We start from the raw sequence: 285,055 nt of genomic DNA on the forward strand, positions 1-285,055 counted from the left end.
CACACAGTCACCGAATGTTGCTGATCCAGAGGCAAACATGAGTTTTGCGAAATAGCTTACAGTGAATCTTTCATTTCCAACAGAATGTCAGTGAAACGACCGCATGGTACAAACACTCCCAATTCAGGCGTAAATCGAAACGGAAAACCTGAACACGTGCGCTGAATATATGCATGAGCTAGGATTGTCCGATGTACCAGAGCAGAGCAGAGCAGGCTACTTTCTTTTAATAACTTCATCGATTGCAACGCAAACCCCCAACGCGTGGGGAAAAGTATCCCGGTTTTGCCTATTTTTGTGTGTGTGTGTACCGGCGGGCAGGAGGGCAAACGCAAAACCGGCAGGTAGTGGGGTTGACCCAACGTGGGGGCGAAACGGCGGTGAAAGGCGGAAAAGCGGAACTTACCAAAACCCATCCATCAAACGAATAAACCTCGACGAAAGCAAAACAACCACACGAACGAAACAGAAGATCTCCACCCAAAGACAGCACGACGACGGGTTATCTTTGGCAAAAGGCAGCTTAGTGGGAAACTTGATAAAAAGAGACGAAAAGAAGACAACATTCACTTACACACGCACGCCACATATACACGTTTAGATGCACATACATACACAACCTTGTAACGAAATATCGGATCGCGGCTGGAATATTGATCGACCAGCGATCATCAGCACATCAGGGTCGATGATGTCGTCGAGCGTACAGAAGTGGAAATAATTGCGACCAGCTTGTACAATGTATATTCGCTTCCTTCCCTGGTGCGGTGGGCAAGGCCCCAGTATTCTACGTTGAATATCGTTGATTAGCTGAAGCATATGGCGGTCAGGTTTGAGGGCTGTTTCTACGCGAACGCAGAAACGTAACTGTACCATAGGCTAACCTTTTTCCGGTGGGGAAACATTGAAGAAAACATTCGGAAAATGCGGTAACAACCAATTGCTCCGGCACCGAAACCGAAACCGAAAAGCGAGTGTTAATCTTTCAAAGAGAGAAGCTCTTAAACCAATGAAAGTTTGTATTAGTAGGGGTTTAAAAAGGGTAGGATCGGATCAATTAACCTTAGTGGTAGCGGCACTAGTCAAACCCTACCCTAGTGAGGTGATAGCGAAGAAGAAGAGGGATGGCACGGGTTGCTGCCACCATGTTGCTTTAAGTTGCATCGTTTGCGAACACATTTGTGTAACCTCGGCAAAAAGGGGGCCGCGAATGCGTAAGGACATCGCCAAAATGATGTAGAAAATGTTGCCAAAAAAAAAACAGAACTCGTTACACAAAAGAACATTCACACACAGTTCATCTGCCCAAAGTGATACATGAAATGGTACTTCGTAGAAGTGTGAACTATGCCCCCGACCCGCGTTTCGTAAAGGGTAAAGGTTTCGAACAAAATTTATCGCACCATCATCGTATCGACGGGGACAATATGCGTACCGGATGCGAACGAAGGAAGGTGGAAAACTGTCCCCAAGACACGTTTGCTACGCCACGAAAAAACTCAAAAACGGGGGCAAATAAATTTGTGAATATTTCACTGTACAGCAAAGCAAACAGGCATTTCCTGGAAGGTGAACCGATTAGGGGACCGAAGAATTAGGATAAAAGAAGGGACGGCTTAGCTTTAGGGACATGTTTCGGGAGCACCACATCCCTTTTGGCTAGAGGTGAAAACGGGTACAAGTACAGTTTGAGAGAAAAGCGAAAGGCGGTACCCCGTAAAAGGCTTATCGCCTATCATACACAGACAAATATTCGTTCCAGCTGTAAGGAATTTATTCGAAAAAACGAAACGATTCAAGCTAATCAATTTTGATACCTAATTCACCCATTCCATCCCGGATGGAAAAAAGGTGAATTATTTACTTTTGGAAAGATAGAAGTAAAAAATCCCCAATTATCAAACGATCCCACAACAAACGATCCACAAAGTTCGACAAAGTTTAAAGAAAATGCACACATTCCATTCAAAATTTACCAAAAAAAAACACACACACCCCCTAACAAACTCACAAAACGATCGAAAAATTACGATTTATTGGAAGCTGTTGCGGGGGAAAATGAGGAAGAAAAGGTAGCACTTGCTAGGAGACTGTAAAATATTCACCTTTTTGATTACGCCATTGGGTTTTACTACTACTAAACTAAATTAAGGCTAAGTGACACGTACGGCAACCAGTAGCGTATTTGTTGACAGTTTCTTAACCAACTTTACCCTCTCGCAAACCTAACCACGGTCTTATGCTGCCAAAAGGTGTGAAACCAGTCCGGAAGTGGGTCGTACAAATGACAAACAAGGCTGGCTCACGACGGGTTGATAGGAAAGTCACAAACACACACTCATTACGTATACTTTTAACCATAGGCTAAGAACACTGCGCTGTAGATTGTTTTGGATCGTTCGAACATCCGTTGGTCAGATCTTCACCATGTGGCATATCCTGGAGGAGGAGATAATTGAGCTTCCATCGCTTCATCGATGTAAAGGCCACGTTGTCGGGATAAAACTTCACCGAGTTTATCTGTGAGTTTATAAAACTTCAATGAGTTCTTCTGGAATCACTTCAATCAGGCAACTTTGTCAGAAAAGACTTGTAAGAATGACAATGACTAACGTGCCAACATGCCAGGTGTTGGTGTCACCAAGAATCAGCGCCAAGGAGCTGGGTTAGTTTGTCTATAATTCTTCAACTTAGCAACTCGGTGGTGGAACAAGTCTTGTACAAGTCAATTTAGATCCTATCAAACACATCTGATATAGAGATCATTGGGTTTAGGGACTCCTTATGAAGCATGTGCTTACCAGAGGATCGCTCAGATGAGAATTGATTAATAGGGCAAAAGCCTAACAGATGATCCCGCTATCAGTTGCTCGGCATAACCAACTCTGAGCTTCGTATAGGTCAGATCTGCAAGAATAGGTTATGGAACTTTCGAAGTCGTCCAAGATGTCACCTGTGCTGGGTCATAAGTCAGCACCGACAATAGTGCTGAAGATGCTCAGTTCTGCACAAATTTATCAGAAATATGGACATTGTCCAAGACTTTTGAAAGTACACCTAGCTCAGAAGGACTTTTAGTCCCTTATTTCTACAAGGACTATGTATTGGGGTCGACGCAGTTCCTGAGCACTTGTATGAGTTGCACAAAGTATTATCAATGTCGTGCAACGCAATAGTCTCCATCGGGTTTTTTATGTCATTCGAGTAGTACTGACCAACTCCAAATGTGAAGTCTTTTTGAGGAGTCCACGAGGTGAGGTGAAGTGATGGTTGTTGATGCGTCCTCCAGAATTGTCGGAATATTGGATTGGCAAACGATGCCGCTAGATCCTGAGCGACCTGTAAAATTCCTGCTGCAGGCTAAGACTGCGAAGCGGTTGTATGGCCTGGCAACTAAGTAAGTAAGTTATATCGATACGATCACATGTACAATTGCTTCAAACAACCCTTGGTTTGGTTGCGATACCTACTCAGCTTCACTGTACGCCCGTGTGTATACTAAACTAACTTGCGCACCGCATGCGCGACCTATTCGAGGCCAAACAAAAATCCCATTTAGTGTAAGCATTTCGAAAGAAATCCAAACTCCAAACACGCAAAGAAAATGTTTGTTAGTCACACGATTAGCCCCCAAGTTTAGTGGGGATTTTAAACGCAAAAACGGAACAAGACAAAATCGAAACCAAACATTGTACATTGTGTTGATTGTGATTGTTTCGCTTGTTTGCTACCCCACTGGCATCCTGTACTTGGTGCAGTGGATGGTGGTAGTTGGTGCCAGGTGCCAAATGTTAGTACCAACATTGTTCCTTTTTGTCCAGTTGTTTGTTTGTTCGCATCTCATGCATCACCCAAAGGAGCATGGTAGGATCGTTTTCCTAGGAAAGTTGCAGGAAACACATTCGTTACAGTTAAGTTTTGTACGTTAAGGGTGTCGCTTTGTACATAGGTGGATGATACGTACACGTTGAAATGTGTAGATCGAAGCGAAGAATACACACCTACCACATATTCTAAATAGTTAGCGATAGTCAAACGAAATGAAATGATTATTACGATCCCGTTTTGGAAGATCAAATAGCTCAACGATCCTCACGATCGTAGTGTGCAGGATGGTTCAGTTCTGTTTTCGGTAACGTACGGCGTTAAAACAAGCAGATTATTCCTCGTGGGTCAAGAAGCTATAAGAGGATTTCTAGCGCATAAGAAATCGATTTAAAATTTCCTATTCACACCACCACTACAAGAATATCAACTGCACGGCATGGTAATGCTCCGCTACGGAACGAGTTACACTGTATGAAACACTGTTTCAGTTGTGTCTTTTTGAATTATTTGTATTAATTCATTGTATGAGCACATTTGTTCAGCTTTTTTTTCCTGTAAGAAAATCCGTTAGCAGTTACGGCGTTACATTCGAATAAAACCAATTTCCTGCCAACATTTGTGTGACTTCATACCGTTGGATATGACATTTTGCAGAAAAACAGCTCGTAAGCTATCACACGTTCATTGTTCAGGAATTTGAAGCAAAATAACCCTACCTAACGGCGACGGTTAAGAAAGGGCATAATAATGATTGCACACAACACTACCTATTAGTAAACGTAAGAGAAATTCCAATAAACGGGACCAACGGTGTGTAATAAAAACAAAAAACAAAGTAATGTGTACACCCAAACCAGCATCGAAGCACTTACACATAACCCCATTCATCGATTCAGCAGCCTAGAACAGGCCAAACCCGAAACTAAACCATTTTACTTTGCTGGTAGCCGAAGCAATTCAGAACCAACTCAGAAACAGGAAGACATAAATTCACAATAATGCGCACTAATGTTCGATTATGTTTCGTAACCAATTTTACAGAACTTGAATGTTATTTAAGTTACTTGAAATGTTATCGAACTTTAGGGACTTTGGAATTGTTTATTTAATTTTGTTTCATTGTGATTAGTCATGTAACGCACATCGTAACGCGAAGTGTGTAACGTTTTTCTTACGGTTTGTGTACTGGCTAAATTTCAAATCCATTTGGCTGCGTACGGAAAGCATGGCTGCAGTAACGGCTGCGTACTGTACGACAGTTTCAATTTCCATTGATTTCTCACAGGAAAACGCAATGATTATGCACTCTTGTAAAGCAAAGCGGAAGAAAATACAGCAGTACTGCCATTTTCTAGTAAAAGAAAGAAAGAATAAACCTAGAATAAAAATTCACCCAGCCCCCAAAGATGTCTGGGCAGCGTTCCGCAGTGTGGGCACAAATTCAGCCTCACCTTGTGAAACGAAACCCCCAAAACGTGTGATCACAAGTCGGTATTTGCCATCAGGCACGGTGATTCGTGCATCGGTGCAGGGATCGTAAATACTAGCAGAATTCAATACCGCTCCGCACCCAGAACCACAGTATCGTCTTTAGAAAGTAACACAATTTTGAAAGCAAACTACAAACAAACCAAGCAACCAAGCACGGAAGAGAATGATGTTTCTTATCCCAAATTTGCTGATGCAGAACTGGTAAACAATACGGTTGCACATACGAAAGGTTCCACACACTCACACGTACACAGACCCCACTCCCTCTCGTGGCAGACCCAACTAATGTAGAACATTAAAGGCAATGATGCGAACCAAACCATGCCAACAGCGGTAGAGAATGTTCAAGGAGTAAGGTCCGTTGGTACGCAACAGAATGAAGAGATTACTTAAAATGTACACATAAAACACACACACACACACACAAAATGAAGAGGTACTAAAGCGTTTACTAGTATTTAAATAATAAAGCTAATACGGCACACAAACACACACGAACCGATAGTTTGCCGAACGATGGCCAAATTTCGATACGTGATGGATTGAATCTAGTATAGAGAATTAAAGTGAGGCAAAAGTATAATGTTATAGTCTAAAATCTGATAGAGAAATGTAAAAAAAAAACAGTTTAAGCAAACAAAAAAAGGTTAAACCACATACCATAGCGTGTACAGCAATTGGAGACATTAGCAGAAGATAGGCAGAGAGAGACCATTTTATAACCGAACCTCCCTTGCTTTACGATGGTACACGTTCGCTCCCCCTTATCAGTGTGGGCCAGGCAATGGCCACGGACTCACAGACAGGTGCTTGTTTGCTCGGTGAATTCGAACAGCGCAACGCGCGAACGATCACACTCGAAAAGCGATCCACGGTCCGATCCCGGGAAAATGTGAAGCGAAAGCCAAAAATACGGAAACCAGTTTGTGCGCGCCATGTGAAGCAACACCTTTCGTCCGGGCCGCACTGCACCCGCCGGGGCCGGGGTAACGCCGATCGTTCCACTGAGCTAGTTTTATTTAATCGTAGCGACGAAGAAGCGCGCAAAACAAAACTGCCAAATTTTTAGATAAACAAATATGATTACTTACGATACGACGACAACGTAGGACGATAACAGGGAACCGTTTCGAATTGGAATGTGAACACACGCGCTGTCAACGGGGAGGATTTACAATGCGTTCCTCACATTAACTCATTACTCACACGCATCGTGCCATTGGATTTGCGTAGAAATGATAAATAACCTCACGAGCTAAGTGAGGAACTCCTGAACTCGTGCTAAGTGAACTATTTTTGATTAATTTCATCGGCATCAACGAGACACAAACCGCTGCTAGCTTGCGTAGACGTATGATGCTGGCCTTAACATTCACGGGCCTATCCCCAGGTGGGATGAACTTGCTCTTAATCTTCAAATTTATGGCCACCACCCCGCATGATTGGGTGGCGGGGTGCAAATTCGATCAAATTGCACGTTTCTGCTGCGACTTTTGGTTTTGTTCTGCCGTTCGACAGTGTTTGTGGTGCATAATTTGATTAATGTCTGCTGCGCAGCACGATCCGCAACGGTTTGTATCAACCCCCTCAATTAGGAAATCTGCAAGAAAAAGGTCTTCTACCACACTGACCATACGGTCCGCAGTGGATCGAGGTCGCTACTGAAGGAGTGCGGGCGATGTGTGGCAAACCCGCTACTTACCCTCATCGATCAAGGTTTTTAACGGATGGCAAATTATAATGTGTGTGGAGGGTTTTGTAAAAGTCCCAAGACACTACGTGAATTTGAATACATCCGTTCAGCATCGAAGGTGCTAATTTCCTGCAATGTGTGAGTGGCGATGCTGGGCTTATTGTTTCGGGACGAATGGCTTCATTAGCACTTTACCAAGCCGCTACCGTCCGAGGCGGCGAGGTTCACTGGCATTTGTCGAAGGAACGTTGAGCCAGGGGTTTCAGCGGCCGTCAAGGACACGGAAGCTTTCCGCACGATTTTAGTAGAATTTGGATCGAATCGAATGGCCACGGCTCCCTGTAAAAGGTAATTGTAGTGTGCAGCTCGTGTTAGAAGATCTCAAACGCTGTTTGTTGTGAATTTGCGATTCACACGACACAGAAAAGCCACAATACCAATCGAACGTGTTCGAATGTGTACAGCGGCGAAGGACAGTGGGACGAAAGTACGGCGTTTCATTTCACACCCCTGTAAATAGGTATGTTTTAAGATGAAACCACGCATCCTTTACTAATTAAAATTGAAACGAAACGTATGACGCGTATCCCAATTCCACAACACCGCCAAACGATCCGTGCGCCAAAATTGAAGCCAAAATAATAAAACAAAATGTGAATATAAATATGTTTTCGGAGGAAGAAAGAGAGGAAAACTCACAAACACAAACTACAACCGCAAACAAAACGGCACCCAACCATGGAGGGCGTTTAAATCTGGAAAGATGTTAATAGACAGCTGCAAAAGGTAGGAGAAAGTTATCGTGGAAAGACGACCCTTTCCACACGCGCCTCCGAGTAGATAAATGAACGAATGATAAAAAAAAACAACACGAAACAAAAAACGGGCCAGCGAGAAAACGAGCGGTCAAACTTTATAAAGCCAATGCAGAAAACGGGAGTTGCCAAACATAAAGCGAACAAAACCACAAACTTCGCACTAGGAAATAGTTGAAGCCCCATGTTCACGTCACAAGGAATACACGAGATCCCAGATACTAGAATAGAGATCGTGCATAAAGATGGCCGACTCCGGGCCAGTACATTATCCTGCGGGAGAGACGAACGTTTGCCAAAAACTACCACCAAGCGTCAGTGAAAGCCTCGACGGTAGGTGTGCACAGGGGCACACGGAAACGAAACAAAGCGGTTAAAACATTTTCAAAAGGAAGAAAGAAGATTAAACCACACAAAACACTCTCACAGGCGCACTCATAAAAAGAAGTAGAAGAAGGAGAAGAAGATAAAAATAACTGGCAAAAAAGAAAAATGAGAAAGATATGAAAGCATGGGAAGCATTTGTTAAAATTATAATATTTTCAAATTTATTGTAATTTCTATGAAATATATGAACAAGAAAAACATGAGCAGAAATGCGATCGAGAAACAAAAATTCATACCAAAATCAGTGGTGTGATCGTGCCGTCGTGTTTACATTTTTTTTGTTTGTTTTTTTTAAATCAGAGGTTAACCAATAATTACGTAAAGTTTTAAAATTGTGAGAACCCACCATATCGTATGTAAACTACCATTTTGAGGTAATACTTTTAACTGGAGGCTGTTGAAACATTTCATGAAATGTTGCTTGAAATGTTTGCAGGAAATGTTGGGCGCCATCTTGTGCGGCTGGTACCAGGTGTCACCTCTTGAAAAACATGCTCTCCTGGTATAGGAAATCTGAAAACAGCTGGTTTGTATGAAAAGTTAGGGTTTAAACATTGCATACCTTTCGGCGGATTTCGAGCAAATTTGCTGTACTAGGTGCTACCTCTTTCGTGGATGCACTCCTGGTACTATACATTCGGAATTCCTGGTGCAGTTTCGTGTATACTATCAAGTCACAGAGTCGATATTCTTCATTTAATCTATCACATAGAAACAAATGTTTTATATATCCAAGGTTTGTAAATTTTATATAGCCGATCAATTTTTCATTTGGGAATGAAAACCCCTTAAATCATTGATCAAATCAAATCGATCGAATAGATCGATTCAATATAAGGTGACAGAAAACTCATTAAAAATTCACACATATAAGATAATTTTTAATGTGTGCATTATGTACCGCAAGTATTAGCCAAATCTTGCGATGGGTTACGTAAAGCAAATTGAACCACTTTCTCCTCTCATCGTAAAACTAAAAGTAACCCTCTCCCATCCCGGCTAGTGTTACGTAATAAATGGATGACGCCTTATTGTAAAATTCTTCCGAAAGTCTAATTCGTCACCGTTCAATGCCTACTTGCTGCGTATGGACCAGTGAAGTTTGTATGTTATTTTGCAAAGCAACGCGGTAAACTCTTAAAGCGATCATTATTTGTTGCCTGTTACACGTATGCTACCTAGCCTTGAATGCAAATCGGGGAAAAGTGAAGAAAACACACTCCAAAACGCTCGATTCATGCATCGCTGCACGTTTTAATTCAATTCTTTCCTATTGGCTGTGTTTTACTGCCGGCCATAAATCTTGTTCTCTTCATTAAGGGAATGGGTGATGAATTTGCCAAATTGCTTAACAAAACAAAGATCCCCTTCCCGAAGCCGAAACGAGCTAATGTTAAATATTGCCCCAGCTACCGTAAGCACCGGATGGCGGCATACTGTCAAGAATGTAAACACCTATCACAGTCACCTCATGCTTCATTAAAAAAGCTTCCCACGAGCTTCCTCATAGCGAAGCGACCGAGCGATCGCTAGACCGATGCGGCTTCCTTTAGTATTGCTTATTTATTTATACGTTCCTTTTCCGTTCCGCTCACCAACCGGCCCCTGAGACTGGTGCCGATCATCTTGCCCACTACTTTGTTGTCTGCCCAAACATGCCCTTCCGACTACTCGGTCGGAGCGATCGGTGTCATCAATATTGTGATTGTGTTGACTCGCACGGGCAAACCCAACACTCGCCGTTGCACATTCTCAGCTCAATCATCAAGGGTAAACCGACCGCACCAAACAGAAGACTTCAATGCCGGGGAAGTTGGATCGCTTGATGAGTGTACTTTCTTGAAAGTCCTATGAAACAAATTCCCAGTAATCGAGGCAGTGCGTGTCAGACGTTTTCCTTGAGATAAAGCCCTGTTTTTATCACTCTTTGCCATTGGTATTGTTGACGATGAGAACCAAATAAACACTCATATTACTTTTCTTTTTCTAAAATTGCAATCCACATCCCCATGAGAAAGGGTAACGTTTCATATTACGATCATCCGATTTCGGTGGTCCTTTCTGGCATTATGACGAGGTAATCGCCGCGATCACTGGAATGGGAGCGAACCGCGAACCAGCACCAGCTGTGACAAACGGGCCGTTCCTGACGTAACGGTGCGGTGCTTTCGAGCGCGATCGTAACCCTGGACTAAATTCTTTCGATACCGTCGAAAAGCGGTTCACAAAAATGCGAGCGGTTCAATTGTATACGGTGAGCTAAAATAAATCCCATACCTACACAAACAGAGGCAAACAAACAACCATCTCCATGCAGTCAAGGCTAAAGCCGACAAAAGGAAGCAAAGTTTATGAGTGATCGATCGAGCCTCGAGATTCCGCGATTCGTGCTGGTGACGATGGTGACGGTGGAGTAGGTTGGCTGGCCGCACCATGTCATTAAAATGAGTAGCAGGCCTTTAGCATGCAGCGGACCCATTCTCGTACGCGAGAAGAAATTCTAACCGTACCGGGTATGTGAGTCACGGCAAATGTGAAAGGTGTTTTAACCCTTGCGGATGCGGTAAAGGTTTCCGAGGAGTTGAGTTTATATTAATTGGGGTTATTAATTTTAACATTAAACTCCTTCGTGAACTGCGTTGTACGACCTATTCTGGACGACGATCGTACACGAATGTTGTATTTATACTTTCCTTGCATAAGTTCTTGCATGATTCATAGCAGCCAGCGGGAGGAGGAGTTCTCTTATGGCTTCTCATCAAAATTCTCATCAACACCTTCATCGTGATTCCTCGGACACGCTTCACAGTCCAAATCGCACCTAACCGATCTGCATAAGCACTCCCTGCTGCTGCAACCACGAACGATACGGCTGTGCCGCCCTTTACCGACCGGGTTGGGCAGGTAAATATTTCACTTTCGGACCACCACCATCACCATCACCACCCCAAACACCTCCTGCGACGTTGAAAAAAAAAACCTTGGTCGATCGCAGACCCGCACTTGGGTAACTGGTTGTAAAAAATATGAACCAACGATCGAACCGGTCGGCCGGTCTGGGTCTCGGTCTGGTCGGGTGTTTGAGGGGTCTGAGGCCCAAAACCCAACCGACCCTAGCCACCCGTTCCGGGAGCCACCGCCACCACCACCACCACCACGGTTGTCAACAATTCGGAGGGTTCGTTGTCCTTCCCTTGCCTTACCGTGGCATCGAAGTCACCGGCGGCGGTAAAGCAACGAAACGATGACGTTGCGGTCGCTCTAGCTACTGTGTTTCGGTGCTCTGATGATGTTTGGTAATCGCGAAAAAAAAGGAACCTCCACACCTTCACCCACAACCCTATCCCACCCTTCCCACCCCCTTCTCCTTCCCTCTTGTTCCCTCTCTCCATCGCCAGAGCGCCATTTAACGGGTCTCGCGTATATCGTTTCGTTCGCGGGGTTGACCGCGGGTTTGGGAAGCACCTGGGCCCGATTCCGAAAGGCTGCGTTGGGTTCGTCGTCGTCAACGACGCCGTCGCGTTGAAAAGCCAATGAGTCGTGATCGGGCCTGGGCTAACCGTGCACAGTGTGTATGTGTGTCGGTGTGCACCCACTCGCGGTCTTTCTCTTGTCTCGTGGGCTTTTTACTGGCATGTTGGGAAAAAGGGACAAAAGGCACCCTCCACCACATTAAACCAGGCATACACACACGCACACCACCGGAGTAGTGTAATGAAATCCACCTCCTCTTTCTTTGCCTGATGCCTGATGTTGATAACCGAATGCTGGGCTGTACTGTGCATGGTTCGCGAAAAAGAAGGTCCTGTGTAGCGATTCAAATCAATTGTAAGGCAAAAAACATCCCTAAATTAAGCTTTGCAGCATAAAACATTGGAGTAACTAAGCAACCAGAATGATTACTTTCAAAAGTTTCCACGAAGATCCGGACATAGAATGGTGTGCGTGTGTATACACTTGGGTTGAATGCTTAGAACAGAGTCAAAGCTTATTTTATGGGAGAACTAAACCACCTTGAAGATTAACTCTAACTTACACGAAATGGAATGGAATGGCCATTTCGGACATGTGATTTTATACAACAAAACAGTATGGTAATGAAGTTCTTTACGCGCCACATTCTAGAAAAAACAGGTTCCTTCAGAATCGACTATCTAAACAGGTATTCCACAATATCCTAGACGAAGTAAACACGTGGTCTATTGAGGAACTTACCCTTACCCCCCTTTAGCTTTAGCTTTCCTGCTAACGGGGACCCCGTATCTTTATTTGCGCATCGTGATGCTCATGGTCAATGCTGATTAGCATTTCTTCACGGTCGCCGGAATCGATCCGATCCGCAATCCGATCCGCGAATGGAAAAGAACGCCCAGAAATATGTGCCACGCTGACACTGATGCTGATGCTGTGTGCTCTCCAGGATACGGTGTGCCTGTTTTTGTTTTGTTTTATTTCTGCCAACCTATTTTCATTTTGCGCCCGGCCACCGTATCGTCCGCGACCTAATTCCGGAACGGTACGGGTCCGCAGAGAAATGAGAGTGAAACGCTCTCAACCGCCGGTGGTGCAGTTTATGCAAACAACTTTAATCCCGTTCCCGGGGAAGGAAAAGTAATGGCCCGGCCGGATCGTCACGGACCGCGGCAAAAGCAAACGGACGAACGGTTTCCGATTTAGATGATTAGCTCGGCCAGGTACCGTGCCCACGGTGGGAAAGCTAAGAATGTCGACGATAAATATGATAATTTCGCGAACTGGTAGCACAGCGACCCGCAAACCCCGTCGGCTCCGGGGTGGGGCGCGCCGAGATTGGCATACATGTATACCGGGGCCCCAAAGCAACCCTCGGGGACCCCCTTCCGCCTCGCCATCGTGTTCGTGTTTTCGTATGCAAGCAAACGACGAGAGAGGCCATTCACAACGGTCGTCGGTGTGTCTCACTGTCGGCCCTCCCCCCGCCCAATTTGGGGTGGTGGTGGGCTTCTTTTTTGTTGTAACTGTTGCGTGGAAACCGATCGCAGTGTCCCACTCGCACACACACACACACACACCTTCGTGTCTCTTGTTTTTTTTTCGGGGTGGTGGTGAAAATGAAGCCTGCGCCTTACCACCGAGAAGCCGCCTTTCATTCTGTGATCAATCGCATCCGCGTTCGGTTGTAGATTGCCTGCTGTTCCGCCAGTTCCATATACCGCGTGTGTCTGTGTGTGTGTGTGAACCGGGTGCGTGTGTGTGTGTGTGCAAAAAGGGTGAGTTCTTGTGAAACGTGAACATCGATCACCGTGAACGGTGTGGGGTACCGTCACTGCAAAACCCCTAACAGGCCCACGATTAGTAGCCAAGGAGTGGCCACAAAAAAGAGAAGGAGCTTAGGGGTGTAAGCGAGAAAGGGTGAGAGGGAAGCAAGGGAAAGGTCGTGCCAATATCGCAAAACTTCTGGTTTTTAGTGGCTGGTTTTAGCTTCTTATCGTGTTCGTGAATTTTTTGTTTTACGGGGGGGACATGCCCTAATCGTGTCTGTGTGTTCTTTCTGAAGGGAAATTGCTGTAACAACAACAACGCGCCACAAAGTGAAGCAAAAAGAGAACGGTACCAAACGAAAGGAGGAAGGTACAGCGTCTAGTGACACGGCACGATCATTGCAAAGGTGCTTTTCGGTACGTTGCGCGAAGGAAGCACAGAAAGTAACGCTTAAGGTTCGTTGTGCAACCGCCAAACGGGTCAAAGATCCTGAGTGAGGGTGGCAAGTGCATCTGTGGACAAGTGTTTGTGTGTGTGTGCGTCTCCGATTTATGTAAAACGTAATCGTGGAGGTGTTTTGTGTGTGTTTTTGCTTTTTTTTTCATTTTTCCTTCCCAATTTCTTCCCAGCAGCTGCCCTTTCCCCCGTTTTTTTGGTTGCGATCCCACCGTTCCCGCTCGTGCACTGGCAAACATGAGGATAACTGGCAAGGTGTGGCTGCTGTGTCTGGCGGCGTTTGCCGTCGCGATATCGACCGTATTTGCCAGCCCACTGGACGACAATGCCCGGGCGGCACTGTTCCGCCGAATGCGCCCCGGCGGAGGCCCCAAAGGTCAGTTGACTTCACCATCCGCTTCTCGCCGCCAGCGACGGTATGCGCTTCTGCTTCTTGCCACTGCCACTGTCCCATTTCACAACCCAACGCGGCTCGATCACCTCGATCGACCCCATCCATCCCATTCCCATCCCTCCCGCACGCGATCGAGACGACATTTCGATGCAAATCACATTTCTTCACACCTCGCCCAATATCACCATCATCTTCATCATCATGATCATCATCTTCATCTTCATCACAACAACAACAACAACCATATCATCATGTTCATCCGCACCCCTCACGCTCATAATCATACGCAGCGATTAAATAACCCATCCAATGGCCACAATGCCATCCATCGCACTAGAAACAATAGCAGCGAACTGACCGTGCCGGGCCTGCGGACCGGCAAAGCAATCGGTGATGGTGGTGGTGACGATCGACGCTTGCTTTTAGACGCAGAGATCACGCGGGTGGCGCAGGCGCACGACGGTCAGCTGCGGCTGTACGCGCAGCGCAACAACTTCAGCTCGTTCAGCGACTACTTCCTGGCGCAGCTGCGCAAGCAAAATGCTGCGGTCGCGTACGCGTTCGACGATGGGCGGCCCGCAGCGCCCACCAAACCCGGAACGGCCGCCGCCCAGGAGGAGGAGATCCCATTTTACGACGAGGTGGACGGTATTGGTGACCGGCGTCGGGTCAGCAGCAGCAACCCGGAAACGCTCCTACTAAATACCGCAAGCACTATCACTACTACCACTACCACTAGCGCACACACTACTACCACTAGCACGCTCACTACTACTAGCCAATTGCCCGCCAAAGTCTGGGGTGAAGGTACAGAGTCGCGGTTCGGGCCGGTGTTGGAGTTTGTCTTACAGCGCGTTCAATCGATATTTTCAGTCTATAAGCACGAGGACCAGAGCCGCCCAGGCGTACCGGTGGCGGACAACCAGGACAAACCGCCGACGGAGGAGCGCAAGCTACACTCGAAGGAGCTCACCGACGAGGAACCAACCACGGCAGCGACCACCGCCGCCCCGGCGCCACCAAAGGGTGGCCTTAATCGGTTGTTTGCGCGCAAAAAGTACACCCCACTGCAGAGAGATACCGGCAAGGGTGTGTCCACGACGGAGGCAGCTGCCGGTGCATCGGCCACGACCAGCACGACGGTCGCCACCAGCGAGACCGAGGATGGTGCGACGTCCTCCGGTACTACGCGCCGCACGAGACCAACGCGCCCGGGCAAGTTGCCCCGTTCGACCACGCCGAAGCCAACCGTGTCGGTGAAGCCCACGAAGATATCGTCCCGCTTTTCGAAGCCCACGGTCGAGCCCACCGAAAGCACGGTGGCCAGCGTAACGTCCCGCACGACGCGTGGCCGTCGTACGCGTCCGTCGAAACCCTCGAAGCCCCTGCCTGGGGCCAGCACGTCGACAACCACCGAGGAACCGACGACTACCACCACAACGACAACGACCACTACCACTACGCCTGCACCCACTACGACGACCACAACCACCACGACGACGACGACGACCACTGTAGCACCTAGTACATCTTCCAGCCCATCTTTCCCATCCGTACCCTCAGTGCCCGGCACGGAAGTCAACGCGGAGAAAGTGTCCGCCCAATCGGACGTTGCCGAAAGTTCACCCAGTTCGACCGCTTCCTCGGCATCGTCGAGCACGACGACAACCACAGCAACCATCCCCACAGTGGCAGCCGCCTCGTCCGACCCATCCACAACGGCCGCACCATCCGTCGCGAAAGATGCCACCGGAGATGAGGCGGTCCCGGTTAGAAGTGCACCGAAACCGGAACGGATTATCCCGGTGGTCGAGCGGCAGGATGAGCTAACCGGAAACGAGAGTCTGCTACAGTCGGCCGGCTACGATTCGTCTGCCGAAGAGGAGCAGTAGTAACGCCGGGGTGGACGGTCCAGCATGGTCCAGCGCAAGGCGTGTGTTGAGTGCGTGTGTGTTTGTGTGATAAGAGGATGTGAGAGAATATAACAATTTGTTTGTACTATTATTACCTGCATACTCGTTTCGCTTGCTTCCAGGGCGAGGTTTTTTTAACCACCACCCCCCAAACCCCCCCAATTGTGTGGCCCTTTTTTCCCCTTCTGGGTGCCATTTACGTCCTGGAAGCGCCTAGACATTCTTCGGCAGCATTCGACCTTTGGTTAGCGAATGTTGGGCGAATGAAATAAAGATTAGGTAAAAACATTGTAACACCATGCAGCATTGTAGTCCATTATTTACGGTATTTGAAAGAAATATGTGGCCTTTATTTGGGCTTTAGTTTTAATTACAATACTCCGAAAAATTATTTTGATTCTTATTATTTAAATTCTATATAAAATGCCATGCGACAAGTTTGGTTTTTGCGATGGAATAACAATGATAATAAAATCCATGAATTCTAACAGCACTTTTCGAACCACCCAACAACATAAACATTAAAAAGCTCCAGTGATGCTTTCAAAGCTCATGCTGAAACATTAACATAAGCTTTTACAGAAAGCATGCGAAGCTTTTGAAAAGCTCAACGGCTATGTGCTTTTGCATAATTTTATGATTTTTACTTTTTGCTTTTTTATCTTTCAAATCATCTTCTTCAGTTTAGGATTTTATAAAAGTTATGTTGTTTTAAATTTACACATAATATAGTGTAAATAATATTAAATAAAATAGTGATCATGTTTTCGCTTTCAGTTCAGGTAATCAATTATTAATTTATTTTTCTGATTATATGAATGTTTGTTATTTAATTGTTTTTGTTGTGTTATTAAATATTATGTGTTAAATATTATCAAATTCGAAAGTTCTACGCCCAATTGTATGCCGAATATGGGCTTAATATTTACAATAGTTACAATGCTTTTCCTCCTATCGTGCAGGGCTGACTATGATGCAAGTACTGGTAAATCCTGGTAAGTCGAAGAATGTCGGAAATAATAGGCCCAGTCCTCTTAAGGTTATAGTGTCGCTAAAAAGAATTTCTGTAGGAAATTTACACATCCTTTTATATATTGCTTTGTTCTTATAATCAACTTCTTCTTCATATTCTCGAGAAGAAATCCTGCAGCACATATAGAAAGTTCAGCTTTCTGGACCTTCTTCAAGGACTCCACTGGTTTCAGCATCAAATGATTAACTATCTCTTTTTGTTACAGAATCGCCAACTGATGACTTTTCTTGTGTGAATATCTTAAACTTTTCAACATTTTAAACTTTAAGTGAACTTTATAAATAATTTTACTCCTGAAGTTAATAGTAATAGTATTGACATAAAAAAACCCTTATCGGTTTTTAAATTCTTCTTTCTACAAACAGAGTTTGACACGCCTTACTTGAGCTGAGTTGTTTTACGAACAGAAAATAATCTCACTGTTGAAATGTTTGTTCTATCGAAATCTATTCGTTTCAAACGTTTTCATCATAAATGGAACATACGGATTCATTTAATATTTTTTCGCATTATGACGTCCAAAGGCCGTATGGTCGACAATGTTTCACAAAATTAAAAGTCTCTGGGTATTTTCTCCCAGCTACGAGCCTTATTCCGAGCTTGCTCAATTGAACTCTCAATGAAATATATTGTTGTGTTTACCAATAATATCTTTTTGAAATTGCTGTAAATTTTGAACATAAATTACAAGTGTATGTACATAATCATAGCATAATACATATATGTATTTCTCCACTTTCTGTTCCTTGTCGCAAGTTCTGTTCCCCTGCAACCCCATAGTGCAAACATGCGCGAGAGAGTCATCTGGACAAACGTTCAGACTCAAACCGCTCAACCATCGAACCGTCGCACACAAAAACTGTTGAACAGCGCAAGCGTTCGGACGCACGGAACCAGCACGGACCTACAGGCTGAACACGGTGATTCGGCATCGACATCCACCGACGGTAGAGCTTTTTTTTTTGTTGTTATTCTCCCGTTCATATTCAGTACATTACCGTCAAATCGAAGCAAGCCGTGTGTTTTGTGCTGGTGTTTCTAATCAACAAGGCGCGGTCCAGCAGCACGGCAGGGGTGTGTTTGTATTGTGAGTGTGGTTTTGCTGGGGTTTTGTTGTTGTTCGTGTGTAGTGACAGACCGTGCACTGTGTTGGAAGATACATATTGTGCCCAGTTGTGTTTGTCCCGTGGTGCTTGCTGTTGCTGCGAAGAATCCGCGCAGGTGAGTTTGCTGAAGGAAGTGAGTTGGGTGAGACCCGACGACGAGTGAGCTGGTGAGTGAAGGGCGGACGCGGTACGCGGTACGTTGTTGGCGTGGAATCGGCAAAGGGCGTCGCGCAGTTCCGATTTCCAGGAATGTGCGCGCATAAATCGCATGAATCACATCGCTTCATCGGATCGTACGGTGTGTGTGCACGCGCGCGCGCGCTCACTCTAAAGTGCATCCGCGCCCACTTGCGGAACGTGTGTGTGTGTCTATGTGTGTGTGCGTGTGTGTGAATGTGTGTGACACAAGCAAAAAAAGGGCGGAGGATAAAGATGGCGCACCTGAAAGATGTTGTGCAAGCAAAAAATCCTCTCCCGGACGGGTGGTGTAGCAAGTTGCTGTGAGTCTGGTTTTGTTGTTGCTGCTGCTGCTGCTGCTGTTATTTTCGTTTTCCATCCCTTCTGGACCCTTTATTCCGCAACCGCTGGGCCGGTTCGTATTATTTACTCACCAAAAACCGACGGGTGGTCAGCCTGTACCGTGGACCCATTGTTCCGTACGAGACAGATCTTGATTTAAAACACCATTTGGTCCAGGCACAGCGCGCCGGCATCGCTTCCGTTCCGAGAGCAAATCAACTTCGAAACAATGCAATTTCTACGAAAACGTGTCTCTGTATGTGTGATTGTTGCTGGTGGTGGATTTGAAGTTTTGAGGATTTTTTTTTGTTTTGTAAAACACGAAATCATCCCAAAAACAGCGGCGACTTATGGTAATCGTGCTGCAGCATCATGCGCCCGAGCGCGCGGAAAATGTGTGCGGTGAATAATAAAATGTGTCACAGTTTGTGTGTGTGTGTGTGTGGGTTTTGAGGGGGTGGCTTGAGGACAAAAGGTGCGTGAAAGAGAACGCGAAACGTGCCACTGTGGTTTCTATTTTTCGTTGCCGCGATCCGCGCGTTCACTTGCGCGCGTCCGTGAAATACGAACGAAAGACTTCAATGCGCGACACCATAGCGACGAACCCCTCTCGCTGCGGTGCAGACGGGTTGCTTTGATGGGGCGGCTCGGTCGGTTGCTTTGCTGGTCGTGTTGGTGTAGCTACAGCCAGCTGTGTCAGCTGAGTGTGTTCTTGAGGTGCCACCGCCACTATTCTCGCCCATACGTGCCCTTCCGGTGATATTACACCGACCTATCCCGATACGAACTGGTGGCCTCGACCGTTGGACAGCAAATCATCGTCCTTTAGGTTGAAAAGTTTGCAACAAAACGAAAAACCCATACCCTTCACAACGATAAAGATTCGTCCCGGGTTCAAGAAAAATACCTCTTGCTCACCGGGTGAATTGTTCACTTTCTAGGTCGCGGCAAACGATTTTGTACCGCGGTAATCAAACAGAATCACTTAACAACTGTCAACCTCGGTGCCCGTTAGTATAGGTACGGAGCGTTTACCGAGTTTATGTAATAGTGCAAACAATTACGCAATGGTCACCGCCGGAGAAGCTTCCCCGGGGAACACAGCACCCTGTTGTTCGGCGGTGGAACGTGTTTTATTTGTTTTTGACTGGATTTGTGTCTTTTATGACGGCTTTCCTGCAAGTGTGGTTAAGGCTGCATATTTAACATCTTTGGCAAGCAAGTGGCTGGGAAGTGGCGCAATTGAATGGAACTGGTTTTTCAGGAAAATTTTGATGGCACAACCAGAAGTAAAAGCGACAATACGGGGAGTAGATGAAACTTTTTAAAAAACTTATTTTCCATCAGTTACGAAATCGTGAATCCCTTCATCACGTCGAATGTTTGTTTGCGCGTGTTAAACAACGCACGAATCGCACACTGCTGCGTGGTTTCCGTCCTGTATGTATCGTTTCAATTGCCAGCACAGTAACCTGTGTCCTTCTACCCTACGCTACGGTCTCAGACCTTTTCAATGACCAGCCCCAAGCGTTCCATCGCTCTTGAGCGTCTCCATTTTCACCAAACCCTCATAACAACGCACCTTAACCCACATGGACCCGTGTCCGTGTCGTTTTTTTTTCTTCTTGTTGTTGTTTTGGTGGGTTTACTACTCGACGTTCTCGGTGTAGGTGAGACGTTCGGCAAAATAAAACCAGTCTGCACGATACGGCGCGATCAGCTACAGCTCGGTCCGCTCGTCTGACGCAGGGGTTTATTTTATGTTTTGCTAGCTCTTTCTCCTTCCGACACACATCTACACGCTTCCCATTCTCATCTGCGTTCACCACGAAGGGTGGCCTTATGGCCCGTGGTGGTGGTGATGATGGAGCAACGATTGGCACGTTGTGTTAATTGCGCTGCGAGTGCCGGACATTGCGCTAGCCGCGAAACGAAAGTGACGCAGAATGAGGCAACCTGTGGTGCTGCTGCCCTGCCTGAAGGATCTTATCGGTGGTCTGCTGGACGCGACAAAGCGAAATTGATTGCCATATGAGAGACTTTCGCGATCGATGATGCAAAAACGAGACATAAAATCGAAAGTAAATCCTTCTCGCATTTGCTTCGGAACGCAACGCTCATCGCGCGGGATGAGATGTAACCTGTAGGGGAAACATGTTCTAAACACGCTCAACACATCCGTTTTTTTTATTATTATGACATTACATTCCACGGCTCAATCGGCCGCGGAATGGTGTGTGGCGCAACCGCTCCAAATATGGCCCGCGGGGGAACCTCGGCGTAAATACGCACTAATACACACAAACACAGACGAACCGATCTTTGCAGGGTGATTTTTTTGTAGGTTATGTTCTGTGGCTATGTTTAACACGAGCACGACCTACGCATCTGCAAAATCCGTCCGCGCATGAACTGTTTGCCCGATGGCGTCATCGACGGTGACGGCGAAGATCCGGGCGCCTTCTAGTGCCGAAACGGCGCAGCTCACCTTCGCACTAGGGGTTGACCCGAAACCACGCAGACTTCTGCAAGGAATGCCGGCCGTGGCAGCCGTCCTCCATTTTTCATTTTCATTCAGAGCACTCGGCTCGGGTTTTGCTACACCAACGCAGCATCAGTAACGCCCGTCGGAGCTAATGGCATCGGGCCGAGACTTGCGGCCGGTCCGCCTGGAGCGGCTTCCCTCGAGCTGCGTGGGCCTCCCAGTTGTGATTGAATTTGCATTTTTACCGTAGGTCGAAACCGACTCACGAGGGTAGCAAGAAGAAGCTGGTTTAATAGTGGAGTGCAAGAGCGCAAAACAAACGCCACCGTATCGCTTGGGTTGATCACATTCAGATTCACTTTCGACTGGCAAAGACCGGAAACACAGGAAATACGACGATACGTGCGGGCGGTACACCAACGCGGCATCGTCGGGGTGGAACTTGCAGCCAAACATTATCGAGCAATCAACTTTGGCTGGTACAGGTTGGCATAAATTAAGCGATTTCTAATCGGATGTGCCACATGATCGGTGTGTACAGCAGTTCGTTTCACATGAAAACAGTTCAGCTGTGATACGCACGTTAATTGGGAAACAGCGATCGTGGTGCGACAAAGTTGTATCCGAATGGTAGTAAACAGTCACTATAACTTTGTTTGCTTCAAAACAGCCGTTTTGCTAGCAAAAGATTTAATTTGGTGAACAGAAAATAAACCGAATTGATGCACGATATCAAAAGACTCAAAGCGACGAACCTCATTATTTTGGGATAATCCATTTTTTACTGTTGTTTTTGAAATGTTTTAAAGTTTTTAAATAATGTGGAGGTTGAAAATAGTAAACTATTCGCTACCTCAATAGTAAAAACACTGCCTTATTCTATAAAATTCATCAAGAGACTACCACGTGATCGCGCAAGCGACGAACCCCTCTAGAAATTATTTATTTTTGAAATTTATTAAAACATTTAAATACCGTGGAGGTTGAGAATAGTGAACTATTCGTAAAAAATGTGGTTATATACGAGAAAACGCTCCCTCAATCGCAATCGCTCAATTTTTATCAAGAGACTCACACGTGATCGCGTAAGCGACGAACTCCTCCACCAATCCGTTGCACCTGAGTTCTACCGCTGCATACAGCGATAACAGTTCACCTATTGTAGCGCAATTTTTGTAAATTTGATCCATTACGTGATTAACAGCCACAATCACAGGTGATCAAGTGATGGATGGAAACTCTTTTTGCAGCTCGCCGTCTTCGTTTCCGGCGCAGCAGTTACTTCACTGCTTTTATGCTCTATTAAAATCCCATTTAACGTACATGTTGAATCATATCGTGACATTTCCTTCTACGAAAGCACACGATCTTTCATCGCCCGATTGATGTGGTTGGATCGTGGATCAGTCCAGATCTTTAATGCACTGCCGTACTACCGCTAACACCATTTAATTCTACATACCGTTGAACAAAACAGTTGCATTCATTCTCTAGCGGGGATGGAGAGGAAAGAGAGAAAAAACGACGCATGATGGCTGTGCACTGGAAGGCGTCATACACGCGAAACAATAGGGCGTAGGGCATTTAATTTCGAACCGTTTGCCGTATTCGCGCCAGTGGGAACCGGCCCTGACATATTCACACAGCACTTTGGCCATTTATCGGCGTTCAAGGTTCCCGGGAGAAGATTCCGCTACCGAAACATCTGGCCACCGCACGATAAGGCGGTCAGGTTCTATGTTAATGAAGTGTTTAGCAGATACAGCGTACACTAGCAGCAACAAACCGCTGAGTGAGGTGCAGCTTATCGAGTGAATTAAGTCTCACTACGTGATGAACATTAAGCGGTGCATGTATTATGCTTGTTTTTTGCTTTTAAATGAACCCCTGACTCGAAGATATCTTTTGACCTACTGAAGGGCATTGAAATGTCAAAAAAAGAGTAACAATAATCGCTTGATGTGCAAAAAAAAAAAAACAGCGCAGAGTTGGTTGGGAAGCGCATCATGTAATTACATTTTCCGGGAATTATTTTGTCATTTCGACACACTCCCAACAGTCTCTCCCTGACTGATGGCTGCCTGTTGCACTGCCATAAAGTAAGTGGCTTATTTTTCCCTTTTACACACAAAAAAAGGTAAAAAACCAGCTGGGATCACCGTTGGCCCACTTTGCAGTCGATTCAACAAATTAGGCTCATTAGACACCGCGCCAAAAACAAGCATCAAAGCTTCAAATTGAATTATCCGATTTTCGGTGCTTTGTTAGTTGGTTGTGAATCGTGTTTTCCACCTTCTGTTTGGCTGTTTAGCACAGCTAAATTGCTCTCCCATCGGATCGGTGAGTGCTAATTTGATAATAGTAACCCCCGTCTTCCCGAAGCGGGTCGCTTTACCAAGCGCCATCGATCGGAATTCTTCACATTTTTTCCTACGCCATCCGGTTACGGGCTGTCAATTAAGATAGTGCCATTGCCAAACTTCCTTATCGGGAGTAGAGCCACCACACCGGAAAGACCTTCCGGATATGTCATGTCGTTTGAATAAAAGGATAAAGGTAATATATTATCATAAACATAAGGGTCACCAAAGGCATCTGATGACGCTCTTGACGGTGTTCGCATATGCATTGACTGTAATGATCATACGTTACTGTGTGGCCTCTACACGATCTCCGGACGCACATTCTTTACGCTCGTCCTCAGCCATGTCACTTAATGCCTTTTTTTTTTGTTGTCGTTATTTTCACTCCCTTTCCTGGCAAGCGTCTAAGCAGACAATGTGCAATTTCTGCACATTTGCTTCATGATCGGCACTGTCATGATCTTGACTGGCAGAAGTAAAAAAAGTCAAGGTTCTCACACTGCTGCTAACCGTGAATATGAAATTCATGCTGCGGCCCTGCAAAAGGAAGATATTTATTATTAAAAACCGTTCGTGTCTTTCCTTCGTAACCCCGGTGGATTAAAAAAAAACCCCGGTATGGATGTGCCATACCCTTTTTGCGCCGTTTGCCTACCGTCCCTTCATCCTGCTTCATGAGGAACGTTTATCATTATGGAGAATTTCCGTGGCACCGTTTCTCTTCTCGCCTCGGTTCCGAACCCGTGCGCTTTCCGGGTCAGGGTTCTCTGGACCGAGAAGACACAGCAACGACACAATTTTATTTTTTTTTCTCTCTTTTGCTTTTCATTGCGCGTTCGAATGCGCCACACCGAGCGACTTTCGCGCCGCTTGCATATTAAAGCCTTCACCATCGCCGGTGGAATAGTGCACGGAACAGAAACGACCGACAAAAATTATTAACAAGCGTGTCAGAGAGCAACGAACGACCTACTACCGACCTGCTGGAAGGTGGTTGGATGCTCTTAATTAACGGCGGCAGCTTATTTCAGCGGCCCAACCGATCCGGCCTCCGGATGGTTCCAGCGCTACACATTTGGCTCTCCGGCCGGCTACTGTCTTGTATCGGCTACCCGAACGAACCGATCCGGCCAGATAAGATTCGCACGTTCGCTCGAGATTAGTGTGATTTGTGTTTCAATTATTTTCTAGCTCAGTTTTCCACCACCAATCATAATTGATTGTAGTGATTTTTGTGGCCATTTTGCCGCATCGTACCGGACGACCAGAAAGTGGGTCCCCATCGTCGACTACTATTTTTTTTTCTGTTGGTGGATGTAAATTACGTCGAAAGGGAATTGGTACCGGGTTTTCTTTTCTAGAGAGGGGACCCAAAAAACCTTTAAACGTGAGATTGTTATTACATCATTCGACAGTCGGTATTCAGTCGCGATCGGTGGCGCGATCATTCACCGGTTCAGCTAGAAACAGCAGGGTGGGGAAATAGAGAAATGTGTTCCAATACACCGAAATAGAGGTCATACCGTTCCGAATCGGAATTCCTCGTGACATTTCTAGCGTACTCGGCGTAATATGGAACTCATTTCATACCTGCGACTCCTTAAAGCACTAAAGGGAAGCAAGTGAAAAAAAACGCAATCAGGGAACTAATTGGTACCACATATTTATTTTCCTATTGCTTCCTGTCCTGTGATCGACATTACTTAACGCCACCGAACCGTACCGTACAGAGCACGCCACAACACACACGCCACAACAAACAAAAATCGTGGGGCAATCCAGCAAGCGTTAGCTTCCCGCTTTTGATTTTGGCAGGTGATGGAACCTCCTTTCGGTTTTTCGTTGTTTCAGCGCATTGCGCACACGCTTCTTAACCTCGAAACCTATCGAGGCGTGTATGGTGCCGGTGGCAACGGTGTCGGAGCTGTGTGTCTCCAGCAACCGGCTGTGGTGTCACCGAGAGGACGTTTGTGTATTTTTAATTTTTAAAAACGTACAACCCAAAAACTCCTCCACCGTAGCGCGTGGTAGAGGCAGAAAAGGATGGTCAACCGCCTGTTCGAACCGTTTGCGTTTGAAAGTTCGATCGAACGCATTCGTGTTTCGTTGCCGCAAGGAAGAGAGAAAAAGCGCTTTGCACCATTTTATTGTACGTTTCAGTGAGTTTTTGGACGACACAAACAAAAAACACACAAACAATCTGTGTTTGAAGGTGAACTTTGGATGGAGTGGTTTGAGGTGGTCCAACTTTACGATATCCCGAGTGTACGACGATCGTTGATAGATAGTCAATTCCTTCACACTGATTAATACAGCTTGCCATAAAACGGGCCAGTTGGCCTTCGGGGCAGCTTGTTTGTTTGGTGTAGCAGCAAAATGATAATGCGAAACGACCGAAGGATTATGTTTTTTGCCCCCCCTTATTCCATTTCCACGCAAACACGGGTTCGGAACAGCCTGGTTTGATATGGTGACCTATTCGGCCCAAACAGAACGATTTCGAGACAGTGTTTCAATAAAAGGCAACATGTACTTCACCTGTCCCGTAAACCAATAGATAATGAGGGATTTGTTGATTCCGATTTTCTTCGGTTTCCGGTACGAACCACCCCTTTAAAAGACGGAACGGCATGGTTTAATGGACTTCCAATATGAGCCGGACTGAAATTTCCTTGCTGCGGGAAGGCAACAAAAACTACACAAAAGAAAAACATCCCCTCATCATCATCAAGCTCCAAAACGGGTTGGTTTTTATGCTACGACTTTACACTGCCGTTACCACACCTTAGCCAGGGCGTCATCAACTTCCGTCCGCCGTGATCGTGTTTGCGCTTTGCTAACGTTCTCTCGGTGACGATGTCACCTGGCCTCGGCCCGGCCCGGTTTATTATGGCCCTACCGCCTTACCGCGTGGAGGTCGGCCACCCCGCACCCCTATTGCCGCGCGCACCCTGGTCGGGATTTGCTTGAATATTCATTAGAGAAGCGCGTAGCGCACCGTCCAGCATCGAATCATCCGCAATTGGCAAAGTACGCGACAGGTTGGGTTATTAAAAGTCGCACAGGGAAGCCAACGTTTATGAGCTCACCGCGTAAGGAATTTGTTGATTGATCAAACCAATCAACGGCCGCACAATGACATCTCACCTGTTCGGTCATCACGATCGGATCGGATCCAGCGCCAGCTGGTCGGACGGTGTTGTCCCCGGCGAAGGTTATCGAATAAATTAAATGCCTGTACCTATTGCTTGATGGAGCTTTAATGTGAAGCAGCAGCAACAAAACATCAACATCAACCGAACTTTTCGTTCCACCCAAACGGCAAAGTGCGCACTGTTGTATCGTAAACAACAGTGTTTAGTTACGATCGTTGTGTGCGTGACGATCATCTCACACACACACATACCATTGGCATAGCTTTGGCGCGGTATGAAGCGATGTTGGTGTGGAATGTGCGGATTGCCTGGCGTGGCGTGCGTGGTGACCGATTTTGTTTTCGCGCTGTGTCGTTGTGTGCCCGTGCCTTAGTTACGTCATCTTCACACTACCGAATGGTCACAACCTGAAGGGTGGGGGTGGTGGGGAACACACATATGTGAATGGAGTCGGATGAGACGATGAGAAAAGTGAGAAAAAGAAAATGAAAACACTCAAACATGGTTCAGTTTCGCTGGAAAAACACATGTTGGGATGGTTTTACATTCTACAGAAAATAACACGAAAGAAAGAGGGAACGCCTTTGCTAAACATGAGTCACACACGTAGGAATTATTTTAGTTTGCGTAGTTTACTGCGCGTTGACTACCAGAATGGAAGCGAAGTGAATAAATCTTTAAATCGACAGATGATTAAAAATCATGCTAACCGATTGCCGTGATCAAGCGTGCGTTATGTTTCCGTAAAAATATTTCCTTTTCACGCAATGTAGCGTGAAAAAGAAGTCATCAAGTTTTACGATATAAGTCATTAAAGTTTCCTTTTTGCGCACAATATCTTATCTCGTACGCCGCGAAGTCCTTCAGCGGAACATTTTGCGGAACTGCGGAACTCGAAAACTCGCTTCATTTGTCCATCAGAGCCCCATCATAAGCGTCAATCAAACTCGTGTTGCTGCGATATATTATTTTAAGTCCCACCCAGCCGATGTCCATCCGATTTGTGTCGGTTATAATTTCCACAAAAAGCACCCTTTCCCCCCCGAACGATAATGTTTCGCCGGACTTCCTTCCTTTTCGCGCGTTTTGGATGGTTTATGAATTTTTGACGAGTTCGAACAAATCGAACAACCCCGTTCACATCCGTTCCGACCAAAACACCGCGACCGCGCGCAATGAGCTGCCGTACGCGTACCGACCGATTGTCCTCCGCGTGCGTTCATACAAAACCACCCGCAAACAACCCCGTACGGCTCACTCGACCAGCGGCGCTCGTTGGCGAAAGACTAAGAATTAGATCGCTCAAAATTGTTCGGTTTATCACTAAAAACGGGCCAGAAATTATTTATTCTTCGTTTTGGACCTTTTTTGGGCCTTTTTTGGACCTATTTTTTAACTGGATTAAACAAACAAGAGCGCTAAACTTTCTGCATTTTATGGCACAGGTTCGTAAAATGAGCAGCAACAGTTTTTGAGCACCGGAAAGCGCACCAAACCCCCGAGAGAGCCGATAAGGAAGGAGCCGTTGTCAGTGTCATCCGGCCAAGTGCCACCGAAGCTTTACCCCGTAATGGAGCTTCCGAAGGGGGCCAAAATCACACATGCCGGACTGCTGCAACACACGCCGGATGGCAAGACGGAGCTGCAGAAGATCACCCAGGCTGGGCTGGTGGCCCGTTCGCCCGAGGGTACGGCAGCCAAAGGGATGAACATACGCGGCAACGAGGACCTTTGGGTGGAGATACAGGCCAACACGTTCAAGAACTGGGTGAACGAGCACTTGCGCGAATCGGGACTGCAGGTAAGTGTGGATTGCGTCGAGGCCTGTGTGAAGTTTTGTGATCTCACCCTGCATGCTTCTGCTTCGCTTTACAGGTGATTGAATTCCACGAGGACTTTTGCGATGGTACGCTGCTCTGTGCGCTGGTGGAAGGACTGCAGAAGCGACCGCTCAAACCGTCCTGGAACAAGCGGCCGGCCAATCAGCACCACTTTCTCGAGAACGTCACCACAGCGCTGAACGCGATCGAGGCGGACGGCGTCAAGCTGGTCAACATCGGCAACGTGGACATTGTCAATGGGAATGTGAAGCTGATCCTGGGCCTGATATGGTCGCTGATCGTGCGGTATCAGATCGGACGCAGCAAGTTCCCGCCGCGCAAGCTGATGCTCGCCTGGTTGCAGGCCGCACTGCCCGACTGCAAGGTCGGCAACCTCACCACGGACTGGAACAGTGGGGTGTTGCTTTCCGCCCTGCTAGACTACTGCGAGCCGGGCCTGTTCCCGCACTGGCGCACACTCAATCAGAGTGAGTCCGTGCGGAACTGCGAGCGCGCAATGAACCTGGCGTACGAACGGTTCGGCATTCCGAAGGTCCTGGAACCGGAGTACCTTGCGTCGCGCTGGTTGGACGAGCTGTCCGGTATGACGTACCTGTCGTACTTTATGCGACCCGGTGGGCCTGGCTACAACGCAACACTGAAGTGGGTGAACGGACAAATCAAGCGTCCTGTTACCAACTTTACGGTGAGATTTGGAGCGCATGTCCTCAGAAATTTAACGAATTGAATTGAACTAATTGTTGTACTTTTTTTTAGAGCGACTTCAACGATGGCAAAGTGTTCTGCGAAATCATCAAAGATCTCGGTGGACCCGTACCGGAACCGGCCAAGCTCAGCACCGACCCATCGCAGTGGGAAACCAACCAGCAGAAGGTGATCGATGGGGGACTCAAGCTGGGCGTGAAGCCTGTACTGTCCGCGAAGGATATGGCCACCGCGGACGAGGAGCATCTGGGCGTGATGGCGTACACCACCTGGTTGCGGTGGGTAATTCCGCGTCCACCGCTTGCCAACATGCTTGCCGTGCATCTGGACAGTACGTCGGGCCGGGTCGGCGAACCGACGGAGTTCCGCGTGGAGGCACTGTCGCGCGATGTGGACATGTCGAAGGTGAAGGCGTACATCAGCATGCCCAACACGAACACGCTGCACCCGGTGCGGTTGGGTACGCGCGGCGAGGGAACCTTCGTGCCGGACAAGTACGGCATGCACGAGATCGTGCTCGAGATCGATGACAACCAGTAAGAATCAGCATTCACCTGAAGATCCTCGAGTCCGAGAGTCGTCTTAAATTGTATCATCTCTTACCATTTCCAGACTCGGTGGACACTTCTTCCGGGTACTCCCAAGGCTTGTACATGTTGCCCCGCCCGGTATGGCGCCGTGCGCCCTCGGAAGCCTTGTGGAAGTGCTGGTCAACGCAACCGGTGCGCCGAAAACCGAGGACATCCTAGTGACCGCCTACAGTCCTTCCGGGCGACCGCTCAAGTGTCCGTTGAAGAAGGTAAAGGGGCGCGCCATTTTGCCATTCCGACATCGGCAACCAGGCCGCCAACACTAATCGGTTCCCATTTTTTTTGCCCTGGTTTCAGATCGAGGAAGGACACAGTGCCATTTTCAAGCCGGATGAAGCCGGCGTTTGGGAAATTGCCATAACGTACCAATGCCGCCACATCCAGGGCGGTCCGTTCACGTGTGCCGTGTTCGATCCGAGCGGTGTGTCCGTGCACGGGCTGGACGGTGCCATGCCCCTGAGGGCCCACTCGTTCGAGGTGGATGCGCGCGGGGTCGGCGTCAGCGGAGAACTCCACGTCGACATCGTGCACGAGAAGCGCTCGCTCGTTTGTTCGGTGGAGAAGCTACAAGAAAACAAGTACCAGGTGACGTTTATGCCGCGTTCCAACGGCAAACACCGGGTGTACGTGTACTTCAACGGGTATGACGTCAAGGGATCGCCTTACATTATGAAGGTCGGCTCGAAGGGCAGATCCGGTAAAACGCGCACCAGCCCGCACCAACACGACGGGAAGCTGCGCTCCGAAAGTCCCTCGTACCACTTCAATTCGTCCTCGTTAACTCGTAAAACCGACAGTTCGTCGTTGCGGCGGGATATCTACTCGCCCCCGACGGTACAGAAATCGGGTTCGCGATCACCCCAAGACTACGAGCCCGGCTTCATCAAGAGCTCCACGAAGGAGTCGTACACGAGCCGCGTTATGTCACCGGCCAGACACAGCCCTTCGCCCAAGCTGCTCTTCCCGGTCACGGAACCCGACTACGCGGGATTCCGGCGCAGCACGGAGCTGCTGTCGCAACGTCGTGACTCCGACGAGCTCAAGAGTCCGGTACGCCTGTCGGACGAGGGTTCAAGCTCGTACGTTAAAACCATCCGGACGGAAAACCACACGACGAAAACGATCCGCACGATGCTCGACTCGGACAGTCCGATCGCGCACATTCGCGCCAGTCCGGGGCTGAAAAGCCCGCAGACGGTGTCCGCGACGCTGCTGGACACCCGGACCGGTACGAGCAGTCCGAAACCGCTGATCACAACCACCAGCACGAGCACGTCCAGCACACGCTACATTCCATCGCCGGTGACGGAACATCGGGTTGCGAGCCCGATCGCGATGCACGAGAAGTCGAACGGGACGTACAAGGTGACCGAACGGAACTCAACCTACAAGTCCACCGTGACACGGGACGTGGTGCGCGATAGTCCCACGTTCGAGCGTGTCGTTCGAAGTCCACCGACGACGACATCCGCCAACGTGGTGGACTACTCGTCCAACATCAAGGTGAACGCTGGCAGTGCGAACGGTGGGCAACCCTCCCGACGGGACAGCTACGATGTGATCAACAAGACGAAGCACCTGTTCTCACAGAACTCGCTGGAATCGTTGGCGAATCTTACCGAGCGGCAGCTCAACACCGACCTGACATACGATCGCTCAACGCTCGACAATCAAACGGAAAAGAATACGCACTTCAACAAGTTCTCGCTCGGAACGGAGGCACAATCCAAGCGTCCGATCATCGAAGATGACGGACTGTACCGGGCAGGTGGCTATCTGAAAAACTATCGTACCGAGTCAAACGAGAAGTATGAACGGTACAGCTCATCACAGCTGAAGGGTGGTTTCGAACCGATCGGACGAGATGTGAGTGGGGCCAGAGCCATTCGCGTGCAGGACATACCCGACGGTGTGCTCGGTCGTCCGGTTGAGTTTGAGAGTAAGTGGACACTGGAACTAACTCCCCCGTATTGGCGTGATATTTAAACCATTCCTCTCGTTACAGTCGATGGATCGCAAGCCGGTTCGGGAAATCTGGAGATCCTCGTCAACGGTGGACGGGTGACGTCGGCAGTACGAGCTCTCGGTAACCAGCGGTTCATCGCTAGCTTCACGCCGCACGAATCCGGTACCCACACCGTGCAGATCACCTTCAACGAGGAAACCGTTCCCGGTAAGTCACGTCCTGGTTCTCTTTTAGCTATTACTTAGCTTTTACAGCCATACTCCATGGGGAAAACTCCATTTTCCATGCATTGTTTTAATTTCCTCTCCAATGTTCTCCAAGGACTGATCTTGTCGAGAATGTTCATACTGTCCAACAAAAGCAGCCCTCCACCGTACAACCATTGGCAAAGAACACGCGGTGGATGAGTAGTTGGATGCTTGTTTTATCGCTGGAAAAATGTATTTATTACTCACCGTTACTGGGCATTTGGCGTGCGAGATGCATTCTTATTATACTATATGCGTATTTAAATAAAGCTTGTACTAGTAAATATTCAGTTAAAGCCTCATAAGGTTAGTTCGATAAATCGCTTGATGGATGAATGGAACAGCAGATCGTTGACAAAAGAGAAACATTTGGTAGAATGATTGGACAATCAAAATATAAAAAAAAGTACAGAAAGAAATTAATTCTTCATGTTTCAATCCTACTTACAAAATCACAAATTTTAAGTGAGGAATTACGACAGGAAATCGATAACAACGATTGAAATGCTGTATTTCCTACTTATTTGAAATGTTAATGTTTCCTCATCGAACAGAGAGAAGAAACAAAAACCCATTAATGGGTGCGATCAATGTTTACAACCCAAACTTGGTTGTCTTTCAAGGGTCGATGAGCGATGTGCTTAATTGTGTTGTTTGTCGCTTTTAAAGTGAGTGGCATTTGAAGCTTCGACACATTCGAGCAAATGCTGTGTATTAGTAGCTTAAAACGAATTAAAAATACAATTAAAGATTAAATTTTGCTTCCGATTATTTCAACCATCCATCAAGCGTTATTATCGTTTCAACCGACAAAAACAATCATAAACGTGTTAGGCTGAATATATTTTGTTTTGTTTGTGAAAACCTTTAACTAAAACTATTATTTTCTGCCCAGGAAGTGACTGTTTCGGGAAATCATGTTCAGCAACACCTTGCCACTCCATTCGTGTGAATTTATGATTAAGCACAAATCGATTTAACAGCTCAATTAACAAGTTTCAAAACCCACACGATTCACGCGTTCATTTTCAGCGTTCAGCGTGAACGTTTACTCAAAAAGGGGCGAGAATAAGTTCATTCACTTACGCACGATCACATGCGAATGATGTTTTCCACCCCTTGTGTATAGCCAACCAATTTTCCTTTCGCTGAGCCGTGTTCATTTTGCAGCGTTCGTGTGGTAGTAGTTGATAAGTGCTGGTTGATGTTGCCTTAGGTTTTGTGACAATAATTCATAAATTGTTATTTCCGTTATGAAACTTTTATTTTTAAATTCGTTAAAAGTTTTTGTTTGAACTTTATCAACTGTGGGGTATTTTTCCTATTTTAATTTTTGTAAGGAAACAGGAAATTTTCTTCGTGATATTGCAATTTATCACAAATTAAACTATGAGAGTTTTTGTAATATTTTTCAAACAATTACTAAGAAAACTTATATTCAAACCTCACTTTTGCACCAACGGTCAGTTTGCTATGGCATTGGGACTGGCATTCCACGCTCACCGCTCCGCGGTCACCTGAGAGCGCGAAAGCCCGAGAGAGCGGAAAACCTGCCTACAGCAGCCTACACCGACTCAACCTGAGAGTCGGCCCCCGTGAGCGAGAGCGAAGCCCACGCAACCCCTGGAAACGGGTGAGCTCGACGATCAGTACGATCGCGAAGAAAATGTAAGTCTTCTTTCGATCGTCCACCGGGCAGGGTGCGTCTTTCGTGCGATCGTCGTCATCTGCGCGTCTCTTGAGATAAAATAAAAAGTACAGGGTGCCGGAACGGAACGCGACTGACTGTGCGGGGAGGGGTGCTAAAGAGCAGAAGCCCACCGACATACGCCGCAGAAGAAGAAATGTGCTAGAGTGAACAGAGAAGCAAAAAAAAACCGATCGCAAAGCAACCACGAGGGATCGCTGGAAAAGCCCCGGCTGTGCTTCGGGGTTGGAAACCGTGTGCGTGTGTATGTGGGATCTAGAAGAAGAAATTTATCTCAGGTGTGTGTGAGCGTCCACGTTCAAGTGTTGCATGTGTAGATGGCGTCTTCGTGTGTGTGTGTGTGTGCGTGAAGGGCATTAGAAAAGGCATCGAAACGCAAAGAAACAAAAGCAATTCTCCCAGTACCGCAACCGCGGGGTGGGCAAATATTTGCAGCGCCCTGTTTTTTGTTCATCTTATTTCTTTTCCCCTTTTTCCCGTCCCGGTTTTTGCTCAACCGAAGCAAGCGTTTGCATGTGGGAATTTAGATGCGGCGAGTGAAACGAAACCTCCAACCGTTTGGCGATCGACGGTGGCTCCATCTTGCGACTTTAAACCGTGTCACCGGGAGAGCTGTTTTTCCAGCTTTATCTACCTTTTTTTTTGTTTGCACCGTGACCGTGGCAAAGTGGTGTGAAACGACGTCTATTAGCGGCCACGATAGGCAGGAACCCCTTCTCTCCACCCCCCCAAAAAAAAAAAAACAAAATAATAACAACAACAGTGACACCGAATTTGTGTTGGCGCGCGTGATCGCGAGTGAAACGATCTTTGCACACGACTGCGTGCTTGTTTTTTTTTTGTTTGCATCGGGAAGCCATCTTGAATGTGCTTGTTCTCCAGTGGCGAACGCGCCAAGATGACGTGACAAGTTCGACGGGTTAGGTTTCGTGTTACCGTGGCGACGTGTTTTTCGGTGTTGTGACGGGTGCTACCATTTCGGTTGCCCTCTTTCGCCTTTCCATTCTCAACACAGCTTTCGGGTGCATGTTCTACACGTTGCCGTGTATTGGTAGCAAAGCGATCGAAAAACGGCAACAGCATCCCAGCAAACTTCAACATCAACGTGTTCTGTTCCCGCTGCGTTTTGTCGTCGTTGGCTGCGTTGTTTTTCTCCGTTTCCACCACGTCGTTGCTTCGTTTCGTTTTCGTTTTGGAATTTAGCTTTCTAAAAAATTTCTTCCTCGTTCTTTCCTCGTAATGATCGCGCATAATTTGAGAGTAGCGCTTTGCTGTATGCCGTAGCATTTTGTTGTACTGGTGCTTGGGATGTTAATAAGGTGGACCGCCGCTTGGGTGTGTGTGTGTGTGTGTGTGTGGAATGCGTGTGGAAAGGTGTTGGAGGTGTGGTGGTGAATATTAGCATCAAACGCAGATAACCATTCTGATGCTAGACGTTTCACGATTTCATCCCCCTTCCTCGCTTCCCAGCTCAACGCATCCCACAACCACCCTCCAGGTCGGGGTGGGATCATGGTGGTTGGATGTTTGCTTGCTTTGCTGTGTATATTTGCGCGATACAGGACGGAAAGATCGACGAAGAAAATTCAGGAAATTGTATTGGATTGTCGCTCATTTTCCACCCCTAATCTGCAGTCTGGTTTATGCCGTGCTTTATGTTGTACATCGTTGGTTTTGTTCCACAAAATCCATATTCAACTCGATCGTCAACAGCAGCAGCAGCAGCAACAGAACGAGCTTCAACGAGGATAGCAAGCTTCCGGCGGTGGCGTGACCAGTGGGCAACGTTTAACGATAGGATAACTAAAGGAAACGTAAGTTCGTCGGTATTTGCAACCAAATTCCCAACCGACTCCATTGAAATTCTGTCCAAATTATAGCGTTTGATTGAAATCCCACTTTAAAATTACTCTCGGCAATGGAAGTCATTATATCATTACACACACACCCGTAGAACTCAGCCTCCAGTGGTATTGTATTTCTCTAAATCTACTCGCCCGCCACGGCGGAGTTGCCTGGTGGAGTTCAACGTATTTCCAACACGCGCAAGCCGTAAGTTGACCCAGATTCTGGACGGCTTTTCAATGTTCGCGTTTTGTGCTGTTCGCTCTTTTTCTCTCGCACCAGAGCATCAGCATCTGTACCGCTGGGCTCCGTGATCCGGTGATTCGGTGAGCGTGGTAAGGTTTTAACAAGATTAAAGAAAAGAAAAAGGGATAAAGGGATACGGGGTTGTTGAGAAAGAGATAGAGAGAGCGAGAAAGAGACTGAGAAAAGGCACGAATGTGGCCGTGGTGCGTGGTTTTTAGGCGTTTTGCTATCGTGTACTGTTAAGGGCAACCTGTGTATTTCCGCCACCGCCAGAATACCGTTCGAATGGCACCGGTATCAAGGGGTGAGAGCATAATTCTTTTCCCTTTCCCACCATTCCCGCAGTGGAATGTGCAGTTCGTTCGAGATTAATGATGATGAAATGTAATGCGCCTAGAATGCGTTTCGATCAGAACCCGCTTGTCGGTCGGCCGGTCGGTGTATGCTCTTCGGAAGGCGTTACGTCTATTAGAACGGTACTCTTGTGGGGAATATAAATAATGCTGGAGTTAATTAAAACAGGTTGCCGCTCCTTTTCTATCGCAATCGGATTCGATGCGGACGCTGATGCGTTGAAAGACGTGCCCTTAATTAATTTTGTGTTTTTGCATATGAAAATCTACAAACCATTCCCTAATTTTCGATAAGAGATTATGGTGGAGTTAAATACCGCACCAGCAACAAAAAAACCGACAACCCCCTCTGAAATCAAGGTTATGCAGACATTTCCACGACCCGCATTCGCTCTATTCAATTTGGCCGGAAATCGTTCAGCTGGGTTCAACCCACCCTTAAACATCCTGCCTGTCAGTGACCCTGCGCATAACTTTATGCCCTCTCGAATCTCGCGTCACTTCACCGTCGGTGGCGGCGGTGGCGGTCTTTAAGAAAAGTGGCTTTTGTTTTTCCTACGCATCGCTGGACCATCTCGTGATGCCCCCGACCACCAAAACAACAATGGTGCCATTTTCCATTTGTTGTTTTTGTATTTTTTTTTTGTTTTTTATTTCTTCACATTCATCACACTGAACCGAACCGTCCCGGTATCTGCCCGGTAACCTTCAGGACGGACAGACCTCTACACCGCACCGAACAATGATAAGATTTATCACGCACTCTGTGAGCGGAAGACATTTTTCTTTAATCGCGTCACATTGCAACAGCTACCTGTGTTTCGAGGCTCGATCGTTTCGGCTCTTTCGGACGTTGCAGCCGAAGGTTGTTGACGCTTGAAGCTTTAACGCAGCACCCTTTTGCGTATAGGGGAGACTTTTTCACTCTACCCCTGCAGGTTGGGGGTAAAACAAAGTATAAAAGTGCGCGTTGGGTTGGTTCACGGAAACGGGACGGACAGAATGCTTGTATGTGTGTTTCTTAGCTTCAACCAAACCTCTGGGAAAACTCGTTTCCCCCCGTGTTGGGGTTGTAAACGTTTTCCCTTTTTTGTTGTTGTTTTCTTTGCTATCTGCTTCCACTCCCGACCACGGTGATCGTGTGCGTGGGTTGATCGTTGGCGTACGTTCAGAAAAGGCGCTCTTTATATGGTGACTCGTTTGGCTGTATCTTGCCCATCGGTATTAAGGGAGATGTAGCGTTAGCCGCACAGCAACGTTCATTCAAGATTGGCACACCGTGTAAGGGAGTGCTGGTACTGCAACGGTACCACACCAGTGTTTGTTGCAGTGGATTGTGAAACACACCGACTGCTTTCCTCATCAATCGACGTAAGGGCACGATCGTGTGATGGGTCGTTGTGTATTCCAAGCTCCACACACGGAGCTCGTTGTTTTGGCCCACTCTCTCTCTCTCTCCCTTTAAATTTCAGCCAACTTTAGCATTACTCCAAAACTGTTTATTTAAGCGAAAAACACATTTTTTGTCGTCCGTGGACAGTAAATTTAGAACACCTTTACAAAACACACACACGGACAAACAAAGGTCTCAAGGTTGATGACACATCGCAATAACAAAGCTTGATGCAATTTTTACGCTGACGCGCGACTCGCTTTGGCGAAGGGCAGAAGAACGACAAACATGCAAGCATGAAGCATTATTGTAGCTGTTAAGGCAGTTTTAACGGTTACTTCTACTGAGGTCCTACTGCTACGTTCAGGTGTAGCTGGTGATGATCAGATCGATCGATTCGTACGCGTTATGAAACATTAAACTTCCTCATCTCAAACCAAACTCAAAGCAAGACCGACACGAGTGCGATAGCGATAACGATCGTCACTTTTCTCTTTACCCAGCGAAGCCGTCAGGCATCGACGGTCGATCGTGATGAAATGCTTGACGCATCTTCTCCCATGCAGATCGAGAGATTCCAAGATTCACATCGCTGCTTCCTCCGCGGGGCGCACTTTCGCAATTGAAAAGTGCTTGAGGAGAAAGCGATTTCGATTGCGTTCTGCGTTTTGCAGCGTTCAACCTAAACGCAGCCTAAGTACCAAACAGTTGCGTCTAACTGCGTCTAAATCAAACACAATAAATGCAAGTGAATTGCGGCGTAATTGGTGAGCGATTGGTGCGCTCGCTCGTCTCGCTTATCTTACGCTACTGGAGCAGATGCGTGCACACGGTGATGCAGAAAATGATTGCATGCGCATGGGGCGAATCGGTTTTTCGCTTGTCGGAAATGTTTATATAACGCTGCACCGTACCGTTTTCGATGGCTTACCGATACCGAATTCATTTGAATTTACGAATAATTTTGCATCCATCATCATCAACCGACCGATTAGGGTTCGTAATTAGGCTCCGGGAGTTGGTTTGTTGCCTAAGGAGTGCCAGTTCAGCATTATTGTTAGTTTAATTACCTCCCCCTCACGATTAAGCGCGTGCCGTTCGGTATGGATAATTTACGTAATAAAACAGATTTTAAGCTCAGCATGCAAAACGACGGCTTCCGGCGGCACCGATCGAGCGTGTCAATGCTTAATGGTCCAAAAAGTGAGTGCGCCCTGCTTTGTTGCGTCGCGGTGTCTCTTCGGTGGTTGAATTTTGCCTCGCAATTTGCTTTGTTTCTTCTCCAAGGAAAAGCTCACTGCAAGCAACGCAACCATATGCTGCAACTGCATGTGCAGCAGAAGCAACAGCAAACACACTCGCTTGGGAGGAGTCACTGCGTTGGGAGAAAGTTTCCACTCGGAAGAAAACTCCATCGGGCTGACCATCGGCACGCCGGTGAGCGCCCTGTCTGTGCGTGTACCATTCGTGCAGTACGTTTTGTTGTTATTAATAGGACAAACCGTCTCGGAGGGCTTTACGGCTTTACGGTCGAGTATCGAATTTTCCGAACATGAGAAAGTTTCGTACCGCGTGCGCCTACACCCGCCAGACAAACAAAAACCCCGCACAGCATCCGGAGACCGTAAATAGGCACACATTTATTTCACTTTCTCATTAAAATGCCACACATTTTGAGGGTGTGTTTGTGGCCGTATTGGTCATACCCTGTTTTGTTTAGTGCGAATTTTAAACACTCAGAATTGCGCTACATCCATCGCTCAAAACCGTCCACAGCTCCCCGGGTATACTGAGCCAGTGAAACGGACACCCTTTCCGCGGTGTCCAAATGGTAAGCATTGCGTCAATGGTGCCGGCGGCTGTGAAAGGTGTCCCGATTTTTTTCGGGAGTCGTAAAGCTTGGGCGTTTCTTTCGCGTTTTATAACAAGCATCACTAAATCGTTTGTCGCCGCTTAAGTTAATTCGATCATGGAGCGACAAGTGGCTGATCGTTTCCGGTGGATTTGGTTTTTGTTTTTTAATGATACCGGGGGGGTGATCGCTTTCGACCTGCGAGCCAATAGAAAGGAAAAACACACCTGCCGAATTAGACTAGCTGGCCGCTGCAACGCAACGAAACGGTTAATATTCGCATTTTAACGTATTATGCAAGCTTTGGCCGCCGTTTCTGCGCCTTCGGCGGTACCAGTAACGTGGCGCAGTATGAATGAATGATTGATTTGCTACTGCATTTGTATGGATGGAGCATTGTTTTTGGGCAATACATAACACGCGTAAGTGGTTATGGTCGAAAACTGAAGCGTGCAGCATTTGAATTATTTTAATTCACAGTGTGCGGTACGATGCTTTCTGTCCACCGGTCGATGAACCTGCGCGAGTGAGGAGTGGGCTTTTAGTAGCGTCCATCGTCTGTTTGAGGGGCATGATTTAGTACCCGCAAGTGCCATTACTCACATTTAATTTTATTTACCACCATGTAACAAAAACAACAAAAAACACAGACACTTTTTTCCAGCCGTTTCATCAGAGGGTTCGTCGCTTTTTCGCTCACGCACTGGTTGAGTCTTTTGTTTGTTGTTGAAATTACCCGAACCGCGCATCATTCGCCGGGAATAGATGATAATTTTAAACACACTTACAGTTCCACACTCACACAAGGGAACAAAAAAAAACCGGTCCTTTCCTTTAAACACCTCCCCCCTCCAAGTGGAGAAAATGTGCGGCTGATTGTTGTTGTGTTCTTTTATTTATTTTTATTTTTTTGCCCAACCTCCCAATCTTCCTCGAAGCGTAGCGCGTCCGTCAATGGAGGGTGAGGCACAATCTCGCGAGAAAACGACAAACAAATCCGACGAAACGACATTCCAACCTTAGGGGTGGATGAAGACCCATTCCTTCACCTTTTCCCTTTAAAGCCCCACCAACCAAACGATCGAACAGCGCTTCGATGACATACGCGCCATCGGAATGGTGAAGCGAAATGCAAATCAAAGCTGCGGCGAAACGAGAGAATGCCACGTTTTCCACGTGGCTGGAAATGGCCGTAGCGTGTCGCTTTGGGTTCGTCGGGTCTCCTCTGCTCCTCTGCATTAGAATCTTCCTACCGGAGAGCAACCGGACGGGTACGGCTCTGAAAGGTTGATCCGAAGGTTAAGCTGGGGATTAGCTTTTAATAATCTTCTGTGAGAAAACAAACGAAACGGAAATTTTCACATAAATGTATTTATTGTGTAAGTGTGGGATAACTTTCAAAACTCAAAACCCTTCCTTGCCCCAGCACGACGGTAGCTCAACTCATGACAAACGAATTAGTCGCTGTCGCGGGTCAGAAAGGTCCCTTTTGCCGAGCGCACGTCAGTTACCATTACCATCCACCAGTCCATTCCCCCAAAACAAAACAAAACAAAAAAACCACACGCTAACAACAACGTAAAACAAATGCGCGACTGTATCCAACCCGACCCACTTCCAGTTTGAGGTCATTTGCTTGTCCATCGGCAGGCTCTCAACAGCAGTTCCTTTCTGCTGCTGGCTGCCTGCCTGCAATATGCATAAAACATCGCTACATAGAAACCGCTTGCTGCAAACGTGCACGTTTAGTGCAATGGTCAGAAAATGGTGCTCTCGCGTGGTCATCATCAATGACCTTAGTGGGACGCGTGCGTGCGAATCCAAAAGCCCCCGTACCTCAGCTCATGTTTATTGATAAAACTTTCACCAAACCGCGCGCGGGTGTGCGCGCTCGCGTAAAGTTTTTGGAGTGTTGGAGGCATTTTATTATCTTTTTTTCCACCAGCAAACGGTGTTCACACTCGCACACTGCTGTTCGATGAGATTTTTTGTTTTGCTCTTCCCATTGGCATAGAACTGGTGGAAGGCTGGGCGGCGGGTTCGTTGTGGCCAAAGGGAAAGATGCACGAAAGGATGCGGACGATGCCGGCTGAAGGAAAATGAAACTTCTGGTGAAAACGAAACTTTTCGTTTACCGGCCAATTTCGGACACTCTTTTCGGCCATTCGAAAACGGAAGCGACCTAGCGAGCGCTGTGGAGTGGCGATGATGCTGCTCACGCTGAAGATGGCGCAGCAAGGAATGGAAATAAAATTAAAAGCAATAACAAAACAACACGAGCCATGTTCTCCACCATTCATCAATTCACCCCAAACTACCCACCCCTTTCTGGGGGAGGTTAATTACTTACAGCGAAAACATGAACAATGTGCGCACACACACACGTGTCTAAGCGAAACCGGTTCCTGATTGATCGATTCGAGTCTTCATTTGACGAATCGATCAGAAGTTTGATTTTTAGGGAGTAGAGTGGTCGGAAAAGAGCATTTGCAGCCAAGAAACAACATAACGGCCAAGTTTCGATTGGAACGAACCGTTTTTCCTGCCCTCGTGTGCGGCCACAACAGGCCACTTTCACTCGGTCCATTGGTCCCATACATACACACACACACTCACGAGAGACATAGTTTCTCTTTTCTTCTTCACTTCGAAGGGTTTGACCACTCGCACTCGTATGGAGAGAGTTTATCCATCCTTTCGTACCAGTCAGATGGACAGACCAGCAAGATCAATTAATCGTCAACAAAAATAAGAAAAACAACACAATCACCCGATGCCCGGCATGAAGTTTCTCTGGACACATTCGCCGATCGCAGAAAGCGAGAGTCAGTGCCACTCGTCCTTCCCTCCGTGGTTCCCTCCGCCCTTCCCTGCAGATGATAAGCATCGTACCGAAATATTGCTACCAAAAAAACCGGAAAGACTACTTGCCATACCGGCTTGCGGAGCATGTTTCCGCATGTCCAAACGGGCAAACTGGTATGCCACGTCCGTATAACGAGTTCGCCGATGGCTGACAAATTCCCGCGTGTCCATCATCGTACGTTCAGCTTCGGGGTGCAGTTGAATAACTGCAAGTGCCATTGCTACCGGCTGCTTGTATAACACAAACCCAACACTGTTGACTGTTTCGATTTTTGATCCACGAGATACACGATCGCATTCTGGTTTGATGGTTAAATTAATATTTACAAATCATGTTTAAGGTGAGTTCCGTTCGCTCGAGATGAAGATCATATCGGTTAGATATCGCGCTCACGGGAATGATCATCACAAATATGCCCAACTGAGGCAGAAAAGTGCCTTCTATTGAGGTTTCGGGAAGGGACCATTTTCCAATCCACCGTCTGCCACATCACAAAATGTGTGTTACGAGAGCTTTCACACCTTCATCGCTGCTGGTACGAAGATAATCTCCGGCCGGACGACGGGATGCCCGATTTTCCCCCTGCTGCACGATCGGTGCACGAAACGCGCGATCGCTTCACACGCGACGCCACGCCGCTCTAACCTGATTTCTGTGCAATTAAGCGCAAAAAGATGGCTCAAACCGAACACCACCAACACCACCAGGTGCATGTGTGGGGGTCCATTTGTTTGTTATCTTCTTCCCACTTTTCCACCGTGTACCAAGCGTACCAATTGAGCTCACCAGCCACCATTTTCCCCCTTCCTTCCCTGCCAGTTGCCCTGTTCCGACTTCATTATTAATCTTATTTGGTAATCGGGACGCGTCCCACTGCAACGGACTGCTGGAGGGGAAAATAAATTGCTGTTTGTGCATTTTCTCTGGCCGGCATCTTTCCGGCTTCACCAAACCGACGGTGTGTTGCATTTTTGAGCTGCATTGAAATGGTGGGGGGGCTTTTCTGTTGAGGTTTGTTTTCGAATGTTTATGTGGAGGATAGACGAAACAGACGAAAAACAGGTGATCGTTGTCGGTCGACAAGACACTTCTTATGTTCGAATGGAAGACAAACTGGATCTCCGGAATTGGGAAACCTTCGAACAGCAGCGGACAGTTGATTTGGAGCTTTCGTTGTCAAACATGTGCTGTTTGGAGATAATATTTCAATTCCCATGGTGGAGTAACTGTCAATGTTTGTTCGTTAGGAATGTAAACCATCGACTGACACACTTCCTGGAGATCTCCCATCGAGACAACAAAGTGGGCAAAGTGAACCGAGTACTGATGTTGATACTTGATAGTATGAACGGTGCTTGTGGAAAATTCCCATTTCATCAAATTAAGTTCCTGAAGCACGTATTGCAATTTAATGAAATTTCTAGAAATCCCAAAAAAATATAAAAGAAACTAATGTATTTATAAATACTTCAATTTTGCATTTATTGCATGAGACTAAGGTGGAAAATGGTGGAATAAGGTTTTAAACACCGCAATAATAAAAACAGAAAACTTTCATAAAACAATTTTCAAAGATTGGTTATCGCAAAAACAAGTTTCCTGCACTATCAACGATAAATAAACAACTCATTTCATTACTCGTATTCGGGATTCACAATGGAATAGTACAAAATAAATAACAGAGGAGAGTGTTGAGTAAACGAAAACAAAAACTTTTTTAATGAAATTATATTGATTTGTTTCAAACCACAACAAATAGGGAGAGATTGCTAAAAAATCGTGAGACAAAAACGCAAATAATTAATACTTTTTATTGTAAAACACAATACTTATCTAAAGAAGTTTAAAATTACTCTTTTGTGGTTATCTTCTAATTTACACTATATTGATCTCTACGTTCTATTGATTCTTGTGCACAAGAGCGTCACCCACATTTTGGGTGACGGAGGCCCTTGAAAACCTTTCGCGTCACCCATATTTCTGTGACGGAGGGCATTATCCAAATCTCTGGCACATGTTCGAAACCTATCCGTATGGAATTGTTATACATTCCTCTCGATCTTCAATCATACAAATTCATGTTCTTTTCGCTTCACTTTTCCATCCACACAGGCTCACCTTGGAATATCAACATCATGTCGTCACCAGGGCTCACGGCTCTCGGTGAGTCCACGCGCTTAGTGCCGGCGAATTTGCCGGCGGTTTTTGAGGTACTGCCGCCCCCGGGCGCCTCGATCCGAGGCAGCGACTGTGTGGCGACCGTGCTGTCACCGAGCAAGACGAAAGTGTCCGCCCGCGTGACGCACGAGTCCGCCAACGGTGCGCTGCGCATCGAGTTTGTCCCGTCGGAGGTCGGCACGCACATCGTCGAAGCATCGATCGGTGGTACCACGCTCGTCGGTGGTCCACTCATCGCCAAGGTGTACGACTCGAGCCTGATCCAGGTGACGGACGTGAACGGGGGTGTCGTCGGCCAGCCGTGCCAGTTCCGGGTGGATGCGAGCGCTGCCGGCGAAGGACAGCTCGAGATTTCGATCAACGAAGGTGAGGTGCCGAACCATGTGCAGGTGGTCGGTGGTGGACGCTGCCTGGTGTCGTTCACACCCGAGCAGGCCAAACCGCACCTGATCGACATAAAGTTTAACGGCGAAACGGTGATCGGATGTCCGTTCGTGTGTTCCGTCGCTGATACGAGCCGAGTACTGCTGAACCTCACCAATCTCGAGCTGATCCCGGTCAACAGACCCGCATCGTTCCACATCACCGTGAGCGGGGGCGGGGCGGCCGAGCTGGCCGTCAGTGTGCGCGGCCCGCAGGGTGAGCTGCCGGTGCGCGTAACCGGTGACATCCATGCCGGCTTTACGGCCGAATTCACACCGAACCACGTGGGCGCACACACGATTAACGTGGAGTACAACGGTTACCCGGTGCAGGGTACACCGTTCGTGGCGAAATCGTACGACGCCACCAAGGTGGCGGTGGGATCCGTGTCCAAGGGCACGGTAGGCCGGCCGGTGCAATTCACCGTTGACGCCGGGGACGCGGGCGAGGGTAATCTCGAGATTACGATCTCCGCCAAGGGTCACAACATTCCCACGCAGGTGCATCCGCAAGGAAACGCCAAGTGAGTATTCGATTCGAACCCGGGTGATAAGACGGCCCCGTCTTACTAATCTCGATCGGTTACAGATTCGCCGTCTCGTTCGTACCGGCCGAACCGTGCGAGCACATCATCAACGTGTCGTTCAACAAAATGCTGGTGCCCGGCTGCCCGATCACGGTCATCATCAACGGTGGCACGACCGGACCGCAGGTTTCGCTCGGCGGTCCGGGCCCACTGCACATGCCCAACTCACTGGTCATCAACCACGCCGGAGGCCGCCTGGAGGACATCGAAGTGAACGTCGAAGGTAGGTGGTGGCCACCCGTCGCCGGTCCCGTAGATACTAGCGTAGTGTTTGTGTAATATTTAGTGTGTTTAAGCATCCGTTTTTCTGTACACACCCTCACACCTCATAGCGTTACGTGTTGGATTTACGAGCCTTTTGTGAGCCTTCTTTTCCCCATAGCACCTTAAGAATTGTTAGCAAACACCACACTCTTTATAAACACACCCCAATTTCTGTCCCTTTTCGTTTTTTGATCGCGTGCGCGCCCCTGTGTGTGTGTTTGTAAGTTTTGAAGTTTGAAGCGTATCCTTGCGATCCATACCCGTAGCACGTATCTCGAACATCATTCTTAGTACGTTATCTAGACCTAGAGTCGTTAAAATTCCTCTTTATTCTATCGACCAACTAGTCCATCTTTTTCATACATTTTCTTTCATCTGTTTTCTCACCTACTGTACTGGGTTACCAGCAAAGTACTCAAACGTTATGTCGTTAGATGCGGGAAATCTCTCTCTCTCTCACTACCCTTATTTCGTCTATTTAGTTTTTCGTGTTATTTGTTGTTATAATTCTTTTTTTTTTCATACTCCTAAATTCACACGCGACTCATTGCCCTTTCTCACACTAATGAACGCGCCGCAATTGTGGAATTTAAAAATAAAAAAATACAGGCCCATCGGTAGCACTTCACCCATTTAGGAATCGGCTATAGCTAAATCGTGTGCACAGTGCGATAGGATGATAGGAAATTCAGGTCGGCGATAGCAAAAAGCTCCCTACCCCCAAAAAGGAAAACAAAAAATCACCCGTATGACCAAACACGTAGTCTTCCATTACGTGCTGTGGTCAAACAGGAATGGTTTTAAGGAATATTAAATGTTTTATGCCAATAAGTACAATAATTCCCGATGATGAACAGATGATTGTGGTTTTGGGAATGGATTTGGAACTGATAGAAATTAAATCTTCCGCTCCACTGCGTACGGGAGCAGCATTTTTGGCCCTTCCTCTCAAAAATTAAACTTCAAACCACACATTCAACCACAATCTCTGGGCGTAAAACCGTTAACAAGCGTGCGCGTTTGTTGCTACACACGAATTACTTTTGTTCTTCCCCATCTAGCCATCTTCCCATCTAGCGCATGTAAATGAATCGTTTTAATCTGACCAGGGGTCTTCACCTCTTTTCTATTTTACCTGTACATTCCAGGGCGCCGTAGACTTTTGTACTAGATACCCTATTGATTGATTGATTGATTGATTCACTGTTCCGTAACGCGTGCGTCCCATTTTCCGGCGCTTTGTTAATAATCTCGTTTTGCGTTCGCGTTTGCGTGCCACCGTGTGCGTCCGCGTGGTATCCGTATATAACTCCTTTAGTTTATTTGATTTGTTTCTTTTTTGTTTGCATCACAATCCAAGACGGTGGAAAATGCGGTGGAAACTCTCTCCACATCTGTTGTCTCTATCCCGGCAGCGACATCAGGCTGCTTTGTCGCTGCAAATGAATTTGTTTGCCATCGTGATGCACCATCGTGGTTTAAGTTAATCCGAGCGCTTGTTCGTGGCTTTAGTATATACGGCGTAATCATACGTAACAGCGGAAGCACGTAGTAGCAGCAAAATAATCCATTAATCCAAGCATTTCAAGAACAGATTTCTAACGCCCTTTCCTTCGCAATATCGCTCTACAGCTGTACATTAACGTTAAGCGAAGCAATTGTAAGCATATTAATATAACTGGATGCAGCTAAACATCTTATCTTAACCGTTAAGACATGTTAACCATTCAATAACGATCGCATAACGAGGAAAGTGCGGAAAGCTTTCCACAGCCGTATGGAAATGTATCAACCGAGAGGAAAATTCGCACTCCGCTGTGTTGCTTTTTATTATGTATCATTCACACTAAACCCCTATTTATTCCTCTCACACACACACACATAAATAACACAATCGAATTGTAATGTTTCACTCCCCGTTTCCCTTTCAGTGGTTTGTGTTTTCGGGGGGTTTTTTTTTGTGGGGTAAAATAAAACATTATGACTAATAAATTTAGACTCAATTCATTACTGCATGACTGCGCTTGAGTGTGAGTGTTGTTGGTTTAGTTGTATGCGTAGAAAAAAAAACACACACCCACACTATTGCATTCCCATTTTCCGCCCCTGTTTAATCCCCTTCCCTGTTCCGTCCTTCATCGTATGGGTATCACTGGTTTGGGCCGTAAAACAGTACATCATCCCGCGTAGACACCGTAGTCGCCTCCGACTGTAGCAATTAGCGCAAAATCTTCCCTCCCTTTTGTTGTTTTTTTTTGTCTTTTGGTCCCCTGTTTTTGACTCGCATAAAATTATCAAACAAATCACAACCAAAATCAAAACGACTCGTTCCGACACTCCAGGCCCCTCCGGTCATTCGGTACCGGCGCAGGTCTTACAGACGGCCGACGGTGTGTTTAAGGCCGAGTTTGTGCCACGCGTTGTTGGCGAACATCGGGTCAGCGTTACCGTCGAGGGACAACCGACCGTTGGCAGTCCGTACTCAGCGAAGGTAAGTAATAATCACCCGGGTGGTGCCTAATTTCAAACCCGCACCTCAACGCCAAGGTCGGATCGATCAAGCGCGATAGGAATGTGTTACCACTAGGAGGATGGTGATCGGATCGGATGGGGTGGGCAAACATTCGCAAGCGATCAGCTGTGGAATGCGTTTCGGGAAGGAATGAATGTAAGGTGTGGGAATCGAAATGGAAAGGCTCGGTCTGTTCCATAATTTATAAATCGCAATAATGTATATATTGCGCTTGATTTGCTTCATGATATTCATTCCGGGATCGTATATCGCTAGTAAGGACAGCCTGTATGAGCTATTGTTTGTTTGTGAAATAGTTCACTAGGGTGCCAGTTAAGCCATTGCGTGCGTAGGCGAGATTAAATAGAATTGTTTCTTGAGCAATACTTCTTCCTCTGAAGCAACTATCGGTAAACTAGCTCAGGAATTTTATTTCTGCTTTTTATACGGTAGAAGCTGTATTGGGTAAACAAGTAACACACAACACAAAATTGCAATGGATGAAAACAATTTTTTAATATCTAAATCCATCACCAATTCATTAATTATCAGATATCAGACATACACCACAGAGTGATCACCGGTCCAAACTTCCATCCGGATCAATCCTCCGTGCGCAGGACTGACTATACAGCTACGGGGGGTAAATAAAGTGAAAGAAAGCCTGAAATGGTAGACTTGTAATACCTCTTGAGGTTGTTAAGCTGATGGAGAAGAAGGAGAATTCCAAAAGTATTTGACATAGTTGACACCTTTATCAGCCTTGATTACACATGAAGTAAGAACAATCAAGGACAATCAACAATCTATTGGAAAATTATTTTTATTTATTAGATGAGTTTGACAGGAAGGGCTAAGTCTATTAATAAGGGAGGTATTGTGATTGTTACTTCGCAATAGCAACAGAGTGAAGGGTCTGATCTATTCATTTGTGTGTCCTATGTCGTAGACGAGAGAGGACTAACTGATTTTGGGTGGATTGCACATCCTCCGTTGGAGGTACCACACCGTTGGAGGTGCCAATGCTTATTTCAGATATTATTCATTGTCGTTGTTACCCAGGTCCTGGTTGGAGATTTCAGTGTTAGGGCACATGCATTCTTTGCGAGCTTTGCGAGCTGATCGAGAGACTGATTCCTGCAATCGTTTTGAAACGATCAGTTCGATTCCTTCTGATACCGAGACAACGGAGTAGCTAACACCTTGAATAGCCTTCATTGGAGATCTCCTATTTTTCCTTCATCTCTGCCAGGAGATCACTTGGTACGATTAAGAACTTCAAATTCTTGGGACTTCCTCAGATACTCCAAAGAGAACTCTTAGCAATCGCTATCTGAAGAAGAATAGCTACAAATCATATCATTATCAAATATATGATACTAATTGTAGATAGTGAATCAGGTGATGCTAAAGACATCCTTCATGTATTTAGCCCACAAAGAGTTAAAGCTCTCACAGAGGCCTATATAGCTTAGTATACTACAGTGGCAGGCAATAATTCTAGTTATTTTCTTTAAATCCACCCAACATTTAAAAGATTGATTGAAAAAGGAACCATAAAAGATGTGAAGCGCTGACAATATACATAAGTATTACTGAGGAATTCAAGCCTTTTTATATACCTCAAGGCAAAATATTTACCTACGAAGGAACAACCACAGCGCACATTAGATGTCGTAAGCCTAATTTCGGATCTTTACGTCGTTTTCACCCACCGTGATCTCATTCACCGGATGACTTGGTGCTTGTGCTGCTGGAAAAATTTGTTTAATTGGGTGTTGTTTTTGTTGTTGAATGATATAATCATGCGTTTTAAAAATGAAACACAAACAGAGTGCATCAAAGTTGGGTTCCAATTCCGAACTCCGAATTTGCCGGTTGGTTGCGCGTGCGCATAAGCTGCGGACCAGCTGTTCGCTTATCAGAACGTGCCTGAAGGGGATGGAGCTCGCATTTTTTTCCACCCTGATTTGTGGTTAAGCAGCAATCGTTAAACATGACGTCCGGTGTTTTTCGGTGAATGAATATTGTACTGGTGCCGAAATCGAAAATTCCGAAACGTTTTTTCAAAGGCAAACAACTCGCCCTGAACGCATTGTCCACAGGTGGAAGGTTTTAGGAAAGGAAAGGTGACTGTTAATAAAACCTGCTACAGTGACGGTGTTCTTTTTCGTTGTGCTTTGTCCATTGTAGCTTGACGAATGCTTAATTTAAAGTAACACACACACACAACCACTACCGAGTGAATGATCGCGTTCTTACCGCGTTTGCCGGAAACCCTTTTCGGACCTCTGTTCCAGTGTTGATTATTTTACAACTCCCACACTTGGGGTTCTTGTGGGTTTCAATTGGCTAGAGAGCAATGTTTGAACTACCCGGCTAGAAGGTCATGCTTACGAAACCTCAAGATCGCTAGAAAATTCCATAGAAAGATAAAAAGAGACCCTCGCGGATCGGACACGTGCTGACGGCAGCGGAAGTGCCCGAACGTTTAGAAAACTAATTTTTGTTGCTGGCGTAACACACGAGCAGTGAGGAGTTATGCGCAGCGCGCTATAATTACCGTTAATTATTAACTTTATTCGCGCTTGTGCAACAACTCACACATACACTGGCTGGCGGGGGGGTAAATATAGGGAGAAGCTCGTGTTTTTTCCCCCTAAGTAGCAGAAAGTAGAGACTTAAAGAAATGTCTAAGATCCATAACACACTCACACCGTCCTGTTGCTGTTCGGGTGCTGGACACAGCGATCATTCCTTAGTCATTCCGATCACGTCGCCACGGATACGGAAGGGGCTGGGGACCCAACAGGCCGCTTATACTAACCCTCGGTTTCCATTGCTATTCCATCTGCTCGCACCGTCGGAACGCGCACACATCATGCTGCTGCAGGTCTACGATGTAACGGCGATTAAGGTAAAGAACGTTAACAATGGTACCGTCGGGAAGCCGGTCGTCTTTTTGGGTAAGCGTTGCGTCAACTTCGAACTTTCAAACAGCAAAAAGGGGTGCAAGAACCTAACAGAACCTCTTCCATTTACTACCTTCATCGTGCAGTGGAAACATCGCAAGCCGGACCGGGCAATCTGGAGGTGACGGTCAATGGGGGCCGCGTACCAACGTCCGCCCAGGCCCAGGGTCAACACACGTACGCGATCAGCTTCACGCCCCGCGAAGCACAGAACCATACGGTCGAGCTGCGGTTCAATGGGCAGGACGTGCCGGGCAGTCCGTTCACCTGTAAGGTAAGCCATCCAATTTCACCGTGACGACGACGGGGTGGGCAAGAACGCAAACATCGCCGGGTTTTGGATCGACACACCGAACGATCGATCGAATGGTGTGTGGGGGTGGGTCGATCGTACTCGTGTGTAAAGTGTGTCGATGCAAGTATTTCAACCCCGGCTGGAATACGCCTTCCCGGAGTTTGAGAATGTTGGGGAGTTCCACGTTGGCAGTTGCATTTGTTACGGTGACCAGTGCGCGCGATGTGTCGAAGCGGTTGGTCTGGGCGATGTTGTCGGATGCGGTTCCTGCATCGGGGAAAAGTACGAGGAGATTTATTTTTTTGTAGGAGTCAAGATTAGTTTAAGATGTTTGTTCTTTCGCAAGTGATTTCCTTTCTGCGCTGTATGTTTTCGTTGGAAGAGAGAGCGAAAAGCCTTTTCGCCCCGTATTTACTACCTAATTCGGGAACTAATGTTAGAACTAATTCGCTCCTCCGACTGCCGAAAGTTGTCGGAGGTCGGAGGACTTGTCGGAGGTTTAAAAAATGTAAACAGTTGGAGCGTATTGTAAACAACGTTCCAACAATGTTTGAGATGAGAATCACTAATTGCCGCCCCCTTTTCATTCCAGGTATCACCTGCAGCACGCATCGTCAGTGGCGATCTTACGGATAAGGTCAGCGTGGGGCACATGTTTGACTTTGTCGTCGAGTCCGACATCGCCCCCGTGGTGGAAGTGCTCGGTCCAGCCCGTCGTCCCGTCCGTGCCGACATTGTCCCGGCCGCACCGTCCGGCTACCGGGTTAAGTTCGAACCGGTCGAAGTTGGGGACCATTCCGTGGAGGTGCGTCTACCGGGCAGTGGCCACGTGGAGGGTAGTCCCTTCCTGCTGAAGGCGTACTCCGCCGAGAAGGTCGTCGTCACGGACATACGGCCCGGTGTGGTGGGCAAAAGCGTTAGCTTCGGCATCAACGCCAGCCAGGCGGGTGCGGGAAATCTCGAAATCATCGTTGCCGTCGGTGGCAAGAACGTGCCGAACTTTGTGCAGTCGGAGGGCAACGCACGGTTCAAGGTGAACTTTAAGCCAACGGAAGCGGCCACCCATTCGCTGTCGGTGCGGTTCAACGGGTTCCCGGTTCCGGGGTCACCGTTCGCTTGTCACGTTACCCACGCGCCTGTATCGCTCTCGAAAGCGATCGCGACCGGTGAGTGTCTCCGGCAGGCACCGGTCAAGAGTGCCAGCGTGTTCGAGCTGGAAGGGTTCGACGGCATCGATCCGCAGGTGTTGATCACTTCGCCGTCCGGTGACACGGTGACGTCGCGCGTCAACTACCAGGATGACATCCATCTGGTCACGTTCGTGCCGACATCCGTCGGTCGGCATCTGATCAGCGTCACGGCGAACGATCAGCACATCAACGGATCGCCGTTCTCCTGCAACGTGTTCGATGTGTCCCGCGTGTCGATCAGTGGACTCGATCCGCGCAACACGATGGCATCGTTGGGCGTTCCGCTCACGTTCAGCGTGGATGCGGCGGGCGCGGGCGAAGGTACGCTCGAGCTGGTCGTGTCCACCGCCACCAGCACGGTGAAGGCCGAGGTGACGGCCTGCGCGCGCGGTTTGTACGATGTGACGTTTATACCGCAGAGCTGCGAGCCGCACTTCGTCAACATCACGTTCAACGATCTGCCCGTCGACGGCAGTCCGTTCCGGTGCGAGGTCCAGCAGAACACCCAGCACGTGCAGGTCGGCAACACGACGCTGATCGAACTGATGACCGAGGACCAGACGGTGGAAGTGTTCGATCCGGAGAACAAGCTCGTCCCGTTCACGCTGTCGCGCAAGGCGGCGGAGTTTAAGGCGGCCAAGATTGGCCAGTATGTGGTGCGGTACATCGATCAGGAGACGCGCAACTTCATCGCTGCCCGTACGATCAACGTGTTCGATCCGTCCATGGTGAAGATCGTGGAGGTCGGTGAAGCGTACTGCCACAAACCGGCCTCGCTGGTCGTGTCGACGAACGAGGCCGGCCAGGGTACGCTCACGTCGATGGTGCGCTGCGGCGGGCTGGAAGTGCCACACTCGATCCGGGGCACGGCTAGCAACGGTGTGTGGGAGATCGTGTACCATCCGACACGTGTCGCACCGCACAAGATCATGATCCTCTACAATCAGGTACCGATATCGAACAAAGCCATCGAAATTAATGTTCTGGCACCGGCGATGAGCAAAGAGGTGAGTGAGTGAGTGGAGCCCACTGAGGGCTCATTCAATTATTACGTAACGCACCCCCTCCCCTCCTATTGTAAAAAAACCATAACGCTATTACGTAACGCAGCGTTACGCAATAATTGAATGAGCCCTAAGGATGTAGAGGGTGCCAGAGATAACGCATGTCGGTTGTACCTTGTATTTGCAGATCACCGTGAACGGATTGGGACTGTATCAGGCACGGGTGGGTAAGACGACGTCATTCGCGATCGACACCGTCGGTCATCCGGCACGCGAGTTTGATGTGGTTGTGTCGGGACCGGGCGGTCAGGCACTGCCCGTACGATGCTACCAGACCAAGGGTGGCCATCTGCAGGCAGAGTTCACCGTACAGAAAGTGGGTCAATGTTTGATTGGTAAGCGGATAACTTGAGAGTGATACGTTGAGAGTGAGAGTTGAAGACTCATTCGCCCACTTTTGGTCGAAACCTTCCAGATGTTCTTCATCAATCGAAACCATTGATGGGCAGCCCGTACACGTGCGAATCGTACGATCCAACGAAGATCCAGCTGCAGAAGGTACCGAAGATGAACCTGTCCGCCAACTCGCCCATCTCGTGGATTGGTAAGTAACGATCGCTGAAGATCGCCTTGAAGTCCTCAACGAAACTCCTCTCCCTTTGTATTCCAACAGTACAATCCGAGTCGGCTGGTGTTGCGGAAATTGAGGTGACGGTCCTGTCGCCCTCAGGTCAGAACGTGCCGGTGAAGCTAACGCAACAGGATGACTACGAGCATTCGATCGAGTTCGTACCGCAAGCGGCCGGCCATTACAAGGCCACGATCATGTACGGTGGTGAGGCGGTCCCGAACTCACCGATCACCTTCGCCGTCCAGTCGGCCGGTGGGAAGAGCGATAGCCATGCGACCGGCAACGGGCTGGAGGTGGCCCACCGCGGCAAGGAGACTTCGTTCGTGGTGTTCTGTCCGACCGCACCGAACGTGCAGATCGAGCGGAGCGACGAGCAGTCGGAGCGGATCGAACCGCGCATTAAGAATATGGGCAACAACCAGTGGAAGATCTTCTACACGATCCTCACGGTGGGCCGGTACGAGATCCGGGCGAGCTGTACGAACCGTGGACCGCTGCCCGGCTCACCGTGGAACATTGCGTGCCTGGATCCGGCCAAGGTAACTCCGATCGGGGGTTGGGGTTCGTTGCTGGACGGTAGCGGGAAGCTGGTCCTTCCGAGCAAGATCGTCTTCGACACCGGCCTGGCCGGACCGGGTGAGCTGACGTGCTACGTGGACGATGCGGAGGTGATGGTGGAGAAGCAGGGTAACGGGAAGAGCGTCCTCTTCCTGTCGGACGATGGGCTCAGCAAGGGCGAACATAGCTTCGACCTAACCTGGTCCGGATTGCCAATTTCGCAAAGTCCCGGGTTCGTGTACGTGACCGGCATGACGATCGGATCGGATCGAGTGGTGTTGACCGGCCGCGGTCTAACGACGGCACAGGTCGGCGAGGTGTCCCATTTCACGATCGACGCCACGGACGCCCTTTCCGGCAAGCCGGAAGTACACATGTCGTACGACGATGGAGAATCACTCCCGGTCACACTGCTGCAGCCCCGCCCGAACGAACTGATCTGGCTGGCGTCGTACAACCCGCACAAATCCACCGGCGGACCGCTGAGCCTCGAGGTGGAATGGAACGGGCGCATCATCAAGGGCTGCCCACTGACGATACCGGTCGGACCGGCGGTGGACGCCGCGAAAGTCCTTTGCTCCGGCGAAGGTCTCCGCAACGGTGTCGTTGGGCGGGAAATTAAATCGTGGATCGATACGCGCCGTGCCGGTCCGGGTGAGCTGACGGCGCACTGCGCCGGCCCCCGGAAGGTTGCTTACTGCGAGCTGTACGACCACGGCGATGCAACGTTCACGCTGAACGTGAAACCGCAGGAACCGGGCCGGCACACGCTAACGATCAAGTACGGTGGACAGCATGTGCCCGGATCGCCCTACACGCTGCGTGTCGTTGGTGCGCCCGACGCGAGTAAGGTACGCGTGTACGGGCCCGGCATCGAGCACGGTGTGTTGGCTACGTTCCAGTCGAGGTTTATCGTTGATACGCGCGGTGCTGGTGCCGGTCAGCTGACGGTGCGTGTCCGCGGACCGAAGGGTGCCTTCCGGGTGGAGATGCAGCGCGAAAGTCAAAAAGACCGAACCATCCTGTGCAAGGTGAGTAGGAGGTGGATTGTGGAGTTGGCCACAAGCGTTAACCTCTCTATTTGTTTCCCCCCATTCTTGCAGTACGATCCCACCGAACCGGGTGACTATCGGGTGGAGGTTAAGTGGGCCGGTGAGCTCGTACCCGGATCGCCCTTCCCCGTACTCATCTTCGACACACAGGAGGAGCTGAAACGATTTCTACACGGCAACTAAACGACGTAAACCCTTCTCTATTAAGGTTGGGAAAGCTAGGGCAGGATAAAGAATATTAGATTAAGAAAAGCAACTACAGCATTAGGTGGAGTCGAACGTTGTTTGTTTAGCGAAACGAAATGGAATATGGTCAGGAATGCTAATGTATGCCACATTCCACACAAGTGCCTCAACACCGCTCAACACCCAACACACACACACACACCCGGTAACAGTGCCCGGCCAGGACGGACCTCTCTCTCGCAGGGAACCGGCCGTTGTTAATTTTAATTGTTTAAGTTTTACAAACGTGCATCGAATAGTATGTAGCAACACTTATTTGCTAACACCTTAGCGCTAACGGTCGTGGTACGATGCTGTCCCCGTTCCGGGTTGCGTGGTTACGACCTCGTAACACCCCCAGTTACAGCTGATGCGTTTTGTTAATGGATGTAAATTAAAGTGCGGGAAGTGAAAAACAAAATGGCGAAACATTAAACTAAAAAAAAACCCCGATTGATTAATAAACGAATCTTGTTACAATATTAATAGCAAAACCCCTGCAGCAATTGTCGACCCCTGCATTGTGTGATATATTTGGGAAACAGGACATCGGGATAATGACGACACAGCGAGTTATGTTTTAGAATTTATCGCTCTTTATTTTCTTTCATGCTCTTTGGTTACATATAAAATGAAAATATGATGAGTTAACATTCACCGGCCACATCGTGCGGTTTCTCTCTCTCTCTCGTCGTCCAATGCGCACCAATCTAGAAACATACACGCAATACACATCGCTTAATAATGCGCATCACTTCCTACGGTACGGCTTGCTATAATATAATCCCTTTTCCTTCTTCCTTTTTCTGCTGCCTTTTTTATGGTAAATCTGACAAATAGGATGTAAGTGTCGCTGCTTTTGGCGTGCCTTATTATTTCACTTATGCGTTACTGTTTGCATGTCATCGCCAACGTACTATTTGCCATTCCTAGAGTTGCATTAAATTACTAACAATAAAACGCTCTATATGCATCTGTCTATCTTTCGTAGAAAAGCAAAAATAAGGAAAACCCAGGAAGTTAACGATTTTCCTATGCACTGTACACACAACACTCTTTCTCTCTCTCTCTCTGTTTTGTAAACACGTGCTGGTCACCTTTCCCACATCCTGTGCTCGCGCCTTTGTGGTAAAATAATTTTCGATTTAAAAAAAGGCACCAAACGGGGTGCGAACAATATACGATAACGCTAACGAGATGTAGAATAAAGTACAGCCAGCATGGACACGGACGCTCGGTTCGGTTGAGTGTGTGTGTGTGTGAGGGGGTTAAAAGCTTAAACTCTTCCTGCCTTAAAAAAGTCAATCTCGGCGTGAACATCCAAAGTGGTTTTATTTGATTTTTCGCCCCCTCCCCCGTTCCGAATCGAACGTGCCCACTCACACACACACAGAGACAGACCAGGGGCATAAAAAGGGAAACAACACAACGCAACAAGGAAAATTATAATATCGAAAACCATAAAAATAAACGTCCGAAAAATTCGGGATTGGAGCCATCCACTGACCACTGGCCACACACAAAACAAAATGGGCAAAATCGTAAATTCTTGCGGAGGGTGTTTTCCCTCCAACCGTCCCGAGAAAAAAAAACATGGCCATTCCCGTCCATCTTTTCCACAGCGGGGTGGGCAAAATCGCAAACCCGAAACGAAATGGGTGGGTGGTGGGTTGTTTCATAATTCAGGCACATATTAAATTAAAAATTAATCTATTTAACCCCTGCTCTGTTGTTGTCGTTGTGTTTGTGTGCGGCGAAAAAAAAATCGTGGGGGCGGGAATGAAGGTTTTACGGCACGAGTTTTCGGTCACATTATGACCGGAATTCGATCCCCCTGTTGTAAGTGATGAATCCTGTGCATGTGTTTGTGTTTGTGTGTGCACGCTGTCCGGAAGCTACCAAAATTTCCTTTCCGGACGCCGGCCTTCTTTTCAAAGGATTTTCGGGGGTGCCGTTTCGAATCCGGCTTAACCGTCACCATTACTCTCGCGTGTGGAGATTTGGGCCACGCTGTGTGCGTTAAACCGAAAATCCGGATCTGTAAGACCCACATCCAAGGACATCCGTTTGTGTGTGAGTGTGTGTGTGTGTGTGTCAAATAGAGAGTGAGAAAGATCCTTACGGTGGTGGCTAAGCTGAGTAACCTCAACTGACCCTTTTTTTCTCGTCGTTGTTGTCTCGCTAGTGGTGCTTATCCGGTTATGCTTTTATACACGTCTATACAGTTCTACAGAAATCCCAATGTTACATGTTTAATGATTCGAAGCACAACTCCTCAGCCCCCTCCTCAGCCCGTACGCGAAAGTCCAGATTGCTCTAATCTTCCTGCCGAACGCTGCCCATTCCGGCAAGGGACCATGGCGAGGATTCGGCCGCCCGTTCGGGAAGTCCCGTTTGCGGCCGGTAGGCAAAGCGGAAACAGCAAAGTTTCCCAACGTCACAGTTCTACGGCATGGTCGGTTTACCATTGCACCACATCTGTCCCATATATTGTGTGTGTACTATTTTTATTCGGTGTTCTGCACAACACAACACAACCAACAGCAGGAAGTCAACAGTGGCGACCTCGGTAGAGTTATACCACCGGCATGCCGGGACTGTTTCCATCGTGTGGCAGCCGAGCACACTGCAACTTCTGCTTCGAGGAGAGAGAAGCAACAAAAAAAACAAAAACAAAAACTAGATTTTCATGGCTTATCAGGTTTCGGGCACGGGCACAGTCTCCAACGTCAGGGCCGTGTACTTCCGGTAACTGTGGATATACTAAACAAAAGCCTCCGCCGCTTTCCTTTCTATAGTGGCCCGGTGGTACTGCCCGTGGAGGGAGATGGCGGCGTCGTTGTGGTTGCACATTTGCTGACCGGTATTACCGTGGCCAGCAGTGGCGTCGAGTTCGTGTTTAATAATGTACATGTGGCCCCACCGGCCCCTGCCTGCGTACTGCTGCTGCTAGTGTAAACCGACCGACTGGCCCCCGTGGCGGACGGTTCGATCGTGCCGGATATCGTAACAATCGTAACCAGATCCTTGGTACCGCTGCCGTTTGCGGTGGGAACGGTTCCAGTCGGGCAAAGCCTACTGCTGCTGCTGCTGCTACTACTGCTACTGCTGCTGTTTGCGTTGCTACCGACAACACCAACACTCGGCGCTTCGACGACGCTTTGCTCTTCGCCTCCACTGCCGGCATCAATTAGAGCGACGTTGGGAATTGAATTTCGCTGTCGCGAACCGGCCTGCCCGTCCACCACCACCGGCGTGCCAGAGTTTGTGCATCGATCGTCGATTTTAATTATGGACGGTGCATGATGATTCACACCCGTCGCGTTCGTTCGGTGCGTATTATCGTCACTTATTAGGTTCGCATCCACTACCGGGTTGTTGCCATCCCTTGCCGATGGCGCTGGTGCCGCCGCTACGGTAGGCGGTTGCTGTGATGGCCGCTGTGCTGGATCGCTATCCGGTGGCGTCGGGTGCAGATTAACCGAACGGTAGCTCGGCGGAAGCGTACTATGGCCATCGGAACCGTACGGGTTCGGTGCGCTGCTCACCTGCAGCTCGGCATGGCCCGGCGTTGCTGGCACATTGTTCACACTGTTGCTCGAACCACCACCGACGGCACCACTGATAATGCCACTAATGCCACCGAATATGCTGTTGCTGCTGCCGTTATTATAACGCGCGCTGAGTGGTATTCTGAAATGAGGCAAAAGCAAACGGGGTATGAGTCTCAAATATAAACACAATTTTGCACCTCTACGTCTGAAAATGAAGCCTCGTATGGGAATCAATTCATCTTTCGGTTTTTGGGTTTTTCGTTTGAGCAGAGAGCTTTCTACGCAACAGCACAACAGAACAACAGAATGCTAAAACCCGGCTACTATGATTAGCGTGGCGAAGAGCACGGTTGCTTTGTTCGGCACAAGCCACATCTCAACATGCGTTGCGATATTAAACTTTCAATCATGGTCCGCGCGTATATAATTAACACCCTGTCTGTCCCCATGGCTGTTGCGCTATGCAAATTATGGAACACATTAAAAGCAGAAATTCATTGTATGAAAATGGCCAATCAAAAATCACCACCAACAGGCGCGGGTCTGTGTACTCTTCCTGCACGATGCTCGATGGAATGGAAAAAGTTAATTAAAGCCCACGATTAAAATATGTCATCAATATTGAATAAGCGCAACGGATCGAAACATCAATTAAACGCCTGTTTTTGTTGCCTGTTTTTTTCTACTTGTCTTTGGTTATTTGCAAGTCCACAAACAAACTCCATCCAGGGGGGCTTGTGTCATTTTTCATTTCGTGGTTCAGCGCTTCGCCTGCATTATTGGAAACACCTCAATATGGGGCACACAAACAAAAACCTTTAAATGTAATCATTTGTAATTGACTACAAAAAATCGGAAACTTTTTCTTTTTGGAGGAAAAAACTCTAATTCCACTTTCGTACTTTCCTGCAAAGGCATCCAAAACTACCCACTAATTGAATTCTCATGCTGACGGATGTAAAGCTCTCGCCCGCTCGCAGAAGCCGAAAGACAAATCAATTACTACCAAGCAAACAGAGTAGGCGAATGTCGGATGGACCACATGAAGATGCTTCTGACCGTTTGCTTCTGGCTAATGGGTTGACACACCTCGAAGACACTCACCTTAAAAGGCTTCCCACGTTGGATCGATAGGTCGGTGGCGGTGAGGCCGTACTACGCATCCTTCCCGACTGTCGGTCCCGGTCCAGGAGCAGCAATCTGTAGTTGTGTGGGTGGAACAAAAAGAAAAAAAAAACAGACAAACATGAAACAAGGTGAGAAAGAACCGACAAGCACATATCCCTTAATTCGCCATCCAAAAAATGTCCTTATACACATGTCCCAACCGTCCCCCCGCCGTACAACAGAGCAAAGCCATTCCAAGAATGTTTCACCCGTCCGGAATGTTTCTCCAAGGACGTACTTCTCTTGTGATGATACATTTCTATCATTCCATTAAGGACCACCGCCCTCGCCCCATCTAGAGGTGAAGCCACACACAGCATTTATTTTGTCCCGGCTCTTTTTTACCGGCCCTCCGTACACCGTAGCCAGTGTTGCCAGTCTGCCGCTGAAAACCTCATCGTTGCCGCATCGTTGATACGTAATTGAGATAAATGGTGCCCGACACCCGGGCCCCGGGTAATTACCAGACCATGTTTCAAGCTTTCGAGACGCTTGTTAGGAGCGGCACCAGTACACATGGTGCTACATCACTTGAGCGTAAGCACGAAACGAAAGTCGCTTTTTTGGGGGGGAATGGTGCGTACAACAGCGCTCTCGTTCAGCGCACTCGCCGCTAGATGGCGCTAGCAGCGAACATTTAGTAGCTCTAATCGTACCGGTCCACTGTCCATGCCGTGTTTAGCTGTTCGCTCGTGTACGCATTTGTACGATTATTTTAATTTGTAATTACATTATTCAATCGGTATTACAACGACCGCCGGTGGTAGAACTGTCGGATGTAATTAATGACCCAGCCTAAGCGCGCGCGTGTGCTGCTGGAGAGGAGGATTTGCAACACAATCGCTACCACGGAAACAATCCGACCGAATGCATTCAGTGCAAACCGCAATAGGCAACCCGGGCCACCCGGTGTGATATATCCCGCAGCACTGTACGCACGCAGCTGTGCCCATCCGCATGGAAAGCCGGCAAGTTCTATATCTATCATTCACACTGGCTGGCTTTATCTCGGTGAGCTTTATCACACGATGCAACTGTGTGCACGGTGGTTTTGGTGGGCGAGAGATGCGGTGTTGCCGTTTGTTCGGTCTGTTGTTTAGTGATTATGTGCCCCCAAAAGTTGGGATTACAGTTGGGGAAATTCCAAACGTCGAAATGCCAACCGGCGGGCTAATGTAATTGATTTATTATTATTGACTAAAGCTTATGTTATCCACTTGTTTTTTTGTTTAGGTCATGTCTATAAATTGATCAGCTCACCGATGGGTGAAATACCTTACCTTAGTCTATACTCCTGCATGCTGGCCTGGTATGATGGAGGCGGTGGCCTATGCTGGAACTCGGGATACAGCAGCCCGTGCGGTGTACTTCCACCACGTCCGCAAGGTCTCCGCGAGCAGCGTCCCAGGTCGACGGTAGAACCCAGCCCCAGGCAGGGTGGTGCGCCCGGTGCAGTCATGCGCCACGCCGCTCCACTAACAGTCACTAGAATCACTCCAACACCTGGAAGCGAAAGTATCAAAAATAAAAATAAATTAATGAAGATGATTCGATGTGGTGCGAACAAAAAGAAAAACTTCACCAGGAAATTAAATCAACAACTTCCAAAGGGTGGTAAATAAGTTGCGGGTGCAATATGCAAACTGCCATCCATTAAAAAATGGCGATGCAATTCTAATGAACACCTTGCAGGGTTCTCGAATTACCGGTTTTCAAGATATTGACCAAGAATTCGATATTGTCCTCGGTTCGTTCTAGCTCCCCTCAAACAAGTGCTATTCAGCAAAAGCTCCGACATTTCCCAGTTTCAACTCGAAAACCCCTGCAAAGCACGTGCCGACAAGTACACACAATACACGTGGAGCATTAAACAACGCATCACCCACAAACAATGCGGTGCGGTAAAGTTTTTTAATTAAAATGTTAATTTCTTTCTCCCGCTTCGTTCCATAGCCTAATGCCAAGCTTTGTCACATTCTTGTGACAGCTTAAAGCGAAACATCGCGCTAACGGCGATTGATTGTAAAGAAAACTGGAAAAATGGGAAGTTGGTTTAGACTTTGCTTGTCGCGGGAAGTTTGATGAAGTCGGTAAAATCCTTTTCCAACAATACAGCGGTTTATTCGTTCCGCTCGAACATTCGAAACCGTAAAAGGTACACATACACTCACAAAAAAAAAACAGCAGGAAGCATTAATTATAATCTCTATTTTATCCTTCTGTTCACTCTACTCTTCCTGCGGCTTATTTATTAATCAGATAAAAAGAAAACAAATCTTTTAGCTGCTTAAAGTGGTTTCTTCTTCGTTTTGCTGCTGCTTCCATCAACAGTCGCAGTCAATTTCCTCCCCCGGTTAGCTTCCATGGCTTCCATGGCTTGAATTTCATTTACCTCATTCGCGAAAAGCTCATTTTGGTTGAACAATTTTCAATTGATGGAACGTCCATATTTTCGTCTTCCCGTGCAAAGAAAACGCGAAAAGAAAAATCAATTCAACGCATACTCTCCTTACACTGTCCAGAGGGCAGGGTGGATTTTTTTTCTCCATCCCACTCAAAACCGTCCCCGGCAGTTCCTCATTCAATTTTCCTCACCGGAGCAAAATTAATAATAATCATCATCAACGGGAGCGCGATGGAATGGGATGAGAGTGGAACTTTTCCACCGTAAATGCGCTTCCCACCCGGGGGGCGTGGGGAACGCAGGGAAAACGTCATGTTTTATCAGCTATCGTATCAGGAAATCGCAAGAAAATGCCCCAGACTAGAGGCACAGTGCTTGAGAAGGAATGGTGCTGCTGCTGCGGCCTTTCGGCGGGCCTTTGTTGGAAAATGGGAAAGGAAAATTGTGGAAAAAGCGTTCATGAAAATGATCACGATGCCGCACGATGATGAGAGCGTGATGAAAGTGAAAAATGTATGCTTGAGAGCAGGGGACGGTCGAGGGTCGAGTTTTTGCTTTCTCGCTTTAAAACTAAGAATCGTGACGAAAACCCCGGTGTACCGATACGAAAAACACTGGAAAAGCGCTTGCATATTTGCTTAAGCTTCGCAGCGTAAAAGAGAAAAAGAAATCCACGCAAGTTGTCGGTAAAGGTTAAAATATCGATCAGTTTCTTTTTAAACAATTTACCATTCCAATCGATCACGACATTAAATGTTGAAAGGAAATTTATTCGTTTAACAGTCGTTTTCCTTTTTCGTGTGGCTAAAGTGTGAAGAAAGGGTACCACCACCACCAGGGTGATCAGGTGAAGAATGGTACAATCAAGAAAACATTATTCATGCTCCACTTCCCGGTCTGGAATCATTTTTGGTCCATTTTTTTTTTTGTCTGTTTTTCCCTCCCCTATCGAACGTGACGATGATGACCGATACTAACCGATTTTTGCGGTCTTTGGTCACGAATTCCAAAGTTACAGGGATAATTGAATAGGAATTTATCCCCCGTGGGGAGGGGGGTGTGAATTTTTATATTATTTTGAGATGAGATTCATGGCCTTAAAACCTTCTGGCCGAAAAAAAAAAACCAGGGTTTGAATAGCATTAAGCGAGTGTCATCTTTGATTTAATAGAACATTTTCGTACGGTAGCACCGGAACAGGGCTGAAAGAATAATCCATTTCACCGTGCAAGACACGGTAACACAGACGCCACACACGACCGTGAATCATGTGGCTAAACGAGCGACAAAGTTCTGCTACTTTCCAATGTGCTTATGGTTATAAAATAAAGAGCGAACCAAAACCAAAGGAAAAAAACACACACAAAACATTCTTCTCGTTCTCCGGGGGATGTGTCGGTTCCGGTTTTTGCTCCACGCAGCACGAGGAATGGAATGTTCATTCATAAATCATGACGATTGTTGGATAAAACCGAACCTCCACCCTACGGGTAGAACAACCCAACGCGTTTTGTGTGTGTGTGTGTTGAGTGTCTTTAGGAAAACCAGAGGAAAAATGAAAATCCACATGTTCGCAACAAATCTTCCCTCAATTCTACTACCCCTGCTTCACTTCTGCGGAGACGGTGGGGCTTCTGTTCACGAGCCATTTTGAGGTTTTCATGTTCGGTGACAGTTTTTTGAGGAGTTGCTCTCAATGCCATGGTACCGATGGAATTAAGTTTGTCATCCTAATTGATGACTCTTGAAATGTGTTTTTAAAAGGATGAGTTGAACCCTTTCACTTCGGTTTGTGGATGTTTTTTTTTGCTTTATTTACGTGTGTTATGTATCCTGTCTTTCCGCAATTGGTAATTAAGACAATTTGAACTGCATTTTGTCTGTTTCATTAGCGCTCAACTCGACCAGCGAAAAGTGGATTAAGCATTTCCTGCAATGCAACTGGCATTTCATGATGTACACAGAACTGCACCCGAACTGCTTCATCATCAAACACACATCGGCATGAAAAAGGCCACCAGCCGTGATCGTGCGAATTTCCTTCGCATCTTGTATTCCCGTGGAAATGCATTGCGCGCGTATGGGAAACGCAAACCGTGCAGCTGTAGCTCTGTCAGGTTAGACAATTGCACTAATCGGCCCGAACAGGCGAAGGCGCATCGCTTCCAATACCCTGCATCCTCTGCATCCCGTGTCACAACCGACACGCTACACATAAATCATAATCAACGCACACAACCATTTGCGTACCGTAACAGCAAACCCGGGCGGCCGAGGAAAAAGGCATCATCATAAATCATCAACACTTCTTTCCTTCCTTTGGGGCGTTCATGGTTCATCGTCGGTGATCGTACGATGCCCGCGTTGCAGGGAAAGGAGAATTAGAATTGTGCACACACCACGAATTGGAACGACCATCATCGCTCGAAGGTGGTTTCGATCGGTGTTTTACTTTCGATTTCGAAACGATCGGGCCACGATCGAAGCCGTTTGCAATGTGAGAAACGTTTCATTTGCTGCACTGATTGGGCAACCTCAGACGGGTACCGCCGTTTAAATAGATTGCTTCCCGGCACGAACACCTTGCGCTGTTCGTACGTACCTAATGCAGGGTTTGAAACGGTCACTTCATTTTGCGAGAAGATGAACAGCAAATTAATGCTGTAAAATTATAATTCATTCGACAACGTTTCGATTGAAATGCTGTCGTTAGCAAACATTTCTCAGTAGAGTAAAATCGAACTTTGTTTTCTTTTTTTCCCAAAGCCAAAGAAAAGGGACCACCATCGGTAAGTGCCGCTGTTAGCGGAAATGCATCTCGCTGCTGCTCGAGCTCGAGCGTAGGTGTGAAGTAGGTCAGATGCACACATGCACGTTGCATGCCTTCTCGGCTGCTAACGATGTAAGAAATGAGAGGAAGAATTGGACCAAATGGGTTTAGCGATTCGTTCAATCTACTACTAACGCCTCCTTCAATTGCTGCCATAGGCGGAAGGGCGCTTAAAAGGGTCTGGTTCAAAAGCATCCAGAACAGAATGTCCAATACGGTCTATAAAAAACTGACTGAGTTAACCGTGAGTCAGTTTACTATATAACAAATGTATGGAGACAAGGAAGAACAAGAGATACGAGCAATGTTGTGCGCCATAAACTCACGAAGCTCAGTAAGGTGAGTTCCAGCTCACAAGAGCTATCTATAGAGCTCACTATAGAGCTATTATCATATATATTTTACATGTCTATAAATGTTCATTATTAATTATTGGTAGAGATCTATTCCTACAGGGTTGATCCAATTTTCAATTTCCGATACCAAGAGCACAGAATATCTTCGAAAAAGAATATTACTAACCTTTTGTTATTCCACTTGTGCATATGGAAATAGGTCAATTAAGAAAAAATAAAATGAGAAAGCAAGCAGTGAATTAAGCTCCCGAATTTCTCTTGTTTTCTTGTTTTTCCCTAATACAGGCAGTCCCCGAGATACGCTATTATAGCGGACCGCTGTAACCCGAGCAAAATCCGCCTGCAATTTCGAATCCTGGTGCAATTTCGTTTATACCTCAAAGTCGTAGAGCCGACTTCCTTCTTTGTGCTTAATTTATGCAGCGAATCAGACAATTTTTAGACAGATTGCATTTAAATAAGATAAAAACAAATATTCTATGTGACATAACAAGTATTTTCGACTAATTTTTCACCATTTTGCACCGATTTTGTGCTATAAACTAGCTCAGCTGTCAAATGTCCGAATCCGCGTATAAGAGGAACCGCGTATCTCGGGGACTGCCTGTACTATCCACGCGAAAATACATCTTCAATGATCCAATTTTCATTTAAAAATGAAGTGATACTGATAAGCAATAGGTGAAGATCTCGAATCACGTTTAATGATAATGTGATTTTTTACTGGAGTACTTGTAATATTTGATTCCTTTTAGATTCCTCAAATTATTCTTAGGGGCAAAAGTGTCAGAATTCCAATTGATTCTGGAAGATTCTGTCTCGGAAATATACTTTCCGTCATATCCGACATCCGAGACAGAGCACATCGTTCCTGATCCACAGGTATCTCATGTACCTGTAAGCACCCCCCACATCATGTGTAGGCACTTGTGCTCGTTACAGTAGAAACATGACACAACAACCGTTCTAAAATGAAGATTTCGCACCGCAATTGCACACATTTCAGAAAAGGTTACATCTGCGCCAGCACGCCTACGGAACGATTTGCTCTCCGCGAAGGAACGATGCTATGTGCTTTGAGGTTGCCGAAATGCAATTCTTTAGCCCGCTTTTTCACCCACGTAACGCTCCACTTACGAAGGCACTAAATAGGAAAGGGTTTCGCTCCGAGGAAAATTGCCGCTAAAAGCTTTGTACGGGGGAGTTTTTTTTCTCTCTCTCTACCTCTCTCTCTCCGCCTACACCGAACCATAACACAAACCCTTGCAACCCTGCAACGGGCAAATTACGTCCATCGGGGAAAATTTATCCACCCCACCCACAGGAGCGAATCGAAATAAGGTCACGGCGGTGTAAAATATGAAAGGGAAGCAAAGAAAGGCCTCCCTTTCTTACCTTACTCGTTTCGTAGGCCAAGATTTAAGATGCAGCCAGATTAGTACCGAACGCTCCGAACGATTCCGGGATGATATTGATGGTGCACCGGTGGAACAGTTTAGAGGAAGATCAATCGTTTCGCTGGATAGATCCGACTTTCGGGCATCTAGTGTGGTGCTAAATTGCTCCGAGTACTTTTTCCAGGCACCCCCAACACCTGTGGGAGCGCTCTTTTTTTTCTCCTCACCATACAAACCACCTTCTTCCTGAGAAATGGGAATGGAACAATTAGTTTAATGGACTTTCGTTTTATTACACTTTCCCATCGATAGCACACCAAGCTATCGATCTCGGGATTAAGGTGCAATAAATTTAAACCCGTTCAACCGCGCCACCGCGCCACTCTCCCGTCTCGTCTCGTCGGCGCTGGAACACGGTGCACAGCACACCAGTCCGAAAGGAAACTGAACCGGTTTAGCTGAAGAAAACAGCCAGCGAAAGGGTGGTTCTTTGGAAAGGGAATTGTTTACCGGAAAAATTGTTTGTAATTAAGAGCAATCATGGTTCGGTTCGGGAATGTGGCATAAGCGGATCGGGGAGTTTCCGACAATTATTGAGCATCTTTAGCAGATTCAGATTTGTAGTAACGTTGCATAAAGTTGCACCGGTCGTAGCCGTTGGCTTAGCATGCAGGAGAGGCAAATAAAAAGCATCCATCAATTGGCGAACAATCCGCCTTCAGGGGAGATAGATTTAAAATTTGTTTATTCGAGATCAAAAGCATGTCTTTAAATAGCGTTTCAAATGGTAGATCAAAATAATTAAAACAATTTAATTAAATGCAAGAAAAAATATCAAACATTCCGTGTGTATTTGTTATTCGAATAAACGAAATACTTACACCAAAACCATACATTTACGATCGATATTCGCCGATTAAATGCGCATCACTTCTCCACAAGCTCCAACCACAATCTCTACTAACGCACAAAAAACAAACCACAAAACGCATTCGAATGCGCGAATACGTTTGCCTGGGACTAAAATATTATACTAATAAATCCATAAACCTACCCGGAAAAGCGATGTGTATATCGATTAAACGCTCATTATTGTCGTCATTCAGGCGCGAAATTTAACCGAAACAGCACTACACACCCCACAAACCATAGGTGACCACCACTGCCTTCTTTCGGCAGTGGCCCGATACCATCCGCATGCACCTCAAACCCGCGAGAAATTCCGTCTATCCACTAATTAGGCGCTCCAAACTACCGAATCACCTACGTATCGAAATGGGACCCAGGGGGTGCACCACAGCATCCAAGCGTGTGGTTGTGGAATGGCATGCCACCATCATTTACACCCCAAATACACCCCCCTTAACAGTGGTGTGTCCGGTGCGGTCAAATCGCACGTGATGTGAAACTAGATTGATTCAAATTCAGGCCGATTTTCCATCCGGTAACTGCTGCATTGCTGCAATTCCGTCGGGAATGTGTATTGCATGCGGTGCATTAGAAATTCTTTCCACTTCCCTCTGTTTCTCTCTGTCGCTCTCTCTCTCTCTCTCTCTCTTTCACACTCATACACGCACACGATAAAAAAAAAGTTCCATATCGCACCGGAAACTCACTCGGGTTTGCCCACAGGTAATATGCTATATCAAAAAAAAAATGCCGCCAATAAATATGCGAAACCGCTGAGAGTCATTTGGAAAAGCGGCTTTTTCCGAAATGCGGTAATTAGAATGTAAGCCATGATATGCTGCTGTGGTTGCGATTCGAACGCCCTCGATGTACCCCGGAAAACTCCACACCGATAGTCGCCCGGCTAGTCGTACCACCACTGTCACCATTCTAGCCTGCCATCGTCCATCCTCCCCTTGGGCCGCCGTGGTCGGTGTTATTTTTAACGATTGCACTGTTGCACATGGGAATTGCACTGCTACCGTGCGTGAAGCGATGCATTTAATGCACCGTGGAGTAAGAAGGCCGCGGAGGAAACTTCAAATTGCCCAAATTAAACACCATCACACTCGTGCGCTGTTTAAACGCTGTTTAAAACTTTAAACGATCACACACGGGACATTGGCAAAGTGGACGACTACTTGGATTTAATTTTCTCACCATCCTATCCTTTTATTGGTGAATCACTTTTTTCTCGCCGCCTTTCGGTTTACCACTGTTTGCAATCGATGGATAAGCTTGTACGCTTGAAAGTAAACCCGGAACTTTCAAGAGAGTGATCAGTTTGCAACTTGAAAAGCTGTTCCCAATTTCCCTGCTGAAAGCCATTCTGTGTGTGTAGCGCTAGTGGAGTGCAGCAGGCACACCAGTGCTGGAAGGATAGCTGAAGTGAGTGATACAATTCCCAGGCAGATAAAATGGTGCACGAGAGCACAATTTGAACCAAAGCAGCAACAACAAAAAAACCCGTGGCAAACATTTTATTTTCCAGCACTTTTCCGGCGAACCGGCGAAAGATGATCCTTCCCGAGCATCCTTCCTGCGTGTCTGTGGGCTAGAAATTGCAACAAAATTGCATCTTTGATGATAAGCTAACACAATGGCACACGGGAGGCACCCCGGAGGCGAAACTTTGCTGCAAAACTCTTGGACGAATGGCCGAATGGAAAAGTAAATTGTTTGCCGTGGCGGAAATGGAGTGTGGCAGACAGGGAAATGCAAACCCGGCTGGCTCCCCGGCGGTACTGTGCTCCGAAACGGATCCGAAACGGGTTGCAAATCCTGCCATCGGGTACACACATATCGGGAAAGTTGGATGATGCTGACTGATGATGTCGAAGAAAATGATGTTCCCCGAGTCTCTGCTGCCAGCAGAGATTGATGATTATGGTAACCAACCAGAAGATAAGGACAATGATCCGGATGCAGGATTACCGAGGATATGATGATGATGATGATGATGATGAGAGTTCGAATTCTGTTTATTTTCCGCATTTTGTTTGCGAGTAGGATAAAACATACCGTCTTTGTTCCCCCTCCCATTAGCATAGAGGAAAGTTTATTTTGTTTGAAATTTAATTTTCATGCAATCCCCTGAGCTGCTTGCTGAACGATGGCTGATAGTTTGTTTGCAAACACAACAAATCGATTGTGGTGATGTGGGATGTCATTTAAATTTCTGCAATTTTTACCTCTCTGACGATACAAAATGCATTTGTTTTAAACAATTCATCGAAGGATAAATGTGTTGAAATGAACTAGGCACCATGTACAAAAGCTCAACAGAACCTTGGAAAGAATTTAACGCATTGCCTACTACGTTATCTGCTAAGCAAACTGTTCAACGCACAGCGCCCCCTGGCGGAAAAAAACAAACATGCAACCGCCCATCTAAATGCGATAACAATTTCGTGCCCTATTTCGAGCCCTGCCGGATGCATTGCCACGGCCCTCCTGAAGCGGATATCTCAAGTAGCTCTTTTGTTGGGGGCCCTGTTGCGTAAAGCCAACCTTCCGCGAACCGAGCTACGCGGATTATTATACGGTTCAGTTAACAGTGATTATGCTCAAGTGAGCAATTCTACAATCGTGCCCTTCTTCCTCGTCCACCCCCCGCCTCACTGCAACACCACACAAACGGTCACTGCGCGCTCCTTTTGCGGGAAGGTGTTGGAAGGCGAACAAATGGACGCCGCCGCCGTCGCCGCCGCTAGAAGGAAAACTCCTGCTCGCGTGGAAATGCTCGAACCAAGGCTTGAAACAAAAACCCAACGCCACACCGCCTACACCCGGCGAACAGTCAAGAGCGGGGAAGAAAATTTGCAAAGGAAAATAAAGGGAAAGAATGAAAGAAAAAAACACACACAACGCACACGCTCTTTCCGATGTATATTCACGCGGCGCACTCGTTATCATTATTGCATTTTAAATTGAAACCATAAATTTCGTCGACTCCTTGCGAGTGGGGTGTTGCACTCTCGTCGTAAAATTTTCGACCGTACCGTGGTCACCGGGTTTGGTGCTAACGCGCTGGGAGGTGGTGGTGCGTTGAAGGTGGATAAAAATTGCAACATATTTATCATCGTAGGGTTGGTTCGCCGGCTTGCATGCCCCCCACACGACGGTGTGTTTTCCTATGTTAGCATTTTCACGCCTTTTTTTTACAACGGTCCCGATAACGCGGGGAGGGTCCATTTTGCGACTGAAGTTTGGGGTTTTTGCGCGCGCGAATTTGCGTCCACCGTCCGTCCCGAATGGATTTCTGGCGCGATTAGGGGGATGCTCTTTTATTTCCGGAACAGTTTAGATGCTTAAGCGGATTAGTGTTTGTGTGTAAAAGGGAGTTTTAAAATGTCGCTCTGGGTTTATCGTTCAAAACGGAAAAGGATTACTTAACGGGCTTTCACTGTCAGTTATTAAATTATTTTAAAAATAAATTGTCTTCAAATTATAAAAATAAATAAAATAAAATAAATAAATAAACAAATTGTTAGGATTTTTTTTTCACTAATTAATAGCCTTCAGCACCTTCAATCGACGGATGCAAGCTAATGTTTTTGACTGCCAACAATCAATAGCTATCGGCATTGAAAGGATATCACTAAAAAGCTCAAAACTAAGCAGGAAAAAACAAGAGAAAACCACAAACAAATTTAACTATCAGAAGCCTTGTTGGGATACAAATACCTTTGAAGACCGTTGTTTTTGTTCGCATGGACAAGAGGTCCTTTAGGATTTTTTTTTTTGCTGTCTGAAGGTCGGTTCCGAACGGATTCATCCACTTTTTTTAAAGCTACTAAAAGAACAAGCGGAAAAGCGCCCAGCGAGCCCCGAAAACAACCAGGCTAAATGAAGGCAAACGCGAAAAAAGGCACCGTGGATGCCACTTCAACCAAAGGTTCCAAAGCAATCTGCGGTGAATAAAAACTAAATCCGATTTGTGGATCGTTTTTTTCTCGTCGTTGCTTTTGAGCCACAAATAATTCTATCTCCGTGGCCCGTCCGTTGTTCCGGGTACACGAAGCCAGCAGGAGAATTGGCTTTTTTCGTTGTTGTTTAGTTCTCGGGACGGGTGATGTGGTTTTCCAACGTCGTGAAAAGATTTATCTCTTGATGCTCTCTTGCTGCACAGTGAGCATTTCTGTATTTTTTCGACACGAGAGGCAAAAACAGCATTCCCATGCACGACACGACACGGGGTGTGGATATGCTCGTTTTGGGATCGTGGCAAACGTTTTCGGTGTGTGTTGCCAAACAACGCACAGGACAAACACATGCACGCAATCGTGTGCGGGAGAATTGGAGAAGATACGCAAAAAAAGCCAAACATTATTTTGTTCGCTTCCTTTGGCATCATGCACAAAAGCTTAAGGGGCTTTTAAACGGCAGACACTCGGATTGTGTTTTTTATATTTTCACCATTGTACAATTGTGTGCCATATCACACTGTTGCAAGCTTAAAAGGTAACTGTCTGTCTGTGCTTTTTTGTTTAAACTTCTACCGAAACTTTAAAAGCGACAAACGCATTAAGGCTTATTATTTAAAAAAAATAGATTTAAAATAAGGAAAGAAACATAAAATTATGTTTTGATGCCAAAAGTACACCTGCTAACACAGGTATTCTAACAAAAAAAACCTATTGACTCTATTGGGCTTAACACTTTAAATTGATTTTAACAACTTGATAAAGCAATCAATTTTGATATCGGTCGCTCTTATGTTAACGATGCCTGGCGAATGTCATCTTAACGATTGAGTGTATGAGTGTGTGTGTGTATATGCTTTTGCATCGTTTTTCCCCACATCGATTACAGGTTGACATCGAATTTGACTTTATAACCTACCATTCATTCTCCTCGGAGGCTAGAATGATTGGTACGCAAGGTGATTCCGGTTACTGCAGTCGCAAGAAGAGCCAGAGCAGAAGCACCAAAGGAAATAAAAAAAAAACAAACTCAACGAGAACGAACCGTCGACAAACAAAAAAATACTAAAAACTCTATTTCAGGAGCTTTTTTCCCCCATACACGACTCCACGAAAGCCTGTTTACCTTTACCTACGCGAAAGGACCTTTTAAATCGCTTTTCCACTGTCCCATCACTGCCGGGGGTTTTTATTTTGCCACGTCTACCGGCAGCACCGTTGGGCAAGTTCACCTGCACACACCAGTTTGATGGGAAAAGTGACTGCCAAATCTCCCTGCTAGGCTTTACCAAATGCCCAGCCTTCCCAGCCGTACGCAGTTCGTAAATCGATATAAATAAATTGAATTCATATTTTATGAACCTCTGCCTTCGACTGCGAGATGCACAGAAGGGACACACCGAACGCAGCAGCCACTATGTCCTGGGGTCCTTTAGACCAGCTACACCAGCTGGGTACCTGGGTTGGTTTTTACTCCCTCCGGAACGAATCGTATGGGTCGAAGAAGCGACACACACAGAAAAAAAAATAGCGAACCGTCCTGTGGTTCATGATCAATCCTATTTGATGGGATAATGATGATTTACTGCACACTTTTTGCCGATCCCTTACAGCACGGTGCCGGGAAAAGAAATCCACACGGTACGGTTCGGTAGAAGAGAGAGCAAAAAGTCCCTCCATACATAACCTCGATCAACCTGTTTTTTGTTAGCTGCTTTGCTGAGCTTTTTGAAATAAAATGAAAATAAAGTGCCAAAAACTAAAGCGGATAACCCTCGTTACTTGAAAACAACATAATTCCAGCAAACAGCAAGCAATACAACAGACAGGTTTTGAGAACAATGTTAGCCCCCTAGAAATGGGTAAATTAAAGCAGTAAGATCTTAACGTACCTCACCACCACCGGGCACCGGGTGATAAATGAAGCAAAGTTTTCACCACCTAGAGTCATTTCTTCCGGGCGCTAGAATTTGCATGTTAATGTACAGTCGGTGCTTTTCACCCTCTGCTAACCTCTGCAGCTTAGCACTTGTTTCACACTCAATGCCCCTCCCCCCCATCCTGTATATCGCGGCGAGTTTTCCTAACACGGCGGAACTTATTTACGGTGCACCATATTTCCCGGGTCTCCCATTAGTTTCCAGCAAACCGTCCGCACCGTGCAACACATACACACTAGGGACAGCAGCATGTATCTCTCAACACGGGTGGCGGAAACAGGAGAAAGAAAGAAAGGAAAAAAAACGCAAGTAGAACCGGCCAAAGACAATCGACAACAAAGTTTTTCACTGTTTTTATTTCCCTTTATTCCACCGGACCAGATGTTTCCTTGCCCGGAAACTCGGCAGGATCTTACGAATGGGTGGCGCGAAAGTGCGAAACTTTTCGAAAAAAAGACGATCCGTTCCTTGTTCCGATCCACTCTGCGGAGCGTACGTATTTTGAAATAGTACAAGGAAAAGTGCCTTTTTTGTGTTTTGTTTTTTTTTTTTGGAACGAATAAAACAAATGTACCGAGGGACGGCTATTGAAGTTAGTGGAGTGGATATAGCGTGCGAGCAGCGGACTTACCTATCATTAATAAGGCAGCGGTAAGATGAGACGTTGGTGAACCGGCCAGCCCCGTAGCGCCGAGTGCAGCACCGCCCAAGGCACAGGCCACTCCACCGAGAGCCACCACGGCAATGAGCGCCCTCAACGGTGGTCCTGCGAACCAATGACCGCAGCACCCTTTACGCGACCGTTCCGAAGGTGAACTGAAATGGGAAACATCGAAAAAAAAAACTCATTAGATTTAAATCATGCTTTACTAAATTTTATGTTAAAAATCCTCCTCATTCGCATAACAATTTAATTTAAATCTTTTAATTACCGTACAGCGCAATAAGCTTTTCAGAACGCCATTGTAACCTGATCGGCTTATCCCGACCGTAATCCGGATAGACACGGATAGAATGCACTACTGTGAACAGCAATTTTCCGCCCAAAAAAAAACGTAAAACATTGTAACAACGCACTCGCGCCTTATGAGTGTACACATGTTTTCCACCCAGCAGCAGCACCCCGACCAACTTTTGTTGTGCCATTTTCGTTGTGCAGGACCTTTTGCAAGCAAGCGCAAACACAATCGTACCCGGAAAAGGCGAAGGAACATGATTAAAAGCCACCCATCAATAATGGCAATTTTAATCGCACAATCCTGCGTTTCTCCGCGTGCACGGATTTTGGATTGGATTGGATTAATTAATTATTTAACCCGCTGTTTGTGTGCCTGTCTTCGAAGAGCGTCCCAGCGGGCCCGATATTGGGAACATGTTTGCACTGTTGCCAATATGGGCTCATCCGTCGTTCATCCGTTCAGTTCAGTTGGTCCGCTGACTGATGTAGGTAGGGGGTCATAATTTTAAGCAGTCAAAAATATTTTCCACACAAGCGCCACTGCACAGATTAAATGCATTGTTTGCGGTAGTTTGGATGCATGTCGGCACATAAATCACGCTTCCACGTCCAATCTTGCAGCAATTCCCGAAACAAAAAAAAGGCATACAGTGAACACGAACAGCGGCACGTACGTACGGTGGAAAAACGATTTTCTGCTTGATGTTTCATTAGCATAAAACAGGCTTTTTCCACCAGCGGAAAAGCGATCCACAATGCCATTCTAGTGGGGGGATGGTTTTTACCGTGCATTCCTTCAGAATTATCATGTTATCTGCCTTTTTGCTTGCAATGCTGCCAACCGAAACCGGAACAAGATGTGAGTTCCGGGCGTTTTACATTTATTCTAGCTGTTTTTAGGGCGGGAGCGCTAGGAAAAAGCTTAAACTATCAATGCGCAAGAAACGCGCATACACGCGTTCGTTACATTGTGAATGTTACTCACACACACGGGAACCATCCCCCCCCCCCGGAAAGGAGGGCGCTGCAAAATGTGCGGAAAATGGAAATCAGCATCCCGCAACACGTCTTCGCTGTACCGGCGTGGCAATGTGGCTTCCAGCAAAGAAAAGGACTCTGCAATGCAGGACGAAAATTCCATCCTGCCGAAAGCAAAACAATATCCCAAAATTCGTTACGGATGTGCAGCATCCGGAACAGGTGTGGAACATTGGATCCGGCACATAAAAATCACAAATGCATTATTCCACCTTTGGCCTTGCGGACCCTCATCATGCCCGAGCGGGTGGCCGCAATCATAACGCAACTATGATTTTTACGACGTTGTTTACACTGCATAAGTAACACATGTCCTATAGGCGATATTCGAGGGAGGGAAAACCCTCGTAGCCGCAAGGAGATAACGTCCAACATTTTACGACCTGCCTTCACCGGCCTGAACCGGCTCGGTTGAAATAAATGTCACCGGCGTAACGTCATTAGGCCGTGAAAATGACATCGGTCAAGTTGGGGCGATCCTCCGAAAAACTTGGGAGTTGGGGTTTTGCCCGCAGTAGATATATCGAGCAGGCTTACGTAAGGCTGAGACTTATCATCTCCAACAACAAACAAAAAAAAACAACGACACATTCATTCGATGACAGATAGCCGGAACTGGACGAGAAGTTTGCAAACCATTAGGTCGTCCAAGAGGCAAGATCGTGTTCGAGTGGTTTGGGGTTGCTTCCCCTGGAGGACAAAACTAAAAACTTTTCTCGCCCCGAAAAAGGACCAGAACTTTAATGGTTCCGGCTTTCCGGCTGTGTGTCCTTCACGGACAAGATGAAGTTCTCGAAACTGGAGTGGAGTGGTGTTTGTTTAGCTGTTCATCACCGAGCGCGCGCTATTGCGGACTATTAAGTCTGGCCTTTATGCTAAACCGATGTTCAATAAAACAAACCTTGATAAACTCCGAACTACAGGGTGGTCCATAAAAGTATGGGGCTATAAAAAAAAACTTTCTCTATTGCATAGCGTTGCTGCCTTTTTTTTTGTTCGCATGTCTATTACGACCAGCTATTTGAAGATGTTTTTCCTACCAAAACCGAGTGGCATACCAGACAGTCAATCGAATTTGCGAAACCATCATTCCGCGGCGCTGGTAACAATTTTAGCAATAGCCCAACCATCGGAATGGGCAAACCGCATGCAACCCTGCTAGTCAAGAATTTACAACGGAAGCAATCCAGCACACCCGCGGTAACTCCCAAAAGCACCGGCGGAATGTTAACTGGCGCCGTAAATTAACCACAATCAACTGTCGGGCTCGGGCTGATCGGTTCGGGGTTTTCAAGCGCTCTCTCATTATTTGCACTCGAAGGCGCAACCAAACAAACCGCAACGGTTCGAACCCCGTGCACAGTGCTCGTCCAGATTCATCGACATCATCCCCCCCCGGTAGGTTACGCTCGAGCCAGATGGAGCCCGCCAGACGAATCGGCATCGTATATCCGCAGCGCCGAAGCCACAAACTAAGCACCGTCACAACACGGAGCGGAACGCCACACTCGAACCTGGCAAAAGAGAGGTGCGGTTACGTCAAGGTGTAGTCCGCCCAGTGTAGTGTGCAGTGTACCCCAATAAGAAATAAGCCCAGCGACGATACATTATGGATTCAAACTCGGTGAGCTGTGCTGAAACCAAGCCAATCAATGCGAAATGTCAACAATATTATTGTTACGTGCTAATTAATATTGATTACCGCTTTGCGGATGCGAAACCCCGTACATGGGGGGGGGTTCGGGTTCCCCACTGTCTCCACAAGTGCTTCTGAGGAAGTTCATCTTTGCGGCCATGAGAGTTGCGGATCTTGATTGCTTCTGTTGCTGGACAATGATTACAAAATTAACTATGACACTTCTCGGACCATTGCACTCATACGCAGGCGAGACTATCAGCCTACTGTGGTCCGTAGATAAATCATTCTCCAACGCCCGAACTACTTTGATGCCGGTGTTGTTAAGGTCGATAATCGATTGCATCAAATCTACATATTGCAACGATCGTAGTGATCGGAATACATTAATGACAATAGGCGCCCGTGGGAATATTCAAGACCAACCTCCGGTACGACCAGAACAGAAGATAATTAAATAACAACGAACCTGCTGGAAGCTGCAGCTAATCAGATTAAGTTGTTTGCCGTGGTGGGTTTCTGCACAAGCGAAGCAAGACGCAAGAAAGTTTAAGACAAAACAAATCAACGAAAAGAAAATTAAATTCTTCCACTTGTCAACATGTCGCTGTCTAATTGGAAAATTGTTTCTTCATTCATTACACAACCATAATTTGCTCCACTGTCACTGACAGCATTCGTTTTCAGCGGGGGCATCAGTCCCACCGTACGGTTCCGACGCTTCCAACCTTCCGGAAGGAGGAGGCAAAAAAAAAAGAAACACAGGAGCGCTATTAAATGGCGCACTGTTCTTTAAAGACTTAATACCGCACGGTACAATCGTGTGGTTTGCGAATGGAACGAAACAGCACAATACATAATCCCACAGCATGGATGAAATTTATGATGCAAATTGAAATACGTTTCATAACAAGTGGGATCATAATTAGAGAAAATGTTGCACCCCTTATCGTTTCACCAACCGTGCAAACCGAAACCCGCCTGGACAATGTTTGGGCAGGCATGGAGGAGCCAGTTCGTGACGGTAACGTAAACGGGGTGCTTCCATAAATGTACGCCCACACACACACACATATACCCACTTCACACGCATAATCCGCAAGTGATATTCAATTTAATTATTCACACCTTGATGACAACACCCCAACCTCAGGAACAACAGTATGGCCGACCTGAGCACAGGGGGTTGGAAAAATGGATTGGGTTGGGTCTGCGGCTTTAAACCAGACGTCAGATTGATGGTTATGGGATTTGAAGCCATTGCGCAGTGAAAGCGATAGTACGAGTGTGGAAAAGAAGTTAAAGGTTACCGTTTACGATGACTTTACCGTAAATTATACTCACACACGCACATATAGCAATATTTTATCGCACCTGATGGGAAGTTACCGCAATCAACCAGTGATGGAACTGGAGGATGTCTTCCCACAAAATGGCACATTAAGGTAGCATTTTACGATTTATACGATCGATATAAAGACATCAAAAGCAGGGACCACCATTTCATTAAAATTTGTGTTAAAATGCTTAACTATATAACGACAAGCTATTATATTTAATAAAATATCATAGCTCAAAGTCACCAAATTGAATGTCTCTAAGCACCTTGGAAGGATCTATCAGATAAAAACGTCCAATTTTATCCATTTCTGGATTCTTTGCAGGTTTGAGTCGAATATGCAGTGGTTGATAGTTGTGTCAGTGTTGTTATAGATGAGAAAGGTGAGAAAGCATTTGTTAACAAATGTAAACAGTCCGACCAAGATCATTAAACCAAGCCGATTGAGATTGCGGTGTTTGCCAGGAGAGGGCGCTGTCGTCGACTCGTAGATCCTGAAGGAGCCCTAAGCAGCGTTGGAGCGATGCCCGGTGTTGCGTTTTGGAATTTTGGAATCGAAGTAAACATTGTAACATTGTAAATAGTTTAAGGAAGCTATGACTTTAAAAAAAAAGGCTATATAAGCGAGAGCAATTGTTGAATAAAGCAGTTCATTTATCAGAGCTCTGGTTTCGTCTATCAGAGCTCTGGTTTTCGTAACCTTACCCCCTTCTGTCTGAATAGGCTCCCCAAGCATTGGATAAGGAGCAACTAGCGAGAAGGTCTGGTAAGCAGGACGAAACACCACCTCTGCTTCATCCAGAAAACTCCGTTACCGTCGTACGGCGGCTTCAGCAAAAGTATCAGTCCTTCGCGTGGTCTGCCGAAGAAGCTCGGCGTGTAACACCCGGAGAGGCTGGCTTGACGACCGAGAGGATAAAAGCACGTGTCAGCGTTCATTCGAGCCTCTTTTTGACTAATCAGAAATAACACAAGTGAATTTTTTAACTCTTCGTAATATAAAGTGTTGAAACTGCTTGTGTATCTGAATGACTTTAATTTCGATATTCGAAAAGAGTCTCTTGCGTGACCCAAAGACATTGTTTAAAATTAATTCCAAATTTAATATATTGCAGGAAGCTCTATTTCCCAATGGTTAACTTAAACAGAGTTGATAAATAGTCGCTCACTTTAACCCGAAAACCCTGCATTGTCGAATCTCCTGCATGAATTGTACATGCGTTCACTTTAACTTGTACCGCACGAGTGGAGCTGCCCTTTTTACAGCCTTTCCGGTTAAATCACTTACCACATACAATGGACAGCAGCTTTACAATCAAAATACTTCACGAAGACATTCGAAACGACATTTTTTTTTGTCTTCGTTCTAGCTGAAAACATAGCCAAGCTCGCATGGCGCTCGCAACATTGTAACACGTTGGAGCAGAAACACAACCACGAACCAGAAAACACACATCTCAATAACAAAATCGTGACAACGCTCGTAAAGCTGCTCGGTAAAATGAGCACGTCTGTTTGCCGAAATCCCGTCCAGCATCCCGTCGGTTGGTGCCTGCTTGCACCAATATCCATCCTTCCATCGACGTGGTCCATTTCATTTGCAAAATGCGAAACCATTTCCCCGTGTGGCGTGTGTGGATGTGTGTTCGCTCGTACAAGAACGTGCGCGAAAAGCGTGTTCGTCGAATCTAATTTGATGCTTCGATAAAATCGCTCCAACAAACCAATTGTCCAACCGGCCGAAAGAACCCGTGGCCCGTGTGTCTGTATTTACCGGGCGGTGATTTGGATGGCTCACTTCCGGTGAGTGCCATTCTGCCAAAGGCAGTGCGGCATCCCGTGTACCCGTCCCGTCCTATGCTTTGCAGTTAGTGCACGGATCATTGATTAACAGGCCCGATTGCTCCGGCACTGTAACACGGGGCAAGGACACACGTAAAGAGGACACGTCACCATTTGTGCGCGTTTTCCAGCCGAATTGCTGCCAACGGTTGTCGGGCTGGAAAATGTCTTCGGCTTCGGGTGTGTGTGGAGCAGCAACCAATGGCATTGCGGAAGCAATTGACAGTGGACCACTTTTCGCTCGCACTTTGTTTGTTTGTTCACTGCCAAAGCGGCCACATTAGCATGCAATTGATTGGCAGGAATCGGTACGACTTCAGTGCGCTTCAATGAGAAAGCGAAAGCGTTCGAATGGATTTTCGCATTCAAAGAGAATTTGCCCATTTATAAACACACACTGTAGTGAAATTACCGACAATAAAAATTAATTTCTGTCTTCTTTTGTTGAACAAAAGCGATTAAATGTTCCAAGCATTTTCTTCATAATTAATTTAAGTCGCTCAACGCGCACAAATCTCTCGCTTTGTTCTATTGTAATACGTATCTATTAAACTCGCCAACCTACACCACAAAACCACAAACTGTAAACAATTCCTAACTGCAAAATCAATTTATCATCCAACATGCGCCATGGGTCTCTATTCGCTGGCAAAATGGGCTGTCTGCCCTGCCAAAGGCGTTCCCCAGAAGGCATTCATAAATGTCAAACCAGCCGCCTAAAGACGTGGTGTGGTTTCAGCATTACCGCCCGCTCCATCGCTTGCACATGCTACCCCGAGAGATGCATTGTGGGACCATGGGGTGGGAGGGTGGGTGGTTGTCGTTCATCGCAATAATACAAAGAGAAAACTCATATTTATCAAAATCGTAAACAGAAAACATCTGCTGGGAAAACTCTACCAAACCAACCATCGCCATGATTGGGTGGAGAAAGTGGGGTGTTGTAAAAGCGGGGAGTATTCTTGGGAGGGGATGGTACACGTGTGCGAAACGATGCGAGCGAGTGTCATAATAGTATGTATGAAAGGACATTGTGCACCGTTTCTGAAACCCTCCCCTCGGGCAGTACCGTTCGAGCGAACAAGATACGAAATGGTGTCCCAGATTTCGTTGCCTTTATCGTGCCTTGCTGTAGCAAAATCTTCGATCACAATACACATTCCTTCTTCTCTGCCACGCATTTTCCGATGGTTGCATAAATTCCTTGCTTTATATTGCTTATGAAATATTGTTGTAAATTAAGTAATTTTATGACAATGTGTTCATCTCCCCACACCCTGGCGCTCCACACAGCGCAACACAAAAGAGTGAAGAAAAAAGCAACAAGAACAAAGCCCATTTGTTCGACCGTTGGATCGTGTTATCATGAATTTTGAATGTGTTCAACGCTCGGCTATCGTTTCTGGTGTGCCATGGTGGAAAATTGTTACGGCCGGTTGAAAAGTTGCCACTGTTTTCCTCCACTTTTCCTCCAAAGCTTCTAAACCGGGTTGGGGGAGGGGGAGTAATATTCCAAAACCATCGTTCGTCGTTAAGATAATACAGATTTCTCGTTCGCCCAGACACATCCAGTGCCATTTGCTCCCGAACGATTTCGGCCGCCGTCGATAACGACTACAACGGGTGCTAGACAACATGACAAGCACTCACCACCGAGACAGCAACAGCCCGTACCAGCGAGATCGCAAGGACACTAAAAGGACACCTCGATTTGTGGTAAACCTCGACCTCGAATGCTTTCCGGTGATTGTTTTTTCTTTTTTTTCTCTCGCTCTCTCTCTCTCTCTCTCTCTCTCTCTCTCTCTCTCTCTCTCTCTCTCTCTTGTGCTACACTCTTCAAGGAATGTATTTTCCCGGTGGATGCTTTCCCTCGGATGGAAATCGACTTAGAATTGGTCCAAACTCCACCACCACCACACACACACACACACATTGCAGTATGTGTCGTTTGGATACACAATTTTCCTCGACCAAACTTTCGGAAAACGATTCCGGAAACGATTGACGCCGGGGCATGTAAAAGGAACGGCTTCAGTAACGGTTGCCGCTGCCATCGTTTTATCCTCTCATTGGCACCAAAATCACGTCCCGTTACGATCGAGAACAGCGCTTACTGCTCTCGATGCTACTTTCCCAGCCTGTCGTGCCATACGAGTTCAATTGTGTCCACCCACCCACCAGCAACCCCAGAGTGTGTTGGGTGGGAGACAGGAATTTTCCTTGGGAAAGCATTGGCGCCACTTCTTGAATTGCGCCAAAAGAACTATAAGACACACACCGTGCGCCCCACTGTGCCGTGTGTACGAGTGTTTCGAGTTGGAATATTTTAGTAAACTTCCCTCCATCCTCATGCTCCTTCCCCCTCATCAGCATCACACCCCCCTCCCCTGGCCACTCTGGCTGTGGTTTGTTAATAGGTAAAGTTTTCTTCACCCGAAAGCAGCGAAATAATCGATAAGTGTTCGTGAAAAGCGTTCGTAAAGCGATGCTGCAACAGGAAAACTAATTAGAAAATTGGATACTGAGTTGGAAAAGGGGGATACACAGTTCCTTCCTTTGCTGGCACACAAAAAAAGCAAGCAAAGCAACCGGATGCGGAAATGTCAACGCAGGGTGCTACAACTAAACACACCATCAAAGTAAACTGTGCTCCACTGGCGGTCTGCTAGATGTGAGCTTTAAAGTTTATGCGGAAGCTTCAGCAAAGCTGGACACACTGGAATGAGGATGTTAAAAGAAAACTTTCCCATTCCAACGCATCACTTAAAACTTGTGTGTGTGTTGTTTTTTTTTAAGTGTTTTAATACTGTAACGAACACTTGCATGGTAATGGTAATCCTAGCTTCAAATAAGGCGCGGAAAATTGTCCGACAAAATCTACGCTACGCATAGTGCACTGGGCAAACGAAAAATCCCCGGGTAAAGACACAAACGGGCCGGCTCAAAACTTGCTAACAACTTCATTCAACATAATTTGCACAAATTAAGACCCCGGCGAGCGGAAGTGTAAGTGTTATGAAGTGTGTGTCTGTATATATTTTTCTCTCTCTCTCTTCTCGTTCTCTCTTTGTTCATCTATTCGCACCCCATTTTAACGCCACGTCATGCACTGTCGTTCCCAGAGTGGCAAGGTTTCACTTTCAGTTCTTCGGTTTCCTCCCGGTTTTTCCACCCCCAAACGGGGTGGATAAACCACCCCAGTTAAAATAAGCTTCCACCGATTTTCCACGCACCAAGCGAGATGGTGGTACAGCGGAAAAAATACACGTTTAAGAGAGTGTGGGTGGTGCTCTGCTCGGTGGAAAAGTTATGAGTTTATCTGAAGCTAGAAACGTTGCAAAACCACCGTCTCTCATGATAAGAAAAAAAAAAACAGAACCCGGTTTTCCATCCAGCGTACACAGCACTGGCACTGACAGTCGCGTCAACGAACGGTGTCGGAGGGTTGAATAACGAACCATAATTGCTGGATCGGCTGGCTTCCCCCCGGTAGCTGGTGGAACATTTCAAATGAATTGTAAATGTAACACCGATGCCAATGACGTTGACAAACGGTGTGTGTGTGAGTGAACGTGAGTTCCTCTCCCTCGTCCCCCCCAAAAAAAAAAAAAACAAAATAGCTCAGTGTCAGCATACCCTCCAGCACTAATGAGTCCTCAGAGGACGAATTAAATTTTGACGCATTGGCAACGAAGAAACCGGAGCGCACAAATTGCTTCCGACGGGAATTATGAATTCGATACTCCTCGATGGTAAACGACGCGATGGCGGGTGGTGGTGACAATCCCCGTCAAAAGTTTTTCCTTCACCACAATCAACCCCCCCCCCCCCCCCCACCAAATGGAAAGCAACAAAAAAAAACAACACCCACCCTTATCTCACACAATCAAGCACATAAGCCGAAACACGAGCCGCACTAAAATAAGTCATAACTTGCACAAAACTAAAACGCTTCACAAAACGTTGCGACGGGTGTTGCGGTGTGTGTGTCGGGTACTCTAGCGAGCTCTTATAGCTCGTCATTATCATAATCATCATCTCGACATCACCATTAAGCCACATTCGGAACGATTTCGCTACCGGAGCGCTTCTGCAAAAACCACACTCGATGGGCGGCCATTTTGGGGGGTTGGACGGGGCGAGAGGTGCTAATCTGCATACGATTTTAATAAAAGTTTATGTCGGTACCGCTCCGACCGGTAGCCATGATTATCTTCCTCATTTAGTTTATTAAATAAAATCCTCCGCCGGCAAACGTGTGTCCCTCGTTCGGGTGAGAATATATGGGACGCGCGTGCAGGACAGACGACGACAAACCGATGCCATTCCGTTGGTTCCCCGTTGTTGGAAGAATTCTTGCGATTTGGGTGGTGCTTTAAAGGGGACCGTTTTGCGCACACACACACACACACCGTACATAATAAACCCTCTAAACGACCACATCAAACGGAAAATTAACCATCAAACCGCCGGACTCGAGGGACCGAGTGGTTTGAGTTGCAAACTAATTTTCATCATCCACATCCAAAACATCGTCAGCTGCAAACAGTTCGACAGAGTTCGGTTTTCCAAAAGGCTGTATCGTGTATTGTTTGACCTTGTCACCAGGGCGTCATCCGCAATCAGATTCCCGGGGAGCCACCGGTGTTTGCTTATAAGCCCCCGCACTGTTTGGATTTAATCCACCCAAATCGAAACAATTTAACGCAAAGAGTGCATTAGTGTGATCAATTTGGGGCAACGCGCAAGAAGGGTGCGTTAAATTATGCAACCGAACGTTGCACCCGGGAGGAGAGGTCGCAACGTACGAATGGAATTAGTTTCGGTCGATTATGTTCGATTCAATTAGTTTCTTGACGATTCCGACGATTGCTTCCTTTTGTCGGGGTTTTTTTTTTTGGTTTTAAGATTCGAGGTCATTTGCCAAGGTGGTCCATTACCATGGCGCTCATCAGTTCGCAATGAGCCAGTAAAAGCGAACAAAATCGAAATCCATATTTTGCCACCCCGAGGAAACCACTTTAACAAATGATGTAAAGAGCATTCGGGGCATTCGCTTCTTCGAAATTAAAATGTACTTCCTTTTACGCGCGTTTGAGTCACAATTCCACACGGGTCGGAAATGACAAATTGTTACCATCGTGCTGTGCCGTACCCTCATATTAAATGGAAGGTCGTCAGTTTGTTGTTTTATTTTTTTTTTTGCATTGGCAAGCATATTCACCGTAAGCCAACGAGAGACGAGGTGCCCATAAATCAATCGTGTCTTAACCCACCTTGACCTAGCCTTCCCTCTTCCCAGCGTAAGCACTCGCAGAAGAACGATAAAGAAGCGATTCTAGCCAGGTTTTGGTGAAACCGCAACGAAGAAGTGCTTGGGTTTTTCTGCAAAAAAAAAATGGCAAACATCAACACACAAATCCCCACAAAACGGAACAAACCCATTTTCGATGATTTTCGGCTGCAAAGCTTAACTGAAAAGCTTGTGCTGGTATGTGTCGGGTGACCTTAGAGGCTTTTCTCACTTCGTTGCCCATTGGTTACGATGAGTCAAGCGCAATCAACCACCAACCACCATTCGTTTGGGGCGAGATCCGCGCTCTGACTCCGTTGTTTACCATCTGGCAGTGCTTTTAGCTGTAGCTCTACACCTTTTTGCCTCTATCTGTCCATCCCACAGCCCCACTATTTCTAGTGCAGTCCCGCATTCGCATTCGTTCGACAAGAGTCTCAAAGCTCCAAGCAGCGATGACCCGGCTGATTTTGAGTGGCACCCGTCGGATTGAGCGGGCCAACCGTTTCGCAAAGACCTTGGGCGCTGATTAGCAAAGCCGATCCGGCCGATTCGTCTAATAATTATCCCTTGAGGTACCGCAACAGCTCACAGAGCCTGACCTTCCGTCAGGCGATGTGTTCCATCGATTTAACGCAGCTTCCAGTACGAAAAAGGGAGAACGATCACGATTCCATTACCGTAACCCGGTGTTGTTGTGTCGATTAGATTTAGATGCGATACGAAGCGGAATCAAAAAAATGCCCCTCTATTTAAACGTATCCGTTTGCATATCGTAATCGAATTGGATGCTAACGAGCTGCCTTTACAACACAACTCCCAGCCAGCCAGCATGTTGCGTACGCGGTGCAAACAATATTTCGGCGCCCAATGTTTGTAGCTGTCATATTAAAATAAACATTCGCTCGCTGCGTAAACACAACCTTTCCTCGAAGGGTGGGTGAGTTTCAGTGTTAATAAGGCGCAAAAAAGCTACTGCTCGGTTTCGGTTCCAATACCCAAACACCCAGAGTACACCCCCCAACAAACCACCTCCAGAATGCAAACATACTGCCAGCCAGCACTATTGCACCCAAAAAACCCTTCATTTTCATAGCGTTTTTTGTCTGCTTGTAGTGGATGCTATCGTATCGCTAGTCGATAGTAAAATAAACCCGATAAAACTGATCAAACTACTCCCCCCGGACTTTCAACCCGGGCAGCGTTTGTTTGCCGATAACATCAAAGCATATCCAGTGGGTGGAAAAAGGCATCTGAAGGACTTCCGGGTGCAGATCGGGGAGGTCGTGACACTCCATGCAACGTACCGGGAACGCGATAGCTTTGGCTAAGTTTATCCATTTGATTGAGAGCTAAACTATTTCTCCAGAGCACACACAACAAAAAAAAAAGCGGAAAAGCGGATGCAACGACAAGGAGTAAGGATTATTGGTAAAAAATTAATTAATTTTGATGACGATTCGGCAGCCCAAAATTGTTTGAGGTTGAGTTTGTGTGTGCTCGGAAAATTCCACCAAAATCGAAATAAATTTTAAACAAAACGGGTTTCGTGTGTGTTTTGCTTTTATCCTTCAGCTTGTGCGATATCGAACATAAATTGGTTCGTCCTCCCATTAACATCCATCACCTCTTCCTCGTTTTAATTCCATTTCGATACGATTCAATGGAAACATCCAAAGCAATCGACCGGTTCAAGCATTGAAGCTCCCCATTTAAGGGATTGGCTTGATCGCAGCAACACACTCCGTGACGGAACAGCGCAAAACAAACCCTCACACAACTCAACTTTAATGAAATCTCAAACAACCACCATCAATAATCGGTTCCAACGGTGACAATGGTGGCCAACCCTTTATCCAATCGTGCCTGCTGTACTGCAACAAAAATAAAAAAACAACACAAGCTCGCCATATTGCCCGTATTGGTCACGTGGTCGCGGCACGGAAGTAACCTTCGAGACCGCTGCGTTCGTTCTTATGTAATCGGGACGTATATTAGCATGTGTGCCAAACGCGCACTAAACAAAGCACCGAGAAACGATCCGTCTTACGTGAGCTTGCACCGATACGACGGTGGAATGGTGTTGTTGTTTGGGGCCGCAAATGCAAACCACACTGGCACCACATTAGCACGTGTGTGACCCCCGTCAAACGTCTCACGGCACACGGGTGGACAAACCTTGAAATTCGCTTCACACACAACAACCGGTCAACAAAACGCACCGCGTAGTTGTCCCTTTGTTGGTGTGTGGCGGCACATAAACCTCCCATCCGTGGGGACATCCCCTTGTCCACCGCTGTCTGCCAACGCAATCGATTGTGGCCTTCACCTCGAACACCTCGAATGGGGCAGACACACACACACGTGCCGTTCAACTTGATTGGTGCTGGAGAGCTTTTTATGGTCAGCATAAATGTGTGTCATTGTTCGGACGGGACCTGCTAAGATGTCGCCCGTGTATGTCCCTGACGCGTTGTTGCGTACCAAACTTGGCAGACGCAATTGCGCTACTGCATTACTGAGGGGACATACTAATGAGCTGCTTACGCTTACGGTACGACCGAACTGCGCTGCTCCTTATCTACGCCATCAATATGGCCACATTCTGGCCTGGCAGAAGAGGGAGACTTACTGCTCAAGACGGCCCAACACTGTCGGGCTGCGTGTCGTGTCGAGACCCTAGTGTTGGGCGGATCGGATCGGATCGGATCGGATTCTGGGATTGGATCCTTCATTGGATCAATCCGGATTCGATCCTAAATCCAGGATCCTCTGGATTGGAATCCCAAACAATCCTTTTCGGTCCGGATCTGTAATGACGGGAAACCGGGATCGAAATCCAAAACAAGAGATCCCGAATCCGGATCTGTCATGATTGGAATCTGGGATTCTGGTAGGGATTGTTTTCGAATGCGGATATTTTGTGAATTATTGACTTTTTATTCTGTTCCATGTAAACGCATTTTCTCTAAGACAGGGCAAAATTTCACGGACAGAAGAAATAGGCTGCTCCCCAAAAAAAAACTCAATGAAATATTATTTCTAAAGCATAATTTAAGTGAGGAAGACATAGAAATATTTGGATAATTTTTTTTAGGATTTGTTATAGCTTTGGTTTGTATTTTTTGAATTTTTTGCATTTGGTTTAAAACATATTAATAAAAAATAATCACATAATGTATTTGGTGATCTTGATTTCTTGGTGGGTGTGATTCAGCTACGATGTAATATTGGTTGGGTTTGAAATTCATAAATTGAACCTATTTTTTTAATTCAAGAAAAAAAAAGTCGTATTAGCATATCCACTATGCATTTTCTTTGTTTACAAAGCAAAGAGTTGTTTTTTGTGGTCATGAAAAATCTAGTAGGATTCGGATCGGATTCGGAGGATCGATCCCAGGGCGGATCCGGATCGGTCGGATCGAATCCCCACATGGGAGCGATTTTTCCCGTCACTAGTCGAGACGTTCGAATAAATGGTCATGAAATTATCTCCACTACATCCAATCTTACCGGGTACTTGAGTTCGTTTTTTTTTTGACTCGAGCCGATTGACTTTTCCGGAGAGGCCAGTACAAAGTCCCGCCAACAAAGCTCGCCTTTTGGGTGGATTTGCTTGATTAGAACACGAGCCCTTCGCTTGTTCGGAGGGTCGCTTGTCTTGTCTTAACCGGTCTGCCGATACCATCGGCGCTACCTAATTGACTCATTTCGCATCGTCACGACGAATCTCGAATAAAGCTCGTCCAGATTGGTTCCCTCCAGGCCTCCTACGATTGCGACGAAAAGCCGTCCCCGCCCGGAAATGAGATGTAAAAGATGGACCACTGCGATAGCAGATTGTTTCGTCCGTCAGGGAATCACTCTCGACAATGCCTCCTGCCAATGGGAAAAATCGAATCCAAACAAACCGAAAGGTAAGAGCCAGAACCACGTCCTTTTGGGAGCGACGATGGCAGAGGACGCTGGGTGTGCACGCTCGGTAGCGCTTCGGTTAGGGACTTATTGATTTTGTTTCGCAGAATGTTAAGGTGGGCCGCGCTAGGGGTCGTTTCGATACCGATATAACGGTATTATTTACGTGACTGATTTTTCCAACATATCTCCGCCCGGCGTCATCGTGCCCGGTGATGCGCATTCACCAAGGTTGTCATTTTGGACCGGAGTGATGGGGGCCTCACCCCGGGCCGATGGATGTATATTGATGAGATTCTAACGAGCCATGCTTCATTTCGAATGGGAAGAGCGTGTGTGCGGGGATGGTATTTTATTCGAAAAGCTCCCAGCTAGGACATCCCTATCCGCCCAAGGATGCTTGGGTGTCGAAAATTGGACTATTCAATTTCTTGTTACTTGTCTAGAAAAGGGAGACCGGAGAGCGAAGATCTCCGTCGATGCGTAAAGAAAGAAAAAAGGATTCCGATACATGACACAAATCATGGACATTGAATGAATAATTTAAAAGATGAAAGGAAGTATCTTTTCGGTGTCCCGGAAGAAGACGATAGTAATTGAGCCATTGCGTACGACAGTGGCCCCGAACCGATCCGATCGGGATACGATGCAGGTTTGACGTAGTCGTATGAAATATTCAAACAGTGTGCTATTGATTCGTTGCGAAAACATCAAACGGTTCCTCATCGGGGAGGACGTTCTTGCAGTGGAGGGAGTTAAGAAACGTAAAGGCCACTAGTTATACCACATTACGCATGGTAAGTAGGCGAATCAGGAAAAAGGTATTAACATCTGTCTTTGCTGGAGTGGTGCAAGATTTGTTTGCTACATAATTCATCCCAGCTAACCATGATTTTACTTTAATCACCTTCCGGATGTTATTTCCCCGGGTGCAGTCGGTGCAAGACGATGCAGACGATCGTGCGAGACGGTGCGCAGCACAGCTAGAGGTGTGTAGTCAAATACCCATCAACAAATCCAACATCAACATCGAACGAGGATCCTTTTATCGACTCGTTGATATTTCCGTCCGTTCCGTAATGAACTGTCTGTCTGTATGTGTTTGATTCAGCAGCTGTATCCCGAAGATTACACACCAGGAAGCGAACCTATCGGATTTGTTTACATTTTCGTCTTTCGAGGCATGGCTCCCGCATATTCCGGAACATATCAAAGTGGGCACCGCGTACACACGGAGTGCCACTGATTGGATCGGTACGCTACTACGTATGGTGCCGCTTGCTTACTTTCGTTAAGAGTTTTCTTTCCCTTTGCTCCCAAACCTTAAGCTCCACAAATAAACGTGCGACAAAATAAATATTAACAGTTCATCTTCGAACTGTCACTTCCCGCCATCTAATACTCCACCCGCTCCCGGAAGCGGCAGCATTATGGAAACGAGATTTCCTTTCACGAATTTTCTTCCGCCTAACTGTGTGCCTCTTTGGGATGCTGAAAGTCAAATGTACACGGACGGGTTCGGAGCGTAACATAAACCGAAAATGCATCGAGAAAAAAAAATCGTTCCGGCTATTCCCAATCGGATTTGTCGTATTTTCTAGCGCCCTCAGGTAAGTGTTCCCGGGGCCCCGGTTCTTAACCTTAATCTTATACCGGTGGGTCTTCCATCATCGAAGCGAAGAATTAAGTTTTCTCCCCGAATCCAATCGAACCTATCGAAATTGTTGTTGCTGTTCGGACCGCACCGAAGGTTTTCTGGGGATTTCTGATCCTTTTCGGGGGGTTTTCCGCGCTCTTGTGATAATGATGTTTCTAGTGGGGATATACTTCGAGCCCAGTCTTCGATTGACCCATTTCAAGCGGCACGGTTCAACAAAGCGGAACATCAAAACTGCGTCAAACAAAGAGGCGAAGAAAAAAAAAACATCCCGTAGTTACCTCATCAAGCAGGGGCAAAATTAAATTGCTAATTTTAGGTCCGAAAAATGCTCTCCAGGGTACTGTGGAATGCTTCAAAGGCAGAAAGGCCAACAAAAAACACACCACTTCCGAACGGACCGTTTTTCATTCGATCGTGGTCATGGTCGCTGATATCGGGTGTATCGTCTTGAAACTCAGGCCTCCGTATAGCAGCTGCAAACAAGAAGAAATACCGAGCTTCCTGCCACGGAAATCGAAAGCAAATGCAAAGAAACATGGCGAGAAGATACTGAAGCGAAGGGTATATACCAATGCCCGACACGGCAGAAAGGTAATCAAATTGTACGACAAGCTTTCGCTTGTTTTCCCATTTCGGGAAATCAACATTGGCCACCTTTTCTGCCATTTGGCCCCCGCACACGCCGGTGAAAGTGAACGTTACCCGGCGGGGGGGGGGGGGGGGGGGATAGCGGGCACCGGGACACCGAAAACAACCGGGCACCGGGAATATGAAATAAGTCTCGTTTTCGAGTCCCCCGGATTGTGGCAGGTTCCTACACACCATAAGCGTATGCAAATTTATTCATCCATCTTCGCTTTCTTCGCTTCAAGAAGTCGGCCATCGGGGTTTCTTCCACGGTACCAAGTAGGCATTGGGGTTTCTTTGGGGGGTTCGGTCGCACACGCCATATTGAACCGTGCTGAAAATCGAAACCACAAATCCACGAAACTGGCTAACGGACGGACAGGTCTTTGAAGTGTCTGGAGTATCGTGGCCACAGACTTTACGCGTGGGTTGTGTTGACGAACCATCGCGAACCTTGCGAACATCTGTTTGGTCAGTGCTTAATGAAGTCACGGCAATGCTCGTGTTGGTTCGATCGAGTGGCATTAACCGATCGCGTGGATGACAGTAATTAAAATTGTCTGTAACGCTGGTAGTGAGGAAAATGTTTTTTAATGTGCATTTAAATTGCAAATTTTTCACAAGATTATACCCATTTTCCACCAACTAGTAATGTAAATATGACATTAAAATAAATGTTTAATAAGTCTTTTCTTTAAGGTTAGGTCAGACCATTTTTGTATGAATCTTCATTCTAGGTGAAGTATCTATCTCGAAAATTTTCGAAGTTAACAAGGGTGTTCTGTGGTAAAGTCAAATCCTATCCATCTAACACTTCACAGGGCGAAAGTTTTGATCCATTAGTTTTCTTCTCGTTCAACTCGTTAACTTCAACCATCGAATGCCACCAGCAGAGGTGCACTCCGTTACTCGTCAATACCAGCCGGAAGCAGGCGCTATCCTCGACATCGACGCCAAACCGTACCTGATTTCTGATACACAGCAACAAACAGCGATACGATGGAAATGAAACGAAACCACGACTGAACGACTATGGAAAGACCATAAAAGTCGTAGCCGATACGATACCTTGGCACATAAATCGCGCACCACCACCACCATACGAACCTTGTTAGCATAACAAAAGGTACTGGCGCTACAATGCTTTCCGCCGGGCCAATGCTCGACATCGACTTGTAAACCGACGAGGCAAATGGGGCAAATGGCGTACACTGCCACTAAACCGGCTCGTATTTCCGAATTCCAAAGGGTACAATCATTTCCGTGCGGATCTTAACCAGCGGACTCGCTCTCTCGGTGGAGTTATTCTTAACGAGCTGTGTGAGCTTTGCTGTTACCGTTTTGTTGTCTGTCTGCAGCGTAAGGCATGATCATGTTTTTTCGAGGGAGATTTGCAACACACACACACCCAGAAACAGCATTGGCCACAAACCTTTAGGTTTGCTTTTGTCGGGTGGAAGTGAAAATAAATTATGGCATCACCAGCGAAGGCACGATCGAATTATCACAGGGAGGCGAATTTTCTTGAATATGATTAGAAAACTTCCGCACGAGTCTTACAAATACCCTTCGGCAATTGAATTATGTTTGATTCGTGAATAAATTGCGAAAACATTTGCATTCTGTCTGTGTAAAAAATGGGCCCTTTGGTGTGATCGGTTGGAGGAGAAATAAAAACACACACACACAGCAAAGATCGGATATGGAAATCAATTCAATTAAAACGCGTTGCATAATTCAATTTCTAGCTCAACATCGCTTAACTTTTGGCCAAAAACCACTTGTTCAAAACCCCAATTTGTTGACACTCTCCACTCCTTTCGATTCCGGTTCTGCTTCCGCCGGCAGTGTGCACACAACAAGTACCAGCGCGTTATGCGAAATTGTCAAAATGCCCCGAGCCCTTGCTACTTTTTGTTTGCGCGGTACCAAAATTCATAAACCGTAGCTTCGCAGATGAATAGCATCTTCCCTTGGTGGAACGCTCGCGCGCGTCCTAATTGACTCGTTCCGTGCGCGCGGTTGTACCTTCCCATTTTTCGGCTCGTTTTCATGCACCAACAACAACCCAGGGTTGCGGCTCTCGAAGAAGTCGAAAAATAAACATCAAAAACCATTCAAAAACCAAGCTACATTAACAATGCTAAGCAGTTGTTGCGGGGTGTGGCAAACCATTAGCGCGGACGATTTTCGACATCTCGCTCGTCGTCGCCTGTCGAAAGCCGTTCCGTGCTCCACCAAAACCAACCATGTTCCGTTTTGCTTGGTGCGTATGCAATGCAGACGAAGCGTACGTATCTGATATCGTTCGCGTCCTTTCGATTGTGGGTGGGAATGGGGGTGGAGGGAGGGCAGGAGGTCGAAACGGTGTTGGATGGGCAAATCGATACCGGAGGCGAGAGAGCTTACGACCTTACACAGCCGGAAGGGTTGTTAAGGTAACAGTAACACAAAACAGAAAAAAGCTCACTCATACATCGGCACGGAACACACACGGACCGGCAGTCAACCGCGAAGACCCTTTTTGATAGTGTCATGTTTTGTTGTGTTTTTCGAGATGGTAAAATGGTATCACGGTGGCAGACATTCACAAGGTCTTGCTAACTCGCACAATCGGTTTAACGCCATAAAGAGGCGACGGTAAGGTACGTAAGAGCAATGAAAAAGCCAAAAATGGAGAAATACCTTCTGTTGCTGATCAAGGACATGAAGGGACGATTGAAACATTCCAGTGCGAAAGAGCTTTTAAAAATATATTCTATTTGAAGGAATTAAACAACTGTTTTTTTTTGTTTCGTTAGAACGGCCTGGCCGTATCGACTTATTTTACCACGTAGCCGGATAGTCAGTCCTTGCTACGGGGGATTGGTCCGGATGGGATTTGGTCCGGTCCGTTCGTGTGAAGACCGACTCCGCTACCATCATGTCTCCGGGCCGCTCCTAAATTAAACAACTTTTTTTTAAATAATATAAAAAGCCTTCTTCTTCATCTTTATCGTCACAACAGCCTCAAGAGATCAAGGCCTGACTTTTTTGGCTTTTTTTGACTTTATTTACCCGTAGCTGGATAATCAGTCCTGCGTATGGGAAGGATTGGTCCGGATGGGGTTTTGGACTGGTCCTGTAGAGTGAAAATCGGGAGCTGTTGAACTTTTCCTCACTATGCTTTTTCATTACAAGCTTACAAAATGAGCGCCGTTCCAGACAGTTGAAGAGAGCTAAGAGAGATAAGAGTGAACTTTTAACCTTCACTGTAGCATCCTAGTAGCCATTGAAATGATTTCATAATCTGAAAGCTGTCAATCAATAAAACTTCAAACGTCAAAGGGCATCAAATACAAATTCTGTTTACAAAAATCCCTGTGAGAGCGATACCACTGACCCAAGCAAAAGTTTTCCACGCTCCATGTTCGTATAGTGAAAATAAACTCCCCAGGATTTCCCATTAAATCCCACGCGTCAGTTGGTAAGCCAAACTCTTCATGATCTACCCTGTATCTGCCAAACAATCCTTCATCGCCCGGGTCTCGTGCATAAAGCCATCGTCCTACCGGTGGGCGCGGACGGAAAATCCACCAGCGCGTTGCCGTATCCAGAGGGACCCGAAAAAGGTAAAACTAGTTCCGGAAAACTCCACCTGTGCCCCGGTTAACCTAATTAAACAAAACTTAATCCATAAAGGCAGCTCAACAAACTCTTCGGAAAGCGTTTGCCCCCAGAGGGAGGGAATGGTTTTTATAGCTTTACGAAAACTTTCCACCACCCTCCCCCAAAACTTTGCAAAGAAAAGCAACCCTTGAAAATGGGTGGAGTGTGTTTAGGAGGAAAAAAAATAACCTCCCAGGACTGTTAGCCGATCGTTCCGTGGTAGTCTTCAAGAGAGAAGAAAAAATTGTCCAAGCTACTTAGCCAACTTCTTACGATCTGGGATGTGTTGGGAGGGAATTGGACAAGGTGCAGGAAATAGTTTACCCGATTACGCATTCATATTCTGGCCACTGCGAGAAGGGAAGTGCATTTCAACACTCATCCACCACCCACCCATCTGCAGAACCGGCTTCGGTACAAGTTGTGCCATATTTTGTCTTGAACGAAACTTTCCCGGTCCACGAATACACCGGTGGGTAAGAAAAATCGACCACACTACACAATGGGTTTCATTATTAAACATTTTGAGTTGTGTTTTTTCCGTTTTCGCCATGGTTCGTTGACTTGCCGCACTCATCTGTGGCTGGATCGCGGTGGCTTTAGCACAACCATTCAAACCATCGCTCCGAGACCGTTTCCGGACGTTGCAGCAACACGGTGTGCCGGCTGTGGACAGTATTGATGCTTCCCTTCGAGAACCAGCCCTGTGTCTGCCGGTCTGTTCGCCGGTGTGGTTGAGCACAACTCCAAAAAAAAACAAAGGCATATTTCACCTTCCCCTTTTGCGCGGCTGTTGCCATTGTGAGCCAACGTCACTTTACAGCGCGGAACCATCCATCCGTGGGCCCCGCTGAAATGTCACACGGTGTTCGGTGTTGTCACGCGGTTCGGTGCGCTTCGTTGGCCAGCCCGGTGACGATGGAGAAAGGCCACTGGTACACGTCATCGAAATGCTTTCACAGTACACGCGCGGCTCCGGTAATGGAGTCGCTCGACCCTTGAAGTTCTAATCCGCAACGTACAACGAACGTCATCCTGAAAACGATTCAACCTATTGGTCGCTCCACGGTCGCTTACCTGTAAAGGAGAGAAAGGAAGAGAGCAAAAAAACAAGGGTGAATTTTAGCGAATGGAATCTAATCAGCTTAACGGAAAAGCTACCCTAACTACCCTTCGGTTGCTCTCGGTTGGAGAAAGGGATCCGGACGTGGAAGGACACCGGATTTAGACGTTTAATTAAAAGCCCGGACAGATAAAGCGTGGGAGCATCCACGGTGCTAGATCATCCACAAAGCCCCGTTCGGCCGGGTGCACATTTGACTTCGTTAGCCAAGAACCGAGAAATGCTCTCAGAAATGTACTTGTATTCGCAATTTTGCTGAAAGCTCCATTTTCGTCGAGTATTCGCCGAATTCCCCCGGACAAACTTGGAGCTGACATCAGTACACAACAAGTTCTCGACCATTCGCGTTGTTACGCATCGATTCTGTGGTACGATTACGGTTCCAGTCGGAAAGGATCAAGAACAGAAGGACACTCTAGAGTCTCGGTGGGAAAGCTGCCCACAATGCACCGAAGAGCACCGTAACGGCATGGCCAGTAAGTTTCCTTCGGGATGAGCTTCGATGCTGCATTCCCACGTGCTGCATTTCCGAAGGCAAAGAAAGAATGGAAAAACTGCACTGTTTTTTTCTTATTTTTGTGTTATCCTGCTGGCAGGCGAATCGACTTAATCCAAGCAGCTCACACACGCCCAAGTTGGACAGAATGATTTGGAAAAACTTTATCTTCCAGCAGAGCAACAGCAGCGACCATAAACTAACCCCGAAGGGCTCCGGAGCCATCTGGTGCCAAGTATGTGGAATTATATACTGATTACTTTATTATCGTTACGCTCTTCATCTTTGTTGGCCCTTTTTTCGAAGGGGTGAGGGGGGTTTGGTGCCGCAGGGTCTACTGGTCGTTGGATGACCCATTCCAGCGGACCAGAGGACGGTTTTCTTTCTTCACCCACCCCGCCATCAGTTTATGCTGCATCAAACTTCTAACAACCACTTCCAACAAAGCACAAGTGGCTATCCATCGTTCTCCAGCAAGAAAGTGGATCGTCTTGAGCAAGAGATTGCTTCAAGCGCTCTTTGAAGCAGTTTTGTGGCATGTGTGCTGCCTCCGAAAGCTGCACAACTTCACATGCGTCCGGAATCGTTTCCTTTTTTTTTGCCTCTCAACTTTCGATTGTGTTCGGTTCCGGCAACACCGAATCATTCCGGCAAACCACCACCAGCAAGAATCATAAGCTTCTTTCAAACACAAACATTTTGCAACCTCCCCCGAGTGGTTGGAAGGATGAAGCGGAAGGATTACAGGACAGGCATATGTACACACCCTGCCACACCGATGCCGATGAGTATTCATTTTCTGCAACATGCTGAATGAAGGACCATTCGCTCCTCCGGCCGGCTCATTGTGATCCTGGCTCGCAGCTGGTACCCTGGTCGGTCCCCGGGGACGAGACGTAAAGGATGTTTGCTTTAAATCGGAAACAACATTCTGCCCAACAGCACTCAACATGTGCTCGTGTGACGCTCGTCTAAAACGTACACACACAGGCCAGTGCCACATGTGCTCCAAGCGGACCGAAACCGGGACGAAACGCAATGCAGCGGATGAAATCGAAGACGAACCGGACATACAGTAGTGTACATTGCCAATAAAAACAAACCATCCATGACTAGACATCAGGTCCCCCCCCCCCCACGGGGTTTACCCCCCTCGAAAGAGTTCGTACGAGCAAGCAAGAAGTTCAACCCTTCAGTAACAACGGTTTTTCGGGGCGAAACAGCATCGAGGCAAAAAAAGGCCACCCAGCCCCAGTTTTCTTGCTCACCCGGAACAGACAGCTTACTCGGTAGGTTACTTCACATTATAAACCGATGTTCCGATAACAACGGAACCGGATTTAGGCTTTCCCACCACCACCACCATGCAAAAACCACCCCCTTTGTGGGGCGGGTTCGATTTTGAATCGGTTGTGGGCGCCATCGGATCAATAATGTAACATACATCCGGGAGTGATGTTTTTTGTTTTCTTGTTGGGCCTAATTGAAAGTGAAAGTAAGTTGCAACTGCGTGTAAAACAAAAAGGTTAATTTGTACTTGTTTCTTCACAATATTAACTTTAAACAATTAATTAACAAACGAACGGCTTAACGAATTTTATGAGGATTTTTTTTTCCAGAACACCAGAAATGTCCTTTTTATTGCGCCTCACTTAACAATCGGCACTCGGGATTTGTGGTTTCCGACAAAAAAACAGATATTAATTTCATTAAAACACTGATTGAAACTCATACCCGGTTAAAGTACGCTTTCGGTTCCGTTCTCCCTGTCCACCGCGTTGTGCTGGGTTTATCTTCAACATTTCTTTCTTGTCCCGCGTTCCGAAAATAATCGCTTAGGGGAGGAAGTATATAAGCGGGCTGTAAAATTGGTAAACATTCAAAACGAACACTTCCTTCCAGGGTCCGTTAAAAGCGCCCACGCAGCACCCACGACGACGACCCTCAAAAGCCGGGACCATTAGTTCGATCAGCTCATCACAAAACCGTACGTACCGTATGCCACATGTTCCATTAGCTTCCAGCGCTTCCACACCCTTGTTCGAGTGACAGTTGGATTAGGCCCGGTCCCGGTCTCGGATCGCGCTGTTCGCTCCGGTCCTCCGGTCGTATGTTGTTATTTGCAGTTCATAACGACACGAGAGCCGCGCTGTAAGAACCTAATCAATATCGGCTTTTAACAGCACATCTGTTAGACGTCACCCCGAATGGGGAGGGTTGCGTTCTTTCTCCAGTCGCTCGAACGCATCGCTCCGAACGTTATTTTTCTTCCTCCGTTGATGATGCCGATGATGCGTGCCATGAAACAGAGCCTTCGTTGTGGACTGGAAATGGACCAGTGTACGCCCTCTTTTCTTTTTTATTTTTTTGTTCGACAAAATACAGCACCCGGAACGAATGTGTGTTTACTGTTTGTCGATGAAATTAACTCCCAACACGAGCAGCGCGCCAGTGCGATCGACGTTGTCGTACATTGACATTTTTCCCCCTCTCGATGATGGCACGACATGCTCGGCACTTCATTAAACCGAACGGTGCGACGGTTTTGTGTCACACGTGGCGATGGAAGTGTCAGCAAAACCCACCGTTGCAGGTCGTTCCAGCTCAGTCACACTTACTTTGAGGGGGGGCTAGAAAGGCTAGAAAAATTGGCTTCAAAACAAACGCTTCCCAGTAGCGTCGGTAGTGCAGGTGACACAAAACCCTCGCTCATCGCCAGCTTTGGAGAGTTGATGCTCCTGAAAGCTTCACCGGAAAAAACCCCAACCATCGTCAGGATGATAGAAGAGAAGAAGGTATCGTTGGAAAACTTCTCGTCACTACGAAGCAGAAAAGGAAAAGCAATTTTCCGCCCAACAAAGATGGAATGTCTTTCGCCTGCTCTTACGAGCGTCACCACCAAGTTTTACAAACGGTTCGAGCACTGATCCACCTTGAGCCCGGATGGAGATAGCAAACGCGTGAAGCAAGGCGGAAAGCAAAATAAAACAGATTGCAGCCAATAAATGTGTGTCGCGCCACAACCACAAAACGACGACATACACGTGTTTTCCCAATCGGAGGGATTTGTTGTATTTTAGACGAAGCGCAGACGAAAGCTGTTCGACGTTATTTTGTCGTACGAATCTCGCACTAATTGCTTCGATACTTCGATTGTTTTCTCGATGGGAACGATCAAAATGAGAAGGAGATCGTACTGACGATGAGTGATAATGTGAGGAAAATCACTTCACAAAGACATTTTAAAACGGAAATTCAAATAGGTTTATTTGAAGCGCTGGTTGCGCTTTTACAATCTCCTCAATGGAATACTTTCATCCCGGCCAAAACTCCACACGGTGGAAGTAGGATTCAATTTTCACCCAAAAACTGTCGCTTAAGTAAACTCTATTTGTCACGCTTTTTAGCTTAATGCTAACGCTTTTCATTCTCTTGATCTCTTGATCATTCCCCTTTTACCCACGCCCAGATTGTGCACAAGCGGTCAAGTCAGTTTTGGTGTGCTGATGCTTAAATCATCTTCCCAAAAACCAACCAGTTTTTGTCAGGATTCAACAACGGAAGGAAAAACACAACGGGAAGCAGACGCAACTTTTCCGCTTCGGTCGACTCGAATCGATTTACAACTTCTAACCCGGTTATTAAAAGTTGGCCCTTGCGAGGCGAAACAGCAAACAGTGTGGCACAGAAAAAAAGGGCCATGAAACGCAACGTTCCTGCGGGATGATGCGCACTCGCCGGTCAAAGGATATAATTTGATGGAAAATGTTTGTTGCAAACATCCGGCGCGGTTTGTCGAACTTCATATTTTTTTCCCTCCTCCGCGTTGAATAAATCAAACGGTTTCGTCACTCTGGCCGTACACTGTCGTCGTGTGCTAGCTATGGCAGTGGCAGTTTCGATTAAAAAACTTTCCACCATGTTTTTTAGCCTCGTCCGGTGTTTTGGAGGAGCACACGCGAAGTATCTAACTTCGACTATTACGCGATTTTGTCCGAAGCGAAAGTTCACCGTACGGACGGGACATCCCGATCACGGTCGGGGTAACGCGTGCCCGGTGGTGGTATCAAACCGATTTGAAATGGATGGATGGATGGAGAGTTTAATCTAATCAAAAAAATTTTACATTACCATTCGTCATACTTAGCTGTCCGGTGGTAGCAATAAAACCCCGCCGAACGACCACATCAAATTTTCATAAACTTTTTTGTTTTGTTTGCGGAGAGCCTTGTGCCAGTGGATAAACGGATCGGAAAAAAGCCCCCGAAATATATTACTCCAAAACACAAACACACTTCAAACTTCAAACTGGGATGAAGATAAATCACGTAGAAAGACAAACATTGCACAGCCCAGCGCCAGCACAAGTTGGTTGGTACTCAATGGTTTGTTTTTGGGCCAGTGTTTTCTCACAGGGGGGCAAGGGGAACCACACATTCGTGGGCAGACGTGGGACGGGGGAGAGAATTACTTGCCAAAGTTTAATCTACCATCATAATTCATCAATTGGAAGATCGATGGGTGGAAAATCCAATCAGCAAATGCGACAGACAACTTCCTTTGTGCATGTCCGTTTAGGGTCGGGGATTCGCCGGTTCTGTCCGAAGAAATTCTCCAAAAACCGGACCCCCATTATCCCCCATGCTTCGAGAGATCCAAAGTGAATCTTCACCGTTCGAGTGTTTGTGCTGTGTAATCGAAAGTTTTAAACACCCCCAATTCATTATTCTTCCACCAGCCGCCAGTAAGACGGCTTCCATTTCGTGCTTACCTCACACAGAAGATAACAAGAACATAATGGGATAAGAATATATATTCATCCACCCGTCCACACTACGCCAACGGCACGTGCCATTCGCTGCAATTTGCACTCAGTCCCGGTTGCTGACTTCCGCTTCCGAAACTCACGAATGTTCCATTGTCCCGGATCGCACATCTCGTAATCAATCGCACTAAAAGCCACTTCCCTCATCACTTCCCTGTCGTGATGCACTTCCCATCCGTGCACGGTTGATTTATGGATGAGCCCCGGTGGTCCGGAGCATTCTTCGGTTCCCGGACTTTCCCATCAAGCGAAAGGCTAACGCTTTCCCCGAGCGCAGCATTCTACAAGTTTCCACCCACTTATGTGCCGTCTTGGGAATTCCGGTCGGTTATTCACGGTTTAGGCTCTTTAGACGCTATATGGTTTCTGCCCAACGCAAGGATGCTGCGATCTAATGAGCGATGAAATCTTCCCATTTTCTTCGACCGTACAAAACCACCACCAGCGAATGGATTGTTTTCCTTCGCTGGGCTAAGAATATTTGCTCAGCTCAATTTTACTACCGTTTGGCTCATTACGCAGCAAGCTTTCGCAGCCGATCGGCTTTCCGGCCCGATAATGAAATACATACCAAGCGGGAAGCGATCGGTTTGCACTTTCAATCGAGCGAAAGCGTGTAGTTGCATAAGATGGTTGCCGCCTGGGCGAGCTAAATGCAGCCACGGGACGGGTTTCGAGATGCATTCTCGGTTGATTGCATGTCGAGCGTTGCGAAACTAAACCGGTACAGAGAGGCAACGAATGATATGATATAAGGGGTGCTACTGTATACTCTATTTGGTATATAATGCGGTAATTTTAACATTGCTCGCTTATTAAACTTCTTGCGTTAGAATTGCAAGTGGGAAGAGCATTCTGAGTAGAGTAGAAAACGTCGATTATCCGGGCCCAACATCATCCTAATATTGAAACCCTACGAAATTTTGAGGTCGCTACTGCTAACGCGTTGTGAATTTGAAACACAACAAGGCCTTTCAGCTTTGTACGTGCAATGTATGAAGGTCAACGTTAATAATTTATGTAATGAATAATTCCCATTGTTTACTATCGGTATGGAACATTTACCAGTGTCTTTAACTTGATAGATTCTGAGTAGAAAACTCTCTACTCCTTCTTGGTAGATTTTACTAGCTGTCATATTTGACAGCTCACGAATAATCCGCCCACCCGGTTTATCCGGTCCCGGATAATCGACGTTGTATTGTGTATTTTAAAATGCTTTTTTAACCATTAAAACAAAGATAAATTCTACTTAAAATTTGAACAAAAACATATGGACTCTTCATAGTACTTAAAATGACCGTAGCTACCACATGCAGATAATCCTCAACGGACAGTCTTTATTTTACCAAGCAATTGTCCACTTAACCAATGGAATTATATTATCGTTTCTGTTTCACACTCCCGGGTCATTGATATGCACCGCATCCCCTTATTTTTCCTCCAACCTTCACCGCACATAACGACGAATAATCGGAATCCAGCACCAGCTCGCAGAGCAAACCAACCCACAACAACACACACACACAAAAAACATACCAAAACTGGATGAAAATTTGCACTTCCAATTTGGCAATTAAAAGGAAATAAACTGCAGAAGCTATGATCTATCCAGGGCGATCCCAGTCCGGACGTAGAACTCGTGTGCGTCCTCGTGTCGTTTGCCGGGGCCACCAGTCGCTTTCAATTGGAATATTTCGTTTATCTTTATTGTGTACATCGGAACGAGGGAAAAGTGGTACGTCTTTCTTATGCACAAACGTTAAGGAAAAAAAATGATAAAAGCAACAACAATCCCGATAGCAGAATAAACAGAACGCTAACGCAGGCCTCGTTTCGGTGCATGGCCACTTGGAAATTGGGCATTTTCTTTCGCTGCAAAAGGAAAACCCCCGCAAAAAAAAAACAAAAGTACAATCCTGCACACAATCGAATTGACCCACCGGTCTCCATCCCTCGGGAGCGTAAAATGGGAGATAGCAAAACGGGTTAAAGAAAAGTGGAATCGAACATCCGTACCGGTCACTCGGCTCGGCACGGCCGAATCCGAATCCAAAGCCCACCAGAAGATATCAGCCTAATGATATATAAATACAGCTTTCGGGAATCGTTTCACGGTTGCCGGTTCCTCGCCCAATGCCTAGGCCATCGTCATTCGAATCATTAATTTAATCATGCCCCCGGAAGCTATGCGGAGTCCACACAGTGCAGCACGGCAGTTCGAAAACGTTCGTTGTGTCCTTTTTGCCAACCCGTTTTTGCATCCTAGCTTATCCCCAGATAGTCCCCGGATGTACGGAGTGTTTTTGTTGTGTCGATTCGAACAAAAAAAAAAGCTCGCATACACACACACACAATCGGAACTGTTCCACTTTTTGCTTAATCCTTTTTTTGCACGGCGAAAGGCAGGAATGTCTCGCAGGATTTCGAATCAGGATTTATCGTTATTGCTTGCACAAACGGCGGCCAACCGGCTGACCGACCAGGCCAGGCCAGGACCATATTCGAGTTGCCGTGTCCTCGAAATTATCTGATCATTCCAATCAGCCGTTGTCGTCGTCCGTCTCCATGCTGTGTTCGGTTCGGGGTTTTGGTGAAGGAAAATGACCAGCTTTTTTTATTGCTATCAGGAAAACTGAAGGAAAATTCACCAAACCGAAACTGTGAAAATCGGTACCTCTTTTTCCACTCGGTTGACGCCGTACGCCGGCTATCGGGCAAGATGAATGGAAGGACGATGATCTACAGGATTCGCTCGACCGGCTAACCGTTTGCGTCCGCGAATCGCAACGTCTCGGGGAAAATGCCATCGCCAGCGAGGTTTGCGTGTTTTTTTTTGTTTTTTGTTGTGCGATGTGTTGTTGTTCTATTTGTCTTGAAATTGCAAGCAAACGCGAAAAAAAGGCGTAAACGTCAAAAGCAAACACGGCGCGAGCAAAGCGGCCTGCTACGATTTCGCCCACGAGCTTTTTTTTTCGGGCTTCAAATGACAGTTGTCCTTTTTTTTTGTTGTTCGTTGGTTTCGTTTCTATAAACGCCGAAAAAGAGGATAAGATTTATTGTTTTGTTAAGTGGGTAAGAAAAAGGTTTGTGTTTTCCACTACCGACAGGAAAATGTTACCGGCCGTTTACATTTTCGTCTGAAAGTGTAATCCTTTTTTGTGGAAGTCAATGAAAACTTGAAGCACTTTTTTATGCGCTTAAGAAGTGGAAAAGTTCCTCAACAGTAACATAAAAAAATTACTGATAAGTACACGATACTTCAACATCTATATTGCTGGTGGTTTTCTTTCTCTCTCTCTCTCTCTCTCTCAAACAGTCTACCAATTTCTATGTTTCTAGCTTATGTTGAATCCTCAAACAGATTGTACAATATTATGATGTTGATTTTCCTACTTAGCCTTATACCGCGCGCCGATTTCTTCCGTACGAATACATTCATCCTAAATTCGACGCCGTACTGCTCACGACTGCCGGTGTTTGTTTTTACAACGACAACGAATAAATAAAACATACCAGAGCACACTACAGCACATCCTAAATAAACGGTCTCCGGACTGTCGAACCAATCACATCGCTTCGTCCTGGAAGACTAGCCGTTGTGACTTCTTCTAAATTTGTATCGATTGGGATCGACTGAGAGATAAATAATGCGAAGGAAAAATATCAGTCAACGGATTACGTGAAGAAGCTACGGGAGCCAAAAATCCATATCACGAGGAAATTCTACTTCGAAGTGGTATTAATGGCAGGACGTACAGATTACGGTCGAATCAATAGAGCAAAACCCGACCAAGGTTTATTGATCGTCAGAAGCTCCTGATTTGTAGCTATTTATGTCACGCTTTCAACAACTTATTTATTTGAAGTAAAATAAGTTTACTAACAATTCAAAATAAATGACACATATTTTTTAACAACTTGATTCATAAATTGATGATCCACAAAAGATACTACAAATTTCGCTCATCAACGCTTCATTTAACATGGCGTGAGCAACCATTTATGGTGAGAAAAGCGAAATGGGAACTATTAATTGTTATGCCAATAAATCACACTGTCCCGCTAGATCACGTTTAGTCCACGTTCAAAAGCTCTTAAACAACAGGCAAATTTAGCTAAACTCACACACATACAGACACACCATTCCATGCCCATTTTGCGAACCAAATGTTGATGCTTTTTGGAGCAAAACACAGAGCAAGAAAAAAGCCCACCATAAATCAAAGCGCAACAGGAAGACACCATCGTCATCATCATCATCGTCACTTCAATAAAAATCTTGTCCAAAAACCATCAAAACAAACTAAGCGCTAGACAACGGAGCAGGGGGATGGTACCGGGGGTAACAAAATGCCCACCATCATCGGTCACAATTTGAGGCACAACGAAGCGAAAATCGCCGCTGTTTTTGGATCACTTTTGAAAGTCCTCTTCCCGTGCTGGACTTTTACTCGCACATCATCATCATCATCATCGTCATCGATGGTGATTGACACTATAAATTAGTGATAACGAAATGGCGCCAGTTTGGCCTGGTGTTTTTGTTCAATTCAGAAAGCAACATCTAAAGCGCCTTCGCTGGACAAAACGAAAAACGTGCCCCGCTGCGTGTTTGGTCGAGACTTTTTTTCGGGGACATTTGGTTGGCCCTTCTTTTTGCTGTTGTTGTTGACGATCAAAATTGGCACACGAAGTAGCACTGATTGACAGGAAATTGAAGTGGTCAAGTTTGATCGCCGTCACACCGCCCCGAAGATACAGGACCTTGTAATTGAAATATGTCACATAACCCATTTAGATAACGCTTCTCGTCGCAAATGAACTGTGAAGCGTAGCGGTGAAAGTGCTTTTTTTTGGGGGAGAGATCCGCACAGCATCGCGATGATGAGCGCTTGTCAGCGTCCATTTGCAAACGGGGAAGGCAATTTTCAAAGATACATTTAAAAGCAACCACACCATTTGACGGAACTTCAACCTTGCTGCAATTAGTTTCCCTAACCCCTTTCCGCCAATCAGCATAAATGCATTAATTTTGCACACAAAAGACAAATCAGATTCCCTTCTCCCGGGTCTGTCGCAAGGTAGAAACGAGTAATTTTTGCGAACACCATTTGCAAAACCAATCAACCACATCCAGCTCCAACTCGAAACTCACTTACAATTCGATCGTGTTTTATACCCCGAATTTTCCGGGAAAGGGGGAAAAAAATATCAACCCCGTTTGTTAATAAATCGTTTTAAAGCATGCAAAATTCATGCAGACAAGCGGGGATACAAAAAATATCACTAGCATTAGATGACTCCAAACGCGAACAGAGCCACCGCCTGAGTGGCGGAACAATTTAATTCTACTTCAATTTTACATCCAATAAGCGATGGGGGCGAGAGTGGTGGTTTGCCAGATTGAATGACGGATTCAATTTATCGTACAAATTCGTACTTTTGTGCTGGGGGAAGCAATAAATTTTCTCGCCCACCCACCCCTAGCGTTTTTTTTTTATTCTGGCCACCCATTTCTTCGTGGAGGAAAGGTTGCAGCTTTCGTGGCTGGAGCATCAAACGCCAATATTCGCTTTCATCATATCGATTCCCTTCATCGATCCCTCGCCAATGTACGTACGTGCACTTCACCTCCCCCAAGGGACTCCAGGGATAGTGTGTGGTGTGGTTTGGAAAATGTTTCCCCTACAGCTTGTTGTTATTCCCGCTTTCGGCATTGGTTGGCCCCCAAAAACCACCCCCTCGATGGCTTTCCCTTTTTTCTTCTTTATTTCGCATGCTCTCACACACTCGCGCAGGATCGTCCAATATTGCAGCACAATAAACAACATCACACCCTCCTGCCGATCGGTGCCTAAATTGGTGGCGGATGCTTTCCATTCCAGAATTTGCCGAAAACCTCCCCCACCGTGCAAAGGGAGACAAAAACAAATAAACGAAACATACAAAATCGTGTTGCAGCTGTCGTGCAGCAGCGGTACAACATCACCGGCGTGTTTGTTGCATCCCGATCATAAATCCTGCCATCCACCAATCCACTCCACCGCCGCCTGCAACACATTGGCGCATTGAACTGACAGGTCGTAAAAATTAATTAGATAGAATTCGTGACTTTAAGCGTGACAAATGTACGTTCGCGCACTATAAATGCCATAAATTGTCGCTGTCGGAAATCCTCTTCATTGGCCGACACTAATTCGTTTTTTTTTGTAAAAGTGTACCTCGTAAATTCACTTTCAATTGTCAATCGCGGTGGCGGGAGAGGAGGGATCGCTCATTCTATGCGGAGTTTATTTTTTCCATTGCATAATTCCAATTGCACCCAAAAGGTAGTTCCTCCTAACTAACGCACACGCACTGATTTTTCTTTTCGCTTTACAGCGAAGCAATTATTCCAGTGGACGGACTAAACCTGGAGCGCAATTAAATAATCTTCCACGCACACTCTATCCGGTCGATTCCGCAGCACTTTCCCACCGGCATGGAAATAAAAAAAAAACAATCTCTGACAGAGTGAAAAGAGAGTGAGCGTAAAAAGAAACAAGTCCCCCTTGACATCATAATTGGCCACCAGTCAAAACGATCCCCTACCTCCCTATGGTTGGTGGATGATGCCCACCCCGTCGAAGATCTCCGGGCAGTTAGGTTTCACTTTCCATTTCCATTTCCAAAGACCGGTTGCAGATTTGCGTTTTGGCGCCGTGCTGGTTATGCGGAAACATTGACCACCTCGTTTGGTTTTTTTCCTTCTTGAACAACTCTCACTTTCCGCATCCGGTGCGCAGCAGTGTGCTTGCGGCTGCAGGAAAACAGAACCGAAATTAAGCGCATACAACACCGTGCCGCCACAAATGTGATCCAAATTGCAGATACCGATCTCGGCCGTGCTCGGGAGACCCCACCGGGCAATGCGCCTTCGTACGATTGATAATTATCTGCCAAGATTGAATTAAATTACCATCCGTAATGACTGACCGTGGATGGAAAATTTATTGGCACGACGCTGCTAAAGGGGAAACGATGCCATTTCTTCCGATGCCGCCATGCTGGGGTTCTTCTTGGGGCCGTTTTGCGAGGGTGAATAAAGGCGCGTTCCCTACCTTTTTGCCACCCCACCGCTTTGTGTCATTTATCAATGCCCATGCCGGTGTCCGGACCTGGGGACCGACCGGTTATTAATGCCGACACACAATAGCCCGTTTTCTATTCGTGCGGTCCCGAACTCCCGAGAGATGGGCTTTTTTGTTTTGTAGAGTGTGATGAAGGGCACACTCTTCAATGTTTACCATCGGCACAATAAGAGATGCGAATCCTGCCATGGGAAAGCATGAATGCATATGAGGCACATCGAAAAATTGACTACAATGGCAAAATGGGAATGCAAACAACGGCGAAAAAAAAACCCACCCCAGCGCAGAAAGTGGTCCCGATAGACGATTGTGCGGTGCCCGATCGACTTAAAGATAGCTGACGTGCAGCACAAAAGGTCACCCCCCACCCACATATACACACCCGCGCGCTGGCTGAGTTCCGGCTCCGGACAATGTTTGGAGGCTCGTAAAATGAGCATCTCCCGACGGGGGTTGGTTGGAAATTGCAAGCAGATAGCAAAACGAATAAGAAAAAAAAACCCCAACCGCAAAGGATGTGAAGAAGCATTGATACGCATACTTTTGCGACCGCGCGACCACGCGGTGGCACGCGCATAAAAACATCACGAGTGTAGTTTCACTCTCACTCTGCCGGGCGTATAAACCGAACCGAACAATAAACACTTTCATTTGCAATTTATTTTCGTTATTTATTCACCTATTCATCATTATCATCACCATTATCTCTTTCCACCTCTAACGCGCGCGCTTGTGTGTGTGTGTGTGTGGGGGGGGGATGCTTTTTCCACCCTTCCCAGCTTTAGCACTCAGCACACAGCCACTAACAAGGAAAACAGCGCAGGGAAAAGCTTAAGCCACACCATGGACGAAGCAACGGCACACCACACACCCTTTCGCGACGCATAGACGATAATGATGGTGTTACACTGGTGCTGCTGCGGGCCAAAGCCCGAAGCCCGAACGTGTAAGTAAAAGTAGTTTGGCCGTGCTTCAAACTAAATGGCATCTGATACGAAGCTACGAAATTAGATGCTAAGCGGCCTGCCGAAGTACTTTTTCGCAGATTACGCTAATGGGAGCTGACGTGCCTTCCTTTTTTCGCGTTCGGGCACACAACACACAACCACTGTGTGGCCTCTGTGGCGCCATTCGGCAACTCGGCAGAACTCGGAAGGAAATTTTGGGCGAGCTTACGTTGGCGCTGGTTGTTTAATATTGAGTTGTTAGGGGAAAAAAGATCTAAGAGCTTTCAGTTTTAGCTGAGCTGTTATACTTAGCGTAAGAACGTCCTGCCAGCTTCATACGAATGAATTTTTCTGATGCATTTGTTTATTTACCTGCAAAGAAACGAAGAGTAATTGATTTTAGTAAAATTGTATACTAATTTTTTGCTGTTGTTAAATTTAATTGCTTTTTTCCCAATTATTTTTTCTCAATCAAGATATCCTAATCGTGTTCCTACGTGCACCATTCGATTAGGTAAAATACCTAAGCACAAATAGAAAAACTTTTGCCCTCCACAGCTCACCAGCCCACTCTCCCTGGCCCATTCGAGCAGCTTGAGCAGTTGCAGTCGAGTTTAACCTTTGGCGAAAAAAAAACCCCTTACGGTAAACAATCACGATTATGCAACGATAAAACTAGGCGATACAAGTAAAAGTTCAGAGGGTTGGGCAAAAAAAACGGCGGCAGTAGAAAATGTAAAAGCTACATGGGCAGGCAAAAGAAAATCAATACTCTCGTCGATGAGAGGTGCTACCCGAGAGTACCAAACGACACCGAGATGAAACCATCCCACCCTTCCTGGTCCGAAATTTAATTCTCCCCCAGGAAAGTAGCCCAGGAAGCCCGGTTGAACTCGGATCCAGCTTCGCCAGCTCGAACGCTCGGTAAGATAAACAGACCACAAGGAGGAGAGAAGAAGTGCCCCAAACAAAATCCAAAAAAAAAAAAGCACCCGAAAGCTTTCAGTGTCTGCCCACTGAAAGGACGCAGGAAATGAAAATCGATTGCATGGGCGCGTAATTGGAAATTACTATGCAAAGTAATTTCAAATTTCGGAATCCAACAGCAGAATCCGTGTTGCAGAGCGAAAAGTTGGGCTGCAGTTTATGGGTGTGTATGGGTGTGTGTGTGTAGTGGCCGCACAGAAAACTTTTTCTACTCCTCTTACAGGTGAAGGAAAACAGCAGGAGCAGGGGAAGAAAGGAGGGCACAAAGTGGAACAAAAAGTTTGGTCCCGATGTTAAGGATTTCATTTCGATCGTGTTCGATCCCGTGCCAGGATTCCGGGGGTTTCTACCGGATTTGTGCTTTATCTTGCTACATCATACTTTGTGGGGGGGGGGAGCTGCAATTAGGAAGAGATTTTTGGTTTTTTCCATTGTTTGACCCTTTTTTTCTGCCGATGGTGAACAGAAAAAGAGAATGAAATTTGCTTCCACAAGTTCCAAACGAATGCGGAGGTAAGCAATGTTGCACGAAGAAGTTTCTGCCAAGTTTGGTCTAAAAGGCCAGTGAGAATGTTCCAGTTGCGTAACTGGAACTATTATTGCCGAGAGCCGCATGTGGAGGTCAGCATCAGGTTTGCTGTAGAAATCAAGCATGAGGTCAAATGAAGAACATGCTCTACTACCATCACGCTTGTACTAAACGATGTACTAAAAGCGTTACCGGTCAGCTACCCCTTTCAAATTAAATCACCCCAATCAAGCTTTATTTATAGTATTAAGCAGTCAAAACAAAAAATCAGCTCATGAGAACCATTTATGAACAGTTATTGAACAAAAACCACCGTTCCCGTTCAGCACGCATAATAAGCGCAACCTACACCCAAAACGACAAGCCGATCTCCATAACATTTTACCATAATTACGTCTCCAACCGACGTTGTTTCCCCCCCCCCCTCCACACACACACACACAGACATCGATTATCTCACCGAATACTCCCCCCGGGCAGCAGCAGCACCAGCAAAAGGAATCGGCCGTGGGAAAAGGAACCGAGGAGTTCGTTCATACGGGGAGAAAAAAAAAGCTCTCGACAAACAAAAAAAAAGCGACATGAATAATGTTCTTCCCCAAATTATTACTCTCGCAGGATTCGGTCCCCCTCCTCTCCTCCCCCCTGTGTGTCTCCCGTGCCGTCCCATCATCAGTCAGCTGTCAGAAATCTCGTGTCTGGCCACTATTACCCCCAACCTCCCCGTGGGGTAGAGTCCAATGAACCAGGGTAAGAAATACAGGGGAGAGAAGAAAAAAATTGTGCCATAAAAACGGTCCCGACTGAAGCGTCCTGTGATCGGTATAGGAAAGTTATACAGAAGAATGACCAGCAAGGAAAAAAAAACACACACAAAACAACTGGTACTAAAAACAAATTGCGAAGCCGCCAAACGATCGGAACACGGTGGAATAAATATTGTTATTATTATGTCTCTGTACCGGGGGCGGATTGGATCGGTGGTCACATCGAGGGTGGCATTCCGGTTCTTCAATCGCGCACTAGTGTGTGTCCACGGGGGTTTTCACAGTCACTTTCGTCTTCCGTTTCGGCCATCATCTTCGCCTCCCGACACACAAAACCACACACGCGGCATAACACATGCTCGGGCAACCGAAAGCAATTAGCCCGGGCCGCACGCATTAGTAATTCTTGTGCCACCGAGCGAGGCAACAAATAAAAGGTTCGCCGTCTACCGCTTTGCTGGCGCTTATGAATCGCAACATCCCCCCGTTGCCTACGTAACAACCGCTCGTCAAACCGCTCGATGACCGGTGGAAGTAACACATTGCCAATTGTGTACGGGATCCCGACGTTGACCAAAAGCAGGTCTCGTCTTTGAGAGACTTTGAGAGCCTAGTTGTTATGAACCGATTAGAAGGTGACGTTCGTCACGCCGCTGCCCGCAAGTTGGAGTGAAATCAATAGCGGAGGGCCGAGGTAAACGACGACCACGACTAGTCCACGGTCAAAAGGTACAAGTCTCCGGTCGGTTGTGTGTAGCTTCGGGCGCGAACACCATTTGGCGAATGCGAACGGGTGAGGGGGAAGCAAAACACATGATGTAATGTAATCCGACTTCAAAACAACGCCTTGAACATAACCGACTCGCAGTGAGAAAGAATCGAAACAAACACCCTGAATGCCAATGGAATAAGGTGGGGGTTAGGGGAATGCGATATCAAATCAGGGCCGTTGATGTGTGAAGAATGTTGTGCACCGCGGTTGTGGATGAAAACCAGCGAGTTCGGGAACCGTTCCCAGCCTTTTGAAGATTTGATGTTTGCACTAATTGGCAGTGAAGAGTGATTGAGTGTGGTCCAGCGGGCTCACATTACGCAAACACTATACTCGCACCTCACTCACCCAAAAAAAAAAACGGAAAAAAAGGAAAAGGAAAGTGCGCAATTCGTAACCAATTCTTGGACCAATTGGGCATCACACACATCCATCTTTGCTTCCAAATCAATCGGATGCTGCACCCAAAAAAGGATTCGTCCAAAATTAGCCACAACCGATTTCCAATCATTATGTCCCACCCTCCCATAGCACAAAATGGTCGTTCGGTGAGCAGCGTGAGAAAAAAGCGTGGCCAAGTATTGAAGCCAATAGACCACTGAAGAAAATGCAGGCGAATCATCCCTCCTTACCTCCCTTTCGAACCCTCACATCACCGTTACATGGTTGCTCGCAGCATTGAACTGCACAACTCCACCATGCACATGGACCCCCTCCGTCATGTCCACACCCACAAAAAGGGCCGTAGCTAAATGGATGGTTTCGTGTGTCATAATGCAGACACACACGGGCAAAGGTACGAGAATCGAAAGACATACACGAAACCATTCGACCAGCAGCAGCACCAGCAGCACCAGCATCCGGCAACTCTCGGAGATTACTGCGGCAGAAATTGCAACCGTTGCGGGTAAAGTTCTCTGTTGGCAATCGTTCGACGACCGACCAACCGAACTTGGTCGTCCGTGCCTTGGTGAGGATGCGAAATGCCACACACTCGATAGCCGTTCCAATGGTGGAGTTGGAGGAGTCCATTGCCACCTTCTTAACCGTTGCCAAACCGAGGAGTGGCACTTTTGGAGTGGCCAACGGTTCGAAGGCTTGTCCGAAAGGGCTGTACCGTACCGCACAGTCAGTCAGTCACTGTTGAAGGTAATATTCCATTGCTGGAACTGCAATAATTCTAGCTATATTACCAATTTTATAGGACGACACGCTTAAAGAGAAACTATTTTTCATTCTCTACCGCGCCCGGTTCCCCAAGCTCTACCTCATGCGGAGGACCTTTTATTTGACCGTTTACACCATATCACCAAGCACACAGAGATGCTTGATAAAAATGGCCACAAAAGCCACAACTGCCTACGCATATGCGCGCACGGCACCGCCACTGGAACCATTACGGAAAATTGCATACATAAACACCCCATACACCCTGGCCTGCTTTGGGCCTGCTCGGCTCAAGGCCACACATCACCTACGGTGGTGAAGCGGTGGCTTAGGCTGGAAAATATCCAACCCGCCGCAACTGTAGCCATGGTGCGTGTCCAAGTACGCGCAGTACGCGAAAGGAAAAGCTCCCCCACTGACACGGAATCCGGCCAACGGAACATGGGTCGGAAACAAGCCGGTTCGTATTCTTGACCTCACTTGTAATTCCCCTCACCCATTCACACGCACACTCGACACTGACTCGAGGAGGGGTTTTTTGTTTGCTTTTTGCAAATACACACCACATTAAAATGCACTTTTCTGCATGGAATTCGCCCACCCGTTTTCCACCCCCTTAAGGGAAGGTCGTAACTCTACCTTTAGCTCTCTCGCTCTCTTACCCTTTGGGAATGAGAAGAGAACTTTAGGGCAAAGGTAGGAAAAACCTTCTCCACACACACACCCACACATCCATCCTCCTCTTGGGAGTGGGTGGGTGTTCTAAGCACAAAAAGTGCACTAAACTGCAAAACGGACAACGTCATCAGCGTCCGACACACACACACTGCTGCGTAGACAGTTTCAATGCCATTACGGAATGATTGCAAACCTCGCACAACCATTGACCACAAACCATAAAGGAGGGCTCCATCATCGCCCATTCAATGAACCAAACGCGCTCGAAAAGTGCAAAATCACAGGCAGGAGGAAAAAGCACACAGCACTGCCCCCGTTACATACTTGTCAGCATGTCGGCACAGAGAAGCAACGGAAGAAGAAGCAAAACAAAAAAGCGGCCCTCACAGCAAGCCTCAGCAAATGGGAGTTATTTTTAACGAATGTGTGTACACATGTTATTATTCTATTTACCCATTGGCTGACCACCCGTTCCGTCGGTCCAGTGCGGATGGTAGTGTCAGCCCGGATCCGATCGACACTCACCGAAAGTACTACTCACAGAGCGTAGCAAAGAATCGAGCTTACGTTGCACGAATCGTTGTGCAAATTGAGCGTACTTGCACTAAGCAAATCAGACTCACACGTCCGTGCGCGGTTCCACAGAAGAAAAAAAAACAGTTTCCGAACGCTTCTTCATGATCAGTTCATTCGCGCAGACACTTGAGATGAGTGGAGCAACGCAGCAAAAAAAAGAAAAGATCTTCCCCAAAAACACAACGACTCTTCTCGACTCGGTGGTCGTCGGTGATAAGTTTATTTGCCCGCCATGATCAACCGGGAATGGAGATGTATTTTATACGGCAGTGCCATTTTCCCGGTGCCGTCATCCACCCTCTACTGTCCCCGACGACTGTCACTCGTCTTGTGTTTTACTCGAAGGGCGCTCGGAAAAATAATGTCGCCTGTGTCGCTTGTTCCCATTGACATCTCTCTCTCTCGCCTATCTATTTAATCCCATCTTACAAATCTGTTTTCTGCTGAGCGCAAGCTGAGTTTGCAGCCAGCGGGAAATTTGCTGACAGCGCGCGTTCAGCGCGCCCCCGATCAGCACAAAAATTGAAAACAAAAATAATAAGCGGATCCGGATTTCGGAAGCAAAACCAACCCCCCTCAACAAGGCTCGAGAAACTCGCAAGAGAAAGAATATTAGCATCTTCGGGGAGAGGTTTCTGTGGGCCGTGTAATATCAGCATGTCCCTCTTATTGGCACAACACGAATACTTTCTCCCCCATCGAAACGCGGCATGGATCATGGATTTTTGCTTGCCCTTGTTTGTTTTGTTTCCCCTCCCCGTGGCGGGTTATTATGCCGCATCCTGCAGCCGCCAGTTGGATGAAACACTTCACCCGGGGGTCATTAAAAAATTGAATCATTTCTCTCTAGCGCCCCGTTTATAAAAGCCACCCCCACAAGTCACCCCCACCCGAGTGAGACGATAAGATTAAAACTTTTCCACCAACCAACAGAAACTCGCCTGACTCGTTGACACGCTACGGTCTCTGTTTGAGCGACGAAAGAAAAAACCCGTTTCCACCCGCATTACTTGACCGATGGTGAGGTTTTTCCGGCGGGAAAAGTTCTGCCAATTCTGCAGACGAAAAAAAATCAAACCACCACCCCCTTCAACCCCTAACTTCGGTGATGAGCTACCGGATGCTGCCATCCACCATGGAAATGGCACCCCCATCCTCCCCCCCCAAAAAAACAGCTTGGCTGTGTCTGCTGTTTACATTCGGTTCCATTCAACCGCGCGCAGGAAGTTAAAACTCAACGGGAAAGCGCTCCATTGCGCTTAACGCACAACCGGGACGGGCGCACAATGTGGCTGGAAAGTAAACAGTGACTTTCTTTCGATTCGCGGCTCATAAATACGCTCTGGCCCGCGCGTTTCAAGAAGTTAAAGGAAAACCCACTCACCACCACACAATAGCACTGCATTCCTGCTGGTATCGGTTCGAGTGCGGTTGAAACGTGACCGGTGGATGGCAAAAACACACACACAAAAAGCACCAAAGGAGGCGGCTAGTTCCAGCATCCAGCTGTGGCTCATCGAACAGAACATTCCGAAACGGCATGCAACACTTAAGACGTGTGTCCTAGGCGAAACCCCATTGTGGGCGCAAAACGAAAAAAAGAAAACCGGTGAGAGGGCACTGTCTCTCGGGTGTTCGGTGGTTCAAAAACCTTACGAACAATAAAGAGAGAGAGAAAAAAAATTGGCAAAGTGGGTGAACATTTTATCGAACATAATCGACCGTAGCACGGTTAGTTTCTTGGGGTGAGGTGGGAGGAGGGGGCGTTGATTGTATTTCCGGGGGGTCCAGCGAAGGTGGAAGAAACCCTACGGGGACCAAGCGAACGACATGCTTCCGGCATCAAGTGGCCGCGAACGGTTTGTAACGCTGTAACTTGTCGCATTTAGTGCAACACAAAAAAAATCCCCATCGAACGTGAACCGAGGTTATGGTCTCGGGTTATGTACCGTGGAAAAGTTTTCCACCACCACGAGTGGCCACCAATACAGTGGGCCAACGCATTTTAAGGGTGCTTGTTTTTTTTTAATTGAAACAACTGAAAAATAGCGAACGATCATACTCGTAATTTAATTGTTTGACGAAAAAAAAAGCAAAGTTTTACACAAATTCATCAAAAACGATGTGCGATGAATGGCCAATTAGCAAGTACAAAAATGCACATAATTTTCAATACCGCTCACTTGCCGTGGTCCACAACACCCTGAACAATTGCTGGTTCTGGTAATTTCGGCATAATTATTCGGCATCTATTATCATTTCCCATTGATCGCATCGCTTTAATCGATCGCCGGCTCGATATTCGTGTGATAAACATTACCTCATCTCGAACTGAACCGGGCGATTCCATCATGATGTAGCCAATTAACAGCACACCCGTACCCAAATGGTTTCGAATTCGCATCATTCAGTCGTGTTTTTTTTTCCTTCTTCTTTCCTTCACTCGATCGATCAACCCTATCAAGCCCCAACACACACAAGGCACACAGGCACCGGGAGGTGCATCACTATTGGCCGTTTCTTCCCCCCCTGAGGATAGATCCAAGTCAAGATTAAACTTTCGCCAAATCGTACACCTTTCCACATTCATCTAATCCACAAATTGTGTGGTTAAAGATCCTTCCTGCGGTCCAAGCAAAGCGAGTACCGAGACGATGCGAACGAACGGATGAATCTCAACCCGGGAAATGCAATCCCGTACGATCGGCAGACTGGTGGACAGGAAATTACCACAAAGCGTAGGGAAAAATCAAGTTATGAAATCTGCAATCTCAGGCCGCGGTTCCGCCACCATGTTGGCCCTTTCGCGCACACACACACACACGGCGTGCTCCATCGATGCAATATCGGAGCTGGTGAAAAGTATCCGTTTGCTACGCTTCGTGTCTTTCGCTGGCTGTAAGCTTACGACGGTGGAAGCAATAGTAGTTTTGCCAGGGGTTTTGCTTTCTGCTTCTACTCCAGCAGGTCGATGCGCTGTCGCCGATGCGAACGACGAAAAACTGCGCTACGCTTGCAGTTTGCTCTGTGTGGGTCTCTCCGGCGCTTATTACCGGGAACGTTGCCCATTTTATCGGGACATTTGTGGGGAAATTTTGTGATCGCATTTTCGGGCGAGTAGCAGATAAAAGTATTATTAAATTCAATTTTGCATTCTGCTGGGGCATCTGAATATCTGTAAAAGACATTCTCACATTCTCAGTGAACATTTGTCGCTTTGTCGCTAGTTTTTACAGCTTAACCGAAAGCTTTCGTTTGCCGAAGAGCTTTTTCTGATTAGTATAATATTATACCATAAAGGATGTTCGATTGTAACTATATTCGATAACTCGAAGGTCCAGTGGAAACTAATTTATTTCTGTTTCCATGTATAGTTCATTTCTAGTTCATTCGATAGTTCATTTGCCATGTCATTCCCATTATCCGGTTCGTCTATACTTGGTACTTAATTGCCTAGCTTACAATCCTAATAATTCAAACAAAGCATTTGAACAGGAAAGCTGCAAGTTAAACTTGCGATATTCAAATACATATAGAAGAAGAACGTCTTTTTTGAGAAAAAAACACAAAATCTTGCATTAAATACCCCAACCAGGGAACAGGCTCAAAATAGCAAACATGGAGTTTTGCTAAATTAGCACAGCTTCACCACGCAACCACGCCGTCCATATCCTGGTCCCTTGGAAAATTCACCCCTAATGCCACCACCCCTGTGTGCCCTGGGGAGGGGAGAAGGTTTGCTTTCACCAGCGCAACCTTCGTGAGTAACCATGACCCACGCCATTTTTTTTTTTACTTGCCATCCACCTCTGCGCTTCGAGACGATTCTCTGGTTCGACGCGGCTCTATCTTCACCGCTTCGCCGAAGAATAGTGCGCTTAACCACATTTATCTTACTCCCATCCACGGGGGTAAGCAACACTCGTCTATCCGTGTGCCCGTGGTGTGTGTGTGCTTTATTTTTTTTTTCTACTACCACCCCACGCTCGCCAGCAACCACACAAGCGGAATAACGGATCGGTTGCTTTCTCCTTGGGCCACGGGTGATGGGAGGATGACAGCAAATCCGTACGATGATCCGCAACAAGATTTACAACGGCATTTCTTCAAAACTGTGTTCGGCATGGAGCTTCTTTACCCCCTGGTACTGGGACCGCGTCCCGCAACCGTGTGCCCGTGACGCGGATTAACAAGTACCGTGATTGCGGTGCTCGGCAGCGACATCACTGCTTGATTAAAATTAGGTGCCATCCCCACTACCAGCAACATGGTTGCCAGCACACGTTGTACTAAAATCGTGTTAGTACATCCTTTTGACAGCTGAAACGTCAATAGGCAAAATCGTTTCAATTACAGCATAGCACCACTTCGCTCTATCTAGTAATCACTGCCGTAACTCATTCCCACATCATAAAGCGTACAGAAATCAAATCTTCAATCCTTCCACGGCGACATAATGTTCACAAATTACCCTAACCTTTCCACTAATAGTAAAGTGACGGCTCATCAGCACGGGTTTTCGGGTCGATTTTTGCTAATTTCACGCAATCTTAAACCGAAATGAACTCTTTCTCTCTCTATCTCTCTACCTTGCAGCGGTTTTTTAGGGTATAATTTTAAGCTCATCGGGCTAATTCTACCCCATACAAAAACCCCATGGCCGCCAAACGGACGGACGGGTTCAGTCTTTCGATTTCATCTGCCAATGAAAGGAAAAACCGTATGACGACATTGAGTAGAAACGACCAAAAAGCGGAGAGAACAAAATGGGAAATAATTGATGCGAGAATAATGAACGCCGAAAAACGCGTCTGGGGAGCTTACGGAGCTTTGCGGGTTGGTGGTTTACGTAACCGCCCCAAGTGTCATTTGGGGCGAAGAAACTGAAACCATGGTAAGAGAATCTATAGCTAAAGCTACAAAAAAAAGGTAAGAGCCAAAAAAAACTATACTGCATTCCAAATAATGCTCTCCCGTCTCATCGGAATGAAGCGTAACAGTGGACGATCCCAGACATGGACGTCTGTCTGTCCAACAAAAAAAAAGTAAAAACTGCCACAGAATTAAATCCACCCTCAAAATGCACTGAAGGTAAGGAAATCTTTCTAATAATCCACACCCAAAGGCCATGATTCAGTGTTTACCTAAGACGAGACTAGAAGCGAAAAACGAAAGCTGCAAGATGCATGAAGATAAATAACCTTTCCACCCCTGGTTCTGTTGTCCACACAGTTTTCGGTGCCCAGCAGTAAATTGTCCTGCCCAACCAACGGCTCAAAAGCGAGTTTCGGTGGTAGTGATACATGCGATACAATTTAATTAAAATTGGAACGATGTTTTTCTTAATTGAACCGGGGGAACTCCAAGCGAAAGGTTCCGTGAGCAGGGTGCAGTCCGTTTCTGGTGCGCTGTGTGTGTCCTGGTAGTTCACCAGAATGGGAACGTTTACGGCAAGCGCAGGCACAAAATCCTACACATGCACACCCTTTCGGGGGGGATATCTTTCGATCGAAACAAAACGCGCAAAGGTGTGGTAAGCACCAGCACCACTGGACACGGTTGTCTACCTTTGCCGTCAAGGCGATAGTGGAGAACGGGAGCAGTTAGTGTAACTGGAATGCAATTCTAATCGTGACCAGTAGATCACTGGACCCGTGGACTGTTGGTTCGTTATATTTCGAGCCTGCAAAGCTATCCGGGGATGCATTGGTTAGGAACTTGGTGCTTGATTCTTTTTCCACCGCAAACCTTTAAAGTTCAAGGATTTTTTTAGAACTCCAATTAATCGATTTTTTTTTATAAAACTCACAAGTTGCATAAATATCAAACGTTTTTGCGTGTGTTTTTGTGTCAAGTTTTTGTGGAAACTTTGCGTTAAATTTTAAACAACAACCATCCTCAACTCAAAAAAAGAGCTTCGTCCAACGGTTCTGCCCGACCCGATATCACTTTGCTGTGAACGGTTGCATCCAATCGGCTTCCCAATTGCACGGAAAAACGGCACATCAACGCACAACAACGCTTCGGTCCCGCTGCGACCATTTCACATTCGATGTGCATTCGGTCATCTGCATCGGTCTGCAAGGTGATCGATTCCTAGGACGGCAATTAGTCCTTAACCGTTTGCCATTTCAACGTTTCCAAACGAGAAACACATTTACCCGTTTTCGTCTACCATCAACATCCCCCACCCTTCGCCGGGAAAATATGAGAAAGCAGTGAAATTTGTTAGAAGTTCACACATTCCCCACAACGCATCCAGACGTCGGTGGCATAATCGGTGGGTGGAAGTGAAGGGGATGGCCATCATTTTCACCGGCACCCTTACACCTTCTTTGCGTGTGAAAGGTTAAAGGTATTGGACACACATAACCTCGTGTTAGTGTTAGTCGCTTATCATCGAATGTCGAACGAGACGCCAAACAGCAAATGGACATCTCAATTCTATTGAGATGCGAACAAACGTACAATCTACTTTAACATTTCTTTTCTATTTAATTTAATTTAAAAAATTAATTTTAATAAAAGTCTAATTTGATTTTTCGATTTATTTCTATTTTTCTTACGATCATTTAAAACATTTCAACAACAACAAAACCCTGCAAAGCCCGTTGTCAATCGCTGCCTGTATACAGCTTCCAAGCGCAACACTCCGTTGATAGATGGAAACTACAAACGGAATATGTGAAAGTAAATCGTGCACCCTCCACTCGAACGCGCGTGTATCCGTTGCGTACTCCAACTCCTCCGACTCCACACTGAAAGCGGTGAGCACCAACAACAGCAACACTCCGGTTGATCGTTGACATTTGCGAAAGTGCGAGAACGATTGTGGTGCAATTCCTCGTGTTCGAAAGGCCACGGGCAGTGTTGTGGGGGAAAGAGTGGTGCAGGGAACCCGCTTAAATGGAGCAATTTTCCAACCGTTTAACATTTGCCAACCCATCACGAGAGACCATCAGGCGCAGCGGGCTGCACACTTCTTCCGAAAAGGTGTTTGGTTGCATTCGAGGGAAACAGAGATCGACGATTGTTGCCAGTTTGCCAGAACCCCCTATTGCCGGGCAGGCTAAACATCGAGCAGCCCTTCGGGAGAGGGTGGAAAATTGTGTGCCGCACGAAGGAAAAATAAATCACTTACTTGCTTATGATAAGTGTGCCATATTGCAACGTTTTTTTTTGCACGCAGCAAAGCAGTGGTGGTGGTCTTACCTGCAAAGGAAAAAAACATATTCGTTATTACAGATAAGTAAGAATAAATAGCAATAAGCGAGAGAAAAACATTGTACAATAGAGAAAAGAAAATGGTTGCTTTTGCTCGCTAAATCTCCAAAATCAGCACACAACGGTTTTAGCTTCTTAATTGCAATTCGCATTCGCCCGCGCAACCGGACTGTCCGCCGGAAGGGAACCGTGTTTCACCTTAACATTATGCGTGCATATCACGTCATCTCGGTGCTGCTGTCACCGCAGGATAACGAGCTGCGGCGATTTCACCACCCCGTAATGGTTTTGCCAGGCGCCCAACTGCAAGCTCAGCTGCTCTTTCCCTGTCAACAAAGCTCCGCGTTCAATTCAAGCCCTTGGTGACTGTTTTTTTTTTTGCCCCGTCTTTACTTTGCTGCACACACATCCCTTTTGTGCCCATCCCAAGGGAACCTAACCGAACCGACGTGTATGTGCCTTTACAATGCCGACCCAACCGGGCGACAACGACAGCGTCCAGAGGTCGTGAAATGGGAACCGAAAGTGGGTTATAGAAAGTTGGGTTCTTTCGTTTGGGATTCATTTCACTTCTCTCGGTCCCGATCATGCAATGCGTGTTTTCTTGTGCTTTGTGTGTGCTTTTTATGCCTGTCTCTCTTTCTTTCTCTCTCTGTCTGTAGGCTTGCCTTTCTTGCAGCTATTTTCAACCCATCGTAACTGTCTAAAACCTGACACCCATCAGTAGTGGCCTCCCCCCCGGAAAAGAAGGGGCATAATATCGGCATGGTACGCCAGATTCTTTCTGCTTTTGCTTCCCAATCCACCCAAGAGCCTCCAGCAAACCTTTGTGCAAAACCAAGGTCTACTGCTGCTGCTGTCCGGGACGCGGTGCTCATTCACAAGTCATTTTCCGTTTTCGGCCGCCTGGCTTTCCTGGGGGGTTTCTTTTTTTTCACGTTACCGAGCGGGTCTCTCTCTCTGTCTGTCTCTCTGTGTCACCACTAAATCTCGGAGTGCAAAAATAAAAACGGTCCCCCCCCCCCGGACGTCTCGGGTGTGCTCGTAATAAAGCCTCCCGGCATTGAAGGCGCCGGCACCAATGAATAAGAAATGTCAACCACGCGACGGCAAACAGAGCGAAGAGTTTTCTCGGCGACATTACACACACGACACGATTCTGGGTTTCAGTTTTCGCTTTTCTTTTTTTGCTCCCTCCCCCCCCTCCCCCCTTTGGTACGTACACGAAAATCTCTGGCCTGGTGTCTTGGCATGGCTTTTTAGTTTGGATTTTTAGTGCGGTTGAGATTTTTACGACCGTTCGGTAGTTTCTTCGAAAGGTGCAGTTTTTGGCCCCCGGGGGGGGAAAAGGGTGGCAGAACGATAAACTTGTTGCCCGGGAGATGTTGGGTGGGAAATGGAAGGGAGGGTGTCCATTTGCTTGCAAACTCCTTCGGTGCAGAGAGAGAGGGAGATCCCCGTCTGTCAAGTTCTCGGTGATCGGTCGTTGGTTTCGAGATTTTATAGTGACGTAATCTTCTAGCCAAACTGCTCGACGACGAATACTTTCGATGCTTTCTTTACGTGGCTTTTGGGACCTCAAGAAAGAGGGGTGGAAAAATACCCCCCCGTCACCCGCACAATGCAACGACCGGAAAGGAATGTTGTTTTCATGGTTCGACCAAAGAGATGGCCAACAACTTCAACCATGGGCGTGGGAGCTCTGTGTGAGATGGGAGAAACACACCCACCCTATAGAACCGGTGCATAAAGAAAAGTTCGAATATTAGCTAGCGGAGAGAGATAAAATATTTAAGAACGCCGCAAGCAACACAGCAAACACCGAAAACGTGCTGCATGCAATATAAACTTGGGGACCGATTGTAAAAAGAGAAATAAAAACCCCCAAACAGTAGGAAAGCTTCAACAAGCACCAAAACTCCAAAACAACGCAAAAACCGGGGGTTTTGCAATTGAAAGTTTCTCACGCGCTGTCACCAAACGGGGCAGCGTGAGTGGGGAGTTTTTTTTATTTCCATCGCTCTTTCTTCTCGAACAAGCGCCCATTTTCGCTTGTAGTAAAACTGAAACTAAACCAAAACAATCTAGATCACCCGTGGACCTTTCCGCATCCCCAAAAAAGCTGAAAAACTATCAGAATCGATTCGCATTGTTTTCGGTCCGGTCCGTGGGTGCCCCAATTTCGATGTACTGTTTGCAGTGGCGGTCGAACATCTTAAAACGTCATTTTACACACACCCGGCACACAGTGGCCATAAAATGCAAATGTTGTGGAAAGGTACGTAAGAAAGCATGGTACAATTGAATTGCCACCATCACGCGACACCGAATCGTGAGTTGGGATCGTGGTCGAGGGGCTTCAACAACGTTCAACGAAAAAAAAAAAAGAAAAAGCTCAGACCCAATGTTGGTCAAGTGTGAGAAAAGAAAGAACCACGAGCTTCATTAAAAATGCCCACCAAAGCCACCCCAAATGAGGTAAACACACAAAGCAGCGCTGCGTTTGAAAAGCCCGACAGCCCGTTCGGCCGTTTCATTTCTTCCGTGTTGTCAATTTGGGCGATCGGTTGCAGGCTATGGTTGTCAAGTTGGTGTAATAAAATGAAGATACGCTTTTACATACACGCGGACTTCGTCTTGGTAAACGCGAGGTCCCCAAAAAACGGGGGTAAAGCTACAAGCGCCGGACAAAGCGCATGATTGTCGAGTGCCGTTTGGGGAAAACACAAGCGAACACAAACAACCATTTCAACCCTTACACGAAGGGGTGGTAAATGTTTGCTTTTTCCGCTGCCGAACGTTCGAAAATTGGGAAATAATAAACCAGAAGCTTTCCTGCTTCACTGCTGCTGGCTTCAGCTGCGCAAACACACTCCAGCCGAAAAAGCGATCGCCTCGCTCGCTTGAACTTCGTGTTGCTCATTTACCTATTCGCCTCCTAGGTTTTCCTTCAACACACCGACACCGACGTTTCTCAACTAGCGAAAGTTTTTCTCTATTTTTCCCGCCAGAGGAAGAGTTGCTGGCGTTCGATTAACAAAGCACAACATACTTCAGCGCACCACCGGCGGGCTGGTTGAAGCGCACTCGAGCAGTTCCATTTCGGGACTGTGTGAAAAACCACAAAACCGGGACCCGGGGATGGGGATTTTCTCGAAAAGCGGTGCCCAATTCAGGGGTGAGCGTACACCCGCCGCAGGGGCAATGCGATGGGTGAAGCGAAAGCTTTAAAGCGCCCTTGTGTTCCGATTGCAAAGGATTAGCAACAACCATCGACTGTTGTTTGTTGGTTACGCGTGTGTGTGTGTGTATGTGTCAAGTGGACAAAGTTTTGACGGTTTCTGTTGATGCGATGATACTTCAAAAAGCATGGGTGTTGTTACGCGCCCATCGAAAACTAACCGTAATCAACATCTGCTTCGCTACGCGCAGGGAGAGCTTTTGTGGGGAATACCATGGCAACCACTCGAAGCTTCCCAAAAAGGGAAGAGTCTTTTACAAAGCTAAAGCAAAGAAATACAGTCAACTAGTTTTCGGGGTTGTGTAGGCACAAAAAAAGGAAATCTTACACATGCTGCTATGCTTTTGAAATTAACATATCAGAAGCTCATTTGCTGCAATGGCGTAAATCCCCTACAACTAGGGGTAAGATATCACCCCTTAAAAAAAGCTTAATTTAATTCAACCAAACCGTACGGGGCATTATCTTCATTTGTACTGCAAAAACCAAACCCCCACCTTACTAACTACCTGCAAAGCAGATAAGGCGACCGATGTTACAAAACACCGGTGTTGAAGATAAAGCACACCGGGGGCACCGGTCCTTTCTACCGTCCAGTTTGGTGTGATTTTGAAGTTGCTCGAGTGCACCCTCCGCACCATTTGTTACCGGCCATTTTTTACATCCCCTTTTTCACACCCCAAGACAACTACCCAACTACCACCTGGCATAACCACATGCTCTAAATGCATGGTGCCAAAGTGCATGGTGTACGGGGTCTCCCGGATGCTGGTGTTGCTGGTCCAACTTTTGAACTCATAAACAAAAAAAAAACACCCACTCCTCCTCCAGCTTCGTTTCATCCCCTATACACGATGGCCAAAAAGTCACCCACCCGGGGGTGGTGGTGGTTACTCGAAACTAAATTAAACTCTCAATCCGGCGGGAGGTTGCGTTGTGGTTTCGCGCACTTCGAGAGGTCCTGCCACCCACCCATTCGATACGCTTCCTTAACACGGTTAAGCTGCATCCTTTTTCTTTCCACTGAGCCGTTGTTTAAAAGTGGGACGAATAATGTGGACGCCCAAAACGACATGCAAAAAAAAGAGGCACTGGCTAAATTATTAAAGTGCTTTTTCATCCTTGACGTGGTGTACGGTTTTTTCGGTTGTGTGTGTGTCCTTCCTTCCTCCGTCTAGAAAACATAGAAGCCAATTTAATGGGGGGGGGGGGGGGTGAAGGGGGGTCAAAACAAAAAGTGTCGTGAAATTTGCATAAACATTCCATTTTGCTGCGTGTTTCTCAGGTGCCGTCTCATTGTCTGCTCACACGTGTCCTCCTTCACCAGATCGGTACCGATTCGGATTGTGACATAAGACATTCGGGTGACACATTTTAAACGTACACACACCGACCGAAAAATGTCTTTTTTTACGACGAATTTTCTCACCATCAAAAATTGCCCCAGAATAAGGAATGGAGCAAGGGAGCACAAACACACACACCACCACCCGTATACTGGGGGAAGTGAGATTTCTTGTGGGTGCCAAAACTTTGCGGTACAGATTCGTTTTCCATCGGTTTTCGGAAGCATGGAATGGAACGAGGGGGTTGGAGGGGGGTGGAGGGGAGGTTGATGATGCTAAGAACCACCCGCCTAATGGAAGTTGAAATTGGATATGAAATTTTAATGGATTGACAAACACGCACGGGACGACGTATGGTATACACCCGTAGCCAGCCATCCATCCCAAAAAAGCCGTGAGCGTGAACCGAACTGAACCACCCGAGTAGTGGGTTGGGGTGGTGCGCCGATTCTGGGAATAACAATGTGGCAACAATGCGTCCGGAGGGCAAATCTGTCCCACTTCATCCTGAGGTGGGACCTCATAATTCCTGCTAAGCGGGTCCGCTTCCTTCCGGCTCCGGGTTGCCCAACCGTGCGCAACATCATGCTGAAGGTTTCTTTGATGCTATCTATCTGTGTCTTGTGCCGGGGCGCGATAATGATGCTTCAGCTCATTGCTCCCATAAATACACCAGCAAGGAGCGGGCCACATTTCCACCTTCTTCCTTCCAACGTACGCAACAAAAAAAGCCTTACCCAAGTGTGAAGGTTCTCGGTAGACTTCAAACAACGCATAGCCGTAGGCTTTTACGTGGGTGTGCGCTGTGGTTCGCTCTACACGTATGCCCAACCTGCCCGACCAAGCAACTCTTCCAATTCCCTCCGTGAAGAAGTTTCAAAGACCAGCAGGCCAACTTACGGCGTTGGCAAGCCATCCACATCCACACGTGTTTATTTTGTAATTTAAAGATAAACTTCTTACAACAGCTTCTGCTAATCTTCGTGCTAAATTATGGCCCAGATAAGAAAGATTCCATTAGACGGTGGCTCAGATAGAAAAGGTTGAAGTTGGGCCTTCCGGGAGCCGACCGTACCGGTTCCATCCGGTGAGTTGGGTGCATGTGAGAATGTTTCGGGTTGGGTGAAATTAAATTCCTTTCAGCTAAACATGTCTTCAATCACGTTGCTGCCCGTGCTCCGACGTGTGGGATGATCCGAAAACTTTCCCAAAGCTTTTAATCAAATTATTTAAAACGATCCCGCTTTAATTAAGCACATAGATCGCATAGATACGCTACGGAATGTACTCACCACGTTGGGAAATTATTTCTAACGACTGTATGCCAAACGATCGGTGTCTTTTATGTTCTCGAAAAAAACGTGCCAAAAAGCTACTTCAATAAACCAACAATACGCAGTGGCAAACTAGCAAACTAATTTCGTACTAACCACCGCATTGTGTGGAGCACCCCAATCAGGCAATTCTGTCGTCAGTTGACACCATCGAGTAGAGAGAAAAAAACGACACCGATCTTTTGCGTCCATTTTTTGGTAACACAAGGGGACACAACACAAAATAAAAGGGGAAAAGTGCAAAAACCATAATCATCATTCACTAGTGAGCGGGAGAGGAAAAGTTTGGTCCATCCTTCGCACCGTTTTTCCGATGCCAAACCACAGAAACCACAGAAAATCCTCGCCATTTAGAAAACACACAACAACATCACAACAGCGAGACTTGACCAGAGGCAGAGGATACGAACAAAACAAAACATACATTTTGGCTGACAGCTTCCTGGCAAATGAAAGTCAAGCCTCCCCCCGCAACAAGCCCTTATCATATTCGGTTGTCACTGGGAAAAACTTTCCCCCATTTCAGGCACTGCTTCAACAAACAAATGTGGGGAAAATGACCAGAAATTTGTACCGCATTTGGGGACTGCGTTGTAATTTTTGGTGGGAGAGAAGGAGGAGTGGAAGGGGTGAAAGGGCAAGGGTTAACATGGGTTTTAAACATAAGGTCGAAATTGAAGAACGATGTATGTCTGAAGTAAAGTGCTTCATGATCAATTTAAAGTCATTGGAAAGGGGGGTGACATTAGGATATTTAAGCTTTTTTTTACTATTTAAAGCAAATCTCATACATCGATCAATGTCCCCACACACACATCCACACAGTAACAAAAGCACACAACAAAACAATCGATCGAAGTAACCGGTGGAAAGTTTCCTCCTTACTGCACATCGTGATTGATGATCAGCCTTTCGGCTTTTCTTGCCCCGTTTATGGTACACCATGGTAACCCGATCGGCTACGTTGATCGATTTACTGATTTTAATTTGTCACAGTTATCCCCATCCAGCAACACGGGCTACTGCGCACCGACGACACATTTCGCTTGAAGTAACAAAAAGCTTCCCTTTGGAGTGCGTTTTTTTTTTTAAGTTGTCTTCTCCAATTTTCAAACTGCAACCGTAGCGTTCACGCGACCACAAAACGTGCCGGCACCACACGAAACACGATCAACATGCTAATCCAATCCGCGCCCGGCTGACCGAAATATGCTGCATGGTACACCACCACCACCGTGGTTCACTTTGCCCTACATTTTATGTTTCGTGTTTTGTTTTTTTTTGCATTTCGGTCTGCAATATTCACCGCACCAAATCACGCGCCTGTCCACACGCCGTTTGCATCCAACAGTGGGTGTCCCACTCCGTAATGCAAACGCTTGTGCAAATTGAAATCTCAACCGTACACGCAATTAAATTACGATGGATCGTGTTAACCGGAGAGGGAAAGAAAGAGAGAAAGAGAATCACAATATGAAACGGAGTTAGAATTGCTTCTTGTGGGCTATTTTCCGGAAAATTCTTTTTTTGCGTGTAGGTGTGTGTGTGAGTGTGGCCACTTTTCAGTACGCAGCCGGATATATTGTCCCGGTACATTTCACGCCGGTTTGCATTTTGTCTGTTTGTAAATTCAATCAAGTCTTCAAACCTTCACCCAAAAGAGGAGAGCGCAAAAAAATACAACTGAAGTCAGGCACGGGAATCGGGTTCGATTCAGATTCGTGTCCTCCTTTCAGCACGTACGTAGACCACAGCAATCCCGGCCACCATGATATCGGGTGGGAAATTGCATTTCCTATTCCATTTCATCCCAAGAACCGAAGAGGAAGAGTCTTCCCGGCGGCCCGGGAAGATGCCTGCTGTCAGTTTGCCGTTCAGTTTCACTTACTCACCGCACACCGGTGTGTTTGCATTGATTTTTACTGCTTCGTCCTTGCACCCACCCCCAGCAGGTGGCGGGACAACCAAGGGCAGTCTCTCTCTAAGGGGTTTCTGGGATTCTTTCTTCCACCACAGCAAAGGACGACTTTGTAATGCATGTCGTCTTCGCTACGGTGCGGAGAAAGCGCATGCAAACTTCCGAACAACCATCCACCACGGGGAATTGCGTACAACGAACGTCCGTACACAAGGAACACACGGGGATAATGGTGTCCGTGCAGATGGGTTTTGCTTCGGGATGGGATGGGTGCTGGCGAGAAAAAGCGATGAAATCTTCAATGCCGTTAAGCATGCACAAAGCGTTGGAAACATACATTCAGCAGCCTTGCAGCAGCTGCCTCCTTGAATGTCCTTCCCGATCCGGAAACCAATCTGTTTCAATGTGTCACACTTCATCGGAACTCTAAGGCACGTTTGAGGGGGAAGTGCATCTGATGCTATTTCCTCGATTCTGATGTGATTCGCATCGGTACCTTAAGTTTTATAAGCATGAACAACTTCCCCGATCGCACCGTCACGATCGAATTGATACACTTTCAGCAAGCATTAGGGAGAGAGATTTGGAATCGTAGTTCACTTTGCTTCTGATTGGTGTTTATCGCATTTTTTCTTATTATTAAAACATCCAATCCAACCTTAATGCCAATACGCCAATGACTTAACGGCACACAATGGAAACATTACGATACATTTGTCGCGCAAAAAAGCAGCTCATTTCGAACGCTAACGACTTAATCAACCACTGATCTTGCACGTAATTTGGGCACATCGAGCGGATATTAAGAGTAAATGGTGTGTTATTCTTCAATCGCTTCCAATGCCCACTTGTCTTCGCATTAGGAGAAAGTATGATCATCATCATGATCATCAACATTGCTGAAGCGTTTTCCGACCGATTTTGACGTGAAGAGAGTACTGCTCGTTCCATGCCGACAGTACAGTAAGGGCCTCCCTAAAAAAAAAACCCTCCAAAGCCCATCGAAAAAGGAATGGATGCGTGGAACGTGCGAATTGGATAATGTTTTCGCGGTACCGAAATGCGCACCGATTGCATCATGCAATGGATACCGAAACCTCGGCCTCTCACACTGTGTGTGTATGGTTTTGCTTTCCCTTTTTTCCCTCTTAATTGCCCGGTGCGTGTGGAACCGCAAGTGATTTAATATATCACACTCGTGCAATGTTTCTCGCTTTTGTTCCATTTTGTTTCGGAAGAACATTCCCGTGTGTTGCGTGTGTGCGCTTGAAGCATTTTCGAGTTTTATTTGTACAATCGGTGCAGCGTCTTTTGGATGCGTTATAAATATAATGCGGCGTGCTGGCGGTGCAGGTTGCAAAAACAAACATACCGTACATAATAAAACCACAACACGGAACGCAAAATTAAGGAACAAAATACTGAACAACTGAAACGCGCGTCACACATTGCTAGCGAAAGGGCATTGAATCGCCGGGCGATTTTTTTTTTGCTTCTTTCGGTATCACTGTGTGCGAGTGCAGTGTGCCAATTAAGGGAAAACTGAACGGCGAATAAATCACAAAACCAACCAATCATCAGATTGTCCCCTTCTCGTCCCGAAGCAAACCGCCATTGCCACCGTTGAGATAATGACGATGATTTATGTCGGCAAAGGGTCACTGTTCGGGCACGGCATCGGTTCGCGGGTGCATAATTGGATGTATTTCGGTGCATGCGAATTCTCACAAGGTCAGATCGAGCCGACTTTTCACTGGGTGACTGGGAGTGACATGAGGCAACGAAAAAAAAAGTAAACGAGAGCGAGAAACCTTGCATAAAGTTTTAATTTCCAGGTCAAATGGAGCTCGTTTGTTCGATCTTGTTGCGAGTTGGAGTTGAAGTTCTTATTTATTTGAATATTGAATTAGAATTAATTGGTATCGAACATTTTGCTTCCGAGGTGTATCCTGGGTGAAAGTATTCGCAGTTGTGCTAATTTTTACATTTTAGGCATCATTAAGAGTACAGGCAATTCCCGAGATACGCTTCAACTCGGGAAAAATCCACGTAACTCGAATTTCCGCATAAGTCAAATTCTGGTGCAATTTCGTTTATACTTCAAAGTCAGCGAGTTGACTTCTGTTAAGGATCAAGCGGTTCAGCCTGAGAGAGAGAGCGAGCAAACGGGAGAAAGAAAAGGCGACGCGGCTCTCTCAGGACATCGCGAAAGAGCGCAGCTAGTTAGTTCCAACCTAGACCTCAATAGGATAAGTGCGGAAGTGTGGATTAAAGGAACTAAAGAAAATAAAGAACTAAAATGTATAACAAATCTGTTTTACATAACAAAAACTGACAAAAAAAAACTCTTCATCTTCCTTCTCTGCACTTGATTTATTTAGCGACTCAGGCGATTTTTAGAAAGATTTCATTAAAATAAGTTAAAAACATATGTTTTATGTAAAGAAAAAGGTATTTTCAAATTTTCACCTTTTCGATAAGATTTTGTGCTATAAACCTGCTCATCTGTCAAATTTCAAAAAACCGCGCATAAGAGGAACCGCGTATCTCGGGGACTACCTGTACATCTTTTACCCCCCATCACATTCCGGGCCCGATTCCGTCTAACCCCCATCAGCACTATTGAACCTAAGCTTCGGAAATGCGCGAAAACGTACAAAACGGCCTCATTATCATCCCACCAGCGCCCGATGATCATCATCATTATCGAGCGCACGATAATCTAATTTCCCCCTTTTGCAAGCTTCCGGGATCTTCCACCGATAGACTCGCACTTCGTGATAAATCCGAGAGTGAAAAGTTTCATGCACCGTATGTCCCTCGCGCAACCGTAGCAGCCGTAGCAATGCTTTATTTTCTCGCCACAACCTCGCCAAAAACCCGGGGTGGGAGAGATAATTTCTAACTCCATGACAACTAACGGGTGTAATTTAGAGTGTAGTAGCCAGTGAAGTTGGGTGAAAGAAAAAATACCGCCAATGCATGTATGCTGCAGTCCGAAGAATAGCAGGAGAAATCGTACCTTTATCGTAGAGCGGCAATTTCAATCCGTTTTTATTGCCTCCACTGCGCCTCCACCGTCCCTTTTTTTGATTCCTGCTGGTGAAACATGAAATGGACGCCACAGCGATGTACCTTTCATACGGGCAATCCTGGAACGATGGGACATGCTTTGTGGCAGCATAAATCAGACGGAGCAAGAGGTTCGACAGATCCGTGGGAGGGAGAAAACCGCAGCGGGTGCAGTGGTTTCTTTTTAGCAAAAATAGCGCGCCCCATCGATGCACTTCGGGTGGCCACCCTCTCACAACGAAACTCGGCGGCGGCACCACACATGAGAAAGCGGAGGCGCGACGTTTTACAATGGTCGATTCTTTTCACGTTCGACAGGGTGGGGGAGGGGTGGTTTCCAAAATGGAGGAGTAGCCATTTTAACCGTCCCCGGCTGTACTGATGCTTTGTGAGTGATTTTCGGAATTTTCCCGTACGGGAATCGGGGTACGGTGGAGGGGGTGGAAAATTGGGAGCTTTCCTTTTAAACGATGGTCCGTTCCTATTGAATGGGTCCTAGCGCTTGGGTAGCAGGGAAGCATCAAGGAGAGCATCAGGTTCAATCTGCCCATCCCAACAGCAAGAAAACCGGACCCCGAAAGGGCCATGTCGTCTCCGTTGTACCGTCGTTTCATCACAATGCTATTAAACTAACAATCAACCGATACGTCGACATCGTCGTTCGTGTGTGTGTGGGGGGATTTTTTTGTGTTAGCATTGTACATACACATTCCCTTCCAGTGTATCCGATCTCGAGTGTAGTTACCGGCAAAGAGCTGCCGCTGCTACTCAGCGAAAAAATGGAACCAAAGCGCGTTTTTATTCCCCGCTGGCTCATGCTGGATCTTTGATGTGTAACTAGAATCCGTACCGTTAGTTAAGGGATTCAATTTTCCGCGTTCACGTCGTTGCCGGGTGTAGAGCAGTCCGTTGCACCTCGGTTTAAGGGTTCCATGCTCAATAGCGAGGGTGCTTTACCGCGTTACAAACAGTTTTATTGTTAAACCTCTCGCTTCACGTTTTACGATGATGATGCTGCTGTTCGGTGCTTTACAAGGGGAAGATGAAATAAAGCTACAGAAAAGCATGTTTCAGGGTGGATTCTTTTTTTCCTAACACACATTTTTTTAACATGAGAATATTTATAATACGAACCGAAAATGTTCCTGGAATGAAGGGTTCAAACAATTATTTAACTAAATTATTAATTGTTTCTCAAGGTATTTTATACAATAATTCCAAAATCTCCTTTTGAAATCCTCAAAACGTGCTGGAAAACCCATTTTATTCTACTGACCTTCTCTAGTACAATTATTACGAGCTATAAAACTCGGATTTCCTGCGGTTTTCCCATCGGTTCCTAAGCCACCACACGTAACACTCTTGGCACAAACAGAAACGAATTTTCGAAAGAAAAAAAACAAAATTCTCACACATACACACACAAAACTATCACCGATTACATATACCTGCCCTGTTGTTTGGGGAGCCCTGTATGCTTTCGATTTCAGCACGCTTGCCAATCCCCACAACAAGCACAACAAAAGAGTGGACGAATTACGACCAAACTGAAGTAGGAAAAAAAAACCTTACTTTTGCCAATAGCAATTTTCTTCGGCCACTGCCACAAGGGGAGCCTCCATTTCCAAACCCCCCTTCCCCGGTGTAGCATCTAGCCCGACCTTCCCCTAGTGCCTAAAGGGAATCCGCCAAACGAATGAAATAACGCCGGTTACGATTAGTTTTCCGCTTCATTCTACAATTTCCACCGATTCCGAGATTTTGATTGGACGAGAAAGGCATTTTCAATTAAAATTGCAAGGAACAATAAACACTGGCGAAGCGAACCGTGCTGGAACCGGAACGGGATGGGAGGGAGGGGGAAGTGGGCACACAGAATTAAAGTGCATTTCGCGTCACACCTGAGTTGCAATTGTTGCAAATCACAAACAAATCTAGCGGCAGCAGTACTCAGCAGTAGTGTGTTATTTGCCCGGTTGGAAGGTTGCAGGCGTTACGTCAGTGCGCATGATAATGGAGTTTTACGCAACTGCATTATTCCAACAGGAAGGTTTAAAACAGGTCGCTGTGTGCTTCATGAACACGTTCGAACCTTCAAGAGTTTTTTTTTTTGGTATTTGAATGGAGAAAAAAAGGAATTCATCGGCTCTACTTCATACCGGGAGATGCGTGACTTTGCATACGGTAACTGCAAACTTACGCAGGTTACGGTTGAATTAAATCGCTCTTGAATCATTCTTACAAGTGGCCCCCTTTTGATACGGTCCCTAGTTCCACGGCCCAGAGAGGCCAGTCACCCCCAGTGGTTTTCGCAGCAAAAAAAAATGTAATATATCACCCTCCGAACGGGACAACGCAATCGAGGGGGTGGCCAACCCCTAACATTCCCATCGAACCATAATTTCATCTAACAAATCCACCCTCGATGGACGTAGATTTTGGATTTTTTTTAAATATTCCTTCCTTTCCGTGACTAATTGCTGTAATATCCTTGCGGGAAACAGAGACATCACAGGATTCGCATATACCACGCGACGTTACGCCTCACTGCGGACCGCGGACGTTTAATTACTGCGTGTGGATGTGTGGAACGAAACACACGCATACACCGGCATGCATAATGACCTATGAATTCTCTACTCGAATTCATCATAAATTCCCTTTCAACTGTCGATATTTGAGACCACCGCGGTAAGGTCGAGTTTTAAAACCCGTGGCCAACCGTGCGAGAAGCTTTCTACCCCTTTTTGCTGGTCTGTATTTTTTTTCATTATAAAGAAGGGCGTGCGTGTGTGTGTGAATATGTGGGGGTTAAGGTACGCCAGGTTTTAATGAACCCTTTTTCCAACGATTTTTTTGTTGTTGTCGAGTATGCTCTTTACTCTTCTCGTTTCTCGGTTGTGGATGTGAAAAGCCACGACGTCCATGGCCGGCCGTGGAGGCCATTTCGTACACCCTGCCTCAATTCGGTAAAGGGTGAAAAGATACAAAGAGTGGATGATGATGATGATGATGATGATGATGGTTCAAATTCTTTACCCAAAATTTCGAGACCGCACTGTTGAACTACACTGGCGCACCGAGAGAGAGAGAGAGAGAGAGAGAGAGAGAGAGAGAGAGAGAGAGAAGAAGAAGAATAAGAAAAAACCACCGGAGATCCGGATCGGTCCGTTCAAAAAACATGAACCGAAACATGATTCTCCTTCCCAAAAAAAAAAAAACGGTCCGGGGCCCGGTGGGGTTGGTGCCGAAACTATGCGGCGGCGAAAAGGTGGAAAAGGCACGGGAAAGAAGGGAAAGCCTTCCATCGGATGCTGCAGCACGTGTGTAAGTGTGTGTGTGTGTATCGTACGAAAGGGAAGATGCGCGGACAGGGTGGACAGGGCTGTTTATTCGAAGATAAATCTATACCGAAGCCGTAGTTTTGGTAGTTTTGCTCGTTTCTCGATTTTTCTTTCGGCTTGTCTAATATGTGTTTTCCGTTTCACGCTTCCCCTCTTCCCCCTCCCATTTTCTCCTACCAGTTCTTCCCTCTCTCTTTCCTCTTCTCCGCGCACACACACCCACTCCCGACGCGGACGCGGTCTTTCTTTCAAAGCAGCTTGTTGTACCATCGGTTAGAGTTTATGCTTTCCAGCATGCCAGGGAACTTCGGCCGTGCACATGGATCGGACCGAAAAAAGGTAAACAAAGAGATTCGTGAACGTGAAGATAAAATGCAATCTTAAATCTCGCACAATATCGGGGGGCTGGAGGGGCCGCATTGGGCCCGCCGCCCAATGTGTGGTACCGACTACTGCTGGTCTCGCTTGCCAGCAGAAGAAAGCAGAAGAAAACAAAGGAGGCTCTGGATGAAACGGGTGTGGGGGAAAAACCATTTCAACAATCTTGTGCTGGTGAAGCCCTTCTGGGCCCACTATTGGGGGGGGGAGGACAAAGCCCGGGTGACAAAGCTCCGCAGTCCGCAGTTGGTTTGGGGGGGGGGGTTCGTGGCCCCGAAGAATCTACCATTTATTTGCACAAAAGCACAAAGTTATGACGGGTTCTGTTCATTCTTTTTTTTTTGCGGGCGAACAAAACAAACCTGTCCGGCGTGGTGGTGCGATTCTGCTCGAACGAACCAACGAGAAATGGTCAACGGTGGCTTCGGATGTTCGGAAGGAATTTCCGGTGTAATTAAATTTCTCCACCCGATGGAAGCGTGCTGGTGGAATATTCTACTTGACTTGCACGGATTAATGTAATCTTCCGTTTAACCGGAGCAGCACCGCAAACAAAAAAATCGTATTACATCGTTAAGAATCAATAATGCTGCATAATGTTGCCTGCACCTAATGCGATACTCTCTGATTTCTTGCGCATTAAATAAAAGAACACGTGATTTTGCCTGTCGTTGATGTCGCTGTATGTCCACTCTGATTTATTTCCGTCTGTCACTGAACTGTCAAATTTTAGCTTGACTGACAGTTATGTTACGTTTAGTTGCTGGAGTTGAACCGCTACACACCCTGCCTGCGCAAATGAGCATTGAACCATTACCACGAGCGTTTTTAGAAGAGCGTCCTAATTTTACGTCCATCAAACACCTCCATTACGATCGCATAAAGCCAGGTGAGATCGTTACAAAAAAACCGAAAGGCGAAAGGCCGACTTGGTTCTGCTTGTTTCGCTTTTTAAAACGCATTCCGTCCCTCTGTTGCGACCATTGCTGTTTGTCCAAACTGTTTGGAAGACCACCCGCCAAAACAAAAAACAAAAAGTAAAGAAAGCATCGTAACGAAACGATCAAATAGAGACTAAAGCCCTTCTAGCTTAGGTGCTCTTCAGCTCTGCTTCAGCGCCCTTCCGATCCCGAAGGCGAAACAAAAAGGTCGAAAGGTGCACCAGATTATGATTCTGCTTCTTCCTATCTACCACCGTACCTAGACGGAGCGCTCGAAAGCACCGAAACCTTCCCGGGTTTCTTCGCTTTTCCCTAGCGGGCCGCCCGACGACGATGGCCTTCGAGAGATTCGGGATAATTAATAGGCATTTGTTGGGATGTGGAATCGCCGTACCATACACCATTCAATGCATTATGCATACGGTGAGGGAGGGGGAGAAAAAAAAGGTTCAGAGCAGGGCAGAGGACCGAGGTCCTGGTGGATTTGGTTTTGGTTGGTGCAGCTGCCCACAGCATCCTTCCGAGCTCCTCGGTCCGGGAAGGAGTATAAAAGGTGAGAAATACACACCGAAAACCCACCTTCCGGACCTTTGAAACTCGAGAATGGCTTATGCCCTGGAAAGCCTTCAATAGAACTGCGTGTGTGTGTTTGAACGAATGTTCATCTTTATCTTCATTACAAACAATAAAGGCAGCAGGAACCCATACGCACCATATGCTGCAGGGTTTGGGCAGTTTTAGTTATCGTTATGCTTTTTTGTGAAAGCAAACGTCGAAAGATCATCATACCTGGGAGATCGAGGTGCCTCAGGTAGTACGTCACGCCGTGCCAACAACAAACATCTTCCAATTGGGTGGGTGTGTGTTTGGTATGATTTCTTTTTAACCTTATTCTTCTTCCTCTCCACCGGCTTCATCATTAGGGGTTCGGAATTGTACAGCATCTGTGCTACGATCGATCCGCTTCCTACGATTCTGCTGAGGTCGAAATTATCGACACGATCTTGGATCGAGCAATAATAATGCGGGCAGTGTAGAAGGCTCGCACCGTGCTAAGTACACACAAATCACAGTACAAATCATCATTCCCCCGGTGATGATACAGCTCTCGGTTTCAATTGGATCGGAGGAAGGTTAAGTGATTTTAGTACCGATTGGAGTTATGGATCGATAACGGATGCATTGTTGCGCTTTCCACGCCATCAGTATATTAACCTTCATTGATATTACTTTCTTTTATAAAAAAACCTCCTTGTTTAAAACACAATTTCCAGCTGCAATTAAAAATCCTCACATCCATCCGGCTCCAGACAGACGGGCCTCACACTCGCGGGGACACTTTTATGGACCTGCTGGGTTGTGGGTCATAAAATTGAGCGCCGTTTTATGTTTTCCGATCGGTCCAGTACCGGGTGGCGCAGTAAAGCTGTTTTTTGCCACCACGTCGCAATTCCATTAAAGCAAATGCATATCGTTTGCTGGTTTTACCTTTAATCCTTTAAGGATTACCTACAGCAAAGCGTCTCGGTGCCCGCTCATAACATCATAAAAACCCTCGCGTGGTGTACGGAAGCAATGTATTTACCTGCAAAGAAAGAGAAAGAGACGAAAGAAAAACAGATTAAAAAAAAGCTCACAGTCACACAATTAATGGTGCGAAGGGGTAAGGATGGTGCCATGGAGCCAATTCAAAATTTCCATGACCCCGGGGCTCATAAATCTGGGCGCCAAGTTTGTTGCACCCTTCGCAAAAGGAACCCAAGGGCCCGGGGAGTTAATTGTTGGACCAACAAAACACGGGGGTGTACAAAGCAAATACAATTTTATTATTTTTAAGAATTAAATACATCCTTTCGTTTCGACCGACCAAACGGACGAAGGGACCGAAATACCTTTACGACGAAAGCTACTGCCGAACAGTGGGCATTTTGGGTGGCGCGGGGAAAAGTACACAATCCAAATGCTTCCCTCCATAACCGTTCGGCGGTCGTTTCGTTGCGCTGTTGAAAATTTGCCCATAAAATTAACATACGCCAGCTAATGAGTGGAAAAACGGGTGGAAAAATCCGGGTACTCCGGAAGCGGTCTGTATGTATCTTGCAATCTCAAACCCGGCACTCCCAGGAGAAGAAGACGCATCGCTTCGAGGTGGAACCACAATCACGGCCAAGAACATTCCACGAAAGCCAAACCCCGAAAAGCCGGGTATCGAGTTACATTTTCGAGTTTTCTTCATCCGAAGAAGAGGAAACGTAAGAAGAAAAAAAAACAAACCAAACACCAAAATGAAACAGATGATAAGTTTTCGTCGAAACCATTAAGACGCTACACCTACGGACATACGCAACACCGGTCCTTGTTTTCCCGTGAAACGACCTTTTACAGACCTTTTTTTCGAGGGGCGTGGGGTAGTTCGTTTTTTATTTAGAATTTTGAGGGCGAACGGTGAAGCAAAGGTTTTCCGGAGCGTGGTTCAGTGAACCGAACGCTTGTTCCAACATGCGTGTGCCCTGTGTGTCGTGAACCTGCGGGTCGCGGTTCCTACCACGGCCAAGAAATCCCACAATAAGCCCTTCCTCGTACGTTCATGTGGACCCACAAAAACTCGGGGCATACAAGCATAAAAAGCAGCCCCGTGTAATGAACCCCGATGCTACCGATCATTCATCTCCCTTCGGTGCCCCGAAGGTCAACCCGCAAAACGGCCAACCAAATGGGTCGAATTGAACCGAACCGAGAGGCTTACGGCTGAGCTCTTCCGCGGTGTGCATGTGCCATAGTTTCGTGGCCACATTGGTGGGTTACAAGGTTTTCCGGTAGCGCACCGGTTGCCACTCTCAATTGCTTCCGCTCGTTGCGCCCTGGGAAGCGGAAGACAACACAACACAATCCGGCACGGGGTAATTCTAAGCCGCGTCATACGGCGCAGCGGAGAAGATTTACCGTGAAGACCTTCACGGCCATTTTAAATCGTGATTGATCGTACGTGCGCACAGGTGAAACCGACCTAAATCATCGCGAATACGTAACACGCTACACAGCAAAACGCTAGTAGCACAACAATTACTTTAATTTAATTAAGCCCATATTAAGAGCCCTCCTCGACACTGCCCCGGTGAACGCCGACTAATAATTCCAATTAAACGAAGCAAATTTTTTTTGGCTGTTGAGAAAATTATTTAATACTTGCGCACAATAACTGTGGGTAATGAGAAATAAATTGCACACCAACACACGCCAGCTTAAGAACGAAACCAAAAACGAACCAACCCCCACATACGTTGCTGCACACGAAAATAAGCTAAATTGGCCTCTTGACTTGAAGCCGCCACTTGTAACCGGAGCTCGCACTCTCTCAACTGCACTTCATTATAAGATTTGTTCTTTTTCCTGTTTTTGTTCCTACGCCAAGTACTGGTGTTAAGTCCTCCCCTCCAAAAAACTCCCCTTTTTCCCCTCGGGTAAGTGGCGATTGTAAACCGCGCAGCAAGATGACATTCCTCTTCCATCTCATCTCCAGACCAACGAAAAATTGAAAAAAAAACCGTTCACCCGCGTTCGAAATAAACAAAAAAAAAACCGCTAAAAGCACGTACACCTCCGGCATGACGAAAAACCAAAAAAAAACCCCCCGAAAACAACAAAAATATTAAACAGCGGCTTGGAATGTGTTGACTTAAGGAAGATGAGAACGTACAGCGAACATCGAACAGCAGCAGCAACATGCAACGTGCAAGTTTGGTGGGGACAAAACTCATCGCACCGAAATGTAGTTCATTCTTCTGGTGGGTTAAGTCGGTCTTCTCCCCCCTTCGGAAACCATGGACCCTCTTTCCTTGTTGTTGCCAGCTTTTAAAAGAAGGTGAAAATTAGAGCAATATCCCGAAGGGCATTGTATGGGCGCTCCGGCGGATGACGGTTTGACGTGACGGCAGCAAACACACGCGAAAGATACGCGAAAAAGGAACGGTTTTCCAACGGCATGCTGTGATATGTATATGTATGGCCCCCTCATCCCATCACAGGACAGAGTCCTTTTGCACGTCTGAAGAGAGTGTCGGCAGGCATTCCAGGGCAGGATCGCTTCGTCAACGAGAGTCCGTTTTGTGCTTTGCCACCTTCAGACGAAAGTGGGAAAATATTTTGGTTTTTTTTTTGCTTCCCGCTGCTCCCCTTTTTTCGCTTCGTCGTTTCCCCCCTCCCCGCGTGGAATTTTCCCCAGCACTCGTGACCTGCTGCACCTTTTTTTGTAAAAAAACAAAAAAAAATACCTGTTGAATGGCCACTTTTTAGGAGATAATTGCGCTTCTCGAGGTAGCGAAGCGAACCCGCAACCGCAGTATGGGTCCGACCGGCTTTCAAAAACAAAAAAAAACACGGTTAGCGTTCCTCCTTTCCAGAACTCGACACCCGGAGGAATGGAACGGTTTTGCGAACCGAGCAAGAAACGAAAGGTGCGAGAAATCATGTCAAGTTGAGTTCTGGAGATATAATGATGCCTCATCATCATGGCAATGAATGCACTTTGCCACGCGGGGCTGGCCCGCGGTGGGATGGAAAAGGCGAAAAGGGCGATATAAGAGACCATTAAACGGGTGTATATGTTGTATGCGATGTTGCAGTCCTGCAGGCACCGAAAGCAAAACAGAATTCTCGCTGTCGCTTCTTCTGTCACGCCATCGCGCGCTTTCAACGCGAAACGAACCCTGTCCAAGATCTCGCGCGCGTTGGCCTTGGAGGATGCTGTTAGAAGCGTTTTGTATAATTAATGCACACAACGCCACGGTTGTGCGTGGTAAGGGAAGTAACCAAAAGAGTCAGGAAACCCGGCCCTTCCGAGGCCTGCTGAGAGATGCTGCTTCCAGGTGCTTCCCCTCGAGAATCTGCTTCCACCATGTAGCAATCACGAGTGCCATTAACTTTAATTCGATTGTCTTGTTATTGAAATGAGCCGCACTGTCACATGCGATCGGTAACCACTTTGGTAACCCAAGTGGCACGATGTAATGTAGCTTCGTTAGCATAATCAATGTTGTGTTGTGTTGGTTTTGGGGCTAATGCTGGCGTCTCATCCCTTGAGGCGCATTCGCTCATCGATGAACAAGTGGATGACGGCGTGTAGTAAGTGGTTCTGCTCTAAGCAGACCAAGGACACGTTGTACCCATGAAATCCCTTAGCGTTACCCATGTAACGCTTCCAGATGTAATTAGTTTTGATGTAAATGTCATGTGGTGCCTCAAGAATAGAAAGTATTTCTACAACAAAACAAGAATCTTCAATTGGATAAGTTTAATATGCTTCTTGCTGGAGTAATGGCCTACTAGGAGGTCATGATCATGTCTGTATCATTTCTGGCTCACTAGACTTATTTGTTGTTGCTTGACGGTGAAAATCAATTATTGTTATCTAACAATATTTTACATCCCTTTTTTTGTGCCTTCAAAGTTCGATATTTCATGCAACATTAATTTGAAATGTTTATTTTTAAATTTCAACTCTTCAACCGGGGTAATATATACACAGCTCCAATACCGGCCGTCCGATTTGGAATTCACTAAATTGTGCACGCGATTCCCTATCTATATCACGCGATACCGTAAACTGTTTCGCGTTTCCCTATCAATGGTACGCTTTATCTTATTCGCTTGCGCGATTCCATAAGTTGGGCACGCCGTATCCTATCTATTGCCAAACCCTGTACCACGTTACAGGGTAGTCAAAGTCCTTACTACGGGAAATTGGTCCGGATGGGATTTTGGACCAGTCCTGTCGTGCGAAGACCAACGCCTCTACCAATACACCACCGAGTAGCCCCGGATATCATAATGTAATATTAGACCAGAGAGGTATATTATGCTGACCTTATAATCATCATATACACGAAACCCCTGCAGCAACTCATTAACTCCTACCGCAACAATATAAAAAAACAGCTTTGATTACAATTTCCAAATCAACGATAACGTGTTAAAATGTAATTCAGAACAGCATTACAGCAATATGGTGCAATGGAGGTGCATGTTTTTCCCCCATTTTCCAGGAGCATAACGAAGAACCATATTGCTCAGCCAGTACAAAACAAGTTAATGATACCCAGGCAGTACCAAATGAACATGTAGCATGAGACCACGGACCACTTAGAAAAGGGAATAGAAGAAAATAAACTGCCACGGGATTTGTTTGCCTACCGGAAGCATACTGCCGGTGAAAATTCCGTGAAGCTTATTATTATCCACAATGACAAATGCATTTCAGTAGTGCACTCCAAGTGCATCGGAGTGCATGGTACAGGAGCATTTATAAAATTCTTGGTACGATCTGTTTCGGGGGGAGGCGCGCGAGTGTGAACTTTTCATGTTACACATCAAAAGCGATTAGTTCGGCTTCTAGCAAAACACACATCGCCTCGTTCCCGTTTTCCGATAATCTTCTTAGGAAGAAAATAAAAACTAACAACCATCACCTTATCCTATCCGCCTAACGGTACGAAACCCCACCATTTTCCACCATTCGAAGGCATGAAATCTGATACCATTCACATCGAGCTGCGGGTAAAAGAAAAACCGATTTCCTCTGGGGGGAGGGAAAAGCTAACGACCTTTCGGGAATAGGGCAGCCCGGGCAGCGTTAGGATTTATTTGGTTCGATAACGTATCATCCCGACCGTCAGTCGACATTTCCTTCACCATGGGGGTGGGAAAATAGGTGTCAAACTCGTGTGTGTGTCCCGACACTATCGGGAATCATTCCACACGATCGCTTTAATCGCTGCTATAGGGGTGCGAAAGCGGAAATCGATTTAAGGCAAATAAATTCCCATTCCCTTCACGTCACTTTACTCTAAAATGTGTCTCATAACTGAGCATAATCGTACACTGAACGATGCGCTTTGCAATCCACATCGCCAAAAGGTCCTCCACAGCCAGACACCGGTCGGTCTCACCATTTCTGCTCGAAAAGGTGTTTATGAGCGAACGACCAATGCCAACGCCTTCAACTCGACCGCGACGACCACAAAAACCGGCGAGAGGGTGGGGGTGTGTTTCTTTTATGGCCGATGCCGAGACGAATATTGGCATGCTAAGAGGTTTTTTGTTGCAGCACGAATGCATTCTAGAGACTCACCTTCCCCCCGCCCGGTGGCAAAACGGGCAGTTAGTACGGTACGGTGCACATTAATGACATTTCAAGTTCATTACCCTTTCACCGAGCGGTCACAACGGCCCCGAGGCCGAACGCAGAAGGTGGAAAACTGCTGCTGAACTTTCACTCGATTATGATCGTGCCCATTTTTCACACCCCCCCTTTCACAATAACACGCCCGCCCGCCCGTTTGTTGAACCTCTGACTCAACCAGGCATCTTCCACCTGATCGGGTTTGCTTTCCCCCAATAATGGCCCCGGTGATGATGCTCACGATGCTGCTTCACAGTAAAAGTGAAGACACACGTGTGCTGCGATTAAACTAATGCAAATGGCTATCAAAAAATGTGATGAAAGGAAGAGTTAGAGAACGAAATTAGAGCTTAATAACAGCGACAAGGTCAATGAATTTTATTCCTGATGACGACAAAGTTATGTTCACTCGCCCCGCCTTTTTGCATCGAAACAGTCAAAGTTCCATCGCCAAACTAATGGGACGGGTAACAACTATTCATACCGTAGATAACACGATCGTAACGTTATCTGTGCGCCACGTGTTTTCCACAAATTTCCACCTTCCCCACAAAACACAAGAACGGTGCCCTTTGCCGGGCACCGAAACGACCCCCGGTGAACACACGGCGAACATGATACTCTCTCCCCGGGTTCCGTGTCGTCCCGATTCGTCCTACCAAGCCCTGCGCCTTGATGCTGTCCCGTGTCATCAGCGTTCGACAAATATTTGGAAATTTAATACCCCAAACTCGGTGGTGGTGAATGCGAAAGCACTAATCCGTAGACGGGACGCGCCACCACACGGGTTGCTCTGACGGAAAGGATGTGTCAGTTGATACGCCATTAAGCGCTGGGTGTTAAACTACGAACTCGGAAAATTCAGGATTTCGGAAAAACTTCCCTTCACCCCCGAAACGGTAATAGGGTTCAGTGCCCAAAAGGACATTGGAAAAGTGAATTTAGGGAATTGAATCCCGGGTTCGGTGTAGCTGCCTTGCCTGTATGCGGATAATGCTACAATAATGCTCCCGTACAGGGTGTCCTCCCGGAAAACCCCGAAACACATACGACGATAAGGCTCGATAAGGTGTGTTGGTGTGTGTGTCAGAGAGAACACACGAGGAAGGGCAAAGAACTAATTCGTATGATTTAGATTTTATGCCGTACGCCTCGAGGGAATTTAATCAGAAGAGATGAACCTGTTATAGAACGGAGCAAAAAAAAAGGGGCCCGAACATCATCATCATCATCATCATCAGTAAACCATACCACACACACACACCACACACCGGATGTACAAACCAGTACCGTAATTGCTTATCACATTCCACCGAGGGTAATAATTCGTATCGGTCACGTGACCAATTCGCGAATCGGACCGAGCCCGTCGTTCGGGGCCGGAAGATCCGATCGTGGGAGATAAACGCCACGCCATAATAATGCCTACTCCGGCGTGTTCCGAGCGAGGGGTGCATAAATTACACTGCCTTCCACTCCACAGAAGATTTTCCTCAAAAGCCACCCCCATATCGGGAAGAAAATATAATATTGAGATGCTTGATTTAATGAACTTCTCCCAGGGGGGTGGATGGGATGACACACTTACGTGATCGAAGCGAATTGTGCAAATTTAATATTTATACAGGGACGCCATCACGAACAGAACAGCGGTGCCCTAATAACACAGGCAAGTGAGGTTAGGATTTTCAAGACACTGCACTGGAGCATAATTAAAGGTTGTGCGCGAGAGGGGGGAGGGTGGGTTATTTATTCACGGTGCAAGTCGGATGAGTCGGCAAGGTCAGTTGAAGGAAAAATTGAGATTTAATCACGTTTTCTTTCGTTCTTTTTCTACAAAGCAGGATTTAACACACGAAACGGAGATTGAAATGAAAAATTCTTCAAATTCAACATAATTCATTCTCTCTCACCAAGGTCTGTGTAGGATAGAGGTCGAGTAATAGCGAAGATAGAGGCCATTTTGGATTTCATTTGACGTTTGGTCGCCCGTGTAAGATTCCTTGCGTCTAGCCTACTTGTTTACTATATCCCGATTAATCAACACAACTACACACAAAACATTTGAATGGAAAAGGGCGTCCAAACGTCAAATCACGTGTAACGAACTTTTGGCTACTTGTCAAATTGTTCTATATTACTCGACCTCTATCCTACACAGACCTTGCTCTCTCACTCTCTTTTTGACGTAACGGCCTACTAGATCATTCATGCCTACCATTTCTGACCTACTAAGACGTATTTTAACCAAGTAGCCGGGGGATAGTCAAGTCCTTGTGCTACGAAGGGATTGGTCCGGATGGGATTTTGGTCCGGTCCGTTCGTGTGAGGAGGGACCAGCGCCGTTACCATCGGTTAATTCATAATCGGAATGAATCATATTGTCCCTTTCACTATGGAAGTCCTATTTTTAACCAATCCGAATGAATCATCAAACTCACGGCAACACACGTAACACCAGTGTACTATGACTAAGAATTCGTACCGCATGGGTGCTCGTTCTACTTGACTGGCTGCTTAAATCAAGAACTGAACCGCAACCGTGCAACATCCGGCCCTTCTACTCATGGCAGCACGTATTTGTTTTTTTCGTTTTCCACTCAAACTCCACTCAACTATGACCGGTGCTCGAACCTAACTACTTCCCCACGGTGCCTGGTGGTGCACCGTACTATACCAGGCCTGCAGAGTCGTAACGCGCATCGTTTCATCGTGAGAAGAAGCGTTTCATAATTATCCAAAACTGTTGGCCTCCCCCATCCCCGTACTGGTGAACGTTACCGACGAATGGATGCCCCGAAGTTTCTCCACCGTGCGCACACTTTCGATTGCTTTTGGTGGCCTCTCGGGTGCAATCGTTTACCGTTTGTCCCGCCATTCCGAGAGTCGCAATTCCTTCTAACCTTATTAATTCGGTGCCACCCGCAACGGTCACGCACTATTCCCGCCGTCGGTGGGATGGAGTTTTCCGTTGCGGACAGGTGCATCGTATGCGAAAATGAATCCATTTCAACCCGGTAACCGACCAGTGCTCTGCAATGGTGAATGCGAAAGTCGTGATTTTTCAAACCCCCCAGCGAATTCCCGCGCCAGAATCACCCGTTCGAGTGCAGTGGTCAGCGAAAAAAGGGGTGGATATCCACTGACGGGTGAATTCATTTGAAAGGGGTGGGGGAAAACTCGGCTCAGAAAGAAAGCAAGAAAAACCACACACACCGAACCCCTTCTGACATTTCCAATCTCGAGCACACGAATGTAGGTCGACATTATAGACGCGCTTGGACGTTGCGCGGCCGCTTAAAACCGCACCGCACAAAACCGTGGGAAAACTTGTGGCGGCAAACTTTGGATGAGGAAAATAGGAAAATCATGTAAATAGTTGACATGATTGAAAAATAAGCTGATTAGAGCGAGAGATAACTGTGTGCTGTGTGATGCCAAGGTCTGGAGTTCGGAAAACTCGGCACACACACACTCGCCCTCGCTCTTGAATGGAGGTGATTTTTCAACAACCTTGAAGCTCGGAGATGGAAGGAAGGAAGGCAAGAAAGAAAAAACATTCTCCAACGAAGGCAGAACACACGGCAGCGCTTTCACCTGAGCTGCTTTCGTGGTGACGTGATAACGCGAGGAAACGATTTGCGCTTGATTTGATATTCATTTTAGATTGCGCAAACACGCTAGATCGGAAGATTGTGACAGCAGCAGGCACGTTTGCAGGTAGGAAATGCCGGGAAATCGAGGTTGTTTCGAGATGGATGTTTCAAGTTCTTTTATATTCGTGAGCGGATTTGTAGCACGGGACTGAGCATTCGACGTACGTGATACACATACGACAGGCGAGCTGATATCCTCAAGCCGACAGTAACGACGAATAGGAGTCCTTTGTCGTATCCAGTGTTCCTTTCCCGATTCGCGCCCTATCTTCAGCCATCTTCAAAACAGAAATAACTATAATTGTGTCTTTATCTTCCACCATCGTCCACTGTCTGCAAAACCTTTCAACTTGCCATTTAAAAATGCCCCACAACGCGGCACGGGAATGTCCCCCATGGAATGAATCACGGCATAACGATTACTCACACAAGGCGACGTCCGCAAACGACTGCAAACCAATGGCAAACACACTCACAATAAAAGAGGTATCACGGCCAAACGGACGTGTCCTTGAATTCCGATAGTTAGCATGCGAAGGATGCAAAGGGAGAGACTTGGGAAAGAGGGTGTCCTGCCCATGTCCATGGAACAAACCAAAAGCAAAGGTAAGGCAAAAGTGTGTCGAAGCACGAAGACAACACAAAATAATCAACACATGGCCAGAAGCGTGCGCGATAGTACCGGGGTGTCCAATACCTTTTTTTTCTTGTTAACCTTTCTGACCTCGACTGCGCGCCGACTGCGTGTTGGTGATGGCGTAATAGTTCCGCTGTTGTTCCCTTTTTTTTTTGCTTTGTTTCTTTCCGTCTTGTCGGTTGTCCTGCAGCGCTTTAATGGTTCCAGACCTTCCAAGAATGTCTGACGGCTAGATTCAACCTTACCAATGGCATCTTCACGGTGGGTGTCCAAGCTTTACGGAATTTGAAACTACTTTGAGGACGATACTTTTTACCATAACATCCTAAATTCTTAACCTCAAACTGTCTCCTCTGATGCGATAAATCCCCACGGATACATTGCCAAACGTTTATGGTGCCCATTTGCTAAAGCCTCTCTAAAACCTTCGCCAAACCCAACTTAAACCCATGGGCGGTACACGTACTTGGGAGGAAAATTATTTGTTTTACAAAAATCATTACCGGATCTTCTTATGACCGCGTGTGTCATAAACCATCCTCTCTCCCCACCCCAAAAAATGTCCCTGGGTGGTGTACATTTGCAAGACCCTTAACGCATCACGGCCATCAGTGGCGAGAGTGTCATAAGGATTTTTTTATGTAACCATCAACAAACATCACCCATATAAACCCTTCAATACGGCGCCCGTACATTTCATGCGTGGTTTTACACCCGTGTTTTGTTGTCCCGGCCCCGGACACTAAAACGCACGCACCAGCTCGAGCACCAGCAGTAATATCGTGCAATACAACAATGGAAACAATAACCTTCTCCCCATTTTGCTCGCCGCGCTCACTTTCTACATCTTGGCCACTTTTCCCAGTGGCGCAACATGAACGTGTTGTCGCACAGCAAAAACTTCTGTCTTAACGGCGGCAAAAGCAACAGATGCCTCACGCCGGTTGGGCCAGCATAAGGATCGCTTTGTTTCTCAAGCGTGCTCGGCTTCGTCTTGCGAGGACTTATTAGCCGACCACTTGCCGGCCACTTCTTGGTAGTCTTTTTTTTTATAGGCTGTTAGCTTAATTAAACTAAGTGCCTCTGGCTGTTGGGGGTGCGAAGTGGGGGATGCCCTTTTGTAACCGAAGATCCGATGACCGGGGCTCGGTGATCGTGCACCGGGGCCGGGGGGCACCCACTTCTCATAAACATAAAAATTGCATTCATTATTCATGGGCGTCGTTTAATCAACAAGAGGACGGTCGATTTCTGTTCGCCTCATTTGCTTTTGGCGAAGCGCAACCACTCCACTCTCCACGAGTGTGGCTTGTGTTTACGCGTCCCCGGGATGCCCATCCCCAACCCATCACCCAAAAAACTCTTTATCTAAATGTGTACAGAAAATGGCAAAAAAAACAGCGGAAGCGATTGCGTTCAGTTTTCGTTTTACGTAAAACAATTTAACAGCACTAAAACGGATGAAAACAGCAACAAAAAACCCCAAGACCGACGATGAGTCACCGATGCGATGGGAGGTGAATTTGGCCACCATTTTTTTTTAAGCCGCAGCACACCGCGCTCAAGTGTATTGATGATGAGTTTGAAAAATGAAAAATGCTGATCGAGGCCACCATTTCTCAAGCAGCGCCTCAATCATTCATTCGTCAAACAGGCCGTGTAACATCTTGGCCAAAAGCGACGCTACGCAACTTCATCATCATCATCATGCTCGGCATGTCATCGAGCATCTTCTCGTGCACGATGCTCTCATTTTCGGTGGCTCCACATTCCGAAACATCCCCCCCACCCTGCTGAAGGCTCCCGCGTTAGACCCAACGGCTAACTCTGAAACCCAATCATGTTGCGCTCGGAGACTTATTTCGCATTAGGTTTCAATGTTGGGGTTCCGATCCGATCCGATCAAACATGCTGCCTAAAAACCGACCTTTTTTTCCCTCCCCATTCGAGGGTTTGGTTGAGTTGTTTGGTAAGCACTAATAATATCAACATAGACGAAGCACATATTCCATTTCATAATATTCTCCGAAAGCCTCCGCCGCCCCGGTTGGTTTGTCGAAGAGCGCGTACCTTGATTAAATCTTGAGCTCCATTGTACGTACATGGTACGAATCGTACCTTACCGAGCCGGGGCCCCGTACCGAGTTAAGGTTAAGTTTTTGCGTCTGTGACGCTTGAAGAACTCACACGCGGCGAGGACCCTTTTTCGGGTCGAAGAATGTGGAACGATACACGGTCGACCAGGTACGGAATGGGATGCAAAAATGTCACACTTAATTACGAACCGCCTTCAAACTACAAGCGACCATTTTTTTGGGCAAACCTTGAGAACTCCAGGACCCGGCAAAAATATCTCGGTCTCGGTTGCGTCCATTTGGACCCGTTCGCATAAAATGATGCTTGAAATTGGAGAACGCATCGCAACCTTCCACTCGGGACGGTATTTGTCATTTTCGGAGAGGTTTCAAATTCAAACCCGAGTGATGTTGAGCCTGCCCGGCTTGGGGCTCAACCAAACCACTCGAATAGCGAAAGAGAATTCGTGTAGAGGCAGCGAGAACCCCTAAACCATTAGCAAGCGATAAATTGGATCGAAATTGTATCGCACGCTGTCTCGCATCACAACGCATTGTGCCACAACAACGCAGGCAAAAATGCAGGTCAAAATGCGAGAGTGGTGGTTCGACAAACTCTCCTGCAAGCGCTAGAAATTCATTAGCGGCTGGTCTGTGGTCAACCAATTGCACACAGTTCGTGAGGTATCGCTTCTGCATCGCGATGATGATGTCAATAGCGCGAAAGTACCGCAAACCGATGATCATCGAATCTGTTGCTAGGAAAGAATCACCCGCGGCAAGGTTAGACAACTTCTATTTTCCCTACATCGGCGGCTAACGGAACACAGTCTGTTAGTTGGCCAAAAACAAGGGCTTAATAGTCGATGCCCCGCATTAGTTTCATCATTACACCGGCGCACCAGATGGCGCATCGTAACCGCAACGAATTCGAGCCCCTGGAAGGGCAGCACCATCGAGGGAGTTCGCCGAAAAAAAGCGCTCATCTTCAATAACGAGAAATTAACCGTTTAATCATCGTTAGGAGAAGGTCATGCACATTAACGGAAACGGTGGGCAGTGGAGAGTTTCCTTTCGTGCGGGAACTCGAGGGGAAGAAAACCGGGCAAGAACAATTTCAATCTCATTAAACACTTGGGGTTTTTTTTTGTTACGGAGTCCAACAACCCGTTTTTTTTCGGAGTTTCCGGTACACAAATCGCACACACACACACACATTTGCGCATTCGGTTTTCGAAAGATCATTAGCCGTGTTTTAGAACGCTGCACACGTTGATCGCGGGTTGCGCGTAGGCCGCTCCGTGGTGGATCACTCGCCACGATCAAATTAATTGTGTGCCGAACACCATTACTTATCTCAAGGTGTTCTAGCCGTTTTGCGTTCTCCAAAAATGTTGGATTTGGTTCTTCATGTTCTCGTAGTAAGGAATGCTCCCCCTTTTAGCCCCGAACCCCATCGAGGTTCGCTTACCGATTCGATTTGATTGATTGAATTTCTATCCCGGACTTTATATATACCGGGGAGAGGGTGGTTGATCCAACGCTTATGTCTCAACAAAACAAAAATGCTCCCCCCGTCAAAACCACTCCAGCGCGATCCACGATCATTCACGATCGAAAAACAGCTGCCCGCAGATGGTTAGAAACCACCCATTTTGGCCGTGTTGGGCGACGGGAAGACAACAACATCGCCCCCCTCATAGAAGGTGCTCAGTGAAAACAAAGTCGAAAGAGTTAGAGAGAGTTTTCCCCCTGCTGGCAACATCATTGGCGGTCAATTCCTTTTTTGTGTTCAGGGTTTTTTTTATTTTATTTCGCTTGTCAGTTGGTTCCACCCCCAACCCCCCGTATTGCGTCTCTTCGTGCGGTCAACAAAGCTCTTTGTCGTCGGGTTCGGGGGGAGATAGTTTTCCTTCGGTGCTTTTTCACCGACACGCTTCTTTTTTTTGCTCCAGAAGCTGTCTCATTTGTTGAGAGATTTTCTGTGGTTTCGACGTTCCGAGCAGGGACCGGAGAAGGGGTGGTTTTTCGGTAGAACATTATACCACACTCACACACTCACACACAGCAAGTTGGGGTGTATTGGTTGGTAACGATTAGAGCCCACTAATTTGTGGACATTAGCTTCTTTGCGTTTTGCGTTTTTGCTTGGTTTCGAAGAGCAAAACAGTTTCTCCACTCTTTTTTTTTGCTTGCGGAGGGGGTTGTTCATTCTTGGTCCCACCACTGCCAGGAATTCACCACCCCTTTTTCTCTTGAGAGGGTGGTGGTGATTTGATGCTTCTGCGATATACCATTTTTCCTCGCAAATTTGTTTTTATTTTACGCTCACAACGCCAAATGAGCATGCTGCTGGTAGACCACCGCGCCGTTTAGTGTGATTTTCCCTCTTTTTTGTTGGGCGAAAGGTGAAGGTGAAGAAAACAAGTACGACAATCACCACCAGCAGCAGCAGCAGCAAGTTCCAGAGCTGGTCTAATGAATTTGCCCCAGATCGGCGGCACAAAGAAAGGGCAACGTTGGCCCCTCTCGTGAGACTAAAATTGAGGTGCGGAGATCGGTTGCAGTCACGAACGCAGGTCTCTGTTGTCCCGGCGATGTTTTGCGATCGGTGGTTTTTGCAGGAGGTTTGGTAGTGGCCATAAAGAGGTTGCAATGTATAAACACCACGGCTGGTTTGGTGGACTTTTATATTAACAACACATAAAAAATCAATCTTTCTTTAAGTTGTTTAACAAATTGTGGGAGCAATCACACACTTATCGAAAAGTTAATTCTTTTGTGTCCAAAATGGGTATCTCGCTGTGCTCACAGCCCAAACACGAGAGTATCGGCCGAAATTAATTATTTTCAACACACTTTATTTACCTTTTGCGTTCGTCGTATCACTGGACTGTTGCTGTTATTAAAAACAGTAAGTGTTGTCGATGTCGACCCCTCGGCTTTACTTTGCAGCCGATTTGCAGCAACATCCCCGAAAGATTTTAATTAAATCGGCACCAACTCCACCACCACCACCGGCGCATGTTGTTGACCACGGTGACAGCACGTTACAACACACGCCCGCACGCGACAGAGATCGCGGCCGCTTACACACTGCTACCAGCTGTTCTGAATTAACAAATGTGAACCCATTAAAGGTCCTGTGTATCGGAGAGGGCCCTGACTTTTTTTTCCTTTGGCAAAAAAGGCACTATTCGATGCACGGATGCTTGCGGATTCACTTTCAATCTCATCGCGAGTCTTCCGGGCGCGGTGGCTGTTCTAAAATCTCATGTTACGCCTAATAAAAACATTTAATTCGATCCCTCCACAGCTGCTGCTGCACAGGATGAGGAGGGGATGATGATTTTGGGAAAAGGGAAAGGCCCTCCTCCACAACCCAAACTCCAGTGTGACATTTCCGAACCGACATCCGCTCTATAATTAGAGCCGATGTAGCAAACGGCATACAACAACACACCGCACAGACGCTCGCGGTTCTTCGCTCCGGTGTTTCCGGCGTGTAAGATACTGTGAAAGGAAAATAAAACCTACCCAATCTTCCTTTACCACTCACACACACACACACACACTCGCACACACACACACGATTGTGGCTAATTGCATTTTCCTTGGGAAAAGTGATCCTGCTTTTAATTTCACACTCGCGCGACTCCGGCCATTATAAAGGTCCAAAAACGTCCGACGTCACCAGGAAATCGGTAAGGGAGAGATCCAGCTCCAGCGAAACCGTCGCAGAGATTTGTAGCAATTAAGTGCACCGAGTATCCGGGAATAAGGGCAAAACAAATACAAGAAATACAGCGCCACGAAGCTGGCGACAGTGAAATGCACTTCCACTGCCATCTAGCAGGGCTTGCAGGTCTCAGCAGTTCACCCTAAGCAGTGTGAATGGGAGTTTTGCTGCTTGGCTAGGAAAATTTATCACCGTCGAAAGCGAATGGCGAAAGAAAGCGGCCCACTTTTACCGCACAACGGCCGTCCAATTCTTAATGGTGTAATGCATTCGGAGTGCGCATCCAACTTCGCGGGGCGCACCAAAAATAGACCTACTCCAACCGAGGTCGTTCTTTCTGCTACAAATTGACTAATGTGGTCTTACGGGAATGTTACGCGGGTGCGGCGGCATCTCTGTACGGTTATGAGAGGACCGTTGCACTGAGGGAAGACCTTGAGAAGGAGGATTACCATCGGAATAAAGCGGATGGATACCAGTTGCCGGCCGTTTATCAATCTACCTCGAGAGCGGTATGAAGATTTTTCTTTCCGAAGCAAGGGGAAGAATGCACTTCTAGTCTAATATTAGTGACACGACCAGGCGGCGCGAGTCCCGCGAGCCAGAAAGTGTCAAACCAGTGCCGGAGGAGCCGACGGAAAAGCGGCCAGAATTTATGATGGAAGTAAATTTATTCGATTCATTCTTGCTTACCTTTCCACCCGCAGCAGCGGACAGGGTACTTACGGGTTCTAAAAATTGATCCACCCACAGTCGGGATGCCAGCATTTGTCCGCCTTTCGACGCCTACCTTCAGTGAAGTAAGGGAACAAAAAAAACCTATCGGGGACAAAACCGCACACGGTACGAATGGTGATGTATGTTTTTTCGTTGCGGTGGAAACCAATGTATCCCTGTCCCATTCGGGCTGTCACTACTATCAACGCCGGTCAATGTTGATGCTGATGACGACCGTGTTCCTTCCCGGTCGTTGTCACCGCGTGTGCTTCATCCCCCACCACCAACAGCGGACGGGCAGGCTGGTCTGATGATATGGAAATGAATATTTGAATTAATTTCCGTTTCTGTCATTTCCCTACGTCATTCCCGGGCGATGCCGGTTACGATAGGAGGCGTAGAAAAACGAACCATCAGCGCCAGGTTATTGTGTATGACGAGTGACAGCGACTTCACTGCGTACCAACCGGTGCCGCAAAAAAGAACAGAAAAATAAAACAGCGAAAAGTATTCATCTATTTTTATGCCCTCGGAAAGGTCACCACAACTGGACCAATTTGGGGGACAGTGTGATCATTTCAACAAGATTACATTGTTAGTGTTTTCGATTTGGCCGTGTTGCCAGCCAGTGCAACATTGTATCCCACTTGATGGTGAATAGATGTACACGAGTGATAGAGAAGAGGCAAAAACCCCCCAAAAAAAAGAAAAACATTACGTGAGATGAAAATTCACACCTCAGTTCGTTCACTCGTCGAAATGTGTCCAATTCAACAAATGCACCACCCGGCACCACACCCTCGGTGGAAATCCAACCACGGAAGCAAACATTCAACTTTCGCCACGCAAACCCAACGGCAAGCACTTTTTTTAATGATGAAGACATAAAAATGTGACGCATTTTGAGGGCGCGAAGAAAGAGAACGCGTGTCGCAATAGGATGTTAAATTTCTCGATAAGAAAACTCTAACATTACTTTAACGGGGTTGATGGTAATGTCTTGACGCTAGCAGCATTGTGTCACACGACAGATCGCTCCTAACAGCGACACAGTTTGGGGTACGCAATGACTTTACGACCTCACCACCCTCAACACCCATCGGAAACATTCGAGATCAGCATAAAAAATGCAAAGTGTGGAAAGTGGTTCGTGTACGATGTTTTGAGGGTTTTACTGGAGAAGATCTTGGTATTCGGGAAGTTTTCCTTAAAAAAGCACATCAAATGACCTACATTTTCGCAAATACATTTCCTCGATCACCAGCTTAGACGAGTCGATGGTAGTGATGGGAATTTCGTTCCGAACCTACTAGGATCGTTCTGTTCCTTTTGTGGAACAATCGAACCTAGGTGTCTAATAGTTCAAAAAAGTAGGTTGTTTACGTTAACGTTTACTTGTCTTACTCTTTCTTAAAGCTGTAGTGGAATGTAAGCAACACTCTTAGTAACAAGAATGTGTCCACGTTTGTTAAATTATCTTAAATTAAATTAAATTATTTCGACAACCAGTTATGTAATATTCCATTCTCATTAGTGACAACTGTTCGTGTGCAACAATATTGTTGTGCAGACCTAGAGGGGTTGATTCTGTGCGGTAGGAATTTTCTCTCAAACTGGACAGATATTAACTGAACTACGGAATAGACCAACTTTTAATGAATTTTAACAAAATACTTTTATGAAACACAGCTACATTCATTAATGGGTTTTTTTTCGAATAATACACCGTTCAATATATGTCTTATTTTTTGACATGTTTTTAAATAGATTACTGTCAATCTTGACATACCTTCCATTTCCTCTCTCACTCTTTGACGTAACGTCTCTCTTTTTGACGTAACGACCTACTAGATCATTACTAGCCATTTCTGGCTTACTAGATTTATTTTACCAAGTAGCCGAATAGTCAAGTCCTTGTGCTACAGGGGATTGGTCCGGATGGGATATTTGTCCTGTCCGTTCGTGTAAAGAGACCCTCGCCGTTACCATCATGCCAACGGGTAAATAATGGTAAAGAATATATAAACACATATATTATATCATGCAGGATTGTTTCTTAATTTTCCCATCAAAGTAGGTTCAACGAACTTCGTTCCGTTCCTTTAAGAAAAGATTCTGGTTCCGATCCGTTCCGCAAAAAAATGAATTTTCCCATCACTAGCCGGTGGATACGGGAATGGGATGCGCTTTTCGAAATATTAATGCGTGTACGCGTTCCTGAACCCAGTAACTCCAAAAAACCATAACGAACAAGAGTCACACAATACGGCAGGCCACGTGAAACACGTGTACGTAACGCAAAATGGTACATAATTATTTCCCTTCACGCAGCATTAGTACGGTCGCATTAAAGAGCAACAAATATACAGCACCATCCGTTCCGTTTGGCCATTGTTTATGCATTCCTGCTTATGAAACCAACACTGTTGTCCAAAAGGGTCCGCAAGTGAAAGAGGTGAAACTTGGATGCATATTTATAATTGGGCCACCCATCGTACCGCACCGGATGAAGAGGAGTTTAAGATAGCAACAGCAACGAGACATTAAAAAACATACATAATGGCCAGCAAGAAACCAAAACAAAAAAACGCACACTGGAAGACAATCGTTATGTCATGCGAAGAACATTGTCCGAATTCCGGACACAAAGCGGTGCGCCACTACGCTTGCAATGAAAGTCACCGAATTAATGTCCCTTCCGGATGGTTCATTTTTGTTTCATTTCTCGCATGGGTTTTTGTTTGTTGCCCCGCTGTCGGGGGAGGTTTCATTCGTGCGAAAGGGCCGTACCAAACTTTCTTCGGGCACCATTGCGTTTGGCTCACTTTAAGCGATCACGTAACACGGCCTTTACACGCGCCAAAATGGTCGGACGCGCGTATGTATGGCAGTGGAAAAAATGGAGCACCCAAAACTCCACCCGCTAACGAGGAAAAATCACAGCACGCGCGGCAGCTCCGGGTTGCCGAACCGAATTCCATCCAAACGGTCGCATCATTACGCTCGGCGCGTAAGACCCGGGACGACCTCGAACGATCGCTTATCGCAGCGTGGTGCGTGCGCTTCCGGCCAATGCAGACACAATAAGCCGTGCCTGGCAGAAATCATTGTGCGCCCTCGTAAATCTCAATTCCCCGCGAATGGAACGGTGGACGGTTGTTGGCCACAGTTCCATCTTCTCAGCGTCTGTGCGAATTCCAGCGAACTTCGAACCACCGTCTCGGTTCCCGGTGCAAATAACGCGACCTGGAAACCGCCCCACCCGTTGCATGAATAATTAATCAGCGCGGAAAAGACACCGAAACCGAAACGCCATCATCTTCAGCGTGGCCGGTATTCTATGGCACCGATCCGGGGGGGTACACGGTGCCACCAGACAGGTAGAAGACGTCGGCCCTCTTTTGTTTCATTATCACAGCGCAACATCGTCATCATCGTTGGCGTTACGGTGCGCAGACGAAACAACAGCAATCAGAACGCCCAACGCCACCCCCCCGACGGCCTTGTCAGGGTCGCCGGTTGGGGTTGCACGGAAGACCCCAGCAAACATAAAAAAACACAACAAGCGAACGGTGTCACCGTGTGTCAAACGAAAGTAAACATCGGCACGGCCAAACAATCATAAATTTAGACCACCTCGCGGCCCAGGTGGAAGCAAACCAAAAAACGGATGTGAAGCGGATTTTCCGAATGCATCGCTAATTAAGTTGCACAATGCGTCCCCGGCAGACGAGCGAGCGGATGCCAAAACGGAGACGAAATTAGCTTTGTATGTGTGTGTGTGTGTGTGTGTGTGTGTGCTAATTTCAAGGATTTAGGAGATTTAAAGGATTAAAGCGAGTTTATAATAGTGAAACGTTTTGATGAAATACATGGATGGATCCTTTTTCGTGGCTATTATTTCAAGCACAAAATTTAACTAAAGATACATTTTTGGGGATTTTGTTTACTAGAATTATTCCATTTTTCCATTCACTTTCTTCAAAGCTTCGCATACGCCACTCTTAACACTAGAACGATCAAGAGTGCGAAAGTGCTATATTGGCAACGAATCAGTTTAAATGATGATGATTATATTTGAGAGAGGACAATTCCAATTGCAATAAAATTACAATGTTTTCTCATTTGATTTTTGTTTTCGTCCGGAGATATATTAGGTAACGGCGCCAGTCTTCACACGACAAGCCCGGTACCAAATCCCATACGGACCAATCATACATACGCAGGACTGATTATCCAGCTAAGGATGTATACTTTCAAAGATAGTCAGAAATGGCACTGCTAGATGTCTTGAGTTTGCAGAAGAAGAATTGAATTGTTCTATGAATCATCCATCGGCAACTATCAGGTGCTATGTTCCAACTTTCTGACAACTTCTGGATCCCGGACCAAAACAAAATCTCGTCTTTTGAACAAATGAACGAATGAACCCAATTTATGATTCCCTGCACTATTCAGATAAGAGCATTTTGCATGGATTCTAACAAGTAGTATTCCAAAGAAGGGCTACATCTGGACTATAAGATAGTTTTGGTCCGTGACGGAGATTGTCGTGATAGGACATTACTGACTCGTGGTTAGTCTCATATTCTGGCCGACTTTTCTCGAATGCTCACTTAAAACAAATTATTTGAATTCGACACCGTCCTTCAAGGATGGTTTGACCACTCAGAAAGAGCTCATGAAATATAAAACTTTACCATGATCCCACCATAGCCATAGTATAACTTTTCCGGAGTCAAGTTATCGCTTTAGTGTAAATTAGCAATTGTTTCAGGGATGTTTTAAGGTATGTTAAATAATTTTTCTCAAAAAAAGGACAAACCTCACACGGGATTTCCTTCATAATAGTGATAATAGATGTCTTGCTTTCCGCAAATGACTCTTGTTTGGCAGAGAACTTTCGATAAAACATAAGATAACCGTCACTAAAAGCTTGGTTTTATTGTGAAACGCAATAAGTTTACTTAAAGACCCACTACCACATGGGAGCAATTTGTTTCATTTTTTTTGTTTAATCCCAAAAACTTGCGACAGTCAAAATGACTAGTAGGTCGTTAGACTGTAAACTCAACGGCATTTAAAAAAAAACAGTTGTAAAGTGTCGAAATTTTGCATACATTTGGTGACGCATTTTATTTCACGAACAGTATCCAAAATTCATCCTAATCATCGCAGCTCCGTCATTTTTTTTTATCTTAGCGAACCGGATGCTTGGAACGCTTAACACCAATCGGCCACTATCCGCGTGTGTTAAACAGCATCCCATAGCCGGGGACCCGAACCGGATGCAATTGGCGAATCGACCCGAACCACCCTGATTGCGTGTCACGGATTAAGCCACTTCCCTTTTTGCGTACCTCTCCCTCCCCACCATTGCCCTACACAGCCAAGATGGATCACCACTTTTCCAAATCCTTTCACTTCCAATGCTAAAAAAACTCGAAAGAAACCAACTGCAACTCAACAAAAAAAAACAGAACACCTTCAATTCCCCCCGGATAGGTGACCCTCGGTGTCGTTTAAAACGAAACCCCAAAGACACCCCACCGTGGGGACCACGGGAGAGAAAGTGACTTTTGCATCGCGACGCACCATGTTGTACGGGGCGCCCACAAGCCCCCGGCCAGACGGAACACACACTCACACTGACAAAACAACAACGAAAAAAAGGAAAAGCGCGTTTGCGAGAAAGTAAACAAAATCGAACGCGTACGTTGCGATCGGGGCGATCGCGGAACAATAAAAACAAAAAAACAGGCCACTTGGCGTGGGGAAGGCAGTTCAACCAGGCAAGGGTCACTTACCTTCGCATGATCGGTATCGGAAACGTGTAGCGGCAATCATCGGCAGCCCGGACCGGTATGGCGGCGGCCGCAGCGGCAGCCGCCGCGACCGCATTCGCCGGGATCATCTGCGGTATGAGGGACGCACCCATCGGCAGGGTGGTGTAGGGCGGTGGCAGATGGCTGTGCAGAATGTCGGGGATGATCTCGATCGGTGGCGGCGACCGGTGCAGCGGGGGCGGCGGTTCGAGCGGGTGGATGTGCTGGAGGCGGTTCCGCGCCTGCCGCCGCTCGCGCCGTTCCCGCCGCCGATGCTCGCGGGTGCTGAATTCCGACCCGGGGCCGAGCATGGTCGCCACGATCGGTTCCGGTCCGGGGGCCGGCCCGCCGCCGATGAATGCCGCCGGTCCAATCAATCCGGACGGATGCGGCAGGAGCAGTTGCTGCTGGTGCTGCTGTTGCTGCTGTTGCTGGATCGAATCATCCGTTTGGGCCTCGGTTGACGTAAAGGTACGGGATGGAACACTGACCGCACTACCCGGTGACCCACCACACTCCGCACCCACACCCTTCTCCCCACCACCGGCGGCACCTAGCCGCTGCTCCACAACACTAGAAACTTGAACCATTTGCTCCGGCGAGCCAACATTTGCATCACACGCACTGACCACACCACGCTCGATCAGCGCCTCTTTGCGCTGATCCTCACCACGCTCCTCACGCTCCACAATGCACTTGGTAGTACCCGCACCCTCGACCACACTCTCCTCCGCACCGCTCGCCACTCCACTCGCGACACCCGTTTCTCGGTTGGCCGCACGGTAGCAGCTCACTATGCTCACACCGGACGCCGCATTGTTAACGACATCATTCTGCTGCTGATTGTTTGGATCCAGCCGATTGACCTGGATCGACAGCGCGGGCAGCAACCCGCCCTCGGCCGGCGGGGTCGCCACCGTCGACGGAATGTACACACTGGTCCGGCTGCCGCCCTCGGCCAACCCGGCCGCCGGTACGTTCAGCCGCATCGCCACCACACGCTCGGGACTGCCCGTTGCTAAACGATTTTTATTCACCACCGTGCGCTGATCAAACTCACCACACTCTACTACCGTGTCTGTGCTGCGAACACGATCCGCTTGCGCACCGTCCGCACGACGCACCAACGTCGATGTTGCTGCGTTCGCTTGCCGCACACAATTAAACGCGCTGTCGGCGCACACCGCGGCCGAACCGAGCGCTGCGAGACCTTCCCCTTCTACCGGACTGCAGCGTGCCGGTGCTGGTGTGCGTGAGATCCGTGCCTCGACCGCACCAACACCAACAGCCCGGCCATCGTACGGCACCGACGGCAGCAACGGCGACGGCGTCGTCGTCGCCGTCGCCGTTATGCTGGAATTATGTTGCCCTACGGCGGATGGGGTTGTTGCTAGTGCGGCGCCCGGCCCGTGCCCTTGCCAGTGTTGGTGCTGCGGTGCGCTCGGGAAATGTAGGTCTCCACCGTTGCCACCGTCCGGTCGCAGCATTGCGGAAATTATGCACAAACCGTTGTCGTTGTTATTGTTATTGCAGGTACCATCGATGTTGTTGTTAATGCTGTTTATGTTGCTGCTGCTGCTGCTGCTGCCCTTCGACAAGCGGCCCGAGGCTACATTCTCGCCATTTCCAGCGTAAACCTGTTGAAGCGATTTAGAACAGACAGACAGAAAGAGAGAATGAAAAGGGTCGAGCATCGAGCAAGTTCGGTGTTTGTGTGTACATGAAATTCACCGAAAAAAAAAATACACCCCCTTTCACCCTCAAGCACATACAAATACACGCACACACAAACACAGCCACAATTTGTACCAAAAACTCGATAGCTGATGGGATACGCACTTTCTCATCGCAGTAGGCCAGTTTCGCACAAAAGGGGAAGCATAAATACACATAACTTCGCCCATACACCCATACACACACACACACACACGGGCAAGAAAGAAAAAAAAACAGAGCAAAATCTCGGAAACTGAGCACCCTCTGGTGAAAGGCCTTCGCTCAAGCGGTCCTTCGCTTTACGCCCTTTGCTGTGTCTTCGTTCGTGTTTCTGCGTCCCACGATGCTTTATGCTAGCGCTATGCTGCCTTTTGCACGTTTGTGCAAGTTCGGTGCCGATTTATGGCGGTGGATGGATGGCTTACCGGAGCCGGAGTTCTGGTGATCTTGCCGAAGGGCATAGGGTTGGGCAAAGTGATCAGTGACTGGCGTCGTACAGCAGCAGACACCTCTTGCTTTACTTCCCAAAAGTGAGCTCGTTTGCATCGTGAGCGTTGAGTGGTTATTTCGTTACCCAAGCTCAGAATTGTTGAATGCCTAAGTGATCTTCGAAGGATCTTTTTATTTCCAAGAAGCTCAGAATTCAGAAGTAGGTTAAAAGGAGGTAAGATGTTGCATGTTTTAGGTCCTTTTGTTGTTGAAAAAGGTATTGAAAACAGAGCGAGAATATATTAAGAAATACATTCAATTGCAAAAGAGTCACCTTTCCATCAAGCTGTAAAGCTCTAGGAACGTTGAGCATGTCATGCGAATGATACCGATCAACCATCTTCCGTATTTCCTTTACTGATTTTCGGAACAAAACAATAAATCGATAAACGAAAATGATTTCAATTACACGATTTAAATTGTGTGATTGAAAAGCATTCGCTCTGTTTTGTCAACTCATGCCCTCCGAGATCGTTACGTCATGACATTAATTTAGATTAAATTATGTATGTCCGGCTCAGGATTCCAATCTCCTCAGAACCCCATGTTACCTACTTTAGTCTAAAACCTGACGATTCCTAAATATTTTCTATTTCTTCCTCGCTTTCCCTTAAGATCTTTCACCGTTCCGCCACGGATGATGCCATCATCAACCTGCATTATACGAGTCACGCAATTCGATTATCCCCCGTACCAACCTGACCGGCCCAAAATTGCGCTTAGCTGCGGTAAGATGCTTCACGCTACACTCTGGGACGCCTGGGAGGCTGGAACCCAATCGCCTGCGCTGTACCATTCGTCATGATCATGGTTGGATTTCCCTTCCGCTTTGAACTTTCCACGCTCGAAAGCGATGTTCCCGTTATGGCGAAACAAAACGGACACCCTGGGACCTTGGCACGATCGGGCCTGGCCGATGCCTGACTCCGTTCTGGATGATCGAGCGAACGAGTGCGCGCAGCTCGCCGACAATTGCGTTTTGCGTTCAGGTACGGTTTGCCACGAAAAAAAAACAAGCGGCAACCGATCTAACTGGGCCCACCATTTGGCCAACGGTTCGCGGTTGTTCAGGGCACCCACGGAACGGAAACCGTGAGCGCGGAACGGTGGCAACGCTGCGGGTGACAATTTCAAAACCCCCAAAAGCCCGATCATTATGGTTATTAATTTGCTACAACGATTCACTCGGTTCGCCCCGGGGGCAAAAACCGGTAAATGACACATTCGGCCCGGCACTGGCACTGGGAACAACGGGAGGGGTGATGGACGATCATTCAAAACGGTGGTGAATAATCTTTCATTTGTGTTGAGTGTGCCGTTGCGAAGCTTTCTGGAGCGAAACGGAACGATGGCGATTAACGATTTCGTTAGGGCAGATTAAGGGATTACGGGATGACAGCTTTGGAAGTGGACCGAAGAGCCGAACTCGGGGAGCGATAGACAGCATCATTGGAACCACACAGCCGCGCTACATTGTGTGTCCGATCGCTGAAGGGATTTACTGGATTATAAGTCTATTGATTGTAGACGGCTCAGCTAGCAAACAAACATGTTTACACACAGATACAGTGAGAGCGATAAAAGGATTCTTATCACGTGTTACACTTTGAAAATGAAGCATAATAAAGCATACATTTGGCCCAAATCCATAACACCTAAGAGGAGATGTAAATGATAAAAGAAACTTTGAAATTTCAAAGCTTAAAGACCAAGTTGGCAGAAATATTTGGTAGAAATTATGTCCAACACGTGATCGTTTGGCACATCTGTATCCAGAATTTCCCAAAACCTTGAGAACCAATCTTTTTCGCTACTAGTGTTCTTCGTCAAAAAAAATGTATCGCTTGTCGTAAATCTAATTATGAAAATCTGGCTAGAGTCAAATACTAGAACTCCTTTAATATTATTTAAGCTTTATTTTACTGCCTTTATAACGGCTCTAGAGGGGCCGGCCATAGAGGGGAGTTTAAAATTTTTCAAGACATTTCTTTCCTCTGATATTTTAATAACTATATATAAAATTATAATTATTTAATCTTATATGCTAAGATTTCTCAAGGAAGTAGACTCTCAATCCAATAAACGAGAGAGTATGTTTTATCGCTTCAGAATTTTTACGATTTCTTAAAGCTTTCTACTTTAGCGGCACCGAAAACCTCAAGAGGTCTAGGACTTTATTTACCCGATAATTGGATATTCACAGTCTCTTACGGGGGATTGGTCCAGATGGGATTTTGGACCGGATCGGTCGTGTAACACCGCTACCAATACAACACCGGACCGTTTCGCGTTCTTGGCCTGCTAAAGGAGTCCTCCAAACTGCTCACGCTCGAACGTCGTCGTCTGTCAATCCATTATACAATCAAACTCAAAAGGACTTTACGGGTTGGGTCGTACGGTGTCATTCTTATGACATGACCAACCCACCGTAGCCTGGCGATTCCCATCCGCTGTAAGACAGTGAGTTCGCCGTACATAGAGCTCATCATTGCGGCTTCAAGGCTTCTAGTGTAGTTCGATTTCCGATGAGTTCTTTTCGATTTACTCTTAAGCTTGCCGGAGTCACGTGAAACTTGAGGATGTTTGACTGGCCCTCAAGCCCTCAAGTACCTCTGGAGTACCTCGTGACAGCTCTTGGTTGACCATGTAGCGACGATCATGTAGCCCAGGATGGGTATGCTGTGACATATGTTACCACTCTGCACGTTCAGGACTTGTCAGAATAGGAGTTAAGGAGAGCCAATGGAACCTTCAAGAGGCTTCAAGAGGCTTCAGACTCTACCCCTTTACAGGACTCTATTCTGTTAATTTATTTCTGTTATGTTATTTTGTGTCAATTCTTCTGTTATTTCTGTAATTATTGTAGCATTTATATTATCACTCAAGAAAATTGACTCTCAATCCAATTCTTATTAAGAACTCCCTCAATCCAATAATTGAGAAAGCGTTATTGGAGAGAATTACTTTCATCGTTTCAGGGTTTATACCATTTCTTAAAGCACTTCTCCTTAAAGATATGAATTCCATAATTACTAACCATAGCCATAGACTAACCCTTGGAGCATCGAACACTCATGTTATCTCCCAGCAAAACGTGTTCGTGTGATGGAACCAAAACAACAAAAAAGACACAAACACACTCCCCACAGTCAGATAAATAATTATCCACCGTTTACATCACATCACTTTCCCTGTCGCGGTCACGGGCGCGTACCGTAACCGAAGCTTTTCCGGGGAATGGTGGTTTCCGTTTTTTTTCCTCCGGTGCGTCTCGTTCGACACGCACGGGTTGGTCCCCAGACAGCTCGCTGCGGAAGTGTTTCTCACCTTCCGAACGGACCGGTGCACGTGCCAGGCAAAGAGTTTTCTTCGCCCGCTTATCACACTAATGCCCACCCCATTGGTGCGGGTCGACACACACACAACATTAACCAGACAAAACATTCATTGGCTTCTGCATGCTCGCAGTCGCTTGGAGCGTGGCGGTGAGTGAGTGTGAGGTGTCCATCACACCCTGCCTGCGGGCGCACGTGGACATTGCGGGAGGTTCATTAGCGTTCTTCCTGTACTACTCTGCTGGTACGCTTATCAGAGAGCTATTAAGCCAGTAACAGTAAGTTCAATGCCACCAGCGCACCACGGCTTTGTTTCACCCGAAGGGCCAATGCTCATCAATGCCTGCTTGCCGCACGACTTTCGTTTGTTTTCCGGCGAACTGACGATAACGAAGCTTGGTAAAGGGACCGTCCGTTGCCCGGTTGCGTGACACGTACCCCCGGTGTGACTTTACCGAGAACGGTCAATTGGCTGCAGATAAGCTGCCTGGCGAGGTGATAAAACGCTTATGCCAAAAGGGTCATGAGTGACTCGCACACGCTCCACATCAATTAATGGCACGAAATTGCTGATGATGAGTGGTCATGACTCCCGTACCACCTACCTTGGACAACTCAAAACATTGGTGAGCGTCGATTCCAATTGAAATCACGGCAAGAAAGAAAGCTCAGAAAGCTCCATCTCATGTATCGTTTAGGGCACCAAAAACTAATCCAATTAATATCCTCATCGAACTACTTGTCGAATGGTGATAACGAAATGATACTTCTGGAACGAGATTCCCCAACATTCCCCCAACTGAGCCTTGCCTGCCGCTTTGCATCTGAGTTAAAGTTTCATCAGCAATACGACGCCACTTCTTGCGGCTGTGCGCTCCATAATCAACCCGTAATCAACCCTCAGTCGTACCAGAGCGATTAAGCACTAATGAATGACACAAAACGGGAACTAACCTGATAATCGTCCCGGTAGCTGTCAGCAAACCCGTCAACTTCCCGGCCGGTGGCTCCGGTGACACCGAAGCTGTCCAGTGCGAGCAGACTGTACGGTAGCGAGGATGTTTCCAGCTGCGAGGCACCCACACCCGACTGCCACCGGCCGACGAACGGTGTCTGGAGCGGTTGCTGCTGCAGATACGGTCGCTTTTCAACGCTACGGTCCGTCGTTGCCGTCAACGTTTGCCAGGGTGGCGTCCGCTCGTCCGCCCGGCCGCACTCCGCTGCGCCGGGCTGGAAGCTGTAGGAACTTCTGCTGCTGGTCACCGGAGCACCACCGGTGTAGCCATAGGAACTGCCGTTAATGCCGTTTGTGTAGTGGTGGTTGTTGTTGTTGATGTTGCTAGCGACGGTACTGCCGTACCCGTACCAACCGCCGGGCAAACCGCCACCGAGCATTTCAAAGCCAAGCTCGGGCTGATCGTAATACGGATAGCTAAACCGATTCCCGGCCTCACACTCGCCGACCGGGTTCGGTTTGCCCGTCCTGCTACGATAGCTCCACGCGGACAGACTTCTTCGCATCAGTGACGGTGGCTGCCGTTGCCGGTGCGGATAGCGTCGGTGGTCCTGGTTGGCCCCTGTACCGAAGAAGCTGTAGTTGTTGTTGTTGTTGACCCGATGCAGCACCTCCATCTCGTCGGAGGAATCCGACTCGGAAATGTTATTGTCGTACGGTGTCCACAGCATCGAGGACAGTGCCTCCTCGACGTCGGGCGGTTTCCGATGGGCACGAGATTGTGGATTCATCCTGCTTCACTGGGCACTGTCTTTATCCCGAAGCGAAGTGGTTGGTTCTGCGCTAGACGTTCCCTTAAACCGCCTGGGCTCTTCGCGGGGTAAACCACGAACGGTTCGTCGAGGCACGTGGCACGTTAATCTAGCGCCACTTCCGCTCGATTGCATTCGATGCACGGGACCGAATAAAGCGACAGGCAATTGGTTCGCAAATAAATCCCACCGCAAGACACCGACCCCCACACACCGACTGCAGTGCACCCGGTCGGTCTCAGCTTAGAAAGTGATGTCCGGACGCAGCATCACGACGAACCTGCACCCAAACGGCTGGCCTCCGCGCGAACGACCTGCCGAACCGGACCTGCTCTGACCTGACCTGGCAGGCTAATTGTTTGGTCATTGTTGATCGGCACGGTCCGTACGGGATGGGTTCGCCGTTTACTAACATAAACATAAACATGCCAAACCGATACTAACCCGATGCGTCATCCGTACCCGAAGCTCGCGGACTCGAGGAAAGTCTCACCCCTTGGTTGGCCGTTTTTTGTTTTGGGGGATTCTTTTTTGTTGTTCACTTCACGCTGCAAAACCTCGCCGAGCGACACCGAGTGCGCTGCATACAAACCCGAAAAAGGGACAAAGATTTTACTGTTGAGCGTGGCCTTTTTGTGTGTTTCTTTTCCACAACCACCTCCTGCTCGTTCTGTCCGTTCCCATTCACCGACGGAACGTTTAACGTCCTTTTTTTTTTTTTTGGTTGCGACCCAACGTACTGCGAGCGTTGAGTTTTGGTTGCTGAACGATATAAGGGAATTCAAATTAGATGATATTTATGTTTATGCTTCTCCGTGCAACCAGGAGAGGAGGGTGGGATGAGTGGGGGTGGCGTTTTCAAGCGGAAGATTTCCCCCGAAGGTTCTTTATCGTGCCGGGCATCATTAGCATCCTCCTCCTCCTCATCATCGTCATCATCGTCGTGCCTTTCGCAACCACAGCGCTTCGGTATGTGCACGGAAGACTTACTGCTCGGTAAGAATAACCAACAATGTCCTTCGTTAAAGGTTCGTTATGTGTGTGTTTGTGTGTTATTCTGATTATTTCATTTAAAGCAGCACACGGTTATCTGTTTTGTTAGTTGCCTCTTTTGTGCTGTTCCTGCTCCGTTTTTTTTTTCGTGATGCTGATCTGAGGACCTCCGGCATACTCCATTGAAAAATCACGACCTCCGATATTCGCTCCAATTCTGCACCACTGCACAGTGCCACGGGCACGGGTTCTTCGGCTGGGCACCGGCGAACTGTAGTACCCCTTAACTCAATTTAACTTTCAAGAGTTCCCTTTTTGCTTTGCCTGCACCATTCCACGCAGGATTTCACTTTCTTACGCCTTTTGCCGTTCGATTTATTCCTCCAAACCTGCACGACACTGCGAACTCCATCCGTTGAAGGTACCGCGAGCGCATGCTAGTACATCCCGATCTGTCGAACAGATTAAGCTTCCATTGTTTGTGCGATTAATTTTAAACCGTTGGTGAGTGTGTGTCCTCGAACCATCGGCCAAAACAAAAACCGTCCAGGCAGGTTCAGATTTGTTCCATTTCGTCGAGCGTCGAGAAGCGCTCAGACCTCAGATGTTCGCGACCATGAAGCCAATCATCTTTTCGGGCGCTCGTACGGTGCGGCTTCAAAATCCTGCAAAGAAAACGGACAAGATGGAGAAAACAACAACGAGAACGTTAGCAAAACCAAAAACAACTGAGGTGTATACGGATGAGGTGTATTAACAGCAACGAGCATCGCTCTTGACTAAACGCTGCAAAAGACGGCGGCTGACCCAGACGGCTGTGGGGTGTGTTTCCGTTTTTCCATTTCGCTTCCGAATGAATATGCATGCACGGGCTATGCTAATGAAGAATGAATATTAAGTTTGTTAATGAAAAATGATAATTCAACTATTGCCATCCTTCTCTTGCGGTTACGGGGGGAGGGCGGTTATTGTTTGCATTTTCCATCCGCTTCGAGTGAAGAATTTTCATATTTCTTGACGCTTCTTTAACGAAGCAAAAGCGAGCACTTACCCCAAGGAAGGTGGTTTGAGTCGTGCTGGAAGATGCCGATGGGCTCGGAATGGGTGGTTAATACAATAAAATAAATATCATTTCAGGCAAACATTAAACTTACGGCACACTTTCCAGCACATCTCCTCAGGTTGTTAATTCTCTCGATAGCATAATGCTCGACATAAATCATGCAAAATTGTTCGGTTACATCCGATTCATCCGTAACCTCATTTCTCAACCGTCGACGAAGGCTGACGGGGGAACCGTGCCCGCACCTGTGTGTGTGGCGCTGTCATTCATCGTTCAATTTTCAATGTTCTTCACTTGCACTAACCGTACCCGGTGAAGAAACAATGCGTTTGCATGCATTTGCATCACCATCTTAAGGCTACGTTGACTTTTGTCTTTGCTTCGGGAAAGAGACCTTTCCTCAGACGGTACACTCGTGCAGCACCCGGAACCACCGAGTTGGATGTTGGCGGAATATGTGTGAGCTCTCTCGCATGAGCTATGCTTGAAGGGGGCACAAACGTAACCAATACCCCCCTCTCCGCCTCCCCCTCACGTCCACTTCCCTGCCATGAGTCTCGCTTTTCCACAATGTCTATTGTGTGACCTGCTGGCTGCTTTCCGTTCTTCAATGACACATTCACACACAGCCTACTGCTGGTTGGAAAATTCGATTTTGCTACGTCAACATGCCCCCCCCCCCCCCCCCACCCACCCACCGCACACATTTGTGAATTAAATGTGAATGAACATTGAGCTTTTAGTGCCTACCGGCGCACACACCTTTTCGCAAACTCTCGTTTCAATACAGAGAGAGAGCGATCAATGTTTTAAGACGTCGGATCCATGTTGACTAATAAAGATGCCTCATGGCATCAACGGCCCGTGCCGGATAAACGCAACCCACCGAGAGGATGCGATAAATATTCAATTTGCAACCGAGCAACACGACCCACCACGGTATGTGCTACACAAATGTTTTCCATCGATGCTAATGGGTTTTCGGGTGAAAAGTTTACATCCAGATTACGTTCTCGCTACAACTGTATTGCGTGCGAATGCATATTCCTATCCACGGGTTATATCAGTTATCAGGAATTGACCCTGTGGCGAACGAGCTCATTTTGCATGCGTACACAAATCATTGTTCCGTAAATGGTACTGCCGCACCCCACCCCTACCCCCCCCCCCCCCCCCCCCCCCCCCCTTACAGCTTCTCGCTTGCGGTCACTTTTCCGCGTCGCGTCGTGTCCTCTAACCTGTCCTCGGTTATGCAATCGTTATCGTGCAGTTTGTGATACCGTGGCACGTAATCTTAACCTCGTTCCAAATTCAGCGTTCCATAAACATTAATGATGGATGCGCACTTCCGATGGCGCTACGGTATTGCGACACACCGCCTAGATGGTGATGGAAGCACACATGGAAGCTTTCTATTAATAAACCTCCTTCTCCTTCTCACTTCTGCCCGCCGCGTGACCGCCAAAGTCAATACCTTGAACTAGCATCGTTAGTTGGTTTTGAGGGGGGTTTTCTGTTGCTTTTATGCTACATGACATTCCATTTGAGCCGGTCGAAGGGCGCACACACGCTAATTGATCGCTCAACGCAGCCGGACGTGCGGATCGCGATTCGAGCATCAGTTATCGAAGACACGAACCCAACCGGCGTCACGATTCGAGCTACCCCCGGCGAAGGGGGTTCAAATTCCATTCGAAGCATTGTTTCGTCATTTGGCAGCACAAAACAAGCACGAAAAATGCCACCACCATCCAGAATGGCTCCGAAAGCGGACTTCCGTCTGCGCTCGGTGGCACCACCTCATCCGGATTGTTCGTTGCATCTAATCGTTCACTAATTGGAGCAATTCGGTGGAAAATCACACACGGTATGCGACATTGGGGGCATGTTTTCGAGCTAAAAAAAAAAGACGAGAAGACAGAAGATACATCAATAATTGTACATGTGTAATGCCCGCCAGCAGTACCAACTGAACCACTGCTGCAAACAGTTCGCGTGGAAGAGATGTCCACAGCAGGTGATGCAAACGTTGCCGGTTAGTAACTCCCAGCAAATTGGACAGATCAGATCGCTGAAGGGAGTGACGGAATGAAAGTATTTCAGCAAGGGATGAGGGTCTTCATCTTCTGATGCCGCTATCATGCTTAATTTACTGATTGACAACAATTTTACAACGAGAATTTGGAAAGCTTGAAGATCTAAAAATAATTTCTTGATACGTTTTGTTGGTATTTTGTCAAGATATTCAAGGCATTCTGTGATGCTCAAACGAATATTGCGCATTTAGCAATATATTTGCCTTTATGCAACGAAAAAAAACAATTTGTTATTGTTGGATTAATTAACTAGGAGCACACTTTTAATCCGCAGTAATTATTTTCATTAAATGGTCGTTTTAAGACGATTTTCTCTGCTTTGGGTATGATTACTCCAAATAACTACTCTCTCTCGGTAAAGTTGATCTACGCACGCAGGTGTTGCTATTAGCAATCACCATTTTCCTGAGTTGTGTCGCCAAATGAATGCTCCTGAGAAATTGATTGCCATCATCCTCATCACATTATTCAGTCCAAGGAAAATTGACCATATTTTGAAATAAATGATGATAAAAAATTGACAATGCAGAAAATGTCCCATGGAAAACTTTTCCTTACGCTTTTTTGTTTTGCTCTTTTCCATCAATCCATTCTACAGATTAGCTTTCCTTTTCTTCTGCGCCTACTGCGAGGTATATCAGCTCGTTTGCCATCTTGACGTCCCTGTTCAACGATGTGATGATTCCGGAGGTGAAAGCTTTTCGCTGTCGAAAGCTGCACCTTCGTCATGTGATCGTCGTTGCTGCTGGCAGGACTTTCAGCATTGGCTCGTGTATTTCTAATGCAGTCGTCCCAAGCCCCCAACACTGTCCTGCCGGTTGAATGCAGTTTCTGTGTTTCTTTGCTATTTTCTTGTTTCGTAACAACTTTCCTGCTTCTCTTCCTCAAACGCCACTGTACTTGTCTTTCGGGGACATTTCTCAATACCTTCTCCTATACCTTCAATAGTGGCAATTTTACTCGGCAAGCGAAACTCACACAAAAACACCGAATGCGGCTGGGGGTACTTCCATCGCTACATCATTCATACTGGTTCCGTCTAGCGGCCAGCGTTGGGCGAAATTAAAATGAACAACGTTTAACAACTTGTAGCAAAGCGAAAAACTTGTGCCACCCGTTTCAACTTTGAAGTAGCAATGAAATTGTCCCGATTCGCAAACCTGCTCTCGAACTGTCCAGTTCGGACGATGTTTTCGTCCGTTTCGCAAAATGTCCTCCGAAACGATTCGCGTTCGCCTGAAAGTGTGGCAAAAGTTTACTTCAATTAGCATGAATTATGGATGCAACCGAGCGCAACGAACGCAAGAAACCACCCTGAATGGTGCTGTCGATTCAACATCTAGAAAGCGAAGGACTATTTTGCATCCTTCTATACGCTCCTGCCGTCCCCATTAATTGGGAAGGAAGAGACTTTCTTTCGAACAACACTTTTCAAACATGCTGTTTTGCTCCCGGAAGGGAAACTTTTTTTCTTTGTCATTATGAAAAGAAAAAAAAATGTTCGTTCTGCATCGCGCACGATCACAATCGACTTGTTCGCTTGACGTTGCCTGTCAGCACGATCGTCTAACCGCGGGCGGAAAATGCAGCTAGTGAAAAATAATTCTTCCACACACCCAAACCCATGCACAATGCAGGCAGAAAAAAGCAGCCACTAGCAGCGTGGCGCACAAAAAAGTGCGACAGAAAAATAATAAAACTCGCTCCCGCTGATCCAAGTCCTCCCGGAAGCAGGAAATGGATTTTCCATCGAAAACCACTCCGCCGTAGCTCAAACGTAGCGCCGTCGTAGAGCGGTGCAGCGCTAGAAATGGGACGTAAAAGTGCGACACGGTCGTACGCTTTCGATGTTTCGATCATGCCAAACTCCAAACAAACGACAACTTAAAAAACACTCCACAATAGAGCGTGAATGAAAAAGTGTGAGGAATGTGCCGCTGTTCAAAACAACTCCGCGACAGCACACCATGGGAAACGGTTCTAGAGTGTGTGCGGGAGCGCAGAATACAGGCACATTCCGGTGAAATTTTTGCGGTTGCCGAAGCGATTGCGTGGTGATGCCCGGTACGGATAGGACTGCCAATGGCGCTGTAGATTGTACGGCGTGAGTAAGACGAAAGGAAGTAAATTTAATTTGAAAGCAAATTTAATTCATCCATTGTTGACACCATTATTCGATGGAGGTTGGGAATGAACTGTGAACTTCTGTGGTGGGGTAAAGAACTGACAATAAGACATTTTTGGAGTGCGGAATAGGAAAGAACAGATTAAAACATAATTAAACACTGATAGAAAATTTCAAAAAAAAACATTAAATTCAGAGTTAAATGTGAAAACGAAAATGAGAAAAATTTGCTAAATACGAAACAATTGGCAGGAAATAAAGCAAATATAAAAATGAAAAGTAAATATGATAATGTGAAAAAATAACTCCAGAATAAACGAAAATATAAAAGAAATTAAAACAAATATGATACAAAGAAGTTGAAGAGATTGATAGTTGCTTAGATAAAATAAATGATAAAATAAACACCACTAGAAAGTGAACAAATTATTCAAAATGAAGTAAAATGTGGAGTATAGTTCCTAAAGATGTAAATGGAAACCAACACTTTTTTTTAATTATTAAGATATAAAAGAAATTGAATATAAAATCACAGAAGATAGTGAAGAAAACAACAAGCAGAAAGTATAGAAATAATATTTAAATGAAAGTAAAAAAATAACTGAACATCAAAGCAAGAAACGCGAAATTTAATCTACAAGAAGCACACAAAACGTTCACAAAACGAACAAAGGACTAGAAAAAAGAGTGAAAGATGCGGAAAATGTGGAGTAAACACATAAAATAGGGTAATAAAAAAAAAGAAAATAGAAAACGAAAACGTGAAAGATACTGACAGTAGGAAGCACCTGCAAGTTGACAATAAATTAAATGACTTAAATTAACAACGAAACGAAGCAGGGCAAAAGCATGTGCAACAACTTACGACAAAACACACAAAAACGATAATGAATACCACTTAATGTGTTCGCAAATGTTACGTCAGCCCCCGTTATACGGTGCTGACAAATCGACAAAGAAACAATTCTCGGAACATTACTCTTCAACCGCGAATACCGCTAAGGGCTTCGGTATTCTTTCAATTCCTGTTTCATAATCCAATCACGTACCGTGCCGAAAGCTAGCTAGGACCTGCTCATCACTTTCATAAGCGCCAGTCAGCTAAAAAAAGCGTTCCCTATTTTCGTCCACTACAGCGCGAGAGTGTATCTTTTCCATGCGTATTGTCAGCCTTTTTTTCTCCTTCAAGACAATCCACACAGCGGGCAACTGGTACAGCAAGGTTGGTGTAAAAACTCGGCAAAACTGATAATAATAATCCGATTAAAACTGTTGTAAGCGAGATACTGTTTCAGCCTGGTAGCAAAGCTTTTTTGGCATTGTGATTCCCGCCGTGGACGGCTACACTGGTGCGCTCAGCTTGCACGCAGGTTCATCATTATTTTCTCCATCAATGCACCATATTATCGCCGGGTCACAGGTCAGAAGAAGCTGAACTGAACGTGTAACAACCAAAAAAATAAAAAGCATCTCCCCGAAGTACTAAAAGAACCCACAAAAAGAACTACGCAAAATCACGTCCATCCTTGTAAAAGCTTAGCTCTGTAGCGGAAATTAAGTTAGGGAGTTTTTAGTTGAGACCTCCTCGGAAGTGAGGTCTTAGTGAGGGGAGGGGACCGCAAAGGCTAACGATACCATCGCAAGTAATAAGGGCAAACGAACACGAATGGCAAACTCCGAAAAACGGGAGCAAACCCGAACCGAGACCATGTGTCAAGAATGGTAATGGTGAGCACTTCAACGCCACATGCTACGACCGGATATCACTCACCCACACAGGCGACCCATCAGATATTATCCCACCCTCCTCCCCCAGGCCCGGGTGTTCCGTGTGTGAGGTGATGAGTGTGTCATGATTAAGACATCGCTTACCGTCATCAGTACACACGAACCACTGATAGCGATCTCTTTCACAGCTGGAGGTTCTGTTCGTCTTTTTGCTACATTCTACGAAGGTTTTTCCCTGCCTGTTCGCACCGTCCCAAAACCTCAAGCGGATAGGCTATTGAGGTTGGCCTCCACGTATTGCCACACACCATCCGGGGATCTTTCCCTCGGGAGCTTTACCAGAAAGGAAGCTCGTTTTTGAAAAGACAACACAACAGCCCCGGTCGCTAACCGGTTGCGTCTCGCTGCCCGGGTGTGGCATGGCAGGGACGAGTGGGCCAATGTAGGACAAAGCGAATGACGTACAAAATGGCGCCCCCTGTTCTGTAGCTCTGCGTCCTTTCGTTGCAGATTCGCTTTAGTCTTTTTTCTACCCTCTAATGTCACTGGGACAAATTTTGAAGATGCATTCTTCGTCGCTTCCCGGGACCGGTGTACGTGTGGTAAAGCAAGAATCGCAACAGCACCAAGAACAAAAAAAAAAAACGCTCCCCGACACCGATGACGAAACAGCACCCATTACCATGCTGCCATGCTGAGCATCTCGAGCGTCTTTATGTTGCCGTGATGCCCTACGGCTGACATCGTCACCCTCGGATGTGGTGATGGGGCGGATGGATGTGCTAAGTGCGCTGGTGCGCGCCCTCCGAATTCGGTCAAACCAGCGTGCAGGATGGTTTGGCACCGAGCAAAACGTGTCACTTTTTAGCTAGTTTGCTTCACGCCCAGCATCCTTCCAGCTAGCAAACGGAATCCATTTAATGGAGGCGCCTTGTCACTCACTCGTCGCAAGTGGCTGCGTACGTCAGAGGTCGTCGGCAGTCGTGCGGGAACAGGAACTTTTCGGACCTTCTGAACGTTCGCAAACCCGGGGCTGCACCGCAGGAACGTGTCGCAAGTGGCGGAGTGTGGATGACTCAATTTGCATAGATGACTGCGCCAGATAATGCGTCCTTTCGGCTAACGGAGCCGCTTCCACGCTCATATTACATCTACGCCGTACGAGTGTGCGCCACCGGTTGGCTTCACGTCACAGCAACATATCATAAACCACTGGTACCCGGTCCCGGTCCCGGAGGGAACTAATTGATAAAAGTTTGCACGGCACTAACGATACCAAAGTGTCATAGAGAACGTAAATGGAATTATAATCTAGCACTTGCCTGGACCGGCAAGTACTATCGAACCGTACGAAGACGTGCTATCGTATCAGCAACACCGCCCGTGAAGGCAGTCTCTCAAGATTTGGCTTTACACGTTTCCTAAACGATACACGCCACAAGGCGTCGTACTTTTATAACCTAATAACAGTTCATTGAAGCTCAACCAATTGGCCATAAATATTAATTTGAAAAAAAAAGAGTTATGCAATCAACAAATAACCTCGTTCGTCTTGAAGAAGATCCAAACCCCTAACTGGACCAACTAATTTAATTAATGAGATTCTCATTGTCTAGCATCAGCAAAGATGTTTTATTGATTTAAATGCCTTTCTTTTGACCGGCCGTTCCACGGAAAGCATTTTAACATCTCTATCCGCGTTTCGTCTCTAGCATCGGGCCGTTACTGAGAAGCAGTTAATTTCTGATTAAAAATTCCATTACAAGGGGGCGGCGGTGTTTCCAGCCAGCCTGCATGTCTGCTTTACCCCGGAGGGAATCAAACATTCGCCAGTAACGGTAGCTCATCTAGCCATGGTTCAACCAAATTTAGCAAATGCGTTTGAAATATAGCAACCTAACTAAGCCGAAATACAGAAACACAACCAGGACACACCGTATGTCCGTTGGCCGTCCGACGCCTCTAGTCGCACATTAATGACTATTGGAGCGATTCCCCTTCGGGGAAAAGGCGGGTGCTGTAGGTGTCTGGATGTGAAGTGCGAGGATACTGTTCACTCCTTTTATCTTGCCACCTTTCGTTACAAATGGAACGGAGCGCAGAAAGTTCCACCATAAATAAGGCCATAAATCAAAATTTAACTTTCACACCTTGCCTCGTGTGCACTAGCACCTAGGTTATGGTTTTGGGAACAAGGTTTACATTGCAAACTGCTCGGAATTGTCGGTCGGTCGGGCGGCAAACGCTAAAGTAAAGTTCCAGGTTGATGTAATAATTTTTCTGTCGGATTGTTTCCAATAGTTTACAATCCTTGGTGTACAATTCGTGCACTCGTGTTGTGTGAATGTTTCCCACTTTTTTTATTACTTACAACCTCCAGTGTTCGTAACCACATGGCGTGATGCATTTAAATTGCATTCAAATATGCCGCCTTGTTAGTAGTCCGCCCCCAAACCATCACCGTCAGGGAGGACTGTGTCACTAGTTTATGCACATTTAGGGTTCACACCCATGCGCGCTTTTATTTCCGGCTGAAAAATAAATCACTCCACAGAGCAACACCAACCCGACTGACCCGGGGAAAGCGTGGGGCACGGTTTCCTGTGCCAGCAATTCGCAACCTCGCAATGCCCGGTGAAGACGTCCATACCGCGGGGAAACAAACACAAATTACGACCGAAAATGGCCCAACGTGGCACTTCGGTTCGCACCGAATGGGGCAATAAGCACTTCCTTTAGCAACGGCCCCAAAGTGTGGCCCGTTCGCGATGCCCAATGAGCTCGTAATGTTCGTAATATTTTTTTTTTCTTTGGCACCGGAAACGACCGCCAAACCGTCGGAACCACACGTCGCGCACATTAATCAATCCTTTTCCCATCCGCCCATGCTTACCTATTGCAACCTGCTTTTCCGCGTAGTATCCTTGCTCGGGTCTGGGTCGCTGCAAGTGTGTAGGAGTTCCCGGAAGTAAAAGCACTCCGGGCACACCGCGGTTTCACGATTTCAGGGTTTGCTAGCGCTCAAATTCTGCACCGAAGGCAAACCTTCCTTCACCGCAAACACGTGTGATTGTCGTCACTCGGGGAAGATACTGCTACTTCCGAACTCACCGACAACTCGAATCGATTCGACCCCTTGCATCGCACACCACAAAAGCATACAGGATTATGGCAATTGTTCAGCAATGGCACCGGATTACCGTTTTATATTCCTTCCGAAGTAGCACTGTCCTGTTGCGAACCCTTTTTACGACACTCTTTGCACGTGTGGTCACAATACCACGTCACATACGTAAAGTCCGCGCGTATATATATCTTTTAACTGTGAGATTGTGGCTAGGAAAAACACACACCCCGAACGCGATGAAATTCCACGGTGGACTGTCCTGTTCGAATCATACCCTGCAAAAGGACACCGACGGAATGCCGATCCTGCTGGCGACAATCATCTGTGCAGTAAAAACATTCACCCGAAGCGTCGGTGGTCGGTGTACTTGCGCAATGGCGCAATGTTGGATACAGCTGGCAATAATGTTTGTGCAATTTGGCGCTTCTTGATGCTTGGAAGTAATACGCCCGATACAAATTTACGTGATATACGGGAGCACATACAAAAATCGTTTTGTTTGGATAAAAAAATTTCCAGTAATTTTCCACCGAGTTGAAGTTTCTAGTGGAATGACAGGGCGTGTATCTGTTCTGTGTCATCAGAGCACTTTACCGATGATCCGTCCTGTTCGAATATCCGGTGTTTTGCTTCGATACTAGTTGCGAGAGAGAGAGCGAACACGTCCACGCGTTAGTAAAAATGAGAGACGGAATCGAAGCGGTCCTGAGAAATTGTAGCGTTTGTTTTGATTATTTCAATCTACGAATACGGCATAGAACAGCATGGATTCGCAGGAAAATGTAAAATTTACGTGTGTTTAATGATGTTAAATTGCGTTACTGACCACATACCATTTAGTTGAATATTTCAAGGCCCAAAAAACGTGAAGCGCTGCAGAGCATTCGGCAGCGTGCTCTTAAAAAGGATGATGATATCATAGCAAGCCAAGCTGAGTGGTAAGCAAATTTACATAGCCAACCAATATAGGTGAGAACTGTGCACAACACTGCTTACAATCAATTTCAGCCCGCACGAACAACAAGGTACCAACTTTAGCCGAGAAAGCAGCATAAGTCGTTCACAGGCTACGTGTGAACAGGAGGAATTGATTGATTCGAATAATTCAATTTCCAACGATTTAGACCTCACTGACGATATGGAGGAAAGAAGTGATACTCCTGTACCAGAAACAAGCATGCATAATGCATCCAGCGAATCAAGAGGAACTCCTTTGAACACGATGCCAACTTCCGGACGGTCTTGGGTTCCTCCGAATGATGCTTTGTACCAACTGGAATCAAGCAAACCATACGACCGAGCAAACAGCAACGGCAACAGGATTTGTTCCATTGGTTTAATCGCCGCTTTTGTGATTGCATTTGTAGCTTATACAGCAAGACAATTTCTACCTGATAGCAGCGGAAATGTTACGGTTATTAAGCAACCACCTTCAGAAGCATTTTTCAAACTACAAGAGCGGTACACAACGATCGACGAAAGCCTTTGGAATGTGTTGAATGTGACAGTGCATCGGGCAACTGCACATGATAACCCTGAACCTGGAACGGTTCTTTTCCTTCACTACGGGCCCACGGTCATCCTGGATGGTTTAATCAACAGCGTATCGAACATAACGGCCAGTTGCTTCGGAAGAACGGAACCAATCACGCTGGACGGTAAATACTTCAAACAGCCCGACTTCCAAGTGGACTACGGTGTGATTCTAACCCAGCAAAAAGAAGCATTGCGCAAGCATGGAGTGATGGTGGTACGAAATTTCGAAGACGTTCCGGCATTGGCGGCCAATGCATTTCATACGATTTGCGACACCGAAGAACCGCTGGTGGATAGAGCAGTTATTTATCTCACGGTGGATATGCTCAAAGCATCCGATGTGTCGAAGCCACCTAGTAAGCAAAGTGCTACAGCAGAAGCAGAAGAATTGCTACGTGAATTATGGAAGGATTCTATGGGTCCCGCATTTCTTGGTCCCTTGATCACTCGACTGACGGAGAATGTGTATCGCATTGTTTAAGCAAATGTTCGTTACAACTAGCTTAAGTATCGGTTATGTTCCAAACGAGAAGTGCACGAAGGCTAGCTTTGGACGGCTCTAGTCGGTCGTGATGCAGGATTTATCATCCGACAGGGTGTACAAGGCATGTGAAGACCGTCCGTAAATTAACAGTTTGATATCGAATTATTAGGCACAAGAAAGACATTTGTTTTGAATAATTGAGGACTAATAAAGAAGCTGAACTTGATCGGTGAAAGCATCCGGTAAAATCGAAAAAGTAACAAATGTAAACAAATGGTGCATTCTCTCTCTGTATGTCTTTTGCCATGTGGCGCTCTCTCTCCTTCGCAGATCACACGCACACCTTCGCGATGGTTAACCATCTGTCAAAAAATCGCATCAGCAGTGACCAGTGAAGAAAACGCGTACCGTGATTAAATACGCACGGATTTTCGATTGTTTTTACACCACAAAACAGAAAGATACCGCCGTCGCAGAATGGCCAAAGAAGGAGAAGCGATACGCGTTGATAAGGAGCTCGATCTGTCGAACGCGGGCCGTGGTGTGTGGCTCGTCAAGGTACCGAAGTACATTGCCAACAAGTGGGAGAAGGCACCGGGTAATATCGAAGTAGGGAAGCTGAAAATTTCCAAACAAGTCGGCCAGAAGGCGCAGGTATCGCTCACACTTTCGGATGCGGTCATAAACATAGACCCGGCGGAAGAGATACCCCGTGACCACCGGCTGGATGTGTCGGTCGTAACCAAACAAACGTTGGGAGTGTTCTCCCATGCCACCACGACCACCCGGGACGATCCGGTGCCCGAATGCGAGAAGCAATACATGGAGGGACGTATCGTTCAGAAGCTGGAATGTCGCCCGTATGCCGATAACTGCTACATGAAGATGAAACTCGAATCGATCCGCAAAGCTTCCCAACCAGCCCGGCAAGTAAAGTCGCTCGAAAAGATCGTGCACAACTACAAACCCGTCTCGGACCACAAGCACAACATCGAGGACCGGGAACGTAAGAAGGCCGAGGGCAAGAAGAGCCGAGACGATAAGAATGCGGTACTGGACATGCTGTTCCACGCCTTCGAGAAGCATCAGTATTACAACATCAAGGATCTGGTGAGAATCACGCGGCAACCGATCAGCTACCTGAAGGAAATCCTCAAGGAGGTATGCGACTACAATATGAAAAACCCGCACAAGAACATGTGGGAGCTGAAGAAAGAGTATCGGCACTACAAAGAGGACGACAAGAAGGACGACGATGCGACAAAGGATACGATGTCGGATAGTGACAGTGACTGAGATGTGATATATCCCTTTTCGCAAAATCTCCAGAGCTCCAGTTCATGGGGTGGGTTGCATTGTTGCGAAACTCTTGCGAACTGATACGTGATGTTTATTCATCATTTGTTAACATAAATACACAAAAAACAAAGGCTAAAAAAGAGCATTTTCCAAACCTGAGTGGGTCATATGTGCTTCTTCGGATACGTAGGCAAGCGTGCTTCAGACACAAGCCGACCGTAAAGCGACGAAGGTGGGATAGAAGGGACAAAACCAATCCTACTATTCCGAAATGAAACAAGAATTGCACCAATTGAATGCCTACACACAAAAAATTTGGGAGCCTACGGAGCGCGTACGGAACACGTAGAAACGGTGTTGATCCGTGTTAAACTTCGCCAAAGTTGATGTGGCCTGTCTTTTGCGCGTGCTGTTGGGCTTCAACCTGGCCTTTCAGGAAGCAGTCGCAGTCTATGCACTTGAGGGTGAACTTGTTCACATCCGTGTACTGGCGTGCCGATTTGGCTTCCTTGGCTAATTGCTCCGCTTGAAGGTACACTGACTGGTCCTCGATGGGGAAAATCGTCTTTGGTGCATCGCCCTGCAATGTGTGATAATTCAGTCGTTAGATAGTGAAAAGCGGATGCGGATGAGACATCACGGCACATTTACTCACACTCGTTGATTCCAGGTACAAAGGATCGTAGTGAATGCCATCGAACAGCAGGAATGCACGCATGCCATAGTTCTTGTCCTCACCGAACCGATTTATGATGGCATTGGTGATGTCGACCACGTCAAACTCCATGCCATAGTAGGCGGACAGGATGGAAACTTCAATCGCTCCACCCCACGATTCGGGCTGCAGTATCCAGGCACAGTACTCATCGTTTGGGCGACCGAGGATGCCTTCATTGTACTCGTGCTTATCGGCATTTACCGTACTAGCGATTATCTGTCTCATGTACTGACTGCTTTCCGGGTCAACCTTTCCGGTGATAACGTACCCTGCATTCGAGGTGCAAAGGGGAAAAAGCGTCAAGCGAACCATAATGACGGTGTAAACTACGTAATGTACGTGGCTATGCTCGCCACTCTTACCTATGCTCGTGAATAGGCATGAATTGTCGGAAGGAACAACCTTCTTCAGCAGGATGCCACTGCTTTCACTGCCTTGGGCAGCTAGTTCCTTTGCTAGCTTCTCGTCCTGCTCCAGCCGTTTCGCTGCTTCTAATTGCTGGCGCTCTTCCTCCGTCAGTGACTTTTCTTCCACGATTAGTGTATCACCATTGCTAATACCTGACGCTAGCACCTGGCTGGCTTCGTTGGAAAAGTCCAACGGTTTGAACGGTGGAAAGCCAAGCACCACGTGCAGTGCATCGCCCGGAATGCTGGTGAGCTCGGTGATTCGCGTCTTAAGGTCACCGACGGTCGTAGTCTCTGCCAGCTTACTCACAATATGCTGCTGGCCTGATTTGGTTTTGAGCTTCAGTGAAAAACCCATCACAGCACGCTATGCCACTTTTGAATTCTGCTGCGCGTGGGTAATTTATTTGCCGAAAGTCGCAGTTGTGTGCAATCAGCTACTCAATCTGTGTCATGTAATGTTTCTCTTTGATAATTTTGCTATTTTCCAAAGGTTCCTGAAAGGATTTTTTTCTTGTTGCTTGTTTTCCCAAAATAAATTAAAAATAATCAACAATGACGTTCGACGTTGAGCACATATCAAGAAAACTTTTACTACGGAATATTTATCGCGACAAAGAGGACTTTCTTTTCGTCTATCGGTTGATCGCGTGGTTGACCAACCGATAGGCGATGCAGTGTAAGTGAATGCTTCTTTAATTCAACAAACAACCCCTAATTTATTTTCCTAGTAAAATTGGTATTTATCCACTTAGTTATTAGAAGTTCTTAAGTCAATCATTTTATTTTGAACCGTTTATTTGTTCTCTCACGGGCACAAACGTCAAATGGTCACTTTATTTTGGTGCCACTTCGCAGTCAGCTGTCACGACAAATTCTGTTCCGAACAGGCTAAATTGCAAGTTATTTGCTAGACCAAAGGTAAGTAAAACACAAATGTGTACAGATAAATAACCGTTCAGCTGTGTTTCTAAGGGTATTTTCTGCCGGTTTCAGCTCACTTTTCCTCCGCACTATGACGCTACTCATTAATCCTCGTCGCCCCGAGAAGGTGCATCGCTACAAACCCGTCGACTCGGCCAACCAAGGTGCTGGAGTAGGGGATGATTTGATGCCAGATTACATGAATATCCTCGGTATGCATTTAATAAATCACTGTTATGGTAGAAGCAGACACTTGGCAGTTTGCTAATCTTTATCAACCTTTTATCCCTGCAGGTATGATATTCTCAATGTGTGGATTGATGATGAAGCTGAAATGGTGCGCCTGGTTGGCGCTGTACTGTTCCTGTATTAGCTTCGCAAACTCCCGGATTTCAGACGATGCCAAGCAGGTGCTGTCCTCGTTTATGCTCAGCGTAAGCGCAGTAGTGATGTCGTACCTCCAGAACCCCACACCAATGACACCGCCCTGGCAATCGGTGTAGCTTTCCGTTGTAGACGGCAAGCATTCGTATGTCTAAAGCACATAAACCTTCGCAATTTCATGTATTTGTTAAGAAAACCTTTTCTTGAGTAAGACGATAAATCAACCGCAGCAGTAATGAAACATCGGATAAAGTGTGTGCTGTTACTAATGTGAATCCGAATTATTTTCGAACTCGCAATGGCAGGTAAGTATTATCTATTTCATTGTGGTTATTCTGTTCGTGAATTTTTCTTTATTTAAAATATGCTTTCCTATGTAACGCAATGTTGTGCTTGGTTTATGCAGTTAACTGATAGAGGACACTATGGCGTGATATCGATCGATTAAAAAGCTTTCAAACAGCGATAAATGTTTGGAATGTTTATTTGAATGATACCACCTCAAGGAGAACTTCTCAACACAGTATACGAGCGGTCCCCGGTTAACGCGTACCAGTCTCGTGCCTCCCAAGTCCCGACAACGAAGTATGTTATTCCGTTTTTATTTTCACGCATATCCTGCATCACTGTACTGGCTAAATTTATTTACAAAACACACACGTCGCTTCGCCTACAGCGCCGTCGTGTCCTATTTGATTACATCGCAATCACATTCGTTATCCAACTTTTCGTAATTTTGATTCATACACTTCTTGATGGTAACTTTCGATTTTGGGCGCGTTGGCCCATCCGGTCACATGCCACCACCATTGAGTGCCAAATTGTCATCCTCCTCATCCTCTTCGTTGCCGTTACCATTGCCAGCACCCTCCAAACTGTGACCCGGTTCGGGCATTGAGTTATCCACCAAAACATCCGATAAGTTGTCGTACCTGTTGCGAATGAGAAAGAAAAAAAAACGAGCAGAAAAGGTGAATTCAACTTTTTGCAAAACTTCTTTCATTGGAGCAACATGCTTTCGGTTTTGTTTGACACCTCTAAAGCATCTTTCTAGTTGTATCTCGATCGGTACGGCGTGTGCTGCATCGAACAAAGACACGCGGTCGTGTCGGGGAGGAAAAAGTTTTCCTGTAATCTAATTCCATTTTCCAGGAAATACAAACGCACCAACATGTTGAGCAACGCGTGCACACGCCATACCGTGCGCATACCACATTAACGCATGGGTCGACTGTCCTGGGGCAATGTGGCACGGTCGGTAAAATGGTACGCGCGTATTTTACTAAACAAGACTTACTTGTCAGCGTGCTCATCAAAGTGGTTCAGCAGCTCATCGTCCTTGCCGTGCGGTCGGAACTTGCACACCGTTAGTAACCGCAGCATGGCCAGTGCTATTAAAAGCCCTCCTGCCACGTGGCTTAACCACAGCCGATGGGGCCACACGATGAGCGCTATACCTAAGGCCACGTACGGAAAGGTCAGATGCCAACCGCCACAGTACCGGCACACGCTCCAGCACTGGTAGCACCTGGACGAGTAGTCGTTGCTGCAAGAGACGAGAAAATGAACGGTTGAAAATGTGAATTATCCCGGAACAGGGTGGTTGGGAAGATGAATCCTATTAATTCTTATCTTTGCATACTCATTAGAAAAAAAAAGGAACAAAACAAAAAGCTCATTACAACACTGCCATTCCGAACCGCAATCGTGTGCAGAGCTTTCGCGTAATACAATAGGTTAATTTTAATCTTTTTCTCTGCCTACCTTTTCCAAACCTCTTTTTTCTCCCCCCGATATCGTATCAACCACACTAGGGTGTGAACGGGCGATACGTGATATCTGGCTGCAATTTACCGAAAAGCTTAAAAGGAGCGCCAAACGGTAATTGCTTGTAATTATTTGATTATCGACCACGCCTGAACGAAATGTCATTATTGCTACGCGCAGCATTTACGCGCCATCCCCGGTGGAAGTGTTTAATGGGTTTTTGCAAAACGGTTTTATGTTGCCTGGATTAAAAAGCACTATTCCTCCCCGTCATCCAATAGTGACCACGTGTTTGATCGCGTTTGTTTTGCAATAAATTATATCTTTATGTTAAAGGTTTGCCCCTCTGAATCATTACCCAAAATATCAATATTTGTACTGCAAGGATAGCTCAATGTGGGCCGGAATATGCCACCTCCCAACCTGGCACTGGAGAAAACTAATCTCCCCTCGGGAAAAACTATTCGAGTGCAAAGAACTTTTCACCATTTTAGTACCCATGTTTGTTTGCTAACGCACACCCAAATGTTCGTTTTACCACACGGTGTCTTAGTTTTGTGTTCCGGTTACGTCCTTTTGTCCGGAAGCGGTCATGTGTAAATTTGATGGTCAGACCAACACCGAAACACATTCGGTAGGAGCGCAGTACAAAGAAGGAAAGATCAAAAAGCGGAGCGTCTCGTACGGGTGGAACCACATACTCAAGCACGTGATTGATTGTAGCGGTGATGAGTGTGATTAATGTGAAAAGAATGAAATTAAAATGTTTACCCATGTCGTGATTATTTCACCCCTTTTGGTAAACAATGCCTTTTATTTAAATTATAAAACTATACACAGAAAGCGATTAGAGACGGGGAACCACTGAAACTATGTGCTGGAAGATTACAATGATCGTAAACTAAACTCGCTACCGTACACTCCACTCCATCGCCTTTAAGTGCTCGATTTTCGGGGCGGCTCTTTATCCACGGTGTGTTTTCGCTGCCATTAACATGCGCAATTTATCATAACTCATGATCTCTTCGACGTGCAGAAGAGGCAGGAGGGTGCTGTTTGGGTTTGGGAACCATCAAGAGTCTAAACAGGCACAGCAGCATGGTGCCCCCCGGCACGCTGTAGCCGCAGAAAGTAACTGACTGAAGCTGTCGGAAGCTGTCCCGTAACGCCCTCACGTCACGAATTCCCACTGCGCCGTGAAAGGATTATGATATTTACAGCACATTGGTAGGTGCACATCCGGGACATCGTTTGAAATTTTCCCTACCTTTTGGGAATATTGCTAGCGGGCACACTATACCACACACTGGTGGAAATAAGTATAAACATGGCTTGCACTATTTGTTGACTTAATCTCAATTAATTCTTATCAGACTAATACAAAAGTGAACTTTTCTAAAGGATGATCTATCTATTAGTGAGCTCATAATTGAAACCATAATGACCATAGACAGAAATAGTAGAATTTGTCAGTTACTAGCTCGGACCATTTCTATCAGCTTCATAAAAGGGTGTCCTACATCAAATTGCATCATGGTTGAAACGCTGTAGGAAAATTACTATTAGACCGATCCGTTTCAGTCTTATGGGTAATAGTATATAACACTTTACTAAGCTTACGGCATATTCATGATAGCCCAGTATTTTTCGGTGCGTTTAGGGGGTTCATGTCCTTTGTCAAGAAGGTTAGCAACTTGGATTTGTATCACTCTGGGAGAAAAAGTTCATCAGTGACATGAATCTAGATCAGGCCAGAAGATCGCAAAGCCCTCTTGTTGTTTTTACAGAGGATATAGAAGCATCTGTAGATGATCTCCTTGAGGTAGATCACTTCCCTTTTAGAGTACCGATAATAACGAACTACCAAACGCGTAATACTTTGTTTGAGGACATCAGCAGATTGTATGCCAAATCATGTATTCTTTTAGCAAACTTTGTAGGATATTGATACCTTCCCTTCTCCGGACATTAAATTATTTACTTATTGTTTATTCCATGATGACGGCTCTCGCCGTATTATCGACACCGTAGTGTCGAGTGGTATATAATTTTACAAGGCATTTCCTCCTTGCAGTTTGCCTTATCCCGGGCATACTCGGTTGGACATTAAATTTGTCCTGGCGATAAAAAACAATAGCTCGCCAGATGAGACAAATGAGGCTTCGCCAACGGTTGATGCAATTTTCAATTTTTTTTGCACTTTTCGTAACATTGTTTTGAAGTTTTTTTTTCAATTTTTCAATTAAAACAAAAATACCCAATAGGTAATTTTCTAGAACATTTCAACCGTGATGCAGTTTCATGTGGAACACCCTTTAATTTATAATGATATGGTTATTCCGGCCGTCCGCAAAGGACGGAGATCTAAATGTGATAAGAATACATAATTTGCTACCTAATAATCATACCTGTTGTGTTGACACAAAATCCATGAATATTTCCATCAAAACTTTGCTTGGCTTTATAATTAATTTCGGCCCATAGTTTAAAAAAGGTAAAAATCCTTGCATTTAAGTTATAGTTGTATACTCTCTAAGTAAAATTAGTGTTTATAATGCATTAGGCTGTTGATAGATGAAATATCAAGAAGATCTGTTTTTTACAAGCATAGCCTAAATTTAGGAAAGAGTCGTGTGCCATTACATTTATCTCCACCAGTGTAGTGGCCTCCCGTCCAATTCCCGGTGATAGATAATCTTCCACCAAAATCCCCGTAACATGGGAACTTGCCGAACGCAAGACAAGCTCCCGCACATCTTCGATGGGCTGGTGTGACATTTGTTTATGGCACCGGCAGCATAGGACGTCGAACAAACGAAATCCCGTTCTTCCCGGTGTTGTTGGAGACCGACTGCACATTGGCATGGCCCGAACGAATCCCACCTATACACACACACAGACCCACACGTACTCGCATATAATACACTAAGTGCACATTGTTTATGCAGTTTTACGCGCTACCGGTAGAGGATTGCGCCATTTACAGCGGACGGGAATGAACAGTCTCCGGGCAGTAAAGTAAACCTTCGACTGCAGCAGCTTCAAAATGCTTTTGGTGTGTGTTTTTTTGGTTTTACTTTTCGAGGCAGAAAGGATGATTTACGAAAAAGCTTCCAACACATACTGCCTACGGGTAAAGGGACGGGTTATCCCGCTGCAGCATGTAAAAGTGACAATGAATGAGTGAGCAGATTTAATGTTATGTTAAATTTACTGGAAGAACACACCGCCCCACAACCGGTCGCACAATGGAACAGGAATGCGGACCGTAGCAGCAGACCGAATAATAATGGCACCAAATGGGGTGAAATACTGGAAAGGAAGGCTCTCTCGTACCTTCCAGCTGAAGCCTATTGTTTTGCGTTGCATACACCGGCTAAACGTTTGATTGCACCAGTGATAAATGCATTGCAGGGGTGGTGTGCACCCAATGCACGCTACAGTGCCACGTGATGGATGTCGGCGCTAAAATTAGCAATTATTGGGTATAATATAGAGGAACGCATATTGTTTTATTTGGTTTTATCCACCCAAATTCATTACCATATTCATAAATAATTACCCCATTGTGACATTTTGAAGTGAATATTTCTAAATCACAGCTGGTTAGACGACTACTCAGCTGCAAACAAATGGCATCAGATAGCTAACTATAATTTTAAAGCCGTATTGTTGTCCCCAACTCACAACTTTAATCGATGGAATACAACTTTAAAGCAACCGCTTCGTCTGCTAAAACTTCTAACTCCGGAAGCTGCATGCGAACTTCCCTTTATTTGTTAATGTCCGTGTTTTGTATTCGCCCTTCTTTGAAACGAGACAGTGGAGGAAAAGGATTCCGGAGAATTGGAATGATGCCGCTTTGCTTTGGGTATTTAGTTGTTGCTAGACAGAAGAAAACAGGAGGAAAAAAACACAAAGACGAAAGCACGAGTAATGCTTGTCCACTTGCACACAACTTACTTTGTACACAGCACGATGAACAGTGTGAAGAGCCATTTGATTTCCAGCAAGAATATAACTACGGAGGCAACACTGAAACGAGAAATAAGGGACAAAAGCGGTAAACATTTGCTTGAAAAGAATTGAAATAAAAACGAACTGCGCTGTAAACCACCGCACAGAAGATGCAACATAATGCAACGCCCTTGCACATTCGTGCCCCGGTGCAACGGGCAAAACTTTCCGTTCGGCGAGGGTTCGAAGTTCGAAGCTGCAAGTCTAGAGTAAATAATAGAATTGTAATGAAAAGATCGGTTTTGTTACAGCGCAAACCGGACCAAAACAACAGGCCAGGCAGGGGAAGGCTTTCACAAAATGAGTATGAAGGCATTAGAAGGCCCCCGGGGAGAGTTTCCACTTCCTTGGCACAGAATCTGCAAAAGGGACGACGCAACGATGCAATGATGAATTGCACTTTTTTGCAGAAAGGCGTACAGCAAGCTCAGCAAAATCAGCTCCCACCCCCAGAGTTGAGGTTCAGCTTCTTTTTTTGGGGTCAATTTCATTACGATGATTACGGTGGCGGTGTCGTGTGGCCTGGCCAGCTTTTCCTAACGCAAACACAACGGAAAAATCCCATCGTTCAGGTCGGAGGAAAGGTGTGGTAGTGTAATTAAGAGGCAGTCCCGCTTGAAACGCTCCTCAAGGCGAGTTGGTACAGGGAGAAACGTGAGGGAGAACGCATCACTCCAGCAGAGGATGGTGGAACAGAGATAGAACGGCACGTGCTTGGTGTCTGGCTAAGATAATTAATTGATGATGCATTAAAACCCCAGCAAACGATGCGTATGAGCAACTGCATAACGCATGAGAGAGTCTTACTGACCGCAGGTTTTATCGTCGTCAAACTATCGTGCTCTTGTACAAATACAATGCCATATGCCAGCAAAACATTTCAGAAAGTCTGAGATATTTGAAATTTGATGTTTTTGAGCTATTTAAACCAGCAAACCTTACAGGGTGTTACAATGGACTTACTAAAACTGTGTAAGCGAATTAGATAAACGAGGAGATTGATAGTGCAAATGCAAGACACTGTACTGAATTTAGTGAATGCCAAATCAATTAGCTTATTCAGACGGATTCAAGAGTTGAGTGATAAAATTCTATTTTTTTGCAATATTTTAAACGAATGATGTACAGAGCGGGAGTTAAAAAAAATGTTTCCAACTAATTCCAATTACTTTCCAACTTCCAACTAATTTGATTCTCAATTTTTTTAAATTATACATCTCAACTCTTGAACCCGCCAGTATGTAAACGGACGACCGATAGAATTCTAAGTGTACACTACTGTACACTGTACTAAATTGTGCGCGCAATTTCATATCTAGGTTTGGTGATTCAATACATTTTATTTTGTTTTTTTTACTATCAATCTTCATTATATTGGGCTCGCTATAGCCTGTCTATTGTATTGTCTGTCCTTGTAAAGTATTTAATTCTATTTTTTTATTGAGTGATTAGTAAGTTGCAGCGCGCATCAAAGTGTGAACTAATCAAGATTAAGAAAGTATTTGTTTAAGCCGATATTCTGAACCTAAACTAAACCATTTAAGAAGGGAATTATGAAACCTAAAGTTACTGTCTTAAAAGCATAAAATCTCCTCCTCCAAATCGATAGAGCATTAAGTAAGCGCCCCAAAACGCCGGGCAACATTAGAAGCTCTTTGTGGCAAACGTGGGAAACGGCTTAACAACCATACCTGGTGGTGATCAGCACCATTACCCGGGGTAACCGGTACAAGTGTGGGTTTCTAATACCTTCCTCGATACACTGCACATACTGCACGGTACGAGCTCAAGCACGCCCGACGGCATACTCCCGTAACATTCCTGCCAAGCGTCCACCGCGTTGTTGGTAAGTTACAAACTCATCGAGCATGGTTGAGGTAGGAATTCCCAGCATTCCAGGATTAACCCAAACCGATCGAGCAGATGATGGTGCGAGCGAGAGAAAACAATTATCTGCCGTGTGTGGGATGGAGTTTTTGGGGGTGTGTATATGCAAGTACCACCCTTTCGGTTGGAAAGCAATTACAGTGTTGACCAAAAGCTACCAAAGCACATGGCGCCCCTACCGTCCACATCACAACCGGAAGCCGGAAAAAGGGGAAACTGGAGAATTGTAACAACGTTCGAAAAACTTGCATCATTTCGGAGCGAGTAAGGGCTCGGTAATTGTATGGAACGCCGTTCGTCTGCTATCCAGGCTATGAATACGAGATTCTCCGCATCTTGGAAAGATAAACTTAACAATCGGCCATCGCCCATGTTGCCTGATCCTGCTGGGAGTGCTGCAAGCTGCATGCCCACACACACACATCCGTGTGCGTGTGAAGGGTGGACAGGGATTTTTGTCTGTGCCTTTTTTTGTCCCGGGATGTTCCCCGGAAACCGGGAAATGGAAATTGCAGAGAAGCGACTTACATAATATAAACACCTGCAGTGTAACCGTGCACCATTATGTCTATCCCGACGCCACTAACCACTGGAAAAAGAGAGAAAGAGAGAAAAAGAGAAGAAAAACGAGAAAGAAAAACATTCAGTTATTGAAACAGCATTACGGGTCCAGCTATCAGCTGAGTAGATACTGTGGTTACACTTCTGCAAACATGGCACGTTATCGTTTCATTAAGAAATGTATACTATCATACTTTCCTGTTACTAACAAGCTGGTAAAACGTGCCGCATATTAACTTTAAATTCTTCACAATCGTTCGGTAAGTAAGAGTACCAATTGAAGGTGAATTATCGGTTGTCCAACAGCGTCAATGTCCCAAAGCACAATCAACACGCCCACACTAACGATCCTCACGCCACATCATGCCTTCATCCGGTTGCATTAGAAATTGAATCGCAAATCAACTTACACACGCACACGTCTCGGTCCCAAAACGTGTCCGAGATGGAGTTTAAAAAAAGGTCTTTTCAAACAGTGCGCTACAGTAGCATAACCCGCCATTAGTTCCATCAGTTGGCCGACTCGCACGTAGACGGTAATTGGAACTTTTCATTGCTACAAATTGATCGTCCACTTTTTTTTAGGGAGGTTTTATTTTTGCGGTCCGGCAATGTATGTATGTTATTGTTGAGTGTACCTCCGCTTCCTGTGCAGACGGTTTTCGTTCCGTAGTGGTTTCTTTTCCGTGTTATACCCCCACTAGCTATGGTTACTTAGTTTTTTGTACAACGACCCGAGCGGGTTCCTGTTTAACCCGGATGGTTCCCACCAGGCGGGTCAAGTCATCAGTGGAAATGGATTTAGTTTTGGCAAGCAAATAAACCCCTAATGGATGTTATCGGTTACTTTTCTACGTGGAAATCTTAAAAGCATGGTAGAGGTAAGGTAAAGCTCTGACGAGCCAAAAAAAAAAAACAAACCAGCTTACTGTAGCAAAGAAAGAAGGATGGGAAAGAGTTTTACAGTGTGCTTAATAAAACAAAACCAAAGCAGGCTGGGGTAGCAGGCCGTGTGGGCGAACCTTACAACAGTCTCAAACCACCGTGATGAGATTGAAATCTTTTTTTATTGACTTTTAAGGTTCCCCGCACACTATTCAGCTCCACTTAACTCACCTGTCAAGCACGCTGTCAGATGCAACTGTTTACAAACAGTGAGCTTTGTTTTTTTTTCTTTGATTGTTCTGCACATTTTGCACCATCTGACAGCTGCAGACAGAGTACTAAAAGTATCAGTTGCTTCCCGGGAGAAATGGTACAAACTGTTTCAATATTTCGTCCCCCACTTCTCTTTCGATTCCTTCCGGTTCCGCCCAACGCAACGTCATCGTAATTAAGTTTTGACACGATGCAATTTGAGCCAGATTTTCAACTGCTTGCTTCCATTTCTTGAGAAACAGAAATTAATGCTCCCTCCGCCGTTGCTTCCAAGAACAGCTGGCCAGCATCTCTTACCACGCCCTGATGCTGTCAGCAGGGATAGCAACAATGCGTTTAGGCGAAACAATTTCTACCAGCCGTGAGCTTTAGATCTCCCGCTGCGGTGGAGCGACGGTGGAATGCAAGCTTAAACAATTCCGTGCACTTGCAATGCATCCGAGTGTTTAATGTCGCCCCGACTTTAGGGGGAGGGAGTGGGAAATACAACGGGAAGGTGTCTGGCTGAGGTTTGGAATGGGTTGTGTGCACTGAATCGTGCACTTTCGTTTGATCGTATGAATCCGTTATCTGAATGTTGGTTCCGCTTGGCCCGTGTTCGGATACGGTCCCAAACCCCCCCTGGTATCCACGGGGGCCAGGATTTGCACTGCAGTGCTGAGCGGCCATTATGACACCACCTTTGAATACTACTTTTATGAGCAAACGGGAAATGACAGGCGAATTATAACTAGAAATACTCCATTTTTGCACCAAAAAAAAAACCCGTGAGCTCGCTGGCACCGATCCAACGCAGTGTGAATGTGAGGGTTATTAGCTGTGTGTGCTTTTTTTTGTTAAATACATAAAAGCGCTGAGATTGCGCTATTGCGTACTGTTAATAGAACATTAACATGCCATTTTATAAGTCATAAAAAGCGTATAAATAACCTTAGCCGAAAACTTAATCAACTTACTGGTGGTTGTCTAAGTTTTGGGGCATTAATAGTTGGGCCTCGCAACATCCACTCCAGGCACGTTTCGTTTGTCTGTGCCTTCAGTGTGTGTTTCATTTTTTCCTCCCCCCAGGGAGTGCAAAGGACACCCTCCGTGATGTCGTTATCTCATGATGCACGTTGCGTCGTTGATATGTGCCGACACGAACCTCCCACTGTCACATGTCAACGTATCACTTAAATCAAAATCACTTAAACACACGCTACGGCAGTGTCATCAACCAAACAGCACAATCCTGGAAGCAAGGATGCCATTTAGCGCCGCACAGTGGAAAAGGGAATCGAAATGGAATGCGGTATTCACTTGAAGCGTGCGTGTACGCTAAGTATCACCGAACAACAACAAAAAAGGGCAGGAAGGCTTTCGGGGGTTGCCGTTTTAGAGTAGCATGCACGAACAACGGGGACAAAAAAGGCAATAATACCAAACGAACGAAAAGCTTAGAACAGGATTTTATGTTCTCCAAACATTACCTTCCTTCTCCCACCGAGTATCGCGATCAGCAAAAGCTATCACCCCGAAAACGTAACGAAACCATAAATCAACGGATTTGTTATAGGAAGATTTTTTTTCTGGGGGAGGTAGAGCAGATTCTGCAGGCCATGAACCCTGCATAAAGGGTAACCCTTTATTTTATTTTATTTTCTTCTCCTCCCTTGCCGGTGATTGGGTGGACAGAGTAAACAAAAAAAAAAAGGTATAATATAGATGACAATACCGGAATGGGAAGTAGGATGAGAGGGTGACGATATTTTATTTATGAACAACCCCCTGACCCCATCAACCGACGCAGGGTTCGCACGGAAGTTAGAGGAGGGATGCTGTGGCCATGCCACGGGGTTTACGGTTGACGTGTCGACAAAAGGCGACAGTAAATGTTTAAATACTAACAGTGCTTTTGATGTCACCGTTGTGACCACCACTCCCGTTCATCGGCGCTTGCAGTCACGGCCCACACACACACCGAAAACACAATGGAGGTGGCAAACCGAGGTATAGAAATGCATCATTCCTTTGGTTGTCTGGTTGCGTTGCCGCACCGTTGCAGCTCGTGCGTTCCGGTGCAATTGTTAATAAACATTCACACCACCGTCGACGGGGCGAGTTCCTGCACATTTGGGGCGCAGCAGTTTCTGCAGATAGCCAGCCGTCCACTGCAGGTGACACACGGTTAGCACATAAATAATGCTAACACGCTGAAGCTTCTGAAGTCAGCAAGTGCAAGGGAAGATATGCCTACCGTCGTCCTATACCCCGGGACTCGTGTATTTGGTACACATTTGTTCGATAAATCAATAGCGTGTTTTTGTGTGGGGGTTGAAACATGGTGGAACGGTGGACACGATTTTCCAGAAATGTGTGGGCGTGTGTCTTCCATTCGATGGTCTATTGGGACCGAACCGCGGCAACCGGTTGTTATGCTGTTGGCACGGTTTATTCCAAACGATTGAACACTCATTGCATGCTTACCATACTTACTTCTTTATGGTGGCGGCAATAACAAGGGAAGGGAGAGAATGCAAAAGGCCGCATAAATCGAGAACATCATTACCATCAGCAAAGCCTAGCTGAAAGATGATGAGATGCTTTCGTAAAGGAAATTGTCGCGAATCAATTGGGGGTGCAGTTGAGGTATGTATACCAGTAAATACTAAAATAGGTACTATGATCGGGCTTAGAAACTTCACGAAAATTAAAGCTAAAATATTTTAAAATTATAATTGTGTAAGAACAAGAGCTCTCGGTATTTGTCACGGTATAAAACGGTCACATAAATTGAGAAAATTATTACCATTAGATTAAGATATTAGAAGGTGGATACATTAGCATTAATAATGGTTATTGTGACCTCAAATATTTTCCGACGGTTTAGAAAGAAACAAAAGATGACTATCTGCTTCTTTTTTTTATTCTACAACTTCAGGGGATCGTGGACGTATCATTCCAAAAGTATCTTCGTTTTTGGTGTGACTACAATCTCAGGAGTTTGACTAGGGACCACCCTGCCATTCTTGGCTTTCCCTGACTTAACTTTCTCATAGCAGGATAGTCAGTCCTGCGTACGGAGAATTGGTCCGGATGTGGACCAATTTTGGTCGTGTGAAGCTGGCGCTGCTATCAAGTGTTAGTGATGGGTCATACGATACTTTGCACGACCCGACCCGGAGTCGTGTACGAACATATCGGAATCGATGCGCAGGACACATTGCTAAAAACTGCAGAAAATCCAAAACGTACTTTAGATCACCTGAGGGAAATAAGAATCTATTTTGAGCAATTCGATTATGAATGAAATCCTACTCGAGTCGATGGATCCAAGACAAAACAGCGCGATTCCGTGACGAGTTCACAAAAATGGTCTATTTTGGGTAAATTGTTGACGAAGCCTTTGTACTTCAGAGGCCTCTAGACCATGAAAAGTGATTTATTTTCCTTCGGTTTAGAACAATTTTTGCAACCTAAAATTTCCCCCAAAAACCCGTTCATGCTTGCACCTACTGGACCGACTGAACCTACTTCAACCCGACTCCGAAACGAACTCGCTGAAGAATCGTTACATCTATTGAACCTACTTGTACCTACGGGACGACTTTAGCCTGCTTAAATCACTTACGGATGGCTCCGACCAGGTAGGACCCGGGTTGAAAAGCGCAGCACTATCAAAAACACCACCGAGCTGCCTATTCCAAGCATAAACAGACTTACTTGTAGCTAGGAAATAGTTCAGTTGGGATTTGAAACATTGAAATACTTTTACATTTTTAGATAATACAGTAATAAGACCAGAGACATACCACATCTAAAGCCAGAGTTATAAAAGGTTGAGGATGTCGATTGTGAATCATCAAATATATGTGAATAAGTGAATCTATTTCCACCCAAAAACTTGTTAATATTTCGTAAATGTTTCAAAAACTAAATTTGGTATGAATTTCGTGCCGTTTTCAAAAACAAAATCTTCGTGTAAGATACAACTCTTTTAAAATGTTGTGCCCATGCATTACCGCGTACAATAATTAACAACAACATCATTACACACAGCAAAAAGCGAGCATTATGCTGACTTATACATCCGCACACAAAAGCACTACCAAACGCAGGGTACATTACAACTTCCGCGCCTTCGTTAAAATACTGCCCCTTTGCACCGGTTGGCGCTTTAATTCCTTCGGCAGTGCTCCATAATTATGCACAATTTGCACAAAACACATGTAAACCACCCTTTCGCTACCATTCCTTGCTCCCTCGCATTTGCACAGAGCAAGTCGTAAAAAGACGCAATCCTAATTAAAACGGTCTACCATCGTTAAAACACAATTTACTCCTCAAAACTAGCGTCCCCCCTTCTGGGTTGTAACGTTCTCCCGGTACTTCAAAACTTTGAAAGAAATCCTAAAGTGTGGAATGCTGAAGACGCACGCTTCTTCTTCTCCTTCTGCCATACACTCGTTCTAATGATGAATCTGGATGAAGCCTACGGTATGATTACGGCCAAAGGAACCCCGGAGCTCTACAAAGCCAGGCAAGGGCAGCAAAACACGCAAGCATTTCCTAACGGAGGCGGTAGAAATAAACCAAAAATTAGAATCACTCAGCGTGTCGCTTTGCGTGCCGGTTAGAGCGGGGAAGGACATTCTTTTCACCTCATGGGACCTTTCATGGAAAAATGGGGGTAAATACCTTTGCCCTATGCTAAACATGAGAACCAAGCAACAGCAAAACACAGTCCACTTGGCCAACCCTAACACTGCCCACACTCCATTCGCTTAGTGGTGTGATTTTCGTCTCTCATCCACAGCCGCTCGTCGTGTCCTTCCCGTTACTTTTTTTTTTTGTTGGCATACATTTTTAATTTTGAAGTGCATACATAATTTCCATCACGGTCGTCGCGTGCCATTCACGCCCTCGGTCCCGACAGGGCGTGGGACAGGAAGCGTTACCCGTTTTTCCTTTCTGTCTCCATGGGGCATTAAGCTTACGCTTCTTAAGAACACTTTTCGTGGATCGGTTTGACATCGTACGGCCGGTCCTCTAGTGCCACCGTTGCTGGTGGGAACGTACTTATGGTTTTGCCTGCACTTGAGATGCACTGTGTCGCTGTGCTCGCTAGATCGTTGGTTAGCGGAATGCTTTTGCTTAAAATATTCGTCCGGAAGATGAAAGCCAACGAGCAACCACGGTTTGCAACATCCGGTCCACGGAGTTTGCATGGATGAAACGTCGCAAAGCGTTACATCCTAACCAGTATGTGAATTTTGCATAGTTCCCCGTTCCACGGGATATGGCCATAGTACATCTTTACAAACTCACGCTCAAGACGCGTTGCATCTTGTACTGATCGTTTCACTAAATGGGTTTATATTCCTTAGTTGACGTGTGGCTTTCAGCGGATGGACGGAATGCAGTGATGAAGATTAAAATGGGACCCGGAGGTTAGTTTGTGTTTAGTGAATTGGAAAAGTTCGAACACAGCAGCTCGAGTGAAACAGTTTAATTAGTTTATCACGCAACACGAGTTAAGCTTTCAGTTGAGCTTTAGTGGAAAAGTTTTAGCATCAAAATCAACCCATGCAAAGCAATCTTCATATTCCCATCGAAGTAGCCGCCTGATCGGTCTTCAAAAATCGCCCGAAAATATAGCACTCTTCGATGCTTCGAATCGGGTTACTACAGTCCTTTTCAAAATAAACGAACCACCCTATACTCTAAAAAAAACATATCAGTTTTAATACGTAAATTAAAATATGTAAAAAGGAGATATTCAAAAAGCATACCACGTGATTTTTTAACAAATGTTAGGGTATATATTATGGGAGATGTATTTAATTAAAGTCTTAAGAATAATAATCAATAACTTTTTTAAGATTAAAAAAATGTGCTTTTTTAAATTTTAGGTCTTTATTTCTATTTGCTGCCTGCAGCCTTGGTTTCTAATTATACAATAGTGAACTATTCAAGGATTCCTTTAAGTATATTGTCTCATTATATTGTAATATCGTCTAATTGTACTGTCTATTCTCTTTCTGATGCTCAGAAGGATTTATAGCCCTGTATGTGTGGGAGAACAATGTAGGAGCCACTACAATGACTAGCTCTAAGAGGTATACTTACTTACTGTACCCAGTACTGTATGAATTCACAAGCGTACAGCGGATGAGACTCCCCAGGCTACGGTGGGCTGATCACGTCATGAGAATGACACCGGACGACCCAGCATGTAAAGTCCTTTTAAGTCGTCCACATGGTCAGAGAAGGCGTGATAGGCCCAAATTGAAATGGAGTAATGACGCCAAAATCCAATCCAGCCCAATCTCCCGTACGGAGGACTATTCCGCTTTTGGGTAAATAAAAGTCATAGAAAGCCAAAACTGGCAGACCTAGACCTCTTGAGCTTTATTGTGCCGATAAAGAGGAATAAGATTCTCTTTATAATTTTCCGAATGGACGAAAAAAAGATCGAATAGGAAAATCAAAAATAATGTGTTTTAAACGTTAATATTCCACATTATTAATGTGTAGAAACTCAGAAAAACGTGCTACAAGCATCCTTACATCTCCACGAGTTTAGTTTCCAATATCGGAATAAGAACTAAAACATGCAAGTGGTCCTATAGTTTTGTACAGCACTGTATTAAAAGTTTACTAACGAGAAATGCACTCACTTCACTGTGTCCGTTCTTCTTCGTACGGTCATATAATTTAATTCCAAGCTGAACAATCACCACCGAACCTATTTCCGAAGTTGATCCAGCTTCGTTGGTCACCTGTTGTAACGGTTCTACAACCCCCCCACGCCCAAGTTCTCTATATTTACGGCATGTTGCGGTTATTCATTATCATCGCAACCACACTCCTGTTTCGGGGTATGTTGATAGCGTACGAACAACTTTTCACCGAATAACCCATTCCGACGGGGGTGTAGCTGGTGACAAAAATTAGATACCGTGGTTTATTAACACCGTTTCACACCATCGAGTGATTGATTAACTTTGCGCCAACACCACCCTGTACGTGTTAGCCCCGACGACACCCCGTTCGCCGCCGCCGGCACCCCATTCGGAGAAGAAAGCTGTGTCTGTTTGCTGCGGAAAACTTTTGCCCAGATTTTCCTGCACACCATGTGTCTGTACAATTTGTAATTTACCGCACGCTTTCGACGGTTCTCTCGGGAGCCCCTAGGGTGTGGACACGGTACGGCGGCAGTGGAACGCTTCCTTGCAGGACTAATTTCATTTGTTTCGATCGACTAGCGCGCACACCGGTGCCCGCCACCTCCAAGACCCACTTCAACTTTCAAATTTATGTCCCTCCCGGGGGGTGTGCACTGAGACTTGCGCCGTTCTTGCGACTTTTTCGGGGGGCCATGGTGCTATCTACCACCGGAACAGCAGCAGGATCGGGAATGAAGTGTCTCTTTCGATTCCCCTTGTTCTGTTCTGGATTCACACTCTGCACTTCTGCGTAGTTGGCGTAGTTTGGATGTTTTGCAACTTTTTGGTAAATCATATTAATTGTAACGACTTTAGCTGCATCGCGATTTAGGCGACAGTATGGGGATGCTTTTTTATCTCGAGAAGTTTTAAGAGCTTTCGCTGTATAATCTGCTTTGCGCCGTCAGATCAGAAAGCTGCCACCTTTTGAAGATGCTGTTTAATGGCCTATTAAACATCTCAAAACATGAAACATATCTGGATGTGCACCGAACGAGTCGTGTGTTAGTAGGAAACATTTTCCATTCTTCTACGTCGACAGACCGTCTTCGAAACGAACTTTGCCAGCAGATTGTTGGTCCTATTACATTTTATTTCATTTCCTTTCACCTTATGTCACCCCGGACCCGGTCCACAACACCGTAAGCCGGTAGAAACTGGTAGTAGTATTGGCTGCACAATTTTTGCCATTCCGCCCCGTGGTGCCTCGAATGGTGGCGGAAAAGATGCCGCACCCAGCCGACGCAGCTATACGGGGACGGCAAATGTCGCACAAATTGCTGCAATTTACTTCGTTTTGCACTTTGTGTCCTTCCCGGCTAACACAGGCGCAACATCATCACCGCACCGTGTACGTATGATGTCCAATATTTCATCAGCAAACGGATGTCATTTACTTGACAAATATCATCCGTTTTGCCAATTGAAGCCGTCCTTCCACCGGCTGCCACTGGATCGCATTCGTTTCGGTGTCTCATCAGCTCTGGTGCAATTCCGATGCTGGCTTTAGGATACTCTACTCCCGGCACACCTAAACAAGGCGAGGTTCGGAATGATGTTCGCTTGCCCCTGCCCTGGGGCCGATGCGCCAACCGCCTTGACCGGGGCGTTGCGGTATTCGAAAGCGATAAATTCTGACAAAGCGATGCGCTGTAATATCTCATTACCGAGAACCAACAACCGCGTGGCGGACGGTTGTTTTGCTTTGGAGCGTAATTGGCTTGTAACTGCATATTATTTACCCGTTAATTGATCGTGTGTAAAGAACGTCCGCCTTTGCTAGATGGAAGATCATTTTTCAAGACGACACCGACTGTATGACGTACCCGCGTACGCAAAACAGGGTGCAAAGGTGCATGAGTCACTAAGGTCAATGCCGGCCGCTTGCCGTGCTGGCTGGTGGTTGTAGGGCAGAGATGTCAAATATGCGGCCCGCGACAGCTTTGAGTTGCACGCGACTTGAATAATTTTAACGCGTGAACAAATTTACGTTCCACGTTTACAGATGGTGAATTTTTCAAAAAAATTGCTGTCGTACAGCTTTGCCCAGATAAGAAGCAAGCAGTGAACGCTATCCATTAATCTAGAAATATAGTGGCACAATGCATTTCTGATTTAGTCTAGGAATGTTAGCGAAAAATTAATAACTAAAGTTAAACAATTTAATTCATCCTCAGTTGCAATCGACGAGAGTACAGACGTTACCGATACAGCAGTAATCAGTAAATTTGATAAGAACAATTGGACTGACCCGCTGTCATTTTGATCAGTTTCTTCTAGTAAGTAATATTCGCTGGTTGAGCAGAGCAAGGGGTGTCACACAGATGCTTCAAGTTGCGTAAATAAATAAAAGCCTTCATGGAACTTAAAAGGAAATCCGTTAAAGGACTGCAAGATTAAAGCTTCGCTTGTATTTGGTTTGGTCGTTCGTGTTTGCATAGATTTTAAGGATCCTTTTTATTTGAAATCACTGTTGTTTTGTTCGTTAGTTCGTCCCGTCCTTGAGATTGCATGTATATTCTGATGTCACCTTGGCAACAATATAGGATAGTTAGAGTTGAAGCTATTAAACGGAAATTAAAAAAAAAATACTATTTTATCGATTATGGACCAGTAAAGTCTGTTGACCTAGCTACCGGTATAGAATCTTTAGAACATTAAAGAATGATGGCACTGTGCATTATTATTCATATGACTATTTTAGGAAGTTTTGCCGCCTCTTAGCAAAATTAATTTCCTACCTCCTAGACCTTCCTAGGTCCTTCCTTCCTAGACCAAGATAATAATCTAAATGACAGCGACATCTATAAATAATTTAATTGATTAGAATAAGGCGGTTAATTAAGCTAAGAATTGTTTTAAACAAGTCTTCAGACGATTTCTACGACTTATGTGTTTTAATGTTGCATAGGCAGTCTATGATTGATTACTTAATTATGCGATTAAACGAATATATTACAGGGTTAAGTAAGTTAAGTAGTTAAGTTAAGTTAAGCAATACGACACATCGTGAATGCATTTCAAATAAGGATGAAGCTATGGAGCAATCAGTTAGCTGAAAATAATTTCGCACCTTTTCCAGCTATCCCCAAACTATGCTTATCTGCTGGATATCTACGAGACTAACTGTGAACACTTACTGTAACCTCCTGGAAGTATATTTGGAGGATTGTCCGTATGATTTGAATGTTTTCTAGCAGGATAATGCCTTACTTCATCCATCACGCCAATCAAATGCATGGTTGGAGTCAAAAGAAATCACCGCTCATGTATGGTCAGCTTACAGTTTGGATTGTGACCCTATCACACAAAACGACCTCAAAGTGTGTATAAGGGAATGCTGAGAGCCAATCGGCTCACAAACAGTCAAAAACCTTGTAATTTTAATGTTAACACAAGTCTTTGGAATAATTAAAATTTCTACTAGTTTTATTATTAAAACTATCTACTAGGTAATTTATGGCATTTATGGCTTACTAGACTTATTTAACCACGTGGCCGGATAGTCAGTCCTTGCTACGGGGGATTGGTCCGGATGGAATTTTGGCTCGATCCGTTTGTGTGAAAACAGGTTATTATTAAAATTATGTATTAACTTTGAGAACATTTACTGATTACTTTTCAAGTTGAAAGAATCTGGACATGAATCAATTTTTTCCTGCGTGTTCAAACGAGTTTGAAATTGCTATTGTAGGGGATCGAGTTCCACTATGCGACAAAAGCATGTGCAATTGACTGTTTTGCTGTCGCTTTGCTGTCCTCCCCAAATGTGGGGGAAATTGTTCATTTCACTCGATTTTTTTGAAAAATATTCCACCAAACCATCAATCAAACTTTTGCATCACTGCAGTTAGCCAACGACGCTACGATTTATTTTTCCCGTGCGGTATTGAACCGATGGCGAAGTGGAATTTATTTATTGCAAATTTCACACCAACAGCGGGATGTGAATGCCGAAAAAAAAGCACAAATAAAGGTTATTAATTTTATCGGCGAAAATGCTCACCTCACCTCAGAGAATTTGCGCTGTAAAATGTGACTATTAATTTGACGAACTGTACAGCACGGCCGGTTTAAACATGACTGCTGGTGGTCCTGTATTTCCCTCCCAAATTCCCTAGCGACCTCTTAGATCTCGATTACAAATAAAAACAAAACAAAAAAAACAACTTTATGCCTAAAATGCGTCTGCACGCATTGCTATTGCGATCGTAAATAATGTAGTAATTTATGTGCTCGGTGGGGAATCGGAATTTCCCAGCGCACGGATAAAAAAGAGGTTTAGTAAACGAAGACTTTCTCAAACAGAAATGAAAAAAATAAAACCAAACAACACCGAATGCATCCGACAGCAACTTTCTTGGTCGGTTGGTTCCATTTTTTTTTTGCTCTCTCTCTCTCTCTGTTGGCTACAGTTCGGCTACAGCGCAAAGTCGATTAACTTCATGCCTAACGTTCGGTTCGTTTGCCAGTTTTCAGTTGCCAAAATAATTGAAAAATGCGTCTCGTGAAACCAAGCGTATATACAGCCCGAACCCTGAGCCCGGTCCGAGTTTTAAGCGGTGGGACTTTCGCGAGGGGGCAAGAAGAGTGCAAACGTGTAGAAAATCGTATCTTACGCCCTGGTGCACTTGGTTCTTTAATTATTTTGGTACCATGAATGCGGTGGGGATGCGTTGCTATCTCACATTAAAGCAACGGAAGTATTCGCACGAGATGGAGTAAAGAATTTTTAAACTCACTGCACTCAAGAAGTTTGTTTCGAGTTGTGTTCTTAAAGCAGAAGCATCCTCATAGCTAACTGCACCCTGTACGAAACATTCCAGTTGTGGCCCGGTTAAAGGATATCGCACAAGCCTGTTATGCTTTAATATTTCCACACATTAGACTGTCAGCGAGGGCATTCCAGCCCAGCATAAGCACGCGCCCTCCATTTGTGTGCAACGCGCCCCCCCAGGGTTGATCGTACTCGGAATCATCGTAGCATAAAGCGGATAATACGGAGGGAGCGCCCCACACCAGGATGCGTCGCCGAGTTCAATCGAATATTGTCTGGTTGTGGACCGTTTGCTACCGTTGCTCTTTGCGGTGTTTCGAATTAATATTCAATGAGCTACAAAGGACTGTTTACTACACATGAAAGTGTCTCCTCGCTCCAAAACACGATGCTTGCGCCTGATGGTGATATGGCCCTGTCTGTCTGTGCCAGGACAGTGAACATGTCCTTTTGATGTTGGGCAAAGCGACGATTGGATGCATGGCGTGATCTATCAATCAGTACGACGCCGTACATAATGCATGCACCGTAAAGGACAGGCTCAAACGATAAGACGCATTCTAATAATGACCCCTTTGAACCACCATCCATCGCGGTGCGGCGTTATATTAAAATCACTTTCGACAAGCATTCGGATTTGAGATGAAAATGGCAAACCAATATCGTACCATTAGGCGCTTGCGGTGGGTAAGCTGCTTTGGAGAAGCTGTATCTGTAGCTTTATGATGTTATTCAAAAAGTTCCCTGGATTAAAACAGTCCAGAATCCGTTAAGTTACTATCAGATTGTGGAAGTTACTACCATTGCTCATGCAGATAATGCTCGAGCCGAATCACACTCGTACAGATGCAACACGTACAGTGTTGCCAGCCATTCGGCAGTACACGTTGCACTGGACATTGGAAAAAAAATCCATCCTCTATCTCGCTCCCACCAAACCGCTATTTCGGATGCCAGCTAGTCAAAACTGCCGGTCCCAACATCCATCAGGACAGAATTAGAAGTTTTGCTCAAAAGCGATAAATAACTTTGATGACCAACCGAGGTGACATGCACGCCCGCCGGGCAGAGAGGGAAACCCACAAAATGTGGGCCTGTTTGGATTTTTTTATTTTGGGTGGGCCTTTTGTCTTCCAATCGGTTTCGCCCACCGCAGGTCATATTTTACCGTCTAATGAACACGGCGCACTACGAAACGGACAGTACATTATCGGACGGATGCTGCAAAATGTTAATGCTTCTTCAAATAGCGCAAACTTTTCGTGCGCCCGGCCCGCTGTACTGGACATGATACGGGGGGAAACATTCCGAAAAAATATTTTTCACACACACACACACACACATATAAAGCCACTGCGTCAAGCATACCATAAATTAACGCGGCCTTTATGGGCAGGAGAGTGAAACGGACAGTATGGCCAAAGTCCGAAGAGGTGAAAAAAACGTGAAAAGACTACGCGAAAATCACCGGTGAATGATCCGCGCTAGTTAGTACTGGCGATGTTCATCACCGTAAGCACCTTCACCCTGGCCATTCCATGCTATGCCATGTATGTTAGCATTCCACTTTGCAGGTGTGCAGTCAATGCGAGAAGCTGGACAAGTGTCAGCGCTGGATGAAAAACGGAAAAAGTGGAAAGGAAACCTCTTCCCTAACAGGAACGACGCACTGCTCCCTGAAGCACTGGTACAAATAAATGGTTTGCCATACCTTTGGCCGGATATTACAATTGAAGTTCGTTAAAAGTTTACAAACTGAGTAATACACCGGCCGGAACGTACTGAAACACCGGGCCAACAGCAGGCTAGTGGAAACAAATGCCAACGAGTGATACTTTACGCTACTGTTCCCGTTCTCCCCTTTTTTTTTTGGTCCCCGGACAGTTAGTTCTCGGGGAACTTTTGAAGCATTAACTTTTTTTCCAGTATGTTGCTCTTGTTCCGGTTCACAAGAAACGGACATCGAATGTTTAGTGTGAAGAGGTTTTCGATACTGGGAAAAAAGCATGTGAAAAGCACATGAAGTTTATTAAATAAAGCATTAGTTGGTAACGTGTTGTTTCCTCTCATATTTGGAAGTACACAGTCGTAGTTGTAGTGTTGAGTAGTAGCAATAGATTTGCCAGAATTTAATTAAAATCTCATGGTTGGAAAAGTTCCACATATCAAAAGGAGAATTTTAGATAAAAGTTTGACCTAAAAGTCGTTATTATTACACTGATGTTGATGAGGAGATGTTGTAGACTAATTGAAGACACCAATCTCCAGTGTTGCGAGTGTTGCTGCTCTTTAAAAAGGCAAAAACACTTGATCTGGGACCTTTCCCAACAATCTTTCCCCCGATAGTCGAATAAATTCCATGAAAGAAAAAGACCAACCCCAAAATGAGATTAGATCCTCGACCTGCAGTGCATTAGACCGAATGTCAAACTGCAAGGCCATCGAACCACCATTTCAATAGATTGCACCATAAATAGTGAGTTGCGCCAGAAATGATTTTTTTCCCATGGAGGGGAAATATATAAGGATACTCTATGAAAGAATTGTTAAGTTCCTCCTTAAATAGTGTATTTAAAATCTGTATGTGAAATAGTAAAAACTATGAACCGCTTCACACCTATAGAACTGAAACCTCTAGAAGATCCTCAAGAGGTTTCGCTTTATGTTCAATTGCAGAGCGAAGAAGAACATGAACCCAGTTTTCAGCAACTATTTATCCGTGAGATTCTTTAATCTTAACTTGCTGCAGGAGAACTCCTCACAGTCAAGCGCTGACGTTTGCCAATTCAATATCAAATCCTATCTGGCGGATGGATCAGCGTGATCACACCCTCTCCCATGTGGTCAACCTGACAGGGCTTTGTAGACTGGTTCGTCCAGTGTCATTCTCATGGCGTAACCAACTCACAGGAGCCTGGCGAGTCTCACTCGCTATATGACAGTGAGTTGATCTTACAGCTCGTCCACGATCCGATCGATAATCCATCTCAACATCTCCCTCTCAAACTCAGCAGAGAAAGATTCATCAGTGAATGTGTGTACTGGACCTATATAAATTTAATACAGTCTATCTTTGACATGCCCCTACAGATGTTTAGAGCACAGAATTCTAGAAAGACCGGTTGGCAATCCTAGTGCATGTCTCAACATCAATGCTATTATCGATGATGATCTTTGGGCCAGTGTAGGAGAAATTTTAGAAGGCTTCAAAAATGCGATCACCTATTTGTATTCCCTGTGTTTCCCCGTGTAGGATAACATGTAACAGGTGGGCTGATAATTGTTTGGCCTATGACAGTAAAACACTTTTTTTTGGCCAAATTATATTTTTGTATTCAACATACGTCCCTTCAAGGGCGATACACCAATTATAGCGGTCTTTCAATTTTTCGATACCCTTTTTGTAGTAGTATTTGTCCTTTGCCTCAAAAAAGGCCTCAGTTTCGGCGAACAGCTCTTTATCCGACGAAAATTTCTTCTCAGAGGACATCTTTTTGGGATCTAAGAATAGGAATTAGTCACTGAGAGCCAGATCTATGAAATACGGTGGGTGGCGAAGCAATTCGTAGCCTAATTCATGAATTTTTGCCATTGTTTTCACTGGTTTGTGGCACGGTGCGTTTTCTTGACGAAACAAAATTTTTTTTTCTTCAAATGCGGTCGTTTTTTGGCGATTTCGTCCTTCAATCGCTCCAAAAATTTGATGTAATAGTCGCTGTTAATGGTTTTTCTTTTTTCGAGATAGATTATTAAGATTATTCCTCGCAAATCCCAAAAAAATTGACGCCATAACCTTGCCAGCTGATTGTTGCGTTTTCCCCCGCTTTGGAGCAAGTTCATCGCGTCCAGTCCACTCGGATGACTGTCTATTGGACTTTGGAGTGAAGTGGAGAAGCCAAGACTCATCCATGGTAACATATTGACGCAAAAACTCGGATTTATTTCGCTTAAACAGCTCCAAACACTGCTCCGAATCGTCAAATCGTTGTGGTTTTTGTTCAAATGTGAGCTCGCGCGGCAGCCATTTTGCACAGAGCTATCGCATATCCAAATACTCGTGAACGATATGTCCAACACGTTCCTTAGACATCTTTAGGGTGTCAGCTTTCTCGATCAGCTTCACATTATGGGTGTTCTTAATAATTTTGTGATTTTTTTTAATGTTTTCGTCAGTAACCACCTCTTTTGGGCGTCCACTGTATTCACCACCTTCAGTGCTTATTTTACCACTTTTAAATTTAGCATACCAATATCTGATGGTTGATTTTGGTAGAGCAGAGTCCGAAGACTCTTCATCAAGCCAATTTTTGGCTTTAACTATATGTTTCCCCTTCAAAAACTAATATTTTATCATCACGCGAAATTCCTTCTTTTCCATGATTACTCAAAGCACAAAAGTTGCGTCACACAAAATGCTCTAGCTCATTAGGTTGTGGCCCGAGTGCTGTCAAATTTGGACAGAATTCCTTTGAAGGTTGGTACAAACGAAATATGATATGGATAAAAATCTTCTAGCGCGATAAATGTGTTAGGCCAAACAATTATCAGCCCACCTGTTATAGGCGGGGTTTCTGATGTCCTTGAGGATTTTGATGCAATCCTGATGCTCAGTACAGTCAACTGCTGCATGAAACAACCGTCATAACGATGGGTCCAGTCATGTATTGACACCATTGTCCAAATCGATTACTTTTTCTAGCTACTAAACAATACACGTGCCAGAGATGCCAGAGCGCAAGAATGTGCAAGTGCGTTTGATGAATTAAAAATTTTATTGATATTGCAGTACTACAGCTGCGGCTCCCGAGTGTAAACAATGCGCAGCTAGAACCGTCAGTAGTGTGCATAGTACCAAAACCAAAAACGCTATGAATATTAAACGTTAATTTATTTTTCGGTTGAAGCTTTTTCCAAAAATAAAATAAAAATAACCACCAGCAGCTTCTACGATGCGTATCCCAGTGGAGCTGATGGTGCCGTCATTACATCAGATTGTAAGCTCTCGATTACATCTCGAAATCCCCGGCACTGGCCGGTGCGCAGATACGGCGAAAACAAAGCCCCCTCCACACGAAAAAACTCCCCGAGTTTATTGAGTTCCGCGTACCGCGTGAAAAGCGCCAACTTACCAATCGCTGTCACGACGCCCCAGAGCCGTATCAGGGGCCGAAGGCAGTGGCATGGGCCGCCAAATTGACGCCGTCGGTTTCTTCCGTCCATGGGTGTCGGTTGCGGTCGGTCGCCTCCCCTCGGGATGTCTCCGCGATGCCCTATCACACTATTGTTCTTTGCCGCGCACTTTCGCACTCCCTTCCGGCCACTTCCTCCCAGATGGATCTTTTGGAACTGTTTTTCTCACCGTGCACTCTGTGGATGTGTTGTTGTTGTTTTTTGTTTTCGTTTGGTGGTATTTTTATTTTTCTTCCTTTTAACGCGAAAACTTTCCCATCCGTTCGCACCGGAGCATGGAAACTTTGCGCCCCGGCGAAAGATGTTGACGTCCGTCTTTTACTTTCGTCCGCGCCGTTTATTGTGCTGCTTCGTTTATACGGTTGACGGGCGGACGCCGTAATGAACCACTTGTCCGTGCGGCAGCAGCGAGCAGTTCAGATTATCGACACCGGATTAAACGCTACTGTGAGCATTTTCGGGCAATGCTGCCAGCAGCACCATCACTACCCAAATTGGGTGAAATTGACAAGCGCGATTCACACACCACCCCACCATTCGATGGTCATTTTATTATATTGGTCAACCCAAAAGCTACTTAGCTGTTTCCTGGTGGTGGAATAAAATTCCGGCCGCCTTCCACAGACGGTTTGGCACACGATGACACACTTGGGAAGACTTCCCGTCACGCACGTTGTACCGAATCACTACACACAAACACGTTGGCAATTTGGCCGTAATGAAAATTGTTACCAGCACTGGTGTACCGGGCCGGCCAAAAAGGGGTCGTTTTGGGGTTGGAAATTTATGTTTCATTAGTCAAACGCACACTCCCGGTCCACCGCTGGTGGTACTGCTGCCGCGTGGCATAATGTGAAACATTTTATTACCCATCCGTCCACCCCCGCATCGGTAACCCCATCGGTGGCAACATACAGGCGTACATAATTATGCTCGTTCAATGCGGAGAAATTTCCTTTTTTCTACCCCCTCATGGACAACAACAGAAAAACTCACCCCCTCCCCAGGGGGTGGAAAAACAATCCGTTTACGTGTCGCCTTGGAAAATCGGTCCACAAGATCGCACTCACACACACACGCATGTGCCGCAGTCCTTTTGGTTTGTTGTTTCCCTTTTCCGTTTTGCGAGAAGGGTGCAGGGGGAAGGGGAAGTGGGAGTTGTTTGGTTGATTGGTCCGATCCAACCCTGCACGGTGGAGATCCGGTGATTGAATTCCTTTTTGCGCTGCTGTGTTCCGCCGGTGTTCTGGAATTGGATGTGAAACAACAAAACAAAACAGTGAATGCTTGTGTGTGTGTGCGTGTGGGGGAGGGAAGGGTGCCTTTGAGGAAAAATGGAGGGGGAATGGGGAGTTGTTGGGGTCCTTTCATCGAAAAGGGATCAACAAACATTTTAAATTGATCAGCTTTTGCTGCAAAACATGGTTGCGTACGAAAAGGGCAAAACAGAGCGCAGAGAACAATACGCACCCGGCCGACCGAGAACAACGTATTGGTGAGTGTAACGAATAGAAGAAGAAAAAACACGAACCGACCCCCCCAAAAATACACACAATAGACAAAAACCGGAATGTCTACTACAAAGCATCATTTCGGCGTAAAGGGAGTAAGATACAAAAGAAAGCTAAATAACTTTACCCAAAAAGATGAAATAGCTTGCTCGAACTGATGAGCCTTTTTGGGCTCGGGATGACGAATCGATCGATATGGACGTACGTATTTTATTCTGCCAACGCTCTTTTGCACAGATCAGAAAAGATCAAACAAACAGGTCGGTCGGTCGCGCAGAAAAGAGAAGAAAATCACAGCAAATAACGTAAATGTTGCGTCAAACATACGCAACACGATGGGAGTGGGAGGAGCCGGATCGAACACGATTTGTGCCACCACCCCCAATTATGAAGAAATTTTACGCTGGGTGCAATTTAGCATAGCAAAAGAATAAAATAACCATTTTCATATAACAGTCACCGCCGCCATCCAACCATCCCGAAATTGCTGGAACACGTCATTTCTAAGTGCCAATGTGCCAAGCGGGAATCACAAAGGGGGGGGGGGGGGGGGGGGCGAAAAATGGCACATTTCAACCCCTTAACCAGCGCGTGTGCATGTGTACCTTCCGTGGGGAAGCTTATGAACGAGCTAAGTTAGATTGTTAATTGACGTGCGATTGGGGGCGCTGTTTGAAGCGATTCGACAATCGACTTGTGAGCGAGCGTAAAGGAACCGTGGAGGAAAAGCTCCGCTTCACACCACCCTCCACAAGCTTGTGAGATGGAGTTTTTTCTCACCTCGTCTCACCGCTATCGCATGTTGGCTGGGAGAAGTTAATCTGCAAAGTTCACCCACGGCGAAATTATGCCACTTTCTGGAGGTGGCGGTGTGCAGGAGGTTGCAAAAAGTGGGATATACTATTTGAGGGAAAATACAACCTTCCCACCCTCTGCCTCCCCATCCCCTTTCTGCATTTACTTTACCTTCCCGAAATGGAAATTCACCCTTTTACGTTTAGTGCCGCTTAACACTCGATTTACTCATTTGCTACACGTGCGACCAACGGCTGTTTCGGCAAAAACTCACGCACACACACATTAATGCCGCTCGTTACCAAGGCTACATCCGTCTGAAAGCCCGTGTGCTGAAGGCACAAATCGAAGCAGGCTGGGTGATGGGCGACCAAACAAGCGATAGTGTTCATCGTAGTAGCTACAATTTGCAGCACACGCAGCAAGCTGGCAAATGAAATCCCGCAAATCCAACAGTCTGTGTGTGTGTGTGTGTTTTGGTATGTGCAAAAGCTTGATACCATAAATTGAAATTAAAATTTTACACAGCATTTAACTTTGTGGCACAATTTCCTACAAGTGTTTCAATGGTGATAATATTGGTTCAAATTCCAGGGAAAAAAAACAACGATTTCGCACCCTGAATTAACTGCCATGTTTAAAAGGGGTAAAGTTTGGGAGTGATTCGATTTTTTTTTCTCACTCACTTCTCTCTTGCTTTCTTTTTAAGAAAGGCAATACAAAAGGTGTGAAACTTTCCATGGCGTTCGTTTTTTTTTCTGTTTGCGCGTTTTATCCCGTTCGATCGTTCAACAACCGGCATGTCTAACGATGGAGGCGCCTGGTCCCTGACAAGGTAAAATTGTATTTCTTCCCACTTTTTGCCCGATTTCATAACCTTCCCGGTACATTACAATTGTGTATGTGCTTTAATTTTGTTTTCTATCACATTGTTCATCCACCAGGCATCCTCCAGCGTCCAATACGAAACGGCAAAACTTTTGCCCAAAGTAGGGTAGTTTTCTGATCTCCGCCTTCCGACATTTTCTCCTGGCCCTCCCCTAAACCACCCGGTTGCCCTATTGATCCTTTCGTTTTGCCACGGATCACGTATCCGCATGAACGTACACCGATGCACTTTCCGTGTACCAGGGGAGAGGGGGAAATGTTTTTTTCGAGAGAGGGCGAACAAAATTATAAGTCACTTGGCATACGACAAACAAACTGTCAAAGATCAATGAACGGTTGTTTGTCAGCTACTTTCGTGAAATAAAAGCAATATCGAAAAGTGGTGCTTGAGAGCGTTTTTTTTTTCGGACGAATAAAACTAAATTAAAATGTGTTTTTATCCACCAGGTCCGGGACCCGGGTTTGTCTGTCGCCAATTTGGTCCGCCAGCTGTAAAGGTTCATAATGCCCGAACCCGGTAGGAGACCATTAAATCTTCCAAACATCTCCCGCAGCAGCGCATGCCAAGGGAAAGGAATTGCTGATGGTCATGCATAGAATTTAAATTGAGCATGGTGGTGGTGAAATTTAAATTATTAATCTGTTCTCATGTTTTTGTCAGCGAATTGCTATTCGGAAGTGCCATTGTTTTGCTACACACTGCGTGTCTAAATAATTCATCAACTGCACCCAAAACCACCGGCAGTGTGTGAACCCTGCCCACTTGGTGCTCAACCCGTTTGAATGTCTTAAATTATTAAACAATCATGTCAGGTCGATCTGACTACACCGGCGGGCACCATACATCCCTTCCAGTTCCATATAGTTGAGCCACAAAGTTGCAAAGTGTCCTTGAACGATACAAACTAAAAGCGTGGTTTAAAATAACCCACACCAAAGTGACCAAGCGTGTGCATGTGGAATAGATCTTGAACATTGGGAATTAGCATACGAACTAGCCCGGAACCGAATATCCCGCATCTCGGACGTCACGGTCAAGCGCCATTCGCCGGGTACAACCGGGCAAGGGCGGCTAAAAAATGCACCGCCGGCAATCATGCAACCGAAAACACCATAACCCCGGGCCGGAAATTTAACAAACGGCCATCGAGTGATTCCGGGAATCGGTAGAAAGCCATAAACAGCCCCCCGAAACCACAACAGGGCGATGGAGATCCTTTTTTTTTTTGTTCGCTTGCCCTTTGTCAAACCGAGTTACCCCGCACACCACGGGGGTTTTCTCGGCTTTGTCCCGATTGGTGTGTATATTTTGGGTTTTGCCTAACGAGTCCTGCACATTCGAACACCGAGAGAAAGTGAGCAACAAAGTAAAAATCAAATCGAAAATGAATAGGAAAAGAATTGTTGCCGGATATTGGCGTATGCTGGTAACTTAATTTAAATCCTCTATCCGCTGCTTTATTTGTTTCCCATCACCTACGATTGTGTGTGCTCTATACCGAGAGCGATTGTGTCACTTCACTTGCGCTGGTATGTTTCATACCACTCATACGATACATCCCAAAGCCTTCCAGCAAATATCTACCCAATTCGGGAACGGGACGGGACGGGATAACCTTCCTTCTTTTATTTGGTTCGAATGTTTCCGCCCGAAGGAAGAATCATCGCAGGATGGCTTCGACGTGACATGACAGCGATGAATGTAAAGTACAGTTTACATACGCACAGTCCTTACAGTAACCCCCGAAGCAAGATGGCGCGAAGGGTTTCATCGCCATAAAGACGTAAACAATTACTTAGACTTCTCCTGGCGAAGAAAAACCCCAGGAAACCCCCGGCCGGGAATGCGTACTGTATATACATCACACAAACGGAACGTAACTGCTTACGAGCAATGAATTTGCACCATTTTGCTGCGCATATTCTAATTGTACTGTGCGTGGCACCGAATCCATGCGTAAAGGTTTGACCGTGTTCCGTGTAGCCACCGACGTTCCTGTCCCTTGTTCATCTTTGCATACATTTATCGAACGGCATTCCTACAGCATGCCCACGGTACATTCCACAACCATAATGCTGACTTATGCAAGCACCATGGTCTTGCACACTTCCCACCTCCTCTGGCGAGCCAGAAAAGGGACAGATTATGAGGTAAAGATAAGACAATAATATAAGCACACCAGGTACTGGGCGTCTCCATTGCTCGCACGCTGCAAACGTTGGTGGCGCCCCTGGTGGTGGGCCGAGGTACCATCGAGGAAGGGGGAATGGTTCCGGTTCCTGCAGGATGGTCGGAATACTAAACTTTCTTATCTACGTGTTTTGCTTTCCACCACCACCTCACACCCCCATTTATGCACCCGTTCCCCTAGCGTGAATACATGCATGCGCCTGAAAAGAAATGCTTCTCTCCCGGTGCTTATGAAGGCATTGATACATGGCGTTCTCACCTTACACGGCAGGAACAAAACGACACTTCGTTCGTTCTCGGTGTCACGCCATCGGCGACAAGCCATCTGGGAAAGGGAAGGGACACCTAATAAACAATCCACCCCTAAAATGGGACAACTGTCCAGCTACTGTCACTCCGCCTGTAACCGGAATGTGCTTCTTCAAAAAAAGGGGGGCAACTTTCAATGGACGTGGAGGCACCACCATGGGTTCCGTTTCTTAACGGTTCTATTTCCAGCGTTTTCCAGCTAAATACAGCGGAAAGCAACTGTCGCCAAGAGAGGGAGATGGATCCTGCACGGTTCACGGTTTAGCCGCTTGGACAGTTCGGATAGCGCAAACCTTACCGCACGGTTTGTTACACACCAAGTGTGGTCCAGTTTCAGCGTCCTCACGCTTATCGTCCGGTGTCGAAGGAGGGTTGAAAGTATCCAGTTAGCTTTATAATTGGAGCGCACACGAGTTATTATGTTCTCGGACGCGTTTTCCCCTGGTCGTGTCGTTGACACGGATGATAAATTTTGTTCCCATCCTTTCCCTGTGATGAATCAAGTGCCGGTAGTAAGCACCAGCTGTAGAATGTGGCTTTAACGGGTGTAGTTTTTTATTCCCATAGACTCATCCGATGATTTAAACGGTACTGATCGGTTGCTGCTTGAAAAAGGATCCCCCAATTGGACGACTACACCCCGGAAATCGTCCTCCACTTCGTGCGATGTAGCCATAAATTCAATTTCTAATTTTAAACCAAGCGACAAAATGTGTTGTCCTGGTTTTATTGGCTTGATTTTTTTTTTAATATCCATCTCTTCGGTCCAGTTACATCTCACACGTGCAAACCGGCTCAGCTACAATACCCCCCCCATTAGCCACAATCCTTTACCGATGATGTTTACACGTACAGACGGGGATCGATCTGCAAGCGCACAGCAACTTGCGTTTACCCATTTCGGTCACGTCCTGCGTGGGAAAGCGAATCGAACCGGTTCTTTTCTGCAAACCGTTGCATAATGGTACCACCATACCATATTCCATCCATGGAGCCCACTATTGCTATTGTTAGATCTCAGTTTAAAAGCGTGTCGATTTTCCCTATTTGGTTCCCCCCTTTTTGGTCACTTTGGTGGGGGAAAAACGGTTCGTCAACCCATCAAACGTCAACGTGCAGAATGTTTGCACACTCAGCCACGGAAGCGATCGAACAGCTCGCGTACAGTGAAGACAGTTGAGACAGACAGGGCCCCGGATGTAATGTGCATGAAATGTGATAACGCTGAGCATTCGAACAGTGATCAGGCATCGACAGTGCCGACAACAGGCTCAACAAGAACTTCAAGCAGATCCTTTAATTGGGAAAAGGAACGGACTTTCTGTGTGTTTCGTTTTTTCACTATCTCTCACTCTCTCTCTCCACTGTACTGTATCGGATTTCCAATCCAGAGTTCAAAGATGGGCAAAAGATACAGAATCAAACAGAGACGAACGGCGTATTGATAGCCGTTGGGAACAACAAAAAAACGCACGTCTATCGCACAGATCGGAGTGGAGCTGTATGCAGATCAGGCAGAAATAGAAATTCCAATCATTGCACAATACTGTATCCTGTAACCGATACGTACACCGCGCCGCTTCGAACACGTTGTCCTGGGTGGGAGTGAGTCGTGGTTCATGTTGTTCTGGTTTTTGATGTTAAAGAATAAACAAACAGTGAGATCACAGTCAGGGAGGGGAGTAGAAATGCCTTCTAAATGAGCAAACAAATAGAGTTCCCTGTGTGGAATGAAGTGGCTGTTGATTTGGCTGTAAAATGGGTAATATTGAAAGAATAATAATTTTAATTACTTACCTAGAACAATAATATTTTCATCGAGTTTCGCTTCTCCTGCGGGTTGCTTTAAAACGTTTAAATTTCCACCTGCCCATCCACGATCACGTGTTTCTAATCAACCAACAACATATGTACTACCACCGGCACTAGTCGTAAATGGATTTCCTTTCGAGAACACAATCTTATCTTGCCGCGCACAATCTCGTTTCAATTCCCAATAGCCAACTGTGTACGATGCACCGGCTCCTTGTACAACACAACACAACAACCGGTGTGTAGTAAAGTAGACAAAACCCACCACGCTAGCGCTACACAGCTTCGGACGACGTTCCTCGACGCAAACCACTGCAAATCTGAGAGCTTTCGAGTGTGCGGCTGTTGGTCGAACCCCAACAGCAGTCCGCGTTCCAAAAGCTACTTTCGTGTGGGAGCTATTGCGTGAGAAAACGTGCTCGTATACGAAGAGAAACGCTCCTTGTTGCGAGATGAATGCGAGAGATGCGAAGTGAGAAATGGTTGGCTAGGTGAGATGTGATAGGGTCTCATTCAATTATTACGTACCGTTGTTAGGGGTTGGGGGAGGGGGCGGTGATTGACTCGTAAGTCAAGTACTGAGCTTGAAGAGTTGTATGGCCGTGTTTGAGGTCAGCATACCAGCTGAAATAGTTGATTTTAATGGTACCGAATTTCACGATGCTTATCAATTCAATTTAACCCTCTTTTTCTAACAAAATTATTTTTTTATTGACAATCTAAATTTCTAATGTTCCATTGGGTGTTAAATTGTAGTAGTTAAATGTAGTTCTACAATCGTTATGTTTTAGAGCTTTTAAATCTATGTTTTATTAAAAAAATAGTCACAAAGGTGAATTAATAATGAGCATTAACAGAAGTCAACTACGCAAAAGAAAGGTTGCTAGATAAATAAGAAAGGAATTGTACTGATAAATAATTATGTTCGCACGAATACTAGTTCTTAATAGATTACATCGATTTGCCATGGTACTATGTGTTGTAAGCACCCAAACGAGCTTCTTAAGTTTTTTTAAGGGGACGGTGGTGATCTGTGGTGATTGTGCACTTGGATTTGAAGCATCTTCCGGGTAAATTGATATCTTGAAGCCTGAAAACAATAATTGTTTATGAAGTATCGTAGCTGTATAGATTAAAGAAGAATGAAATTTAAAAAAAAATAAACGAAGGGTGAGGGTCAACGAAATGTAACGTAATTAATAGAGGGTAGTTGCGTCTAATGTTACGTTTCATTACCATAGGGTGGGAGGGTGGTGGGTGTGGGTCGGTAGGCGGTGGAAAATTACCAATTTTTGCGTTACGTAATAAATGAATGAGCCCTAATACTACGCTACTCATCAGCGAATGAAAGATAAAGCAAAAGCAAACAGCTTTTGTTTCTACCAAACCGGAACCACTGTGAGGTGCGATTTTTTGAACGACGGTCCACCGGATAACGATCTTAACCCAACACGAACTGGTTAGTTTTGGATTCCTTTTTTTTTCTTGTTGGCTAGGGGATAGCTGGTTCTAGCTTTCACCAACTGCGTTATTTATCTTTAAAGAAGTTTAAAATGAGTTCCCGGGTGTGGTTTTTCGGTCCGCTGGGATATGGTAATCGTGTGAACGGGGCCGTAAACCTCCACGGCAAACGGGACGGGACTTCTTTAGTTGGGTGGTTCTATCTTTCTGGAATTATAACAATCGTTACACACCGCCCACCAACAGCTTTCTTTAGACATCGTTTGATTTCCTTCGTTGAGTGTATAATCTTGTTAAGAATCAGATTGTGAACTGATGATTCGGTCGGAAATTGCAACAGCCTGCTAGATAAAGTTTGCTACTATACATTGAATTAACTGGACAGACCAATTTCTGTCTAATTTCCAATAATTCCCCATTTGAAAATTCCAACTGTTACTCCAGCTGTTACACTTAGTGGCAGTGTGTAACTGTTAACTAAGAATGTTTCCTGAAAACTTTACCACTACCTGTAGATATGTTAATGAAGCAATCAGTTACATGCAAACGGATTTAGCTTCGTCCAGCACAACGTACCCTCATTACTGTCCATCGCTGCATTTGCTTGTCCAATAATTCTCGGCATAATCAACCGTCTCGATCGGTATCCATTATTTATTAGGTCAAGGTAAAACCATCGTCCGCCGCCAGCCGGAGAAGATGTTTTCTTGCTGCATGCCATCCCATCCATCGGCTGGAGTTATAATTTGCTCTAGTGACAATGAAGATTAAAGTTAATTACTTCCACTTGGAATTTATTATTTACCATCATCATGCCGTAGTCAAGCACCAGACCCAAAAGGGGGAATTGCTGACAGCGATTGGCGATGATCTATCTGCTTTATGATAAATTCAACAAAGCTTGCTTCATCATTCCGCACATGTGCTGCAAACCAGCAATGGTTTTGGGCGAACTATTTACAGCAGTGCGTACTCATAAGACGAAATGATAACTAACCTGTGTTAGGGTTCGTTTGGATACCCTATTACCCTTTCGGAGATGAAAAGAAATGACCGGTTGAAATGATTTCTTTTCCTTGCCAAACGCAGAACCCATGCTGAACGTTTGCTCTGGAGCAATTGGATTAGCATTTGGTGTATTCCCTAAGGGGGACGATGGGTATGGGCTGCATGTATGGCTGGAACAGGTCTAGCACAACGTTTCGTCCTTTTTGAATTAAAGGATGTGTCACATCAAAGATGAAATCCACTCCACACATCGGTTGTGTATTAAAGTTTTATATTTCGTCTGTAGGTTGTAATTACAATTATTGACATAATTTAATGTACTATAAATTATCAGCTACTGTGAGGGAAAACTCCCCGAACGCTAGTTTACTGCTCATGTTTACCACGTTGAACATAAGTCACATGGTGAAGGATGGAAAATAGTTCTTTTCGGTTAGAGCTACCAGGGGACTCCACTGCGGTGCTTGCACTTCTATTCTAATTTCTGTTCTATATTGCTGACAAAAAACATCATCGATTTAATGGTTTTCTTCATGAGTGATGTCTACCTAAGCATATTCAAAACTTCTCTTACCTTACACCGGAAGCACCGGAAGCGGTTTAGAGGAAGATAAAATACGACACTTATTATATTTCTAGCCGGATCAACCGCTTGTACAATTCATAAAAAAAATTAAAATAAATATTCCCATCGAGTTATTGATTAACCGACGTAATCCTCGTCATCGTCGTCATGATCGTCGTCCTCATCGTGATCAGCATCCTTCTTCTTTCTTGTGTACGCACGCTTGGCGGTAACAGGTATTTGTTCTGTTTCTCCGTGCAGTAACGAGTTCCGGTAGGTTACCAGTGGTTGCCAGTCCTCAGAGCGACTCGAAGGAATACCTGACTTAAGACGACGGTCCAGGAAGTTTAGGCTAAACAAGACAAAAACAAATATATTAGCTATACTATTTCGCTCAATCCATAACCGTCATACGTACATCAATTTCTTGTCCTGTTTAATTAATTTGTTTGTCAATTCGGCTAACACTTCCAGAAACGCGATGCACGGTGGTGGGGCGGAAGGATCATCCTGCTCTTCATTGGAAGATGTTACGGCAAAATGAATGCCCGCACGGTGAAATACGGTGATAGCTTCCCGGTTCTTTACCGCGTCCAACCCGAACGAGAGGGCAAACCGTTTCGCCAGCTCTTTCAGGTCTTGGAACTCTTGCGACGATCGTGAAACTCGCCCATCTGGTGACAGTTCCTGCTGTTCCTTAAACATTGTTACCAGGCTCAGGCACATTGTCATCGAACAATTAAGTTTGTTGATTTCGCGGGTTTTACCCAAGGTGGTTTTGATGATGTCACCGTACTCATCGTAGTGCTGTAATTAAAAATATGAACCAGAGATTGTAAAACCTTCTAGACATTCAGGATCGGTAAAGAAAAATAACCTACCCGTAAATAGTGTTTAAAAATGTCTGCCGCTGCCTTAATCGGAAGAATATTGTAGACGATCAATTTGCAGTAGGCCGCAAGGAAACTTCGACGTTTATGCAGCTCCTCGATACGCGTTTCGTCAAGCCCTTCTTCCTGCTCCGTCGCAAACACCGTCGTCTGGACGAATTGGTTCAGCAGCTGCTGTTGTTCCTCGTTTGGCGAATGCACCAACGATTGTATGTTTTCGTCACCGTTACTTTGCAGCTGGTCGGAAAACACAACCAACAGATCGCATATCGACATAAACGCAGCCTCCTGGACGGACGATTCACGATCATACCGAACGAGGTGATTACAGGCATTCAGATATTTGTGCAAATTTCTCCCCAATTCGTGCGATTCCTGCGCCACCTGCGTGCGATCCCTCGTCGTCTCCAGGTGGTTCAAGCCCCAGTTGATGGAGAAAAAGCACGCCTCGATGCAGTAAACGAGCGCATCCTTCGGAATGCTCGTCTCGGGAGACTTGTCTCCGATTCGCTCCTCAATGTCTTGGTACAGCGAATCGAACAAATTCCACGGATTGAGATTGTGACTGGCGTACAGTGTCGACACCTTCTTCAGCGAAATGCTTACATTGTAGACCTCATCCTCATTCGGTACCTCATCGCCGGCAATCAGCGTACGATAATCGTCAATCGCTTCCCTGTACCGTGTGACGCATTCTTCGATCACATTCGACCGTACTACATCGCAACGGGTGTATATGGCACTGCCCTCAGTGCACAGAAATTCAAGCGTTTTCGCACACGTCTCCAACACTTCCCTATCGACGTGAGTCGACATGACGTGTGTCATTTTATCGAGCAACGCCTGCAAATTCGACTCCTGCCGCGTGGTGGTAAAAAGCTCAATGTCAAAGTACTGCGGAATTGCTAACAAGTTCGTTAGCTTCTCTCCATCCGCGCTGTACTTGTGCAGCAGCAGTGGCAACGTTTGAATGAAATGTTCCGTCAAACGTTGCTTATCGTCCTGCACCTGCTTGATTTCCTTTGCGCTCAGCGTCATCTTACGGCTGCTACCGCGCCCAACCGGCGGTTCTCCCGTCGCCGATTGACGCACAGCACTGACCATAATTTCGATCAACGTCGACTCCTGTTTGTTGTCCAGCATTTCTTCCTGCTGTCCCGGCTCTTCCAGCAGCAGATCCGTGTAGCATTCCCAGTCTTTTAGCATCGGATTGTTATCGATGAATGAGTCGACCAAATAAGCACCGTGCTCATGTAATTCCGATTCAATAAAGAACTGCACCAAATCGCGAATGAGCGGCGTATTTGGCAGACGCATCTTGCCCCGTCTTGTGTATACAGGCGGTGCATTGGGATCCTGACAGAAGAGGCGCACGTTTAAAAATTCGGCTGCCGCTTGAGCGACTCCACGGTGCGAAGAGTACACCAACTCATACACGATTTCACTATCCTTATCGGTCAAAATATCTTGATGACTCCTAGGAACAGAAAAAGCCAATCGTTAGCCATTTTTATGATACCTCCTTACATAATATGCATTCGATTTGAAGTTACACTTACTTGAGAATGTTGATAACCAGCTTTACCGCGTGTACAGCCGCTTCGTATTCCTTGTCCAGCGTCATCGCCACGATACGATCTTTGAATTTTGAAGTAAACAGCTCAAGTTTCGCCTTGAGCTCCTCGTTCTCGTACAGTGGCAGCAAGGCCTGGAGACACTTCAGTCGTACATCGCCAACTTTATCATGCAGTGTCCAACCGATGTACTTCAGATATGAATCATCCAAAAAGTTAGACGAAAACTTCATCATCCAAATGCCAATCTCTGACATGCAAATGGCCCGAATGTCAGGCAGCGTGTCGCGGTACCGATGGACAAACACGGACTTGAACATATACGTCAGCATGTTCTTTATCTCATCCATGTTCTCCTCCAGCTCGCCCCGGCGTGAAATCAGCGAATCGAGCCGCTCCGTGGCCCGCTTTTCACGCGGTTTCGTTCGTTCAGTTTCGTACTGCCGGGCCGCCATGTCGAACTGGATGGAAACCAGCAGTGCTACATCCACCAGAGCTGTCATTAGCTTCATGGCGGCCAACGTGGCGGTGTGACGGAACGCTCGCACTTGTGAATCGGACAGTCCAGTCAGCAAAGAAATTACATTATCCATCAGAAACTGATCGTAAATGATGGAATACTGACACTGCTTAACGAGCGTCTGCACAAAGTCGCAAAAGTTCATTTTGAACTTCTTCCACTGCTGTCCCGACATCATCAGCGGGTACTCATGGCTGTCTTCGTCGAACTCTTCCGTCATTTTGCGAATAATTGCCGTGTGCTCCATGCCCTGCTGCATCTCGGGCGTAATTTTGCCTTTGCAGCCACTTGCATGAACGAAAAAATTCATTAGCGCAATCAGGGCCGAATCCTTGTCCAACTTATACCGCGTAATCCAATCGTCCACAATGGTGGTAATTGGAAGTTTGGAGTTACGCAATATGTAGTACAAACTCGATTCGTCGGTCGTACTTTCACGGTCCGTTACGACGACGCGTTCTTCACGCTCCTCGCGCTCACGATACACCCTGGGCGGCTTCTCGTGATGTTCTTTTGGGGCTGTTTCTCGCGGTTTGCGAGGTGCCTTGCGCTTCTTGTGATGTTGGTCCTTGGCGAAAAAATCGTCCTCGTCGTCATCCTCGATGATGGGAGCTTTGAGTGGAACGCCTCCGCGTGCACGCAATCGCGTCATTCTTCCGCGGGAAGGTTCACCCGTTTCTTCCGGATGGGCAGCATCATCGTGGCCTCCTGATGACCAACTTTCATTCAGCGGCTCACTTATCACACAAATTTGAAAAATAAAAAAATGCAAAGTTGAATAATAACGGAACAAACTCTCACAAAACAACCAACTTACTGTTGATACATCTGCTCCGGTTCCTCGTACTCCACAGGAGGATCGTTCATACGAATTCTTTTTCCACCACGACGATGCATTTTGTGATCTGTTTCTGGACTACTCCTTCGTTTTTAAGCCACAACCTACACACGGGACTACAGCAGGAACTCAAGGAGGTCCACGGGTAAACTACAATTAAACTTTTCCAGATTTTTCACTTGGTCGAAGAGTTGGCGTCTAGTTTTCCATTCGAGCATCAACATATGTCAAAATATGGCTTGCTGTTGTTGTTGGTTGGTGTCATGGCGACGAGCGAGCATTGGTGTGCCCATGCAGCAGATAATTCTAATTTTCTGTTGAAAAATACGTAAACAAAAGAAAAACTTTAGCAACTAGCGAAAAGGGATAACAAGATATTTTTGGGTGATTTATTTTACATTTCACAATTTTTTATCAAACTTTATTAAACTTAATTTTTGATTTCTGTTACGTTTAACAACCATAGCCCACTGTTCCGTTCTGACAGGAATGTAAACAAACAATCATAACCTGCAAATGTGTCAACTCGGTTCTACATCCCACCGAACCGGTGTTGTATAATATCCAGACTAGGATCCATTCAAAACAATGGCTCTCCGATTGTGTTTTCGCTCGAAAGTACTGTTCCGGAACTATTTCATCCACTATCCGATTGGTCAGGTGCGCTATGTTTCAGTTAGCAGCCCAGGACCCAGTTCGAAAGAGATCCGCCGTCAGTTTATAGACTACTTCACCGTCAAACACAACCATCAGCTGATACGATCGAGCTCTTTGATACCCTTCAACGATAGCACGATCGCATTTGTGAATGCCGGCATGAACCAGTTCAAAAATGTCTTCCTAGGCACCGCGGATCGGCCCTGCCAACGGGCGGTCAATTCACAGAAGTGTGTACGGGTGGGCGGCAAACATAACGATCTATCGGTCGTTGGTACGGATAGCTATCATCACACGTTTTTCGAGATGCTTGGCAATTGGTCGTTTGGGGATTATTTTAAGCGCGAAGCGTGCCAAATGGCTTTTGATTTGCTGAAGAATGTGTACCGCATTGATATGGAGCGTGTGTATGTAACGTACTTCGGGGGAGATGAATCCCTGAACCTGCAGGCGGATGAAGAATGTCGAGAAATTTGGCTGAGTTTGGGGTAAGCTAACAACTCTCAATATCAACTCTGTACTAATGTTGATTGTTCAAATCCAGGATTCCAGCGGACCGTGTTCTTCCTTTCGGTGCACGGGACAATTTCTGGGAGATGGGAAATTCGGGTCCCTGCGGTCCATGCACAGAGATACATCTGGATCTTTCAGACGAGTTTAAAAATACAAAAGCAAGACATCACTTGGTAAATGCCGGTGTGCCGGATCTTACCGAAATTTGGAACATTGTGTTTATACAATACAACCGTTCGCTTGAGGACGGCGTGATACGTAATCTACCTCATCATCACGTGGATACGGGAATGGGTCTGGAACGGGTTGTTGCTCATTTGCAGGGAAAGTTAAGCAATTACGATACGGATCTGTTCGAACCGATCTTTGGCCGTATACAGAAGGTAAAGCACGCATTAGAACTAATACCATAACGATTGAGAGAAGCTGAAGCGCCGATATTATTCGTATCTATAGGTGACAAAATTGGAACCTTACCGAGGCAGCTTCCTGCGTAGCGATAACCACTACGAGCTTGATACTGCTTATCGAATTATGGCTGATCATAGTCGAATGATTACGGCCTGTTTAGCTGACGGAATGTTTCCCTCCCAGAAGTAAGTACGCAGTACACAAACTACTGTGATACGCGTAACATGCCAAAGATTAACATGAATTATTATTGCAGTCACAAATTGCGGCGTATTATTCGCAAATCCCTTGCCCTGGCTAATCGTACCTTTGGCTGTCCGGATCTACTGCGCGAAACTATCCCCAGCGTGGTGGAAATTCTTGGCGATGTGTACCCCGAGATGGGACGAAATATTTGCAGTGTGTTACAAATAATCGAACACGAGCAACACGCGTATAGCACGCTAAGCTCTAAACGATCCACCGAAACGAACACGCTGCTGAAGCAATTTCCACAACTGGAAGAATCAGAAGTGCTGGAACACGCGGGCCTCCCCGGTGCCATAAAGGAACTCTTGCAAACGAAACCAACCCATCTGAATGGGCCGATTATTCACAAAATGTACGACACGTACGGATTGGACGAAGAATTGCTCATCAAACTGGGACAAATGATGAAATTTTCGCTCGACTTCCGGGACTACGAGCGATACGTTTGTGAGCTGAAGGATGGGTTTAAGAATGAGATAGCCACCAAGCTGGAGACACGTCTTTCCGCATATCAAAACCTCAAGGAATCGATCGATAGCACTAGCTTAAAACCAACACGAACGGAACGTAGGTACAATTATGCATTTAATCAAGAGAAGGTCACATATGAGGTCGCACCATGCAAAGCGCACGTTAGTCTGCTGCTGGAAGATGATACCCGTGACCAGTGGCACATCGTAACGGACCATAGCAATTTCTACTGCGAATCTGGTGGTCAACAGAGCGATACGGGACGGCTAACAGTGGGAGTTGGTTCTGGGAGTGAACAATCATTCGATATAGTCAACGTTTCCGATCACAATGGATTTATTGTCCATTCAATCGCGAAACAACCGAATGTGACACCTTCCATTGGCGATCAAGTTGTTTTGCAGGTGGATGCAAATCGACGGACACAACTTACTGTGCACCATACAGCAACGCATTTGCTAAACGCAACCGTACGAAAAATCGTCCGACTGCCAATGTGTCAACGTTCCAGTGCCGTTTCCGAACGGGGCTTCCGGCTGGAGCTCGCCATCAGTGGAGAAAAGATAACGCTAGACCAAATAGCTACGATCGAGACTGAAATACGATCGTTAATCAAGCGGAAAGAACCGATCAGTGTGGTAGTGTGCAATGCAAACGATCTCGATTTCGCAACAATTACGACGGTCCCGGGAGAAACCTATCCCGATCGTGGTCTGCGGGTTGTGTCGATCGGTAATGTATCGCGGGAACTTTGCTGTGGGACGCACGCCACAAACACGGGAGAATTGCGCGACTTTGCCATAACGAATGTGTCGCAATCGAAGAATGGATGCTTTACATTTCACGGAATTGCTGGACCAGCCGCCGAAAAGGTCCATTTCCTGGGCGCACAAATCCAAAACGACATAAGCCAGCTGCAACAGGACGCGCAGCAAAATGAGAAATCGCAGGAAGACGTTACGATCATCGAAACGAGAATGCAACGGTTGAAAAATGTGCTTCTAACCGGAACGGAGAACAATATTCACCTGCCGTACTGCGTCCGGCAACGGTGCCTGAACGTGATCAATGCGCTGTACCAGAAGTTGAAGGATCGATCCCGCGAATCGCTCCGGGAGTTGATCGACATTGAGATGCGCAATCTGATGGAACAGAAAACGGCCACTAGCGATCGGTTTATCGTTCACTTTCTCGAGTGTTCCATCATTCTGGAGGAGGTGCAGCTCAGTAAAGCCACTCGATACTGTACGGATCGTCCGATTTTGGTAGTTAGCATCACGGACAATCAGGTGAAGGCTCGTGCAACTATTCCACCGGCAATGGTTACGGAACGATGCAACGCAGAACGGTGGCTGGCAGAGGTTGCACGAACGTTCAAGGCACAAACAGCCGCACCGAAGGGACAGAATGCGGCCGAAGTGTGCAACATGAAGGCGCGCAAGGTGAAGATGATGCATTTCGAGGCAACGCTGGAAAATGCGTTGCTTGCGGCCAGGACTTACGCGGATGAAAATTTCCATTAGTGTTGGCCGATCGCAGGTGAAATAAAGTTGATCGCAAGTTGATTTTGTTTTGTTTTAATCATGTAGTTCATTCGATTCATTTGCGGATAGAAACGCGGTTTCGCCAAACTTTCGGATGTGGCGAAATAGCCTGATGACAGAACAATTGGCTTTCGCAAATTGTATTTCCGTCTAGATAACTAGCTTACATTTCTGGTTTGTTCCTTAGCTTAATCACGCCTCTCCTGGACCAGTTTCCCCCAAATTCGCTTTACCACTGGCAGCTTTTTCACGCACCAAGGCACCGACCGATTCAACCGGCAACAGGAATGGTTTGTCCAGCTCGCGTACCGGTGTCGGCACGTATTTGGCTACCTCTTCCAGTAGCTTCATTACGGCATTAGTTCCTATTTCGGGTTCGCGACCATCCAGCGCACACAGTGCCGATCCCTTAATGACCGGGACATTATCACCATCGAAGCCCATCGACCATTTCCTGATCGGCCGCATCCACCTTGTTGATAAACAACACCATGTGGTTAACGCCAATTTGTTTCGCCAACAGCAAATGTTCTCGCGTCTGCGGCATGGCACCGTCCGTAGCGGCCACCACCAATATCGCACCATCCATGGTCATGTTCTTAATATAATCTGCATGCCCGGGACAATCGGTGTGACCGTAGTGACGGTTTTCCGTTTTCCAAGAGAAGGGCACATATGAGGTCGAACCATGCAAAGCGCACGTTTGTCTGCTGCTGGAAGATGATACCCGTGACCAGTGGCACATCGTAATGGATCATAGCAATTTCTACTGCGAATCTGGTGGACAATGCCCGAATGGTCCCACTGCCAATGTGTCAACGTTCCAGTGCCGTTTCCGAACGGGGCTTCCGGCTGGAGCTCGCCATCAGTGGAGAAAAGATAACGCTAGACCAAATAGCTACGATCGAGAATGAAATACGATCGTTGATCAAGCGGAATGAACCGATCAGTGTGGTAATGTGCAATGCAAACGATCTCGATTTCGCAACAATTACGACGGTCCCGGGAGAAACCTATCCCGATCGGGGTCTGCGGGTTGTGTCGATCGGAGATGTATCGCGGGAACTTTGCTGTGGGACGCACGCCACAAACACGGGGGAATTGCGCGACTTTGCCATAACGAATGTGTCGCAATCGAAGAATGGATGCTTTACATTTCACGGAATTGCTGGACCAGCCGCCGAAAAGGTCCATTTCCTGGGCGCACAAATCCAAAACGACATAAGCCAGCTGCAACAGGACGCGCAGCAAAATGAGAAATCGCAGGAAGACGTTACGATCATCGAAACGAGAATGCAACGGTTGAAAAATGTGCTTCTAACCGGAACGGAGAACAATATTCACCTGCCGTACTGCGTCCGGCAACGGTGCCTGAACGTGATCAATGCGCTGTACCAGAAGTTGAAGGATCGATCACGCGAATCGCTCCGGGAGTTGATCGACATTGAGATGCGCAATCTGATGGAACAGAAAACGGCCACTAGCGATCGGTTTATCGTTCACTTTCTCGAGTGTTCCATCATTCTGGAGGAGGTGCAGCTCAGTAAAGCCACTCGATACTGTACGGATCGTCCGATTTTGGTAGTTAGCATCACGGACAATCAGGTGAAGGCTCGTGCAACTATTCCACCGGCAATGGTTACGGAACGTTGCAACGCAGAACGGTGGCTGGCAGAGGTTGCACGAACGTTCAAGGCACAAACAGCCGCACCGAAGGGACAGAATGCGGCCGAAGTGTGCAACATGAAGGCGCGCAAGGTGAAGATGATGCATTTCGAGGCAACGCTGGAAAATGCGTTGCTTGCGGCCAGGACTTACGCGGATGAAAATTTCCATTAGTGTTGGCCGATCGCAGGTGAAATAAAGTTGATCGCAAGTTGATTTTGTTTTGTTTTAATCATGTAGTTCATTCGATTCATTTGCGGATAGAAACGCGGTTTCGCCAAACTTTCGGATGTGGCGAAATAGCCTGATGACAGAACAATTGGCTTTCGCAAATTGTATTTCCGTCTAGATAACTAGCTTACATTTCTGGTTTGTTCCTTAGCTTAATCACGCCTCTCCTGGACCAGTTTCCCCTAAATTCGCTTTACCACTGGCAGCTTTTTCACGCACCAAGGCACCGACCGATTCAACCGGCAACAGGAATGGTTTGTCCAGCTCGCGTATCGGTGTCGGCACGTATTTTTCTCCCTTATCCAGTAGCTTCATTACGGCATTAGCTCCTATTTCCGGTTCGCGACCATCCAGCGCACACAGTGCCGATCCCTTAATGGCCGGGACATTATCACCATCGAAGCCCATCGACCATTTCCTGATCGACCGCATCCACCTTGTTGATAAACAACACCATGTGGTTAACACCAATTTGTTTCGCCAACAGCAAATGTTCTCGCGTCTGCGGCATGGCACCGTCCGTAGCGGCCACCACCAATATCGCACCATCCATGGTCATGTTCTTAAAGAAATCTGCATGCCCGGGACAATCGGTGTGACCGTAGTGACGGTTTTCCGTTTTCCAAGAGAAGGGCACATATGAGGTCGCACCATGCAAAGCGCACGTTAGTCTGCTGCTGGAAGATGATACCCGTGACCAGTGGCACATCGTAATGGATCATAGCAATTTCTACTGCGAATCTGGTGGACAATGCCCGAATGGTCCCACTGCCAATGTGTCAACGTTCCAATGCCGTTTCCGAACGGGGCTTCCGGCTGGAGCTCGCCATCAGTGGAGAAAAGATAACGCTAGACCAAATAGCTACGATCGAGACTGAAATACGATCGTTAATCAAGCGGAATAAACCGATCAGTGTGGTAGTGTGCAATGCAAACGATCTCGATTTCGCAACAATTACGACGGTCCCGGGAGAAACCTATCCCGACCGGGGTCTGCGGGTTGTGTCGATCGGTGATGTATCGCGGGAACTTTGCTGTGGGACGCACGCCACAAACACGGGGGAATTGCGCGACTTTGCCATAACGAATGTGTCGCAGTCGAAGAATGGATGGTTTACATTTCACGGAATTGCTGGACCAGCTGCCGAAAAGGTCCATTTCCTGGGCGCACAAATCCAAAACGACATTAGCCAGCTGCAACAGGACGCGCAGCAAAATGAGACATCGCAGGAAGACGTTACGATCATCGAAACGAGAATGCAACGGTTGAAAAATGTGCTTCTAACCGGAACGGAGAACAATATTCACCTGCCGTACTGCGTCCGGCAACGGTGCCTGAACGTGATCAATGCGCTGTACCAGAAGTTGAAGGATCGATCACGCGAAACGCGGATTCGTCAAACTTTCGGATGTGACAAAACAGGCTGATTACAGAACAATTGGCTTTCGCAAATTGTATTTCCGTCTAGATAACTAGCTTACATTTCTTGTTTGTTCCTTAGCTTAATCACGCCTCCCCTGGACCAGTTTCCCCCAATTACGCCTTACCACTGGCAGCTTTTTCACGTGCCTTCTTACCCTCGGTAAGGGCAAGTCGCTCCTTTTCCGTAAGTGGCGCTAGCAACTTCGTTACCACACCCGTACCCAGCGTTATATGTCCGTCGCGCAACGTAAACCGTTGACCCTGTTCCAGCACCATCGGTCGCATCAGCCGCAGCTGCAGTTTGGCATCTTCGCCCGGCATAATCATGTCCTTGCCGGGGATCTGCACCTGCGTTGCACAGTCCCACGTACGTGAGAACATCTGCAGCTGGATGAAGCTGGTAAACGGCTTATGCCGACCGCCCTCGTCTTTGCTCAGGATGTACACCTGGGCTTCGAAGTTATCGTTCGCTTTCATGGTGCCCGGTTTGCACATCACCATACCGCGCTTGATATCGTCACGCTTGATGCCACGCACCAATGCACCGAGCTGATCGCCGGCATGTGCCTCTTCGAGAATTTTGTGAAACATCTCAATACCGGTGATGGTTGACTTTATGACCTGGAGGAAATGAAACAAACGATTACAAATCTTTCCCGTTTGTGGTGTGTCCCATCACCAAATGTTACCTTGTTGTAGCCGACAAACTCACACTCCTGACCTTTCTTCAACATGCCACGCTCCAGGCGGCCCGTTACGACCGTACCACGGCCGGGAATGCTGTGCACCGATTCAACCGGCAACAGGAATGGTTTGTCCAGCTCGCGTACCGGTGTCGGCACGTATTTGTCTACCTCTTCTAGCAGCTTCATTACGGCATTAGCTCCTATTTCGGGTTCACGACCATCCAGCGCACACAGTGCCGACCCCTTAATGACCGGGACGTTATCACCATCAAAGCCCATCTCCGACATAAGCTCACGGATTTCCATCTCCACCAGATCAACCATTTCCTGATCGGCCGCATCCACCTTGTTGATAAACACCACTATGTGGTTAACACCAATTTGTTTCGCCAACAGCAAATGTTCTCGCGTCTGCGGCATGGCACCGTCCGTAGCGGCCACCACCAATATCGCACCATCCATCTGGGCCGTACCGGTGATCATGTTCTTAATGTAATCTGCATGCCCGGGACAATCGGTGTGACCGTAGTGACGGTTTTCCGTTTGATACTCAATGTGAGCAACATTGATCGTAATACCTCGCGCCTTCTCTTCCGGCGCATTATCGATATCGGTATATTTTTTGCTCTCCGCCAGATCCTTATCTGCCAGCACCTTCGTGATGGCTGCGGTGAGTGTTGTCTTGCCGTGGTCGACATGCCCAATCGTGCCGACATTACAGTGTGGTTTGTCCCTTTTGAACACTTCCTTTTCGGCGTAAAACCTTACCGGTACGGCACGGATAGCCGGCGATGCATTTCGCACAGCGTTCAAACCATTGCCGGCGGAGAGAATCTGTGCAACCGTCTTGCGGGCGACTGAAATGGGACAGAAACAATGGGTTGATTACCGAATTAACCTCACTTTACGCATAGGAAAACAATCCATATGCAAGCCGATTGAAAACATGCAACGGTACAAGTTTTGTGACGCCGAAAACACTTACTCGGGCTAAGAATCGCTCGAAGAGCAAGATACGTCGACATTTTGTCCACAAGCCACGAATTTCTGGAGTTTCTTAAATGCAGAAAAACCGGACAACCCCGGAGCAGCAAGGGAAAATTTTTCACTTTCTTGCGCAAGAACAACACCTCTGTTTGACGTTTCTCCCTGACGTACTGTCACAACTCACCGCACGGAGGGTCATCTCTATTATTTATTTAGTTTTGGTCAAATCACCATTTTTCTGATTTCTTTCCGTTCCGTGATATATGATGTATGTTTATGATTTGTGATATAGCTATACAAATTTTAGTTGGTAGCGACTCCTACCGTTTCCATGGTAACATTATTTCCCACACCCATGGATACATTTTTTGTGTGGAGCATTTGTGATTTCACATCTGCTCTTTAAACTCTTTTCTTTCAACGCCTTCTATGATTCTCTCGCCAACAATTTATTTTTCCATGTATACTATGGTTTTACCAAATGCAAGTTTTTTACACGTATCGACAAAAATGCGAGAATGTTTCTGAAGCAATTGTATCATCTCTGTTGTGTATAGAGAAAATTTTATCAAGCCAGACAACCAGGAGTCTGGGGACGCAGAAGTCCCAATGGTCAAGATGCCATCAAATGCAAGTAGGAAAAATACGTAATATTGCCATAAACTTCAGAACACTTCTTTCGAATGAAAGGCTTGGTTAAATCATAGGCAACAATCGTCAGTTCAAATCACATCAGTCGAAGTATACGTGTAGAACTGGCTTCCATCATCATCTTGATCATTGTACTTCACCGGATATTTCGAGTTTACGATTGCAGTCCATGTTTGGAGTTTTTACGGAACAAGAAGATTTTTGGTAGGGAAAATTATTATTATTATTTTTTTTTTTGTAGATCATCTGTGCTTCAATAATCCATTATACACGCTGAGCACAACATCCAGAGAACTTGGAGAACAACATCCAAAGAACTGCTAATTCGGGACTTTTTAAATTTTATTTACCCGTAACCTGGATAGTTGTTCCTGGACCGAGGGATTGGTCTGGGTGCAATTTTGTACCGGTCCTGTCAATGAAGACTTTTGTCGATATCAAATACATCACACAGGCACATCTGCTAAAATGGCACCGTATGAAATCTAAACATGTATGTGCCTGTTACTGGAATGGCATGACTCAAATATACTATATCTGAGGATAAAGTTAGAAAAAAAACTTGAGTAAGCAGTAGTAAAGAACAGGAACGAAAAGTAGGAATGCATAGTAAGCAACAAGGGATATAATCTGATGCAAGATTGTTAAGAACTGCTTAAGTATAATTTGAAGTACTCATGTTAAAAATATATGATGCATATGTGCATCACAGTCCAGGTGGGAGCTGAACGCAACCAGGACGTGTCGTATATTTTTGCGATACATTTCATTTGTGATAACTGACCAACCCCGTAACTTTGGGTTCGGGGCTAATCAACTGCAATGACGAAATATCTATAACACAATGCTAGATATCCAGATCAGATGAATGGCTATATCAGACTAAAAGATGAATGAGGCCGCTAAGGCTCAAGGTCTGTTAAATCCGATAACAACAATATTAGCTCTATGTGACTTGGAATATGCTTTGCCAAATAGTTTTTATGAGAGTCAAAGTGGCCCGAGATGAGAAATTTGATAACCGAATAAAACTAAATTAACAACTTCCACTAATTGCGAGGAAAACCTCTTTTTAAACATCTTTGAGTTTACGTACACAACGGAATTATGTTGCATAGCCCTGTAACCGGGCCGATTAACTAGTGTTTATAAAAATGGCATGAAGTATAGATAAGATATTTTTCGTAACATTATACGCCAAGTTTTTCAAAACACCAGACGGTGTACCGCGAAAGAAATCGCGCCGGTTTGCGTTGAATAGAAATACCGCTTCAACGCTGTCAACCGTGTATTCCACCGGGACTACCCATGGTGCACATTGCTGTGCACACAAAATCGGGAGGTCTTCGGGGCAAAATCGCGGTTCGCGATTTCATTCAAGCTCCGAAAAGAGGACGGTCTCGCGGTTGCGTGCGTCGTGCGGTGGTTGCGCGAAACTTTCGGTCGTCGCTCCGGCTCGGTACCTTTCTCGGTGGGTTCTTTTTCTTCTGTCGCCTGCTGCTTGTGTGTACACTCCCTACCACCTTTGGCCCGGACGTTGGTTGCCTTGCTCATCGTAGTTTGCAAAACTTCCATTGCAAACCAGCTAGATTAGCGTAATATCCGTGGCGTGCGGTGGTTGCCGAAATAAAGGAATACCAGTGAAGTGTTTAGTGGAAAAGCAATCGAAAAATAATAATAATAGCAACAGGAAGACGAAGTGTACGTGCAAAACGATGTGGATTCTGTGTGTTTAATGAATTATATTCTTGATAAAAGATACGGTGAAGAAAAAGGTGTTATCTGTCTCCCCACCGTCTTATCCGACAATAGATTATTATGGTGCATTTGGAGCGCAGTGTAACACAAACAGTGAAATGGATTTCCTGACTCTTCGCATTCTTCGTCACTTGTCCATAATTCGTTCTGACGAAGGGTGGACACGCGACATCTCGCCTAGATCCCATTCCCATGTCTTCAAACACATCAAGGTGCAATGAAAAAGTGATTTTGCAAAATGGAACAATGGTACCTTTGTATCGGCACATGTGGAAGTATGACGTTGCCTACTTTGCTTGCAGACTTCCGTGTGTTTGCCTATTTGATCATCTTGTCGGCTCAATAGAAAAAAACTTTTTACGTAATCTCCACGCTTCATGCAACACGATATGTTTGCATACTACGACGAGTTATTGAGGAACAATTGTGCACGGCAAATACAAACCATGTTATGAAGTTGTGTTTACTGAAAGATAATGTCCATGCTTGCAGTTACAGCATTCCACGTGAGCAGATATAACCATCATTCATCCCGGAGCGCGGCGAGGCAGTTCACAATCTACCTTAATCGGAAGAATGAAACATACAACACTATTGAGCCATTTTCCAATTAGAACAGCTGCCGGTTCTGGCAAAGTGGATTACCATACTGGTGTTCTGTGCTGTTCCATAGTCAACTGATTATCATTAACGATGAATTAGTAGCTTCCGTAAATAATTCGCTTCCACTATCATCGAGCTGACCCGTTTTCACTACTCAAACACCTCATCATGTGTTAATTTCCATTTACGAAAATGAAGACGGTCGTACCACGAACCCAAACCACTAGGATAACACCGGGTGTGTGTGTCCGCTGCCTGATGGTGCGAAGGAAATAACACCGTTTTCTGGCCTGCTATTGTTCGTGGGTGAAGCCTAGTGCTACTATACCGCAGTTTGGCTAAGGACAACTTTTAAATTGTTTCCTCAACACCAAATGGTTTTATTTTACCCATTTTGTTCCTGCTGCCTTTACCTGTGGCATGAAGAAATGCCCACAACATCCTTCGAACGGCATACTCTTGGTGCGAGGGAAGACTGTTATTCGAAGTTAAAAGTACCTAAAAAGAAACAACACCAGAATCGTTATCATTGCACTCGGATCTACTCGGCGGGTGGAACAGCTCCCAAACAGCAAGGTCCACATTTCCAAGTCACCTGCTTTGGTAGGGACCTTGCCTAGCTGTAGCGTTACTTACCGACCGGAACTTACGGTCCTTCCATTGGCATACCGCTCGCACACTTACACACAGGGTGGATTTTCACCTAAATATCACCTACTACAAGTTGCAATCTTGCTTCAGAGCCTACATTGATGAGTTTAGGTCACGCCATTCGACAAAACGCCGCCAAGCACACTATGGGCTGGCACATGGACATGGATTACAGCAGCTGATATCAGCTCAGCAGCTCAGTTGAACTGCAAATTAAAAGCAGTAAAGTAAAATCTACTATCCTAGTGCAAACAATTTATTGAATCAACTTTACAAAAAGATGTCGTCCAATAAACATCATGTGGTCATCGTCCTCTGGGTTTCCCACTCACATTACTCAGGAACAAAAAGTGGGCATATGCCCACTGTTTTTAGCCCAAAGCAACGGACCAGTATCGCCCCCGGGAATTCCATGGCATCTCCCAGGGAACGAAGTCACGTTGCATTGTTGCTGTACATTTCACATTTGATTACGCTTGCTGTAGGCGAAGGGGCGGCCCTTACGAGAGACGTCATTGTTCGTAAGTCACGGTACGGCAGTGATTTGTTGCCATCGTGTAAATTTTTTTCTTGTGTTGCAGTAGCCTATCCAACCCAATACCACAATGCCCTCGCGTTTGCTAGAAGGCCCCTTGGGGGAGAAGGTTCGTGTGTAACGGCCAAGTATTGACCAGCGCGGCCCGTCCGACGAATTGCCGTTTCAAGGCCACTACGGGTGGCCAAATAATATTGAGCCAAAATTGGGTTTTTTTGAAGGTTGCTACGATTTACGTTGCCCCCAGTCCAGCGTGGAAAACGGATTTTTAGCCGTCATAAGTGTATGCTTTTGGGAGCTAGTTGCGTTGGATTCGGATTTGTACCACCCCTGTTCGAAACGGGGGATCCGGTTGTTTGAAATTGCTTTTTACGAGCTCTAGGTCGATTTCTGGTGGTACTGGAAACTCATAAAACTATTTAATTTCTTTTATTTGCTAGCAATAGAAAGTTCACACACAGACCCGAATGTGTTTTAGTGTAAAGGAAGCGAACAACACGTGAGAAATAGGAAGTGATCTCTGGAGCATTACGCAATATATAAAGGTGAACACACTCTGCCGCCACTATCACCATGCTCCAGTGGACCGGCAAACGGAACTGATCTGATGCGCAACTGGTGGCCAACAGAGGTTTCGCGCGATCGCGCCACTGCCAAACCCCCGGCGCGTTCCTTGCTTACTACCCGTGTGTGAAAAGGTTCAGCTTCAAATTGAAAACGCACAGCCCTACTCCCGCGCCATAATGGATCTGGCCGCGTTCAAACCGCAGGTGGATCCCAGCGATACGCTGGGCGATCGCCATGGGCGCGAAATCGAAGATGATTTCGGTGGCAAGGGTATCGCGGTAGTGGTGCCCGATCGTAATGTTATCGAGCAGCAAGAAGCTGCGCTACAGCAGACCTTGATTGCAGGTGCCGCCGTCTACCTGACGGAGACGTTCTACATCAGCTCAAAGAAGAATACGGTGTTCGAGGTACGGCTCACCGACAAGGGCCTCTGTCTCAAGAAGCAATCGAACGGTTCGACCAAGGAGCAAACGATCCCGCTGAAGGACATCATCGGATGCCGGTGTTTGCGTAGCAAAAGAAGATCCCGCGGCAGTTCGTCGTGCACCTGCGCTTCCATCTCGAGCTCCCACCAGCTGAAGGTGGTCGAGGAGAATTCGGACGAACAGGACGAAACGGACGTTAGCGCCTATCTGTACATCTACGCATACATCCTGAAGCGCAACCGGCGGGGTGGCTTCCGCGAAAGAACCACTATTACGCTACGCTTCCGGTCCTTCGACCGATACGAAGATAATAACCGGGAGGCACAAAAGTGGCGTGCCTCGATCAAGCACCTGGTGGCGGGTGAACCAGTACAGAAGTTTACCTATCAACCGCGCGACACACGCAAAATGTTGATCATCCTCAATCCAAAGTCTGGTTCGGGGAAGGCGCGTGAAATGTTCCAACAGCGTGTGGCACCGATCTTTGCCGAGGCGGAGATCCCGTACGATCTGCACATAACGAAAAAAAGTAACTGGGCGCGTGAGTTTGTGCGGTTGAGGGACGTGTACCTGTGGCGGGGTATTGTCGTCGTCGGTGGCGACGGTATCTTCTTCGAGGTGTTGAACGGGCTGTTCGAGCGGGAAGATTGGCAGACGGCGATCGACGAGCTGCCGATGGGTATCATCCCGTGCGGATCTGGCAATGGACTGGCGAAAACGGTGTCCTTCTTGTATGAGTGAGTATACAATAGCGTAGGGGTTTTGTTTATTTTGCTTGCCGGTTATCCTTGATCTGAATTGGATTCTTTTAGGGGAGAGTACCTTGTGCAGAGTTCAAGCCCCAGTAGGCTGACTTTGGATTGCAACCCGGTTTTAATGTAAAAACCTTCCTACTGGCTGGGTTTTATGAATTGATGGATGTTTATTTAGTCAAATTTGAGTTGAGCGAATTCCTTGGAAGTCTACAGCATACTCCACATGAACTTCGAAAATGCAATGGCTTTCATCTCCGGAATTCAATCCACCCTTCGAATCTACTCTCATTTTTGATGACCGAGAAAAAGAACCTAACGACGAATAACTGTTGGGTGAATCTGAATGAATGAATCTAAATATCTATGTAAAAGTTTCATGTATGACTCCAGATACCTATTACCTCGCGAGCCATTCGGCTAGTGTTCCTTGTGTTTATGTACCTCTGGTCTACACTCCCTGGACTATCTCGCAAGATTCACGCTGAAGCTGTAAATTAATTAATGCCGTACCCAGAGTGTTGATCTTTTCACACCAAGCTGTGGATAGATGATTTCATGGTCACCAACGTGTAAAATCACTTTGTGGCCGGCTTTTTATGGCAAATCGAGACGGGGAATTACAGTTGCAACACGCGTGCAGTCTTGGTGTTGCAATATTCATATGTTTGTTTGGTTGTGACTCGAGAGGATGCATGTACGCGTAGTGTATTGTGATAAATATTTCCTTTGTTTGCCAAGGTTAGGAGCGATAGCAGACATACTTTAACCTTCCATGGGACTCTTGTACACGATTACGCTGTATTGTAAATTTAACGAAGTAATACAATCGCACCATAGAGAGCTATCTTCAAGGTCACCAAAAAAAAACAATGAATCTATGCAAAACATGCAATACACATTCGGTGTCTGATGGTAATAAACTAGACATTAAATTACAGGGCGGGCATATGTTTGTGCGACATGCAATGTAATAGTGCACCATTGGATGCACTCTTCGTGTATGTTTTCCGATCTCGTCCAAAAGTAGGATTAGAGGCACGCAAAGCAATTGATTTATGAACACAGCCACACACACACACACACGATTCCGGACACTTAATTTACACCTGGGGAAATGGATGTTACCCTATCCAGGCACCAAAAGGTGGTTGAGAATAATTATTCAGCTAAGTAATTGCAACCTACCGGAAGTGGTTAAGAACGCTGCAGAAATGTCAGGGGTGCCTTTTGCTGCGGGGAGGAGATTGCGTTATTATAGTGACCGGAAGTAGCACCCAAGACTTCATAGCGCACCAGAACGCGAAGTCAGGGCACACCTTGGAATACATTTTTTATTTAACAAAAGCAAATGTACTAATACGATAATCGGTTAGTCAGCCGGAAATTTAAACGCTTGTTTGAATAAAATTTTTTCGTAATTAAACTGAAGCGTGTGCGAAGAAAATTTAAATAATCCTCACCGATAAAACTCGTGCATTATTCATATGTTTTGATCCAAATCTCGTTATTGGCATCCGCTGCACGCTAAAGAATAGTGTTCCCTCCCCCGTCTCCTGTTGGGGGAATATTTATTGTCCGTCCAATCGGCTGGGCAAACAACGAGCCATTCGACTTCCGGCGTGTAAAACGGGACACACATGCATTGACAGTAGTTTAGCGGAGTAGGAAAGGGTTTATCATCGATCTATCAATCCGCCACCTCGCGGAATCGAGCATTGGAGAAAGAGAGCGAACGTGAGTGTTGTTTGTCTAGCACAACTATACCATAGCCCCGGTTTCCCCCGTATCGTTTGGCCGTTGTTATTGCAATGTCACTTTTGTGGCCCGAGATAAGGCATAAGGTACCCGCTTTTAAACGCGCGTAACACACGGACGGATGGATGGAAAGCATTGAAGTTCGTGGAGAGAATTATTGCGTTTTAACGACACGATGCTGAAACGATAAAACCCACCAAACGGCAGAAGGGCTCCGTTTGGTCACCTTGAAACCTTTTTGCCAGCCCCAGTGTGGGGAGGTTGCAACAGATCAATCCCCAACCGAGCGCTTTGTATGTGTGTGTGGTTTTTTTTTCTTCCTCCATAATCCACCGCTGTAGGCAATCGTTGTTATTACAGCAAGAGATGATGTTTGTCTTTTTTTTGTTCGCCTTTCACTCAGCCCACCCCATTCTCCGGAACCCCGGACGGTGTGGTTTGAGATGATGCTTTGTGGCCATCTTTTGCACAGGCACCACAGCAAGATCCGCATAGTTGGATTATCTGTGCTGTGAACTTCACCTTGCCGTTTTGCCAATAAGTGTGTGAGCTGTCGCTTCCAGTTGGCTGTTAAGAAGAACGGCACAAAACCACCGCCTCGGTTTGGTGGTGTAAATGCCAGTCAGAACTGCACTATAACCATCAATAGTCACGTTCAAGGATGATCGTAATCTACCCTTTGTTGCTTAATATTTAGGATTGTGTGTTTACACGCTGTATGCCCGTAATGGTGAACTATAAATAGCAAGGTGCTCTTTACCGAGCAGTGGAATAATCTCAATAAAAATTTTCCTACTCTTTCCTGTTCCCTACGTAACCTCAAGTAGTAAACATTTACGTTCGTGGCTGTGCGTTTGTTCAATTTTGATTTAGAATAGCACAAAAAGTACACTGAGGGAGTAAAGCACTCTGGCGGGTTGGAAAATGATCGGTTTTTAGGTCTTAGTCTCCTGCAGGAGTCTTCCAAGCTGCTCATGGTCGAGCGCCGTCGTCTGCCAATTCGTTATTCCGGTCTCTCTGTCATCAACGCCATCTCTCCATCTGAATTTAGGCATACCACGCCTCCTTTGTCCATGTGGACGACCTAAAAGGACTTTACGAACTGGGTCGTTCGGTATCATTCTCATGACGTGACCAGCCCACCGGAGCCTGACGAGTCTAATCCGCTGTACGACAGTCAGTTCGCCATACAGCTCACAGATCTTTTCATTGTAGTGGCTCCTTCATTGCCCTTCTATACATACGTCCTTGTTGTGCCGATAAATCAGAAGATGCTGCCGTAAGAGGCTTTGAAATCGAAGAGGAGATGGAAGGAGTGTAGCTGCTGTTCCGCCATCTTCTCATAGATCTGCCGTATGGTAAAGACCTGATCAGTGGTTGATTTTCCGTTTCGGAATCTCCTCTGATAGTTTCTTATTACCTTTTCAACGAACAAGACAAGACGATTTGACGACTTGTACTTTAAGGGAGAATATTTTTTAGGCGGTATTCATTCATTTCGTTTTGCTGTTTTATAACTTCAAAAATTAATTTTTGATCAACTCCTTTGGGACACTGCACCAGATACAATGTGACACCTCTGTGGGCAACCTGCTCAAGTGGTGGACATAATGAAGACTGCACCGTAGATGCTAGAACATAATCGTTACTATTCCCTTATCCTTCATCCTAATTTCCTCTTATCGTACGAAGGAGTTTTGGATTATATAAAAAAATTAAAATGTAATTAAAAATTTAAAATTAAAATTAAAATGTAAATGTAAAGAACTCCAAAGTTTAAACCAAGCTCAAGTTGGAAGAACCGTTTCGTAGTTATGCTGTCCACCAACTTTGGAAACATGGGTTCGAGATTGTAATGGTGTTCGAAGTTTTAAATCTTAGCGCTCGGAGCGCAGGGACAGTGGTACGCTTTTCTGGTTGGAAGTTTGTAAGTTCTTCGTGTAAAGTTTACGATAAAGTAGACACTGTGGATTTTATTGAACCTTGTAGACTGAACCAGAACCATAATGAAGTATGAAAATGTCTTTACTTCACCACGATGGGCATGTCTCTTTTCTCCCTTTTTTTTAATTTAAAAAATAACAAATGGGAAACAACGATCATTCATTGATAGTACAAAAAAAGGAAAGCGGAAAACATAACCACAATTAGCCAATCCCGGACACAGCGATGCAATACAATCAGTTAAATAAAGCTTGCCTGCCTCGACGGTAAATAAATCCATCGTTGATCCGAGTGCAAACACAATTCACGTCATTTGCGTCAAGGCATCTTTCCTGACGACACCCCCCGGGAGAGGGTGCGATGATCAAGCATTTCGTCACCAGCAAGCACAAAGCTCTCCCTCCCATACCGGGTGGAACTCTTCATCATCCACTCGATCAGCACAAGTCGTAGCCGGCTTTTTTTTTTTTGGTGTTGTTGTCCAGTATTGTTCTGTTTTGATGGCGTCAAAGTTTGGGATTTGGAGCCACAGCGGGACGCTGATTCGTTCGCGCGTCGATGAGATAATGTTGATGGCAATGCCGAACTGGCAGATTAGCGGGACAGAGAGGGAGAGAGAATTAGGAAGAGGATTCGGTACGATGGCGGTAGGATCCGAAAAAATGAATCTAATTCTCGTTGAACCAAAAGGATTCATTACGGCCGATGCTAATGGGGGTTTGGTTGTGGAGTCGCTTCCAAGGTGCTTATGTGGCCTAGATTTGGTGATTATGTGGCTAAAACACAGCAACCATCATAAACTGTTTCCATTTCATGAAGAACAACGGACGTCTGGGGTGTACTACGACCCTTTTATTGATTATGTCCCCCCGCAGAATCATCAGCAACTCCCCAACACCGGTGTGTTGTGCGCCACAGAACGAGCAAATTTTGACCGCAAAAAGTGCGGTATCTTCTGCTCTCCACTGCACTCCGATCGGCCGACCGGTGGATGAGAACATTTATTGACACGACTCACCCGGACCTCCCCCCCCCCCCCCTCCCCGAACCCACGCCACCCCAAAGGGTTGCACACGGGAGGCAATAAAAGGCACTCCGCACAAATGTGTACCGTTGATTGGCCATTTTCATTTCAAGAGGTAACCCACTCGGCCGCACAATTATCCACACCCCCCTTCCCGCCTGGGGGGGTAGAGACACCCTTGGAAGAACTTCAGCAGAACAGCGAGAGAAATAAAAAAAAATCGGCTACGGCCCACAAGCGTACGGGTAAAGAAGGGTGGTCTGGTTGTGTGTTTGATCGATTTGGTCCAAACGAGGCGGATTACATAATGCTTGGAACAGTTCTGCTTGGCAGCGAGCCAAAACCAAGAGTTAGTGCCACCGATGACACCAAGGGACACGACGCCGATGGTTGCGCGATAGTGTTGCTGCTGCTGCTGCTGCTGTTGCCCACACACTCCAGTGTGCCGTTGTTGGCTGCCTTTTTGAGGGCTGTTGAGGGCACAACATTGATGTCACTTAAAGAAACTGGTGCTGGCGCGCGCCATGGCAGGCATTAGGGGCTGACAAACTTGACAAAACACCGGCTCACATCAGAACGGCCGCTATTTTTGAGACCCAATCCCCGTTTGCGCCCCACCGGAGGAGGGGAGGGGGGGGGGGGGGGGTGTGTTGCGGTTGTAGGACAAACTTTTGCTAAACATCATTTTGCACTCGTTCGGGTATGAAGAGCGGGATGTTCCGGGCGTCCGGAGTTGTGGCAGGTTGAATGCAACAGTTTCAGCGGGAGTTTGCGTGCCATTTAGCGTGACACATCCAATCGTCACCATCGCGCACCATTCGACAAACGTAACAGCGTTGCTGGCCCGGGGGGCGAAAGCCGTGGTCGATTTGCCGTTTGATAAGATACTCCTAATCAATGAGGACAGACAGGTGTCGTAGTAGTTGCTTGTCCTCAAGTGATTACGAGCGCGCTCGGATGCAAGTTGTTGCCTCGTTCAATGGTTTCCCCCCAATTTACCACAATGCCACGCAATGGATGATAGATAGATGGAAGTAAGGACAAACCGCATCTTACCGATTGGAAAGCAATCATGTGAGAGAGACGTGACGTATCGTGTCGATGTACTCTTCCGCCCATTTCCGGATTTTTCCAACATTATGTCGGCATGGCCACATTTTATCGTTTTTAAGAACAGATTTGATTTACTTACCGGATATCCGTCAAATCGATTCTGATGTTGTGCGGTGCGTTTATCGACATTTACGCCCTCTGTAGACCGCACAGGCAACCGTAATCACGTCGTTAAGTATCCGAATTTAACGATAACCCGGTAAGAAAGCGAACCACCAAGCTTTGAAGATTGCCCAATGGCGTTGCCTTCCTTTGACAGGGAAAGACAGATAAGCATGATAGGCTTGCCCATCAGAAGGTGAGGTTATAATATTGGAGGGAAATGTACAACCCGCTGGAGAAAACATGCGTAACATTGCATAAGCTAATCGATGAAGTTATGAAATGTATCTTCGAAGGTGAAACGTTTGTACACAACATCAACGAATTTTGCTATCGAACATTGTACGATCAGTACCCGCGCGAGGGGAGGTTTTTAGTTGTAGATTTCTATCAAGCAAGGTTGCGTTACGATAACATCACCAAACTAATATCTCGTTTTTTTCGCATTTCTTCCCTCATTTGCAGAGAACCTTTCGAGACCAAACCTGTACTGGCGTCAGCTTTAATGGTAGTTAAGGGTAAACATTCCATGTTAGACGTAGTTAGAGTCGAAACACGTTCCAATGTAAGTATTTACGTCATATTCAGGTTTTCCAAACGAATTGTTTTCTCAAACGCGTGCTTTATCTTTGCAGATTATGTTCTCGTTTTTGTCGGTCGGCTGGGGATTGATCTCGGACATCGACATCGAGAGCGAACGGTTGCGTGCGATCGGTGGGCAACGGTTCACCGTATGGTCCGTCCATCGGCTAATCAGTTTGCGCACCTATCAGGGCAAGGTGTACTATCTTCCGGCCCTAGTTAACCCAACGAATGGTGACGGTACACTGCCGCACCCGAACGGTGGTGGTATCGGCACACTGAAGCACAGTGTCAGCTACAACACGACACTGAACTGTCGCGATTGCCGGGGACTGATGGGGCAGGACGGTAGTGGTACCGTCGCCGGTAGCTGCGACGCCTGTGATACTAACTTTAGTGACGTGCTGTCGCTCGAAACCGGCACCAATCTGGACTCGTTCCGGCCACGCATCGACAGCTGGTATTCGGCGACCTCGCGCAAAAGCACCTACTTCTCGACGGTGGACAGCGTGTACGAGAGTGATAAAGCTTCCAACGATGATCCGACGCAGAACGGTGGCCCGAACGGTGGCGGTGTGATGTACGGCCCACCGTCGAGGCTTCCCGCACTAACGGCCACGCTGCCGGACAGCTGGCAAACGATTGCTGGCGAGTTTGTGATGGTACATGCCGCCTACCAGACGCACCTCAGCACGGAGTGTTACTTTGCGACCCAGTCGCGCCTTAACGATGGGATCATATGGTTGCTGATCATCCGGGCCGGTGTATCGCGATCGCAGCTACTTTCGTTCCTGCTCGGGCTAAGCAGCGGAACGCACATTCCAATGCAGGCGAACGAATACATCCAGATGGTACCGGTTTCCGCGTTCCGGATCGAACCGGCCGGTACCAACGGTCACATGACGGTCGATGGCGAGAAGGTCGAGTGTGGACCGATACAAGGTGAAATCTTTCCCAGCCTAGCGAAAGTGATGGTACCGAAGTAGAACGCCGAACGAGAGGGATTTCGTGTGCAATACTGCTGTGGCGCAACATTGCGCCTCTTTTGGGTGTGCCTGTGTTTTGTGTGTGTGCGTTGTTGTGCGTCTTATACATTATAAGTTACCATACCATTACGGGAGCTGAGTACTCCTACCGGATGTGTTGTGTTATGCGATCGCGCGTGATGGAATGAAAATTGTATTATTTTTGTTAGTTGTATGTGTGTACCGATTGGTTGATGCTTGTTGATATATTGTTTACAAAATATCGATTGAGATGAACTGAGCCTATAACTACATACGAGTTGTAGAATTTATTGTAAGCTAATTTGCATTCCAACCATAGTTAATAGAGAAAGAAGAAGACAAAGATGCAAGGAAAAACACATTCGTGCCAAAACTTTATTAAGTTCCCGCCACACGTTGTACGGTGGTATTGCAGAAACACACAAATAACTTCAGTTGCGCCAGAATCGTGAGCTACGTTCCGTTTTTGTTTTTGGTTCTCCTGATTGTAGGAAGACGGTTCAGGGTAACCTAACCTACTTATGTACCATAGTAAGTAGCACGATCAATTAGCCATGATCAATTGAACAAACTCATATCAGGCATCAGCAAGAAAAAGGCGTCGAAAACACTTGACACAAGAGCTGTATGCCGATGATGGAACGATAAGCAATGAACCAATTCTTAGATGCTACTGCGTATTTAGAGTAAATAGTGATCCGAGAACGGAACAAACAAACAAGGTGGATGACATGGGATGAATGCCCACCACACAAGCGATACATTGCCATCGGGGAAGGGGGCGATAGAGACTAGGAAAGTAAACCAAATGTAGAGTGAAACAGAAACTTGAATGATAGTAGACCATTTTAAAAGAGTACACGTAAGTTCCACACACATACGCTGCATTAATGCCACCGTGGTTACACCCCCGCGGTAATTAGAAATCGGCCAGAGAGGAATAGTATTCGGCTCCGGTAGCGTATATACAAATTAAGCAATTTATTAGAACATTGGTGGCAGGATTATGGTACGATGATAATGTGTTTACAATGCGTTTCTAGTAGGGGTCACAACGTTATCCTCAAACATTCTTAGGCTGTAAGCAGTTAGTTACGATTTGGTGCAGCAAATTACCATTTAGCGTAAAGGTGAACAGTAAATCAGGTTGTTCCGCCGTTGATAAGCATCGGCTAACGGAGAAACGGACTCCTAAAATGGTTGTGCCGCAAGAACACGTTAGCGACGAAATTGTGCGCAGGTTAATGGGAAACGGCTTCATCCGTTTGCCAATCAGCAGCAGTGTGTGCGTGTAAATATTTAAAAGTTCAACTTGATTAATTACCCACTTTCAATGCGAAAGCGAATACTACTGAATTGCAAAAAATGATAGTTTGTACTGTAAGTCCTAATACATACCTCTACATCAAAGATATCATTCCAAGACACGGGGTAGGATAGATTGTTGTTTGTAATGCATTTTTCTATATTCTTCCTTTCCCTTTCCATTGCCTGGTCTTCTAGTCAGGTGCACCAATAGGTGGTAGATAATTGTGTGAAAGACGTAGCGATTTCACGCAGAACGCGCACAGCAACAGGTTGATAATGGCAAGCTAGCGAGCCCTTTTTGGAGCGCCAAGTGAGAAGAAAAACTCCCCCGCGAAGCAAGTGTAGTTACACCACCTCGTTTATGTACTTCTTATTCCATGTGGCATAAAAAAAAAACTACCGACACACAGACACAACCGTCCATGAAGCAAAAACAGATCAGAGTCGGAGCAGTAGCAGCATCAGCAGTTAAACAAAACGAACATAAATCAATATGAAAGCGAAGTAAATATGACTGTGATTCGTTACGATCAAAATCGGTTGCGTTTCCGATACAGAAAGAGAGCTGTTTCGTTAAAGGGATGTTATTTTGTCTTTGTTTTGTTGTAGGATTAAAAGCGAACCTAATATTCCACGCGAACACGCGACATAATTGTTGGGTTTTGTTGCTTATGCTACGTTATTATTGATTATCGTGGGAAACAAGGCGATTTATTACCATTACCTTATTAAATAGATAATCAATTTGTAATATAAATTGATAAAAAGTGCCCCCGACCTTAACCACCGTTTTCATTCCCGTTTGAAAGAAACCTTTTTCCCTTGCGTATGCACGTGTGCTTGGACGATTTTCCCGTTTTGGCGGTAATTTGAGCGAACGAAAATGTAAACATGTTGCAAGAGCTGCAGCATAACAATCGATGAAACACCGGCTCGACGAACGGTACGGAATGCGTGCGCTCCGTTTATAGCTGTGTGTTCGATCATCTGAACTAGGGATTGAGAAAAATACAGAATTGAACAAAATAACTGACCAAAAAGTGCGTGTAATTGAAATAAATTTAACAAAATATGTTTTTAATTGAGTGATGAATTATTTTGAATTAAAACCGATACGACTTGGATATTTACAATCGTCGATAATTATATGACGTACGAGTTGACAGTTAGCCTGATCGTTTCTAGACCAAAGCCTCATTCGCATACATAGACTCCGGACCGTAGTATGATTCCGGATGCAATTCATTTCGAGGAAAAAGTGCGTTATTGTTGTCAATCTGAAGAGCAGTCGAAATCGCTTTCCAAATTAACTGTATTAATGGTGTGCTTACCTCACGCAGCTGGATCCACGTAAAGCGTCAGCGCATGCAAGGAAATATTCGACCATCGTCGTATAGAAGCTACATGTGAAAATCGGCGCGCTGAGAGAAAAGCCCGTGTTGTGCTCATGCTGGAAGTGGAAGGTGAGCCAAAATTGGGTCGAACTGTGCTTTTTATTGACAAAAGTGCATTATGCCAGTGCAGGCATATCATTATTAATCTTCTATTCAGGTCTTTTTTTTTGCGATAACAGCGGTATCTCTATCTGTTGCGGTTAATTAGCGTAAAGTTATCGTGTGTGGTTGTGTTTATCTTCCGAATGTTCTAGACGTTTCGGTTCACGGTTCTACACGATACCTCTACTTTAGGAGATCTCAAAAAATTCCGATGCAATACGCAGAAATTGTTGCGTGTGTGATATAGGAGAATATTTTTTTTTATTTAGATGTTGATAATTCCTTTATATGAGATCTTTGAAGAAGGTGCATTATGCTGTATTGTGGTTAGAAGATTATGATGAACGAACGGTTGCTAATGTTAATTATACTTTCTCTTCTGCTGTAGGTTGGCTTACTCTACTAACAGCACAACAACATGGCCGTCTATTGCTGGGGTAATACGGCCCACGGTGAGCTCGGTCTCGGTGGGATTGAGGAGGAACAGGTAAGAAAACAAGCCTACTACATCCCAACGTCATTATCGATCGCAATCGATTGATCTTCCGATATTTCTACCCGCTTAGGTATTAGTTCCACGAAAGATGGAGTGGTCACATGCGGAAGATGTGACCCAGGCGGCCTGTGGAACCACACACACGCTGTTCCTCACGAAGGAGGGCAAAATTTACGCCTGCGGCAACAATGATCACGGTCAGCTTGGCCACGATACGGACACACTACCGAACAAAAGGCCACGTATGTCCAGATTTAGTATGTAACTATTCTATCACCGTATCATCATTCCGATTTTGTGTTGACCCAAATTCTTTTGTTCGACCATTCCCGTGCACTGTAATTGTTGGGACTAAACATATCCCGTTTTTTTGTCGAATGTCCAATTTCTTCTTCCCTTTTCTTGACGTTAACAAATTTATTAATCGATTTGTTCGGATGTGGAAAACATGCTAATCGTTTTCGTCATCCGTTTCAGAACTGTTGACATCGCTGGAAAATTATATCATAATGAATATCAGCTGTGGAACGGCACACTCGCTAGCCCTAACGAACTGGGGTCAGGTGTTCAGCTGGGGCTCAAACGCCGTCGGTCAGCTGGGACTCGATGCGGAGAATGGTCGTCAGCAAACACCGCGCATGATAAAGGCGATCGGTGCAAAGCACATCGTGCAGATCGCTTCCGGACAGTACCATTGCCTGGCGCTAACAAACAACGGTGAACTGTACGGTTGGGGTTCAAACTCCTACGGACAGCTTGGCATCGGTACGACGAACGAGAAGGTTCCTACACCCACGCTGATAAAATCGTTGGCCGGCGTACCGATTGCTTTTATCGCCTGTGGTGGAAATCATAGTTTTGTCGTATCTAAGTAAGTATAGAATGAACATCGCATTGCAACATCAAAGCAACCGAAGCATTTGTATTTTCGGTGATTGTTTTTGCAGATCGGGTGCAATTTTCGGCTGGGGTAAAAACACTTTCGGCCAGCTCGGACTGAACGATCTTAACTCGCGCTGCTATCCGACGCAGTTGCGCACGCTTCGCAGCCTGGGCGTCCGTTATATTAGCTGTGGTGATGATTTTTCCGTCTTTCTCACGAACGAAGGAGGCGTGTTTACGTGTGGTGCAGGAACGTTTGGTCAGCTGGGGCACGGTAGCTGTAGCAATGAGATTCTGCCCCGGAAGGTGTTCGAGCTGATGGGTAGTAAAATAACGCAGATTGCATGCGGCCGCAGACATACGCTGGCGTTTGTGCCTTCCCGTGGGAAGATATACGGGTTCGGGCTTAGCGGTGTCGGTCAGCTAGGGATCGGGATGCTAGGCAACTTTAACACTCCACAGATTGTTCGTGGACCATGGGTAAGTGACGGCGTGAATGGTTGATTCCTTCTTGACACTACTAATGTTACGTCGTATTGCAGTTCAAAACAGACTTCGAACCGTCAGGCTGTGATGAAACGCAAATAACTGTTAGCCGCATATTCTCCGGCGGCGATCAGTGCTTTGTTTCGATGTTGGGCAGTGAAGATTCTGCCGATTTCCGTGTTTATGAGTGAGTATTTTGAAGGTGAATGTTTGTTTGTGTTTGTTTACCGTTATCTTTTCTTTCCCAATTCGTAAAAAAATAGCACAAGCTCGCAGATTCTTTCCCTTTCACCTGGAATGGGACGGGAGTTAGCAAACATTGAACCGGATCAAACGGTCGAGCAAGATTTGATGTCGTCGGTGGAGACGATCTTCAAATCGTTGGCTTGTATGAACGGTTCGCTACTGATGCCAAACGAGGAACACGTTTGTTGCACCTCGAAACACCCGGGTGTGGACATGGATGCGGCAGAGGAAACGTTCGATATGATACGGAAGATTGAGTGCGAATCAATCCGCCAGCTGATTCGCGATTCGATCGAATCGGACCTGCTCGGTGCCTTAACTCCTTCGCCGGCCGACGTTGAGACGTTGCGGATTTATCTGGTGCTGCCATTGTACCATGAATTTATAAACCCGAAACACTACCAAAAGCTCCACTCACCGTTCTGCCAATCGGTGCTAAAGCTGTCGAAAAACGCGTACGAAATCGTGGTGAACTGGTGGGGTAACCAATCGAAGGAATACTTCGAACGTATGGTGGAAAACTTTAAGAGCGTCATCCTGTACATGATTAACTTTAAGCTGCCACGTGTGGTTGGTACGACGAACAAGCAGGAGGTCCGGTACGATTTGCATCTGGCCGCCGTGCTGGACATAATAGCGGTGCTGTACTGGATCAATCACCACAAGCGCACGCAGAAGCTACCGTACGAGCAGTTCCACATCAACGAGATTGACGATCTGGTCGACATCCGACAGGACTACATGCGGTGGACGACGGACACGAACGGGGTAACGTTTTCGCTCTGTAACTATCCGTTCATCTTCAATGCCGCAGCTAAGATGTTGCTGCTACAGACTGATCAGATGCTACAAATGTATCAAGCGATGCAAAGTGCGGCGACGGTGAGTCTACTGTCGATCATGTGTTCTCCGATGCCCAGTGCTGCCTCGCAGTACATTGCGCTGAACGTGACGCGAGAAAACATTGTACAGGATACGATCCGCGAGCTGTCGCACTATGCGGCGAGTGATCTGAAGAAACCGATCAAGATCAAATTCTGCGGTGAGGAGGCGGAAGATGCGGGCGGTGTGCGGAAGGAGTTCTTCATGCTGCTGCTGCGGGATATTCTCGATCCGAAGTACGGTATGTTTAAATCGTTTGACGATTCACGCACGATCTGGTTTACGGAAGATTACTTCGACAACGATGATAGTATGTTCGCCCTGATCGGCATACTGTGCGGGCTGGCGATCTATAACTTTACGATCATCGCCCTACCGTTTCCCCTCGCGCTATACAAGAAGTTGTTGGATGAGGAGGTCGACATGAAGGATCTGCAAGATTTAGCCCCGATGGTGGCAAACTCGATGCAAAACATACTGGACTACGATGGGGCGGATCTGGAGGAGGTGTTCGATCTGTCCTTTACCGTCACGCGGGACTATTTCGGAGAGATTCAGAACATTCCGCTAAAACAGGACGGTGAAAACATTCGATTAACGCAATCGAACAAGTAAGTTAGGCGTGTTAGGAAGGTGTTTCTTGGGTGCATTTACTCTAGCGATTTGGTTTCGCTTTCAGGCATGAGTTTGTCCAGCTGTACATTGACTACGTGTTCAACAAATCGGTTGAGAAGTCATTCCGACAGTTTCACGCCGGCTTCATGCGCGTGTGCGGTGGTCGCGTGCTGAAGCTGTTCAAAGCGTACGAGCTGATGGCAGTGGTGGTAGGAAATGAAGAGTACGATTGGGTAGCGTTAGAGGAAAATGCCAAGTACAAGAACGGCTACAAGCGTAGTGATCAGACGGTAAGTGCACGTAGTTCGGGTGGGAAACAGCTATCTGGTAAACATTTCCGCTTTATTCCTATTTTGCAGATACGATGGTTTTGGGAGGTATTTCACGAGTTGCCACTGGAAGAGAAGAAAAAGTTTCTACTTTTCCTTACCGGTTGTGATCGTATACCGATTATGGGCATGAAGGCGATCAAGGTTAGTGTGAAGCTTATAGGAATGGAACAGACCTTGACTTTCCGAGTCCTCATAAATATTCGTACTCCTTTCCAGATATACATTCAACCAACTCCGGACGATAAATTTCTGCCGGTGGCACACACCTGCTTTAATCTGCTCGATCTACCTCAGTACCAAACGAAGGAGAAGCTCAAGTACAAATTGCTACAGGCAATTCAACAGACTCAAGGCTTTAGCTTGGTGTGAAACGAACATCAGATCGATCTCGTCTTTCGTACCCGTAATTATTTCAAACACACTGGGTTTTTTTCTTTCTTTTCTTTCAATCGTACCATGGGCACTTACTCAACGGACTGCGATTGCTTCTTTATTATCGTATTACGTTTACTGAATTCTTTCCAAGTTATTGGAACTGTTAACGTCTGCCATCACGCAAACCCCTGACGTGATATGGTTCTAAGTTGTTGAAACTGTTCAAGCTATGGCAATAAATTCGTGGAAGCAATGATAGCAATACTGCAAGTGTTAGTTGTAGTGTAAAATAAGTAATTTTATTCAATTGATTTGGTATTCGTTACACAATCTTATATTGTATCTCCCGAGTATGGCCTGCAAATGCGTGCAACGGTGTAAGCACTGCTAGTAGTATTGCAAAAAAGCTGCAAGAATAATGTCGCAAAGTATGGCGCCTAGCGCATGTAAAACCAAACTATTTGTGCTCCTGTTTTCGGTAATATCCTCACTGCGGGATACGATCCCTGAGGTAGGACATGACCGATTCCGTTCCCTTTTCCAAAATCTGATGCCGTGGCTGGCGGAAACTGTTCCCGATCAGTTCCAGCGTGCTGTAAGGAATTGGACACGAAGGTTAGAAAAGGTTCTAATGCACTTGCACAATGCAGCATTTGATTACTTACGTGATGTTTTTCAATGTGCCCAAAATCGGAGGTACGTGCTTGATGTTGTTGTTGGCCAAATCCAGTGTAGCTAACCGCTTGAGCGCTCCGAGCCCGTTCTCGGACGCGTCTATTTCCTCGATTTGATTACCATTGGCAAGAAAGATTTCCAACCCTCTCAGCTCGTACACGCAGTCCGGTATGCGCTTAAGCTGGTTGCTGACGACGTTAAGCTCGCGCAACGTCACAAGCAGTCCAACCACTTCCGGCAAATCGGGCATCTGGTTGTTCGACAAGTTGAGATAGCTGATCTTTTCGAATTGCGAAAAGAAGGCCGGTACGGTCTGAAGTAAGTTGAAGCTAACGTTCAGCTCAGTTAGCAGAGTCGATAAATGCGTAATGCTAGAAGAGAACACACGAATTGATTAGTTGAGTAGATTCAAGAGTAGAGCTACGTTAATTCTTCTCACCCAGACGGTACGGATGTTAGCTTGTTCTTGCTTATATCCACATTGTACACGCAAGCTTCGAGCGCATCCATAAACACCGCCTCCGGAATGTCGATCAATCCTTTCGAGCATACGATCAACGCACGGCCCTTCCGCATCTGGTACACATCCGGAAAAGTGCTACCCTCCGAGAACAGGCTATTTTTTACCACGGTCGTTCCCGGTTTCGCTTCCACCTTGCTTTTCGTTCCATCCCTCTCGCGCAACGTTTTCAGAATGCGCTGCGTACCGCACTGGATTACGTCGCGTCGTATCGAACGGATTGGATTCCCTTCCACCTGCAGGCTAACGAGATGAGCCAACGTGGACAGACACGACGGCAAACTGCTGATCGTGTTGTTCGATAGATCTAATCGCGTCAAGCTGGCGAGCAGCGCAATCTCGTCCGGCAATCGTTCGATCTTGTTGTCACGCAAATCGAGCACTTTCAGCTGGGGGAGATTTTCGCAAAAATCTGCCGGCAATGTTTTGATGAAATTGTTCGATATGTGCAACTCTTTCAGTGCCTCGCAGCCGGTAAAATCGGGCAACTCGTCGATGTCGTTATGCTGCACGTACAGACATTCCAGTCGGCGCAGTTCCCCCATTACGGGGGGCAGCTTCTTCAGATCGTTCTTGGCAAGATCGAGCTTTTGGAGTTCTGAAAATGTGAGAAAGAACTATAAGAGATTATGAAACAACTTCAATATTTTTTTTACTACTTACTGCGTAAATTGACGATATCGTTCGGAAGTTCCGTTAGATGATTATTATTCAGCGCTAATTGTTGCATCCTTACTAGGAACCCAACGCCACCCGGCAAACCGTTAATGCTGTTAAAGGAAACATCCTACAAAAAGCGGTTACGTTTTAAAGCATACGAAATTAGGTTGTTGTTGAATTCAGAAATCTATGAGGATTCATGAATATTTTGATAATGATTTGAATAATTTCAGACTCTTTTCAAAACATTCATTAGACCCAACAATAGTTTTTTTTTGTCGCAGGAACTAAGCCCAATATCTAACCGGAAAGCTTACCAATGTTTCAAGCATTATCAGATCGCTTATGTTCGGATTCATCTCGGGAAACTCATTGTGCGAAAGGTTCAGATGTTGCAGCTCCTTCAGCTGGAAGAAGCTTTCCGGCAGCTCGGTCAGCTTGTTGCGGCTGACGCTGAGCTTCGTTAGCTTGATTAACGCCCCGATGCCGTTCGGTAGGCTTGTTAATGCATTATTTTGAAGCTGTTGTTTGTGAATGGGATTTAATTAATATTTGTTTAGTGTTAAATTGGTTAATTGGTAAGCAAAAGGTAGAGAAAACGTCCTCTTACATTAAGCACGGTAAGATCGGCCAGATTCTGTATGTTTTCGCTGATCGTGGTGAGCGTGTTGGAGCTTAGATCCAGCGTTGTAAGTGACTTTTGGTTCCACCAACTTTCCTCTTCATTCGACCGGTCCAGATCGTACCGCACCTCCTTCTCATTTTCATCCGAATCGCTAAGATTCCACACTTTTTCGGGCACTGTTTGTTGGAAAAAAGGAAAACGAAGGTAAGAACCATTTTAATACGACATCACAAAAAGCGATCTTAAAGTGCAATAAGCTTCTACAAGTTAAAACCCTCAACAAAGCACGTTTCACATTGTTACCACGAATTTTCCGATAGCGGCGCTTAGGATAGGGAATGTGAGTTCTCGTTCGTCTCATTGCCACCGAGCACTGTACTGTTACTAACTTGTTAGATGTGCTTCTCTCTGCTATCGATCGATGCAGCAGTATCCGATACACCGTCGATGGCCGATGCTTTCGAACGGAACAAATGAATTAAACGTCGCCAATCAATAATCTCGCTTTAGGACGTGTTACGACAAAACCGTTGGATTCCCGTTGGAGAGCGCCAGTGGACTGGTGGATTGGTCGCAAGTGTGCACCAACGATACCACCATCATCGGCGTTAGACGAGTGTGTTCCGAATCAGTGAAACGTGAAATCACAGTTTGGGGATGGATACTACCTTCGATCTGGTAGGATGAATCGAAGGTCACAGCCGAAGGAAGCTGCGTGGAGAGAAGTGCTCCAGATGATGAAAACGATATCTTCCCGACAGGGTGCGCAGTTCACTTCTAATTTTGTCCGTCCCGGGAATGGCGCGCAATGTAAATCACGACCAAAAATTCATCCAGCCGGAACGTAAGTGGTTTCGGTTAGTGCGCGCCACAACTGGAACCATGTTTTGTCATCGATCGCACAACACCGATGATGCAACCGACGCTCCGACGAGCCATGAAATGGTTATTGCACTGTGTCGGATTATTTAACCTTGGTGTGTGCAATGTGCAGATTAACGGCGTACATACCTGTCGCCAATCCTTTGCCGGACAGATTCAATACACCGCTCTTCAGCGCCTGCTTTATTCTGGCGCGCGTAAGTATCTGATTGTCCTCCTTTTTGTCTTGAAAGTGAAACACTGGATTAAGCTCCTGCTCTCGGATTCTACTGCGGGGAATTTGGCGAGCCTTCATGGTTGGTGGAGGCCGTACGTAACGCGCCAGCTACTGGTGAATTTTCGCTCCAAACGTTTGTTGTGTTTTCACGCTGCTGTCCGCTGTACGCAGCTGTACTGAACAACGAATAGCGAACCACAACAAAACCAACACAAGCGCAACCCACCTCATCTCAGCTGTGATGCGTTTATAGCCCTTCTGGGTTGAGTTGTAAACGGTCTTCTTTTGAATTGCGTAAATTTAAGTATTATGCTATGTATAGTACTCATACATCATATTTTTGTCATTATTTTTACGAATATATGCTAGAGAAACATGTTTTATGGAATAAATCACCAAAATAGAAAATAACGACCAGTATAACAGCACCTGTCATACGCAGTGCGAAAAGTTCGTGGAACAAACGTCAAACCGCGTGTTTCGCAAAACACAAGCAACCCCTATTGGCATTGCAAATACACAGCGTTGTGCAATTTGTACCGTTTTTCATCTCGCACAGTCTCCAGCAGAGCCAGACACCAATTAGTTTGGCGGATCGCGCCAGGCCTGAAATAGAGCAAATAAGCTAATCGTTACGTTCATTATCCACGGAATCAGCACCGAGTCGTGCGGGAAAAACGGTTCGTGCGTAGTGAAAAGGGCACCATCACATCAGCTGTTTGTATGCCGATGAAAGTGAGTGTGGGTAGTTTTGTTTGTCCTGTGCGAAGTGGTGATTTATTTTTAGTTAACATCGGTTGCTGAATGAAAAGGACAAAGTAAACAGCATTCGTTGTTGTTGGTGGAAAAGGCTACTATTGTTGTGTGGTTAATGTTGCTATCGACACGACGACGCAGTCTGGTAGGGTTGGGGCACGGCGAAGGTTTACCCCACATCCCATGGCAACGTGTGTGTTGTGTGTTGCCCACCCCAACAGCTGGTGCGCGAGTTCCCTTTAACCTTTTGCAAAACCAAACATTGGTTCAAGGTCGACGGTTGTGAAGATTTCGCGATAATCCTTTCCGAGAGCCACTGCTAACGGGTCTTCGCGCTCGTGTCGTTCGTTTACGGATCGATTCCTGGTTCAGGCTAAAGGCCACACTAACCTAAAGGTGTACGGTACAGTAAAACAGGCAACTAGATTAGTTTGAAAGAGATTACTTCAAAGGGTTTACGCGGTTCAGTGCAAATAGGCATTCGTCGTTGTCTTGAATGCCGGTAGTGCATGCACTCCGTTCAATAACCCCCTTATGCTAACCTTTATCAGCAGCGTGGAAGGTGGAACGATTTTACGCACGGTTTGGTAGGGGCCAACAAGCGAATTATGTGTCACTCGTTCGTCAAGTTTCAAGTATGTTTGATAGTGTGTAGTGTTTATTATTTAATTCAATGAAAGCTATACGGCACGCCGATCTTCCAGGCTTCTTTGTGACGCTTGTAAGAGCCATGGACTGGAACTTTCGAAATACATAATGTGCTCGCGGTAGCTTGCGCACAGCACAGCGGAAGATAAATATTGGCACGCATAACCAAACAGTAGTAGAACAGATTCCATGCAGCATAGTAGTAGGCTGTGACATATACTCTCCAGGCGCGTGAGCTTAGTAACTCAGGACCTAGCTTTAAGGGGTACTTCCGATCCCAAATATTAAACTGTGTAGAGAGATTGCTTTTAAAAAATCAAGTACATTTCAATTCTGTGTTATTGTGATAGTGGCTAAATCGTTTCTCTTTCTTCTCTACAGTGAATGTGAAGCATAACGAGGTAGTGTACGGTGACACAATGCACGTTGTTGTAGACTGTGCGTGTGGCGTCTCAACGTGAGCATAACCTGGAATTATCTGCACGCAACGACACAAACAGTCATCCCGCCGCTTGTGTTGTTTTGCAGAATAAACACTATGTGTGACAAAAGACGATAGAAAGAAATAATGTGCTACTACCCCTGAGGACGTGTGGAACGAACGCTCACGATTTTCGGTGCTTGTTTTTGGGTGTAACTCAAGCAATACGCGATGCCCGTCTGACGACAGCAGCCGACGTATAACAGGAAAATTAAACAACATCACCCTTGCTCCCGGTAGTCCTGTTCATCCCGGTCCCGTCAGTTGGCTCCTTTGGCGTCGCCGGTGTAACATAACCCCCAAGCACGATGTACCAACACTATTCGCCGGACAGCAGTAACGTCAGCCTGTTGGCAACGATGGCACAAGCAATGCGACACCTTAATGCCACACTCACGACAGTGGGTAACGGTAGCGGTGGTAGTGCACTACACCACTCACCGATCGCCACCCTCGTTGGATTGCCAGCGCTACTTGACCAGGTGCCCTTTCGCAACGACAGCACGGGCGGTGGCTTCATTAACCCGCAGGACGACACCGACGACGACGGTACGCCTACGATCTCGATGGACAATCTATACCCAGCGCTCATACAGTGTTTTGCCATCATCATTTGTGGGTGAGTACATAGTAGGGACTCGGGCGAAATGAAAAGGATCGATTTTCCCTTGTGCTTCGCGTCAACGTGGCTCCAGGAATGTCGATTTTCTATAGGCGGTATAGGCAAAGAATGAAGCACAGATGATGAAAATTCAACCCATCACAAAGGAAGTAGCAATGTATGGCGGGTGGGATTTGGGGCTTGCACATAGTTTCATACTCCTCCTTTCTCCCTTTCTCCCGGTTGCATTCCTGCACGCAAATCCCGTGGAAAATATTTCCCTAACCCTGCGTGACGGTGACATTACGGTCCAGTGCGATAAAATGGTCCGGGGGGATTTTCATCATCTCACTCTACTGCCTGTGGGATGAAAAGCATCGAGCGGAAACGACAACCCACGTCGATAAGAACTGTTTGTCACCGTAGTTTAATGTACAACAAGCTACACATGGGAACATTATTGTTGATCTTTGCAGTTTCAAGTGCACACACATACGCAGGGTGCACTATGACGACGGCATCATGAAGTTAAATGTTTTTGCTCCCCAGTACATTGGAGCGAATGTCAGCAAATAACCATTTTCATTCAAAACACCCTTTAATTACCGCCGATTTTAGGCAGCGAAAAGCTTCCCCAGAAACGCTGCCGAAGTATCTGGAAGGTTGTTGCGAATGGTACGAGAACCATTTCCGATCGTTGCGAAATAAAAGCTGAATGCAAAAATTGAATCTGAATGCTAGCTAGTTGGTGTGCACATTAAGTGTGCCAGTTTATGAGCTACGTGCGGTGCAGTGCCTTAGGGTCGCTGCAAAAACAAATGGAATAACTTTATTGATGACGATACTTTCTCTAAAGTTTGTTGGTTTAATTTTTGTACGATCGTGTTGCCACATTAGCATACAAATTTGCATCTTCTCAAGGTTCATTGAGGTTTGTTGTTCAGCTGGTTTGCTAGTGCGTCCGTTGGTACTAAGCAAATAAATAAAGGCATCATTTGAATTTGTCAGTAATACAGTTCTTTGTGCCACTAAATAACTTGTCGATCGGCATCTATAGTTAAAGAGGTTGTATATCTCCCGAAAAACCCAGCGAGCCACTTCCAGAACCTAGTAGTGAAATGGGAATTCCAACCGAACAACCCGAAAGCCCCATATTTTAGACGTGTTTCGTGTCCAAGGTTATATACCTTCACCAATCATCGACCCAGTCCGGTGCAGGACAGTCCAAAGCCTTGACTGCTGCTGCCCCTGCCGGAGTAGGATGGATCCTTCCGAGCCCGCTAAGCTTCTTAGCGTTGACTCAGCGCAACGCACCGAGCGCACCGACGGACACTCTGATTCGCCGTACCAAAAACCCCGAGGACATGCGGTTTCAATTAGGGCAATCAATTTACCCTGTCAACACGACGCCGGGTTCCGTTTCGTTTCCGAGTTCCGTGTGTCGCCCGCCCTTGGTTCGCTTGGATACCGTTGTTTTGAAGGAAGCGCGCCCCAAAGACACACAAACAGATGGCCCCGTTGATGGCAATGAAGTAGATTGTTCATGATTGTGCATGATTCATAAGGTGCTCTGTGATGATTAGTGCCCGCGGGGAGGAAAGATCGGCAGTTAAAACGCATTAAAGTGACCTTTTTTTAAGTTAAACTGTATCTCTGTTACCGCCCTTACAAAGAACCTTTCTTTTGTTTGTTAGCGTTAGGTATTAATTTATATGTTCTCTATAATATTTCTTCACAGATATCTCGCGGGACGTTTGAATATCATCAGCAACTTTGAAGCGAAAGGTCTCAACACGTTCGTTGGGACGTTCGCGCTTCCATCGGTCATTTTCCTCTCCTTGGCTGAACTGAACTGGAGTACGGTCAACTGGAACTTTTTGCTCTCGATACTGATCGCAAAGACGATCGTGTTTCTGTCGGTGGCGATCATTTCGCTACTGGTAGCACGACCCGTCAACTATGGCCGGGCAGGACTGTTGGCGATCTTCTGCACCCAGAGCAATGATTTTGCCATCGGATATCCAATTGGTAAGGAAATTAGCGCTTCATTTACTACAAATTTATGTGTTACAATCTCGTCTGTTGCAACTCTCATTACAGTGTCGGCGCTGTACTCAAAAATTCATCCCGAGTATGCGTCATACATCTACCTCCTGGCTCCAATCTCGCTCGCCATCCTCAACCCCATCGGGTACGTACTGATGGAGATCTCCAAAATCAAGGACAAAAATGCAGAAAATAGTGTAAGTAACGGCAGGGGGCGGCAAACGTTTCGGGAAAATTCTAAAACCATTCACATCGAACGATTCCATTGTGCCATTCATGGGCAAAATTGCCGTTTTTTTCGTTGCTGACACTATGCAAATAATGTTTGCTCCCGTATCAGCGAAACGATTGCAGTACCGAGCTGCTGTAAATGTAGAACGGAAGGTGACAATGAAATTATCACACAATGGCATACGGAGCACTTTGTTCACTTCTGAATTGTTTTATTATTTTTTCCCTTAAAATCGATAAACGATGCACATTGTTTGGAAGTCGGAATAGTAAAACCACATTTTATGATTACAGACGTCAACGAACGCAGAGACGAATCCTGCCCCGCCAACAACGTGCCCCGAATTAGCCGCCCAAAATCGACGAAAAATTCTCAAAGGAAAAGCGCTCGTCGTGATCAAGACGGTCGAATCGATTTTCTTCAACCCGATCCTGCTCATGACACTGCTGGGTGTGATCGGTGGTCAAATATTTCCCAACGGTTTGCCGGTTTACCTGTCGAGCGTTTTGCGCTCGCTGGGTAACTCTTTCTCAGCCACCGCGCTATTTCTGCTGGGATTGCGCATGGTCGGTAAGGCTTCGACGCTCCAGGGTCCGGGATTGATCCTGCCCGGGATACTGATCCTCGTGAAGCTGCTCGTGTTTCCGCTCATTACACGCCAAACGGTAAACATCATGAATGCCGGGGCCAACTTTAGCGAAACGACGGACCTCAGTACGTTCGGGTTCCTGTACGGTACATTTCCCGCTGCACCGGGCGTCTTCGTGATTGCTTCACAGTACAATCGCGATGTGGATTTGGTAGGTGGAAAGCTTGACCTTTTGTTTGCCACTTCCCGTGTGTGCTTAATTGTCGCCCGCTTTCCTTTCCAGATCGCAAGCAGCATGGTTGCATCAACATTTATCAGTGCACCGCTGATGTTCATCTCAGCTAAAATGATCACGATCACCAATCTCACGCCGGCCGACTATCTCAATGAGCTGGACAAGTTTTCGTTCGATATCAGCATCGTGGCTATCATTGCCGGTGTATGGACGTTGCTGCTGTTCGCGCTTACCCGCAAGGTAAAACGGATGCCACATCGCATCACGTGCTGCTTGCTCGTGTCGCAGCTCATCTGCAACGTGGGCGTCATACTGTGGTCAACGCTGGAACAAAACAGCCGCTGGAAGATGTATCTACAGTTTTACTTCTTCACCATCGGCTGTTACAGCAGTCGGCTGTGGACGGCTTTCCTTGCGATTACGATACTGTTCCTCCAGTGTCGAAGCCTTTGCTTTGTGCTGAAACTGTGGCCAGTCTTTGTGAGTTTACTCGCCGCGATACCGCGGACATTACGTCACGGAAATGGATTAATTCATAATCATTTGCAGATTGCCGCCGCTTGGGGTCTACCGACCATAATAGTGTCGTTGCTTCTCTTTTTGGACACCAAAAATATTCTTCCGACGGAAAAGCGGAATCCAAGCTTTCAGTATGGCAATGCCCAGGCAGCCATTGCCGTGTTTCTGTTGGTAATGTGCTTCATAGTGACGGTAGGCTGTTTGATATTGCATCAGCGTTTTAAGAAACGGCACGAACGATACCTGACGCTGTCCCGGGAAGTGTCGTCACCAGACACAGACACTAGCCCCGTGACGACTAGCTCCGTGGTGAATCTGCTGACGGGTGTTGGAAATTCTACCATCCACCAGCGAAGACGCCATTCGGTGACGTCGAGTGACGATGAAATCCTCCCGGCGGCAGCCACCAGATGTGAGACGGCGCCAGTTGGAAGCGGTGGATGCAGCGATGGGAAAGGTGGAGCCTGTTGCAGTAGTTCGTCCGGTACGATTCGCACCGTGGTGGACATCGAAGATCTCGCAATCGGCGCCAGTATTAACAACGATGTAAATGATCCCGGTTCGCCAACGCTCGAATCGAATGGAATGTGTTCGGCACAGTTTAACTGTCCGGCGGCTGGTAAGCAGCAGTGCCAATCGTTGATCGATCGCTACCGGGAACAGGCCAGCGATGGTTTGGAACCAGTCGAGTACGATAAGACCGGTGATCAGCAACAGATACTACGGCACATGGTGCTACTGATCCTGCTACTGTGCTCAATGTTTGTCGGTCTGTCGCTGTCCGTGTGGACGCTCATAATGGAGGGTATGTCCGGCATTTACGTCGAGCTAACGTTTCTCGATGCGTTCCTAAACTTCGGGCAGAGTATTATCGTGCTAGCTGTGTTTATAACCGACACCGGGGAATTGCTGTTGCCGATGATGAAGTTCTGGCGCAAGGTTTGGTACGGAGCGAATCTGCTACAGTTACCGATCTGGGCCGAACTTAGCACGGAAACACGGCACATTTGCGACCAGTTCACAACGCACCATTTGGAAATCTGTCGGAAAGCGATTGCCAAGGACATACGGTACGTTTGTTTTGCGGGGCTAGCTGATATCATTACCATATTAATAATTCACATTTTCGCTCTGTTTTTAGCTGGCGCATCAAAGTATATCGACGAGTATTCTATGGTAGTGTTTTTGTCGATTGGCTGTTGGAGGTGGGTCTGGCTAAGGATCGAACGGATGCAACACACTATGCTCGCCGACTGATTGATGGACGCGTCCTGCGGCACATCAATAACGTGTATCACTTTCACGATCGTAATCTGCTCTACACGTTCTGTGAACGGTTGTAAATTGCGGAATTGACTATGAAAGACAGTGTCAGGGAATGAAGAAAAAAAAACCCAACACAACCCATTACAACATATTCCACACTGCGCAGCCAATGTCGCTGGATGGGAGTGATAGGGAGGGAACAAAAGAATGGGAAGTATTAGCTATCTTGCGATGGACAAGATTTCCTCTTTCCCATCCGATGCGATAACAGGAAGGAATGCGTTGTATGGTGTTGTTGATTTTTTTTTTGCTCAAAAGCGATAAGCTATCACCAAGGGGTTGGAGATAGTTTTGCCAAATAATACCCCCCACGAAGGGTGGTTTTTATATGTGAGAGCTTTTATTTTGTTTTATTGTATAGTTTTGTTTTGTTAATACCTGTTAAGTTTATGGCGTTTGCAATTTTGTTCCGTACAACAAGTGATGGAGTGATGGACAGGTTGATACAGCCACACAGTGTGATAAAATGGGAAACTCCCTCAAGCTCAAGCAAAGCACAAAGCGTAGGCATGTTTGATTTGCTTGGGAGAAAAGTGAGAACAGGGTGCAGCTATTTCACTAAGCACTGTAGTACACGTAACAGTGTAAGTTCACACGCTTTCATGCGGTAGGAAGAAGCTTTTTAGAACAGAGCGAAACAGTTGTTTAGCTAGCAAACTATAGTTTATTGCATCGCAACGAAACACCAAAAACTATTAAAGATGCACAATAAAATTTGTGCTGGGCTTTCTACTAGAGAAACTGTACATGTGCTACAACAGAACAGAAAAGTATTGCAAATGGTGGTAACAATATAAGAGAAGCCTGTTTGCAATAAACAGAGCTCACGATCAGGCTAATACTGTTCGCGTTCTTAACAAAACAAACGCGCAAGCGAAACTATTGTGTAATATATTTAATATTTAGCAACAAATGAAATATTTATTGTGTAAAAATAAAATTATTCTGTCCTAAAGCATATTGTGCGTGTATTAATCGTTTAGAACAAAGGATGGTTTGAGCATAATCGTGTCGCCGGGACGATGGTGTGATAGTTGGGTGGTAGCGACACCGATCTACACAAGACTTCAAGAGAAGCCTGAATGTTAGACCAAGATCTCCGAGGTTACAGTCATCGTCATTGCCTCAAAACGTCGATAGAAATTCGGATATTGTCCTCTTTATTTTTGACACTATTACACCCTAAACAGGATTACGCCATGCAGCAAAGAGTAGGACTTACTTTTAGCTCTGGAAATTTTAACCTTAACTGTATACCTTACATAGTATCCGTAACCGTAACCGTATTAGTAACATAGTATCCGTGTCCGTGGTGGCGAAGCTGTGAGCGAAGATCTCCTGACATTTATCGGCAATACATGGATCTGAACTGGGATATACGAGAAAACTAAACGCATTCGATTCCAAGAAACCAAGAAGATCGTTTCAGATACCCCATAAGATCACAACAGCAAACAACTCCCTAGATGGACAACCATTCTCTGCTTATTCTTGCCTTTTGATTGTGGTCATCTTCTTCTCAGACCACGTGGCACTGATATAACTCGCTCAATAATCGTAGGTATTGAACCGAACTACCGACCAACATTCTCGGAATGTTCTTAATCCAGCCAGCGGCACCACAAGTACTACGATCTTACGTTGTACGGTCTAATAACTCGCCAATGATTGGTGATCCGTATACTTGCATCTTCAGTATACTGACAACGGGTGCGATTGGAAATAATAGTTCTTTAACGAGGTTTTACACTAGCAAATTGATCAAATGTATACCTGGAGAAGGTCAAAGTGCTGAAGGCTTGAACAAAGGACAACTGGTACTAACTCATCGCCAAAAAGAGTTCGAAAACTAACCTTCTTGGGTGGCGCTCATCATAGCACTATCTTCTTGTTTTCTGGCCCGATATCGGGATCGACTTGGTTTGGAGGCTATCTTATCGCGAAATTAAGTTACGTATTCCGTACTAGTTTTGTAAAGTTCTTTTTTCCACACTCACCACATAGGAATCCGCTCGGCACTAGTGATAGGATCTGTGTCCTGCAGTATATAAATTGTTTCGGCTTTGCACTACTGCTCAGTATCGTTCCTTGGTTCATTCCTAGAAGCACTATTAACAAGTAGACAGCTTTCCTTCGTAATAAGAAGTACCAGTACCGCTGAACTTCATCATCAACATGAAGGGTATGCAGTGCAGCTCTTTCATCTTAGTTCTTTATCACAAGATTTAAGATAATCTTGCTCATTTTATACCTCACTTCTTCAGCCGTTCTGTTCCTTGCCGTGATCGCGCTGTTCGTTGCTCTGGCCTACGGTCAGGTCACGGGTTGTGTCCGAGACGACACCGATGGACAGCCACTCTGCAATGCCCAGGAAGTGACTAACCGTCTGTACCGTAACAACTGGGACCCTACCGCCTACTGGGAGTGCGTGACTGCCAACGTGCCGGCAACTGCGCGCCGCTGCCCGACCGAGGGTATGTTCAACAGCGCCACCCGTACCTGCATCAACTGGTTCGACTGGGAATGGACACCCACGTGCAAGCCACCGAGCCGCGTCTAGGTCGCCGCAGATGGCGTAACACCGAAAAATGCCGAGTTAGTATGTAGAGTTGGGTATCCTTTTATTTCCTCTCCACTCCGTTTAAACACTACGGATACCGTCCCAACATCAAGGCAATAAAAGAGGCTGTAGAATAGAGTCACACAATTCAAACACTCGATTTGTTCTTCCAGAAGTTGGAAGATGAAAAGCTCGATCTAGTGTGCAGCGAAAAAGTTATGAGAACGCAAAGATACATTTCCGACGACTGCGGGACTGGCGGATTTGAAAGCTTGAGGATTTGGACATTAGTTTGGGGCTCTGGTTTCCTCAGCAGTAGCCAAAAGTGTCATTGAACATTGCAACTTCCCGCAATACTTCCCGTAATTGTCTCGAGCATGTAATTGCTACCAGGCAAAGCCTTACGTCACTGTCTTAAGAATTTCCGCTCGTATCAAGCGCTCTTTCGCTAAACAAGCATGTGTTCTACCATTTTGCTACCAGAGTTCGTCACGGTGCAAAAATAACATCCCACCGGCATGTAAATTTCACCGACGGTTATCGACGCAACAGCGATGCCATGCGATACGGTGGAACAGCATTTCCGGCGTGTTCCCATCAAAGACAAGATCGGTTCCGACAGCTTCAAACCTGGCAGATGAAGGTCAGTGCGCTGAAGAACAAAACTTAAAGGGAAAACGATACTAGCTTATCGGCAGGGCACGAACTTTCTCGTGGCAAAGATTGCTGACGATGGAAGTAGCAGATCGGTAACTAACCTACCCGTGTCTGACTGTCGCGCAGACTACTATCATTATTCTGATACTATGCGTCTGATCTTATCTGTTTCATGGTGGCGTTGGCTATCTTATCGAGATGTTCCGAAAGTTTTTTATTTACATTTCGTTATTTTATTTTTTGAGATGTTTTCGACATTCGCCGGGTGGTAATGCTGGTACGAGCTGACGGGAGTATCTGGGTGCTGCAATATATAACTGTGCCCAGACAGGTGCTACTCCTCAGTATCGTACTTTGGTCCATTCCTAGCAGCACTATCTACAGGTCGAACGTTTGCCCTCCGTAACAAGAAGCACCGTCGAAAGTTTTCAACACCATGAAGGGTATGCAATAATTCACTGCTGACGGAGTGCCAGCGTGCAGGATGATTAAAGATGTTCGTATCTCTTCCTCATACACCTGTTTAGCCGTTTTGTTTCTCGCCGTTGTGGCACTGTTAGTTGCTCTGGCCTACGGTCAGAATGGGTGCGTCCGTGACGACACCGATGGGCAGCCACTCTGCAATGCCGAGGAAGTGACTAACCGTCTGTACCGTAACAACTGGGACCCTACCGCCTACTGGGAGTGCGTGACTGCCAACACGCCCGCAACCGCTCGCCGCTGCCCGACCGAGGGTATGTTCAACGGTGCCACCCGTACCTGCATCAACTGGTTCGACTGGGAATGGACTCCGACGTGCAAGCCACCGAGCCGCTTGTAAAACAAAACAAAAAAGCAACCAGCAGAGGAGTAACACTAAAATGTCCGATCGTGTTAGTATGTAGCTTTGGTTATCCTTTTTCGCCTCCCCCCCCACATCGCTTAAACATTCCTCTCCAGTGATTTGAAAGGCGAGTTCCGAGACGCCACGCCATCTCTGTTTGCAAACGTACCGACATCCCGGCAATAATAAAGGCTGTAGATTAGAGTGCCAATATTAAATGTTCGATTTGGTTTTTATCCTACAATGAGTAGTAGGCTGATAACAAGCATTATTCTAGCAGGCGTGGAAAGAAATTATCCTTCGTTTAGGTTACGCTGTTCACGGTGGGGGGCTAGGTGTAACATTCCATCAATGGTTACTATGTTACGAAACTGCAACGGGGGGTGGTTTCAATTACAAAAATTGCTCCCTGTAGTAAACGTCCATTGTACACAATCGATCGGTGTTCATCGAATCGACACAGGTACAATTTCAATTAATGAAAGTTCTGTCATTCAAACGCTGCGGGACCAATTGAAGACCGTTGATTATAAAAAAATGATAGCGGATACGATAAACCAAACGAAACATGTATCGTCGGCGTATCGATATCAAAAGGTGCCAGTGGACGGGAAAGAAAACAAGCTATAAAAATAAAATTGGAAACAAAAAAGAGGAGGACCATTACACCGCGTTTTCTGGCTGTCGATCGGTGAAGAGGTCACAATTTCTTAGAAATGAATGGGAAATAAATTAGCACATCCTGTAGCTTTCAATCATTTGTCAACCATTTTTTGTTTTTATTTCTCTTTGACTCCATATACTACCCTACCCGGCTCTTCGTATCTTGAAAGTGTGCAGCTAAGAGGTAAAAATACAACCACAATTCAGTGTGAAAGGACAAAAATGTGTTAATAAGGCGTTCTTGTGTTGTCGTGCGCAAGTAGCACGGATTAAAAATAAAACAAAATGCATATGTAACCGTAAAACAATGCATCGGAGGCGCGTCGAATGCTTTAGTAATTTGGCCCTGTGTCATTCATTTCGAACAAAAGCTGCGCTACCGTACGGCTCGATTCGACGTTGCTAAGCGCCACACCGGCCAGGTGTGCCTCGTACATGCGCAGGCTTCTGTAAATGGACGGCCAGCAAGGGAATGAATGAAGAAGAGGGTGATTAATGCATGTTCCTCTCTGTAATACAGGTGTTGGCTTAATCTTACCTTTTAGCCGAATTTGTGTAAACAACCAGATTCCGTAAGATGAGGGCGGATGTAAGGCGAATACTTTTCGTTACAGGACCTTCCATTTCGTCCTGCGGATATAGCGATGGTGTTAACGAAACATGCGCATACAATTGTTTAACCCTGCACGATGTACAGTACAATACTTTACCTGGAATTCTTTAGAATTAACATATTCCATAGAATAACGTTTAATTGCATGCATCGCAGCCGGTCCAGCTGCGGACAGTTGGCCCGGTCCGTTTGAGTTCCCGTTTGCGCCACCCTCCGTACTGCCTGTATCGACCTTGGTACAGGATGCTGGCGTTGGCGATCCTCGTTCACCCGAACCACCAGCCGCTGCACTGGTAGCAACCGCCACGCAACCATTGCCCGGTCCCGATTGGCGCACCAGAGTCACCGGATACGGTTGGACGGGTTGCTGTGGTCCACCGGCAAGTCGCCTTTGGACGGCCGCCTTGAATGACTAGAAAGAAAAAGAAACGCATTTCAAATAAACACACCCATCACAACAAGTCACAACTACTTACGTCCACCGTACAATGTCGATCGAGAATGTGCGTCATGAGCGAGAATCGCTTGCGGGGCAAATTGTCGCAAAGATTTGGCCCAAGTCCCCACTGGCAGTAAATGTCCGCGCTCACGTCGACCGTATCGGGACAGTGGACGGTGCAGGCATGCCGGAACACCTCCGTAGCGGATTGGAACTTCTTCCTGGGACACCCGCGCCAATCGCATACCCACGGCCAGCTCGGATCGACGTCCTCCTCCACGATCTTTTGCGGATCCATTGCCGGAATCATTTGGATGGAGGTACTGGTGGTACCGCTGCCCGTCGCAACGGACATCGGAATAGTGATCGTGTTGGTGATCGGTGCAGATGTTGACGGTACCGTTGCGGCTGGAACCGGTGGCGATGGTGCAACGTTTGCAGCAGAAGCTGCTTGTGCCAATGCAGCCTGATGACTAGCTGCCGCGCTAGTAATGGTTGCCGTTGGAACATTCCCGCTAGCACTGGGTTGGGCAGAAATCGATTGCATCGGCAAGGTGTGTGATGCCGCTCCCGATTGGCTTGTCACGATCGTATGCGTGACGGACGTTTGTGCCAACGCCGTACCACCATGGGAAACAACCGAGGATCCGGTTGGTCCCGGTTGTCGAATATGCTGTGGACCAGCTACACCAGCTACAACACCTTGAGTCTGATTGCCGCCGGGTGCTGTTGCTAGCTTTTGCTGCACGACCTGAATGATTTGCTGTGGCTTACCTCCCGGTAAACCCGGAGTTGGGGCAGACGTTGAAGCCTGTACCACCGGCGGGTTGACATTTGGCACGGGCACGGGTTTGGTAGTAATGATCGACTGTGACGATGGTCCTGCTTGGCGCTGAATCGATAAGCTTGGCGGCAACTGTTGGGTCTGCTGGGATTGTTGCGTAGAAATGGTTGTTGTTATCGGTTGCTTCTGCTGTTGCACTGTTATTATTTGTGAAGGATTCTGCTTTATAGCTGCATGTAACAGATGTTGCTGTTGTGGCTGTGGTTGCTGATGCATTACCTTTTGGACGATATGCTGACCCGGTTGAGGAGCAGTTGCGGACTGAATAATTTGCTGCTGTATGATCTGTGGTCCACCCGTACCACCGCCGCCGTGGAAAACGATTTGCGGCGCGGGTTGCATACTTTGCGTTGTCGCTGGTAGTTGGCCTTGTGCCTGCATCAATGTTGCACCTTGATGCTGGATGAATTGAATCGTTGGTTGACCGACTGATCCACCCGCCGAAAGGTTCGCTTGCTGAATAATGTGCTGCTGCTGCTGTTGCTGCTGCTGATGCTGTCCGTGTACTCCTCCTCCCACATTGCCGTACGGTTTGATCTGGAACGTACTGCCGGCACTGCCCGGCTGCATCGTCTGCATTTGCAGCTGCTGCGGTGGTCCCTCGAAACTGATTGTCTGATTGCCCTGTGCGTTCGTGGTGATGTAGATCGGTTTCTTTTCGATAATCGTTCCACCACTGCCACCGGGTGTGGCGATCATTGTGGTGCCACTGCCCGGCATGACTGACGGTGCGCTGGACGTGATGATCGTAGCGCCGCCTGGAACGGTCGGCCCACCGTGACTGACGATCATCTGCCGAGGTAGCTGCGTCATGAGAATCTGTTGACCCTGTTGGTTGAGGAAAATCTTTTGCGCTTGCCCCTGATTCGGGGCCATCGTTCCCTGCATGGTCATCTGTGGCATGGACGTTGCGGATGGTGGTTGCTGCTGCTGCACGATGATAATCGTTTTCTGTCCGCTACCGCCGTGCTGCTGCCCTTGCGCGAGCAGCACCGTTTGTTGCAGTTGCGGCTGCGGTTGGGGCTGCTGTGCCACCACATACGTTTGGCCCTGTGGGTTGGTGGCAAGGATGTATTGTGTCGGTTGCTGATGTTGCGTCGCCAGCACCGAAGGTTGCATAATCGCACCGCCCGGTGCCGTTGCCTTTTGCAGCTGCAATGTACCGCCGCCGATCGCGTTGTGCTGCAGTATGATCGGCACCGTTTGGAACCCACTCTCCGTTTTAATGGTGGCCGTCGTTTGCGATGTTAATTGCTGCGGCGTTGGATTGTTAGTGACATTTGCTGCCGGCGTCGAAATGATCATTGGCTGGGCGCTGTTTGGTGTGACAATTATTTGCCGCTGCATCGACACGGGCATTGTTATCATTTGTTGCTGTTGCTGCTGCTGTTGTTGTTGATGCTGCTGCTGCTGCTGTTGTTGTTGCTGCTGGTGGTGCGTGATTTGCTGCAGCTTCGCCTTAGTAGCATGCTGTTCAGCATCTTGTGCAGCTTTCATATCGGCATCTTCCACATCCTCGCCCTCCGTTATCGAGCCGGCCAACTCGGCGTACAGATCAGCCGTCTTTGTTCCACCTTCCAGTCGTTTCATGGGGGGTTCCATCGATGCATCGGTAAGTTCGAATTTTCGCTTAATCGTCGTCTCACCGGCGATAATCATTTCACCCGGTTTCTTCTCCAGCAGCTCCGAAAGTACCTTGTTGGGTAACAGTTTGCCCGGAGTACCCGTGTGATGCTGATTCGGATCGTGAGGGGCAGCGATCGTTTTGATGATCGTACCCTGCTGAAGACCCGGTTGACTAAGCGGTGCCAGCGGAGGGGGCGCGTTAAACGATGTTTCATGCGGGTTCGTCGCTGTTATGACCGTGTTGGTGGGCAGTGTGCCCGGTTTGATGGATATGGTCGAATTGCCCACCTTGATATTGGTTAGATTGTTCGGGTTGTTCGACGTTACGACAACCGATGGATTGATGGAGCTGTTGGGGTGAAGCTTTTGCTCGATCATTTGCTTCTGTTTCTGCATTTGCTGCCTTTGCGCGACCTGTACAATGTTGAAGCAAGTGTGAAAAAAGTGTTACATTAAATATTCCATCAAGTTTCAATCAGTCCTGCACAGAATCAACTCATTATTAACATTGTGTACAGCAAACGCACATTCGCAATCACACTCGCACAAAACTATCAATCAAATAATAAGAGAAATTTGTAACGGATTATTGCCACGAAGTTGCATAATTGAACGACAATATTTAAATTAATTTGGAACACTGTTCTGTTAGTTGCAAATTAAACATGCTTGCTTTTTAAACTCGTTACATTATGCTTAAGTAATTTCAACGCAAGCAAAACACTCTCTTACGGTAATCTATATCAAACATGCGCACACAAACTGGCAGCGACACGTGGTAAAGCATTATTAAATGTCATAGTTCGCTCATTTGAATCATTTAGACGATAATGTCTTCGATAGGAGAACATGTACAAGCAATTAAACTTTACCATGTGTTCGCACACATTCAAGCAGTCTTAGTTTTGTCCTACGATGTTAAACGCTATTTGTTACTGTTACCTGATGCACGTTAACATTCGGTGCAATCAAACAATTGGTAGTAGGAGAATTGGTGATGGTAGTAGTGGACAAACTACTGGAGTAAGGAGCAGCAGCGGCAGCAGCAACAGCAGCGGCGGCAGAGCCAACGGTAGCAGCGGAGAGCGTACTATCGGTGACCGCTGTCGTTACCTTGTTCGCCAGCAGGCTCTTGATCAGCGCGGACGGGTTCGTCGTCGTGGAACTGATCGTCCCCGACTGGTTCATGATCGTCGTCGTGCCAGTGCCGGTATGCAAATGCGTACTGGGTCCGGGAATGCTGTGGCTCGTACCAACGGGTTGCGGTGAGATCGTCGTCTGATTAACCACGATGACGTTGTTCTTCTGATCGCTGCTAAGAACTTGCTGCAGCAAAGGTGACGATGGTGTCGACGGTATGTACTGGTGTTGTTGCTACGAGATTAAACAAAATAAAGGAGACAGACAAAAGCAAAGGTAAGTAAGTTTCTGCAAGCATTCACTTAGATCGTGATCGACACCATCGATCGATGGTGCTATGCATCGTAAGGGCAAATAAGCAACATTAAACAATGAAAGCGAAATAACGCAACAAAAGGTACGAGAAAGAGCTTGAAAAAGCACACCAAACATAACACTAAATGAAGAGAAAGAAAGAGCAAATCACGCACGATTTGACGAATGGAGAAACAAAAAAAAATGAAACAAAACAATTTGCGAAAGCGATAAACTACATCAACACGGGAAAGAAAGGCTCATCATCTTACGCCGGACGCAGTCTTATTGATTACGACACTTTTGCCACCCACTTGAGTGACTATGATTTGTTTGCCGATCGTCGTGGATCCTCCTACCGAGCCCGCTGCAGACGTTGTACTTCCGCCACTATTAGGATCGAATGGTTTTGCCGATTGGGCCTGGGTGAAATGCATGATTGCTTTGGGTTGTACTTGTTGTGGCGAACATTTCACCGCCTGTAGCGGTATCGCTTTATGCAGCACGGATGCAGATTGAGGTGGTTGCTGCGACTTTTGTGCAGGTGGTGATGGATTACTACTTGGCGGTGCCATTGCTATAACCGAGGAGGAACGGAGCGATCCCTGTGCTGACGTGACATCAACCAACCGGCATTCTGGGCCGGTGGAAACTGTAGAGCCTGTGGTAGGACGTCCAGTTGTCCCAACGTTGCTTATGACAGTACTTGACGGTTTTGCTATCGCAGTTGCAGCAGTGTTGGCTGAGTTGGAAATGGTCATCTCTCGACCGACAGTTGCAGTTTGTGTCGTAACGGTGGTGATGGTAGTAGTACAACTGATAGTGGTTATTTTATTATGATTTTGTTCGTCGACTTTTGTCAACGTGATGGAGCTACTATTAGTGCTAGTACCAATCGACGTAGTACAGTCTACAGCAGGTGTCTACGAAATGCCAGAGAGCGAGTGAGCAAAAATAGAATTTTAGGAAAATTGGTTAGCATTGAATGGGGGGTCCACGGGTGGAAGATTGTGTACAATGAAGAATGACTAATGGAAGCATCAGTCCTTCAGGAGGCGTTTGGAAAGTTCAAGAGAATTATTGTACAAGAAGTTTTTTACACCCTTATCTATTTTGAACCCAGCAATCCTTTGTCCCACGGAATAATTTCTTGTAGCAAGATTGGATTAGAAAATAGTGCCGCATGATGCGAATATAAAATCAATTTTAACCCGTTTTTAACAATACTCACCAGCACTGTTCCTTTATGCACGATCGGCAGTGGTTTGGAGCGAAGCCTTAAACCCTCGTAATAATACCCAATCGTTTCAACGCCATTCTGTTCCATTTTTAACTGTACTGGACCCACCGTCCCGCCAAACACGGCACGCACACAGCGCGGAAAGTGAGACAGCGGAACAATCACTTTTCGTCCGAGCTTGCCATTCGTGGACAGGTACAGCTTATACAGTTCCTGCTGCTCCATTCGAACGGCCGGTGCTGCTTCAAACGATGCTCTCAGCCAAGCATAGGCAAACTGTTCGCTTTCTTGCGCTTGTTGCTGCTGGATGTGTTTGGCCGCGATCGATGTCGGTGCAGCTGTAGGACTTTGAATTACTGCACCTCCTGGCGTAATGATTTGTTGTTGCGGTGCTGGATGAGGTTGTGGAGCGACGCTTGTCACTGCTGCCGTCTGCTGATTAAATGCCGTGCCGTGCTGCACAGCCACTGCTGGATCGGTACGGGCAATTACATTCACGGGAATCTGCGGCGAATCGGCTGCCGGTGGACGAGTGACGCTTACGATTTGGGTATTATTAACGGCAGTTTGGTTCGGTGGCACTGCTTGGGGAACGGATTGTACCATCTGTTGTTGGGGTTGGGTTTGTTGTTGTTGCTGCTGTTGTACGACTGGGGGAGATGGCACTGGTTTGCTGGTGATCGTCAGTGAAGGAAGCTTTGGTACCTCAGGCGTTGGATATACGAGGTGTGCGTTGCTATTCTGCTGACCTGCACCTGCAGCCTGCAACTGTCCACCGTCTTTGTGAACGGTCAGTTGGGTCATCGTTGGCGGGGGATTAGATAGTCCCACCTGACCGACTGTATTTTGATAATACGTGCCTTGCGCATGATGCGTGGCCATATTGCCCGGAATGGTTTCAACCACACGCATTAGTATGCACGCATCGGGTCCGTAGCTTTGGGCTTCCACCGTCACCAACGACACAAGCGTATCGATCACGCCACGGATGTGCATGATGGCGTTGCAGGGTTTTTCTCCCATCGATGTGAGAGAGTATATGCATTCCAATGTGTACAAGAGCAGCATGATGTCGTTCAAACATAGAAACAGACTAATCTGATCGTACAGCTTCTGGTTGAGGCAACGGTTCAGATTTTCCTCATTAGATTCTTTCTGAGCAATTTTGCTAAGCACCTCCATACAGCTTATGATCACACCGCGATCTGCACCTTCCAAACCTTCGGAAAGTGTTGACACAAGGCATCGAGTCACTTCGTCCGACTGTGGATCGTTTATGTCAATCTCGTTCGCAATGTTACCGAGCATATCCAGCCCAAGATGGTGTAAATTGTTCCATCGCGCGTTAGCACACATAATAAGAAAGCGAATGAAGGTACGGTTGCGTCCAAGCATATGCAGATTTTCCTCGTTGAAGCTTAGATTGCGAAAGATGGAAGCAATCTGCAGCACTCGCTGCCCAATGTAATCGTTCGTTCCGAGGCCCGTTCCTAGGCTGAGAAAGGAACGGAGCGATGCCGTGTTCAATCCTCCGCTCATTATCTCAAAATCGTTTTCATTTTCATCTTCATTTTCGTTGCCAGATTTAGTGTCCATATCTTCCGGTTCTTCGGGATAAATAGATGCAATCAACGCGCTAGGATCAGAGCCCATTTTCGCGAAACAGTCTTCCAGCGACAATTCCAACACTTGCGGTTTCTCGAAAAGACATTCCTTCCAGAACCGCTGCAATGAATTCTTCCGTATGTTCGAGTAGTATTCGTCGAACGTGTCCCTTAGCGAAAAGTGATTGAAAACTCCGGCGTGGGCAAGCAACGCGTACACCAGTCTCGGACACTTGTCAACCTTCAGCGTGTGCTTGTTTTCGTTGGACATCAGCGTGCATACATTAATGGCAAAATCTTGCTCATTCGGCAACGGAGACAACAGCGAAAGGATCAGCTTATCATACTCCGATGCACGATACAGATCGTCGGAAAGCTTGAGCGAAGAGCGTAATCCTTCCGGTACATTGTGTTGATGATGGTTGTACACCGACGGTGTGGAGTGTAGCATTCGAACAGACCAACGTCGATGAAGCCGCTTTTCGTCATCGTCGTCCTCAATCGGATCTTTATCTTCTCCGTGAAAGTTTACCCGTTCGTAACGATCCAAGTAACGGATATATATTTGTTTAAGTGCGATCTCATTATTCACACAACGCGTCGGAAGGTCCAGTTCTTCAATGACCTCATCCCAATCTTCGCGAGCGTTCACCTGCGGAAGGAAGTATTTGCATACGTGTGTATGTTTTAGTACGTAAATCGGAATTCCTTTTTGCAATGCGATTTCTCACCTTCATCCAGCCTCCTCGACCGATCACGATCGAGTAGAGCTTGTGAAGATCGACATCCTTTCCACTGATCTTAGGAAGCTTCAAGTACGGTGTACTAAGGGGGAAGAAAAACAGGACGCCATGTAAGTGCGTGTTGAGCATGTAAACATTGCGGAAGCACTGTGTTTCCTTACCCATGTTTGTCGTGGAACATTTGCAGATCATTCAGGAAGCTGTACTTATCCTTTTCGAAAGTTGGCTTAGCAATGTTCCGCCGTAGATTCTGTGATTTTGCCGATTCTTTCGGTGTCCCGGCAACGTTTCCGGTGGCGGTTCCGCTACCAACACCGGTGGGTGCACTGACGCTGTTGCAGCTGGCAACGCTTGCATCGTTGGTTAGCTCGTCCACTGGCATGGGCAGGCTTGTACGTTCTATTTTCACTACATCTGTCGTCATTATTCTGTTCGCATGTTCGTCTGTTTGATACGCGAAATGTTGCTGAAACTGGTGTTAATATTCACTGCTAGGAAATGAAGCGATGGGACAGCGAAACCCGGAGCGAAATTATGCACAAGCCAAGCGACGGCAGTTGTCAAAATTGTGCGGGCCCAATGACAGCTGCTGTCATTAATTTGAACAAAAAACTTCAACTGTCGTCAAAACAAGCCGCAACGACGAAGTAGCGAGCTGCATGTACACTGTGTACCAGAACTGGAAGAAAGTGTTAATTTTTACTCGGTATTATCGATAATTATTGGGTAAGTATGATTGGCCGAAGGTAAAATGGATGATTTTGTTACGCCGGTTACGCAAAAAAGGTGATTTCAAGAAAGATTGATAAGTAAAACCATTGACTCCATTTGCAATCAAAGATGGGATCAAAGCTTTCCCGATTTGATGCGTCTTTTGTGGAACAATAGTTGTTTCGCGGAACGGCCCTGAACAGCAGATTTAGTGTAAAGAATTCCTACGCTGGTTTTTACTACACTCAGGATCGATGTTATCCTGCTTCTGGTACATACAAATGAAATAAACAGAAATGTTAGGTCAATACCGCCGTGGTTGTAGTGCCACAAAGAAGAAGGTCGATGTTTGGCGCAAGCTTCAATTAGCTATTGTGCTATTTTTCTATTAAAATTATATTACCAGGGCCGTTCGGTTTTCTTTACATCGACGCAAATGAGGTTTGCAGTCGGTTGGAAGCTGCTGACAGCAGAAAATCAATCATACAGTCCAAATAATGCTTATGCTTTTTCTAGTCCCATTTGTATACGTTCGGAGAAATGAAACGTGCGCAACCTTCGTTTTTGAATGCGATCGAAAACAGCGTTGATCGCCGCCGGCGTCCTCGCCCGATCAGTCGCATTAGGTTGGAAACTTTGCTGGCTGATGATCGTCAATCGTGTGTGTCTTTGCCTCAGGGATCATCGATGGCACCTACCGAAGTGCTGGACGAAGTCATGGAGGAACAGTACGAACAGGATGGTAATGAGTTAAAGGAAGAGGAAACGGTCAAGGTGTGTCTGCGCCTGCGTCCTTACGGAAAGATCACTTTCAAAATCAAGGACAAAACATTGATCGCCCGCTGCCAGGGTGAAAATCAGTCCTCGTCCGAAAAGCACTACACATTTAGCAACGTGTTCGACGAACATGTTTCTCAGGCAGAAGTCTACGATTGCTGCATTCGTCCCACAATCCGTCCGACAATAGGAGAACCAGGTGCCACCTTTTTGACGTATGGAACATCAGGTTCCGGTAAAACGTACACATTGCTGGGAACAGAAGAGCAACCCGGCATAGTGCCACGTTCAATTGAGCAGATTTACGAGGAACTGTACGATAACATATCGACCGAACCCAGTCTGAAGATGGAGTGCATGAAACCCATACCGCTGAGTGACGAATCGGTGCTGGATGAGTTGCGAAAACTGCGGATGATCAAGACACGTCTTCAGGGTTCCGAGGAAAGCACGGCAATTATCAGCGAGATTATCCAGAGCCAGCATCAGTTTCAGCCGCTAGAAATGGGAGACAAGCGAGTATTCATTTGGATATCGTTCGTAGAAATCTACAATGAAAATGTGTACGATTTGCTGACCGTAGACGGAGACTATGGAAAGCGAAAACCGATGAAGGTGCTTTCGAACGATGGAAATGCCTATATCAAAGGTCTGTCTACGCTGTATGCTGGAACGAAAGAAGATGCATACAATTTGCTTCAGTACGGTTTGCAGAGTGCCACGTACGGTGCTACGGATGTGAATAGTAATTCCAGTCGATCGCACAGTATCTTCACGGTTACTGTCATCACGCATTCGGTTTCGACGCAGCGAATTTCGCAATCGGTTTACAAGTTTTGTGATCTTGCCGGATCGGAACGACTGAAGAAAACCGGAACCACGGGCGACCGTTTGAAAGAGGCACAGAAAATCAACACCTCGCTACTTGTGCTCGGTCGCTGCCTGGAGACGGTTCACAAGAATCAGAAATCGAAGAGAATTCACGATCTGGTACCGGTACGCGATTCCAAGCTCACCATGATCATTCAATCGGCACTGCTCGGCAAAGAACCGATGACGATGATTGTCAACATATATCCGACGGAAGAGTTTTACGATGAAAATTTGAATGTGCTGAACTTCTCCTCGATCGCCAAGCAGATCGTTATCAGCAAGGAACCGAAGATTATGAAAGCACCGCATAGCACACGGTATTCATTTTTCCTATCCCAGGCAATGAGCAGCCCGTCCTCAAAGATAGACACAAATCAGCTGCTGTTGGAGTACGAGAGGTGAGTGAGCTCCAGGATTGAAGCTTTTGTTATGAACCAGTGCATTGATGTTGTTTTTTTTTCATTTTCCCGACAGTATGAAGCACGAAAATGATCGTCTAATTGCTGAAGCGGAACAGAAAAATGCCGAGATTGTATGTCTTAAAAAGAAGTTGGCTATACAGGAGTTCCAGCTTCGCAACGAACTGACGGATAATTTTCAGCAACATTTCGCAAAAATGGAAGAGTCGTACCAGTTGCGCATTCAGAGTGCACAAGAACTGGCCATACTTCCCTTCAAACATCAGGTAATGTATCGAAAGGCACTTTTTCATAAAACAACATGAGAGCTTTAGGTTAATAATGGTACGATGGTTTGGTGCTGTATTTCTAGCTGGCCGTGCTAGAGAAGAAACTCAAATCAAAGGAACAAACGATAATGGAAATGGAAGACGAGCAGGACGATTATGAAAAGAAACTGAAGGCTTATGAGGAAGAGCTGAACACTTGTCGCCTGCAGCAAAGCCGTGT

The 285,055-nt window shown here is 46.3% G+C and overlaps 19 protein-coding genes across 24 annotated transcripts in view; 12 read left to right on the forward strand and 7 right to left on the reverse strand.

Annotated features, from left to right (window-relative positions):
- The first annotated feature begins 14,148 nt into the window (after positions 1 to 14,148).
- On the forward strand, positions 14,149 to 16,368 carry LOC128304427 (uncharacterized). Its single transcript, XM_053041615.1, has 2 exons — positions 14,149 to 14,287; positions 15,179 to 16,368. The coding sequence occupies exons 1-2, from the start codon at positions 14,149 to 14,151 to the stop codon at positions 16,195 to 16,197; spliced, it is 1,158 nt and encodes a 385-aa protein (XP_052897575.1). The 3' UTR covers positions 16,198 to 16,368.
- Positions 16,369 to 18,353: 1,985 nt separating this feature from the next.
- LOC128300940 (filamin-C) lies at positions 18,354 to 56,851 on the forward strand. 2 transcript variants are annotated; one of them, XM_053037198.1, is made up of 17 exons: positions 18,354 to 18,472; positions 28,325 to 28,680; positions 28,755 to 29,405; positions 29,477 to 29,961; positions 30,038 to 30,224; positions 30,313 to 31,954; positions 32,021 to 32,188; positions 44,605 to 45,616; positions 45,682 to 45,902; positions 48,286 to 48,434; positions 51,349 to 51,421; positions 51,514 to 51,701; positions 52,315 to 53,919; positions 54,104 to 54,311; positions 54,392 to 54,520; positions 54,590 to 56,136; positions 56,209 to 56,851. In XM_053037198.1, the coding sequence occupies exons 2-17, from the start codon at positions 28,450 to 28,452 to the stop codon at positions 56,338 to 56,340; spliced, it is 8,628 nt and encodes a 2,875-aa protein (XP_052893158.1). In that variant the 5' UTR covers positions 18,354 to 18,472; positions 28,325 to 28,449; the 3' UTR covers positions 56,341 to 56,851. The 2 variants fall into 2 exon arrangements, with proteins under 2 accessions (XP_052893158.1, XP_052893160.1); XM_053037200.1 differs by lacking the exons at positions 18,354 to 18,472; positions 28,325 to 28,680; positions 28,755 to 29,405; ... (2 more) ...; positions 30,313 to 31,954; positions 32,021 to 32,188 and adding an exon at positions 35,690 to 35,751.
- Positions 56,852 to 56,932: 81 nt separating this feature from the next.
- LOC128301017 (uncharacterized) lies at positions 56,933 to 170,834 on the reverse strand. Its single transcript, XM_053037311.1, has 6 exons — positions 169,979 to 170,834; positions 163,467 to 165,121; positions 75,536 to 75,720; positions 62,384 to 62,606; positions 61,041 to 61,136; positions 56,933 to 60,075 (listed from the first exon to the last, which is right to left on the reverse strand). The coding sequence occupies exons 1-6, from the start codon at positions 170,768 to 170,770 to the stop codon at positions 59,175 to 59,177; spliced, it is 3,852 nt and encodes a 1,283-aa protein (XP_052893271.1). The 5' UTR covers positions 170,771 to 170,834; the 3' UTR covers positions 56,933 to 59,174.
- An 11,853-nt stretch (positions 170,835 to 182,687) lies between these two features.
- Positions 182,688 to 184,180, forward strand: LOC128302919 (uncharacterized). Its single transcript, XM_053039769.1, has 3 exons — positions 182,688 to 182,705; positions 182,764 to 182,861; positions 182,932 to 184,180. Exons 1-3 carry the CDS (start codon positions 182,688 to 182,690, stop codon positions 183,938 to 183,940), a joined length of 1,125 nt encoding a protein of 374 aa, XP_052895729.1. The 3' UTR covers positions 183,941 to 184,180.
- A 147-nt stretch (positions 184,181 to 184,327) lies between these two features.
- On the forward strand, positions 184,328 to 185,390 carry LOC128301241 (general transcription factor IIF subunit 2). Its single transcript, XM_053037622.1, has one exon. The coding sequence runs from the start codon at positions 184,421 to 184,423 to the stop codon at positions 185,237 to 185,239; it is 819 nt and encodes a 272-aa protein (XP_052893582.1). The 5' UTR covers positions 184,328 to 184,420; the 3' UTR covers positions 185,240 to 185,390.
- Positions 185,289 to 186,881, reverse strand: LOC128301240 (ubiquitin thioesterase OTU1). The gene is made up of 3 exons (XM_053037621.1): positions 186,323 to 186,881; positions 185,898 to 186,229; positions 185,289 to 185,822 (listed from the first exon to the last, which is right to left on the reverse strand). The coding sequence occupies exons 1-3, from the start codon at positions 186,723 to 186,725 to the stop codon at positions 185,610 to 185,612; spliced, it is 948 nt and encodes a 315-aa protein (XP_052893581.1). The 5' UTR covers positions 186,726 to 186,881; the 3' UTR covers positions 185,289 to 185,609.
- Positions 186,882 to 187,215: 334 nt separating this feature from the next.
- Positions 187,216 to 187,915, forward strand: LOC128304362 (protein Asterix). The gene is made up of 3 exons (XM_053041544.1): positions 187,216 to 187,288; positions 187,364 to 187,503; positions 187,586 to 187,915. The coding sequence occupies exons 2-3, from the start codon at positions 187,383 to 187,385 to the stop codon at positions 187,792 to 187,794; spliced, it is 330 nt and encodes a 109-aa protein (XP_052897504.1). The 5' UTR covers positions 187,216 to 187,288; positions 187,364 to 187,382; the 3' UTR covers positions 187,795 to 187,915.
- A 303-nt stretch (positions 187,916 to 188,218) lies between these two features.
- LOC128304018 (uncharacterized) lies at positions 188,219 to 214,215 on the reverse strand. Its single transcript, XM_053041139.1, has 5 exons — positions 213,679 to 214,215; positions 195,875 to 195,935; positions 193,406 to 193,477; positions 188,973 to 189,221; positions 188,219 to 188,607 (listed from the first exon to the last, which is right to left on the reverse strand). Exons 1-5 carry the CDS (start codon positions 213,767 to 213,769, stop codon positions 188,469 to 188,471), a joined length of 612 nt encoding a protein of 203 aa, XP_052897099.1. The 5' UTR covers positions 213,770 to 214,215; the 3' UTR covers positions 188,219 to 188,468.
- Positions 214,216 to 223,976: 9,761 nt separating this feature from the next.
- Positions 223,977 to 228,297, reverse strand: LOC128302234 (cohesin subunit SA-1). The gene is made up of 5 exons (XM_053039008.1): positions 228,081 to 228,297; positions 226,729 to 228,000; positions 225,161 to 226,646; positions 224,698 to 225,086; positions 223,977 to 224,631 (listed from the first exon to the last, which is right to left on the reverse strand). Exons 1-5 carry the CDS (start codon positions 228,158 to 228,160, stop codon positions 224,418 to 224,420), a joined length of 3,441 nt encoding a protein of 1,146 aa, XP_052894968.1. The 5' UTR covers positions 228,161 to 228,297; the 3' UTR covers positions 223,977 to 224,417.
- Positions 228,298 to 228,685: 388 nt separating this feature from the next.
- Positions 228,686 to 231,983, forward strand: LOC128305310 (alanine--tRNA ligase, mitochondrial). The gene is made up of 4 exons (XM_053042691.1): positions 228,686 to 229,246; positions 229,303 to 229,654; positions 229,728 to 229,867; positions 229,939 to 231,983. Exons 1-4 carry the CDS (start codon positions 228,690 to 228,692, stop codon positions 231,923 to 231,925), a joined length of 3,036 nt encoding a protein of 1,011 aa, XP_052898651.1. The 5' UTR covers positions 228,686 to 228,689; the 3' UTR covers positions 231,926 to 231,983.
- Positions 231,984 to 235,288: 3,305 nt separating this feature from the next.
- Positions 235,289 to 237,088, reverse strand: LOC128301213 (elongation factor Tu, mitochondrial). Its single transcript, XM_053037578.1, has 3 exons — positions 236,937 to 237,088; positions 235,955 to 236,808; positions 235,289 to 235,886 (listed from the first exon to the last, which is right to left on the reverse strand). The coding sequence occupies exons 1-3, from the start codon at positions 236,974 to 236,976 to the stop codon at positions 235,380 to 235,382; spliced, it is 1,401 nt and encodes a 466-aa protein (XP_052893538.1). The 5' UTR covers positions 236,977 to 237,088; the 3' UTR covers positions 235,289 to 235,379.
- A 1,848-nt stretch (positions 237,089 to 238,936) lies between these two features.
- Positions 238,937 to 251,686, forward strand: LOC128302016 (sphingosine kinase 1-like). 3 transcript variants are annotated; one of them, XM_053038725.1, is made up of 4 exons: positions 238,937 to 239,060; positions 241,577 to 242,865; positions 249,287 to 249,386; positions 249,457 to 251,686. In XM_053038725.1, the coding sequence occupies exons 2-4, from the start codon at positions 241,880 to 241,882 to the stop codon at positions 250,387 to 250,389; spliced, it is 2,019 nt and encodes a 672-aa protein (XP_052894685.1). In that variant the 5' UTR covers positions 238,937 to 239,060; positions 241,577 to 241,879; the 3' UTR covers positions 250,390 to 251,686. The 3 variants fall into 3 exon arrangements, with proteins under 3 accessions (XP_052894685.1, XP_052894688.1, XP_052894686.1); XM_053038728.1 differs by lacking the exon at positions 238,937 to 239,060 and adding an exon at positions 239,199 to 239,290; XM_053038726.1 differs by lacking the exon at positions 238,937 to 239,060 and having other exon boundaries at positions 241,457 to 242,865.
- Positions 251,687 to 253,006: 1,320 nt separating this feature from the next.
- On the forward strand, positions 253,007 to 257,819 carry LOC128301969 (probable E3 ubiquitin-protein ligase HERC4). Its single transcript, XM_053038658.1, has 10 exons — positions 253,007 to 253,181; positions 253,603 to 253,701; positions 253,781 to 253,967; positions 254,188 to 254,581; positions 254,658 to 255,072; positions 255,135 to 255,265; positions 255,342 to 256,817; positions 256,886 to 257,111; positions 257,181 to 257,294; positions 257,370 to 257,819. The coding sequence occupies exons 2-10, from the start codon at positions 253,633 to 253,635 to the stop codon at positions 257,520 to 257,522; spliced, it is 3,165 nt and encodes a 1,054-aa protein (XP_052894618.1). The 5' UTR covers positions 253,007 to 253,181; positions 253,603 to 253,632; the 3' UTR covers positions 257,523 to 257,819.
- Positions 257,808 to 261,260, reverse strand: LOC128301970 (leucine-rich repeat-containing protein 40). 2 transcript variants are annotated; one of them, XM_053038659.1, is made up of 7 exons: positions 261,020 to 261,260; positions 259,994 to 260,184; positions 259,701 to 259,904; positions 259,387 to 259,510; positions 258,643 to 259,321; positions 258,194 to 258,574; positions 257,808 to 258,121 (listed from the first exon to the last, which is right to left on the reverse strand). In XM_053038659.1, exons 1-7 carry the CDS (start codon positions 261,183 to 261,185, stop codon positions 258,016 to 258,018), a joined length of 1,851 nt encoding a protein of 616 aa, XP_052894619.1. In that variant the 5' UTR covers positions 261,186 to 261,260; the 3' UTR covers positions 257,808 to 258,015. The 2 variants fall into 2 exon arrangements, with proteins under 2 accessions (XP_052894619.1, XP_052894620.1); XM_053038660.1 differs by lacking the exon at positions 261,020 to 261,260 and adding an exon at positions 260,398 to 260,909.
- A 1,843-nt stretch (positions 261,261 to 263,103) lies between these two features.
- On the forward strand, positions 263,104 to 269,485 carry LOC128301015 (integral membrane protein GPR155). Of its 2 annotated transcripts, none has more exons than XM_053037307.1 (7): positions 263,104 to 263,611; positions 265,332 to 265,621; positions 265,694 to 265,840; positions 266,181 to 266,671; positions 266,744 to 267,175; positions 267,245 to 268,284; positions 268,356 to 269,485. In XM_053037307.1, exons 1-7 carry the CDS (start codon positions 263,301 to 263,303, stop codon positions 268,555 to 268,557), a joined length of 2,913 nt encoding a protein of 970 aa, XP_052893267.1. In that variant the 5' UTR covers positions 263,104 to 263,300; the 3' UTR covers positions 268,558 to 269,485. The 2 variants fall into 2 exon arrangements, with proteins under 2 accessions (XP_052893267.1, XP_052893266.1); XM_053037306.1 differs by having other exon boundaries at positions 265,694 to 265,836; positions 266,165 to 266,671.
- A 1,230-nt stretch (positions 269,486 to 270,715) lies between these two features.
- LOC128302920 (uncharacterized) lies at positions 270,716 to 271,100 on the forward strand. The gene is made up of 2 exons (XM_053039770.1): positions 270,716 to 270,722; positions 270,805 to 271,100. Exons 1-2 carry the CDS (start codon positions 270,716 to 270,718, stop codon positions 271,098 to 271,100), a joined length of 303 nt encoding a protein of 100 aa, XP_052895730.1.
- A 1,093-nt stretch (positions 271,101 to 272,193) lies between these two features.
- On the forward strand, positions 272,194 to 272,577 carry LOC128302921 (uncharacterized). The gene is made up of 2 exons (XM_053039771.1): positions 272,194 to 272,200; positions 272,285 to 272,577. Exons 1-2 carry the CDS (start codon positions 272,194 to 272,196, stop codon positions 272,575 to 272,577), a joined length of 300 nt encoding a protein of 99 aa, XP_052895731.1.
- A 743-nt stretch (positions 272,578 to 273,320) lies between these two features.
- On the reverse strand, positions 273,321 to 282,210 carry LOC128300297 (AT-rich interactive domain-containing protein 2). Its single transcript, XM_053036313.1, has 9 exons — positions 281,948 to 282,210; positions 281,775 to 281,868; positions 279,431 to 281,695; positions 278,472 to 279,122; positions 277,708 to 278,139; positions 274,333 to 277,179; positions 273,954 to 274,268; positions 273,782 to 273,873; positions 273,321 to 273,690 (listed from the first exon to the last, which is right to left on the reverse strand). The coding sequence occupies exons 1-9, from the start codon at positions 282,208 to 282,210 to the stop codon at positions 273,576 to 273,578; spliced, it is 7,074 nt and encodes a 2,357-aa protein (XP_052892273.1). The 3' UTR covers positions 273,321 to 273,575.
- A 213-nt stretch (positions 282,211 to 282,423) lies between these two features.
- The window catches only part of LOC128303981 (kinesin-like protein subito), a 2,708-nt gene continuing 76 nt past the window's right edge, over positions 282,424 to 285,055 (forward strand). Inside the window, exons 1-4 of the mRNA XM_053041090.1 lie at positions 282,424 to 282,512; positions 283,014 to 284,545; positions 284,622 to 284,832; positions 284,919 to 285,055. The exon at positions 284,919 to 285,055 is cut by the window's right edge and continues 76 nt beyond it. Of these exons, the coding sequence (XP_052897050.1) occupies positions 283,038 to 284,545; positions 284,622 to 284,832; positions 284,919 to 285,055 (1,856 nt within the window). The 5' untranslated portion in view covers positions 282,424 to 282,512; positions 283,014 to 283,037. The remainder of the gene's footprint in view (positions 282,513 to 283,013; positions 284,546 to 284,621; positions 284,833 to 284,918) is intronic.

This window comes from Anopheles moucheti, chromosome 3, assembly GCF_943734755.1.
Source record: "Anopheles moucheti chromosome 3, idAnoMoucSN_F20_07, whole genome shotgun sequence".
NCBI classification, from domain to species: Eukaryota; Metazoa; Arthropoda; class Insecta; order Diptera; family Culicidae; genus Anopheles; species Anopheles moucheti.

What these genes read in the sequence shown, in the direction of transcription:
- LOC128304427 (XM_053041615.1), top strand. Translation starts at nt 14,149, where the DNA reads ATGAGGATAACTGGCAAGGTGTGGCTGCTGTGTCTGGCGGCGTTTGCC. An exon ending in CCCCGGCGGAGGCCCCAAAG is followed by an intron (nt 14,288 to 15,178) that starts GTCAGTTGACTT and finishes CGATATTTTCAG; the next exon opens with TCTATAAGCACGAGGACCAG.
- LOC128300940 (XM_053037198.1), top strand. Translation starts at nt 28,450, where the DNA reads ATGGAGCTTCCGAAGGGGGCCAAAATCACACATGCCGGACTGCTGCAA. An exon ending in TCGTCCGGTTGAGTTTGAGA is followed by an intron (nt 31,955 to 32,020) that starts GTAAGTGGACAC and finishes CTCTCGTTACAG; the next exon opens with TCGATGGATCGCAAGCCGGT. An exon ending in CAACGAGGAAACCGTTCCCG is followed by an intron (nt 32,189 to 44,604) that starts GTAAGTCACGTC and finishes CCATCCACACAG; the next exon opens with GCTCACCTTGGAATATCAAC.
- LOC128301017 (XM_053037311.1), bottom strand. Translation starts at nt 170,770, where the DNA reads ATGAATCCACAATCTCGTGCCCATCGGAAACCGCCCGACGTCGAGGAG. An exon ending in CGCTGCCTTATTAATGATAG is followed by an intron (nt 62,607 to 75,535) that starts GTAAGTCCGCTG and finishes TTTCGCTTCCAG; the next exon opens with GTGTTGGAGTGATTCTAGTG. An exon ending in ATGCAGGAGTATAGACTAAG is followed by an intron (nt 61,137 to 62,383) that starts GTAAGGTATTTC and finishes ACACAACTACAG; the next exon opens with ATTGCTGCTCCTGGACCGGG.
- LOC128302919 (XM_053039769.1), top strand. An exon ending in ATAGCAAGCCAAGCTGAGTG is followed by an intron (nt 182,862 to 182,931) that starts GTAAGCAAATTT and finishes AATCAATTTCAG; the next exon opens with CCCGCACGAACAACAAGGTA.
- LOC128301241 (XM_053037622.1), top strand. Translation starts at nt 184,421, where the DNA reads ATGGCCAAAGAAGGAGAAGCGATACGCGTTGATAAGGAGCTCGATCTG.
- LOC128301240 (XM_053037621.1), bottom strand. Translation starts at nt 186,725, where the DNA reads ATGGGTTTTTCACTGAAGCTCAAAACCAAATCAGGCCAGCAGCATATT. An exon ending in ATGCCTATTCACGAGCATAG is followed by an intron (nt 186,230 to 186,322) that starts GTAAGAGTGGCG and finishes CCTCGAATGCAG; the next exon opens with GGTACGTTATCACCGGAAAG. An exon ending in TGTACCTGGAATCAACGAGT is followed by an intron (nt 185,823 to 185,897) that starts GTGAGTAAATGT and finishes CACACATTGCAG; the next exon opens with GGCGATGCACCAAAGACGAT.
- LOC128304362 (XM_053041544.1), top strand. Translation starts at nt 187,383, where the DNA reads ATGACGCTACTCATTAATCCTCGTCGCCCCGAGAAGGTGCATCGCTAC. An exon ending in AGATTACATGAATATCCTCG is followed by an intron (nt 187,504 to 187,585) that starts GTATGCATTTAA and finishes TTATCCCTGCAG; the next exon opens with GTATGATATTCTCAATGTGT.
- LOC128304018 (XM_053041139.1), bottom strand. Translation starts at nt 213,769, where the DNA reads ATGGACGGAAGAAACCGACGGCGTCAATTTGGCGGCCCATGCCACTGC. An exon ending in GGGCGTCGTGACAGCGATTG is followed by an intron (nt 195,936 to 213,678) that starts GTAAGTTGGCGC and finishes CTCTTTTTCCAG; the next exon opens with TGGTTAGTGGCGTCGGGATA. An exon ending in ACTGCAGGTGTTTATATTAT is followed by an intron (nt 193,478 to 195,874) that starts GTAAGTCGCTTC and finishes TTCTCGTTTCAG; the next exon opens with TGTTGCCTCCGTAGTTATAT.
- LOC128302234 (XM_053039008.1), bottom strand. Translation starts at nt 228,160, where the DNA reads ATGCATCGTCGTGGTGGAAAAAGAATTCGTATGAACGATCCTCCTGTG. An exon ending in CTGGTTATCAACATTCTCAA is followed by an intron (nt 226,647 to 226,728) that starts GTAAGTGTAACT and finishes TTCTGTTCCTAG; the next exon opens with GAGTCATCAAGATATTTTGA. An exon ending in TTTTTAAACACTATTTACGG is followed by an intron (nt 225,087 to 225,160) that starts GTAGGTTATTTT and finishes TTTTAATTACAG; the next exon opens with CACTACGATGAGTACGGTGA.
- LOC128305310 (XM_053042691.1), top strand. Translation starts at nt 228,690, where the DNA reads ATGGCTCTCCGATTGTGTTTTCGCTCGAAAGTACTGTTCCGGAACTAT. An exon ending in TCTTTGGCCGTATACAGAAG is followed by an intron (nt 229,655 to 229,727) that starts GTAAAGCACGCA and finishes TCGTATCTATAG; the next exon opens with GTGACAAAATTGGAACCTTA. An exon ending in GGAATGTTTCCCTCCCAGAA is followed by an intron (nt 229,868 to 229,938) that starts GTAAGTACGCAG and finishes TTATTATTGCAG; the next exon opens with TCACAAATTGCGGCGTATTA.
- LOC128301213 (XM_053037578.1), bottom strand. Translation starts at nt 236,976, where the DNA reads ATGTCGACGTATCTTGCTCTTCGAGCGATTCTTAGCCCGA. An exon ending in TCGAGCGATTCTTAGCCCGA is followed by an intron (nt 236,809 to 236,936) that starts GTAAGTGTTTTC and finishes GTCCCATTTCAG; the next exon opens with TCGCCCGCAAGACGGTTGCA. An exon ending in AGTTTGTCGGCTACAACAAG is followed by an intron (nt 235,887 to 235,954) that starts GTAACATTTGGT and finishes CATTTCCTCCAG; the next exon opens with GTCATAAAGTCAACCATCAC.
- LOC128302016 (XM_053038725.1), top strand. Translation starts at nt 241,880, where the DNA reads ATGGATCTGGCCGCGTTCAAACCGCAGGTGGATCCCAGCGATACGCTG. An exon ending in ACGGTGTCCTTCTTGTATGA is followed by an intron (nt 242,866 to 249,286) that starts GTGAGTATACAA and finishes CCTCATTTGCAG; the next exon opens with AGAACCTTTCGAGACCAAAC. An exon ending in GAGTCGAAACACGTTCCAAT is followed by an intron (nt 249,387 to 249,456) that starts GTAAGTATTTAC and finishes TTATCTTTGCAG; the next exon opens with ATTATGTTCTCGTTTTTGTC.
- LOC128301969 (XM_053038658.1), top strand. Translation starts at nt 253,633, where the DNA reads ATGGCCGTCTATTGCTGGGGTAATACGGCCCACGGTGAGCTCGGTCTC. An exon ending in GTGGGATTGAGGAGGAACAG is followed by an intron (nt 253,702 to 253,780) that starts GTAAGAAAACAA and finishes CTACCCGCTTAG; the next exon opens with GTATTAGTTCCACGAAAGAT. An exon ending in TGGGCATGAAGGCGATCAAG is followed by an intron (nt 257,295 to 257,369) that starts GTTAGTGTGAAG and finishes ACTCCTTTCCAG; the next exon opens with ATATACATTCAACCAACTCC.
- LOC128301970 (XM_053038659.1), bottom strand. Translation starts at nt 261,185, where the DNA reads ATGAAGGCTCGCCAAATTCCCCGCAGTAGAATCCGAGAGCAGGAGCTT. An exon ending in CGATATCGTCAATTTACGCA is followed by an intron (nt 259,322 to 259,386) that starts GTAAGTAGTAAA and finishes TCACATTTTCAG; the next exon opens with AACTCCAAAAGCTCGATCTT. An exon ending in GGCACATTGAAAAACATCAC is followed by an intron (nt 258,122 to 258,193) that starts GTAAGTAATCAA and finishes AATTCCTTACAG; the next exon opens with CACGCTGGAACTGATCGGGA.
- LOC128301015 (XM_053037306.1), top strand. Translation starts at nt 263,301, where the DNA reads ATGTACCAACACTATTCGCCGGACAGCAGTAACGTCAGCCTGTTGGCA. An exon ending in ACAAAAATGCAGAAAATAGT is followed by an intron (nt 265,837 to 266,164) that starts GTAAGTAACGGC and finishes TTATGATTACAG; the next exon opens with ACGTCAACGAACGCAGAGAC. An exon ending in ACAATCGCGATGTGGATTTG is followed by an intron (nt 266,672 to 266,743) that starts GTAGGTGGAAAG and finishes TTTCCTTTCCAG; the next exon opens with ATCGCAAGCAGCATGGTTGC.
- LOC128300297 (XM_053036313.1), bottom strand. Translation starts at nt 282,210, where the DNA reads ATGACGACAGATGTAGTGAAAATAGAACGTACAAGCCTGCCCATGCCA. An exon ending in CGAATGTTAACGTGCATCAG is followed by an intron (nt 277,180 to 277,707) that starts GTAACAGTAACA and finishes AACATTGTACAG; the next exon opens with GTCGCGCAAAGGCAGCAAAT. An exon ending in TACACAAATTCGGCTAAAAG is followed by an intron (nt 273,691 to 273,781) that starts GTAAGATTAAGC and finishes GTCCATTTACAG; the next exon opens with AAGCCTGCGCATGTACGAGG.